This window comes from Camelus bactrianus, chromosome 33 (assembly GCF_048773025.1).
Source record: "Camelus bactrianus isolate YW-2024 breed Bactrian camel chromosome 33, ASM4877302v1, whole genome shotgun sequence".
Classification (NCBI taxonomy): Eukaryota; Metazoa; Chordata; class Mammalia; order Artiodactyla; family Camelidae; genus Camelus; species Camelus bactrianus.
In genome coordinates, this window is record NC_133571.1 from 17927564 (window position 1) to 18181473 (window position 253910).

At 43.1% G+C, this 253910-nt stretch overlaps 12 protein-coding genes, 1 long non-coding RNA gene, 1 other non-coding gene and 1 pseudogene across 27 annotated transcripts; 8 read left to right on the forward strand and 7 right to left on the reverse strand.

Annotated features, from left to right (window-relative positions):
* The first annotated feature begins 14332 nt into the window (after window positions 1-14332).
* On the forward strand, window positions 14333-14935 carry LOC105074202 (large ribosomal subunit protein uL11-like; annotated as a pseudogene).
* Window positions 14936-18064: 3129 nt separating this feature from the next.
* Window positions 18065-20083, reverse strand: LOC105074152 (olfactory receptor 8B12-like). Its single transcript, XM_010961625.3, has one exon. It carries the CDS (start codon window positions 20072-20074, stop codon window positions 19139-19141), a length of 936 nt encoding a protein of 311 aa, XP_010959927.1. The 5' UTR covers window positions 20075-20083; the 3' UTR covers window positions 18065-19138.
* Window positions 20084-35495: 15412 nt separating this feature from the next.
* On the forward strand, window positions 35496-37236 carry LOC105074203 (olfactory receptor 8A1-like). Its single transcript, XM_010961701.3, has one exon. The coding sequence runs from the start codon at window positions 35594-35596 to the stop codon at window positions 36551-36553; it is 960 nt and encodes a 319-aa protein (XP_010960003.2). The 5' UTR covers window positions 35496-35593; the 3' UTR covers window positions 36554-37236.
* Window positions 37237-45621: 8385 nt separating this feature from the next.
* On the reverse strand, window positions 45622-46942 carry LOC105074153 (olfactory receptor 8B12). The gene has a single exon (XM_010961626.2). The coding sequence runs from the start codon at window positions 46803-46805 to the stop codon at window positions 45786-45788; it is 1020 nt and encodes a 339-aa protein (XP_010959928.2). The 5' UTR covers window positions 46806-46942; the 3' UTR covers window positions 45622-45785.
* A 1816-nt stretch (window positions 46943-48758) lies between these two features.
* LOC105074204 (olfactory receptor 8A1) lies at window positions 48759-56234 on the forward strand. 2 transcript variants are annotated; one of them, XM_074356870.1, is made up of 2 exons: window positions 48759-48770; window positions 55047-56234. In XM_074356870.1, the coding sequence occupies exons 1-2, from the start codon at window positions 48759-48761 to the stop codon at window positions 55980-55982; spliced, it is 948 nt and encodes a 315-aa protein (XP_074212971.1). In that variant the 3' UTR covers window positions 55983-56234. The 2 variants fall into 2 exon arrangements, with proteins under 2 accessions (XP_074212971.1, XP_010960004.2); XM_010961702.3 differs by lacking the exon at window positions 48759-48770 and having other exon boundaries at window positions 55029-56234.
* Window positions 56235-67922: 11688 nt separating this feature from the next.
* On the forward strand, window positions 67923-68029 carry LOC123618726 (U6 spliceosomal RNA). Its single transcript, XR_006727192.2, has one exon. It is a non-coding gene; the product is annotated as a U6 spliceosomal RNA (small nuclear RNA).
* Window positions 68030-74593: 6564 nt separating this feature from the next.
* PANX3 (pannexin 3) lies at window positions 74594-83550 on the forward strand. The gene is made up of 4 exons (XM_010961627.3): window positions 74594-74882; window positions 76141-76283; window positions 79260-79474; window positions 81138-83550. Exons 1-4 carry the CDS (start codon window positions 74702-74704, stop codon window positions 81775-81777), a joined length of 1179 nt encoding a protein of 392 aa, XP_010959929.1. The 5' UTR covers window positions 74594-74701; the 3' UTR covers window positions 81778-83550.
* Window positions 83551-85788: 2238 nt separating this feature from the next.
* Window positions 85789-97010, forward strand: TBRG1 (transforming growth factor beta regulator 1). 2 transcript variants are annotated; one of them, XM_010961630.3, is made up of 9 exons: window positions 85789-86184; window positions 87864-87934; window positions 88575-88807; window positions 89385-89521; window positions 89812-89958; window positions 92839-92936; window positions 93217-93327; window positions 93740-93882; window positions 94361-94553. In XM_010961630.3, the coding sequence occupies exons 1-9, from the start codon at window positions 86035-86037 to the stop codon at window positions 94402-94404; spliced, it is 1134 nt and encodes a 377-aa protein (XP_010959932.1). In that variant the 5' UTR covers window positions 85789-86034; the 3' UTR covers window positions 94405-94553. The 2 variants fall into 2 exon arrangements, with proteins under 2 accessions (XP_010959932.1, XP_010959931.1); XM_010961629.3 differs by lacking the exon at window positions 94361-94553 and adding an exon at window positions 94560-97010 and having other exon boundaries at window positions 85791-86184.
* A 509-nt stretch (window positions 97011-97519) lies between these two features.
* SIAE (sialic acid acetylesterase) lies at window positions 97520-147650 on the reverse strand. 2 transcript variants are annotated; one of them, XM_074357027.1, is made up of 10 exons: window positions 147629-147650; window positions 125426-125584; window positions 117888-118063; window positions 109550-109688; window positions 107223-107400; window positions 105706-105815; window positions 104998-105131; window positions 101186-101343; window positions 99980-100172; window positions 97520-98721 (listed from the first exon to the last, which is right to left on the reverse strand). In XM_074357027.1, exons 2-10 carry the CDS (start codon window positions 125547-125549, stop codon window positions 98470-98472), a joined length of 1464 nt encoding a protein of 487 aa, XP_074213128.1. In that variant the 5' UTR covers window positions 125550-125584; window positions 147629-147650; the 3' UTR covers window positions 97520-98469. The 2 variants fall into 2 exon arrangements, with proteins under 2 accessions (XP_074213128.1, XP_010959930.1); XM_010961628.3 differs by lacking the exon at window positions 147629-147650 and adding an exon at window positions 129292-129448.
* Window positions 129563-140440, forward strand: SPA17 (sperm autoantigenic protein 17). Of its 2 annotated transcripts, none has more exons than XM_045521656.2 (5): window positions 129563-129630; window positions 130681-130861; window positions 135965-136035; window positions 137814-137888; window positions 140120-140440. In XM_045521656.2, exons 2-5 carry the CDS (start codon window positions 130708-130710, stop codon window positions 140258-140260), a joined length of 441 nt encoding a protein of 146 aa, XP_045377612.1. In that variant the 5' UTR covers window positions 129563-129630; window positions 130681-130707; the 3' UTR covers window positions 140261-140440. The 2 variants fall into 2 exon arrangements, with proteins under 2 accessions (XP_045377612.1, XP_010959933.1); XM_010961631.3 differs by having other exon boundaries at window positions 129630-129765.
* A 7438-nt stretch (window positions 147651-155088) lies between the features above and the next one.
* On the reverse strand, window positions 155089-159589 carry LOC123618716 (uncharacterized). The gene is made up of 3 exons (XR_012503783.1): window positions 157696-159589; window positions 156451-156474; window positions 155089-155864 (listed from the first exon to the last, which is right to left on the reverse strand). It is a non-coding gene; the product is annotated as an uncharacterized LOC123618716 (long non-coding RNA).
* An 11349-nt stretch (window positions 159590-170938) lies between these two features.
* Window positions 170939-178108, forward strand: NRGN (neurogranin). Its single transcript, XM_010961703.3, has 4 exons — window positions 170939-171120; window positions 176393-176619; window positions 176871-176888; window positions 177292-178108. Exons 1-2 carry the CDS (start codon window positions 171106-171108, stop codon window positions 176612-176614), a joined length of 237 nt encoding a protein of 78 aa, XP_010960005.3. The 5' UTR covers window positions 170939-171105; the 3' UTR covers window positions 176615-176619; window positions 176871-176888; window positions 177292-178108.
* Window positions 178109-178369: 261 nt separating this feature from the next.
* Window positions 178370-184096, reverse strand: VSIG2 (V-set and immunoglobulin domain containing 2). Of its 3 annotated transcripts, none has more exons than XM_010961633.3 (7): window positions 183071-184096; window positions 182475-182638; window positions 181708-181915; window positions 180765-180923; window positions 179551-179646; window positions 179280-179424; window positions 178370-179016 (listed from the first exon to the last, which is right to left on the reverse strand). In XM_010961633.3, the coding sequence occupies exons 1-7, from the start codon at window positions 183129-183131 to the stop codon at window positions 178656-178658; spliced, it is 1194 nt and encodes a 397-aa protein (XP_010959935.1). In that variant the 5' UTR covers window positions 183132-184096; the 3' UTR covers window positions 178370-178655. The 3 variants fall into 3 exon arrangements, with proteins under 3 accessions (XP_010959935.1, XP_010959936.1, XP_010959934.1); XM_010961634.3 differs by having other exon boundaries at window positions 178370-178556; window positions 179527-179646; XM_010961632.3 differs by having other exon boundaries at window positions 179527-179646.
* A 146-nt stretch (window positions 184097-184242) lies between these two features.
* On the reverse strand, window positions 184243-192523 carry ESAM (endothelial cell adhesion molecule). Of its 3 annotated transcripts, none has more exons than XM_010961636.3 (7): window positions 192295-192522; window positions 188650-188840; window positions 187447-187651; window positions 187121-187276; window positions 185744-185866; window positions 185326-185452; window positions 184243-185084 (listed from the first exon to the last, which is right to left on the reverse strand). In XM_010961636.3, exons 1-7 carry the CDS (start codon window positions 192362-192364, stop codon window positions 184769-184771), a joined length of 1188 nt encoding a protein of 395 aa, XP_010959938.2. In that variant the 5' UTR covers window positions 192365-192522; the 3' UTR covers window positions 184243-184768. The 3 variants fall into 3 exon arrangements, with proteins under 3 accessions (XP_010959938.2, XP_010959937.2, XP_045377614.2); XM_010961635.3 differs by having other exon boundaries at window positions 187447-187654; window positions 192295-192521; XM_045521658.2 differs by lacking the exon at window positions 185744-185866 and having other exon boundaries at window positions 187447-187654; window positions 192295-192523.
* A 4025-nt stretch (window positions 192524-196548) lies between these two features.
* MSANTD2 (Myb/SANT DNA binding domain containing 2) lies at window positions 196549-226747 on the reverse strand. Of its 6 annotated transcripts, none has more exons than XM_010961638.3 (4): window positions 224165-226040; window positions 202338-202437; window positions 200598-200658; window positions 196549-198085 (listed from the first exon to the last, which is right to left on the reverse strand). In XM_010961638.3, the coding sequence occupies exons 1-4, from the start codon at window positions 224924-224926 to the stop codon at window positions 197233-197235; spliced, it is 1776 nt and encodes a 591-aa protein (XP_010959940.2). In that variant the 5' UTR covers window positions 224927-226040; the 3' UTR covers window positions 196549-197232. The 6 variants fall into 6 exon arrangements, 5 of the variants coding, with proteins under 5 accessions (XP_010959940.2, XP_010959939.2, XP_074213130.1 ...); XM_010961637.3 differs by having other exon boundaries at window positions 202338-202593; window positions 224165-226038; XM_074357029.1 differs by lacking the exon at window positions 224165-226040 and adding an exon at window positions 206352-206384.
* Window positions 226748-253910: the final 27163 nt, after the last annotated feature.

Here is a 253910-nt window from a genome sequence, read left to right on the forward strand (position 1 = left end):
CTAAAGATACTATGATCTTATTTCTTGATACTGTTTTTGCAGTGATCTGTTCTTAGTTTCTAAAATATACTTCTGCAGTAGTCAGAGAATAGACTCTGCATGTTTTAGGGTCTTCTAAATTTACTGAAAGTTGTTTAATGTCCCAGCATATGGTCTATCTTAGTGAGTTGTCCATGTGCACTTGCAAAAAATCTGTATTCTATTGTTGGGTGAGATGTTGCATAAATGTCACTTTATTCATGTCAGTTGATAGCGTTATTCAAGTCTTCCATGTCTATAATGATTTTTTGTCTACTTGTTTTATCAGTTATTGAAAGAGGAGTGTTGAATTCCAACTTTAATTGTGAATTTTTCATTATCTCTTTTCAGTTCTGTCAGTACCTGCTTTATGTATTTGAAGGTCTGTTATTAGGTGGTGTTAAATATGTTCTGTATAATACATCTAAAATTGTTATGTGTTTTTTATTGCTTTATACATGAATTATTATGAAGTATGCCTCATGATCTCTGTTAATATTTCAAGTCCTGAAGTTTTCTGTGTCAGAAATGTACACTTATTTCAGATTTCTTATGATTATGTTCTTGCACAGCATATTCTTCTCCATCCTCTTTTTAAAGAAGATATCCATTTTTGCATTTTAAGTGTGATTTATATAAACTGCATATAATTGCATTTTTATTTTTTCTTTATCCAGTGTAACTTTTTCTGTATTTTAATTGGCATGTTTAGACTGTTTATATTCAATGTAATTATTGAATTAAGCCTACAGTCTTGCTATTTGTTTTCTACTCAGCCCTTCTGGTCTTTGTTCTTTCCCCCCATCTTTTCCTGCTTCTTTTAGAGTGGTTGAGTACTTTCTGGTATTCTTTTTTATTTCCTCTGTTGGCTTATTAACTGTATTTCATTTTATTAGTGGTTTCTAATAGTGATGACAATATGTAACTTTATCTTATCAATATCTATCTTGAAATAATAGTTTAGTACTCTGTAAATATTAAAAACCTTTAAAAAGTATACTTTCACTTCTCTTTCTGTCCTTTGTGATTATTGTCATATATTTTATTTCATCACATCTTATAAACACCATAACATTGTTCTCATTTTTGCTTTAAACAGTGAATTATCTTTTTAAATACATTTATTGAAATAAACATTGTATTTTATATTTAAATTCCTTGTGGTGATATGAACATGCACTTCTCAAATCTACCACTTCAGGAAGTGTGAACTACTGATCATCCTTGTTGCTACACTCTGAAATCAATCATCACCACATTAGCATGAGTCCGTGCTTCCCACAGGCTACCCCCAGCTAAAATGACTAAAATGACTAAAAAGAATAGGTGTATTCTTGTCAGATGTAGGACTCCTCTGATGGAATTTGGCTCGAGTATTCTCCATCAGCCTTACTTACCATCAGCCTCACCAGTCTGATGAGGCTCTCCCATTTTCCTCTAGCTCCTGCCTCATTTTCCCTGATAGGTGTTACACATATAATCTTGTCTTGGAATCTATTTCTCAGAGATAGGTAAATACAGTGAGATACTGGGTTGTATAGTAAATGTAATTTTTGTTTTATAAGAAACTGAAAATTTGTTTTCAGAACATTCCTATTATCATGGGAGTTCTACCTCAATCAAATTTTTGCTAACACTTATTACTTTCAATTTTTGTAATTGTAAACCTTCTAATGGTTGTGTAGTTATGGCTCATTTGATTTTTTAGGTAATTATACTTTATTATCAATTCATTTTGAAAATATGCTTTTATAAAATCACTGCTTACTTTTTTATGAGAACTCAGGATTTACGCCCTTAACTTTCGTATATAGTATATAGCAGTGTTAATTAAATTTGTCATGTTATACATGACAGTTTTCCTTCTTCCTTTTAATTTGGATTACTTTTATTCCTTTTTCTTGTCTGATTGCTGTGGCTAGCACTTCCAATATTATGTTGAATAAGAGTGGTGAGAGTGGGCATCCTCGTCTTGTTCCTGATCTTAGAGGAAATGCTTTCAGCTTTTCACTGTTGAGTATGATGTATATCTGGCTTTTATTATGTTGATAGGTGTTCTCTCTATATGTACCTTGTTGAGAGTCTTTTTTTTTATCATAAATTTATGTTTAATTTTGTCAAAAGCTTTTTCTGCATCTATTAAAATGACTGTATGATTTTAATTCTTCATTTTTAATGTGGTGTATCACATTGATTGATTCGCAAACATTGATCCATCCCTGAGATAAATCCCACTTGATCATGGTGTATGACCCTTTCAGTGTATTGTTGAATTCAACTTGCTAATATCTTGTTGAGAGTTTTTGCATTTATATTTAGCAGGAATATTGATATCTCATTTGATTTTAATTTGCATTTCCCTAATGAAGAGTTTGTTCAAATCTTTTCCCATTTTATATGAGGTTGGTTGTCTTATTATTGAGTTGTAAGCAAAATATATTAATTTATTTTAGTATTATTATATTATGTATTCTAGATATGAATCTTTTATCAGATATATAATTTATTAACATTTTCTTCTAGCTTGCATTTTTCTTTTTAACACTTTTGAAGAGCAAAACATTTTAATTATTGATGAAATCCAGTTTATGAACATTTTTTCTTTTATGGTTCATGTTTTATTTGTCTTAAGAAAATCTTTCCCTAATGCAAAGTGAGAAGTCTTCTTTCCTGTATTTCCTTTTCAAAGTTTTATAGTTTTAAATCTTATATTTAGATGTATAATCATTTTTAGTTCACTTGTTATTATATAGATTTCCAATTGTTCAGCATCATTTACTGAATAGACTTTCTTTTCTTTATTGAATTGCTTTGGTAACTTCATTGAAAATAAGTTAACCATATGTATGTATATCTATTTGTAGAGCAGCTGTCTATTCCATCAATCTATACTCTATCCTTATGCCAATGTGGATTGTTTTATTTCAGAATCTTTAGAGTAAATCTTGAAATAAGATGGTATAAATCCTCCAACTTTGTTCTTACCTTATCCAGGTCATCTGTTTGGTCTAGGTCTTTCTCATTTCTGTATAATTATAGAATCAACCCATCAATTTCTGCAAAATCATGGTAGGATCTTGATTGCAGTTGCATTGAATCAATAGATCACTTTAGGGAGAATTGATATCTTACTACTTTTGATTCCTCTTTCTATGATTATGGAATGTCTCTTCAATAATTTAGGACTATTTTCATTTCTCTCATTTTTTTTTAGCCTTCATTGTACCAACTTGCCACTTTTTGTTGGATTTTCAGCCAAGTATTTCATGTTTTGACATTATTGTACACAGCACTGTTTTTTAATTTCAATTTCTAATTGTTTATTACTCGTATATAGAGATATAAATAATTATTTTGACCTGAGTTTGTATCCTCTGCCCTTACTAAACTCTCCTTTTAGTTCTAATAGCTTCTTTGTAGCTTAGTGAGGATTTTCTGTATAGACCCATTGTGTTTTCTGTCTACTTTCCTTTCCAATCAATATGACATTTTAAATTGTTCTTGCTTTATAGCACTTGCTAGGCTCTACACTACAATGTTGTATAGGAATGGCTGGAGATGTCAGCCTTGTTGCATTTCTGGCCTTAGAGGAAAGCATTACATCTTTTACCAATAAATATGTGAGTTAGAAGGACCCACAACAACAAAAACAGACCCATATGATACAGCAACTGCCTATTAACATTCTTTGTTTTATCTAAATCTTTTTTCATGTTGCACTTGTTTTTTACTGCCTAGTGATCCTTGGCTCTTTGCTTTGGCCAGATTGGTAAACAAGAGGACTTCACTCTTCAGTAGTTTGTATGGGCTGTGTTTTTAGGCAATTCCTATCCTTTAGATCTAGTTCTTTCCTCTTGGGCTGATCAGTTTCCACCAGAAAGGAATCCTCCAATCTCTTAATCTAAGAAGTAAGGTAAGGGTAGCCACAATAATCTTAATGAAGTCCATTGTGTCATCTTTTTCCTTTTCTTCATGTTTAGGAAATCTTCACTCAACCCACTATGAGAAAGAATTTCTCCTGTGTTTCCTTTTAGAAATTAAGAGCTCTAGCTCTTACATTTAAGAGAATGCTCCATTTTAAGTTCATTTGTACAAATGGGGAGATAATGGCTGAGGTTCATTTTTTTTCCATATAGATGTTGTTATTCCAGCACCATTTGTTGAAATCATTATCTTTTCCTCCATTAAATTACCTTTGCACCATTGTCAAAATCAACTGACTATGTAAATATTGATATATTTTTGGACTCTGTCTTTTTCCATTGATCTGTATGTCTATAATGTGATTATTGTAACTGTATTAAGTCTTAAAATTAACTAATAGAAATCCAACTTTGTTCTTCCTCTTCAAAATTATTTTTGCTAAACTAGGCCTTTTGAAATAAAATTTAAGATAAACTTGTCAGTTTCTTTTTAAAAACAAATCCTGTTAGGATTTTTAATTGAGATTGCATTGAATCTATAGGTTAATTTGGAAGATTGCTGTCATAATGATAACTGAGATTTTTGGTTCATGAACATGGTATACAACTCTCCATTCTTCTGTAATTTCCTTTTGCAATGTTTTGTTTGTAGAGGTTTTGAACATCTTTTCTTAGATTTACTCCTTAGTATTTTTTATTCTATGGGAATTAAAGTTTTTATAATTTCATTTTCTAATTATTCATTGCTAATATATAGAAATACAGTTGATTTTTGTGTAAGTGCTGAAACTCTGTGAAACTCACTTATTAGTTCAATTACTTTTTTATAGATTCTTTAATGTATATACATTATTCATCCATGAATAAGAACAGCTTTACATCTTTCTTTCTGATATGGTTTTTAATTATTTCCACTTCTTGCCTTACTGTACAAGCTAGAGCTTTAGCACAATGTTCAATAGAAATGAGGAGTATAGATAATCTTGCCTTATTCCTGCTCTTAGTTAGAAGATATTATCTTTAAATACTGAATGTGATGTCAGCTGTAAATTTTTCATAGGTGCCCTGAATCTAATGAGGACGTTTCCTTCCTGAAAATTAGTGTCATAAAAGGGTATTGAAATGTTTTCAGTGCTTTTTCTTTGTCCCTGAAGATGTTATATGGTTTTCGTCCTTTTTTCTATTAATATATAAATTGCACTTTTGCTGTTCAGATGTTAAATGAAGTACGCATTCCCAGGAGAAACCAATTTGTCATGATGTATTATGCTTTTACGTACTGTTGGACTCAAATTGCAGATGATTTGTTTTATTAAAGGTTTTAAGTCTTTGTTTACAAGAAATATTGATCTATATTTTCTTGTGATTTCTCTGTCAGGTTTGGAACTCAAAGTAATACAGGCCTCCTGGGAAAGTTGGGAAGTAACTCCTCTTTCTCTATTTTCTGAAAAAAAATTTGTAGAGTTGAGATTATTTCTACTTTAAGTGTTTGATACAATTCGCTTATGAACCAGGTTGGCCTCTAGTTTCTTTGTGGGATATCTTTCTGTGAAAATCAATTTCTTTACTAGTTACTGAGCTATTCATATTTTCTATTTATTTGTGGGACCAATCTTGGTAATTTGTCTTTAAAGAAATTTTTCCCTTCCCTCTTTGTTGTCTAATTTAATGGCACAATGTTATAATTCTTTAGTGATTATTTAACATTTATAAGATCTTCGTTGATGTCTCCTCTTTCATTCCTTATATTGGTAATTTGTATCTTCTCTATTATTTTTCTTGATTAGTCTAGCTTGGTGTTTATTAATTTTATTTATCTCTTCAAAAATAGCTTTTGGTTATATTTATTTTTCTCTACTTGCTTTCTGGTTTGTGTTTCCTTCTTTCTGCTTACTTTGGGTTTAATTTGTACTCCTTTTTAAAAATTTTTCATGGTAGAAACTTAGATCATTTATTTAATATCTTCTTTTCTAATATCGGCATTTAAGCTATAAATTTTCCTCTGTGCACTACTTAACTACTCCCAATCTTGACATGAATGTTTTCATGCTCATTCAATTCTAAAAATTCTCCAATTTTATGGTGATATATCCTTTTTTATCCAATTATTGCTAAAAAATATGTTGTTTACTTTCCAAAATTTGAGGGGTTTTCTTATTATCTTATTACATAAAGTGCAGAAATCTTCAGTTCAAATGGTGATCCTTAATCACCAGACAAAGATACAGAACATTTACAGCATCCCAGAAAGTTCCCTCATGCCCTCCTCCAGTCAACAGCACTACCCACCTCCACCAAAAAGTTACCATATTCTGGCTTCTATCTTTATAGGTTGCTTTTGCCTGTCCTTATTAAGAATGATAATCACTTATCCCACTCTCTGCATTTTCAATAGAGAACTAACTGAGATTTGAGACATGGGAGCCTCACAAAAGGAGATCAAAAGATTAATCTTAATACTAATAAAGTTAATTGGAGGATACAGCTTAGCTCTACATCCACAGTGTGTTTCTTTCATTCCCTCACTGCTTTCCCCAGATAAGTCTGATGAACCCAGGCATAGGAAAGTGGACAGCATCAGACCTTCCCTACCAAGGGGATGGGACACATGAAACAAGAGGCAAATGTTAGTCCAGAAGACAGGCTGGTCCTAAAAAGAGCCAAAAGGGGACTGGACCATTAGTTCCCAGTTCAGTCTCCCAGCTTCAGCAGTAATGAGTCACTCCTCTCCCTTAAGAAGGAGAACAGGGATATGGATAAAGAAAAGTTTCTTCTCATTGTTTACTCTCCTAAGGTATGGAAGGACAAGTACCCATTTTAGAGGAATTACCCACTTTTGGACAGAGAGAATTGGCCCCTTTACAGAGAGGAGGAATAATTGCTCAAACCAGGTTGCTTCTTGTGAATAAACATTTTATTACATATCTCACATATGCGCATAGTTGTATGTTAAATTCTTGCTTCCAGTGTTCCACAAATATAACTCAGAACTGTTTCACTGTTGAAACATTTATTTTTCAAATGATCTTGGAAAAGTAACTAGAAAATGTGAAGACTCCAATTTCTCAAAGCCTGTTTCCTCTTCAGCCCAGCTGTTTCCCTGTATTGGTCCATTATCAGCCCTGTTTCTGGGAACCCATTCTATGCAAAATTTAGGTAAATAAAATAAACCAGAGCTATTTGAGGAGACAGCTTTCCCAAACCATATGTCACTTCAAGAAGAGAAAAGGTAGACACTGCTCTGGAACCATTCACCAGCACTTCCTACTTGCAATAACGTTCTTCAATTCAGAGAAGGGACAGGGCAGTCAACTCTGCCATTATTTGTGTGAGGTAGGAGGAGCAGAGAGATGGGCAACTGTTGATCTTAGTCTTTGACTTACATATGTGACTGTGTCCTGTTGATGGTGTAAGAAAGAACACGAGAGATGTCCAGATCATGTTTTAGAAAACTGACCCTGTAGCCCACCAGCTAGGCCATCTGGGTGCACAAGACATCCGGGGAAGAAAAACTTTGGTTAGGCAGAGACAACAGGACCTATTTCCAAGAATCGGTAAGATACAGGAAGCTTATAAGAGACTGTACAATATCCCAGGGCTAGTAAAAGAGGCACCATTACCACTTCTAGGCCTGAATTAGTAGCAAGAGGAATGATCTATATGGGGAGGGCCACTTGACCTGAACATGACTCTTGATGGATGGATGCATCCCATGGCTCTACCACAGAGAGGAGGGCAGAAGAATAAATGCCCTGTCCTTACTCTCTTCTTTTCCCACATTGCTTGCTGACAAGAAAGGAAGAGATTCTACTAATGTAATCCATATCAGTCAGGCTCTTGGGGAGAGAGCAAGATGGATGAGCATAGAGAATGGACTTGCAGGGGCAAATGAAAATATCCAGCAAATAGAAAAGCCATACAAATGAAACCTAAATGGTCAAGAAGTAGGTGGAACATCTACTTCCAAAGCATCTTGGGGGACACCAGACAGGAGAGTTAGGGACGGCAAGAAACTGCCAATATCCTCCAGGAGTTTTAAAGAACCACGACTTGAGAACTGTTGAAGAACTGCTCGTTTTTGTCAGAATTGGAGTAATATCAAATTAAGTGAGAAGGAATCAGTGGTTGCATCTCTAAATATCTGAAAAGAAAACAGGCAGAAGAATCCAGGATACCATCAACAGAAAAACAGATCTCTTCCCCTTCATTATAAGAGGGAATAATTTATTTACAATGAGAAAAACCAAAATTTTACTCGACACAGAGCATAAGAAGAAAGATAGAGAAACTGTGATGAATTTTGTTCATGACCATGTATGAAGAGTAGCAGATATGTCCAGAAGGAAGCAAGCTCAGGAGACAAATGACAAATGACCAGTTCAGATGCAACTTTTCTCTCCTTAATGTCACATCAATAAACATAGAAACGCCTCTGCCAGTTGGGTAGTGTACCAAATACCTATTAGTGCTGCACCCACATCCCCTCAATCCTGTTCTCTGTTTGATGCACACCAGCTTCGAGTGTGCTTTCACAAACTCCCAGCAGCAAGCATCTACTTTTATTTGCCAGAAAGCTCCACTCAGGACACCAAAGCCTGCTTTCCCTGCACAGGAGAGCCCAGGTGCCAGGAGAGCTACATCCCTGGAGTACGCCTGAACCCCATGATTGACATGTGCCAGAAGGTAATACTCCAGACGCTTGGCCCTGCTCATGGCAGTCCTGAGGTATGTCACACAACGTCTTCAAAGACTCCTTGCAGGCTTTGAGCCAAAGTTGCCCTTCATCAGACTTTGCCTGATATTACACATTTTGTCAATCTTCTTCAGTCTCCCTTCTTCAATCTGTACTGAATTTACCTGGGAATACTTCTCAACATATCACTTTCACATGAATCTTTATCTCAGGGTCTTCTGGGGAACACAATCTAAGACTGAGGGGAAGGAAACCATATAAAGAGTACGGGAGAAGATTGCACACAAAGGCAGGGGCGGGGAGAAGAAAAATGTGAGGAAAAATTAAATAACATCACTTTTTGGAAGGAAAATGCTTAGAATTCAAAATGTACCATGAAAAAATTAAAAAATAAAACACACTTGATATGCCAGTATTTCTCCAACTCAAAGGGAAAATCTTAGCGTTTTCACCTCAGGAAGCTAGTTGAGTAGATACTTCAGCCTGGCTGCTACTTTGCTGTAGAAGATGATGGCATAGCCTCGTGGTTCTCAGTGTTTGGTTCTCACTGAGTGGCAGCAGAAGCATCCCCTGGGAACTTCTCAGGAATGAAAATTCTTGAGTCTACCCCAGACCTACTGAGTCAGAAACCCTGGGGATGGTACCTGGAATCTGTGTTTTATCAACCTTCCAAGTGATTCAGATGCATGCTTAAAAGTTTGAGAACCACCATTGTAGCTCCCAGTCCCAGGAGGTGAACTGAGGTACGAGCATTTCCCTGACCCGAAGAAAAAGAAACAGCTTTTGGCTCTGCCTCAGGAGAGAGGAAATGGAGGCTGGTGGAAAGCATGAATATGTAAGAAATGATGATCAGTCATCATGCTGATGACTATAAAATCCACCAGCTTGTGAAACAAGTGCTGATAAAAAAAAAGAGTTTGGTGAGAAGAGGTTTACCCCATGTGCAGTGGTTGACAGTGTCGTGGTCCCAGAAAGACAGGCTTACCATTGCCACTGAGTGAAGCATGACACCACCAGTATCTATCCCAATACAAACCAAGCATCAGCAGAGAATAGGCCTGAGGGACACAGATCCCATGCTGACCCCAGACCCTAAGTATTAAGACAGTGATCACTAATGGCAAAGAAGCAGAAGAAAAGAGCAGAATCTTGCACTTCAAATCAGTGGTTATGTTCCTTCCTAGTGCAGGATTCATTATCATTTTAAGTGAAATGACAAAAGAGTAGGAGAGATCTAAGAAGACAAGCTCTTGAGGATGTTGTGAGAATTCAGCCCAGTTAAAATGACTGATATCTAAAAATAAGGAGAAGAGTGTGGGATGGAGTTCTTGTCCATTTGTGAAACAAATAAAGTAGTCGCTGTTGAGACATTTCCCACAGCCACTGTTTTCAAGGAAGTCATCTTAGCAGGTAGAAGAGAAGAACCTCTTTATGGGCCAAAATTCCATGACTCAGAAACCAGAATTTCTATTACTGTAACAGGAGAATGACTAGTCTTAACACTGGACGATGTCTTCCTGTCTCTTTCTGTACTTATGAATACACCCCCTGTTTGCAAAATGCCCTAACACTGTCAGCAGCTCAGGGAGGCCAGTGATGCAGGGTGGGCTAAACTAGAGTGTGCACTGGAAACCCATTTTTCACAGCAAAGACAGAGATGCAGCATCTCAGGGAGGTTCAGCACTTTCCCAAGTTGCTTTGGAGCCACATCTTGAGGAAGGAGTGAGAACCAAGAAGAACCCTAGAGACATCGTGATCCGTGCCTCCACTGCTTCAGTCACCCCAGCCCAGAACCAAATGAGGGAAGAGTAGTTCCAAAACACTCAATTTTGAGGCTTTCATGTTAGGAAGAATGACAAACAGAGACATGGGTGCTGCCCTGTTCAGTTTAGTGTCAGCAGTGCAGTCTTATGGTCTCTGCTCTCCCACTTCCTAAAAGGAAAAATGGCTTGGACAGTGTAGGAAGAGGGGTGCCCTCAGCATGTATACTTCCCTTTCCTGTGATGGCAGGAAATTAAAGCCTGCACTATCCTGGAATAAATTCTGAGCCAAAGACTGTGATTTCAAATCAAGACCATGCCGGGATACTCCTCTCCAGTTCAAAAGAGGACACATCATCTGTCCATGGCACTAATGATACTTAAAAGGGGGTTTCTTATACGTGTGTACATATCAAGATCTGACTGGAACCCAAAGAAGCTTCCCTCAAGTGCTCTCCTAGGAGGAATGTCTGTAAAACAAACAAGAATATGTAGTTTTCACAGATAGAGCTCATTTTGACTTCTGCACAGAATTTCAGTTCCCCAAGGATAGCTTATCCAAGGAGTAGAAAGAAGCAGGAGCCTCTCTTTCCAGAGCCACGGATAGGATGCAGGGTTGACTCTAGGTGGGAATCCCTGTGCTGGCTCTCTGCAGCGATGACACATTTCAGTAACACAGTCTCTGGACCTGGCAACTGGCTAGGGTCTTAACACACTCAACATGGCAAAGCCCCTCATCATATCACCTTTTGCAGTAAAGTTACCTAGAAACCTTTAAAGCTACCAAAGATTCTGTTATCAAATAACAAAGAAAGCTGCCTCTAGAGGGCTTAAAATCTGTGCAAGGAGAGAGAGAAGCAAATACTATGTTACCATTGACTCTATGGAAGTAGTAATGTGCCATGGAGAGACAGCAGGGAAGAATCGCACATAACCATGGTGACATTTCTCTAAAGATACTTCACTTTGGAGGCCAAGAATCTGAGTACATATTCTGTATTATTTTGGCTAAGGTAGAAGTTCACTATATGAATGATTCATACTTTTATTCAATAATTATTCCATAATTCCATCATTTCTGCTTTTGAAAAAGAATTGAAAAAATTATCCCTAGTGACTACAAAAAATTTCCTCTAAAACATGGTATTAATTAAATGATGCATTTTTCTTAGAATTTACTTTCTTAAATAATTTCTGATAAAAATGACATGAAATATAGTGGGGGAGGTTATGCTTCTTGTGTCTTAGTTGTTTTGCTTTGTTTTTTGTTTTTATCTTGGTAAGATCACGTAACATGGGATCTAGCCTCTTAAATTCTTAAGTGTACGATACAATTTTTAAGTGTTAACTGTAGGTACAATGCTGTACAGCAGATCTCTGGAACTTATTCATCTTGCATAACTGAAACTTCATATCCATGGAAAAATCGGAGTAGGCATAACACCTTCAAATTCAGGTCAGACAGGGCGACTCCTTCCACCTGATGGCCTCATGCTGAAATTTCAGAGCAGTAATCAAGCAGAAGCTGAACCTAGGGCTTACGAGTGCCCTGAAAATCAGACATGAATGCCTTCCTCACTGGCATGGGAAAATCAGATTTTGAAATACAAGTGCATCTGAACAGAAGTGTTACATTCCGACACTAGGGTACAAAGGGAGACATGGGCAAGACATGGCATATATAATACTTCTTTAAAAATATCAATAAGACTGTGAATGTGGACAGAAAAGGGAGAAGAAAGAAGGAATTATCAAAAGGAATTTTTAAGGGTAAAGCAGGCTTGCATATGTCTAGCGTTAGAAGAATCTGTAGAGGTGGAGAGATTAAAATCTTAGAAAGATAAGGAAATTTGAGGGTATAAAATCCCAAAGAAGATAAAAAGCAGTTGACAAAATTCAACATTCACTCATGTTTTTAAAATATTTTAAATTAGGGAATGATAGATATTAATTTAAGATGATAAAATATGTAAAACTCACACCAAAAGCCAGCAACTTAATGTGAAAACCCTAGAGGCATTTCTAATTAGAACTAGGAGTAAAACCAAGACGTCTACAGTCTCCATTACTTAACATTGTAGTAAGTGTATTAGAAAATTAGATTATAAATGGGAAAGGAATAAGAGGCTAAGAATAAGAAAGAAATAGGCAAAATTCTCTCTATTTATAGAAGATTTTATTAACATAATGGGAAAATCCAAAAGAATCCAAGGAAAAACTTCTACAAAAAGGTATATTACAAATTATAAAATTAACATTATAATTCAATAGAATTCACATATACAAATAATAATCAGAATATAAAATAAAAGATAGAACCCTTGTTATAGTAACAAAAATAAAGTTTAAAAAATTCCCAAACATAAATCTAATAAGAAATGTGCAAAACATAAATGAGGAAAATTATGAAACTCTCTTTAAAGTTACTGAAGTAGACCTGAAAAAAATGAGAAGACGTACTTCATGATTGGAGTACTCAAGATCCCAAAATGTTAATTCCCCCTAAGTTTACTTATAAATTTAAGATGCAATAAATAAATATGCCATCAGGGCTTTTTCTGAAACTAGACAGATTAATTATAAAGGTTATGGTTAAAAATGAATAGCTAGGAAAACCCTAAAAAAAGAAGAACAATATGTGGGAAGTTGCCTTCAAGATATGAAAACATTATGAAGCTTCTATAATTAAAGCAGTGTGGTATTGGCTTATGAGTAGACTTACAGACCAATAGAACAGAATGGAAAACACAGAAATAGCTCAAGTGCCTATGAAACTTAGTATGTATTAAAGGCAACAGCTCAACTCAGCAGGGAAAAGATGGACTTTTTTTATAAGTGGTGATAGAACAACTGGATAGCCATATGGAAAAAGATAAAGTTGGATCTGTTCCTCACACCATACACTGGTACAATTTCTAAAAAGATCAGACATTCAAATGGAGAAAGGATGAAACCACACAAACATTATGAAAAAAAAAATGAGTGAATTTGTGTATAACCTAAGAGGAAAGAAAGCATTTCTAACTATGATTAAAATATCAGAAACAATAAAAGATTAAAACCTTTAATATAAAAATTTTATGTCATAAGGAAAGTCAAAAGCCAAATCACAAATGGGGGGGAATATATGCAATTTTTACCTCCAATAAAAAGCTAATATACTTAATATACAGTTCTCCTAAAAATTGAGAAAAACAAAATCCAACAGAAAAGAGGCAAGAAGGTGCGAAAAGATACAAGAAGTAATACCAAGAGCCATGAAATACCTGAAAACATCCCCAATGTTTCTATTAGAGAAATGCAAATTATAACAATACTTAATAAATGTTTCTTACCAATCAGGTTGGAAAATTTGACATTTTTGATAATACTATGTTGGAGGGACTGTAGGAAAGTAGGCATTCCCATTTACTGTGGAGGTGAGTATAAATGTCAGTTCTCCCCAGAAAGATTCCCTAATTTAATCTCAATCAAAATCTCAGCAGGTTCTTTTGTAGGAATTTACGAGCCAATTCTAAAATTCATATGTAAATTCAAAGAACCTAAAATAGCAAAAACGAATTTGAAAAAGATGAATGAAGGTAGAGGGCTTACACTTCCTGATTTCAGGAATTATTTTAAAGCTACAGTAATCAAAACTGTATGATATTGGCAGCAAGATAAACAAGTAGATGAAAGGAACAGAAACAAACACGCAGAAATAAAATCAATTGATTTTTAACATAAGTAAAAGAACAATCACTGGACATCTTTGTGCAAAAACACACATACCAAAAACAAAACAAATTAAAACACTTTGATTCATACCTCACACTATATACAAAAATTGACTCAAAATTAATTACAGACTCAAATGTAAAAATCTATAAAACCTCCAGAATAGAATATATAGGAGAAACTTTTTCTGATATTTTCTCAAGTAAAACATTTTTGGATACATGAACAAAGCTACAATTCACAAAAGAAAAAAGTGCTTTCGGCTTTTGGCTCAAAGGAAGCCGAGGTGCAACTATCTTCAGTCGTCCTGAATCTGGGTTCATCTGCCACTCACCACCTCCACCATACCACCTAAGTTCAACCCCAATAAGATCAAAATCTTATACCTGAGGTGCACCAGTGGGGAAGTGGGTGACACATCTGCCCTGGCCCCTAAGATTGGTCCCCTGGGTCTGTCTCCAAAAAAAAGTTGATGACAGCATCACCATGGCAACTGGTGATTGGAAGGGTCTGAGGATTACGGTGAAACTTTAGAACACACAAGCCCAGATTGAGGTGGTACCTTCTGCCTCTGTCCTGATCATCAAAGCCCTCCAGGAACCACCAAGAAAGAGAAAGAAGCAGAAAAACATTAAACACAGTGGAAATACCACTTTTGGTGAGATGGTAAACATTGCCTGACAGATGTGGCACCGATCTTTAGTCAGAGAACTCTCTGGAACCATTAAAGAGATCCTGGGGACTGCCCAGTCTTGGGCTGCAGTGTTGATGGCTGCCACTCTCACGACATCACAGATGACATCAACAGTGGTGCAGTGAAATGACAAGCTAGTTAACTACAAAGAAAGATGATTTAATAAAGGCTTATTTGACAACCCCCAAAAAAGTGATAAATTGGACTTCATTAAAATTACGATCTTCTGTTAATAGAATGAAAAGACAGACCATGGACTATTTGAAAGTCTCATTTGTTGAAGGACTTGATGCAAAATATATTTTAAAAACTGAAATCTCAATGATAAAGAATAAACAGGCTGCTTTTTTTTTTAAAAAAAGGGGGCAAATAAGTTGGATAGACATTTTCTCAGAGAAGATATATGGATGACAAGTGACCATATGAATAGATGCTCATCATCATTGGTCATTAGGGAAACACAAACTAAAACCACATTGAGATACTATTAGACACCAATTAAAATGTCTTCTGTTAAAAAGTGGACCGTACTGAGTATTGATGAGGATGTGGAGGAGTTGAAAATCTCACTGGTGGCAGTATAAAATGGCAAAACCACATTGGAAAACAATTTGGCAGTTTCTTAAAAAGTTAAACATAAATCTATCATGTGACTTCACCATTCCACTCCTATATGTCACTAAAGAGAAATGAAAGGATATGTTCATACAAAGACTTGCACATCAATGTTCAGAATAGTTTTGTTTGTAATAGCAAAAAACTAGAAACAACCCAAAAGGACCATCAACAAGTAGTAGAATATTCATTATACTAGTAGTAGTAGTAGTAGTTGTAGGGCATCCATTCAATGGATTCACTACTTAATAACAAAAAAAAATTGTTCCACAACATCGAAGAATCTCAAAATAATGAAACCAAGTGACAAAAATTTATGCATGCTGTACAATTTCATTTATATAAAAACCTTGAGAATGAAAACAAAGGACTGACAGAAAGCAGATCAGTGGTTGCCTAGAAAGGGTGGGCAGGGAGAATGGAAGAGTTCTCAAAGGGACAGGATTGTGGTGATGGTTTCATGAGTGTATATACATATGTCAAACTATATCAAAATTAATAGTTTAACGATTTGGAGTTAATTATATGTTAATTATATTTTCTTAAAACCCCTTTAAACATAAAAATAGATACACAAATACATGTTTATTAAATTAAAAATACTTGCAATACTGGCACCTTCGTGCCTCAAGTGCCCTGCCCCTGCAAAGCATCAACCAAAATAGAAGTAGAGGTAATATAAGCAGAGGGTGGAGCCAGAAGATCAGGAGACCCAAAATATTGAAGAGCCAAAGCCACCGTGGGTTTGCTGTGTCTTCTTTCTCACTCACATCCCTTCACATTTCTCTTCTGCTGGCATCAGGAAGAATAGCTAAAGATCTCCTAAACAAGACACTGCACTAACCATAAAAGGCAAAGTTGACAAATTAAACTTCATGAAAACTAAGAACATCTGCTATCAAAAGATAACATTAAGAAGAAGTGAGACACAATCTGGGAGAAAAATAGATATATAGAGAGATAGAGATAGAGGTAGAGATAAAGATATGTGTGTATGTATGTATACATGGATATACAACCCATGTATACCTATATTATACATCCATGTATATATACAGACACTTGTGCACATATATGGACTTCTATGTAGAATTTTTTAATTTCTTCAAAGCAATAAGAAAACAACTAACAGCCATGTTTTTCAAATGGGAAAAAGACTTACACAATTAGTTTGCGGAAGAAGATATTCAAATAGCCAGTAAATATATTAAAATGCTCAACATCAGTAACCATTAGGAAAATGAAAATTAAAACAAGAAAGCATTCTGCCACAACACCAGAATGGATAAAATTAAAATAGTGAGTGTTAATAAGTATGTAGAGAAACTGGAACTCTTGGACGTTGTTGATAGCAGTATAAATTGACTTAAATATTTTTGAAAACAGTTTGGCAGCATTTATAAAATCTAAACATATGCCTACTCTGTTATCCAGTAAATTCACATCTAAGTATACATCCAAAAGAAATGTTTGCCTACTTTAATCAAAATGCATGTTCAAAAATGTTTCTAGAAGCTGTATTAATAACAGGCAAAAGCTTGGATCTGTTAGCATTAACAGGCTAAATAATTATACAGTCACATAATGGAATAGTAAGCAGCCTTAAAAATAATAATTATCCATATATGCAACAATATAGATGAATATCACAGGCTTTATACTGAGGAAAAGAAGCCAGAAACAACAGAGTACATTTTAATTAAACTTCAAATACAGGCAAAACTAATCTATGATAATAAAGGAATAGTGGCTAGCTCTTGGGGTAGGGAGTGTTGAGGGCAGGTAGTATTCACTGGGAAAGAAAAAGGAAAGAGGGAACCTTCTAACGTGGATGGAAATACTTTACATCTTAATCTAAGTTGTGGTTACATATACACAAGCAAAAGTTCAATGAACTATACACTCAAGATTTGTGCAATTTACCGTATGAAAGTTAGATTACAAAATTTTTTAAGGTTTCTGTTTTCTTTCATTATGCACATGGCACTGCATACCTCGTATACCAAACCCATTGCTAAATTCTAGATCCCCTGAATTCAGGGAACTATTCAATCTCATCTAAAGTATAATCCTTCTCTGTATGCTTATTCTTTTTGTTGCAGCAACATCAAACAGAATCAAAGAGCAAAACTAAACATTTATCCAAACTTCCCTTATTTCCTAAAAAAAGGACTTTTCTAAGGAAAAATTCATAAGTAAAAATATTTCCCCAGCACTTCACTTGTCATTGCTGCTCAAAGCAATTTTGTCACTAATGGTGAGTTTAGACCAAAAAATTATTCCTTTTGTTTTTTTATATAAAGCTATATTTCCCATTACATAGTACTGTGCATTTATCAACTTATCCTGAATTCATCATTCCTTCCCTGTGTGCCCCATTATTAGAATATGGTGGCTATTGCAATGCCTGAAAATTCAATAGCTGTTTCCTCTCCTAATAAGCAACAGCTTGGTGCTGCCCTGATAACTGTATGTGTCCCATCTAGTGCTCTGTTACATCCTCCAGACTGGTGTGTTCCAGTAGAAATAAAATGCAAGCCACATATGTAATTCTAAACTTCCTAGGAGATACATTAAAACACTAAACAGATAAGTTTGCTTTAATGATATATTTTATTTAGCATAATAGATCCAAAATGTGATTTCATAATGTAATCAATATAAAAAGTTATCAGTGAGATACTTTACATTAGGTTTCAAACTGATTCTTCAAAGATCCAATGTGTATTTTGCGCTTACATTGCACACTTGCAGTATGCTTACAACGTGCCTCAATTTGGATGATCACGATTCAAGTGCTAAGTACCATATGTGGCTAGTGACTACTGTATTGAACAGCACAGCTCCCAGCTACCTCACACCACAACCAAGGTAACCCTTGAAATGAAATTCCAAAATCTGTCTTTATTAGTCTTGGAATAATATATACTACCTCCGCCCCACATCTTTACACCTCATAAAATTAAATTTCTCTTGCCCGGAAGTTTTATTTCACTAAACTATGTCTCTAGGGCTCCCCTCACCAAGTCAGAGGTCACCATACTTGATTCCATCTGAAACTGAACACACTTCCCACTTACACACTACAAAATTCATCAGAACTGGTCTTGTTGTTTTGCCAGGACCAACTCAACAAAATTTTTCACCTCCTACTCTTACAAAATGTGATGTATTAAAATTATCCTGTGAAAAGTAGCATGAAATTACTGTGAATATATTCATAACTTAAATGTGCTAGGTCAACAAACATGTGAAATAAAATCATCCAAGAAAGACATGAGGCAAGAAAACATGGCATAAAGGAAAACAAACTGGACTAGGATTCAAGCTGTGATTCCAGCCCCGGCTCTGACACCAGGTAGTTTGTATGTTCTTGGGCAACTTACAAATATTTCTGAGCCTCCTAAACGTGATGTATTATATAAAGGCACTGGATTCAATGATTCCTAAGTCTCGTTCAGTATTGAATACTCTATAATTATAGCAACTATTTTCGTAAAATAAATAAGGATGAGTTGGGGAATGAGGGTGAAGGAGACTAAGTCCATCTGGAAAAGAGAGTTCAAATCTCCTGTACATACAGGATAGAAAGGAAGCACTGGAGCTTGGAGTCCACACTGAATAATTAATAATAATAATAATAATAATAATAATAATAATAATAATAATACCCCAGTAAACATTTCTTGGATCTTATTTCTCAATTTCTAGTATTTCTTCAAGAAAAGGTTATTCTGCCCAAGGTTTTCTTCAGGGCAAATTTGACATCCTTATTCCTCAGGCTGTAGATTAACGGGCTGAACATAGGGACAACAATGGTATAGAACAGGGAGGATACTTTCCCCTGGTCAAGGGGTAAAATGGAAGGTGGTTTGAGGTACATGAACGCCCCCGACCCAAAGAAAAGAGAAACTGCAATGATGTGGGAACCGCACGTACTAAAGGCTTTGGACCTGCCTTCCATGGAGCTAATGTGTAAAATGCTGGAAAGAATGAAACCATAAGAGATAAAAATGGCAACAATAGGCACCCCAATGCCAATGGTCACAACGATAAAGACAACTAGTACATTTATGTACGAGCTGTTGCAGGAGAGCTCAAGGAGGGGAAGGATGTCACACATGTAGTGATTGACAAGGCTGTCAGCACAAAAGGTCAGAAACACTATATTTCCTGTATGGGCCACAGCCCCCAAAACCCCCATCCCATAGACACCCAACAAAAAGAGTAAACACACCTGAGGAGACATGGTGACTGTGTATACCAGTGGTCTACAGATGGCGACATACAGGTCATACGCCATCCCGGACAGGATGAAGGATTCAGAAAAGACAAAGAAACAGAAGAAAAAGAGCTGAGTCATACACCCTGCGTATGAAATGATGTTTTTCTTTGAGACAAAACTTGTCAGCATTTTGGGGATGATGGCAGTAGAGAAACTAAAATCTATGAAGGACAAGTTGAAGAGGAAAAAGTACATGGGAATATGAAGGTGAGAATTCAGTCCAATCAGCGTTATCAAGCCCAGGTTCCCCACCATGGTGACCACGTAGAAATCTAGAAACAGGAAGAAGAGGGGGATCTGGAGTTCTGGCTGGTTCGTTAAGCCTGCGAGGATGAACTCTGTCACAGAGGAGGTGTTATCTGCAGCCATTCTCCTCTAGGAGGGTCTCTGAGGGAAAAAAGGAGAGTTGTTCAGAAAAGGAGAGGGAAAAAAAAAAAGAAACCCTTCTTGAGAATGGAATTTGAACAGAGAGATTTTTGAACTTCAGGAAAATGACATTTCTTCATACCTGTATCTCTCTTTTCACGGTCCCCAGGTATCTTGAACCGTCCTAGCAACTGTCTGTGAGTGAAACTTCTCTCTAGAATAAAGGCCAGTACAACCGGGGAGGGGGCCCACAAGCTCAGCTGGGATGACCCTCCGGTCTTCCCTGTGGCCCCTTCTGTGCACGTCCTCCTTCTACAGCCCTGGGGTCCTTTTCTGGGTCATTCTTGAGAAGTGGAAGTCATTTGACCCTGCCTCATCCTTCCACACTGGGGCTAGTGCTAGACAGAGCAGGAAGAGGAGGTCGTGTGCTCAGGGTCTTTAGCTGGAATGGCTGTGACATTATTACATGAAAATAATAACAGTCATCATGTAAAGTTATTAATTAATTTTAAGAAAAAGAAAAGACGTGTTTACTGAGCACTAGCTGTGGGGTAGGCACTGTTCTAGATGCTGTGTGGCATTATGATTATCCCCATATGATAGATGCGGACACTGGGCCTAAGTGACTTGCTCAAGTCCCAGTGCTCCTAAGTTGCAGCAGAACATGAGCTCAAGTGGTCTGGCTTAACAAGGTTTGAGCTTTTAACCACTCTGCCTCAGGACAGACAGGTCGGGCAGGCACTCACCCTCCTTCTGCTTGGCATCACAGTTCTGTGCTCTGCTGGCTCTCATCCATCTCTTTCATGGACACTCAAATGGCCCTGGTGAAAAGAGGGTGACAGCTCAGTGCTCAGAGGCTGCTGCTTCTGTTTCTCTAGGTTAAGGATCAAGACCTCTAGTTTATCTTGGTCCTCTTGATGAGCAGAAGAACATGATCTTTGATTGTGGCTTTGTCCTGAGCATCTTGTCCAGCTTCCAGGGGTGAAACAGTATCCTTTCCTAATGCCCATGGGTAACAGGAGACTAAAGAGTTTTATTCTGGATTTGAGATCTCAGGGATCTAGCTAGAGACTCCCTCAAGATCACTCCTCCAGAGACCACCTTCCCCAAGGAAGAAGAAATGTTTGTTTACATCTTTGATAATGTTTAACATGTATTTTAATGACCTATTCTTTTATTCAGGTTACATCTTTTTAAGCACATTTAAGAGCAAAGCAATGTGAAAAAAAGCAATGCTTGCTACCTTGTATTGAACACTTACTGTGTACTGAACACCATATCTGACCCAGGACCCTCGTACAAAGGATCCAAAGCCATACACAAATAATTTTATCTGATTAATTCCTCACAACAACCTATTGATATGTTAGACCTATTAATCTTCACTTTAAAAGTGAGACACACACAGAGTTTGTGTTTCCGTAGTCAAACTCTGGTCTGTCCAACTCCAAACCTCATAAGGGCCAGGGACATCGCTGGGCTTCTTGAAAGGACTTAATTTGTCTCTAGATATCAGTCCTGGCTACTGTAAATTGCACACATTGTGAAAACAGTTCTCAGGGAGGGATTTCATTCAAATACAGACTAAAAAGTTTTGTGTGGCAACTTGAATTTTAAACCCCTTACCAGGGGCTTTTATATATTAAGGCTAACAGATTTCATACCCAAGAAATAAATCTTCATGTGGGGAGGTTTGAGCTTCAGTGCACCAGTGGATTAGAGAGGTTTTTTGGTCCTGAGTTACTGGCAGAAGTCCTCTTAGAGAAGTTATGAAATCCAAACACAAAGGCAGAAGTCTGTCTTCCTTCAAGCAAGTCTAACTGAAAGCACTGCACCTGGGCCTGTGTACCTTTGTGAGTTTGTGCACATACACCAGTGAGGACTTGCTCACCTTCCGCTAAGACTCGGCAACGATGGTGATTTACCTTTCAATTTAAAAATGACCCGCTTCTCAGAGTAATCCTAATGAGCCTCTATCCTTGTTCTCAATATCACTGCACAGAAGTTACAAATTTAGAAAAATAATTCATTAAAATGAAATTAAAATAGGTTCTCCTTGAGATCCAAGTGCGAAGAAGACACTAGGGGATTCTCAAAAGCTCCAAGGGGATTTTGTTACTTTAGAGACAGTTGCCATGGCAACTTCATTTCCAAATGCGTCTTTAAACAGGGCTTCTCTAAAGCCATGTTACCTAATGACTTGCTCCAGTACAAATAGAAAGAAAAAAAATTCTATTTTGTTTTTCTATTTGTGTAGTACTGTCACCTTCCCAAAACTTGAATTTCTGAAAAATGGCTTCCTTCTTCTATTTATTTCTAACTTAAATTATATATTGTACATGAAACATTATGGGGCATGTGAAGATTTACATACAATAAAATATCTTTGCAAATATGTCTCATGCATGTGCGTTAACTCTCAGACTTCTGGTAGTTCATCAAAGTGGTACAAGTATGGTCCCAAACCAATTCCTCCCTATCATAGGATTCCCAGCTTCCATAGGAAGAAGGACAAACCTGGCCAGAGGGAAAAGATGGACTCTGAGAGGACTTCATGTGAAACAGCTTCGATTAGCTCCTGAGAAAGTAGATAGAATTAAATTCATCTTTCAGTAGTCCTGTGGGTCTGTATAATAGTTGATGAGGTTCAGGGATACAAGCACACACGCACATACACACGGCGTGCATGCGCGCGCGCGCACACACACACACACGATTCAGACCAGAAAGAAGCTTACAGTCTAGTAGATGCATTGCCCTTAAAGGCTCATCTTCCTAGTTCTCTCCCTTCCTAGGCCACATTTTCCAGGGTTCAGTTCTTAACCTTCCACACGCTTTCTATTTTCTTAAATTCTTGATGAGCTAATTTGTTTCATGGCTTCAATGGTCCCTCCATAAATGGCTCTGGATTTTGTGTCTTTAGTGTTCAGTTCTCTATTAAGCTCCTTTCTGGTGTAGCCAGCCTTTTCCTGGATATTTCCAAGAAGCCATCCTGCGGTCATCCCTGAACTCACTGAGTACAAGGATGAGTATTTGTCTTTCTTCAAAAGTAGATGTCCTTTTGACCTCTCCATTATTTATCTGAGTGTCACCAATGGTTAGGGAGTAGAAAGCAGAATTTATAAAGTTAGAGTCTTAAGTCCCAGTTTTCTAGGACAATCCCAGTTTGTGTCTATTATCCCAGTAAAATTAGTAGTTCCCTCTCATTCTGAAATTTATCCTCATTGAATGAGAACTATTCAGAGCATGAACTTTGGAATCTGGACCTCAGCACAAATCCTGGTTCTGCTACTTAATAGTTATGTCATCTTGAGAAATTTGTTGAACCTTTCGATGAGTTTCCAAATTTTTGTCTTAAAATGAGTAAAATAACCACAACTCAAAGGGTTGTTTTAATGAGTAAGTGATGCACCTTCTGGCACAAAGAAGAGACAAAAAGAGGGTTTTTTTTTATTATTGAAATAACTATTTATATATTATTTTATTAGATAGATAAAATGTATTATTTATTATAGTAATAGCAATAACTATATCCTCAGGTGAAAGTAGTTTCAGAATGGGCTAAAACAGAGGGCAGGGGAATTAATTTTAAAACTTTACGCCAGCAGTAGAAACAGAGAAAGATGAACAGGACCACATATTATGATATTATGATGAAATTCCAAACAGGATTTCGTACCTCTATGGCTTGAGGGAGAACAACAGAGAGAAAGAGGCACAAATCATATTTGATTAAGTTTTCAAGCTCAGGGAAACAGGAGCAGGATAATGGAAATGAAAAAAATTAGGAGGGGGAAGGGTAGAAAGCTGGACTTTAAACAAGATCGTCGAATGCTGGCAGGACTTCCAAGCGACAAAACAGAGCAGAAACAGAAAGTAGGAAATTGAATATCAGACAGTGAATGAAAGGGATTCAGATACAAACTGGGGAATCATCTAAATAGATGTGATTACAGAAAAATGGGGAAACTTGCTTTGAGGAAGAGAGTTTAAAGACAAGGGCAAAGTTAGAACCTTTCAAAAATGCCAACATGGTGGAAATATAAATTGGGGCAGCCACTATGGAGGACAGTATGGAGGTTCCTTAAAAAACGGAAAATAAACTTACTGTATGATCCAGCAATCCCACTCATGGGCATATAGTTCTAAAAGACACTTGCACCCCAATGTTCACAGCAGCACTATTTACGATAGCCAAGAGATGGAAAGAACATAAATGTTCATTGACAGATGACTGGATAAAGTTGTGGTGTATACACACACACACACACAAACACACACACACACACACACACACAAAATGGAATGCTACTCAGCCATAAAAAAGAATAAAATGCCATTTGCAGCAACATCGATGTACCTGGAGATCTTCGTACCAAGTGAAGTAAGCCAGAAAAAGAAAGAAAAATACCATATGATACCACTTATATGTAGAATCTAAAAAAAGACACAAATGAACTTATTTACAAAACAGAAACAGACTCATAGACATAGAAAACAGACTTATGGTTAACAGAGGGTAAAAGAGGTGGGAAGGGATAAGTTGGTAGTTTGAAATACCGTACAGAAATTACACCACAATAAAGTTGTTTTTTTAAAAAAAAAATAAGTGAAATAAAACCAGTTTTTAAAAATGCCAACAAACAGATAATGGGAGAAGGATGTTGACCAAAGGAAATGTCAAAATAAGGCAAGTGTAGCAATTGAGAAAACAAACCTAGAACCAAACCCCACCTGCATTCCTTCTGTCCTGGAGAACCTGAGTAAGTTATTTAACCTAATTAAGATTCAACAAATAATAATACCAAACTTACAGATATTTGTGAGGATTAAATTATAGCCCAGTGAATATTCCCTTAATAAATAGTAGTTGAGTCTGTAAAATGTCACAGAGGCTGAAAGCAGAGAAAATTTCAAGAGTGATGGATAAATAACATTACCAAAAATCCAAGGGGAAAAAGAACTGAAAAATAACCTTGAACCAAGTCACTCTTCTGCAAGGTTATTCACTTATTTTTTCCATATTACTCTTACTGTGCTTAGTCTGATTTAGCCTTATACTATTTATTTGTTATTTCAAGACTATATTCCACAAACCCCAATTAGATTAAAAGCTTCTGTAAGGAGAATTCTTAGTCCTGCAGCTTTGGGGTACGCTAACACACTCACTACCTACCAGAGTGATGAATGCATTAGAGATGCTTCTTAAGAACATGCTGAATGGAATGATGTGCAATAATAATCCATGTGGCAAACCCATAATTCCAGGGCTAGTTGTTCAGGGAATAATTCATCAAAGGTTCTGATAAGCAGACATTTTATTCCCACAAAAAAGTAATATAAACTATACATAATTAGGTTTACAGAAACTAAATTTGAAGCTTTTAATTTGTCAATATTGTGCCAGAAAATTTCTGCTTGTCAAGGTCCAGGTATTTGTAGAAGAAACCTTCTTTCTTAGAGGTGCTGGCAAGGAAAGTTATTAAATGGCAGAAATTGCTGCAAAGACTGGTTAGCTGCCAAGCAACTTAAAACTCTCCAAAACTGGATTCTTTTCCTTAAGGGACTTAAATTCAGGAAATGTGCTAATTAATTAAAACAAAGTTGTGTTAATTAATACAGTTGTTTTTAATACACAAATACTGTAAAATCTACTATTTTCAAAAAGTACAAAGGGTACAAAAGAAATCAAGATTGTGCTAAAAAGCACAATGTAGGCAGAATTGATCAGGACAAACCTAAAATAACCTTCAAGTGTAACTTAATGGAAGGGAGAAATTTAATTGATGGGTAGAAGCAGAGAGATTATTCAAAGCATAACAGAGACATCTTATTTAACTAATAATTAAATTAAATTAAATGTCTTATATGTGCAAAGAAATCAAGCAATGTAAAGAAAATATAACAAATTCTCTTGTTGGATAGAGACTCCTCTATAATCTTAATTGCAGCATTAGAGAGACTGTCTACACTTTCTAAAGGTCTCTCTGGGAAGGAAAGCCATGCACTCAGTGATGTGTTCCAATATTTAACAAAGCTATCTCTTAGGAACTTTATTCTGGTGACTAGCTTAAATCAAAAGGCAGTGTTGGGGAGGGTGGGTATAGTTCAACGAAAGAGCCCATGCCCAGCATGCATGAGGTCCCAGGTTCAACCCCTAGTACCTCTCATCTAAAAAAAAGAAAGAGGAGTCCTTTGCTGTGCAGAAGCTTCTAAGTTTAATTAGGCTTCATTTGTTTACTTTTGCTTTTATTTCTATTGCTTGGGTAGACTGTCCTAGGAGAACATTTTTGAGATGTATGTCAGATAATGTTTTGCCAATGTTTTCTTCTAGGAGATTTGTTGTATCTTGTCTTATGTTTAAGTCTTTGATCCGTTTTGAGTTTATTTTTGTGTATGGTGTAAGGAATAGATGAAACCAGATGCTGTTAAGTTCAGGAAATACTTTTCGGTCCTATCTTACTTAACACAATGACAGCTAACTTCTTCTTGAAATACTCATTTTTCCTTCAAAACGTATTTCTAATTTTCCTCCAACTTCTGGCCACTTCTCAATCTCCTTCAAGAGATAAATACTGATATTCCACAGGGTTCGATCCTCAGCCTTCTCTTGACATCCTATTTATGCTCTCCAAAAGATCTTGTCCACTCCCATGCCTTGAATTACCCTCTGCTGGTGACTTCCAAATCTTTATTTCTATCGGTATCTATTTCATCTGAATACCCAAGGGACACCTAAAATTTGACACATTAAAAATTATATCCACTACTTTTCCTCAAAAAAGTTCTCTTCCTATATTCCCTGTCTTAATAAATGACACCATTTTCCTGCTGCTCAATCACCTTCATCAATAATAGAGTCAAACTTATTCTAGCTTTTAAAGAAGTCAGGTCACTTCCCTGAAAATCAGCTCATGAAAGCGAATTTACCAACAGGTCAGTTTACCAAAAAACAGTTCATTGAATGGCCAGTTTGCAAAATTTAATTGCTTCTTTGAACAATTTATTTCTTACAAGTATTGCATTTATATTTTAGAAAAATTCTAGAGTACATATTAACATAAAGTAGAAAATAAAAGCTATTCATTCATACTACTATTACTGTTAGTAGTTACTACATACTGTTACTATTTGGATGCATAATGTTTGATGCTAGATCATATTGTATATACTACCTTGAAACATTTTCATTAAAACAGTATATTATTGGCATCTTTTCATGTCAATAAGTAAACTTCAACAGCATTATCCTTAATGGTTTCATAATATGCTTCAGTGGATGGACTATCATTTAGTACGTCAGTTCTTTGTTTGACATTTATTATGTCCAATTTCGACTAAACACTGCCGAGTTGAATGTGCATTTTTGTAAACCTAACTGTTTATTTTCTGAGGATAAATTCCTAGAAGTTAAATTGCTAAGTCTAAAGATACACTCTCTATTAATACTGCTGAAATGTTCTCATGAAAGGTTTAATTACACTCCTACGAGCAACGTATAAGCATTGCTCTTCTCTCATGTCTTTCCTAACAAATTCCTAACAAATTGTGCCAATTTGATGCTAAAAATGCCATCACATTACTTTATTTCATAATGAAAATAAAATAAAAAATAGTAAAACTAAGCAAGAGTAATTATAAAAAATAAAATAAGGTTTGTACTATTTCAATGGGGGAAAAGCCAGCTAACTAAAATTAAACAAGCTTTTTTTTTCTACTAAATCAGTGAATTTGTTTTTGAAGAAATGTCCAATACAAAAAGATATAAAATAAAACCTTTTATAATAAAGATTATAAATATAGCTGATAGTACATAAAGATGAAACACTAATGATGAACGCTGAGCAGGACAGTACTGACTGAGGGCAAAGGTGATGATGTTGATGAAGGTGATGATGATACTCATGGGAATGACTGTGGTGGTCATGGTAACAATGAGGATAATGATGATGAAACTGAAAACGCCCTAGTGCTGGCATTAGGCACCAAACTGCCCAGGCTGCAGGGTAACTCTCCCAATAGAAGAAAAATTAACACACCTTGGAGGTAAAACATCTTTCATAGTGCATGTGTAAATCCAGACTAATTGCTCCTTTAATGAGGACCCAGTCTCTGGAGTGGCTATATTCCAGGAGAGATTCTGCCTGTACATAAACGTACCCAGCACTCCCAATCTCAGAGACCCATTTTTCTGTATTGGCCACTTTGACTGGAGATAAATGTAAATCTAGTAGCTTTCTATTTTCTGATACTCATTTCTTGATCGCTGAAAGCAAAGTATCTCCTAAGATTTCCAGATAACTGTGTTCCAGTTTTCCTCAGTACAGGTATTCAATTATAGTTTGAAAGCAATTGTGTGAGATAGGAACAAAATATCTTCCATGAATTCCCATTTCTATGGCAGGCCTTTTATGTACTAAATTATATATTCCCCTTCTCACACTGCTTTTTCCCCACTTAAAAAGGAAATATAGTTGTCTATGTAATTCTGAATGTTGTCATTAGCAGCAATTCTGAGCTCCTGGTGAGCTGATGAAACTAGTGGTAAGATTTTTAGCAACTAACAAGAAATTTTTGGATTATTTATAAATTAGCTAGAAGATTACAAGAATAAAACTTACATTTCTGTTGCCCACAATTTTCTATTCAATAGGAAAGATCTATTCACATCAAGAGACAGGAATAAAAATTTGTGCTTACGAACAATATTCTGTTTTATTAGGAACTTTGATTCGGAGTAGTGATACATTTTTGTGGATTTTCTGTTCCTTATCATATTAGGAGACTCAGATTTGATGGAAGGGGGATGTGTAAGATATCTTTTAAATCCATTATCACTATCCAGACGAAATTTGCTTAGCTCTTTTTAAAAAATTGAGATAACAATTCAAAATTCTGTTACTACGTTACTAAGAAGTTAAATATTTCACTGCCAATAATTTAAGGTATAAAGTTTATAATGATGCAGATTTCCTTGTCTTCAATACCAGAATGAACGCAAGTAATATTATTGTTGCTGAGCAAGTAAGTCAGTGTCTTCTAATGCTACACAAGAAAGCAGGTTACAACCAACATGTAGAGTATGCTCACTTTGAGTAAATAAAATGTATATTCATACACATATATGTAAATGCATATATGCATAGAAAAAAACCTGGTAGAACGCACATAGCAGTTTTAAATTCTTGGTCATTAGAATACAATGATTTGATTCTTGCCTGTCTGTCTGTTTGCTTCTCTACAATGCAGACATATTGCTTTTGTAATTAGAAAAAAAAAGTTGCTGGAAATACAGCAATAAGATTCCTCCCTGGCCTTAATTGTATTAAATTAAGTTTACTTAAAGTATAAAGATAAAATGCCACAAAAAAATAAGTTACAGCAAGACAGCACAGTATGGTGGAGGACAAAACAGACTGAGGGTCACAAATCCTGGGTTCTGCGCCCAATTCTGCTTTTCACTAGCCATGTGACCTTGGGTGAATTATGCAGCTTGAGTAGTATCAGTTTCCTAGAGCAGAGGTTTGCCAATGTTTCCAGAATGGACCAAGTAGTAAATATTTTAGACTCTGCAGTCCGTAGGATCTCTCTTGCGACTATTCAGCTCTGCCATCCTAGCAGGAGAGCAGCATCAACAGTGCAGAAAGGAATGGATTTTATATATAGTATCATGTCATCGGCATATAGTGACACTTTTACCTCTTCTTTTCCAACCTGGATCCCTTTTATTTCTCTCTCTTGCCTGATTGCTGTGGCTAGGACTTCCCAGACTATGTTGAATAGGAGTGGTGATAGTGGGCAGCCTTGTCTTGTCCCAGATTTTAGTGGGAAGCTTTTGAGTTTTTTTACCATTGAGTACTATGCTGGCTGTAGGTTTGTCATATATAGCTTTTATTATGTTGAGATATGGTCCCTGTCTGCCCACTTTGGTGAGAGTTTTTATCATAAATGGGTGTTGAATTTTGTCAAATGCTTTTTCTGCATCTGTTGAGATGATCATGTGGTTTTTGTCCTTTCTCTTGTTGATGTGATGTATTACATTGATTGATTTGTGTATGTTGAACCACCCTTATGTCCCTGGGATGAACCCCACTTGATCACGATGTGTAATCTTTTTTATATGCTGTTGGGTTCTGGCTTTGCTTCAGTGAAACCTTATCACAAAAGCAGGGAGTGGGCTGGATTTGACTGAGTTTGCCAAACCCCGTCCTAGAGAGTGAATAATCCCCTTTTTTCTACTCTCCTCATACTAAGAAATGAAGAGTAAACCTCAATATTGTGCAGCCACAATACTGCTGTAGAGCCGTAGTTGTGTGTACTTATTAGCCTACAAATCAGGGGAAAGAGTAAATATTGAGAGACAGCAGAATTAGGTTCAAGTTTCAAGTCACCACAAGTAAGCTTTGAAGTCTTAAAATCTGAGCACTTCAGCCTGGAGCTAACACAGTGTTGCAGGTCAATTAAATTTCTTTAAAATTTAATTCTTCAATTTCTTTTAAAAAAAAGGTAAGAAAAAGGCAATTTGATCCTAACTTTATCTCTTTGTTTTCTAATACCTCAAGTCTTAAGATTATACAGATTCTAATAAAACTGTATCAAATGAGTAAAAAAAAAAAAAAATCTCAGCACTTCAGTTTCTCATTACTAAAAAGGGAGTCATAATTCCTGCTATAAATACATTCCCTCCCTCAACCAAGGATTTCAAGAGTAGTACTTGACACAATCTCTGAAAGAAATGTGTATACAATAAAGGATTACAAAAATTTTAGTAATTATTTGAGGAGGGAATTAAAATAGCAAGACTATAAATTTTTTTCAGGTTAGAAATACATCTCAGAGATAGGATGTGTCTCAGTATCATCTCCATATGTACTGGTGCCCGCCTCCTGGACAGCATGTCTGTGTTTCATCTCTATGAAGTCAGCAGGGTCATAGCTTGATAGTATGATCTGATGCTACGGATAGATGTTGACCACTTATGTGCTAGAGACTCTTCATGGTGAGGTAGATGTTGTTGTTGTTGTTATTATTATTTCCAATTTACAGACAAGAATGCTTAGAAGTAAAAAACTTACATAACTTGATTAAGCTCACATAGTAAAAGCCAGAGTTGGAAATTTGAACCCAACTCTGTCTGACTTTGGAGTCTGCACCTTTAACTGCCACACTAAATGTCAAATATTTTAACATAGTTGTACTTTTTATATAAAAAATATGATCTACATTAATGCCACCAGTAAAAAAATATAAGGGAAGGTAAGCATTTTAATCAATTTTTATTTTAAAAAAAATCATACACATAGTTTAAATTCCAAATGCTACTAAAGGGGTGATAATGAAAAGTAACGATTACCTTCCCTAAGCATCCCCAGGCCCCCTCTGTTAGCCAGAGGAAACCACTTTCTTTCTTTCTTTCTTTTTTTTTTTTTTTTAACATTTTTTATTGATTTATAATCATTTTACAATGTTGTGTCAAATTCCAGTGTTCAGCACAATTTTTCAGTCATTCATGGACATATACACACTCATTGTCACATTTTTGTCTCTCTGAGTTATCATAACATTTTGTGTATATTTCCCTGTGCTATACAGTGTAATCTTGTTTATCTATTCTACAATTTTGAAATCCCAGTCTATCCCTTCCCACCCTCCACTCGAAACCACTTTTAAATATCTGTTTCCTCTGGTATTTACCTCTATGTTTCTTCATTGTATGCTTATCACGCTCTTAAAGGACTTTACTATTTTGGAAATTATTTATGGCCTGTAATAGGACCTAAGTCATAATAATTATTAATATATATGTGTTGAGTGCTTTGCTTCCACTTAACATAGATGCAGATTTATCTAACACTCCCCCCATTCCAATTCCTCTCCCTATTCTCCCCAGTCGTAATTTTTGATTCTCGGTAATTAATGTCTGCAGGACTAGAACTATGGTAACGCAGCCTGCATTGTCATACTTAATTCTGCAGTAAGTCCTCACTGCAGAGCTGAATGTTGTACTTTAGATTATGTTTCCTTATTTCTACTACTTGTAATTTTCCTGGAATTGTAATAATTACCCACTGCTAAGTATCTCTCCTTTATATTTTCATGTGCTCCATAGTACCCATTAATATTATTTTCCAAATGTCCAAACATTTGAGACAATCAACCAATTTCATTTGTCTCCTGGAGGCCTCCATGCTCTGTCCTTTCTGGACTCATTTAGCCTGGAGCTGCCTTTGCTGCTCTCCTATGTTGGCTCCCCTCCATCCTAGGTCCCAGTATTGACACTGAGATGTGCAAGGCACCCTCATTTCTGCTGCTTTATATGTTATGTGATGCACTCTCTATCCCTATCGATCTATTTTTCTGTCTATATTTCACATTATTGATATTTTCAAACACTAGTTTTCATTTCATTGATTTCTTTTTACTGTTTATCTGTTTCCTATTTTATTGATTTCCATGATTATTTATATTATTTCCTTCGTTCTCATTCTTTTTTTGTAGCTGATTAAGGTGGAAACCTAGATTAATAGTTTTAGAATTTCCTTCTGTTCTAAAATAATGACATTTCCCTATTAGCATTGTTCCAGCAGCATTCCAAAAATTTTGATTGATGTATCTTCATGTTCATTCAGCTCAAAATGTTATTTTCTAACTTAATTTCTGACTTCTTCTTTGGTCCATGTGTTACGTTAAACTATGCTGCTTAATTTTCCAATATTTGATGATTTTCCGGGTATCTCTCCATAAATTACTTTTAGTCTGTATCTCTTCTGGTAAGGGTGTATACTGTGTATGGTTTCAACTTTTTAAACATATGGTGGTTTGTTTCATTGCCCAGAATGGATTTCATCTTGAAAACTGATCCATGTGGGAAAGACCTGAAAGATTGTGTATTCTGCTGCTTCTGGGTGGGATGTTCCAAAAAAGCCAAGCAGTGGGTATTTTCTATGTTGTTATTAATTTTCCCACTAGTTCTATCAATTAATTTAAAAAAAGAGTATTGCAACCTCCAGCTAGCGGTGGGCTTGTATATTCTCCTTTCAGTTCTGTCAGTTTGGGCTCGTGTATTTAGAAACACTGTTATAGGTGAGCTCATTTACGAGTCTTAAGTCACCTTGATGAACTGGTTTCTTCATCATCATGGAACGTCCCTCCTTATTTCTAGGAATATTTCTTGCTTTGGAGTCTACTTTGCTTAACGCTAATACAGTCACTCCAGCTTTCTTTTGATTGATGTTTACATAGTATATTTTTTCCATACTTACAGCTTTCGCTACTGGTGTCTTTAAAGTGAATTTCTTGGAAAAGCATAATGTTGGGTAATACCTTTTTTCCAATTTGACCATCTCTGCATTTTATTTAGAATATTTAAGCTACTTGCATTTAATTCTACTGTCAGTTTGGGTGTTAAGTCTACCTCTTTGCTGTTGGTTTTCTGCTTCTACCAACTGTCCTTTATTCTATTTTTTCTTTTCCCTTGACTTCTTCTGACCTAATTGAGTGTTTTGCTGATTATATATAAATTATATAAATTATTATGTATTTATGTCCACTATTAGCTTATTACCTATAGCTTTTTTTTTTACTATTACTTAATTATTGTTCTAGGTTTTACTATATTTTTTATCCTTTCTGGATTTGTCCACTTAGTGTAACATGGAAAATTCCTATAGGCAGGTAAACTGGTGCAGTCATTTGGCTTATGGTATGTTCTTCCTTCCTTTCAGGAATCTCAGCAATCATTTGGTGCTGCCTGTTGTCAAATGTCTGGAAAAAGTTATTTCATATACCTTGTCGGGTTTTCTAGTTGTTTATGGTGTAAATACAATTCCAGTATGAGTTCACCCTTCATGAGTGGAATTAGAAATCCACTCAATAACTTTTAAATAAATATGTTGTGAAATACTTCAGATTTTTAAAAAAGGCTTTTTCACTCATATGGAACTTTTCTTTGCTCATCTATAAGTTGGAATAATAAAAAAACTAAGTATTAGAGTGGTTTCAAGGTTATTTCATCTAATGACCAATCTTGTTTAGAACTTAGAAAACTTTAGTCAGGGTCAGACAAGTGATTGTCCAGGGGCTTACGTTTACCACTTGACAATTACTCAACAGAATCTACCAAATTAATTCTAGAAGGTAACTTACCAGAAAAAAAAGAAAACGATCTGCTCTTATAAATGATGTTTTCTTCAGTTTTTTCTCATTGGATAGAAAAGAGAAATAAAGAAAAATCATCACAAGAAGATGTGACTCCCAGTGACAGGAGTTGCTTCTCAAGACCCATTTAAACTGCTGTTTTGAATTAGATAAACCAAGATTCCTTCCAGGGACTCTCCTGGGCATCTACATGTAATTACCATCAGCTAAAAATCTTCTCTTCATTGATCATAGGTTGACTCTAAAACTAGACAAACAGTAGGTAGTAATTTGGAAATCAACAGCATAGAAATAGCAAAATGGTGAAACAATAAGAGAGATGTGATTATTATAGAGGATACACTGGGTATGAGGAGAGTAAGTGGCCAAGGATCAACTGACAGCTAAGGACACCAAGATTTAAGGACATGCAAAGAAAGGGATAAGGGAAAATGCCCATTTCTTACTCAAATCATTTTGCTCTTGATCTGTAGGTTGCATTGTACTTTGTTTCTGCTTCTACCTACTCCTAATCTTGATCCAACCTGAACTTTCCCCAAGTCCTTTCAACACAGTGAAGAGAAATAAATCTCAAATTGTTTCTCAGGAGCTGTATTTCACTCAGCATAAACTGCACTCCATGCTAGTGTTTCAAGCTACAAAATTATTCTGGTTCCAATAAACACAAAACTTAAAAAATAAAATCTTAACTACCTTTAGCTGAACTTTGCCACCTGCCTGGAAACAGAGCTCAGTGCCCCCAAAATGCCAGTAAATCAGAAGTACCATACGTACAAACCTGACATCATTATTTTTTAAATGTCACCAGGTAGTTATTGTGTGTAATCAGAACTAAGAATAGCTATCCTAGGACCTCAGGTTCAGTGAAAAAAAAATTTACTAATGAAAATTTACATTTGTAGAGCAGCTGAATATTTGGAAAGTATTTCCATGTATATTATTCCATTTTTTTTTAACTTTGGAAAATGATATTATAACTCCATGTAATTCTCAAATGTGAATATTGATATGTCACTCAGTCACTGGCAGAGCTCACAATTGTCTGAATCCTAGAAAACATTAGAAGGAGTGAAGAGATAAACAATCAGGAAAATGTGAGTTCAAGATCACTCACTCAGGAACAGAGGCTGATACCCAGCCTTACCAGAAAAGCTCACGCATTCATTCCTTGATGTCTGCTCTGCCAGTGCTCAAGTCTCTCATTTGAAATGACATAGTACAGTGAATATAGTCAGCCCTCTGTGTCCTCAATCTGCCGTTGGTTAAATTCCGGGGTGGAAAAGCTGCTGATACCCAGGGCTGACTGTATATAACCTTTCATAGGCTCTTCTGTCTTATCTCCACAGGGCTCCCAAACAGAGGAGAATGGCTGCAGAAAATCACTCTGCAGTGACAGAGTTCATTCTTGGAGGTTTAACAAATCGGCCAGAGCTCCAGCTCCCCCTCTTCCTCCTCTTCCTTGGGATCTACTTGGTCACCGTGATAGGGAATCTGGGTGTGATAACGCTGATTTGTCTGAATGCTCAGCTTCACACCCCCATGTACTTCTTCCTCAGCAATCTGTCGTTCGTGGATCTCTGCTACTCCTCTGTCATTACCCCAAAAATGCTGGTGAACTTTGTGTCAGAGAAGAACACCATCTCCTATGCAGGGTGCATGTCCCAGCTCTACTTCTTCCTTGTGTTTGTCATTGCTGAGTGTTACATGCTGACAGTGATGGCTTATGATCGCTATGTCGCCATCTGCAGACCTTTGCTTTACAACATTATCATGACTCATGGAGTCTGCTCCCCGCTGGTGGCTGTGGTCTACGCAATGGGGCTCATTGGCTCAACCACAGAGACAGTCCTCATGTTGAAACTGCCCTATTGTGAGCACTTCATCAGTTATTACTTCTGTGACGTCGTCTCACTCCTGAAGCTCTCCTGCTCCAGCACCTATGACATTGAGGTGACAACTTTCTTTTTGGCTGGATTCAACATTGTGGTCACCAGCTTAACAATCTTTGTTTCCTATGCCTTCATCCTGTCCAGCATCCTCGGCATCCACTCCACAAAGGGAAGGTCCAAAGCCTTCAGCACCTGCAGCTCCCATCTTGCAGCTGTGGGATTGTTTTATGGATCTACCATGTTCCTGTACTTAAAACCCTCTGCAGACAATTCCCTGGCCCAGGAGACTGTGGTCTCTCTGTTCTACACCACAGTGATCCCCATGCTGAACCCTCTAATCTACAGTTTGAGGAATAAGGAGGTAAAGGCTGCCATGCAGAAAACCCTAAGGAGAAGATTCTTTGGTTGCAAATGTCATTATTCTTTCTCAGGTTGAAAATTGGGATAGAAATATAGGGGAGAAGCCCTTTACAAGCTTACACGCACATGAATAGAAAACAGCCCCTTCTCAGCATGACCTGTTGAATGCATTTACTCATTTTTCCCTCTTCCCTTTCTCCCTTTCACATCTTTCATGTCTTAGAGCTTGAATCTTGCTGGTTTCAAGTTCATGGTTTTTTTTTTTTTCCCTTTTGTGATCAATTGTTTGTTTGGATATCCTTTGCTCTCTGGTAAACATGTATCTATCTTGATTGCAACATAAATTTAGAACTTTCAGCAATGAATTTAAGACAGCTGTCCATTGATTTACCATCTTCTATAGAGAAATATTACCCAAACTAATAGTTAAGTTGCACTTGAGAGAACACAGACAAATGGAGATGAGTTCAAAAGTCACAGGAAGTCACAAAGTCTTTCTCACCCAGATGTATGCCTTTATTCTCTCTCTTATTATACTGTTACTATCTCATTTGTGCTAAGATTATTTAAATGGCCCCTTCACCAATTATTGCCATCATCATCATTAGGTTTTTGTGCGGCCATAGGTTTCAACTCCTCTGGGTAGATACCAAGGACCACAATTACTGGATTATATTGTAAGAGTATGTTTAGTTTTGTCAGAAACTGCCAAACTGTCTTCCAAAGTGGCTGTGCTATTTTCCATTCTCATCAGCAATGAATAAGATTGCTATTGCTCTGAATCCTCACCAGCACATAGTGTTATCAATGTTCTTGATTTGGTCATTCTAATACATGTGTACTAGTATCTCATTGTTGTTTTAATATGCATTTCCCTAATGCCACATGATATGGGGCATCTTTTCATATGCTCATTTGCCATCTGTCTATCTTCTTTGGTGATGTGTCTGTTAACATTGTTCCTTTCCTCTTTTTCCCATTTTTTAATTGAAATATATTTGACATATAACATTTTGTAAACTGAAAATCTACACATGTTAATTTAATTTATTTATATATCTTTAATATGATTGCCACTGTAGCAATAATTAGTACTTCTATCAGGTCGTATAGTTGTCCAGTCTTTTCAGTGATTGAAATAATTGAGTTGTAATCTCTTAGCAAGTTTGAAGACTATAATATAGTATTGTTGTTAATATTCAACATACTGTGCATCAGACTTATAGGAATTATTTACTACTCATTGCAAAATTGTACCTTTAATAACATCTGTCCTATATCCTCACACCCATCCTCCAGTAACCACCATTTTATTCTGTTTTTAGAGTTTGGCTTTTTTAGATTCTACCTGTAAGAGAGATCATGCTGTTTTTGTCTTTCTCTGGCGACTTATCCTCAAGATCCATCCAGAGTGTATCTACTTTGCGTGACAGTTCTTCATCAGATATGTCTTTTGCAAATGTTTTCTAGTAGACTGTGGCCTGTCCTTTCATTCTCTTGACAGTGTCCTTCTACAGAGTAGAAATTTTTAACTTTATTGAAGTCCAGCTTATCAATTCTTTCTTTCATAAACTGTGCTTTTGTTCTACCTAAAAAGTCATTTCCACACCCAAGGTCATCTAGATTTTTTCATTATCTTCTAGGAGTTTTATCATTTTTCATTTTACATTTAAGTCACTGATACATTTTAAGTTCATTTTTGTAAGCCGTGTAAGCTCTAGTCTAATTTATTTGTTTGTATGCTGATGTCCAGCACTGTTTTTTGATAGCACTATCTTTGCTTAATTTTTTTTTTTTTTTGGCCACTTTGTCAAAGACCAGTTGGCTATATTTATGTGGGTCTATTTCTGGGAACTCTGTTCTGTTCCATTGATCTACTTGCCTGTCCTTTCACCAATACTATACTGTCTTGATTACTGTGGCTTTGTAGTAAGTCTTGATGTCAAGTAGTGTCAATTCTCCAACTTTCAATTTAGTTCTACTTCTTCAATATATGTTGGATATTCTGAGTCTTTTACCTCTGCATATAAATTTTAGGTCAGTTTGTCTATATCCACAAAATAACCTGGTTGAACTTTGGTTGGAATTGTATTGAGTCCATAGATTAAGTTCAAAAGAACCAAAGAAATCTTGACAATATTGAATCTTCCAGTCCACAAACATGGAATAGCTCCATTTATTTAGTTCTTCCTTAACTTATTTCATGAATTTTGTAGTTTTCCTCATGCAGATCTTCTACATATTTTTTTTTCAATTTATACTTAACTATTTCATTTGGGGGGAATGCTGATGTAAATGGGATTGTGTTTGTAATTTCAAATTCTACTTCATCTTTGCTGATATAGGAAAGTGCTTGACTTTTGTATGTTTACCTTAGATCCTTCAACCTTGCTGTAGTCACTTATGAGTTCCAGCAGTTTTCTTGTTGATTCTTTCAGATTTTCTGCATACACTGTTATGCTATCTGTGAACAAAGACAGTTTTATTTCTTCCTCCCCCATCTGTATACCTTTTATTTCCTTTTCTTGTCTTACTGCATTACTAGGACCAGTACTATATTGAAAAGCACTCATGAGATGGAATCCTTGCCTTGTTTCTGATCTTAGTGTGACAGCTTCAAGTTTCTTACTGTTAAGTATGATGTTAGCCTTAGGTTATATGTAGATGTTCCTTTTCAAACAGAGGAAGTTCCTCCCTAGTCTTAGTTTATTGAGAGTTTTTATCCTGAATGGGTTTTGGACTTTGTCAGATGCTTTTTCTGCGTCCATTGATATGATTATATGATTTTTCTTCTTTAGTCTGTTTATGTGGTTATTATATTAATTAATTTTTGAATATTGAACCAGCCTTGCATAACTGGAAAAATCCCACTTAGTAATGGTGTATAATTTTTCTATATGTTGTTGGATTCTATTTGCTAATACTTTGTTGAGAATTTTTGCATCTATGTTCATGAGAGATATTAGTCTCTGTACTATAGTTTTTGTTTGTTTTTCTTGTACTGTCTTTGTCTACTTTTAGTATTAGGGTAATGCTGGCCTCATAGAATGTGCTAAGAAGTAATCACTCTTCCTCTGTCTTCTTAGAGAAATTACAGAGAATTGGTATAATTTTTTTAAATATTTGGTAGAATTCACCATTGAACCCATGTAAGCCTGGACAGGATGGCCAGAGTGGGCTGGAGTTGGGCATTTCCTTTTCTCCACATTGGAGGGCTACACCCAGCTGGCGCTTTCCCCTATGATGCCTGCCAGGAAGCCTTCATAATTGCCTATGGTCGGGCCTGAAACATCATGCATAGGTTTTGGCCTGGAGCAAGACTCCTCAGCTTCCAGGGCCCATGCAAGCCTCTTCTCTGGCTCCATCCTTCCGACAGCAGGCTACACTGTTGGTGCATTTACTCCAAGGGGTGGTCAGGAAGAAGCTGTATGCAAAGGATGTGGATGGCAACTGGGTATATGGACTGGAGGTATTTATACTTTGCAAATGTGTCGGCCCCTCACACTGTAAGGGGGGTAGGAGTGACAGGCAGAAGGAGTAGGCTGTGGCCCACGGGCAGGCACCTGGGAACCAGGGTGGCTCTCCCTGTGCTACCACCTTTTTGTCACAGAACTTTAAACATCTTAGGACCCTCTGTTTTAATCAGGCCTTCCAGAGTTGTGAAAGTAGTTTGTCAAGGTAAGAGGTAGGAACATATTTTATTTAACACTATATTAGGTTTATTTTTTATTTACTTTTTATTGTGGTAAAAAAGCACATAACATAAAATTTCCCATCTTAACTATTTCAAATACATAGTTCAGGGATGTTAACTATGTGCACATTGTTGTGAAACAGAGCGACTGTATTCATAATTGCGCAAAACAATTTGGAAGCAACCAAAATGTCCTTCAAGTGGTGAATGGATACACAAACTGATCTATCCATATAATAGACTATTATGCAGTGCTAAAAAGAAATAAGCTATCAAGCCATGAATAGACATGGAGGAAACTTAAATGCATATTACTATGTGAAGGAAGCCAGCTCTGTGACAATGTGGAAAAGGCAAAACTATGGATCATTAGAGAGATCAGTGGTTGCCATGGGTTCTAGGGAAGAGAGGAATCAACAGGTGGAGCACGGAGGATTTTTAGGACAGTGAAACTACTCTGCATGACATTGTAAGGGTGTATAGATGTCATTATACATTTGTCCAAACCCACAGAATGCACCACACCAAGAGTGAACTCTAATACAATCAATGGACTTTGGGTGAAAATGATGTATCAATGTAGGCTCATTAGTTATAACAAATGTACAATGGGGGATGTTGATAATGGGGGAGGCGATGCCTGTGAGGGGGCTAGAGATATGTGGGAAATCTCTGTACCTTCATCTCAGTTTTACTATGAGCCTAAAACTGCTCCAAAGAAAAAGAATGTCTTTTTTAAAAAATAGTTTTTTATATTCACAGTTCCCAGGAGAAGGGAGCACGCCACACTATGAAGGCCACATAGGGAAGCACCAGGATTGGTCATGAGGCAGAAAGAGGGGGAAACTGGACATGAGATTCTACTGTGTTTTCTGCAAGAAAGAATGGGCAGGAAGCATAAGCAGGTTTAGGGTTTGGATAATTTGAATAATTTCAGCTGGTTCTGGGACACAGGGGTTTTCCCCCAGTTGCCTGGATTTGGGATAATTTGGACAAGTGGATAGTGGCCCAGAGTTGGATGAATAGGGTTGTTAAGGGTATGGACCCTGGAGTGGTTGGTTTGCATTTGCAGCTACACTTATAGGCTGAGGGAGTCCATCACTGCTAAACCTGCTTTATAAGAAATGCTAAAGGGAGTTCTTCAAGCTGACAAGAAGTCACTAATTAGTAACATGAGAACATGAAAATCTACAAGGTAAGTATATAGTCGAATTCAGAATACTCTTATACTGTAATATGGTGATGTCTTAACCACTTTAATATAAAGGTTAAAGAACAAGATTATTAAAATAGCTATAGCTGCGATAACTGTTAATGGATACACAGATGAAATGAAGTAAATTATGACATCAAAAAGTTATAGAGGGGAGAGTAAAAGGGTAGAGTTTTTGTATGCAATTGAACTTTAGTTGCTGTCAGTGTGAAATAGACTGTTGTAGCTGTAAAATATTTTATGTAGGCCTTGTGGTAGCCTCACAAAGCAAAAAACAGAAAAGATACACAAAAGATAAGTAGAAGGGAATCAAAGCAATACCACGGAGGAAAATTATCCAAAAAGGAAGGTAACAAGGGAGGAGGAAAGGTACAAAAGAACTACCAAACAGCCAGAGAACAATAAGCTAGCATCAATAAGCCCTTACCTGTCAGTAATTACTCTTAATGTAAATGAATTAAATTCCCCAATCAAAAGGCAGAGTGGCTGGATGGATACAAAAACAAAACCCAACTATATGCCACCTACAAGAGACTCACTTCAGTTTTAAGGACATACATGGGCTCAAAGTGAAAGAATGGAAAAGGATATTTCATGCAAGAGGAAGTCAAAAGAGAGCAAGAGTATCTATACTTATATCTAATAAAATAGACTTTAAGTTAAAAATGGTCACAGGGGACCAAAAAAGGGTCATTATGTGATGGTAAAGGGCCAATTCATCAAGAAGGCGTGATAATCACGTAGGCACTAAACATTGGAGCATCTGAATATGTTAATGAAATACTAACAGATCTGAAGGAAATCGTTGACAACAACCCAGAAAGAATACAGGGTTATGATACCCCGCTTCCAACAAGGGGTAGATCCCCCCCAGAAAGAAAATCAATAAGGAAATGTTGAACTTGAACTATGCTTTAGACCAAATCAACCTAACAGATGGAATATACCGTCGCACAATACACATTCTTCTCAAGTGCACACAGAACATTTTCCACGATACATCATATGACAGGTCATACACGAGTATTAGGAAATTTAAAAAGACTGAAATCATACCAAGCATCTTTTCCATCTACATTGGTGTGAGACTAGAAATCAAATAACAAGAGGGAAGCTGGGAAACTCGCAAATAAGTGGAAATTAGACACACTCCTGAAAAATTGATGGGTCAAGGAAGAAAATTTTTTAAAAATCTGGAGACAAACAAAATAGAAGCACAAAATACCAAAACTTACGGGCTACAGCAAAAGCAGTTCTATGAGGGAAAAGTTCTATGAGGGAAATTTATAGTGATAAATACCTACATTAAGAAAAAAAGATAATGAAAAAGAATATGAAAAGAATATACGTATGTATATGTATGACTGAAACATTATGCTGTATACCACAAATTGACACAACATTGTAAACTGACTATACTCCAATTTAAAAAAAAAAAAGTGACAGGGGGAGGGTATAGCTCAGTGTGTGCTTAGCATGTATGAAGTCCTGGGTTCAATCCCCAGTACCTCCATTAATAAATTAATAAATAAATAAACCTCCCACCAAATAAAAGCTTAAAAAGTTAAAAATAAATAAATAAGAAAAAAGTTGTAAAATAAACAAGGTAACTTTACACCGAACTAGAAAAAGAACAATCAAGTACAGAGTTAGCAAAAGGAAAGAAATAATGAAGATCAGAGCAGAAATAAATGAAGTGGAAACCAGAAAAGTCAATAGTAAAGATCAATAAAACCAGGATATGGTTTTTGAAAAGATAAATAAAATGAAAAATGAGACATTACAGCTGATACCACTTTAGAAATACAAAAGATTATATTCCATGAACAATTATATACCAACAAATTAGATAACCTAGAAGGAATGGATAAATTCATAGAAATATACGACTTACCAAGAGTAAATCATGAATAAACAGAAAATCTGAATAGATCAATAGCAAGTACAGAGGATCTATCAGGAACCAAGTCTGCCAGCAAAGAAAGGCCCAGGACCAGATGGCTTCCCTGGTGCGTTCTACCAGACATTTAAAAAAGAATTAGCTGACTCTTTGATGTCACATAGGTGATAAGTTTTTTTTGTCAAGAGGTCATGATTTTGGGGGAAATGATAGAATTAAAGAAACTTATGAAGGAAAAGCTAAAGAGTAAAAAGTGCTTTGAGGTATCGACATTAGGATTATCCAAGTTAGGATGATCGAAGAACAAAGAGAAGAGAGAGGGCTGGAGCTCTCAACTACCTGTCAACTTAGCAAAAATATATCTGAGACAAGAATGATTGAAAAACATATTTCTAAAACACGTGGGTCAAAGAAGAAGAAATTATAGGGAAATTTGGAAACACTTTGAAATGAGAAAAATGATGAAAATAAAATAAGAATCTCTCCGATTGCAGCAACACGGATGCTCCTGGGGAAGGTCGTTCTAAGTGAAGTCAGCCAGAAAGAGAAGGAAAAATACCACATGAGATCGCTCATATGTGGAATCTAAAAAAAACTTAAAAATGAATGTAAATACCAAACAGAAACAGACTCAGAGACATAGAATACAAACTTGTGGTTGCCAAGGGGGCGGGAGGTGGGAAGGGACAGACTGGGATTTCAAAATTTGAGGATACTGACAGGCATATGCAGAATAGAGAAACAAGATTATACTGTACAGCACAGGGAAATATATACAAGATCTTGTGGTAGCTCACAGTGAAAAAAAAATGTGACAATGAATATATGTATGTTCATGTATAATTGAAAAATTGTGCTCTATACTGGAATTTGACACAACATTGTAAGATGACTATCACTCAATAAAAATGTTTAAAAAAAAAAGAATCTCTCCTAAACAAAAATTTTAACACAAAGTGATAATTATAGCATTACTTACAGTAATAAAACATTGGAGATCTTGACACAATTTTAATTTTCAGCAATAGGAAAAACTTAACTAAAATGACTTACCTACAAGATGAAATCAATGAAAAAGTATAATTCAAAAAATATTTATTGATAAGTAAGTGCTCACATCCCACATGTCCCACAGGTCTCCTGAATTCAGTTCTTTTTCCTTATTCCATACTGACTTAAAGCAAAATTTTCCCCCCAATATTTTCAGTTTTGTAACTTCACCCGCTTTGATCTGTGTCACACTAAGTGGCAAAACTAGATACTGATCCAAAGTTTTCTTTTTCCCGGAAGAAGAGAACTTTCCCAAAGAAAAGCTCATATGACAAAGCGGCTCCCCAGCACTTAACATGTTAGTGCGTTTCCAAAGAACCTCCATTTATTACTAACAAGTCATTGAGATCGAAGCACTCTGATGTATCCTACACCTTTTTACCCAACGTGGTGGATGTATAAACCAGTCAAGGTGAATTTTCTCTTTCCCACAAATGCTTGTATCTTCTCATGAAGATCAGTGCAATCTGCAATGCCTTAAAATTCTGTGGAAATGGCCTCTTCTGTGTGGCTTGGTACTACCTTTATAACTAATTAGATCCCCCAAATTATTTACTCTTCCTTAAGAACTTACAGACCATTAGTTGATTATCCTGAACCACAGATTTCTCCATCATAGCTAAAACACCCAAACTAACCCTTTGGAAAAAAATTCTAAATTCTGACTCCCTTAGTCTTGAAATAATGTATAAAACTTTCCACTCAGCATCTTTATAACCCTTAACCCTACAGAAATTCTAATTCACTAGACTGGGTCCCTTGGCTTCCACCCATAACTTCAGGAATTACCACGCTTTATCTGCTATCTGGGACCTACATTCTTGCCACCCATACACCACAATCTTAACACAACTGTCTTTCATTTGGCCAAGATCAAGTTCAGTAAATTTTTTGTCCCCTACTCTCTTAGAAAAAAAAGATGTTATATTCAAGAATCATTTATTATAAAGTTACATTAAATTACTATAAATAGAATCAGACTTTAATATGCAAATGTAGCATATTTTCAAATTGAAATCTGCAAGGGCAGTAACAAAATGAAACAAGAAAACATGGCATAAAGCAAAATCAAGTAGATTGGAATTCAAGGGCCTGGATTCCGACCCTAGTTGTGGCACCAGTTAGTTGTGTGGCCCTGGAAAACATACATAATATTTCTAAGTCTATGGTATTTATTAAATCAGATTTGATTAAATGATTGATAAAGCTCATTCAAGATTGACTGATCTATGATTGTAGAAAAACTTGCATAAAATAATCTTGGAATGTTAAGTCAAGGAGGGTCAAGGGACAGGGAAAATAGATCTTCACTAAAGACTCATCCAAACATAAAGGCTTATAATTCTCTTTCTGTACAAGAGACAGAAAAACTGGAACTTGCATCCTTTATTAAAAACACACACACTAGCAAACAACACATTGCATCTCCTTCTTCAAATAGTACTCTTTTCTCAAGAAAATATTTTCCTTCCCAAGGTTTTCCTCAGGGCAACTTTGACATCCTTGTTCCTCAAACTGTAGATCAATGGGTTTAACATGGGCACCACAATGGTATAGAACAGGGAGGACACTTTCCCTTGGTCAAGGGGCAAAAGAGAAGGTGGCTTGAGATACATGAAAGCCCCAGAACCAAAGAAAAGAGAAACCACAATTATGTGGGAGCTGCACGTACTGAAAGCTTTGGACCTGCCCTCAGTGGAGGGAATGTGGAGAATGCTGCAGAGGATGAGAGCATAAGAGATGAAGATGGTGCCAATGGGCATTCCAATGTCAATGGCCACAACTATGAAGACCACCAGCTCGTGCACATAAGTGCTGTTGCAGGAGAGCTCAAGGAGGGGAAGGATATCACACATGAAATGATTGACAAGGTTGTTGGCACAGAAGGTCAGACTTGCTAGGCTTCCCGTGTGGGCCATGGCCCCTGAAAACCCCATCACATAAACACCCAACAAAAGGAGTAAACAGACCTTAGGAGACATGGTGACCGTGTACACCAGTGGGTTACAGATGGCAACATAGCGATCATATGCCATCGCGGACAGGACGAAGGACTCAGAGATAACAAAGAAGCAGAAGAAAAAGAGCTGAGTCATACACCCTGAGTGCAAGATGATGTTCTTCTCTGAGACAAAACTCATCAGCATTTTGGGGGTGATGGTAGTGGAGTAACAGAAATCTATTAGGGAGAGGTTGAAGAGGAAAAAGTACATGGGGGTGTGCAGGCGAGAGTTCAACCCAATCAGCGTTATCAAGCCCAGGTTCCCCACCACGGTGACCACATAGAAACCTAGAAACAGGAAGAAGAGGGGCGTCTGGAGTTGTGGCTGGTCTGTTAAGCCTGCGAGGATGAACTCTGTCACAGAGGAGTTCTTGGCTGCCATTGTCCTCTGGGGACGGTTCGGGGAAGGGCAGAAAAGAGAAGAGAATGACTTAGAGAGATGGAAACACCACCAGCAGCCTCCCAGCATCCTCCCCCACTCTTGAGAATGGACTCCATCTCCACAGAGAGATTTTAACTTTAATATGGAGGGAAGGTTTTCACTCTTTAATGTGTGTCTATCTTCCTAGCCCAAGTGACTTTAACTTCCAGAGAACAGTAAGAGGCTAAACTTTTTGCCTCCAGTGTGAGAACTCTGCTTCTAGAGAAAGCAGTAATTTATTCATATTCCAATTCATTCAAAAATAAGACAGCTGTCTTTTAAATATTTGTCTGTTCATTTTCTGTGTCCTTCTCTCTCCTGCCCCTGCCTCAGTTGCTGAAACCTGGGCCTCTTCCCTGGAGAGAGTCCTGACTGGAGAAGACACTGTGACTTCTCAGAGCTCCTACCTCTAGGTCACTGCTATCAAATCAAGAAGGTTAGATCACACTTTTCCAAGATCTTCCAGCTCTAGTGGCTTTAGTGTTAATGATAAATGTTTTTAAGCAAGCACTTGTTTAAGTGGTTATTATATGAGACTGTGTACTAAGAGCTATGTGACAATATTATTATCCCCATTTTTGCAGATGAGACAACTGAGTTGAGTAACTAGCAGAGATCCCCAAACTACCAAGTTGCAGCCAGAAGATGAAGTCGGGCAGTCTGACTCTCACAGTTTGCACTTGTAACCAACATGTTACATGACTGACTGGTCAGGCAGGCACTTACCTTCCTTTAGTTAAGAGCTGTAATGCTGTGTTCTACTGTCTCTTGTCCACAGTTGTCCTGGGAAGGAAAATGACCATAGTGAATAGAAGATGACAGCTTTGAGCTCAGAACTCTCTTTTCCCAGTCTGGTTCAAAGAATCAGAACTTCTAATTTATCTTGCATCTCTTTCTGCATTGAAGAGCGTGATTTCCAGTTGTTGATTTGCCCAAAAGCCCTTCTAGCTACACAGAAGGAGACAGTGTCTTTTCCTGACCAGTGGATAACAGGAGAATAGAGTTTTATTAGGGTTACAGATCTCAGTGACTTGTTTATTAAGACAGAAACTCCCTCAAGACCATTTCCTCAGGAAATGTTTGTTTATACCGTGGTATTTCCCAAAGGACACTCAATAATGTATTCATATTTCAATTCATTCCAGGAATAATTGCACTGTGACAAAAATATGACAAAAGAGGCAAGATATACAAGGGAGAAAAGACAGTCTCTTCAAAAAGTGGTTTTGGTGAAACTGGGCAACTACATGTAAAAGAATGAAATTAGAACATTTTCTAACACTATAAACAAAAATAAACTCACAGTGGACTGAAGACCTAAATGTAAGACTGGAAAACATAAAATTCCTAGAGGAAAACATAGACAAAACACTCTTTGATATAAATTGTAGCAATATTCTTTTGGATCTGTCTCCTAAAGCAAATAAAAGCAAAGATAAACAAATGGGACCTAATTAAACTTAAAAGCTTTTGTACTGCAAAGGAAACCATCAACAAAAGAAAAAGACAACCTGCTCAATGGGAAAAAAATATTTGCAAATGATATGACTGATAAGAGTTTATATCCAAAATATATAAACAGCTTATACAACTCAATATCAAGAAAACAAATAAACCCAATTTAAAAATGGGCAGAACTGAATATACATTGTTCCAAAGAGGACATGGAGATGGACAACAGGCACATGAAAAGATGCTCAACATTGCTAATCATCAAGGAAATTCAAGTCAAAACCACAATGAAATATTACCTGACACCTGTCAGAATGGCTGTCATCAAAAAGAACACAAATAAATACGTTGGTGAGGATGTGGAGAAAAGGGAACTCTCCTACACTGTTGATGGGAATGTAAATTGGTGCAGCCACTGTGAAGAACAGTATGAAGATTTTTCATAAAACTAAAAATAAAACTACCACATGACCCAGCAATTCTACTCCTGGGTGTAGATCCAAAAAAAAAAAAAAAAAAACCCTCAAAAATGCTTATTTGAAAAGATACATGCACTCCAATGTTCAGAGCAGCATTATTTACAATTGCTGTCATTGTAAATACAGCAGTTGTAAATAATGATATGTAAATCATTTTGCATATCTGTAAATAAATATGGAAGCACCTAAGTGTCCATCAACAGGTAAATGGATAAAGATGTAGTATATATATATATATATATATATATATATATATATACAATGGAATACCACTCAGCCATAAAAAATGAAATTTTGCCATTTGCAGCAACATGGATGAACTTGGAGGGTACTTTGCTAAGTGAAATATATCAGAAAGATAAAGACAAATACTGTATGATATCACTGATATGTGGAATCTAAAAGATACAACCAACTAGTGAGTATAACAAAATAGAAGCAGATACACACGTATTGAGCCCAAACTAGTAGTTACCAGTGAGGAGAGGGGAAGGTGAAGGGCAATATAGAAGCAAGGAATTAAGAGATATGGACCAGTATGTATAAAATAAACAAACAACAGGATATATTGCACAGAGACTATAACCAATATTTTATAATAACTATAAATGGAGTATAACGTTTAAAAATTGTGAATCACTATTGTACACCTGTAACATCTAATGTTGTACATCAACCATATCTCAATTAGAAAAGGAAAAAAATAAAAAATATTTTTTTAAAAAAATAAAAAAGAAACAGATTTAAAAAAAAGAAATACAATTGCAGGTGGCTTTGTCAACCTTGACAGAAATAAAATATAAAACCTTCAAAAAAGATAATTATGCTGTTTACCTTAAACTTATACAGTGCTTTATGTCAATTACAGCTCAATGAAACTAGAAGGAAAAAAAAAAGACTCCAAGAATTACATAAAGTTACAGTAATCAAAACAGTGTAACAGTGAAATAAGGGCCAGTAAATAATGAGGCAGCACATCTAGAAGTAGACCCATATGAATAAGGTCGGTTGATTTTATACTGTTGACACATGTAATACCAAGGTTAATCTTGAAAAGAAACAAGAAATTAGTCTGGAAAATTGCACCAGGAATACACAAAGTAGAGTTTAGAATCCTAAGCCTAACGGCAATTATTAGCCAGTGAGTAACCTCTAATAGTCTTTGAATAAGAGAGAACATTCATTGATCCATTCAACAAACATTAATTGAGAAACTATACGTCTGGCACTGTTCTAGGAACTGCAGATAAAGCACAAGACAGAGCTCATGGAGCTTTTACTCTAGTAGGGAAAAGACACACAATAAATAATTAACTTATGTAATATTTAAGAAGATAATAAGAGCTATAAAAAAACACAGCAAGGGATGTGGGTTGTATGTTTAAATAGGACGGTAGATTGGGTGAAGGTGACATTTGAGCAAAGACTTAAAAGACTGTGGTGTGCTGTTAATATATCAGCTACTCTTAATGGACCAGTGAATTATTGTCCTCTGCTTCAGGCAAACAGCTTCACCATAATCTCTGGCTCTAACATAGGATGTTTTGTACCTAGTGACAGGTTAAAGAGACGGAAAGACCTTTCTGATCTTTTTATAATATCACAGGTCACACAGTGAAGGTCACTGTCCACACACATTTCTGGTCTTTAAATAGCTTGCACCAGCTGCTTCAAATTCCCTTTTCAAATCAGTTCTCAGAAAGGGATCTGAAAATATCCTTTGTACATAGACTAATTGAGCCGGTATGTGGTTACCTACATGCAAAATTCTTCCTTAAGTCATTTATGGTATTTTTACCAAAGACGGAAAACCTCTAGTTGGAGAAACTCAGGCCTCAGTGAACAGGTGGGTAAGCTATGTTTTTTATCAGGGCTTCTCATGAGAAGTTTATGCAATCACCACAAAGGCAGAACCCTTATCAAGTCCAGCTGTAATCACTGCACCAGTCACTATGTTTATGTGTGTGCACTTATCAGTGTCTGCTTGCTTAGCTACCTCTGTGAGACATTTTCGGTCAATGCTCCACAATCATGGTGTTTTATTTGTGGATTTACCCTTAGAATCTTGCTGTGTCCTGCAGTGACTCTAATGAATCCCAAAACCTAATCTTAATCCCACTACAAATAAGTTATAGATGGGGGAAAATAATTAACTGTCGTAAACTCTCCTACGGACCTGCAGGCAAACAAGACCTCAGGGACTCATTAAAACTTGAGTTTTCTCTAGGAGCCTTACAGCTCTCTCATCTGTATGACGCAGGACCAGGAAAACTTCCTCTGAGTTGATGTCACTTCAGAGACAATTGCTGTGAAAATTTTATTGTAAATGCATTTCACCCATGGCTTCTCCAAAGTCAGGTTTACAGATGTCTTGCTCCAGCACAAACAGAAAAGAGTACAAAAAAAGAAATATTTTGACTATATATTTTGGTACAGAACCTTCCCCTTTCCAAAATCTGAATCTCTTATTTTTGGTTTCTTTGCTTTAGTTACTTCTAGCACATGTCTAATATATGTACATTGATACATTATATACATATATGTGTGTGTGTGTGTGTATATATATATATATATATATATATATATATATATATATATATATAAATATGTAATGTAAATGGATGTCTGATACATAAGCATGTATACAATGTCTTTACATCCATGTTTTAGGGTTGTGGTAGATCATCAGATAGCACTAGTATGAGACTGGGTGAATTGTTTATCACTACACCTGAGAGAAACACAAGAACAGGCATAAATTCCAACAAGAAGAGGCATAGATCCTGGCTGGAGAGAAAAGAAGGTGGCTGATAGGTCTTCATTTGAAATGGTCTCAAATCCTAAGAAAGTGAATAAAATTAAGGTCACTAAACAGAATTCAGATGGGACAGCATTCCATTTAATGTTCAATTTGCCTTTAATTTGTACATTTTTTAGTATTTAAAACTCTAAATTTAGGGCCAAAAACATCTGGTTCATGCCTTAGAGGAGCTTACTGTCTAACAGAGGCAGCTCTCATTTGCCTCTTGTTCCTTTTCCTCTCTCCCCATATTTCACCTTTCCCAACATCCTATGTCCTGCTTTTTTTTCTTTAAGTGCTTAGTGAAGTCATCTGTTCAGCAACCTCCTCCGTAAGGGTGGCTCTCAAGCTTGTGATGTTAGTTCTCATCTTTCCATTAATTCTCGTCTCTCCAGGTGATTATGCCTAGTGGGGAATAACTGATGATGAGTAACAACCATAAAGGTAGTGACTGATGATGATGGTCGTGGTAATGATGGAGGTGGTTGTGGTGGTGATGGTCATGGTGGTGGTCCTGGTGATGATGATGGTGATGATGATGGAGGCATTAGACTCTATGTGTCCCAAGCTGCAAACTGACTCTGGATAGTAAAGGAAAATTAACACACCTGGGAGACAAAATGTGATTCACAGCACAGATGTAAACCAAGACTAATTGCTCCTTACTAAGAACTCCAGTCTCTGAAGTGCCGCGTCCCGGGAGAAGTTCTGCTCACATACATAAGTACATAAACAGACCCCCAAGTCTCCCAATCTCAGTGACACATTTTTTATGAAGGTGCCGGCTCCTTTGAGTAAATTTAGGACTAGATATAAATCTACGGTCCTCTCACTTCCTGATATTTATTTCCTGACTGTTGAAACCAAGACAACCCTAAAATTTCCAGAAGGCCGTGTTCCATTTTTTCTCAGCACAGGTACTTAATTACAATTTAAAGCAATTGTATGACAAAAATATTTCCTCTATGAATTCCTATTTCTAATGCAGGCTGTTTTCAACCATATGCTTACTTCATCTCTGAGTGGTTTTGTGTGTGTGTGTGTGTGTGTGTGTGCTGTGTTCTTATCCACAGCAAGCCTAGCCTCTGAGGGACTGGTAGAACTAGAGATAATAATTGTAGTAACTGATATCAGATACGTCTGTCATGTTTCCCTATTTTATACAATTAGATAATTATGGGAGTAAATATTTCAATCAGTGCTGTCTAGGATTTTCCCATCTGCACTGTACAAAGGGAATGGTGTTCACTCTGTACTGCTCTGCAAAGCACTTTTATGTCTGCTAATGGTATATTCAAGGTGGATTTTCTATGTTTCTTATTATTTTGAGAGGTGGAAATTGAGTAGAAGGGCATATATAAGGTATTTCTAACCTACTGTTGTTACCTAGAAGAAATTTTTCTCCTTTGTAATAAGAGAAAATAATATTCAAAAAAATCTTAGCTACTTGTGATAGCAGTTATTATGAGGTCAACAATTAACCACCAATAATTTAACATGTAAAGTTTACAATGCAATGCGTATTTTCTTGTCTTCAAACCACATCCTAAGGATTTAAAGACTCTTACCCCTAGAAAAAGAAATATAATTAGTACTAGAGTTATAATTATAGGAATAAAATGTAAAATGCTACATTAAAAAATTTTTTTAACTACATAAATTCGTATACACATGTAAATATAAAGATGCATTGAAAAATCTAAATGGATAATCATGACCATTGTTAGTCTCCAAGGAGCAGAAAAATGGTATTTTATTTGGAATTGTTTGTATTCCTGATTTTCAATAATGTACATATACTACCATGGTAATTTTTTAAATGCATCTGAAATTAGCAATAAAATCTACTCTTCTATGTCCAAAAATTCAATAAATTAAGTTTACTGAATAATAATAAAGTGCTACACACAAGATAACCTACAGTAAAACAGCATAGCTTAGTGGAAACAAAGCAGACTGCTGGTCAGAAAGTCCTGGGTTTTAGACCCAGTTCTGTGTCTTGCTAGTTTTATGACTTTGGGTAACTTATTTAACTTTTAGAACTTCAATTTCCTAGAGAATAGGAAAATAATAAGCATTTCTCTTTCTTTACATGCTATGCACAAACTGAGACACTAAAGCACATTCAATCTCAACATTGCTTAGACCTGTAGGTGTGCAGATGTCCAAGGCTACACACCTGGGGCCAAGGGAAGCAGCTCATGATCAGAAGAAAGCAGTTGATAGTTAGGAGGCCTTGGGCAAGTCACTTAGCATCTGGCACTTCAGTTTTCTCGGTATGAAAATGGAAATAAAAATTCTACTCTAGATGCATTTCTCCTCACACCAGATTCTTCTAGGGGTTGTTAATGAGCTTGACCTGTGAAGAGCATGATACCAAAGTTAGTATCTGTATATGAAAGCAAATAAAATAGTGCAAATTTAAAGTTTTTAGCTTAAGAAATACATGTCAAGAAGGGATATCTATAAGTGTCATATCCAGCAATGACTCTCCACACTTCTTAGGTACAAGTCTACGATTTGAGTACTTTATCATTAAGGAGATAATGGAGCCATGGTTTGATATTATGATCTGAAAAGAAAAACAATAGTAACAATAAAAGTAGCTATTGAGTACTTACTCTGGACTTAGTATGTGCCGGGGCCCAGGCTTCACGACAGACAGATTAAATCAAAGACCCTGTGGAAACTTGATAAATGATCCAGGTGATTATAGTAGGCAGCCAATGTTGAGAGCCACTGCCTTAGGGCCTAAGTCCAGTACAAAACTAAGAACAAATTCCGGACACCTCATGACAACTCACATGTTTATAGGAATTGAGTTCTTGAAAAAGTTTTTGTAAATATGCAGTATCTCCTATTATTTTTACAACCACCTTTGGAATTGATATTACTAATTGCTTCATCGTTCAGATACAGAAGTTGACCTGTAACTCAATGATACTGTTAATAACTACCTTATCGCCCTGGCACAGCATCAATCTGAGATAAATACTCGTATGTTCACATTTAGTGAATAATTAGAACTTGAATAGACCACAGGGAAATTTCATTTCTGATGCAAAATACATCTCCAACTACAAAATGTGAATTATCCTGCTTATTACCTATAGGATTGAGGTTCTCAAACTTGAGCATGCATTAGCATCACCTGGAGACAGCATTAAACACAGATTGCTGGGCCCTGTCCCCAGAACTTCTGAATTGGTAGGTCTGGGGTGAGTCCTGAGAATTTGAATCCCTAATGTCTTCAAGTGATGCCCATGATGCTGGTCCAGGGACTTCACGTTAAGGACCACTGCTCTAGGATATTTGAGAAACATGAAAATGATAAAAGTTCCAGATCATTCCTCTTTTTCTTCTCATCTCCGGATCTTTGAAATGCCCAGGGTGTGGTCTCTTCCCAAAACAAACAGCAGGAAGTGGAGAGCATCCATCAGGAAGGATCCCAGGACCACTCAGCTGGCCTCAGATGCTGAAAACTAGCTTCACCAAGCAGTACAAGATGCAGCCTTTCACGGAGTTCTTCTCTACCCTCTTCACAGGGCTCCCCACCAGAGGAGAATGGCTGCAGAAAATCACTCTGCAGTGACAGAGTTCATTCTTGGAGGTTTAACAAATCGGCCAGAGCTCCAGCTCCCCCTCTTCCTCCTCTTCCTTGGGATCTACTTGGTCACCGTGATAGGGAACATGGGCATGATAACACTGATTTGTCTGAATGCTCAGCTTCACACCCCCATGTACTTCTTCCTCAGCAGTCTGTCGCTCGTGGATCTCTGCTACTCCTCTGTCATTACTCCGAAAATGCTGGTGAACTTTGTGTCAGAGAAGAACACCATCTCCTATGCAGGGTGCATGTCCCAGCTCTACTTCTTCATTGTGTTTGTCATTGCTGAGTGTTACATGCTGACAGCGATGGCTTATGATCGCTATGTCGCCATCTGCAGACCTTTGCTTTACAACAACATCATGTCTCATCGAGTCTGCTCCCTGCTGGTGGCTGTGGTCTACGCAATGGGGCTCATTGGCTCAACCACAGAGACTGTCCTCATGTTGAAACTGCCCTATTGTGAGCTCCTAATCAGTCATTACTTCTGTGACATCCTTCCCCTCATGAAGCTCTCCTGCTCCAGCACCTATGACATTGAGATGACAGTCTTCTTATTGGCTGGATTCAACATTGTGGTCACCAGCTTAACAGTCCTTATTTCCTATGCCTTCATCCTGTCCAGCATCCTCCGCATCAGCACCACACAGGGAAAGTCCAAAGCCTTCAACACCTGCAGCTCCCACCTTGCAGCAGTGGGGATGTTCTATGGAACTACCGCCTTCATGTACTTGAAACCCTCCACGGCCAGTTCCCTGGCCCAGGAGAACGTGGCCTCCGTGTTCTACACCACAGTGATCCCCATGCTCAACCCCCTGATCTACAGCTTGAGGAACAAGGAGGTCAAGGCTGCCATGCAGAAGACTCTGAGGGGAAAAATGTTGTGATGCAAACGTTATTATCCTTTCTCAATTTTAAAAATAAGTTGTCATAAATACCAGAGGGAAACTCTCTGAATGCTTGCCCTTCGGAGATGGGAAACAATCCCCTCTCTACCTGGCTGGGTGACTGCCTCCTTCCTCCTTCCTTCTCCTTCCCTCCTACTCTCTACTCCCATTTCTGTCTGAAACCCGCTGATTTTGAGTTCATGTGTTTTCTCATTTGGGATCCATTCTCTATCCTGAGCCCTTTGGTGACTGTACTACCTTATTTGTAATTTAACATAAATTTAAACTTTCACGGACTCACTATGGAGAACAAAGTAATGGTTACCAGTAGGCAGAGGGAAGTAGGGAGGGACAAGATAGGGGTAGGGAATTAAGAGGTACAAATTCCTATGTATAAAATAAATAAAAATGAGATATAGTGTACAGCACAAGGAAATATGACTTACTTTACAACAACTTTAAATGGAGTAAATTGTAAAAATATTGCATCACTGTTGTACACTTAAAACTAATATAATATTATAAGTTAACTATAATTCAATTAAGAAAAATTTAAACTTTCAGCATTGAGTTTGAAAGTTATTCATTGTTTTACTACTCTCTATAGAGAACGCGTTACTCAACCCAGTTCCTACTTCTTTGCACTCGGGGGTACACAGGGCAGAGAGGGTCACGTCACCCAGAGGTGACACCAAGGGCCTTTCTCATCTAGACCTTTTCCTCTCCTCTCTTTCAGTCCTCTCTTCTTATTCCTGCCCAAGAACAGCTACCTGATCCCTTGATGTGATTTCCTTAGTAACAGTGATAATAACACCAGCCACTAACATGGTTTTGGATTCTTGCTCTGAGCCAGGCCGCTCTTCTAACTGCTTTTTGTGCATTATTTCAGTTACACCTCACAACAGAGCGGTACTGTGGAAACTCGGTTTAGTAAACAAACAACTGGACCCTGGGATTGAGCATCACCTGGAAAGTTGATAGAAATGCAAATTTGAGGTTCCTGCTCCACGTCTACGGAGTTACCGGGTGGGGCCCAGCAATCTGTGTTTTAATGGGTCCCCTGGCGATTCTGATGTTTACTGAAGCCTGAGACCCACCTCACTTCCACCTTTCAAATCTCACACAAAAGCATTTCATTAGTGGAAACATTCACATCCATGGCTCCAGCTGCAAGGGAACCTGGGTTATGTCATTTGTAGCTTTTTAACCTGAGTGAAAGGAGACTGGAATGGGCGCTGAGACAGCCACTCCCAAGTGTCTCCTCTACCTATTTTTTCCTGAGCCCTTTCCAGCAAGAGATAAGGTCTACCACCACGGGTCCCCTCTACTTAGAAGAAAAGGCAGGGAAATCTCTTTCTTATCTAAAGGTGAGGAAACCATAAAGCCAAATAAACTGGTGTATTTATTCTGTCAAAAACTAGGGCTCTTATTCAGCAAAGGACACCAGGGATAGAGTTAATAGAAACAACACAGGTTGGAAGAAGATTTCTAACTAGCATATTTTAGAAACTTCAGCAGCAACAGAGAAAATGGGCTTGGTATACGGAACAGTTGACAGAAGAGAAAACCTGAAGTGCCACTGAGCACAGGAAGAGATGCTCAAACCAATGACTACTCAGAGAAGTGCAAGATAAAGAAAGGTGTTTCTGTACACCCACCACCAGGTAACTAAATAGGTAAATTGAAGTGGAGACGTGGCCTCAGTTAGAAGCAAAGGATTAGCTATAGGAAATCTAGCTAAGAGCTGCAGTGCTGTGTGAGAAAAGAAAGATCATGAGACATAAAACTCAATATTACTTATGTATATTTGACTTACATGGACACAAACCGAAAAGAAAGCACATTTAGAGAGGAAAAAAAACCATTATTAATAAAACACATATTGAACAGGTTAGAACGGTTACCCAGAGAGATAAAATGCATGGAAGGAGGGAGTGTGAAGAAGGGAAACAAATAAAAATTCCTTTTCCTGTTCCACTCCCAGTTGCATGCCATCAACTCACTCAAGGCCCTGGATCAGAGCTCCCATTGAACCGCTGGGTAGGGAGACAGGCCAGCTTACTTTTAATATTGCAGGGCCGGGAGATTCTCTAAATATTTAGAAGTTAAAAATTATGCTTACAAAACATTAAATATTTTCTTCTTCTTACCCTGATGAGTGTATCTTTACAACTAGCTGCAAGGCCACGTTCAAATTTAGAAATCTCAAAATTCTAAGAGTCTTATGCCAGAACATATAACAAACTGGCGGTTACCAGTGGAGAGAGGGAAGAGGGGAGGAGGATAGAGGCATAGGGGATTAAGAGGTACAAACTATTATGTTTAAAATAGGCTAAAAGGATATATTGAATGACACAGGGAATATGGCCAATATTTTGTAATAACTGTGAATGGAGTATAACCTTTAAAAATTATGATCACTGTTTTGTACACCCCTAACATATAATGTTATACATCAACTATACTTCAATAAAAATATAAAATAAAATAAAATAAAATAAAATAAAATAAAATAAAATAAAATAAATACAATACAGGAAGGCTCTCTCTGGTCCCCAGCCCCCTGCCCACAGCCACAGCCTGGCCTGTCCACTTCCCACTCTGCCATCTGTCCCAGTCCATCCATACCCCTGAACACAACCACTCCCTGGCCATCCTTTGGTCTGGGAACAAACAGCCAGCTGTGTGGTCTCACTCTGGGGTGTTGGACTTTGGGAAGAGCCTTAGAAGCAGGTGCAGTGTATCTGGGCATGGAATTCTGTATCCCAACACTGAAGTCAAGTCCAGAAGGAGGTGTAAAGCCCTTGCCTGTGCACATCCCCTTGGATCCATTCACCCCCTGGGGAGGGATACAGCCAGAGAAGGGCCAAGGACAAGTACCTGTCACCAAGTCAGAGAAGGTTACTATGACTACTGTGCAGAGAGGTGACCTTGCCTGTGTGTTGGCCCATAGCGGCTGCTTCTCCCCACCGCTGGCCAGTCCCGCAGTTGAGGTGAGATGTGTGTATCCCTCATATTACAGTTTACAAAGCATCTTTTTTATAGTGAATTCTGATTTATATGCAGAAGACCATTCTTTGAGGGAAAGTCACATTAAAGTTGAGACAAATTTTATTTCAGCTTTGTCAGGATATTTTTTCCCTTTTTATCAGTGTTTTTCATAAAAAAGGAAATCTATGTGAGTGCGTATTTCATGCTTCTCATTCATTTTTTTGCATTTGTTGTTCCTGAAACACTCCTTATTACAAATAGAAGAAATGGAGCTAAGTGACCTGTCCAAAGTGTGGAATAAATGAAGGCCACCAAGTGAGGACAAGCAACGTCTATTTATCCAGAGCTTGCTTGATCCAGCCACCATCACTCACCTTTGGCAGAGACTCGCAAGCAGGCAGGGAATGGGAAAGCTTTGTAGTGAAGAAAGGGGAAGGCGTCATGTGTGCTCTGATTGGAGGTTATTGGCACGGGGAAGCTGGAGGGGGGCTAACGACAAGCAGGGCATCCTTTGTGATAGGTTTGGTTTGGGAGCATATTTAGCTTTTCCTGATTGGACCCAAGTTGGAAGCAGAGGTTTAAAAAAAAAAAAATTGGGAAGCTGGCAGGCAGTGACCAAGTCCTGCCCATTCTGGGCTGATTCTTGCAGAGACTGTAGTTTGGCTTCCCAAGCTGGTTGCTACAGGTTGTGGGTAAAAATTCTATTTTTACACATCGTCTGGCCATTACGTGTTTGTATATGCAGTTTCTCAAAAGTCACACAGTGAGAAGCTGGTACTATCATCCTTGATCTTTTGATTGCAGGTTTCAAAATTCATGCCTTTTCCACTTCTGTACCCCTCCACGCATTCCAGAGTTTTCAGAGGAGTTCATGTAGTTTAAACCACTTGGAAAAAGTCCAGGGTGGGGTGCGGGAAGGGTAGCCTTGAGCATCGTTAAACACCACAGCAGTTTTGGAATAGGAACCACAGTCCTTCATCAGGAAGAGGAATAAAATGCAGGTGTAACAACCCCAGGCAGAGTCTCGGGGCTCCATTCTCATTCCAAACCACAAAATGAGGGACTTCCACACAGTTAAACAATTTTCATACCAATTGCATAGGGTCTCTAGCCCTATAGGCTGGCTTTCCCCATCACTATACTAAAAATTTCTCATTTGGGAGTGTTTTGCACAAAAGAATGGTGCTCAGTTGGCCCAGGGACGGCTCAGGGTAAGCAGCCTGGCACCAGTCCCAGCTGAAGTTCTATTCTCCTCCAGCAAAGACCAGCTCAAAGCCAACCAGGCCAAGCCTCCCTCTAATTAGGAGGGGCCTGGCCAGTTATTTAGAGAAGCATCTCCTGCCCCTAGCGTAGATGACTGCTCAGAGCCAGCTGCCCAAAGCCTTTGTGTCCTCAAGGGATCCTGGAACCCCTTCTGCTGCCTGCCACCCCACCCCCATGCTCAGCAGATCCTGTTGAACATGCAGCTGCAGAGCACATGCCCTTGGAAGCCCTGGTGCCTGACAGAGGCTCACGTTCACAGCTGGGAGCTTCCCCCTGCCGCAGGAGCTCCTGGCCAGGAGTCCCCTCCAGTGTGGCTGCACTATGTGGTCCCCACCACCCTACTCCTCTCCCTGCATGGGATTTGGAGTAAGGCAACTCCAAATGTGAATCATATGCTGACCAGCTTTCATTTGGGACAGGCCTGGAAGTCATGAAACAAGCTGATGAAGGATGTGCTTTCTCGGTCTGGACTTTGAGAAGTAGACAAGTGCAAGTATGACAAGGATAATGAGGGTGAAGGATGAAACCATCCCTGGTTATAACAGAAGCTAGCCAGATGGAGCACCCGAGGGACAGGAGGGGAGGAGGGCACCCAGGCTGGGGAGCTCGCGTTCATATCCCGAGATGGGTCTAAGGCTCCTGGGCTGTCTTCCTGGTAAAGTGGAAACGGCCCTTCCCTCTCCCTTCCACATAATACTCATGTATTTATACTTGTTTTTCCCTTCCAGGCTCTTTTATTTGGTGTATTAAAGGGAAAAAATGTACACACGGTTCAGATTCCAGAGATTATTATTCTTCCAGGGAGTGACATCCTTGGGGAAAGGGGAGGGGAAGTCTGTAGGCCATTTACCTCGCAAGAGCCCCATTTTAAAGACGATAAACCAAACATTAATGCTCTAATGTCAGCAAAGCAACTATAAACATGTTTGCAACATAGATATCTAGTATCTATATAGCAGCTCAAATTTTACCGGTAAGGGAAGGGTGTAGCTCAGTGGTAAAGCGCATAACTAGCATGCATGAGGTTCTGAGTTCAAGCCCCAGTACCTCCATTAAATAAATAGATGAATAAACCAAATTACCTCCCCCCCAAAAAAATTTTTTACTGGGAAGTGTTTTAAAATAATTTAATACATCCCCAAAATTATTTCCAAAACCACTAAAGCTAATGACTTCATTGTTGTTTAAATGTTTAACATGTGGCATAGTTAGCATGTATATTTTAAATACTCACTGTTATAGTGGAGGCCTATGTTTCACGTGCACGCACAGACACACACACATACACACACACACACACACCCCTTTGGTTGTCTGTTGAGGTGCTTTATGTAATCAGTACAAGGAGTAGCCCCTTTTATAAAACTTATTTTATGTTTTTATGTTTTTAAATGAGCATAGTTTATAATATGTGGTGTGTCTTTACTTTCATGACAGATAATTAGCCATGCCTTTATCTTATATTCAGTCTTCACTCAGAAACCATGTCCTATTTTTTGACATCGTTGCTATGGAAACACACAATCAGGTTTATGATGTGCTAAGACTCATTGCCCTGAGTCCTGAGTGATAAGCAGGTGACCGGCAGAGGGATTTCCAGGCAGAGAAAACAACATTAAAAAAAAAACATGGAAATACAGAAAAACCCAACTATGTTTAGGGAAAGGTTGGCAATATTAAGGCTAAATCACTGAGACTAAGTCATCTGAAGAGTGAAATAGGAGAGCTTCAGGGAAGAGTGGTGTGACTGGTAATTTTATGTGTTGGTTGGCTGAGTCATGTTAGGTGGAAGTATGGATTTGTTATTGTGTTTATATGAAGACTAAGTATGGTTTAAGGAGATATATACGGAGGCCTAGCTGACAAAGGGTAGACCATGACAGTTAATTTTATGTGTCAGCTTGGCTAGGCTGTGGTGTCCAGTTGTTTGTTCAAACACTAATTCCAGTTCTGTGAAAAATGTCTTTGGTAACTTGATAGGGATTGCATTGAATCTGTATATTGCCTTGGGTAGTATAGCCATTTTAACAATATTGATTCTTCTCATCCAAAAACATAGTATATCTGTCCATCTGTGTCATCTTCAATTTCTATCAGCAGCATCTCAGTTCTCAGAGTACAGGTTCTTTGCCCCCTTAGGTAGGTTTGCTCCTAGGTATTTTATTCTTTTTTTAAATTATTCTTTACTTTTTCATTTTTGGGGGGTGGGGAGGGGATTAAGTTTTTTTTTTTAAGGGAGGTACTGGGGAATGAACCTAGGACCTCATGCACGTGCTCCACCGCTGAACTATATACACTCCCCCCCCGGCATTTTATTCTTTTGATGTTATGGTAAATGGGATTGTTTCTTTAACTTCTTTTTCTGGTATTTCATTGTGAGTGCATAGAAATGCAACTGATCCCTGCATATTACTTTTATATCCTGCAACTTTACCAGATTCACTGATGAGCTCTAAGGAAAGACAGTCTCTTCAGTAAGTGGTGCTGGGAAAACTGAGCGGCTACACATAAAAGAATGAAACTAGAACATTTTCTAACACAATGTACAAAAATAAACTCAAGATGGATTAAAGACCTAAATGTAGGACCAGGTACTATAAAACTCCTAGAGGAAAACATAGGCAAAACACTCTTTGACATAAATCGCAGCAATATTTTTTTGAACCAACTCCTAGAGTAATGGAAATAAAAGCAAAAAGAAACAAATGGGACCTAGTACGACAATAAAGTGATTTTTTTCCTCTACAGATATTATATATATTTTAAGTATCTAGATGTTCCATTTAAACAATATCTTCTATTTCTTTTGGCATGTTTATTTTTTCTTTAAATTATTGAGCATATTGAGTGTATTTATAATAACTAATTGTAAAGCTCTTACCTGCCAATTCCACCATCGCTGTCATTTCCTGAATGTTTCTGTTTACTTATATTCCTGCTGGTTACAGGCTACATTTTTCTGCTTCTTCCATACCTAGTAATTTTTGATTGGATGTGGACATTATTTTAAAATTTTTAAAAATGTTGAATGCTGGATTTTATTGTATTCCTTTAAAGTGTGCTGCACAAAGCTATATCATAATTAAATTGCTGAATACCAGTCATAAAGAGAACGTTTTAAAAACAACCAAAGGGGGAAAAGCACATTACATAGAGAGGAACAAAATAAGAATGACTATAGACTTCTCATCAGAAATGATGCAAGCAAAAGATAATGGAACAGCATCTTTTAAGGGAAGAAAAATATTGTCAGCCTAGAATTCTGTCTTCAATGGAAATATCTTTCAAAATTGAAGATGAAATAAAGGCTTCTACATACAAACAAAAGCTTGGAAAATCTGCTGCCAGATGACTGTACTACAGGAAATGTTAAGGGAAGCTCTCCAGGCAGAAGGAAAAAAGATACCAGATGGAAAATTAAGGAGCCCCTAAAATTGTAAAAAGTAAACTTAAAGATACCATGTAAGTGTAAACTTACATGGGAGCACCTAAAATAGTAAAATGTGTGGGTAAATATAAAAGATGTTTTTCTCAACTTTTAAGGAAAGATGGTAGAAAAAAAGTATGGGCTATAATTTTAAGTAGAGTGGTGAGAAAAAGCTTCATTCTGAAGGTAATTTTTGTACCACGGCCAGAGTTATGCTCAGCAATGTCAGCTATTCTAATGTGCGCTTGGGTAAACACAGCCCAGTGAAACATCCCTCAAAGGCAATGCATTTTTATCATGTGCTTCAGCAACCCTTCCTTAACCCAAAGCGCTGGCTCTAAGGGAGAAAATGTTAGGTATGGTGAGAGGTTAGAGGCGCTAAAGACCTTTCTGAGCATTTTAAGAAATCATAAATCATATAATGAAGGTACCTATGCACACCTGATTCTGTTCTCCAAACACCCAGCCCTGGCTCCTTTAAATTCCATGCATTGTATAACTGACTTCAGGAAGGGTTTCTGATGGAGTGATTCCTTCCAGGACTAATAAAGCTGGTATGTGATCACTTGTACTCCACATTCCTTATTAAGGACACTTTTATTTTAATGAGGATAGACTTTTTAGCCAAAGCAATAAATCTCACTTTGGGGAAATTCAAGCCTCAGCGACTGGGTGGGTTAGACATATTTTTAGTCAGAGTTAAGTGCAGGCGTCCCCTTGGAGAAATTATGAAATCATAACACAAAAGCCAAAACCCATCTTATTCAAGACCTGTTTATGTTTATATGTACACACTTGTCAACGATTGCTTATCTTTCTTTGTAGCCAGTATTCAATGAAGACTCAGAAGTAATAGAGCTTCATTTATAGATTTTTCCACTTAGAATTTTGCTGCATCCTTCAATATCGTTAATAAATCCCATTCCTTGTCCTCAATCCCACTGCACAAAATTTACATTAGAGAAAAATAGTGCTTGCTTCAGCAGCCCATATACTACAAATAGAGAAAAGCAATTCATTATCACAAACTTCAAATAAGCCCCAGAAGGCAGTCTCCTTGGGACTCAAGAGCAAATAAGACCTCGGGGATTCATTAAAAGTTGACTTTTCTCTAAGAACCTTTGAGGTTTCTTGTCTGGATGATGCAACTTCAGGGAAAGTTCCTCTAAGTTGATGTCACTTCGGAGACGGTTGCCATGGAAGCATCATTTCCAATGCATTTCAAAGCTGTTAGAGCAACCCCCTTTTTTGTGTTTTTCCAAATTTTATTTTTACTTTTTATTGAGGTAAAATTCACATATCATGAAATTTGAGGTAAAATTCACGTATCATAAAATTATCACCATGTTAAGGTGTACATCCTGTGGGTTTTACTACATTCACAATGCTATGCAACCATCAGCACTAAATCCAGAACATTACATTGTCTCAAAAACAAACCGCATATCCATAAGCAGTCACTCCCTGTTTTTCTCTTACCCTCAGCCCCTGGCAACTGCTAATGGGCTTTCTGTCTCTACTGATTTGCCACTTCTGGTCATTTCATATAAATGGAATCATACAACATGCAGCCTTTTGCGTCTGGGTTCTTTCACTCAACATAAAGTTTTCAAGGTTTGTTCATGTTATAGTATGTATCAGTACATCTTTTCTAAGAGATGAGTAATATTCCATTGTATGGATGTGCTATACATTTTATTTATCCATACATCAGTTGATGGCCATTTAGGTTGTTTCCACGTGGGGGCTATTATAAATAACGCTGCCTGCAGGTCGGCCAGAGGTGAGAGCTTAGGGTCTTCTCAGGTCTTTTCTGAGCGTGTGCCCAGCCCTAGCCATGTGTGTGGTCTTCTAGGGTCTCAGGAATCTGCGGGATCTTTTCAAAGTTATTTCCAAAAACATCACATTCCCTAGCCTTTCCTCCCAAGATTTTTGGTTAACCTATTGTTTTCGCTAACTGCCCCAGGTGGTAGTGACTAAATACATTTGCGTTGAAACATTTTCCACAAATGGCCTCCTCCCTCCGTGGCCCCATCAGCCCTGGGAGAGGCCCAGGTTAGGGGAAATAGAGGGAAGCCCTTTGATGGTCTTTCAGAGAGCCGTAGACGGGTCAAAACAAACCACCACAATTTTTGAAAAATAAAGTCTGTCATGCTCCCTCCGGAACTGGTACTTATACCAAGGGTACAGGCTGTTGTCTTCAAGGCCAGCACTGAGCTGGGAGCAGAAGATGTATCCAGGATAAGTTAAAATGCCACAAAACTCTCTTACCAAGACTTAGGGGTTTTTTCTTGATTATGTTCCCCTGGTTGCTACAAGTATTCGGTTAATATCCAGAGTTCCAAGAAAGTTGATTTTGAAAGTTTTTGCCAGTTTACTCCTTGCATTTGTGGATGAAAGGCCTTTGGAAGTTCCCTACTCTACCATTTTTCCCGACATCACTCTAGACTCACCCCCTTTAATATCTCATATGTCCCAGTGGAGTGACAAATTATATGGCCCTGCCCAGCACTGGGAAAATAAACCTTGGAATCAGTCTGATCTCAGTGCCAATCCTGGCTTTGCCACTTCCTAGGTGGATGACAGTGGGTAAATCTGTTTAACCTCTTTCTGAACTTCAAATCTCTTATATTAAAGTGGGAATAATAAACACAACTCAAGAGTTGTAGTTACGACTGAAGGGTACCATTTCTGGCACCATAATTTAAGGTATCAAGCTTATAATGCAATGTGGATTTCCCTGTCTTAACCACTGCAATCTGAAGCCTAAAGAAGCATGGTTGGGCAGGTATTGTTAGAAAGTATGTGTGCAGTGGGAGGGGAATTATATGGAACTGTGTGTTTTAAAAAGCAACCCAGCAAAGCAAGTTGTAAACAGTATGTATAGTATGATCCCGTTTCAGAAAGAAAAAGGCATATGTATCCAGACAAAATATCTGGAAGGAGAGACATTAAGTAGTTAAAAACATAGAGGAGATATGGTGTTTTTAATTTCTCATTTTTCCTTACCTACTTATATTTTCTCATTTGCTTCATACACATACATTGCTTTTGAAATCTTAAAAAAAATGCTTATGAAATACAGTGATAAGATCTCGTTTATCCCCCAGAAATTCAGTAAACCTATTTTACTTCAAAAAAAATAATAAAGTCCTATACAAAAGTAAGTTATAGCAAAACAGCATGTTATAGAAAGGACAGGATGGGCTGGCATTAGAAGTCCTGGGTTCTAGGTCATGCCCAGGTCTGCCCCTTGCTAGCTCTGTGACCTTAGGAAACCTGAGTGACTTCTTGAGCTTCAGTTTCCTAGAAGATGAAAACAATAATGCAGCATTCCTCTTTTCCCCTGTGCTGTGCTGATGGTAAGCCATCGCTAGTAAAGCATATGCCTGAGAGACACAGGCTACAGATGTAAAGGGCTACAAACTAGAGCAGTGATTCTCAAATGTTAATGTACGTTGGAATCACCCAGAAAAGCTGTTAAGACTCAGAGTGCTTGGCCGTCTCTCCCGAGTTCTCAGGAGGTCTGGGGTGGGGCTCAAAGATTTATATTGTAAGTTCCCAGGCAGTGCTTCTGATGCTGACCTGGGGACCACATGTTGGGAACCTCTGAACAAGAGGCAAGGATGCAAACACATTCTTCAGGTTCAAGTTCCAAGTCACCTCTCCCAGTTCCTGTGACTTTCAACAAATCTCTTCATCTGTCTGCACATGAGTTCCTTCACCAAAAGAAAAAACGTATTACAATTCCTGCTAATAAATACCATCTGCCCCTAAGATTTTTATGAGGATTAAAAGATTTAAACTTGTGAAAAGAATGCATAAACTCTACTGAATTATGCAAATAGCATTAATTATATAAGTTAGGCAACTAACGTAGCTAGAATTTAAATTATCTTTATTTTAAGAAATACATCTCAGACACAGAGATGTCTGTCAGTTTAGATTCCCAACAGTAGAGAGCCACACTTCTGGAAAGCATGTTTGAAACTTGAATCCTTTGCCACTGTGGATGGAAATAATGGTTCCTTGGTTAAGTACCGTGACGTGAACATGTAAATAATAAGAATAATAAATACAAGAGTTACAATTTGTTGAATACTTACTATTTACCAGGTACTGTAGTAATTTAAACCTCACAATCCTATGAAGTAACTGCTGTAATAATTCCCAATTTGTAGCTGAAAAAAGCTTAGGCTTCAAATGGCCAAATCATTTGCTCCAGGGTCACACAGCAAAGATCAGAAGCAGGGTTTCTAGCACTCACTTCGGCAGCACACGTACTGAAACTGGAAGGACACAGGGAAGATTAGCGTGGCCCCCGTGCAAGGATGACTTGCATGTTCGTGAAGTGTTCCATATTTTTGGGGAGTTCGAGATTTGCAGATACTAACTAATATATATAGAATAGATAAACAGTAAGTTCCTGCTGTGTGGCACAGGGAATTATATTCAGTATCTTGTGGTAGCTTGTGGTGAAGAAGAATATTAAAGTGAATATGTGTGTGTTCATGTATGGCTGGAGCTTTCTGCTGTGCACCAGACATTGACACAACACCGCAAACTGACTATACTTCAATAAAATGTATATACAAAAAAAAAAAAAAAAAAAGAAGTAGGGTTTCTAAATAATGTGCTTACACTGCTATTTGTTGATTTGTCTAATTTAGACATTATTCATTGATTCAGGGCCTGGAATAGTAGCTAACTCATAATAGCTGTTCCATCACTGTTTGCTCGGGGAATTACTGGCAATTCGATCTGATTGGGATTGAGTTCTCTTACATTCCCCCCACGCCGAGGTCTCCTCTCCTACACTCCCAGTACGAGTACATCACAGTTTTCATTTCTCCACACTTAGTGTTTACTGTACTAAGATGACATTTCCTGACTTGCTCCATTTTATTCTTCCCCAGAGTAAATATTGTCCCCGTAGTTTTCTATGTGCCTCTTCTTAATATTTCCACACCCTCCCATGTCAGGGGTAGAATGTGAGATGAGAAGAGGAAGTCAAGGACAGGCAGACTTCTTGGGATCCCAACCCAAAGGGCACAGAGCATCTGGCTCCCCCACTTACATCATTCTCTTTTGATCTGTGTGTGTCGTAGTCTATTTCTAGTTCCACCTACTTCTGACCTGACCTAACCTGAATTTTCTTGAGCTCCTCTGAGCACAAGAGGAGCAACAGAGCTCATCTTTTTTTCTTAGTTCCCTCATTTTACTCAAAATAAACTACATTCCAAGCCTAATTTGACCAACTTTTTAAGCTACAAAATTATTCTGATTCCCCAACTTTTCAAGCTACAAAACTCTCAGCTGCTATAATCTGATCTTTCTTTAGTAGAATAATGCCTTCAGTGTAGAGTCAGAGATGCTGGCTTTTCAGCAACCACAGGACTTAAGCCCAATTACCAATTTGTTGGATTCAATTTTATATGCAAAGCAAACCTAGTTATTGGCATAAATAACACAAAGTGCTATTCCTATTTCTTTTCATCTTTTATTTTCAACACGTACGCCCACAAGAAAACTGTATACAGTTCTTCACAAATACATAACTGTGATGGCATGCGTGTTTTTGTCCGTGTGTATAATTCCTTGTTCTTTATTCTTTTCCTCCTTTTTGGCTACCTCAGGCCCATGCTACAGACGGGCCACATGCAGGCACCTAAAACACAGTTTCTTCATGGTCTTCTTTTACATCTGTGTGCGTCAAAATTCAGTTAGTCCATTAGTCCATTCATACTGATACGCGTGGCCTGTCAGGGTGCAGACTGCATTCCCGTTTGGGATGGTTTCTCAGCCAGCGCCCCGTGGTGCTCTCGCCCCAACCACTGCCCTCTGATTTAGCTGGTAACTAACCTCCCCAAAGCAGGAAGATACCTGCTGAGTTACATCACAGAGCTTCAAGTCCAGGGAGAAACTAAGGTCAGTTTCCAGATGCCTAGTGACAATTCACATTTCTATAGCGACTGAGCATTTGGAAAAATATTTCCATGTGCATTATCCCGTTTTGTGCTTACAAGACAACTTAGGAGTTGATATTTTTGCTTCTCATTCCGTAGATAAGGACATGACTTGTCTTTCAGTAAATGGTGTAACCACACCATGCTGGACTGCCCGGATCTGGGATAATGTCAGCTTCACATGATAGTGTGCTGGTGGATATTTTGGAATTGGCTATAGGATACGGGAGATTAAATTTCTGAAGCAAAATTCATGTCCACAGCCAAGAAATAAAACAGAGATTTTTATCTCTAAATATATGAAGAAGTTGTAGGCAGTAAAAACTCCAGAGTTTGCCTGTTTCCTCTAACCATGGTGGTCTCTGAAACAGCGCCCACCTGGTCTGACTTCTAACAAACAAGCAGTGGTGAGATGAGCAGAACACAGGAAGCAGTTCAGTGTGGGGTGATGTCGTACCGGCCTTATCACAGGCCTCCCACCTGGAAGAGAATGGCTGCAGGAAGTCACCCTGCAGCGACAGATTTCATTCCCAGGGAGTCAAGCAGGCAGCCAGGGCTCCAGCTCCCCGTCTTCCAGGGACCAGGGAAGTCAGTCTTGAGATTGCTCTAACGTTTCTCAATTCTCAGCTTCACACTCCACTGTACTACTTTCATCAGAAAGTCATCATTTGTAAATCTCTGCTCTATCATTACCCCTAAAATGCTGATGAACTTCATATCAGAGAAGATGATCATCTCTGAGGACGGCTTGTCCCAGCTGTACTTCTTGCTTGCATTTGTCATTGCTGAGGGTTGCATGCGGACCCATGAAATACTAAACATCATGCAGCCTCCAGGAAAGTTTACATTCGTGCAAGAATGAGAGTTAAAGACCAAACAGTGCTCAATATTAGTGTGAAAAGAGTTTTGACCTTGCAGACCCACTAAAAGGGCTTCAGGGACTCTCAGGGATTCCTGGACCACATTTTGAGAACCCCCGCTTAACGTCCGACAGACTAAGAAAAAGTTTTAAGTTGGATGGTGCTAACTGTTGGTGAAGATGTGGGAGTATGGGAACCTTTGTGCATCACAGCCATTCTGGAAGCAACACGATACCACGTAAGACAAGTTAAATATATGCTGCCCTGTGATCCAGAAATTCTAGTCCTTGATTTACACCCCAATCGGATTCTTTTGTAGGGCCCTAAGGGGAAATGTGCATTCTTTGTGGTCAAGGACTACAGGCAAAATGAATGCTTATCAACAGGCAAGCAAGTAGATAAAATGAAATATTTTGCAGCAATAGAAACGTGATCTGTGTACAGGGCAACATGGATGAACTTTCGAAGCACAATGCTAAGTTAAAAAAAAAAGGTAAAAAGCAATAAGACATAAGACATACTTAGGTATATTAAAATTATAATGCACAGACTTACGGGCAAAGTGCAGCATGTCATAGCAGGCAAATTCTCCTGCAACAGCAAATAGAAACGGCTGTATTTGTTACAAAAACGATGTTCTGTAGCTGTCAGGAATTTGTGGAAGAAATGGAGACAAAATGAATTAAAATTCCACAGAAGAGAGAACCATTTGAGGGGTAAGAAGACAATCTCCAGGAATTTTTCCCCTGGAGGAATTTTTTGCTTCTGGTCGCCAACTCACTGTTGGTCTCGGTCCAGGTGGAGGGCCTCTGTTAGGGAAAAATAAACCATCGAAGCTCTCAGTGGTTGTTACAAGGGTGGAGTGACAACTGGAAATTTGACAGACTTCAAATGCATGCCCAGTCTTCCCTACAGGACAGTTACTGAGTGCTGGGGCTGTGTGGACTAGACTAAAACTTCCAAAATGTAAAGTGAAATCTCCTACACTGTGTGGTAATTAGGAAATGAATACACTACAAAGGGAGGGGTCCTGCATTAAAGTCACTGACAGACTCAATGAACCAGTCTCCCCTTCAAAGCGTTTGCCAGATTGAGAAGCTAAATGCAGCGAAAGGCTAATGTGCTAAACTGAAATCCTCTGAAGAGGATAATAGAACCTCTCACAGGCTTTCAGAGCTTAAGAGGCAAAGACCCAACAGACTCAGTCAAAATCCTGGCAGGATCAGGCTCTAGGAATAGGAAAAACTAAATGTAGATTGACTCTTACTAAAACTCCAGCGCAGACCTAACTCAGCTCAGACCCTGACTGCATTCAGTGGTCACTCCTCATCCTATGCACCTAAGAAAAGAAAGAAAAACCATCTTTGCTGAAAGACAGCATTCTCTAGAGCATCTCTGGTTCTTATGGTCCTTTATCTACAGTGTTCAGCAATGCAAAATTACAAACAGTGATTTTTGCAAAAAGTAAACCGGAGAAGCAGATATCTACAGATCACCCCAGCTCTGGAGTTAGCAGGAAGGATTTTAAAATAACTGATTAATATGCTCAAGAAAATAGAAGATGGATGAGTTAGATGAAAGTATGTAGATTTCTCACCAGAAAACGAGGATCTCTAAAAAAGAATAAAGTGGAATTTTCTGGAGTGATGACAACGTCCTAACCTTGATGAGGTGTGGATTACGCAGGTGTGTGCATTTGTCAAAATCTGTGTATGCACACTTAAGCTCCGTGCATTTCACTGTACATAAATTTTGCCTGAAAAGAAACAAACTTTTAAGCAGATATTGAAGTATAGTTAGTGATCTGCATCTTGAAGTATTTAGGGAGAAATACATCGATATTTACAACCGACTTTGAAGTGTATCCAGGAAAAAGTTTAATGGTTTATGGGTGGATAGATAAATAGATATGTAACAAAGCAAACCAAGTAGAATGCTAGTGACGGAATTAACTGTCATAGATATTCAATGGAAAAGTCTTTCAACTTTACTGTATTTTTAAGTTTTTTCATATTACAGTAATATAACATAATGAGAGAATATTATGAATAATGGTATGCAAATAAATTTGACAGTTTGGGTGGAAAATGGACAATTTCCTCAAAAATTTAACTTATCTGATGTAGTAGTTTAAAATATTACACAAATTCTTTGGCACTTCCTTCAAAATGTGGAGCCCAATTCCTCTCTTTGAATATAGGCTGGATTTTGTGACTTAGTTCTATTTTTTTTTTAATTGAAGTATAGTCGATTTACAATGTTGCCTTAATTTCTGGTGTACAGCATGGTGATTCAGTTATACATACACATACATTCTTTTTCATTATAGACCATTACAAGGTATTGAATATAGTCCTCTGTGCTGTACAATATGACATTGTTGTTTATTTATTTTATGCATATTGGTTAGTATCTACAAATCCAAACCCCCGGTTTATCCCTCATCACCCTCTTCCCCCTGGTAACCATAAGTTTGTTTTCTATGTCTGTGACTCTGTCTCTGTTTTGTAGTTAAGTTCCTTTGTGTCCTTTTTTTTTTTTTTTAAGATTCCACATATAAGTAACATCATATGATATTATTCTTTCTCTTTCTGGCTTACTTCACTTAAAATGACAATCTCCAGGTCCATCCGTGTTGCTGCAAATTTCATTCTTTTTATGGCTAAGTAGTATTCCACTGTATATCTAAAAAATTAGAAGTTATAAAAATCAAGCTAGCAAACTGTTAAATAAAATACGTCCTATCTGCCTACCTTCAAACACACACACACACACACACACACACACACACACACACACACCATCATAATAATCAGGAATGCTAAGTTAAATTTAGAATCCTTAGACTGTCCAGGTCCCTTCTTGCCAACCCAGCTAAGTCCCACAGTGCAAGAAGACTCACAATTGCATGTGTGAACACCCAGGACGTCTTAATTCTATCCAGACCCCCTACTAAGAGCCATTCATTAGGCCAAAGGGTGCACACCAGCAGCATGCTCTGCCTGCTGATGGGAGGATGCACCTGGACAACGGCCTGCACAAGCCCTAGAAGCAGGCTGAGGCCATCTAGGCATCCCAGGTGCTAGAGGAGGGCTGACACAGGTGCATGAGCCCCAAATGCACACATCCCTTTGGCCCCATGGACTCCTTGCCTTGCGGAAAGGCCGCAGCCGAAGGGGACCAGCGTGAAAGACAAGGTCAGGGCCTCTCTTCCAAATCTAAGGGCAGAACTAGGGACAAGAGTGCCCTACGTCCCAGTGTTCACTTTTCCATCCACTCAACCCTACCAAATTAAAGTAAGCGGTGACATTTATCCTACACTTTACAAGCATCTTCCCACAGGGTGCTTTTCAATCCTCACAATTTTATACGATCACTATCATACCATTTGATAGATGAGAATACTGAGCCAAAAGTGACTCCCTGCCATCACACAGTGAAAAAAACGAGTAATGTTAGGTCTCCAGTGGAAGACTTGCCTCCAAATTTCAAAAGTCATGTTCTTTCCACTACTCAACACTGCCACACATCCCGCAGCTTTCTAGAGAACTAATGGGGGCTAAAAAAGAAAAGTGTAAACACACAGAGATTGTAAATACGTGGCTGAAACACTTTAGGAAAAGACCAGAAGCGGGGAAGGGAAATAACACCAAATACAGATCAGTTTCTGGGAAAAAAGCTGGACCCAAGGCAAAAATCATCACTGGGACAAAGAACGCTATGTAGGAGCAGCAGCTCTAGCTGAGCTTTGGGGGCTCCATTCCCACTCCAAACCACAAAATGAGGGCCTTCAACACATTGAAGCAATCTCCACCCCAATTCCACACCAATTACACGGGGGGCCTGCTCCACAGCCCTCCCCCTCTCCAACACCCCACCAAAAATACTTTATTAATGAGAGGGCAGCATAAAGCCACGGGACTGTATCTGCTCAGGGGCAATCCAGACAGCAGCCTGGCACCAGCCCCAGCTGACACCTGACCCTCCTCCAGCGAGGACCCACTAGGCTATGCCACCCTCTAATTACCAAGTGCCTGGCTCAGGGCCTGGCCAGTTATTTAAAGAACTAGCGCCCGCCCCTTGCACAGATATCTGTGAGGCCGGGGCTGCAGGCACTGTCTGCTGAGAGCCAGCTGCCTGAAGCGGCTGTCTCCTCACTCCTCTATCCCAGGACCCCTCCCACCGCCTCTGTGCCCCAGGCTCCCGGGCATCATGTCTCTCGCACACACAGCTGCAGAGTACATGCTCTCGGATGCCCTGCTGCCCGACCGCAGGGGCCCGCGTCTCAAAGGACTGCGCCTGGAACTTCCCCTGGACCGCATGGTCAAGTTCGTAGCCGTGGGCTTCCCCTTGTTACTGATGTCGCTGGCATTTGCCCAGGAGTTCTCCTCCGGTAAGTGGCTTCTAGACCCAGTGTGCAAGAGAGACTCTGCTTGGTTTCGTTGTTTGTGTGAGCTCTGAAGTGGGACAGCTCCCTCCCTGTCTAGATTGCATAGCTTGGGCCAGGCATCACCCAAAAGGCAGACCAGGCATGAGTTTGGGGCACCAGGAAAGCAGAGGTGCCAAAAAACTTTGAAAGTCATTTCCAAAATTTTGCCATTAAAAATATTTAGTTTAACTTGAGGATTCACATATTTTATGTCACTGCAATCATTAAACTTTTATTTTGAATTTCATGTGGAGGAAAGAGATTGGGATCCTGTAATCTTCTCAGGACCTGGGACCTCTAAAGGTCTTACTTAGCCATGCGTTAGACAAGTCTCATCTTCCCAGAACCTTCTTCCCACTCCCCAACTTCAGGATTACCCACTTAAGAACATATGTTAAGTGTCTGATAGAACCTGGCACATCATAGGTGCTGAATAAATCTACTCCTTCCTCTCCATGAACCCCAGCCACATACACAAACATTAACAAACACATACGTATCGTGCTCTGGGTGCTAGATTAACTCAGCAAATCTGCCGTCTCTATTAAAAAGAATTTGGACCCCCCGAGAATTGGAATTTCTGGCTTTCTGTTCTGGCTGTGTGATGAGCTTACTACCTAGCCCAAGGAGGTGTGTCAGCCTCCCACTGCCTCTTCCTTCACCCACAGGTGGGGAGAAGTCTTGGTTCCTGCTTCTGCCTCTTTCTAGAGAGCGATGGGAAAATCAAAAGCAGAGACCCTTCCTCCAAACCCACTCTCCTTCCAGCCCCACTTGCCCCGCCACCTTTCTTGTTCTTGATTTGGGCTCAGAAGTCCAGGAAATTTATCCTCTAAATGTTAGAACCTTAAAGAGGTCAGCTTTCTCAGGAAGGAGACATCACCACCAAACTGCAAGCCCTCTGGTGCCAAACTGCAGGAAGGCGAGGAGCCCCTGCTGCCTGCAGGTCTGGGAGTCCAGGGGGAGCTCGGAGACAAAAGACCTGCCCCCAGACATCGAAGGCGAGTCAGTGCGCTGGCAGGCCTGGGCCAGCAGGCCTACGGTGATGGTGAAATGGCAGTGCCAAACCCAGAAAGCTGGGATCCGGGAAGAAGAAAGCACCCGCCAGATACAGAAAGTGGCCGAGTGGCGGAGGTGACCCCGGAAAGCTCTTAGCTGACTGTCCCCTGGATTCCCACTCCCCAACCCCAACTCAGGGCTGCCTCAATGCTCGTTCCTGTTCCAGGGTCTCCCATCAGCTGCTTCTGTCCCAGCAACTTCAGCATCCGGCAGGCTGCCTACGTGGACAGTTCCTGCTGGGACTCGCTGGTTCACCATGAGCAGGAGGAGTCTGGCCAGTACAAGACCAAATCCCTCTGGCCTCACAAGGTAAAGTGAGCTGCGCTCCATCAGGCTGGCTTCACGGCTGAGTGGAGGGGACGGAACTGCACCGCTAGGCTCTCTCCTGCCTCTCCACCACCTGCCCCTGCCCTTTCATGTTGGCCATGGACTTTCACGTTTCAGACATTCTTCAAATATCTGGTGATATTCAATGGCCCACTTTTGTCTGATTGGAAGTTTTGTGCCTGGGGTGAGGCTGTCCATTTAAGGTGATCCCTTTGGGCCATTTCACTGTGGAAACCTCAGGTATCAGTATCTGAAATCCTTTCTCTGAAGCTGGTCAGTTTTCCCAAGAAGAATCATTCAATCTCTAATTTGTGCAGAGAGGGCAGGGGACAGCTGGTATCCAGTTCAGCTGCCAACCCTCTGGGAACTCAGCTGCAGGTCTCAGCAGTCAATATTCATACAACTCATCCCCATTCTCAGTATGGTCCCCCTGCTCTCAATGGATCTCTCTGGTTGGATATTTCCAAAGAATAAACCACGAGCCTTCTGCTAGGGGAGGAAGACGGTGGTTGACTTCTTGTAGAAAAACGTGTTACAGCTCAGTGTTATAGTTTAGTGTTACAGTTCAGTGTTACAGCTCAGTTGTGACAGCAACTTGGATCTGGGCGAGAGACCAAGCAGCACTCTGAGAGTTGGAGAACTCAGGTTTATTACGCCAGTGAGCCCAGAGGAGTTAACATTTTAAGCTCTGGATTCCGTCTGTAGGCTTACATAGGCTTTTATAGGCTGCCAGTTTACACTTTGTAACATCATATGCAAATAAGGTATAACAAAAGTTGACTAATTAGGAACAAGTTTTGTAGAAATGGACCAATGAGGAGGGAGAGAAATGACCAATCAGGATTGAGCCCCATGCAAATGAAGTACTACAAAGGGACCAATCAGGAGTGAGGGAAATGGACCAATCAGGAATGAAAGAAAGAACCAATCAGGAGTGAAGGAAATGACCAATCAGGAGTTAGCTCAGGGAACCAATAGAATTTTAGGGGTAAGTTCCACTTTCCTAGAATTAAGCCATTTCAGAGGCAAAAAGTGAGAGAGAGCCCCTGGGCCAGGGAACCGGATGGTGCTGTTAGAAGAGTAATGGCCCTGCCCGGGTGTCCTGCCGGTCTTTTTTATGGGACTTCCCACCTCAGACTGAGTGTATTATCCTTCAGAAAGGATCTGTGGGTTTGTTTTGTCAAGATTCCTGTTTCCATCCCCATCTGCACCCCTACTTTCAGACACACCTGGTATCTCCAGTTCCTGAGTCTTTCTGATTCCATGGTGAAAAGCAGCTTGGCTGCACCCACATCAACTCCCCATCCTCTCCACAGCCTGGTATCTTCTATCACGCAACTGCTTCCCAGTTTTCAACACTCTGTTGCTCTTGTCTCCTCTCCCATTTTCTTTGTCCCTGTAGGATTATGTCTTTTTTGTCCCTGAATCGTCATTCTAGAGGGGTTTCATGAGGGAGCAGAAGTAACATGTATGCGCAATTCACAATCTTAATCAGAAGTCACTCATACTATTTTCTAGTTACGACAATTGACAGGGCCTCAACGTGCCACAGTTCTAGGACCCAGACAACACCAGAGACTTAATGGAAAGAGGTGTCTGTCCGTGGAAGTGTTCAAGAAGGATCTAGATGGCAGCAAGTTCAAGGCACTGCAGAGGGGATTCCTGTGTCAGAAAAGAGTCAAATTGTCTGATCATCAGGGTCACCTGTGAGCTCTTTAAGCCCAGCTCTGGCTCCACTCCAAACCTACTGAAACAGAAGGTCTAGGGTGAAGAGTTCATTTTCAAGAAATGTCATTTCTTAGACAGGAGTGGAAGGGTTCTGATTTTCTCTCATGGCCTAGAATACCTTCCCTAACCTGTCACTCTTGTTTGGTTCAGATATGCGCGCGCACACACACACACACACACACACACAGACAACCTTTCTCTGCCTAGATGCACCAAATATCCACCCTCCCTCTGTTTCTTCAAACTCCCCTCTAAAATAAAAGGCATCTCTGGTTCAGGAGAAGCTATAGTCGAGTATTTGTTAAGGGAATAAGACCTCAAGTCAGACTGCCTGGTTCCAGCCCTGTCCCCTCGCCTCCTAGCTGTGTAACCCTGCACAGGTTACTTCACATTTTCATGCTTCAGTTTCTTTGTCTGTAAAATAGAGATACCAAAAGTACCCACCTGATGGCCCCCTTGTGAAGACGGAATAAATGCACGTTGAGCGCCCAGCACAAATGTAGCTTAAATAAGCCTCTATAAGTAGAGTTTTTACTGTGAGCAAAATAGTGGGCCCACCCTGTTAGGTGTGCTCAGTGTGACAAGGAAAAGTCCCTTATCTCAGGTAGCAAATTATATAGTTGAGGATCCTAGACTTCTGCTTACCTCGGTGTCAGGTTATACACGTACAGATCAGCAACAGCCCCAAAGGAGTCCAAGACAGTGCCTGGTGATGTAGTTTGGCCTTACCAAGAATCCAGAGATGAGAAAAGACCACTGCACACGGGAGGAGGCACGGAAGGCCACGTGGAGGAAATGGGACCAGACTCCTCTCAGCAGTGTGGGGGCTCCTGGCAGGACTTTGAATGCTAATGGGTTCTGGAGCAGTCCCGGAAAGAAAAGTGGAAGGTTGAGAATGAAGATGCTCCCCACGAAGATGCCATGACTACTGTTGGCCATGATTTCCAGTTAGCTCCCCAGCCTAACCTGCATGGGGAAGGGGAAGCTAGCGCCCTCTCTCTCTCTCTCCCTCTCCCCCTCCCTCCCTCCCTCTCTCTATCTCTCTCTCCCTCTCTGTCTCTTTCTCTCTCCCCCACCCCCACTCTCTCTCTCTCTCCTTGCCACCTCTGTCTCTCCACCTCTGCCTCCCCCTTCAAGGCAGAAACCCGGGAACAAGAGCCCCTTACTCAGCACTCTCTCCACAAGGTGTCAGCCCCCTGGCCCCGTCCTCAGCTCGCTCTCGCCCTGCAGGCCCTCCCCTACTCCCTGCTGGCCCTGGCCGTGGCCATGTACCTGCCGGTCCTGCTGTGGCAGTATGCGGCTGTGCCTGCCCTCAGCTCGGACCTGCTGGTCATCATCAGCGAACTGGACAAGTCCTACAATCGCTCCATCCGCCTGGTGCAGCACATGCTGAAGATCCAGCAGAAGAGCTCGGACCCCCACGTGCTCTGGGATGAGCTGGAGAAGTGAGTTGTCTCTTGCACTCCTTTCTGAAAGACTCAGTCGGACATCAAAGTGATATCTCTGCAGAGTAATCTTTAAACTCTCCTCTGTACCACCCGTCTCAAGAATTCAAAGTGCTTAACACCTCATCTCATTAACCTTCCATCATTTCTGTACAGGGAGAGGATAAGGACTCTGCCTCCAGTTGACAGGGAACCCACTCCGTCAGACAGGGGTTAATCTCTGAACGGCCACTTTTTCAGACCCTCATCTAGCTCTCCCCAAGCCTACAGAAAACATTTCCAAAGTCTCCCAAATATGTTTCCCAGGCCTTCCATACACTGTCATCAACTACTTGTTCAAACTTCTCTCTAACTAGCAAGGGACGGACACCTTCCCCTCCACCTCGGCAGCCGCCTTCTTTCCTCCTGAGCAAGTGGTTCATTCATTTAAGGATTGAGCTGTCATTTCCCAGCACCCGGCACTGCTCTGGGTGCTTCGGATATGTGTCTGTGTCTGTGTGTCTTTGTGTGTCTGTGTGTGTCTGTGTGTGTCTGTGTGTCTGTGTCTGTGTGTCTGTGTGTGTGTGTGTGTGTGTGTGTGTCTGTGTCTGTGTGTGTCTGTGACTGTGTGTCTGTGACTGTGTGTGTCTATGTGTGTGTGTGTGTATGTCTGTGTCTGTGTGTCTGTGTGTGTGTGTCTGTCTGTATGTCTGTTGGGGGTGGGGGCACTTATATTCCATTGAGGGAATACAGACAATGAATAAGCAGGACACATCAGTGAATTACACGGTAGAAGGAAAGCGGCAGGAAGAAAAGAAAGGCAGGAAGGGGCTCGGGGGAGCTGGGAGGTGGCGGTGGGGTGCAGTTCTAAATAGGGGGGCCAGGCCAGGCCCCTCAGAGCACAGCTGAGCTAAGATGTGAATCCATATTCTGCCGCAAGTTTGTGCACATCTCTGTCCTCTGGAAACAGCTCTCTTCTTTCTGTCCTTCTGAAGCCTGCCTACATTTTGAAGGCCAACCGGAGACAACACTCCGCAGAGGTTTCTGAGCACCCCGGCCCACACTGTCACGTGTCTCTCCTAACCTTCACAACTACCATGGTTTGTAGCCATCATTTTAGCAACAAATCAAGCACTGCTTTTACTTGACATCTGCATGTCTCATCTGCCCCTTCCCCACAAGCCAGGCTGTAAGCTTCTCCAGAGCAGAGACTGGCTTCCGTGCACCTGAACACCACGGCTCTCAACAAATACCTGTTAGCACCATTTGGTTTCATAAAATGAATGAACTGGCCGAAAAATCATACACAAAGTAAACAGACCGAGAACCAGAATGTGGTTACTTACACTCCCAGTCCAGCGCTAATTTTAAAAGCCTCAACGCTTCCTAAGTATCCTGCTTCAGCCTGGAGATTCAGTCTGCCCTGCTGGGCAGACCTCCAGTGTGACCACTCATTGATCATTCACTGGGTTTACTGCACTGCACTCGTTTCTTGGAGAATGAAGGTGCACGCGCACACCTCTTTTGGGGGAGAGGCGTGGTTATGCGCAAAGAAGGCAGACAGTCATGTGAGCCAAGGGTGCCGTGTTGGATGCACAGACTCTGCTACCTCCTCACATGGCTCTCTCAGGATGTGGTTCTAAATGGTCCCTCCTAATCTTGCCTCCTTTCTTCCTCTGCCCAGGGCTCGGAAAGAACGATACTTTGAATTCCCCTTGCTAGAGCGGTACCTGGCCTGTAAGCAGCGCTCACATTCACTAGTGGCTACCTACCTCCTGAGGAACTCTCTCTTGCTCCTCTTCACCTCAGCCACCTACCTGTACCTTGGCCACTTCCACCTGGATGTCTTCTTCCAAGAGGAATTCAGCTGTTCCATCAAGACAGGGCTGCTAAGCGATGAGACCCACATCCCCGACCTGATCACATGCAGGCTGACCTCCTTGTCTGTCTTCCAGATTGTGAGTCTCTCCAGCGTAGCAGTGTACACCCTGTTGGTTCCAGTGATAATATACAACCTCACACGGCTCTGTCGCTGGGACAAGCGGCTCCTGTCCATCTATGAGATGCTCCCCGCTTTTGATCTCCTCAGCAGAAAGATGCTAGGATGTCCCATCAATGACCTCAATGTGATCCTTCTTTTCCTCCGAGCCAACATCTCTGAGCTCATCTCTTTTAGCTGGTTGAGTGTCTTAAGTGCACTGAAGGACACAGACACCCAGAAGCACAACATTGACACAGTGGTTGATTTCATGACTTTATTGGCTGGCTTAGAACCCTCCAGACCTAAACAGCTCACCCACGAGATGTGTGATGAAAACCCATAGTTAAGAAACCATGAAGCAAAAAATTTTATGGAAAGTAAAAATCTCTCCCCTTTTCCACAAGCCTCACACACTAATATACAGAAACACCCACTGTAGGATTGCTAAGCTTGGATTTAGCTGAATCATACATCCTGTATTATGTTATCCCAAAGGTGAGAAGACATAATCGACATATGGAAACAAACCTGAAAGTTGGGGCTGATGCGTCAAAAAACTAAAATCTAGGTCTAGAGCATAATATGAAGACAAGGGAAAAAAACTAAAACTAAAGTTAAAGCCTAGACATTGCACAGAGGAGGAAGTTTCTACAGGCTCTTTACAGAGGCAGGGTCTTCTCACTGTATTTACTCTGTGGCCTTCCTAGGATACACAGGTTACCCCAGAGAGCAAGCTGGGTAACGTGGTAAGAGAATAAAGGTATAAAATCCCTGATAACCCTTTGGTGTGGCCTCAAATCCTAGGAATTTGCCCAGCTTGTTTTGTGGAAGTCACCAACCTTGCGCAGGGACTCTGTGGCCTGCCAAGTGGGCCAGGAGCTACTGATGGCAAGAGCTTGTAATCTGCTCTTGGGGCCTAAGGACAGCATAGAACAAGGCCAGGGCCGTTCGTCAGCTGTGAGTGGAGCCTTGAGGTGTTCGGATATGCTTTTTCATCATCTAAACTAGGGACTCACTTCCCCAAGGGCTGGGATTATGGGCTGCAGACTCCTTCACAATTCTTAATGGGTCCAGAGGTGCTTTTTTTGAAAAAATACATTGAGGGAGGGGGGTTGGGGGAAGGTAGGTAATTTTATTTATTTATTTTTTAAATGGCGGTACTAGGGATTGAACCCAGGACCACATGCACACTAAGCATGTGCTCTACCACTGAGCTGTACCCTCCCCACCCCCCATGCCTATAACAGCCCAGGGGATGCTCTACCTCCACTTACAGCCAATCAGCAGTAGTGACTACTCAGACCTAAACAGGAGTCAGGAAATGCTGCTGTCTCCAGCTCTCCCTTCTCTGATTCGTTGCCCCATCTTAGCTCCTAACTCCCATTCCTATGCCCTGATTTAATGGAACCCTGATCTGACTGCAGAGGCCACGCTTAGCCCCCAGTGCTGTGCTGTCTCTTGTTTGCTATTTCTTTCTGGGGCTGCACGTTACGTATTTCTTCAGGGAATTTCTGCCTAGGTCATTTAGACCCTTCTTCATATAGGTGAGTAGAAAAGTTACGTTGCCTCTAACAAATTCAGATAAGTTTACCTAAAACAAGCAAAGGGGGTGATATACGGACATTCATCAATGCTTACTGTTGTCACTGGGTTAAAGCCTAACTTCAGTTGGCACACAAGACCCTTCACAATCCAAATCCTGCCTGCTCCTTCGGCCTCTCCTCTCACCTCCCTCCATAGTCACCTTTCACTCTAATCCACAACTCACAGTTCTTGTGTTTCTCATGATGCTGGGCCTGTGACGATGCTGTCCCCACTGCCCACGGTGCCCTCCTCTGTTCTTCGCTGGGCCGCTCAGCCCCTCTCCGCCTCGAGATTCTGCTAACTCTCGAAATCTTTCCCCACTAGCTCTCCTCCAAAGTCTGCTTCAAGAAGCTTTCCGAATCTCCCTCCTTTCCTAACTGGGTGTTTTCATATCATCCAATACCTACCTCTGAGATAAAACTTATTACACTGTAGTAATATAGCTTTATAGTATTTGTCTTTCCCTCTTAAATAAGTTTCCTAAAGGTTGTGTCATCATTCTTACCAAATAAATATTCTTCTGAATACATAATTGACGGAATGAATTGCTGGAGAACATTACAATATCTGGAGCACACAGACCCAACTACTACATAATCCTGTACTGAAAAGGCTTTGTGCACAAAAATGTACTTCACAGCAATGGATGACCAGAAAATCAAACATGTAAATAATTATGTAAAATTATTCTGTCATAACTGGAATATTAAGCAGCCATCTAAAATTGCATTTATAAAGAAATCACAGTAACTTTACAAAATGGCTATAATAAAGTGAACAAAAAAACAAAAGATTATATTCGGTATGATCTAACCTATATAAAAATGCATTAAAATATTAAACATACAAACTACTATATATGAAATAGATAAGCAACAAGAATATATTGTATAGCACAGTGAATTACGGCCATTATCTTGTAATAAATTTAATGGAGAATAATCTGGAAAAATACTGAATCACCATGCTGTACACCTGATACTAATATAATATTCTAAATCAACTATACTTCAATAAAAAACATACATGTTAAAAGTGATTCACTTCATGTGGCAGCGCTATATAGATTTTTAAAAATCTTTTTTGTACTGTATTTTCTAAATTTTGCATGAAATGTTTTATAAATTATAAGAAAATGTTTCTAATGAAGAAGAAACAATAAACATGTTAATGCAAATTCCACTGAAATCCATTGGCCAGAGCAGTTTGCGAACAAAGGCAAATGATAGTACTTCCCTCCCACTAGGTATGATACATGTGTGTGAAGAGGAATACTGAAAATAAAGATCACAAAGCCTGCATGGACAAAATATAGCTGAACAGCAAATAAATCAGGCAGTTGGCAAATAGAGTGTTAAAAAAAAAAAAAAAGAAGAAGAAGAAGAAAAGAAAGAAAATCTGTTCCTGTCAGTCAGAATTACCTGTTTTCATGTTCGAAGGTTAAGTGCCAAGCTACAGCATAAAAGCCTTGAGTATGGGTATTTTGTAGGCTGAAAGTGTTCCTGGCAATTGCCAAAAATGAATCTTGAGTATGTTTGTAAAAGCACACTGGAACCATGAGGAACTGCTCTTTTAAAACCTAGCCATGTCTAACAAGGCAGTTTACAAAACGGATGGACATAAAAGGACTTTCATAAGCCTTCTCTCTGTGTTTAAACCATTTTGTCAAGATTCTTGTCACTATTCTTAAAATTTTCAGAAATTCAGTACCTGATCTACCAATTCTAAACCTCTTTTTTTAAACTCTGATAGTTTCTTATTTTAGCTTAGCTTTAAGATTTTTCTCCAGTAATTTAATGAACTAACTTAAACTCTGGACATATTTTCCTTAACTTCCATATACAATTCTAGAAGTCTAAATTTTGAATCTATGTAACAGGAATTATGTATCAGTGGAGTACCTTTCAAACTCTTACTCACCTCCATTACTCTAAAGAGTATGTTCAGTTTTGAGAGGAAAAACCTTTGACCCAGCGGCTCACTCAGCTAGCTAGTGGCATTGCTGGAAGAGGAATGAGAACCTCAAGGCTTCTGCCTTCCAGCGCGGCGCAGTTACCAATACCACTTTCTAAAGAATTGTCTTTCCTACTTATTTGATTTTTTAGACAGAACTTGTTTACAAAATTACAGCTATCTAAAAATAAGTGCAGTCACATAAACATACTTTCGGTTTCATTAGGCAAATTATTTACTGAGTACCTACTTAAATGCAAGCATGTTATTAAAACTTCTGGTTAAATCTTATCTTCCCTACTAGACTCTCTTCTGAGAGCAGAGGTCTTTTTTCTAATCACCACTGTAATGCCAGCTCCCAGTAGAACCCAGGGTAACAGGCCCTCGAGTTCTATAAAGGAGGGGAGCAAGGAAAACCGCAGTCCCAGCCGTTGAACACCGTTGTTCAAGTGCGTCGCACAATCGGGGACGGCCAGTCTGTAGCAAGTGTGAAAAGGTGGCGCAGAAACGAAGTGGGCTTGGGGAGCGTATACGAGATTGGCGTTCGGAAGACTTCTGTACGTTTGTCCTCAGCTCAACGATAACGCGCACGCACACGCGAGTCACAGTGGGTCGTTTCCGGCGGCCGGCCCTCCTCTCCGGGACCGGCACTCGCCTCCCGCCCCGCGAGCCGAGGACCCGCCCCGCGAGCCGAGGACCCGCCCCGCGAGCCGAGGACCCGCCCCGCGAGCCGAGGACCCGCCCCGCGAGCCGAGGACCCGCCCCGCGGGGAAGACTCCCAACCGCTCCCAGCCCCGGAAGTTACACGTGGCCCGCGCCGTTACGTAACTTCCGGAAAGGGCTGACTTCCGAGGCAGACGCGGAAGTGCAGGGAGGCCCCGGGAGCCGGGTCCGCTTGCCAGACTTCGGGCCCTGCTGTGCGCCTCGGGAACGTTCTGGAGAGGTTGATTCCTAGAGGCCGCTGCCGTCAGCACAAACCAGACGAAGCCAGCGCGGGGGGCCTCTCCCCGTCCTAGGAGCCGATGCCGGCCGCGCCCTGGAGCCCCCGTAGCGGGGCCGGACCATGAGCCTGCTGGGCGGCCTGGCCTCCTCGCCGCGGACCCCGCTGCAGTCCAGCAAGGCCAGGATGAAAAAGCTCCCGAAGAAGAGCCAGAACGAGAAGTACCGGCTCAAATACCTGCGGCTGCGCAAAGCGGCCAAAGCCACGGTGTTTGTGAGTGTGACCGTCGCTCAGCCCCTCTCCGCCTCGAGATTCCCCTAACTCTCGAAATCTTTCCCCAAACTGCTCCCCTTCCTAGAGTGGTAGTGTTCATACAGTGTTAGCTTTTGCAGTATAGATTACTTCTTGTTTGCCTTTTCCTTGGACGGTTCACGTAATTTCTTTATCTGCAGCTAAGAGCTAATAGCTAACCTTGTAGAGTTAATGAAGATTGAATGAGGAAAGTAAAGTGCTCGGTACCTAGGAGATGTGCCAATAAGTTTTAGTCATTATCGTTATTACCTCAAAATTCTTGGAAATAGGATTCTCTAGAGATCCCTGAGAATGAGGCACTGTTTTTTAAAGTGGCAACACTGAAGCCCAGGGAGATGATTTGCTCAAGGAGATAACTTGACTGACTCCAACTCAAACACCTTGATTCTAGTTTATTACTTCCGCTACACAGCTGTTTCCCAAGCAGCCCACGTCCCCATAACTGACCCCTTCCCTGAACAAGGCACATGAAGCTTTCAGTAATCTCCCCGCTCCCCTCACCGCTTCTGACCTCTTTTGAGTCTTGCGAATGTTTCTGCCCATCTTTTATTGTAGGGGCACTGGGTTTATCGAATAATGAAATGGTTTGCCAGCCCAACTAAGTATTAAAATACTCAGTCTTGCACAAGCTCACCTCACGGCACGGAAGTAGCAAGTGAAGTCCTCAAACATTTTCCCGCATCTGAATCACCACCTTACCTCTTCTTTCTACCAAAAACTTGAACAACCCTTAGCATTTTTGGAAGCATAAGGAAAGGCTTGGAAATTAGATCATTCCAAAAATATTCACTTAGCACTTGCCATGTGCACTGGAGACAAATAAGAAAAGTAGAACTAAGAGGATTTGGTATCTAACTGATGTTACCTTTCTTTTATCCCCTAAATGTCAAAGGTACCTAGAGCTTGGCAGCTATGTTACTAGATGGATGTTGGTTCTGTTGTTACATTAAGTGCATGAAGAAGGTTTTGTGAAGAAAAGGGATATTGTTTTGAACATTCAGAGTCTGAGGTCCCAACTATGGAACATCAAGATGGAGCATTCCCCTGAGGACTGATGCTTGGGAAATAGATTGAGTCATCAGTATTAGAAAGGTGATACTCAAATACACTTAAGTAGATTATGAAATTAAAGAATTTTATAGAGTAGACTTGATTTTTTCCATCTGGTTCTTCTCTTTAACGTTTATACTGCATGAGATGCTTTGGGTTAGGTTGGTTTTGTAAGCTCCGTAAGACACTTGGGAATGGACATTCCCCATACTTATAAGGATTGAGTTTAAGCATCTATGGATTTGAGCAGTATACCCTTTTCTCTGCCAAAGGCGACCCAAATTAAGATGGCGTACGTCTTGGTTTGCCTAGGACAGCCCTAGTTTGCCATATTGTTCTGACATAATCATTAACAGCCCCCTCTTTTCAGTCAAAGCTGCCCCATTTTCCATAGATTAACTGCTCAGCCTCTGGTAGAACTTGGCCCTATCTTTACCTGTAGGTTAGTTTACAGTTTGCCGGGGAGACTGGCTCTTCCTTCTCACCCAGCAACACAGATTACTCTGGTTTGTAATGTATCTCCTCTTCCAGGTGTAATACTTTGATCTTTTATTCATTTTATGTGATTATATTCAAAATTTTTCTTAAAGGAAAATGCTGCTATTTGTGATGAAATTGCTCGTCTTGAGGAAAAATTTCTTAAAGCAAAAGAAGAAAGACGGTGAGCTGGGTTCATTTTGTGTTCAGAATCACGTTTTTGGCGATTGATGTGGTGTTACTGCTCTGGGGACTTTTCCTCCAGTGGGCTTTTTGTGCTTTGCACAGCCCACTGGCTGCTGATCTAGTACAGAGAAACTTTCAACTGTGGTCCTGGTTCCCATTTCCCTAAGTCGTGTTAGACCGTGGTGATGCACAGCTCCATTCATCTTTCTGACAAAACCCTCTTGCCACATCTAGTAAGTAATCTTGTTATAACTCTGCAGTCAGAAACACCAAGGGATAAAAGAAACTGCATTTCTTTTTTTTTTTTTTTTTGAAACTGCATTGTATTCTACAAATAATTTATTCAGTACGCACTGCTCTGTGAGTGTGTCTCCGTGTGCAGTCGTGGTAGGTGCCCTTCAGAAGCCTAACACCTTCCGACATCCAGGTGGAAGGGCCCTCCAGATGCAGCAGAGATACGTTACAGTCCTTTATCCTTGGCTTCTTGCGATATTACCCTCTGGAGCTTCATTTTTCCCAGGGTCCAGTAAGAACCTTATTTTTGTATATAGTTCTGGCTTTTCCCAGGACTGGACTAAAATGTGGAATTGAGAGAAAGCGGAAGCTCATACCTCTGCTCCCTCTCCTTCCCGGCTCAGGTACTTGCTGAAGAAGCTCCTGCAGCTCCAGGCTCTCACGGAAGGGGAGCTACCAGCTGCTGCGCCTCCCCACAGCTCCAGTTTGCCCCTGCCTTACGGTGTGGCCAGCTCTGTGGGAACTATACAGGGAGCTGGGCCCGTTTCTGGGCCTAGCACTGGGGCTGAGGAATCATTTGGGAAGAAATCCAAGAAGGAGAAAAAAGAAAAAGGCAAAGAGAACAACAAACTGGAAGGTACCTTGGGGAGAGGATATCAGATGCCCCAGCAGCTCAATGACTGATGGCAGAGACCTGGTACTAACCGGTAGATACTCGGCCTGGCAATGACTTACACTCTCACCTGGTCCTGAAGCAGCCCTGGCAGCCCCTGGAAACCAAGTGTGTTAAAGCCCCTCTGGGTGGAGGAATTCCATTTAGACCTGGTCAGATGTGATGGGAGCAGGCTGAGGCCTCCCCCTTCTCCCACACCCCAGTTCTCTGGGTGCCTTCTGTGGAGTCTTTCCTAGAGGCAGGGGAATGGGCGAGGTGGTCTTTTGAGCACACAGATGGCTTGGGAAATTTTTGATCTTATAAATGAAGAGGCCTTAAAAAGAATAAGGCTTTCAGGTTCTAAGCACCAGTATTAAAATTGATTACTGCCAGGTGGGCGGTTTAGAAAGCTGATGCAGGGCTTTGGGGAAAGTCCCATGTGCCCATTCAGTGAGTATACAGAACCGGGATTGGCTCACTGCTTTTAGCATCATGTAAACTTTTCCCTTCCCCTCAGCATTGGGAGGGGCCTAAAGTGGGTGACCGCAGATTTGCGTTTCAGTTGTGAAGAAAACATGCAAGAAAAAGAAAATGGAGGGAGGTGCTCGCAAGCTGGTTCAGCCCATTGCCCTGGATCCCTCAGGACGGCCTGTGTTCCCCATCGGACTGGGGGGTCTAACAGTATATAGCCTGGGGGAGGTGAGTGAGACCAGCGAAAAAGAGAGAGGAGAATGAGAGAGAGGGGAAGAGGGTTGAGCCTCCCCTCCCTGGTCCCATCAGCAGCAGCCCCTTGCTGATCCAGACCAACCCCAGAAATCTCCAGTCCCTGGGAAACCAGGTCAGTCTTGTCTGCGGTACCGCCTGCACTCTTTCTCTGATTTGAGTCACTCTTTGCAGCCCCACGGTGGTTCTAAAGGCTGCCACAGCACCCTGGACTTCTAACCTCTCCAGCGGCCTCAGTGGCAGGTTGGGGGAATCTTTTTTTATAGATCATCACCGACCGACCTGGCTTCCATGACGAGAGTGCCATCTACCCTGTGGGCTACTGCAGTACTCGGACCTACGCCAGCATGAAGTGGCCAGACCAGGAGTGTCTGTACACCTGTCAGATCAAGGACGGTGGCTCGCAGCCTCAGGTGCCCGCACTAGGAACACTGCTGGTTTCTTTCTTTTTTTTTTTTTTTTTTTTTTTTTGCCAGCCTTCTCTGTGACAGGCACTTAATATTTCTCATCTATTCAGACACTTTACAGGGTAGAGACTATAATCACCATGTGGGTAACCCCAGGGTGCAGCAAGGGATTGGCCCCGAGTCACCCCTCTGCTAGCAAGGGATGTGACTTGAGCTGGGATGTGACTCTGCACTTCTGTGATTCTCCTCCTGACACCCTTTCCTGCCTCTACTGTGACCATATGGTGACCACGTGAGGCTTGATCAAGCTGCTTGTTCCTAAAGTGCAGGCCCACGTGCAGGGGAGATTAGTGCGACACTCGGTGGTTCAGGTAGGTCCAGAACAGAGGTAGCAAAGGAACTGCATGGTTGTTCCTGACTGCACGCCCTCTCAAGGACCCGGGAGACCTGAATCTAGTCTCTAAATACACTTGTTCGTCCTTCTCAGTGCTAGATTCAAGGCAATTCCTTTTCTCAAGCCATCACCTCTGATCATTGGGGAAAAATAGACCATTTCCACTTTCTGATGATGTTACAGATCACTCAAAAATTGGGTGGAAAGAGAGAGAAGCAAGGGAAAGACCCTCTGAACAGAAGCTGAGAGCCTGCCCGACACACGTGGATAATGTCGCATGGCTCCCATCTTGGTTAGAACGCTGTGGGACGCACCTGAGTGTTTGGATGTTGTTGGCCAGACAGCGTTCCTCTTTAGAAAGTGCTCTAACACAGAGACTCCATATTGTAGCAGTACACCCGACCTATAACAAATCTATCAACTCAAGGCAAATGTAATCAAAATCCTAATAGAGTGTAAATGCAAATTGACAAGCTGATCCTTAATTTCCTCTGAAAGACAAACTGCCAAAATATTTTTGAAAAAGAAGAGCCTGTAGGGTTTTCGGTTTCCTTTTTTTTTTTTAGCTGTTAACCCTCTGGACATTATTTTCAGGTACTTTGTAAGCTTTAATTATTTTCCCCCAACTAACACCAAGTGACATCTTTAGTTATGTACATATAATACTTGAGCGTGTTTCCAGATGATTCTGTTTCATCTATAAATGCCAATATGGCTTTTAATTACTTTAGTTGTATAGAATGTTTTATACTATAAATATGTTAAAAGAAAATGTAGAAGAATATTTTTATAATCCTAGGATAAGGTGAAAAGGTTTTCTTTAGCAAAGACATGAAAAGAAGAAACCACAAAGGAAAACAGTAAGAGATTTGACTATTAAAAATTTAAACACTTCTGAATGACCAAAAACACCATAATCAAAGTTAAAACTCAAGCAACAAACAAGAAAATATATACAGTGGATTAATAGCCAGATAAAGTGCCCTTATGATCTAAGATAGAAAGCAGTCAGATGAAACAGGCATTTCACAGAGACAGTGCAGGTGGCCAGTAAGAGCAGACCTCACTAGTAGTTAGGGAAATGCAAATAAAACAAAAAGATCTTAAATTTTTCATGGGCAAATATCAGAGAGATTGGTAATATCAGGTGTTGGCCAGAGTGTAGGGGAACAAGTAAATACGTATTAGTAAGCTTGAGAATCTATAGTCTTTCTGGAAGGCAGCTGGGCAGTATCAGCAATTTTAACATGTATGTCCTCTGATCCAGGATACTTTGAGGTATTCTAGTATTTCTTAAGGAAATGTGGAAATGTGAACAAAGGAGTTACATATGACAATGTGATTGTGGCATTGTTGGCAGTTGCAGGAAATTAGAAGTAGCCTAAATACCCATCAATAGGAGAATAGTTAAAAATTAAAATATATCCTCCTAGGGTAGTAGTATACGGCAGTTAAAAGAACGACGTAGATTTACACATACTGACGGAAGGATCCCAAGACCAAAATAAGACATTTTGGCCTTTTAGTTGCTCTTTGCTCACATAGGATATATAGTGTGCACACAGCATGACCAATACCAAGTAGAAGAGGAATCCTGAAATATTTGAAGGTAATTGTTCACAGTTTTTTCGTGAATTAGTTGAGAAATAAATATAATCATCAGAATCTTAAACTTGCAACATCATCAAAGTAGCAAAGCCATTGACTAAAAAGGTACTCACAAAATAATTTATTATTGACAAAATTGAGAGATCTCTAAAATTTGACACAGGAAAATTGAATCACATGAAATAACAAGAAAACTAACAGTAGAATCTTAATAAAGTTTGTTTTGGATTCTAAAAAAATGATCAGTAATATATATTATTGTAAATATATATATGTATACAGAAAATAAATTAATCCTGTGTGGACTGATTTGATTGACATAAACATTGAAAAGCTGAAAACTGCGTAACTGAACTTTGTAGAAAACTGGTCAAGGAATTGCGTTGGCATTTGTTACAAAAGTACATTCTTGGCAAAAATTCCCTAGTATTAGTATACTTTTGATTTAACAGTTTCTTTTTATAAATAGTGAAGGTATTTTACTACTCAAAAAATAAAGTGAAATGGGGGTTTGCAGTCAAAGTGGCCTATACTCTTCCTCAGTATTATAAACCTAAGATTATGTGGAGAATGATCTCATTTGTTTTTAAAATCCCATTTGTATCTGTTCTTTAAGATGTAATTAAGTGGATGGGAAAGTGTCTGGAAAGGTATGTAACAAATTGTTGACATCTGGAGAGCAAAGAGTGTAGAACTGAAACTGTCAAAGGACTTCTCTCTGTTTCCTTGGCTTTGAGTTTTTAACAGCCCCCTAGTAAATTGTACCTGCCTCCTCGCTGGTATACTCAGCTCCAAGTTGCAGAGGGAGGAAATAGTTACGGCACCGGTATGACTCTCTACAACTTTCCCCTTGACTGATCTCATCGCTCCTTTATCTTTCTCAGTTTGAAATTGTTCCTGAAGACGACCCCCAGAACGCCATTGTCAGCTCTTCTGCAGACGCCTGCCATGCAGACCTGCTCAGGACCATAAGTGCTGCTCTGTAAGTTGACCCACGGCTTGGAGACAGGCTGAACCTTCCCTCTTGGTTTTCATGAGCCCTTCTCTTGTTCTTGGTACAGTGAGACCTTCTCTCTTAATGAGGGGAGAATCCTTGTTTTATAGAAAGCTCTCCTGTGTCCTTCGAAAGTCTTAACAGCTGCAGTCTCGGGAGGGTCCATGTCAGGAAAGCTTATTCTGTGTGTTCACACCGACCTCCACTCCCAAACCTGTTCTCATGTCCCTCTCAGGTCTCAAACCCATATTCTCCCTCTCCTATTCAGGGGGAGGCCAGTGCCCAACCTGCTTCCATCTGGAGCTGACTTTTTTGGGTTTTCTCATCCAACCATCCACAACCTGATCCAGAGTTGTCCGGGAGCTCGAAAATGCGTCAAGTAAGTGAGGTCAAACCCATTCCCTTGAAAGAAGCTCCCTGATCAGTCGGCAGGGACCTAAACTGGCAGCTGCTGCTCTGCACATTTGTGTGTTTGTTGAGCTGCTTCAGTGCACAGGGCACAGTTATCGGTCATCTTAGCCCTCTGGACGGAGAGGGAGCCGGTACCCCACTGTACGAAAGTTGTTAGCCCTTTCTGTGTGCACCATGACAGCAAACAGGTTGGGAAGTCCTGCAAATAGAGTATGTCACTGAAGAAGCCTGTCTGTCTTCCGTGTTTTGGTTAATATGTAAATACGTGTTGTAGATACATGTGGGAGAGACCGAAAGAAAAAATACCTGATCCCTTTGGAGGGAAGAAGTGGGTGTTATGGCCAGCAGGTAACTCAATAGTGATCCCTTTGGTCCTGCAGTTACCAGTGGGTGAAGTTTGATGTGTGCAAACCTGGGGACGGGCCACCGCCCGAAGGACAGCTGGAGAACGACGCAGCTACGAGCTTTGAAGCCTTTCAGAGACACACCTTCGATGAAGATCACAGTGATCCCATTCTGCAAGGTATCTTCTATTTTTCTTTCCTGATTTGAAAACTGGTCATTTTTAGGCAACTTCCCTCTTCATTCATCACTGAGTACCCCGCACATCTGGGCCCTAAGTGACTCTTTCCCTGCTCCCGCCACGCAGAGCCCGGGGCCCGGAGGGTCTGCTGCCTGTGTGGCCCTCCCGTGGCCCTCGCAGAAGTCAGGGGCGTGGCTGTGGTCACAGCGAGGCAGGGCCCACGGAGGAACCAGGAGGTCTCATTTTCTAACCTAAGCAAGACCCAAGCAGAACTAGCAGGGAGGGTTTACTGTGGGACTGAAATTTCAGATGATGTAAAGGGGATCCGGTCATGGCCTTGGTCCTGCCTGTGTTCTGTGGACTCCCTCCCACAAGTGAGTGGTCGGGGGACCCGGCATTGGAGTCACATAGGGAGAGCTCTGGATGGAAATAAGAAGACAATTCAATTCTCTTTGCCTAATATGCTCTATAACCCTAGGCAAGTCGCTGCATCGACTTCAGCCACAGTTTTCTTCATCATAGAAGTAAATCTCTGTCCTGCCTCACCTAACATGGGCAAAACTGGGCTGAAAGATGCAAAGGAGGTAAAAGAATTGAAAGAACATATATGTGTCTGATCAAGCCTGTCGCCCAAGATGTCTAGGCAACAGTGGAACTCAAGGAATTTTTTTCTCCAGGATCTTTGGACCTCCCGGAGCTTCAGCCTGCAGCCTTTGTGTCTTCTTACCAACCCATGTTCTTGACACACGAACCCTTGGTAGATGCTCAGCTGCAGCACTTGAAGTCTCCTTCGCAGCGTAGCCCAACTCAGTCTTCAGACTGAACAAGAAGGGATCAGATACCACCTCATTTTCACCATGATGAATGGATTAGCTTAGACTAAAGTTTAAGACCATATAGAAGAAGGCAGCAACTCGGGAGTGAAGAAGATAGTAAATTAACGCATTTTGTCATGGAAGTTCCCATGGTGACAGCTTTCCTGGGAAAAACTTCAGCTGCTTTATTTTTAGTAATAAATTTCTGTTGACAGTTCTGCTTATTTTCATCGTGTTGTAATCAGGATATAACCTTTCTGCTTAGCTCTGTCTGCGGTAAAGTCCTTTATAAACCAGAGCGAGAGACGGCTGCTGACGCATGAGGAAGGTAGTTAAGATTCTGACAGCCTTCTACCCTTGGTTCTCATCCTCGTTCAAGGAGTGTTAAGTCCCCACCCCTGCAACCAGCTGCTGCTTTATGTTCTTGTCAGTATCATCAAAATCAAGTCCTGCTTATCCTGAAGCTGGAAGGTCCAGTCCAAGGCCCACTGTTCATCTTTTTCACATTTGCAGATTCTTCAAGGGGATCAGAAAATCCTCTGTAACCCTTTCTACCTCCCTTTTGTGGTTTCTTATTGGAGAATGTGCTTTTAGCTAAATATGTTGAAACCACATAGTAACAGCTTTAGATAGAACATGACTGGGGATTGGTTCCCACCCTCCATAACAGACCCCATCAGCTCATTAATCGTGTAGTAACGTGACTGCATTCTGGCTAACTGGATGTTTTGGACCCTACTTACGGCATAAAGGTAGACACTTACCACATCCCTAACCCCAACCCACAGCTCCACGTACCTCGTGGGATGCCTTTGCTGCCCATCCCACCAGGTAGCAGGGCTGGTATAACGGGAAGGAACCAAAGGGCCCCAGAAGCAGAAGGATGGGGAGGGAGTGGTGAGAACTGGGCTGTCACTGCTGCGACTGCATGACTGCTAACTGGGGAGAAAACAAGTGGGACTAGCAGCCCATAGGAACAGACTTGGACAGCAGAGGGAGGGAACCAGACAGCAGCATTTAGAGGACATCACACTGGCCATGGTGAGGGATCAGAAACTGAAGTGACTGATGTTTGTTAGTTTTATGACTCTTAATATAGTCTTAAAAGTACATAGCCTTTATAGTGCAAAAGAATAAAATGTGGAAAACAGCAGATGAGGGATGGAAAGGGGATTACTGAAAGCTGCTGCTGTTTCCCTTTTGTCTTTTCTCGTCAGATGCCTGAACCTATTTACACTTACACAGAAATGGTACCTGCGACATTTAACATAAAACAGCTTTCCATTCCAGCCTAAGTAAATGACAGGTTCACAGGTAAATTCATTTTCTGAATGACATTTTGAAAAAATGTTTAAATAAGTTAGTAGTGCGCTGTTTACTAAGAGTTTACTTTGTGGCTTTCCTAGAACGGTGTTTTTCAAACTACAGATCTCAACCCATTTGTTGTTAAACTTTGGTAGTCAAGACCCACATCTTTTAGAATTAAATTAGAAGACGGAACATACTGGAATGCATTGCATGACAAAAGGTTGAAAGTCTGGTTTCAACTATAGTATGTATGTAAGTATTTGTGTATCAGTCACACAGTACATACAGGGATACATGGAATGATGTAAAATGTTTTTATTGTGGATTACCGTGTTAAAAGACTTGCAAAACACTGCCCTAGTATACTTAATTTTATTTTCATCTATTGGTTTGTTAAAGATCTGTTACGTTTGACAGCATCCGGTGTCAGTGAGAATGAGGGGAAAAAATGGAACTGTGCCTTGGTGGGAATGTAAACTGTTGAAACTTGTGGGAGGAGTAAGTTGTAGGTATTAAAATGTGAACCATATTGACCCTTAAACCTGTCATTCCACATGAAGGACCCTAGCAAATTAAGTGCGGTACGGTGTTTGCATGTAACAGCTTCACAGTATTGATTTTATAAGAAAAAACTGGAAAGACCCTGTATGTCCACTAATGAGAAACTGGTTAAAGAACCGTGCTCCCACAAACTGAAACACTGAATCTCTATTCAATTTACATAGGAAAATTATTTTGCTAGAATAAGTTAAAAACAGATTATAAACTAATGTGCCATGTAGTAGGTAAAATGTGACTCAAATCAAGTGACTGCTCAACAAAATGTTAAATGTTTCCAAATGATGAACTTTGGGCTAATTTTTTACTTGCTTATACCTTTCTTTAGCATGCTCTACAGTGATTATAAATTTTATTTTTCAAACTGTTATTTTCATCTGGGAAATAAGCTGAATTCCTATAGAATGTTTTAAATTAGTCAGCCATTAAAAACTAACTTTCACACGACTTTTCATTAAGATACCCACTACCTAAACCTAACATTTCACACCGTGTGCCCTGAGGTGCGGGGTGAGCAGCCCCTGGCCTGGCGCTCCTGACTGTGTCGCCGCCTCCAGGTTGGATCAGCCCCCGAGCATGTGCGGGGAGGGGTGGGCAGGCAAGGTCGCCTTTTCTCAGGAGCTGTTACTGGGTTTGTGGTTCCCATTAAGCCAGGTGAGTACGCGGTCAAGGCTCAACAGTTAGGTGTTAACTGTGTTCTAGGAAGTCCTCAGAGGAGCCACAGTTCCTTGTAAACTGCATAGTTGTTTTGGTTTTTTACTAAATAAAATCCTGGCACCAACTTCCTGTTGTTCAGAGGGACCCCGGGACCCCGGGGGGCGGGGTGGGGACAGTGGCGCTCACTGCTTTCTCATTTTTCACATGAAGGGGATGGAAACTACCCACAGGTGAGTCTCCTTTCTCAGCTTCACAGGACAGTTTGCAAGCCCATCTTTAACCCAGTTCTGACCAGAGAGAAAAATTGCACTTTTATTTCCAGATTCTTACACAGACAGTTAGCAAGCGCCGTTAACTGTTTTTAATCAACCTATAAACAGCATTACTAGGGGGAGGCACAAAAGCCCTCTTTCACATCTGTCCCTCTGGGTGGTTTTCTAAGTACCATCGTGTAGCTTTACTTTCAGCCTCACTTTGTTCCTCCATCTGGATTATCCTGTTCATAGTTAAACCTCTTACCTTTAAAGAGTCTGGTATCTGTATTTGCTTCTCAGTGACCGCTTTGGTCACACAGCTCTCACCCCCAGGCTGCCACCAACTCGCCCTTTTCCCTCCTCGAGTCGGTCCCTTAGCACCTCCCCAAATGCCTGTGTGTGGTTCTGGTTTCTTTGTTTTAAACATTCACATGATCGTTATTTAGACTGAAGGAATAGAATGATTTCTGGCTCAGAACAAAATAGGACTTAGTTCTCTGAAAGACTTGCCCAGTGGAAGAACGACTTCAGTTCCACATAAAGAAAAACTGTTGGGAAGTTTAGAACGGAAACTTTATACAGAGATTTGATAACCACGTGTCAGAGTTTGTAAAAAACACATGGATGCTAGCTGGCCTTGAAATCTCTTCCAGCCCTGAGTTCCCACGGTCTGGACGTAAGGGGATAGACGTGTTCAGATCGTTCACTCCCGGTAAGGAGGGAAGTGACTGACACTGAGGTTCAAGCTGTGTGTGGTTGGGAATTACTCTAATTCAGATACCTGGCCTAACCAGGGGACAAAAGGCAAGGATCTCATTTGCCTACCGGCCCTGGCATCTCAGAATATGGAAACGGCCACGTGCTAGCCGGGCGCTCCCAGTGAGGCAATTCATTAGCCTCCTTTAAAAGCAACAGTTGTCATTTAAACTCCTAAGTCCCAAATCTAAAGGGGCCACACTTACATCTAAGATGTCATCATGTTACAGCTAAGTCACTTAGCAGCCTTGCTTGCTGTTAGATCCAGAAGCCCGGTCTGTGATGACAGCAGTGAAGGGAGGGGCCGGCAGGGCACTGGTGGGGTGGTACAGGGCACACTGTTTATATTCACAAGGCCACGTGGTCCAGGCATAGCGAACAGCAGCCACGGTGCCAGGACAAGACTTGATGTTCAGGGCCAGGGTCCAGGTGGAGAAAGTGTCCACGGGAGCCGGAAGCCACTTGCACCAATGGTCACTGCAGCATGAGATCTAAACAGGAGAGCCACACGCAAGTGAGGACAGTTACAAGGCCATTCCAGGACAGAACTGCTGTATCAGACAGACGGAAAGGAGAGAAGGGGCCACTCTTAGCTGAGGACACGTTTCCTACAATAACCAGAACCAACCTGAGTCCAGGTTGGATCTGATCAACACAGCCACGGATCGATAATAAAAATTCACATGAAGAATTAAGTCAACAAATAAAACATTAAATGACTGAAGGAGACCAGCATAATCCCACGAAGCAAGTAGGGAAGGTGCCCTGAACGCTGATCCTCCCTCCTGATGGCAAAGCAGGCAGGATGGAGGGAGAGAAGCCCACCAGCCCCTGGGCTGCTCCTTGGCTCGCAGAGGAGCTGGGGAATGAAGGAAGCTGGGATGATGAGCTGTTCCCAAGTCTGAAAGCAGTGAGTCCAGGTCAGATGGTGGGCACGGCCAGCAGCTGACCGAAGAGGAGAACTCAGTGTGCGGGGCCTCCCCAGGAGCTAGGATGCCCCTGAAACCCCGCATCCAGAGAAGCTAAGTGGAGTTCGTGTGACCAAGCACCCGTAGTTAGGATTCCAGAGGGGGGGGGGCAGCCCTGGATGAGCTCCTGTGTAACTCACCGTGGTCTTTCACGTTCTCTCATCCCCTCCGGTACCCTGTTCACACTCCGCCCCCTACAGCCTAATGGCCCCAGGATTCCCAAAGACACACTTCAGTGCCCCATCTCAGAATGCCTCCACCCCCACCCCAACTACAGAAGACTCCTGAATAGCCTCTTGAATCAACAGCCCCAGTTCCACAGTGAAATGATCCTCGCCAGGTATTGGAAGAAAGTCTAGCATTTCATTACAGTAACACACTAAGTGACCAGTCACCAAGCTTAAACCGCTTAAAGGAGATGCTAAACTCAAAATCAGAATTTACGATAGTGTGACAAAAGAAAAGACATCCGAAGATGAGGGAAATACTCTGGAGCAAGCATCCTTTCAATAGGTAACGTACAGATAAAGCTGCAGGCCCTGAGCTGGGACAGTTGCTCTGGGAGGGAAAAGACAAGGAACATCAGTCTAACGTGGACTCACTTTCCCTTCCTTGATTGTTCTGTCTGTCAAAATTGCCTCCAAGCGAATGAATTAATAGCTGTTTATTTGTCGCTTGGAGGTAAACTCAGCGCCGCACGAACCAAGACCTGCCTCATAGGAATGTTGCAGTTAGAGACGGGCCTCAGTGCGGAGGAAACCCTGACCCCAAATACACTTACCTCAAATGTCTCGTTGTCCTGCCTCTGCACCTGGATCTCCTGGGAATACGTGAGGTTGAGCAGCCCCTGGCTGGCCAAGAGTTCGATCTTCTGAGGCACCGGTCCCTGAAAGGTCAACTTCTCACCGTAAGCCACGGCTCGCGCCCCCAGGTGCAGCCGGTAGGCCACCGTCTGCTTATCCCGAGGGTGGATGCTGCAAGATGAAGAACGGTGGAGAATTTGGGTTTCGGCTCAACAACAGTGACTTAAGAAACAAAAACAACCATTACACAAAGCACCCTTTAAGAATTTAAGAATAAAGCTGACTGAATCTAAACAGCCCGTGATCAGTGACTAGTCAACTTACGAGAAATGGTGGAAGGAAACCATGATGGGAGTCTGGGCCTTCTATGAGTCAGAAACCTGGAAATAACTGAGGACTTGGAAGGAAGGAATAAAGGGGGTGGGGGGAGGGCGGGCCCTGCAACTAACCTGGGAGAGCTCACAGAAGACTGTTCCAACCACTAAAAGTCCTGTGTTTCATCTGAATCAACTGTTCATTACTTGGTCCCCTCCAGGTTTTATTCGTTCATTCAATAAACATTCACTCACTCAGAAATAAACAAATATTCATACAAGCTCCAACTGTAATCCAGACACTGTGCTGGGCTCCACCGCACACTGAAATCCCCTTGTACCCGCAGCGAGCGTGCGGTAGTCATTGGGGCGATTCACAAAGAGGCCAGTCCTCCCGCTCCGGGCCCACGACAGAATTCCGTCTCTGCTCTCCCCGAGGACAGGCTTTGGCTTTGGCCTGTCCTCGGGGAGAGCAGGAGCAGGACTTGCTTTGACCAATGTGGTGGGCGCAGAAGCCACTTGTGTTGCTTTAGGCAGAAGCACCTGATTGCCAATATGAGACCTAAGTTTGACTGTGGAAGCACAGATGGCCCTGGGCCTCTGTCGCCCCGGATCTGTGAAGGGCTATGACAGCAGAGCCTCTCTGTTGACCATCTTCAGACAGAGAGTGAGCAAGAAATAAGGTTCTGTTACATCAAGGCACTGAGATGCTGGGGGCTCCTAAACACGCAGCATCAATGATGGATAGATCATGCTTCTAAGGTCCGATCCTTAGGACACTTACTCTGCCCCCGACAAGTGGACAGCAGAGCGAAGGCCACAGACAAAGAACATATATTATTGTTCAGGCAAAGCCCAGGAAGCACCCACCTGCCAAAAGGCGAATCCCTGTCACAGAGATCCATAGCTACAGCCATGAAAGTTCTGGGCATCATTACGTTGGGGACAGAGCCAAAGTCTGCTGTTTGATGCCAACGGATCTCGGGAAATCCGTCATCGGAGGTTGCACCAGACAAATAGGAAGATAACTAGAAAGCAGAGATTGTTGCATCAGAATTTTATTGTGTCAGAAGAAAGTCTTTGTCACAATTAGACCCTGCTTCTGCTTCATTCATTCGTTCATATCCTCATTCTACAAGCACTTCCTGAGCCTCTCACCCTTGTGGCCGAGCCTCTCATCCCACACGCCGCAATGCACCCCCGCCACCCCTCTCAGCAGGAGGCAGCCTGCTTGTCCTCCCACAGGCCCTGCGCTCGGCCTGTTGATTTTCTCTGACGAACAGAAGGCAGCAGAAGTGATGTTGTGCTGCTTCTGAGTCTTGGCGTCCAGAGCCCTGCCTTCTGATTTCATTTTCTTGGGACTGTGAGATGGCCGTGAAACAAAAGTCCAGCTACCCTGCTGGAGAAATTATGCAGAGAAAGCAGCCTTAGAAATTGGAAGGTCATGAGGAGAGAGAGGAGTCAATATCCCAGGCATCCCAGCTGAGGGGCCAGTCATGTGAATTCTAGATCCTTCAGCTCCAACTGCAGGCCCGCCTGATGTCACAGAGCAGAGATGAGCCAGCCCAGCCAGGCCCTGCCTGGCCAACCCAGGGAATCCTGAGTAAACACAATGGTTGATGTTGTAAGCCCCCAGGTTTGGGGGAATCTGTTACAGAGCAACAAGGAGCTGGTACCTCTGTGTGTGACACAGCGCAAAGCACTGCAGGGAAGCAGAGAGGACTCTGCCCGACCGTGTGGCCAACTGCATCAAAGGCCCCAGTTCTCCATACCTTCCGACAGCTGCACCCTCTTCCACATGGCTTTGTGGTTTTTCCCACTGAGAGTACATCTCTCTACCACTTGATTCTTATTAGAATCTCCTATTCAAATTGGCTTTAACATATGAAATGATAAGAAGCGCTGAAGCTTCACAATGAAATTTCATGCAAACGGGAATAAAAAGATCCAGTGAGTAACCCCACTTCTTTCCCACACAACAAAGACTGAAAGTGGAACCAGCGCCATGTTGAGCATCACTGCAACAAAGCCACCAGAAAGGGGCTGCGGTGAGGACCAGCCTGAAGCGCTTAGGGAGAAATGCTAGTAACAGCCACTCAAGCCAAGGAAGCTGTCTTAAAATGGCAGCTGGCTCAGAATTCCTGCGGCCGGTCTCCACTCTCACCGACTGCACTACTGCCTCCTGGCCACGTGGGGGCGCCAGCATACTCCATACCCAAAAGAAATTCCTGTGTTTTTCCTAATCCGAGATAAAGCAGGGCACTTGTTCAGTTCCCTGCAGTGATTAGTAGAAACACTGCTGCTGCTGAAGGCATATAACAGCCAAAGAATATAAAAGTGGCCACTTTAGAGGACTTTACGATAGCGTCTGTAGTCCGCTGTGTGTTCCACTGTTCCTCCAAACTCCTTTAAAAAGCCTACTCCTGGGACTCCAGTCCCTGGCCTCCCGCTCTTCTCTCTCCCCCATGCTTCGGGTCCCCTCTCTGCTAAGGACTCACAGCTACACGTGCCTTGCCCTGCTCTCCCCACAGAGCCTGAGTCCCACCTCTAACTGTGCTCCAGTCACTGCAAGCATCATTTCCCACCCAGCACTGGCACCAAGCCAGTTCATCTTTCCTTACAGACCAACGGTCCCTGCAGATTTTCTGACTTCTCTCGTTAATAAACACTGACATTATCTAACATAGGCCAGGCCTTCCATGGGTTAACTCATGTAAAAATTAAAATAACAAAGCAGTTCAATATCTTGTTCAAAACCACACAGCTAAAGAAGAGTCAGAGCTGGGATTCGAATCCAGGCTAGACAAGCCCCAGACCGTGCTCTGAACCATTATGTTACCTACCTGACTATTTCCCTCTGAAGTCACACATTTATATTCCCAGTTTTCCACAATCAGCCTACTGTAGATGATGATGAGGTCAATGCCCAAGGCTAAGGTCCTTCTACTGAACCACAAGGCAGAAGTGCAGGAACCCGGTCTCTTGGATTCAGGTCGTTTTTCTAGCACCTCACACAGTTTGCGGTATATGTTAAGCATTCAACATATTCTTGGTTTGAACTGACTGAAGTCACATTCAAATGACCACATACATAGGCTGAGAGGCAAAAAAAAAAACTCTCAAAAGACAAAATGTAGTTTCCACCACAGTAATACAGGACTGGGGACAGGGTTGCTATTTTGAAAATAATGAGCAGAATAATCTCGTTCAAAATCAAAACAAATGTAAGAAAGAAAGAAAATGACTGTAAAGTAATTGTAAGTGGAAAGAAGGTCTATCAAAATCTTTATCCAAAAAAAGGTACATGAAATAGGACAAGGCCGAGGAGACAGGAAGATGGGGAGAGGGAGTGTGAGACAGGCAGAGGCAGATGCCTGGAAGTAGGTACATCCAATTCAAATATGAAAGCCTACTGTGTTTTTGTGTTGTAAGTTGGGCCTTGTTTTTATAACATCTGACTTGCTTAATGTCCTATGTTCCAGAAAAGTCAGGGCTACCACCCTGCTAGAGAGCCTAGGCCTTGGAGGGCTCACATGAACAGGTGAGGCAAGGCAGTTATGAACTTGGTTAAATATGTTTATTCCCTTTAGGCAAGGCTAAGAGCTGAGTCCTGACTAGGTACCACTAATTAAAAGTATGGCTTCTCTTGCTATATTTTTTCATTTGTGTGTTAAGCCATATCCAGTAACTGCTGATCAGTTAGGTCATCGGAATATAAATGTGATCCAGGAAAAGACGGTTATTTGCACAACCTACATGCAAGCAAAAAGGAAAAGCAGAAGGTGCTAAGAAATCACCCACATGGGGTCAGGGGTACCAAATCCAGACTCTGGATAGTCACAAAAGGCTTCCCAACTGACACCCAGGCCGAGGCCCAGAGGATTAAAACTTAGCTAGGAGAGTATGGAAGAGAAAGATTGGTCCAGTCAAAAAGCATGCGCAGTGAGCTGGGCATGAGTGAGAGCTAGGTTCATGCTAAGGGCCGGGAGAGGTAACACGAAGTGCTGGGAAGTGGTCATTCTCACACATGGTGCTAAGAGTATAAAAGTATACAAATTAGTAGGTTTCCACAAAGAAATCTGGGGATGTGTTCAAAGCCTTAAAAAGTGTGCAATTTAACTTGGTAGTTTCATTTCTAGGAATTTATCTGATGGAAAGAATTAAGCATGTGTGTAATGATTTAGCTACAAAGAAAATAAACATGACTGCTTATAAAAGCTAAATGTTTAAAGCAACCTAAGTGCCCATCTATGGAGGACTAGTTAAATAAATTACAATACTACCATGTTTCAGAATACTCTCCAATCATAAATTGTGCAGAAAACGAACATCTACCAGCATGAAAAAATGTTCACAATACGACACATGCTCACAGTAAGAGAAAAGGCGAGCCACAGCACGGGCTTAGGACGTGCATCCTATTTCAAAACCACCTAAGCAGAAGAGGTCTGCTTATTTCTGGATGGTGGAATTATAAATAGCTTTTTTTTTTTTCCTTTTTTAAAATACTTCTTTAATGAACATGTAATTCTTTTTAATAAGAATAAATATTAGTTACTTATTAACTTTTTAAAGATTCCACTGTCCCATTGGTGAACTGAGACGGAACGGGGACTCCCGGGAAGAGACCCCAACAGGGCCTCGGCACACCGCTGCCCGCGCGTCCTCCTCTCAGCACGTACCTGGACAAATCCAAACGGGAAGAAGCGCTCTGTCTGCCCCTGGGAGCCACGGTGGAAGGTTTGGCGCCAGTCTTCAATGAGTGCAGGGAACGTACAATTGTACAAGTCCCTGTTAAGATTGACATTGGACTCCCCTAAAAACAGTCCAAACTGTGAGAGAAGATTGGAGAAGACGCGGAAATGGCCCCACGTGACTCCCCCGTCTCCATCCACGCCCTCAGGTGGTGGGCCTTCCCGTGGGCTCTCTAGACTGGCCTTGTCCTTGCTCAGACTGATGGGGCCCAGCAAATGCAACACAAGCAGAGGTTCAAAAAGCAATTTAGCTTTGGAGTTTGTCCCCTTGTGACACACCTGGGACCCTGAAGCTGCTGTGTAATTGACAAGCAAGTCTGAGCAGCCTGCTGAGGGACGCGAGGCCATGTGAGGACTGTGAGGCCCCAGCAGACAGACAGCCCCAGGCAGCAGAGGTGAGTGAGAGGCCATCCGAGGTCATCCAGCCTCCAGATGACCCACCAGGTGGCCAAAGACACATAAATGATCCCAGCAGAAATTAGCCAAAGCAGCCCAGAAAGAAAAATTACCCTGCTAAGCCAGAGAACAGGGAGCTAAATAAAACTATTATTGTTTTAAATCACTGAGTTCTGGGCTGGCTTGTTACACAGCAAAAGTTAACTGATCCAATGAAAAAAGAGCAAATTGAACACTCACCCTGGTACCATATCACCCCTTTCAGAGTCATGTTATGGAGTGGATGGATCATGGCGTTCCAGAGAACAGAATGTTTACTGGGACCAGTGACAAAATCAGACGGAAGGAACCTGAAATCAGTAAGATGCACAAGGTCAGGAGAGAGCTAGGGACTGATCACACGAGGGTCCCTAAGCTGGGCGTCTGTCCAGCTTTCACGTGGGGAGAAGTCTTGACGACAGCAACACAGAGTTAAACTGAACCCCTCTGTTTCACATGAAAACATGGGAACGGCCTTTGAATTTTGCTGCAGGTTCTTCTCAGGGTAAGTGTATCAATCAGCATGGGCCATCCCTATTTCCAGATAAGGTGATGAAAACCAGAGAGGGGGAGAGTTGTGCAAAGAGTCTATCACACTGGCAATACATTCATTTAACTAGTACTCAAAGGATGGACGCTTGGATTGTTTTAAGCTCTTGGCTTTTATAAGCAATGCCATGATTATCTTCCTTGGAGCTAAATCATTACACACAAGCCTAATTATTTCCTTAAGATAAATGCCCAGAAATAAAATTGCCAAGTCAAAGGTACATTTCTGAAAGACTCTGAACGTATCCCTAAATTGCCTCTATGGGATACTTGCATGAATTTACACTTGTAGCAGCTGTGTGTGAGAATGCCCACTTCCCCACAGCCTTGGAATTGTCCCTTCCATGTCCCCAGAGACCTGGGAAGCCTGGCTTTAGATTCCGCCAACTCTATCGATGGCAAGTATTTCTGTTCAAAGTTGGACGTCCTCACTTCCCGACAGGCGGGCCTTTGCCCAAGATATACCAAGAGCTCAAGTCCACGCTCTTCCCAGGGGCCCCCCGGAACCGACACGGTCTGTGAAAGCAGTTCACAGATCGTCAACCTCTGTGTTAACGCCAGTGTCAGGATTTTATTAACTAGCCTTTTCTCCACCTCCACCTCCACAGTATTCTTCCTGACCCAGCTTCTCCTGAGCGCGGCTTCACCATCAGTCTTCTCTGTTTCTCTGATTACATGTGACTTGTTCTTCCTGTGACCATCCATTCTTACAGGCCACACAGCACAGTGGTTGGGAGCACAGAACTGACACCAGACGTTATCACTGACGAGTCGTGTCCAGGAGCAAGTTACTAAGCCTCTCTCAGACTTTGTACCTTGACCCCATCATATGTTAATAGTACCCACACCTCAAGGAGGCATTGTATTAAGTGAGCTAATACATAAGAAGTGCTTATCACAGCGCCTGGCATACAGAAAGCCTCTAGTACGGATCAGCGATGACTATTTCTAAGGAAAAGGGCTATAACCACTTCTTGACATATTCTCAGATGATCCTGGTGGTGATAACAGAGAAAATAATACCTGACGTGTTTGTGGAATAAGTTGCACGCACTGAGTACAAGTCTGGACATTCAACGCGTACTTCACTCCCCAGCAGAGGCAGTGACCCTTCCCTCTCACACGATTTCCTGGCAGGCTTTCTCCCAGGCTGGAGGATGCTTTCTTACCCTTGCCTGCTGACCCCGCAGGCTTTCAGTGACCTTCCAGATGACCAGGCTTCAATGGGTGTCCCACCCCACGAGGAGGAGATCAGCCCGATGGGATACTGCAGAGTGTCGTACAGGTGACGCCCGAAGAGCCAGCACACGGCTGACATGTACTCGAAATCTCCATGGCCTAAGTTTTCTGTTCAGAGAAACAGTTACAGAAAAACAGTCAGGGAAAAAGTAGATGGATACAGACTACAGCTCCTAGCTGGGTTCAGGTGAGAAAAATGGGTGTGAGTCCACCCTTGCACTCCCTTCTAAGACTTTCCAAGTGTACGATAAGACTAAGAGGCAACTGTCTCGCTGGCAGAAAGCCAGAGCTCTCTGGCGGGGCAAGCAGGGCCTCCCCGCTGCTCCCCGCCACATGCAGGTTCCTGCGACTCTAGGAATATTAACACTCCTCTTCGACAGCTGAGGGGCAGAAAGGGCCCTGGCCCCTAACCACCCTCATCTCCACCCTCCTCTTGCCCAGCATCCAACCCCACTTAACTCTGCAGGAGGGAACAAACAGTGCGGAGCATGTCAAGAAGAAAGGTATATTTTTTTCTGTGTAGCTTTATATCCAGTTTTATAGTGACGGTAATGAAAACATGGACAAACATGTGATGAGGAGTTTGGCCAAAATGGGAAACAGCAGAAGCCAAAACCAGTGTTTAAGTGTTAGCATCACCCAGCTCACTTGTCCATGCAGCTCAGGAACCAGCACAGACCAGAAGGGGCGACGTCCTTGTTAGAAGAAAGCAGATGTGGAGAGGGCTGTGCACACACACAGCTGACAGGGTTAATCCAACCCAACAGCTATTAAAGAGCCACCATGTAGACGTCCCTGGTTTGGCTCATGAAGGAGCCAAGCTCACTATGGTCCTGGCACTCAAAGTGCTGACAGTGTGATAGTGGGAACTGAAATCAACTTCAAATCAATAGTATCGACTGAGCACCTGCCAGGTGCCAGGCACTTGCAGGTGACGGGGGCACAGTAATTACAGAGACACGGAGAGACACGGAACCTCTCCTCAGAGGTCTTATGTTCTACAGAACGAAACAGATGTTCAGCTGAGTAAAATATATGGCAAAATGCGGCTTAGTGCTTTAAGAGTTACATACAAGTGTTAAGGTGTTTTAACAGCAAAAGAAAGCACCTTAAATGAAAGGCAGATCATAAAAAGCCTAGCAAACTGGCCTTCCCTGTGCTCCCAGAACGCTCTGTGCCTCGTGTGTCCCTCACGCCACTAAACCATTAGGGCTCCATCCCACTCACGTCCCTCTTCCCAATGTCTGGTGCTAACAGAGAGGCAGTGAATGTCTGTCGGCTGCATCCCCAGCACGTAGAACAGCACCCAGCACAGGGCAGGACTCAAATATGTGTTGAATGAATTAATACTTGAAAACGTAGGAGCAACTGAGGTTACCAGGGTAAAGCATGTACAGGCGAAAGAGAAAAGGGACTAGAAAGAGCACAAGGGACCACGTCTGGAGGAAGGGACGGAAGAAAGCAAAGGAACGGGCAGGGAGAAGACGGGAGAGAAGGAAGGAAAGGAGGGGCCCCGCAGCGCAGAGGGAAGAGCAGGTCCTAGAAGCGGTGGTCGCGCTCAGGGAACAAGCTGTTGGGGGGACGCAGAAGGCAGATTATAAAGGATTAGAGAGTGAACACGGGGGAAGGCAGTGAAAGAATGAAAAGATGATCTAAAAGGTTTAATGAAGCAAAGGAGACAGGTGAGGTACCAGGAGTGGGCATTTGTTTGTTCCACTGGGTTTGTCCCAATACAAAGCTAAGTAAGCCCTGAGAGCAGGGGCCGCGTCTGTCTTGCTCCCTGCTGCATCCTCGCGGCCCAGGACACAGCCTGCCGCAGAGTCGGCCTGAAATATAGACTTGGTGCAAAACAGCAGTGGGGTGAAAGCACAGAGCCTGGGGGAGAAGAAAAGGCCCTGGAGGAGGGAGGAGCCCGCATCAGAGGCAGCCCTGAAAGGCAACAGTCGGCTGTGCTCAGACATGGAAACAAAGAAAGAAAGACCAGAGGAGAAGAGAGCGTCAGGGCTGAAGAGATGCTGGCTGAGCGGCCAGGACGTGGCCAGTGAAGTTGGAGGAAGAGTCCTCTGCCCAGAACGAGGGGCAAGGTTCACTGTGGGGTCTCGGGAAGAAACGCACAACAGGTGCCACGAGGAATGGGGGGACGTCAATAAGAAACGAATGAAAGGATGGGTAATCATGATAAACAGGTCAGAACCAAATGTGGGGTCTCAGATTCCACGCAGGGCCCCGGCTGGCCCACGTTCCGGTGACCACTTACCCGAGGTGGGCTTAGACCACGGCAGGTCAACCTTACGAAGGTCCTCCAGCTCCTCCTCAGCCTGGCTGAGAGACACAGAGAGGATGCGCACCGACTGATAGGCTGCAGTGTTCAGCAGCTCACTTGTGGCATTAACTATCTAGAAAAGAAATGGGAATGTCATTTCTTACACCAGCCTAGTGGGTGGCTGGCGATCCCACTGCCTCCTAGAAAACAATACCAGCACCTGAGCTCCTTCGGAGTCCCGAGTATACCAAAACCAGCGATGGGCTGCTCTGGGCCGCCTGGATCCACCTTGTCCTACAGAGGCCACGGGAAATCACGTCCCCAAGGGTGGGGATACACCGAAATCTGAGATCTCAAAGAGTGGGTCTGTATTAGGTGAGAGGAGCTGTGGGCTGGGTTTAGGCTGAAGAAGGCCGATACCTTCCAACAGAAATACTTCCATTCAGAAAAAGTATCTGACAACAGAAAGCCACGGCATTAACTTTTTTTTTTTTAAGGGAGCCAAAAAGGGCCTGGGGAGGTAGGTTTGTGTAATCCACACCCCGTAAGAGAAGTTTATTCAAAAGAAATGCCTCTGAGAAATGACTGCTGAGCTCCTGAAACACACTGAAATCAGTCGGCAAATGCTGACCTTCTCATCTCGGTCCCGGCAAAGCACCAAGGAAAAGCAAGGAGCATGGCACTTTGGAAGGTGGTGTTCAGGCTAAGAATAATCCCAAGAAACTAGACAAAGGAAAGGGTCCATCCAAAGACACATCACTTTTGCCCAAACCACTTTATGAAACCTCATCAGTTGCCAAGAGCGTGACAGGAGTGGCCTCAGGCCGGACGCGGATGTGTGTCTTCTCCGTCCGTCCGATAAAGCCTCACTCTGCTGTGCTCTTACACAGAAGTGCTGCTTCCTTCAATCCTAATGTTTCAGCGGTTATGTTTCTCTTTATTTTAAAAACAAGGTTATCATAAATATATAGTTTTCCCTTTTTATTAGTGTTTGTCTTCTCTGGTCTTCTCTCGATCCCCCTGGACAGTCTGGTCTTCCCCAAACAAAGGGCTAACAGGAGCCTGGAGCAGCCCAGTTACCCTTGGCCTCAGGGAACGAGAGCTCCAGCTGAGCCAGGACTGCCACAGCGAGAGGAGGGACACTGGGACGCTTTCCATTGGCCGCTGGCCACAGAGTGTGCAGCTGGCTGGCGTCCCCCCCCCCCCCCCGCACCCGCCACAGAGAATGCAGCTGGCCCTCCGGCCCACAGTGTAAGGGAAACGTTGAGCAGCCAGGGTGCCCCTACGGAGCCTTTCATTGAAACGCGCTGCCCCTGGAATTGTCTTTTGACTGGCCACTGAGCCTGCTGCGGCCAACAGGCTGGCCAGATGCAAATGAAACAGCTCTTTTGGTCACAGTGGGGGCCGCAGCCTGAAATGCTCCCCGGGTAACCGCAGCACCAGCCTGGTAGGGTGACTGGTCTTCCACACACGGTCTCGGAAAATTCCATGGAAGTCCAGCGCTGCTCATCCAGGCTCTTGCCTGGCACATTTCATGTAAAATAAACATCAAAGAGTAAGAACAGGCTAATGCACTCAGTATATTTTGGCAGGGAAATTATTTTTCAGCAGCAGGTACCTGTAAAAAGTCGCCTCCCTTGAAATTCAGTTCTGCACCAAGCGCTAAGGATCGTATGTTGCTTCCATGGAAACAGTGGATGAAACTGCTTTCCCTCTCTCCACCCACACTAGCTTCTGCACCGACGGGGAGCTCCAGTGCCTCCTGGCAGCGTGGTGAACATGCCTCTTGTCTTTTAGACCCGCTGCTAACACTGCAAACTATCGCAAGGCCAACAGGATGGGAGGGAGGGGTGAGGGGACTTGGCGTCCTCCTCTGTTGTTACCAGCACACAGAACTGGATCCAAAGCATTGGCTGGAAAATTTCCATTTTCAAACTCACATTTGTGTCTTATTTCAAGCCAAAACTTGAAAGCCACAGAAAGTGTTAGCAAAAATGGGGTTGGGGGTGGGGTTGGGGGGGAAATACTTGCTGTACATGATGGCAATTACTTCTGAAGCTGGTGCCCTTTCCCACTATCACCAGGCCTTTTTGATGGAAGCCGTTCCCCAGGGATATTGGCAGCAAACTTAGGAATAAAGAGATTTCAGGAAGATTTTCATTTAAATGACACTTGGTTTCCCTGCTGATGAAAGGGGAAGCCTTACTCCATCTGCTGAGATCAAATTTCATCTCATCAAACACCTCAGTGTAATTATTTTTCTACCAAGTATTGAAATGAGGATGTAAATGAATACCAAGGTATTTGAAGTCATTAAGGCTGCCGGGACGGGAGCGGCCCAGCGCCTCTCTGGGGACCCCGCGGTTCACCATCAAAGCAGCTGCTCACTGGTGTTCATTTTGTAACCTTTATGCCACATTCTTGAATTAATGAAGAAACGTCAAGAATCTATTTCCTCAGAGAATCTTGGCACGAGGTCAGCATGGGGGGGCAAGGCGTGGGTGAGAGGGGGGTGTGTGCGTGTGCGTGTGCGTGTGTGTGTGAGACGTGCATGCACTGAAGGACACACGGAAAGTCTCCTTAGAAGAATTTGGATCCTTTACATTACTTTACCTTCTACTACAGAACAACATCACAGTTTTAAAGTTGAGAGAATAACTATAAATAAGCCAGTCATCATAACTCCTGTGGATCTTTTCTTGTGATGTGGTGCCAGCCTTTCTCTTCTGGATTTCAATTTCCCTATTTGTAAAGTAGGAACGTGGGGATTGCTGAGATGTCAGAAAATGGGTTTCCTGTTTAACATTGGACATCTTCTTCTGAGCCTAACTAGAAATATCCAAGTCTTAAGACATACCCTGACTTGGGAGGCGACAGATGAACATTTAGACTTTCCTCCTTTTATAAACATCTCACTCAGTGTTATAAATAACACTCGATTTTAAAATTCCACTTTACCCTAACAGCAAGATGGGCACACAATCTGCCATTTTCTTCATGTGACTGAAGAGTGGTTGGTTATAGTGAAAATCTTCTCTCTTCAGAAAAGTCACATGGAAGGAGGGAAGGAGAAAGAGAGAGACACTCTGTGTGTGTGTGTGTGTGTGTGTGTGTGGGTCTGTGCGTGCGCGCGCGTGCACACGCGCTGGGGGTCTTCAGGGGAAAAGGAGCAAAGGAATGAAGGAGGAGTCGTGTGAAGTATCCTTTTGATCAAAATATAAAGTTCTACAGGGGGTTAAGAGACTAGAAAATTGGCTTTTGGTACTGTCAGCCGCTAAAATGCTGTCTTGCAGACCAAGTGCATGACTTAAAACAAAAAAATAAAAAATTAACACTTGGCCACTTCAGATGGAGCCTTTTTTTCCATTTCCCTGTATCTCAGAGCTTGTAGCCTTAGTTTAATATAGAAGATGCTTAAGAGTAAATTCTAGGCAGAAAGAATGTGTTCAGTCTTAATAATCAAAATCTGATTTAGCTTGACAGAAAGTGGGATGAGATCCCCTGGCACAGACTGCTACTGAGAACCTGACTGTATAGAGACAAACAGATCTGGTCCATGCCTTCCTGTGCAAACAGGGAGCTGCAATTAAAGCATTAAGGAAAATACTGTTTTCCTTAATGAGTTAACAGCAATCCCACTTCTATATAAAACCATGCTTTCTATCATGAGATAAAATTGCAATTTTGCTTCTATTCACTTATGTTAAAAGGGAGCCCAGTTAAAGTCCAGTTTAATAAACATTTAAATTAAAGAGGTTTCCATATATTTGTAGGGCAGGGAGCAAGACTAACATTTTGGTTAGGAAGACATAAATGCAAGAATTTAGATTTTAAATTCAAAAACTAATAATGAAATGAAGCAGGTATGTCCAGAACAGAATCTTTTTACTAGTACTATTTAGTAATTGGTTAAACAAAGAAAAAGAAAAAAAGAAGAAACTATAAGGCATAGAAACCCATTAAAGGGAACAAATGAAAGTGCGCATTAAAGTATACAGAACATGTTAGTTCTGATCAATAGTGCAAATTAAATAATTTATTCCTAAGATTCTTATTTACATAATGCACCTCTCTATTGTAAACTGACCTTTGATATTTAAGATATCAGTTAAGTGAATATCAATTTCTTGTTTTTTATAAATTTCTCTTAAAAATTAATTATTTCATGCTTATTATAGAAAAATCAGAAAATACAGACAAGCAAAAATAATGCCCATTTCAAATGTGCCAAGAACTTAACTCATACTAACTCCTCAGGAGCTCTGATATGGAGTAAAAAATATTTACTAATCTTTCAGCATTATTTTTCAAGCTGCCATTCTTTACATATGTCTATGAACTTGCTACTGTTCAACCATGATCCTAATACAAATGAAACAGCAATGGTCTCCCTTATTTTATTTTTAAATCAGATAGCTTCCACAAAACAAAGCAATGGCAATTCTGAGGCCCAAAGCAATAACCCCATCAAACCCTCTCCAGAAATCCACTCTCTTTATTCTAGACCGTTTTTGTGTTCAATTAGAAAGTAGACTTGATCCCCATGCAGCACCAAGCCTTTTATTCTACCACTGCTGTCTTGCTAGGATAGCAGTAAACAAGCAAGAAGCTTGTTCCCTTGGTAACTTTTTCAGTGTCCTTTTTATCCAGCTTTACTTAAGAGACCTCACTTGTAGTCTGTCAGAGGGGCCCTATCCTCTAACAGCAATGGAGACAGGAACATCTCCAGATGAGTTTCCTCACTGACCAACATATGACATATTGGCAGGGCAGCATTCCCCTGTTCTGTCTCTCTTGATTCTCCATGTACTGCATATGCCCCAACCCCACCTAGGAGCCTATACAGTGCTCTTCCTCCTGACATTCTATCGGGATAAAAGAGCCCAGTGAAGCCTCTCTATAGTTATAACAAAGGAGAAAAAAAATGCTAGTCTCAAAATTTAAGAAAAGTTAATCTTCAAAGGTCATGACTAAAACAGAAAAAAACTGACACTAACAGAAGAAATCCTAGACTATGAAAAAGTAGAGCAAAAAGAGTCATCACTGGCCTATTACCCTTCTTTCTGTGTAAAGAAAATTTGATAGATAGATAGATTTCATATATGAATATATCTGTATCAAGTTGACATATGACACCCAGTTGAAGTATCAAGATGTCTGCAGCTTACCCTGAGGTAGTTCAACAACAAAAACAACAACAAAATAGGTAAACCAAATATGGCAAAATACTAACAACTGTCAATCTAGGTGATGGGTATATAGGTATTTATAAGTCTCTTAACTTTTGTGTGTTTGATTTTTTTACAATAAAAAGTTTAAGAGAATAATGACATCTTATATTCAGACACCACTTTTCAATTTATAAGGGCCTTTTAGAGATAAACAAAATAATTTAACCTTTGTAATAGTCCTGTAAATTAAGTCAGATATCATCACTGTTGTAGTATAGTTATTAAAACTAAGCCTCAGACATTTGACAAAATTCAACAAACTTTCATGATAAAAACTCTAAGACAACTAGGAATAGAAGGAAAATTCCTCAATGCGATAAAAAGTATTTATGAAAAGCCTGCAGATAACATCATAGAAAGACTGAAAGCTTTCTCCCTAAGACCAGGAACAAGACAAGGATGTCCACTTTCAGCACTGCTATTCAACATTGTACTGGAAGTTCCAGCCAGAGCTGCTAGACAAGAAAAAAGAAATAAAAGGCATCCAAATGGCAAAGAAAGAGGTAAAACTATCTCCAACTGCAGATGATATGCTCCTATACATAGAAAATCCCGAAGAATCTACAAGAAAGCTACTAGAGCTAATAAACAAATTCAGCAAAGTTTCAGGATACAAGGTCAACATGCAAAAATCATTTGTTTCTATACATCAGCAGTGAACAATCCTCAAAGGAAATTAAGAAAGAAATACTATTTATAACAGCACCTAAAAGAATTAAATACTTAGGAATAAATCTAGCCAAGTAGGTAAAAGACTTGTACACTGAAAACTATAAAACTTTACTAAAAACAATTAAAGATCTAAAGTAATGGAAAGACATCCCATGTTCATTGATAGGAAGGCTTAACATTGTTAAAATGTCAATACTAGCCAAAGCAATCTACAAATTCAATACAATGTCTATCAAAAATTCCAACAACTTTTTTCGCAGAAAGGGAAAATCATATCCTCACATTCATACAGAATTACAAGGGATCTTTAATAGCCAAAACAATATTGAAAAAGAGGAATAAAGTTGAAGGACTCACACTTCCCAACTTTGAAACTGACTACAAAGCTACAGTAATTAAAACAGTATAGTACTGCCATAAGGAGAGATATATAGACCAAAGGAATAGAATAGAAAGCCCAGAAATAAACCCTCATATATATGAGCAACAGATTTTTGAAAAAAGTACAAAGATCATTCAGTAGGGGAAGGACAGTCTTTTCAACAAATGGTGCTGGGAGAACTGGATATCCACTTGCAACAGGATGAAATTAGACTCTCACCTTACATACACTACACACAAAAATTGATCAAAAAGGATCAAAGACCTTAACTTAAGAGCTAAAACTATAAATCTCTTAAAAGAAACATTGGGGAAAATCTTCACATCATTGGATTTGGTAAAAATTTCAAGATGACACTAAAAGCCTAGACAACAAAAGAAAAAATAGATAAACAGAACTTCATAAAAATTAAGAACTTTTATGTATCAAAGGACACTCTTTAAAAACTGAAATGACAAACTACAGAGTGAGAGAAAATATTTACAAATCATGTATCTAGCAAGCAATTAATACCTAGAAGATAAAAATAATTTATACAATTTAACAATAAACAACTCAATTCAAAAATAAGCAAAGGGCTTGAACAAACATTCTTCCAAAGAAGATACACAAATGGCCAACAAGTACACAAAATAATACTCAGCATCACTAGTCATTAGAGAAATGCAAATCAAAACCACATTCAGATACTACTTTGCACCTACTAGTATGGCTACAATCAAGAAAACAGCAAGTAACACATTAGTGAGGATCCAGTGAAATTGGAAGCTTTGCCTATTGCTGGTAGGAATGTAACTTGGTGCAGCCTCTGGAAAATGGTCTGGTGGTTCCTCAAAAGTTAAATATAGAATTAACAGATGACCCAGCAATTCCACTTACAGCCATATATCCACAAGAATTGAAAGCAGGAACTGGAACAGACATCTATACATCAGTGTTCACAGCAGCATTACTCACAATAGCCAAAAGGTGGAAACAACCGAGATTTTCATCAACAAATGAATGGATGAACAAAATGTGACATATACAATGGAATACAATCCAAACATAAAAGCATAAAATTTTGACATGCTGCATGGATAGACCTTGAAAGCATATGCTCTGTAAGATAAGTCAGACACGGAAAAACAAATATTGTCTGATTCCATTTATATGAGGTACCTAGAAAAGGCAGATTCACAGAAAAAGCAGAATAGAGACTACCAGTGGTTGGAGGAAAGGCAATAATGGATTTATGGTTTAGTGGGTACAGAGAAAATGTTAGGGATGATGAAAAAGTTTTGAGTATAGCCAGTGGTGATGGGTACACACAGCATTGTGAATTTATTTCATGCCACCAAATTGTATGCTTACCAGTGGTTGAAATGATAAATACTATGTTACATCCATTTTAACCACAATTTTTAAAAATCATGTTTTAAAAACAGTCTCATAAACACCAAGTGATTTACTCCAAGCCATATAACTAGTAAGAGGCAAAGCCAACATTCAGTCTCAATTTTTTAATCTCCATGACAACAAAAGACAGGGTATGTTAGCTGCTCAGCATTAAAACAAAATCTAATTGTTTGCATTCCCTAGGCTCTCTCCAGAAGCTCATCTTCTAAGACCAACCAAGAGGAAGAGTAATCTACTTTGCCTTCAATTTGATACGAAGTCTCCATCACCATCAGATGTTCTCTAGCCTCTGCCTTTAGCCCAGGAAGGTGAGAAAACAGTGCCCTGCACACTGACAGCACACTAGCCGTGACTAAGAAAGCAGGCTCTGGGCTCGCATTCATGTCCGGGGTCCACTATTAACGCTGTGACCTTAGGCAGGGAACTTAACCTCAGCTGGGGCAGTTTCCTCATCTGTGATATGAATAACACTGCCGACCCCATAAAGTTGTTACATCTAATTAATTAATGCGTGCAAAGAAAGCCCTTGGAACAGATCTTGGCACATGGCAGAAAAAGGAGGTTTCTATCTCCTCCTCCTTGTCCCCTTCCTCCTCCTCCTCCTCCTTTTTCTTTTTATCAGCATTATCACTGAGACTCAGCAAATTACCTGTGAAACTGTCATCTGCATGTTACTCTGTCCACTGCAAAGCCAGACATCTCCAAATAAGACATTTTGAACTCTCAGGGTGAAGTTCATTCTCTCAAAAGTCTGTTGTGCCGTCAGTTCATAAGGTCCACCAGGCCTCATAGGATCCAGTACCACCGTCCAACTATTAGAGTGCGCTGAAACAATAACAAGGCACTAAGGAATTAGTCAATCAATTAACCAAAATGAAATTAAAGCCCAGTCCTGCTGTGCATCAGACTCATTTGTGGCTACTCCTAGTTTCTGTGATGAATTGAATTCAAAACTATGAAGATTGGCCAAATTTCGGACAAATGTATAAAAATAACAAAAGCAGCTATCTTTAATCCATACCAATCCCTCATTTAAAAAAAAAACACTTTTTTTTAATTTGCGGGGGTTATTAAGTTTATCTATTTATTTTTTTAATGGAGGTACTGGTGATTGAACCCAGGACCTCGCACACGCTAAGCACATGTTCTACCACTGAGCTATACCCTCCCCTTCATCCCTCCTTACTTTTAACTGAACCATTTGCAAGAAAAAGAAGTCACCCAATTATAGTTTTAAATGAGGATAAACAAACATATACAGAGATTAGAATTCAAGGAAGTTTAATAAAAAAAAATACATAAAAGAGAAATTTTACTATACTATCCAACTGTCAATATTAACATAATCATAATCTAATAGATTTACACAGCGCTCCCCAAACTAACTTGTAATTATCCAATCAAATGTGAACACAGGTTAGAGAAAATCATTTATAATCTCAAACTTCCGCTTACTTGATGTATCATCCTTGTCATCCATCCCCCCAACTCTTCCCCACGTCGCTTTCAAAGCTTAATGCTACCATGACTCTGGGTTCTCCTATCAACAGTTAAACACGTGAGTGGAGAAACTGACCCATAAAGAACTGTGGGAGGCGTATAAATTAATCTCTCTTTGAAGAAGATATTTAGGTTCGCCCAATTAATTACTTTCACAGAGTTATTTACCAGACCTAAGGTTTTCGAACTCAATTAGGGAGATGAAAAGCTATCCAAGACCTTATTTCAGACATTCACAGCATATTCCTTAGGAACCACCCCCCTGCCACCTTCCTACCTCTCACCCACTCACACCACCACCACTGCCAACAGCATATTCAGAAACTTAAGAGTCTTCAAAGTGGCAAAATTATGCCTAGGAGAACCAAACAACAGAAACAAAGTTGAAGAAATGAGAGTGAGAAAATAGATAAGAGAGACGATCATTTTTAAAATAAATATTCTTGGCATAATGCCGAAGAATATGAACTGATTCACAGTTTGTGCCCCTCAGATCAACGTAAATTCAAAGGGAAGAATGGCAAGAACTGGAAGTGGCCATCCTGAAGTTACTGTACCAGCCAGGAAAAATAGTAATTATAAAAATACTCGCCAAGTGCCTACTCTGGCCAGACACTGTGCTAAGTTCTTCCCAATCAGCAAGAGCTGAGTACAGAAGTCCAGACGCACAGCAGGAGACTGGGAAAGGCCCCGACCAGGAAGGGTTGCTCAGAGCCCAGCGGAACCGTCCAAACCCTCAGGCGTCAGTGAAAGGGGGCATGTTCACTCATCTCAAAAGCACAACCAATGGAGTCTGCTACTCCCACTCCTGAGAGGTCAATTAAGCCCAGAACCAAATGTTCTCTATTTTATTTTTATACCAGCAATAGTCAGACATCAATATACTAAACTATAATTCACCTAGAGCAGAAAAACCACTGTTTTGGAAACAGTGGGCAGCTAGTACAGATTGTGTCGCACAGGTGTGATGTGCTCCGTATGGCTCTCTCTTCTGAGCAGGCAGACGCCCCAATCTGTCCCAACTACAGCCTTGCCAAGGTCTTTCCAGGCTTCTTGCACCGATATGTCTTACTGGAGCTCTGTCCTGCTGCCACCAACATGACTCGTTTGTGATGAAGAGGTCAATCCCTAGCAAACCTAGGACAGGACTGGTTTTCAGCCTTCTACTACCACACAAGCTTCCCGGTCACTGTTGTTAAGTAGGGATTTACATTTCGCTTCAGTCCAGGCAAAATGGCTGGTGGGGAAAACCACCTCCACCAGAGCTTCTGAAAGCTTGGCTGCCCAGCAGTAAAAACAACAAAGAAGGAAAGGGGGAGATGCTGGGGCAGAACATGGCACCACCACCACACTACAGCCAGAGGAAGAGCCCCCTCGAGTCAAAAGCATCTGGAGGGAACTAGGCATCGAGATCTGAACCTTGTTCCAAGAGCTGCTCCCCTGCAGGAACCTCTGCCTTTCCTCAGAGACCTTGGAGAACTTCCTTCTGTTCTAGTCCTCAAGTTCTAGCTTTTTTTCCCTCTCACTTCGTAGAAGAAAAATAAACTCTGACACAATATTGAGCATTAAGTAAAGTTAACTGCCATGCAAGGCCAGGGAAACCAGATCCACTACAGAGAGGTTACTAACGGTCAAACTAACGCAGAAACTACTGGTTTAAAACAATGCAGATTTACTCCCATGTTAGAATACACCAAGGAGAGCAGCCTTGTGAAGACTGTTCCTCAGGCTGAAGGCAAGGGGGGGACACTAAAAGCAAAGGCGACCCACGCTTCACAAGGACCGACTGGGCCGCAGCCTGTCCGTTCAGGACCGGATGATTAAAGTGGAGCGGACTGCAGGCCAATGGAGTCTGGCCAGAGATTTCACAAACTCTGTTGACCCACCGAGTCCAGTGGGTAATGAAACTGAGTGACCGACCACGAAGAGTTGAAGCTCACCGTCCAGCCAGCTTTCCGCTGCTCCTGAGGGCCTTTCTCAGCAACAGATGCCCTGGTCCTGTCCTCTGGGCCCCAGTCACTTGCTGCCTTGTAACCTGACTTACCAATCAGGGCCCAGGTTTCTGTAAATTCTCATTTTTGTCACATTCGAAGCTCTGCCTCCTCGCACTCTTTCTTCTCCCATCTAGGGAGATGCATGTCCTTCCTTCACTGGATAGACACTGAGGATGCTCACCGGGTGCCAGCCACTCCATCAAGTAAACAGCAGAGAGCAAACCTCAGCTGTAGGTTACACTGATGAGAAAGCCGTGTAAACTGACTGGTGCTCTGTGGTTTCACACCCAGTAGTTGGCATATCTCGCTGGTCTATTTCTCACTGTCCCTTTCTCTTCAAGATCCAGCCATGGGCATAAGCAAAGAACTCTCTCCATTTTTCTCCAACTCCCTGACCAACCCCCACCTCAAAATGGGGAGAATAAACAATCAAAGGCAAAAAATGAAAAGAATTTGTCTAAAGACACGATTAGTCATAAAGCACATCATGCTTTTTTCTCCTCGCTGTTCACATCAGATGTTAATTATTTTTCAGGTTATTGTGCCAAATCTCAGAAGCCAACAAGAGGAAAAGGAAAATTATCCTCAACCTTTCTCTTCCCAAGAGGAAGCACCTAGTCCTGGAAGCAGCCCTAATCGCTTTTCCCCCCACAGAACCCTGGCACTTCAGCAGCTACAAACTGGCTCAGTGATTTCCGGAAGTGACCTGGAGGTAAGGAAGCCCTCACTGCCCAAACCGCCCCTTCCTGAGCTGCATTTATTCTGTATAAAGTTCATCTCCACCGTCACCAAATATAAATGTGGGGGGAAAAGGCTTAAATATTTTTCTGTCAATAAAGCTGTTTATGCAAGTTACTTAAACTATAGTATGCTATGGCAGACGTACCCTAAAATGACCCCCCGTAGTCACACCCCTGTACAACCCCTCCCCTTGAGTGCAGGCAGAATATACGACTTGCTTCAATCAGCAGAAAATGGCAAAGGGGACGGGGTGCCATTCTCATGATTAGGTTATGTTGCTCGGAAAAAATGAAGTTCTGCAGATGTAATTAAAATCTCTAACCAGCTGATTTTAAGTTAATAAAAAGGGATATTATCCTGGGTGGGCTGGACCTAAATAAGGTGAGCCCTTTAGGAAGGTCGAGAGGTCAGAGATTGGCAGCAGCAGAGATGCTGTCACGGATTCCACAGGCACAAGGAAATGAATCTGCCAGCAGCCTAAGGGAGCTTGGAAGCAAATCATTCCCTAGTCGAGCCTCCGGATGAGAGCGGAGCCCAGCCAGCACCTTGATGCCAGCCTTCTGAAACTCTGAGTAGAGGACCCAGGTAAGTGAAGGCCAGGCTTCAGAGCTACAGAAACCGTGACTCAGTAAAAGCGTGCTGCTTTCAGCACCCGGGTCTGTGGTAACTTATTATGTGGCGCAGAAACAAGCACGCATGCAAACACTGCAACCAGGGGCTTTTTATTGTTTTAAGAGGTTTGGGCTTTTTGTATTTGTCTCCTTAACCTCAGTCGTGACGACAAATTCAGGCAGATACACCTTCATTTCATCATCTACATAAGCATCCCCCGCGTGTGTCAAAGTGAGAGGATACAGCCTATTTGCCCCAGTTTCGCTCCTTGTGTCTGAAAGATTCCTCATGCTTCATTTGACAGCACGGTTTGAACAGGCCCAGAACCTGACCATATTCCCAGTCATCCCTCAGCTTTTAATTTTCCCAGTGCTTCAAAGTGTCAGTCTGCAGGACAAAAGCCTTTCTGCCATTAAATTCCACTTTGCTGTGGGCACCTAGGGGATAATAGGTAATAAGTTAAATATTAACAGAGATAGACAGGGTGGCAGATTGAGGTAGGCTGGCTGAAAATCCCAGAGTCGTCATCAAAATTTAAGTAGAAACTAACCCTTCAATATACCTCGTAGCATCTCCTTTGAGAAACATTTTCCTCTCTGCCCTGTGAAATTTCCTACATGTCTATCTCCTTTATTCCAAATAACACTTTATCCATTTTGCTTCATGGGCGAGACAGAGAAAGAAGTCCACTGAAGTAGGTCTGTGGATCTGTAGAAACTAAAAAACTTTCCTTCTCTACCAAGCCAATGTAGAGACCTCTCTCCCACTCCTCCAATAGCAACAATCTCCGTTCCTGCAAAATTACCATCAACCGTCCATGGATCACTTGGTTCCCTTCGGTTGCTGCTGGAAATTTTAACTCCAAATGACCCGTCACTTTGCAGTGAAGCAACTGAGGCATCATCTGAACCTTAATTGTTAAATGTTGAAAGGACAGCCCGAGAGGGTGAGTTCCTGGCGGATGGGCGCCATTGGCATTCTTCTGTGTATTTCCTGAGGTTTCTAGCTCACGGTTCTACACATAGTAAGCCTTCAAGCGATGTTTACAGAACTGAACTCAAGATAAGTGAGCAAGTTCACTATCACCGTAACGGAAAAGAGCGGCTCATCCGCCTAATTATTATCTTATTCCTTCTCGTCACCACCTGCCCTCCTGCCTCGTCTCTGGCCACTCCAAATATTGGTCCTGCAACAGCCATGAAGGGGAAGAAACTAAAAATGATGCATAAGAATACCTTTAAAAACTGACATGCTATATGTTATGTGCTTTCTCTATCTCTACAGTACTGTGCAGTCTGTCTGCTGAATATTTATGGGTAATGTTAATTATCAGCACCAAGGAAACCCTATTTCTTATTTTTAAACTACATCAATTCTTTAGATTTCTAAATCAATGTCAATTTACTGAGAATACCACCCTCTGCACTCCGTACTGCTCATCTGGACACGACACAAAAAGAAAGCGCTGTCAGTCCCCTGAATTCTTCACTTTCAATATATCCTACAAGTCACCAACAGCATTTAAATCTAACAGAGAACAACTTCTCAATCAGCTTAAGCTTTGCTTCCAGGTCTCTGAGTTTCACCCAATAACAGTCTTACCTTAACAAGTCTTAAAACCCCCAAACTAGAAGCACTTACCTTGCATCTATGCCTGGTATTTAGTATTTTCAATGTTTGTTGAATGGACATGAATTATTAAGAGTCTGTACCAGGGTCTGGGTCACTCTGGACTGGATATCAGTCCTGTATATTGACAAAAACTAATCAGGAAATCCTTGTTTTCAGGGGCCAGTAAAATATCCACAAGCTTCATTGTCACATGTATTCAAGTCCCTTCTTAAACCATCAACCGCCACTTTAACTCCACCCTCCTACCTGTCTGTCACCTCCACACCCCACAGCTATATAATTACCTCTAACTAAGATGTAATCAGTTCTCCACCTGACCCAGCCCTGAGCATGCTCTCCTGCACCCAGTAACTCCTAGCTCCCCCACATACTGTCTTGTGTGTCTTCATCTGTTCTAGACGGAGACTCCTCTGCAGGACCTCTCTGCTTCTGCATCCTCACAGTCACTGTCCGAGGTCAAGCCTTCACTGTCTACTGCCTGAACATCATGACAGCCTCCTAATAGGTCCCCACCACCTCCAGTCTCATCCATCTCCAATCCAACTTCTGCAGTGCTGCCAGAGTAATCTTTCCAACATACAAATCTCATTGTGCTATTTTGCAGCTTAAAATCCATCGATCCAAAAGAGAGTATACAGTCCTTAGCAACGACAGGCAAGCCTCCCTACATCTCCATCAGTGTCTCCTGTCATCCACCTGCAGCCATGTACCTCAGTGGTCCAGACACACGAACCTGACCCAAGCTCACTCCTGCCTCCATGCCGACCCTCTACCTGGTCAGCTCTGCTCATCTTTCAAGATAAGCCTTAGACAAAGTTAATTATCCCTCCTACACACGCCCATTGCACTCTGTACTGCCCCACTGTGGCACTTGCGTATTTAACTGTCATTACTGATTATTTCTCTGTCTCCTCCCGTCACCTATAAGCTTCATGAGGGGAGAGATCACATCTGCTTTGTTCATCACTGTATAACCATACACAGCACGGGCTCTGGCACACAGTATGCACTCAATAAATATCTGAGTGAATGACTAAATGCTATAACAGTAATAATAACCATAACGACAGCTAACACTTACTCAGTACTTTCTGTGTGCCAGGCACTGTTCTAAGTATTTCACATGTGTTAATTCATTTAATTCTCACAATTCTACATATCATGATTATTATTATCATCACCATTACATAAATAAAGAAATTGGGAAACAGAGATGTTAAATAACATGCATATTTATTAACAAGAGTATATGGCCATTAAGTGACAGAATCAGGATCAGAATGGGGACAGTGAATTCCAGAGTGTAGGTTCTTAACGCCTCCTCCATACTACCTCTCCCTATATATGATTCAATTCTAATGTCACCTTCACTGGAAACCTTCCCTTGACATCCAATATGAGTCAGATGTTTCTTTTCTGTATCCCATGACACCCCGTATCTGCCTTCATCACAGCACTTATTACACTGCACTATACGACTTGGTGTCTGTTCTCATTATTCCACGAGCTCCTTGAGGAAAGGGACTTTGACTTTGTCTTATTTTTCTTTGTACCCTCAGTGTACATGGTAAATACCCAAATAACTTTTATGGATGGATGGATGGATGGATGGATGGATAACCTGAGCTGTAGCATAAGCCTTCATTTTCAGATAAGCCAGCAGGTGGCAGAAGAAGACAAAAGCTGAACAGAGGATGGCCTGCCTTACCTTGCACACTGGTCACTTTCTTCATGATGGCTGTCTGACCTTGGCACAGAGTCACTGTCACTGTTGCTCCGGATACTCCATAGCCCCAGATCACTGCTCCTGAAGGCTCCTTCTGCAGCACCATGTAATCATTGATGTAGGAAGCAAAGCGAAAACTACCTAAAAAATTTGGCAAACATTTAGAAGAGCATGACTGGGGAGATTCATCACTGACTGAATCTGGTTAAACAGCAAGGAACACACAGTCTTTATACAAGAGAATTTGAACATAACCAGTCCTTGTAATTTTCTAAAACTATGCTTTATTCCTCCGAATCAGGGGAGCAACACAACAGGAACAGTTCCCAGCAACATGCATCATAGTACACGACCAACAGGGAAAACTCAGATAGCTGAGGGCAACCCGCGTCCACAAGCCTCCCCCTTTCTGAGCTCTTCTCCTTCCTTTGCTCTCAGGCTTGGCCCTAACGCTCGACTTTCTGCCCCCAGATCACCAAAATGCTCTTTTTATGCACCCCACGGATGGTACGTATGAGGAAAATGAGCCACTTCCTTCCCTGGCTTTCCACGACCACTCCCACTCCTTGCAGCTGGGAGTAAAGCAGCCTGCCTCTCTCCAACACAGCCTTCTCTGATCTCCTTTCCATCCTCCCAGTGTCAGTTTCCCTCAAATAATTCTCCTTATTGTGGTTCTTTGACAACCCACTGAAAATTCTAAATAAGCATTTATGAGTATCTGCAACAAGTCCGCTTCCTTCTAAGGTAAATTCAGATAAATTAGGATGCAAAAAATAAGGTCAGTGAGAGAGAGAAGGTCAAAATGTTTGAACAAAAGGTCTTTTGTTGCAATTTACCCATTTCACGAGCTAAATTATAAAAAAAGAGCAAGAGAAAGAGCACTTGAAACCATGGATTCTAGACAGTTACTAACAAGACTGAATAAGAATCCACTTTAACGAGATCATTCCTATTTTTAACATCCAGCCTATATCGAAGTATTTTATTAATATCAAGCATCTATCCAAATTATCTCAGTGAGTTCCTCATCAAAACTTAACAAGGGGAAAAAAAACTTACTAAGTTATATCCCAATTTGTCTGAATATAACAGACAGAACTCCCTAGAAGAAAATAATTAACAAAATTAAGATTTTTTTTAAAAGAGTTTTAAACAAAAATGATCGGCAGGAAAGAGAATCAGAACTAACAAGGCTGACACTTTCCTCCCTGGAAGCTACAAACGATGACAGCCCCTTAAGCTACACACCCAACAGGGCAGCACAGCTAATGGGGTCTCCTACACAGACCTGGTGGCCTTGTCCTGAGCTTCGAATACAGCCTTGTCCCTAGACATCCTCAGCTCTCTCTTCTGAGTTTGTTCCATCCTAAAACCTACATGACAATCAAAGATCATCCAGAAGACCCACCGGGCTGGAGATGCACAGCTACCAGGAGCAAAGTGCTCTGAGGAGAGACTAGGACACCCCAGAATTGCATAAGCACCTCGTTGGCAGCCTGCTGGAGGGAAGGGGAGAGGCATGTGTGTGGGAGGGCCTAGTCTCCGATAAGGGCTTCAAATGGAACAGAACCTGAAAATCAGAGGCCTCAGGGCTAAGCAGAGAGAGGACTGGAGTGAAGAAAACTGGCTGCCGCAAGCTCATGAGCGGATGCAAACGAGGGGCCCTGGATGTGCGTGGCCACTGGCTCACATGCTGGGGAACTCACTTCCCGAGTCAGTTTCCGCCAACACACAGTCACTGAACCTCTCTGTGCCTGGCTCTATTCTGAGTTAAAGAATTCAGAGGTGGAAAGGATCTTTCACACCCTGGAGTATAATCATGTTATTTACTGATCAACAGGCTGAGATCCAAGTAGATTAGGTTATTTTTTAAAATAGCCTGCAGATAAATAATTGATTCAGTAAATATTTATTGATGCCTATTATATGCCCGGCACTATTTTAAGCATTGAGGATATAATGGTGAAAGAAAGAGAAAAAAAAAGCAGACAAAAATCCTTGCCAGCAGGGAGCTTACATTCTACTGGGGAGCTTACCTGTGGCAGGCACAGAGCCAAACACACCACAGATGTTAAACTTCTTTGGCCTCAAATCACACAGGTACTTTAGGACAGGACAAGAAACCGAACCACCTGATTCCAAAGTTACTGCAGTTTCCACTCTGCCACAGTTAGATACTGGTGGTAAGTCAAAGAAAAGCCATACTCCCTGTCTTTTATATAAAACTCACATTCCAAGCTGATAAGAGTAGACAGTGGAACATTACCAAGGAATTAAGCAATGGACAAAATAGAACAAGAAAGGAGGTGGGGCTGGTAACTGCCTTTGTCAAATACTAGACACAACATTTGGGAATTTTTTTAAGGTCTTTAATTTTTTCTTAATTTGGGTGTTGGAGTAGAAAAACAGGAATTAGTGTTCTGTTAAAAGTAGTCATTAAAAGTAGACTGATAAAATTAGGACAGTGGTTCCCTCTGTGAGGAACTGGCAGAGGCACTAGGGAGGAATGACCGGAGTCTCAATAAAACTGGCAACGTTCTAGTTTTTAAGTTGGGTGGAGCGCCCATGGGTGTTCATTTTGTTTCACTGGTACATATATTTCTGTATATTTCAAATATTACATGATAAACACAGGCACAGGGGAATGACTTGAAGGAAAGAAGTCGGATATGCAACTAAATAATAAGGAAAGAAACTTCAGAGCATTAATGAATAAAAAATAAAGCCACTGTTAACGAAGGTGATGTAACAATATGACCCAAAAGCAGAGATAAAATAATGTTATTAAGGTTAACAGCCTTTAACAGAAAAACAAATATAATAATGGCCCTACTCTCCGCTTTACCTTCTCCCCACCTATATACTGGACTCAAGGGTCACTGAGTGGGGATGAGAGTCAGTAAATGATATGTAGAGTGCTGCTGGTTTACACTTTTCGTTAAACCTTGAAAAACCACTTATGGGCTGCAGTTTGTCTGCACCTGGGTACTTGGTGGGTTCTTAGGTAGAGCAGCAGTCATTTTCTGCATTCTGTTCTCCCACATCGATTTTTATTTCTTAACAAGGGTCTTTGGGGTCCACTATTTGAGTTGTCTGAAGGGTTAAAAAAAAAAAAAAAAAAGGTCCTGCCTTATCCCTTTACTTTACATTAGTAGACAGTTTCCCTCTTTTGGTTCCTCTCTGATCGTGACCCAATGTCCAGCCTGGGGTATCCAAATGACACGATATGACCTGGACAATAGTCAAAGTGAGTCATCCTCCTCCCCAAGGCCACGCATATTATCCCACCACCGATATCTGCAAGCCGCGCCAGGAATTAAAGCTGAGTCTTAATTAAATATTCTGAACTGGTGAGGGGGCTGTATTTCTTACCCCTAATCACCACTTAACTTAAACTAGTAAAATGTAATTCCCCCAAGGAACCCAGCCTGAAGCAAACCCTCCCCAAGGGTACCACTGAGGGGGCAGCACTGAAATGTTTTCGATGACTCAGTCACCTGTTTCCAAATACTACCTAATTAGCTTCGCCCCCTCCCCTTCGAGTCCCCTGCAGTTATTCCAAGACACTGAGGGCCCCGGTCTGGGCACACTTGGCCCTCCGCGTCCCAGACAAACCCACTCTCCCGCTGCCCCCAACGCTACATCATAACGGCGGTGGAAGGGAGTGGAGGAAGCGGAGGGGCCGGGGCAGCCTGGGTCCGGGGGGTACAACGCGGCTCCTGCCCCGGATTCTTTCCCGGACCTTGGGAGGGGGCGGGGTGGGGGGGCAGTCCTGCGTTGGACGCGGGATCTCAGAGCCTGCGCAGCTGACGGGCGGGCAGGGGTCGGTCCAAGCTCAGCCGCCTCACCTGCACTGGTGTTGGCCAGCAGGAGCAACTGCAGCACCAGCCCAAACACAAATCCGGGGACGACCATGTTTGCGAGGCACCTTGGCCCCTGCGCAGGCCTCGGGGCGTTGACGCGAAGCGGGGACGGGGCCTGGGGCGGGGCCTGAGCGGAGCGGAAAAGGCCTGACCCCGCCCTTCCCAGGCCATTCAGTCCGCGAAGCTGTCCGCGGCCGCCGGGAGGGCCCATGCCTCTCCGCGGCCGCCGTAGTCGAATAGGGGTGGGGGTGGGGGGGAAAAGGTTGCCCGGCAACGAGAAAAAACAACCGGAACCATCGGCTCCAGCTCTGAAAGAACGAAGAGGTGAGGCCGTTCACCCCATTTCCGCTCAGAAAGCGAGACCTCGCCTTTTCCCTTCGCCTGTCGCATCCTCTCAGGATCCCCGCCGCATTCCGGGAAGCCTAGCACAGACTGGGAGCCAAGCAACCCATTCTGCGAGTATGAAATCCCAGACCCTCGACGTCGCGCCCCGACCAGACCTGTGCCCTCCCCCCCGCCCCCACTCCACTCCCCAGATTGGTTCGGGGTCTCCTCCTTATCACAACCCTAGAATGATTCAATACTTAATCTCCTTTTCCCTCAAAAAGAGAAAAAGAACCTCCCAAGACTAGGCCTCATTAAACTGTCTAGACCCCCAGCACGGCCTCCATCCTTACTAGGTATAGACACGCTCACAACAGGCCAGATCCCCAGCCCCCTGCTCAGCAGCTATCCTTATGTAGCCCCTGTATTACACAACAGGAAGAGAAGGCCTGGTCAAAACAAAACCAGAAAATATAAGAATACCAGAACTCCGAAGGCTGGCATTGCAAAATGATGATCTTGCCCCCAGCTTCTCCGCCCCCGTTGCCCTTTCCAGAGTCTATAGATGCTTCGACGAGGCACTGGAGATCCTGCTTCAGAAGTAGAAGCTAAGGGAACGAATAAGTGTGAAACTTACTCATTCAACAAATTAGTTATTTCTATAGCAAGGACTAGTTCTTAATTTTTTTTTAAATTCCAGACGCTAAACAGGGTCTTTTAGGCAATTTAAGGTGGATTTTTAAAATTTACTATAAATTCATCTGGGATAGCAAAAATTACCGTTTGAAAGAAAGATGGTGGGACAGAGAGGAAAAAGTATTTGGTATTATAGTGAAAAATCTGTGATTCACGTATTAAATGGTTTTAATATTCTAATTAATGGAAAATTTCAAAACTTTCTGGAAGAGATGGATGGACTTGGGTTGTGTTGTGGGGGAAAGGATTGAACTCCAGAAGTTTGGGGTCTCAGAAATTATTTGTTGTCTTAGTTCTGATTATATAAGTAAAATCATACTAATTTAAAGACAATACTCTCTAACAAATCTCTAGGTACAATAGGCAGTTCCTTCCAAGGAGATGTCGATTCCATTCTCCAACACCCACTACCGAATTCCACAAGGATTTGGGAATCTTCTTGAAGGGCTGACACGCGAGATTCTGAGGGAGCAACCGGACAATATACCGGCTTTTGCAGCAGCATATTTTGAGAATCTTCTAGAGAAAAGAGAGAGTAAGCTTTTTTAAAACAGGCATTTAAAAAAAAATAAGAGATGGAGCATTTGATTATGTTGAAACTTGCTTAAGATCATCCCTATTCCAGAGAAAGCCTTTATGAGGCAGGTAGCTTCAATTAGCAGTTCCTGCTATTTGAAACAGCATGTGCCTTTTTGACAGGCTCTCTTAAATAACCGCATTATTTCACATTACTGAAGATTACCAGTTTATCACCCAGACCCTCTTCACTGTTTTTCTCACAGACCCATGGGGTGGAAGGGGAGCTCAGGAGAGCATCCAGTCTAGCTCTCCATTTTCCAGCATGCTGCCCTGTGCATCCCAGGCAGTTGACTGTCTGTTCTTCCTGGGAGTGGAGTTTGTGGTTTTCTGTACATTTTGACTCTTCTTATTGGAAAGTACAAGTGTTGTGAAAATACAGTTCTATACTCCTTAGATTAAATAAGTTGGTATTCGTTGGGGTGTATGAAACTGTTCGTTGATAAAGGCACAGAGAAAAACTGCTTTGAAAAGTGAACTTCCAGCTTGGAAGGTAATTTATATTCTTTTTCTGTATTTCCATGGTCCCAAACTGTCCAGAGAATGAGATTCATGCTATCAGTGACTCTTTGGTTGACTAACAAAGCAGTTTCTTCACTTCCATAAATAAAATTTCAAAATTCCCAGCCTTGAAAGTGCACGACTATTAAGACATGGCCCATTGGTCAAAATGGGAATTATTACAACTATAAGTTTCTATTAAAAACCTTGACTAGAACAACCATTTTAGTTTTGGGGGTTTTTTTAGATTTTTTTTTTTAGAGGAGGTCCTGGGGATTGAACCTAGCACCTTGTGCATGCTAAGCCTGTGCTCTACCACTGAGCTATACTCATCCTCCAAGAACCACCATTTTGTATAAGCTGTTATCATCACTACTTTTGATTACAGTATTCCAACAGAGTACTAAAGGTGACCAGAAATAGTCAGCAGCAAATAAACATTCCATTTTAAATCATTTTACAGAAGGAGGAAACCTATCACACGGCTTGAACTGAAACAACTCCCAAACACATGCACAACTCCACCCCCTTGTCTTCTTTACTCTACCTTCACAGAGCTCAAAATCTCTGCCGATTTCCTGAATGTTGCTGGTCTTTTCCATTTCCAGTCAGTGTGAATACTTATTGCACAATTTGAACCTTAAATGCCACTAAAAAGCTATTAAGAGAAATCCTTTAGGGTAAGAGGTGACTTGTAATGAACATTCATTTAATTTTGTTATTATAACATTAATTTTACAAATTCATGAGTAAAAAGTCTTCAGTTGTTTATTTAATTTTAGACCTCAGAAACATCCCATTACAAAAACATTTGAGTCATTTGTTGCCAGATCGTGATAAAGCAATTGGTGATTCAGACTAATGGTCTCAGAATACAAGCTCTCTAACTAATAAAAAATGGGTAGAATTATTTGAAAAAATTTAAGCACCACACCAATTTCCCTTCACATAAACCAAGGTGAATTGTCCAACTGATACAAGGATCAGAATTTAGTCTCTCTAAAAAGAAAGAAAAAAGTCCTCTGGACCAAGTCTCTCACACAATGCAAGAATTCCCTTGCCAGTGTTCCTCATAGGTAATTGCTAATCTTAACTTCTGATGTTTGTGACAGGAAAGGGTTTAGTATGTAAGTGGTATCTCAAATCACTAGGGAAAAGGTAGGCTTTTTATTAAATGAACTTGAGATAAAATGTAAAAAGATTAAATTGGATCTATTTCTTACATCATATACTAGGATAAAGTTCCAAATTGATTGGAGATTTAAATATTTTAAAAAATGAAACCATACAAATACTAGAAGAAAACATAGATGAATTCCTCTATAATGAAGAAGAGAAAAAAATTTTGCTAGCTAAGGTGCTGTAATTACTTTAAAAATCCAAAAGCAATTAGGGAAGAAAATTGATAAAATTAAAACATAAAAGTAAACTTCTACATGGCAAAAATCACCATAAGGAATATAAAACTACCAATGACAAACAAAAAAAAATGCATTTTATATCACAATGGGTAAATAAACCTAATAAATAAAAAGCTTTTGTAGAAATGGTGAAGAAAAAAAAACCCTATATAAAAAATGGACAAGTGGTATGAGCAAACAATTTGCACGAAAACAAATGCAAATGGACCTTAACATATGAAAACATACTGAAACTAACCCATGATAACAGAATAGCAGAAGCCCATATCAAAACTACACTGAAGTACTACCACCAACCACTACAACTCCCCCCATCAATTCACAAAATGCCAAAAGTTTGCCAGCTTATTCTAGGCAAGGCTAGAGGGGAAATAAACAAACACTGCTGGAGGAGATACAAAATGATACATAACCCGAAGGAGGGGACCCTGGCAATATCTGCCAAAATTATACACATAAACCACCTTTGACACTGAAATCCCATTTCTTCACTTTTCATTGTATTATTACTTGAAGAAGCACCCCGAATATTCATCATAGAGGATTTCTTGAATAAACTTGAGTACATCCACACTACTGAATAATGTACGGCTATAAAAAACAAACAAAAATGGAAGGAGGAAGATTTTTATATGATGCTATGGAGTGATCTTTAGGATATATTAAGTGAAAAAGTAAGGTGGAAAAAAAGTGAATATGCTACTAATTATCTAATAAAGGGGTGTTGATGGGAATGTATAACTGTTCATTTATATTTTTTAAAAGAAAGAATAAAGCTTTTAAAAATTAACATTTACCTCTAAGGGAAGAAGGAACAGAATGGAGGGAATAGAATAAAAGCTAGACTTCTCTGAATACATCTCAAATCAAAATCATATATTTAACATAGTTTATAAAATAGAATTAAAAATTTTACTTGTTAGACAATTTCTAAGATTTAGAAGCAAAAAGAATCAAATAAGCCTAACTAGTATTGAACAGGTAACATAACCACACAAAAAAATTATTTCAGGTGACTATATAACAGTAATTTGTGCATTCCTGGTGGATATAGCCTAAAAACAAAATGAAGTTTTAAGAAAATCTTAAATTGTTTTCAATTATCATTGTTGATAATACTGTAGTTCTGTTATTCTGAAATTATATTTTTATATACTGTAGGACATAACAAGTAAGTAACTATCCTACCATCATTGGGAATAGGATCTTCAGTGTAAGAAAAATGACACACAAATATAAAAATGAAAGAAGTTAAATTCTGTAGTCCTGAATTTGAGTTGAAAAATATCAGGGTGACTTTACAATATATTTTCTCTTTAAAAAATGAAAGTATTATTTTCTAGCTCTACATTTTTAAAAATCAAACAATGACCAACCCAGTACCAATGAGCACCTAGTCCCTAGACTGTGGCTTCTAACTACCATTTCCCAAGAACCAGGACTTCTTGGAGAACTAACCAATCCCATGAACTGGGTAGGAGATATGCAAGATGAGCCTGAACATCTTGCCATGCCAGTAAACAAGAAAGTTATCAAAGATTATTAGAGTTGTTTCCAAAGTTATTCCAAACTCAGGAATATCTCAGCACCTGAGTAAGCTCCTACTGGTCAATTTTGGACAATGAGAGCATCAATAGGAATAATAAATGCAATGGATTGAAATTCATCCTATTTGTTAAATATTCACTAGTTCATAATGACTTAATTAAAAAAAAACTTGAGAGGATGCTAAGGAACCAACTGATTATTCTGAAAACTGGTAAATAAAGGGTTATCAATCAAACCTTTAACCTGCCTCTTCTATAAGACCTATATTTCAGAGTAACTAAATAGGGAAAGGTTTTTTGTTGTTGTTGAGTACTCCAGAAATAAAGAAGTAACGATCAAACTAGGACATTGCCATTTTAGAACCCCTAAAGAAATTATCAAAGCAGACATAGTGGGCCCACAAAAACTGTAAAAAGAGGAACAACCAGACATATATTTCCTGACAGAATTATACTGCACTGTCTATAAAGTATTCTTGAAAAAAATCCAGCCTGAATTAGATTGAACCTATAGATCTAACTAGCATACAGGAAATTCAAAGGCAGAGGAACTTGTTAAAAAAAAAATCACCAGGGGAATGGAATCAGAGATATCTAAACTGTGGAAAACTCCAAAGGAAAAATGACTTAATTTCCTCAACAAATAAATTGCAAGGAAAAAATGTGGGGTGGAAACAGGGAAGTTTCAATTAAAAGAGATTTAAAAGACATAACAAAAGGCTGTGTGTGCCCATTGTTTGGGTCCTGATTTGAACAAACTAATAGTAAAACTAAATAAATAAAAATCTATTAGACAGTAGGGGAAACTTGGATAGTTGATGACATTAAGGAATTATTGCTAGTATTTTTAGGTGTGATAATGGTATTGTGAATTTATATCTTAGGATATTTAGCAAGTATTTGTAAATGAAATAGTAAGATGCCTGAGATTGGCTTGAAAATAATAAGAAGAAAGGGCAGGAAAGTGAGGAAAGTTACAAATAAAGTAAAATCAATCATGAGTTTATAATCATTGAATCTGAGTAATGTGCACATGGGAATTTGTTATATTCCCTCTACTTTCTAAGCTTGAAATTCTTCATAATGAAAAGCTAAAGAAAATTTTGTTTAAATATAAAGAAAAATTCTGCTTAAATATAAATACTTCTATGTCAACTGACTACTTAATATGCCTAATTAAAAAAACTCTCTTCCATCCTTCGCTTTTCCAAACTTCCTTACTATTTAGCATTTATTTTTACACATTTTCCTATGTTTACTAATACATGTTTATAATTTTCTATATTTATATTTAGGTATTGACATTTATTCTCTCTCCCATTTTACTATAAATTCTATGAAGGCAGCCATTATGGTTCTTAACGGCCTTTCTAAATATCTTCAAGGGTTCATCTAATGTTTAATTCATCATCAAACATTTAGTAATCACTGGTTTTATCTATAGTACTAGGCTATGTACAACATCAGTAAAATTTTTGCCAGGCAGCAAAGAACCTATGCTTTGAAAAAAGAAAACTTGTTTTATGTTAACAGTCTACATTTACTTTAATGAACTCAAAATAAATCTGAAATTATTATATTTTTGTTATTTAGAAACCAACTTTGATCCAGCAGAGTGGGGGACTAAGGTAGACGACCGCTTCTATAACAATCATGCATTCAAGGTATGGTCCCGAGAAGCTATGGGCTTTGGTTAACTCTTCTCCCTGTCTCCAATACAGAGATTACTGGGATCTCCCCAAAATCATGAATATTGTGAGAGGCATCACAAATATCTTGTTACATATATTTCAATTGAGCAGTTCTTTCCAGCAAGAAATTCATTTCTAAAGTATCTATACTTAAATTTAAATCCTGTACAGTACTTAAAGATGATCTGTACATGAAAGTAATAGAATAATTACTTTCATTTGTTCAAATTTTGTTGAGTATCACAGTGCTTATCCATAGCAGATACACAGTGAATATTTATTGAATTAATAAATATTTCATGAAATAAAATGCTGTTCTTCCAGTTATTTTATTATCATTGAGCGCTTACAAAAGATTAATTAGGATTGAAGATAGTAATGGTATAGAGTTTTCTCTATAAAGCCTGTCTGTTCAGAGACTGAGCCCATCTTCCCATTAGCCTTCTCAGAACCAGCCTTTCTCAATCAAAGCTCCTCAAAACAGTTAAGTGCTACGCCAAAGGCATCCATTGCATGTAAGGCATCAATGCCTCTCCTTTGTATCTAGAGTGATTCTGTTTATGTACCATCCCTGGGAAAATTGAGAAAATAGTCACTCAAAATATTCTGTACCAATGAGGAAAGCTGGTTGAGGAAGTCCATGTGTGATCCAGCATCATTGGCACCAACTGGGAAGTTGGTAGAAATTCAGTCTCAAGCTCTACCCCAGGTCTACAAATTAGACATTAAATTTAACAAGGTCCACAAAGTAATTTGTAGGTACATTAAAACCTGAGAAGCACTACTCTAGACAACTGTAATACATGGGCCACATATACCAGCAGATATTAGAATCAACAGGAATTAACAAAGGTCAAATTGTGATAATGTTCCACAATAGATTTGGAGGGATTTCCTGGGAAAATATCTGGCCCTTATTCCATGAGTTCAAAAGTGAAGTCCCATCCATTTATGCCTGCCAGATACGGGAATGTATGGGAGTGTTCTGTTTATTTCAATTTAACTAGATTCTCTGTGTTCACATTTTATTGAAATCAAAAGAATAATGTTGAAATTTTTAAAATCTTGTGTGACATAGCAATTTTACAGTGTTCTTCCTTCTCTTTCGAATTCTAAAGACTTTATTTGATTAGCTTGTATGTCCTTAAATTTCTGTTTTATGGATTAAAGAAGCTTTCTGCGCAGGTTGTGAATTAGCAATGCCTCTCTCTGGAGGAAGATTTCAGTAACCATGTCAAAACAGACAGAGCTGGTTTCCCATTTTTGTAGTTAAATCCTTCCTCACAGCAAAACTCACTTCTTTGACTTCATTAAAAAGTCACCTTGACCTCACACTCTGGAACACAGTAGTATTTACTTCATTCCTATTTAGGAAACTATTGGGCACCTCTTTTTTATTCTTTATTACAGCATCAAATCAACTTTTAGTATAAGACAATGGTTTGTTTATAATACAAAATAATATTACACACATTCCAAAAGCAAAAGATCAAACTTTGTTTTTTTGAAGACCAATGAATTGTTTTTTTTTTTTAACCAATTCATTGGTCTTCAATATTTGTTCATGCATATTCTCTTGAGAGTTTTCTCTTATATCTTTTCCAATCTACCTTCCTTGGTAAAAAAAAAATATGTATTTAATTCCCACTAATCAATAACTTAAAGTAATATTTAATTACCTCTAAGCAGTTTGACCCAAGACTTCACTATTTTGGAAACATTGCCTATTTGGCCCTCTCCCTTCTTTCCAGGAGCAAGAACCACCTGAGAAGTGTCCGCCTGGAAAAGAAAAGTCTCAGACATCTATGAAAGAGGAGACATCCTTAGTAAGTTATATTTTCCATGTACTATTGGATTCCTACAAAGAGTGATGCCACTCAATTTAAAATTGTACTCCAGTTATCAATCTAGTCTATTATCCATATTGCTATAATTATGATTTTGCTTTCTAGATAACTAATATCAGTGATACACTCTCGGGTGGGTTGTATTTAGCCATGCCTCTTATAAAGAAAAACTCATTCTTCCCCTTAAAAGTAAAATCTTATTTTCCTTAAATATGAAATTCATTTCCTTAAAAATGAAATCTAGATTGTCATTGGATGGGAAAATCTCCCCAAGACGAAGAACAGACAGAATTCACAGCCTCAGTCTTGATCCTTTAGATTCACCTTCAACTTGGGGAATTTTTCACTAATTGATGCTGTCAACACCACACAGTGGCAAAGGTTCAGAGAGAGCAAAGGGAAACTCATGGGGAATTACACACAACCAAATAAAATGGCTTTACACAATGAGTCCTACTCACCTTCCATACATTTCGCTCTACAAAAATGACTTTCTGCCTGACAGCCTACATCTGAGCAATGATGAGCTGGGTTCAGTCCACTCTCAAAGATGCCTGCATTCAGTGGTGTGCTAGAGCCAGCTCTTAAGAGACAGTTGTGCACGTATCTACACAACCCCAGGTTCAGTAACACAACTTTGATAGCCTGAAATGAGCCACAGTAGTATCAAGACCACAGTAAATACTACACCTCAGGACTTGTTTTTCTGGAGAGACAGTTGTTCAACATTTACCACGGTATCGCTGTTCTGTGTGCTTCCTAGTCTAGACTCAAGAGAACCAGGCCTAGTGAGAAAGAAGCGCTCGCTGTCTACAGTGCTGAAGCCCAACTTCTGAGTTTCTTTTCATGTATTAATGTCCCAATTAGTTGCCCAATAATTGACACCCAAACTGGACATCCCCCTCAAGGAATACCTTACTTCCTACCCAATGGGGCATAACTTTTGCCCTATATCCTTTATAAGTCACTTCAGAATTATATCAGTACAACTCAATCAGTCAAACAGTAGCATAAGATGCGATGGGAGGTCAGGAAGAAGGGAGTGTCATTTCCTTACATCTTTAGTAGGTGCCCTTACACAGGCTTTATGACTTTGAACTGAGATCCTGTTGATTTCCAGCTTCAGCAGGATCCACCTGCCCACAGAAGGTTATCATCTCAGATGAGGTTATACCAAACCGTGTGGATTTTACAGTTTAAGAGCTAGATTTGTCTCACTGTTTGTAATGGGAGAGGGGGGATTTTAACAACCCAAAGGTCCATTAGTGGGATAATTAATTAAAAAATCAAGGTACATCAGTACAATGGAATACAGAACTGTCATTAAAAAAAAAAAGAATGGGCAGAATTACATACTGAATAACACAGAAAAAGACAATCAAAATATACTGTTACTTAGAAAAAGTAGCTGCAGAACATTGTGATTAGCATGACCTCATTTTTTAATAAAAAGGCAAATATATACCCATGTGAATACATTTGCATATAGAGAAATTTTAGAAGGATATATATATATATACTCAGCCTGTAATAATGGTTAACTCTCAGGTGCAGGAGTTGGGAAGAGGGAGAAAAATTTCACTACCAGAGACATTTTAGTTTTTAAAAAAATATTAAAGCTATATATCTATTGAATTATACACTTAAGATCTATGTGTTTCACTATCTGTAAATTATACTAAAATTTTTTTAAAAAGAAACTATATACAAAATTTCTGCCAGCCATGAAAACTGACATTGGACTAAATGGATTTCTTTTGGGCACTTTACTTTAAATGTATGATTTTGATTAGCTAATCATTGAGAAATTAAGGACACTTTAATCCATTTTATGTAATCATGATTCTTTTGAAACAGCACATTTACTATTCTTCTTGGCATTTTTACCATGCTTCAAGGATTCTTACTTTCTTCCCCCCAAAAAATGTTAAATAGGAAACTGTCAAATAGGAGCTATTTTGGGGGGAAGAATTTGGCAATGATCTTTTATTGCAGAGACATATCAAAGAGTGACAAAACAAAATGCCTACTATTTTGGCATTCACCATTTGGTTCATGTACTATAACATGACAATATATAAAATTCCCTCAGGAAGCAATGCATTTCAGTTGTTGCATTCCTAAAATGGTTAAATGTATGCACTTATTTTAATGGCATCAAAATATGGGATGTTTAAGAAGTCTTCTACTTTTTTTTCCTTTCCACAAAGAAATCTTCTGAAGAAGACAAGGACAAACAGAAGGCTGCTGTCAAAATCCAAGCAGCCTTCCGGGGACACTTAGCCAGACAGGAGGTAAAGAAAATGAAATTGGGTGATGGTCAAGAAAACAAAAGACAGGAAAGCAAGTGAGGAGACTGGCTTTACCCCCCACCTCTGCCAGAAAACACGAAAAAATAATCCAAATCCGTCAACCTTGCTGTCATTGTCTTTTTTTCTTAGTAAGTGAGACTTGATGTAGTGAAGTAACATTTGTTGCTGTTGTGAAAATCTGTCGTGAGCATTTGTTTAATAAACATGCCATTGAACACATGCCTCTTGAAGATCTTCTCTCAGATCATGAGTCTTATTTATATTTCTCCCAAGGCTGTGTATAGAGATCCTTGGATTTAGGGTTATAGAGCAGGAGTATCTTGAGTTTTCAGAGATTTCAGAGGCTGTCTGATCTAACCATTATCTAATGAATAAATTCTCTCTCACACATCCCTGAAAAATAGTCCTTTGGCTCCTGTTTCACTCCTAGTAGTAGAGAATCTCACTGCCTTTCAAGGATAGTCCATTTAATTTTGAATAACTCAAATTATTAGAAAGATAAGCTGAGTCAAAAATCTGTCTCCCTGAAGGTTTCACCCATTGGTTTTCATTCGTCATGCATGCATTCAACCTTTTATGGAAGGAATGTATCGCGCACAGTTCACGTTCTGGGATTTAGTAGTAAATATCTGTTCTTACACTCATGCAGCCGACAGTGTTTTTATTGTCTTGCTCTCCAGAACCAACTCTCCAGACAAGACTAATACATCATGTTTGAAAAAAACAAAAGCTCTCATAACATCATAAATACTCTCTTCTTCAGCTAAAACTTCCCAAGTTTCTTTAATGTGTAAATAATACCCATTTCACAAACTCAGAGGCCTATGTCTTTTATTTTTACGGTGAACCATTCAAGCTCCCAGAGCCTTATTTTTAGTAAGTTCAGTCTTTCCTTTTTGAGGCCTCCCCGCCCTTGAATATTCAAGAAACCGCTGGGTTCATGTCTTAGACCAAAAGATGCAGTTCCCTTTCAGAAACAAAATGGAGAGAAAGTAGAGTTTGATCATTTAATTAATGTTGTTGCCTTCTACCAGCAGACTGAGGTCATGTCCTGGCTGATATAAATTCCTGTCTGCACCACTGTGAATGTCCCAGACTTTGGTTCTATGATTCCACCTCTCTTAGTCCAAAGTCACACATCCATTGTTCCCCAAAGCTCAATGACATGCCTGGGTGTCTCCGACTTGAGGAACTTCTAACCAGCAATATGTGATTCACATCCAGTACACACACTTAGATCCTTGTCATAAGCCCAGACATTCTCTTTCTGCAAAGCAATTTTATTTCAGGTGCCTCATTGCCTACCCCCCATCACTGAGCCTTTGTCAGGCTCTACAACAGAAGTTCACCCAACTGATCTCCACCCAAATACAGGTGACTTATGTCAATGAGTTCAAGGTTGTGGCATTCATTCTCTAATCTCCACTCACCTCTGGGCAGCCATCCCCCTTCCAAGGTCTTACTGCCAATAGAGAGCTGCATGCTAGCTAAACACAGGTCTCTAATATCCAATCCATTATCTTCCATGCATCTTTCCTCGGAAATGGCATTGGAAAAAATTCCCTTTTTGGTGGATAAGTGAGTTTCTCAACCTGATTCCTGCCTGCAGAAAGTTGAGAGCACAAAGATGTTTACATCTCGGACATCCTCTGTCTCTTTTAGTTGCTGGTAGTGCTTCTGCCAATAAGCTTTTCTTAAAAACTTTGTGAGTTTTCTACGCATTTGAGTCCAGTCAGCTCCATGTGTCAAAAGCTGCACTCACAATTTCTTTAAAGAAATGTCACCCTCTTTATCTCTAGATTTAATCCTACTAAGAGGAATGAAGAATTGGAACCAATATTTCAAGGTACTGAAGCCTAACAGCTGTTGTAACTGATCTCCCTGTTTTACTCTTTTCCCCTTTCAACACAAAAGCCAGAGTATCCTATTAGAGTTTGTCATATCATGTCACTGCTGTGCCTAAAACCCCCAATGGTTTCTCATCTCACTCAGAGTAAAAGCTAAAGTCTTCGTAACAGTCTACAAAGTTCTATGCAGATCTTGCCTCCTATAACCTCTCTAACCATTTTCCCTTTTCTGTTTTTCTCCTTGTTTACTGCTTGCTTCCTCCTCCAAGAATGTATGCTCTGTGAGGATAGAGATTTGGTTTTTTGTCCACAATCTAGTTCCTTTTTTATATGCAGCAGGAAAGAGTGAAGTATTTCTAGTGGCTTATACAGAAGATGGAGAGGCCCGAACAAATATCTCTTCCATCAAATTAACTTTGATTGGGTTGTACCTCCATCCCTGAATGAATCATTGCGATTTGGGGTGGGGGAATATGCTAATCAGATTATACCTATCACTGTCAGAACCCACCCTTGGAATAGGGGGTCACTTCTGCTCAAAAAGCCAAGCTGAAAGTCAAGGAAGTTTGAAGTCCCTTATAGGAAACAGAGTAATGTTGTCAGGAAGAAGAAATAGTGGATGCTGGGCAGTCAACCAACAAACACCCACCACAATAATTTACTCCGCGTGGCTTCTCACTACCCTGCACCATTTGTTAAATTATTGGCAAAACCAAAGCCTAGGGGAGTATCAAGAATGAAAGGAAATTGTTAAAACAGTGAATGAGGGGTTAACAAACACAGGCAGGCAGAGATTTGAGTAGCCTGCCCCATAAATTGCCATGTTCATGGTGTTCCTTGGAGTCATACAAAGAAAATGAGAATCTCCCAAAAGAAAGATCTTTGGCATCTAGGAGCATATGAAAACTCATGTGAGAGCAAAAGAACTTAAACTGCTTTTAAAATACATGCAAAATGTTGCTCTGTGGGAGGTTAGGCGTGAGAGTTTGTGAACATGAATTTTTCATAAAACGTTCATGTGAACAGTGTACCTAGAGATAAAGGGTCTTCTATCAAGAGCAGCAATCGGTCCTTTGTAATAAACATAAGTCCCACATAATCTGGAGGTCGTGCTCTCTGTTGCACTGTGGACGAAGCTCATTCAGGGCTCCTGTGAGTGAGGGAGGAGGCCAAGTCAAGAATCTGATGGTTGCTGTCATTCTGCCTCTAAACATACTCACTTTTGTAACAGCTGTTGTCCTAAGCAAACTAAATAGCGACTTCCTTAATTTCTCAATAAAATTAACCCAACAGTTCCTCTCTACACCTCAAAACAACTTGAGTTTTCCAACATTTGAAAACAGTTCATCAGGTACCATATTTTCTTCAAACTGTAGGTTTTCTCCTATGAAATTATTCCCACGTTCTTATTTTATGGGAAGGAGGGAAGGTTATACAGGAGCCAGGTACTAATGTCCTACATGCAACTCACTTGGCCTGAGGATTTTTCTAAAAGGCAGGTTACAAACATAAGACTAGGACTTTGGCTCTTCATTTTCAGTCCTATTTTCCCTCCCCCATATATTTGTTTTCTGAAGGGGAGGAAATTAGTTTTCTTGATTTCCGCTTAGAGGAGGTATGGGGGATTGAACCCGGGACCTCTTGGGTGCTGAGCATGCGCTCTATCACTTGAGCTATCCCTTCCCCCCACTCTCCCGTGTATTTGTTATGTGCATATAATGATGGCCCATTTTGTATCAATTTACAATGCTGACAAACTCATTTCCAATCTGAAGTGCTTTTGACAAATGTAGCTACTGGGCTTGACAATTATTTATGCCTGTAAGGCTCTCAGAAGAGACTGAACATGCAAAATGCACTACTTTACAAGGGGAAATTATTTTTCGTGAATGAAATATGCTTGGGAGTAAGCAGCCTCTGCTGTGTAGAGCAAAAATGCAAACGCTGGCTGGGTAGTGAAGTCACTGCTAACTAAAGCCTCAAGAACCACATTTGGAACCAAATCCGTTAGCAAAGGACTGCCAACACTTCAATACCGAGAGGTCACCACCGGAAGTGCTGAAACACACCATCCCAGGGGTCGGATATAACGGAGAAGGTGTGAAAGCCGGCCACCACTCTGTCCCTGAAAACATCTGTCTCAGAGGCTTCTGACCAAGAAATAAACAAGAAAAAAAGAGGCTTTTGACCAAGAACTAAGGAACTTTATTCCATTGAAATCATATTACTAAGAAGTAGGGCTCAGTCTGATAAATCAGTCATTAAACCGATTTTGGAGACCATCAGGAAAACTTGTTCTGGAAATCCTTGCAACAATAGGAAGCATGATTGCCTGGAGACCTAACAAGCAATTGGTAGGAAAACAGGGTGCTTGCGGTGTTATGTTGACAATCCTGAGTTTAGAGTCACTTGCTTTTAGATTGCTTGGATGACGTAAGACTAAGAGTGTGCTGCCCAGACCTGGCCCCATCCCACCCCATCCCACCTTCCCAGGACTGAAGGCTACTTCCTTTCTAGGAATTACCTTCAGCATTAGGGAGCTGCTTCAGCTTAAACTGCACTCTCCCTGGACGTGGCTTGCATCTAACAACTAGTCACTTCAGTAATACAACAGGTTGGCCCTTTGCCTCAAATTGAGACCACCCTGCAGGGCCATTCCATCCCCCAGCCGTAGGATTGGCTGAGCCTGTGCTGCAACTTGGTCCTCTATCCACTCCTGCTTCCCTACCATCCTTACAAGTGTTGTTTCTGAATGCACTCACCGGGAAATCACCTTCACCTTTACTCAAACTCTCTAAACCACTGGTCTCAAAACACCATCCCCAGAGAACCTGACCTATGATAGGTAATCTGAAAATCTCTGACATATTTATGCACATTTAGAAACTCTTTTCTTCCTCTAATGTCATCTGTATGAAAACCCAATGATGGGCATACCTGCTGATGAGGGAGAGCTAATCTATAACAGATACATATGCATTTCTATTTCTTCTCTAAATAAATTATAATTACCAAAACTTCAAATAGTAATATCATGTACTGAACTGTGTCCCCTCCAAAATTCATATGTTGAGGCCTTCATCTCCAATGTGACTGTATCTGTGGACTTTGGGAGATAATTATGTTTAGATGAGGTAATGAGGCAGGGCCCTCATGATGGAATTAGTGTCCTTTTGGAAACAGACAGTAGATCTCTCTCTCCCTGTCCTTCCCTCCCTTCCTCCCTCCCCACTTCTCTTTACAGTACAATGGCAGCCCTAATGACGAGGGCTTTGCATCTATGGACTATTAAATAATGAAATGGAAGTCAGTCACTTAGCTGCCACTTTGGGCCTCATATCAGATTTTTCTAGGGTTGACCATTTCTTGACTCTCCAGTATCACTTCCACCACCCCCTTTCTACTAATACCTAGCTTTTCTTTTTGGTTTCTACTCTTCGCTAACCTGGATCAAAAGTTCAGCCAGCTCAAGAAATAAATCCAGATTGGCTTAAGTCAATTAGCCCCTCTTACCCCTCAGCAGGCTCTCATTATTTCAAGACTTGACATGTGACTTAGGCCTACCTAATTAGGACAGAAGCTCTCACCCAGGAGTGATTTCACCCCCCAGGAGACATCTGGTTGTCACAGCTCAGGGTGGGGAGGAAGGATGCTACTGGTACCTACTGGGTAGTTTTGCTGCGTATGCTTCTTACCCTCCTACAACGCTCAGGACAGACCCCCATCCCAAAGAATGACCCAGCCCAAATGTCACTAGTGTTAAGGTTGAAAAATCCTGAAATTAGGCATAAAAATGTCATGTGGCTGTGAGGGAGAGCAAGCTTTAGAATAAAGCTGACCTAGTAGGAAGCAGGGCAAAAAGACAGAAAGACATCATGTGTGTTCTTGAGTGATCCTATCAATGACCTGGGGACTCAAAGCTGAAGCCCGCGGACTTTCCACTTGTACGAGCCAGTTAAACCCCTTTATTTTTAACGGTTTTCAGATGCAACTGATAGTAAAAGAATGGAAAGGAAAAATGTAGACATAAAAAGTAAAAACCAAAGGAAAAGAGAGGAAAGGACATGAGGTAGTGACTAAACAGAGTAGCAGCAACAGCCAGATGTGTGGAGAAAGACGAGCTGGTGTTTGCCCATCGGGTCTTTCTGACCTAACAGTTGGGAGTTACTGGAATTAACATTGTAGAGGATAAAAGAAGTACCTAAATCATGATCCTTTTCTCAAGGACCATAAGACATTCATCAGGGAGATAAAACATAATCCGCAAAAAGAGTACAGAAATACAGAGGAAGGATTTTAAAAATACAACACAAAAAGCACAAACCATAAGAAAAACATCTGATAAATACAATCACATTAAAATTTAAAACTTTCAAATATCAAAAAACACCATAGGCAAAGTGAAAAACACAGCACAGAATGAGAGGGAGAGATTTGCAATTCAAAATGCATAAAATTAACAAAAGATTAGTTAACCAGAATATAACTCCTACTCAGTATAAAAACCGTGCATGAGAATGGTAAACACTAAATTCATGATAGTGATTACTGTGGGAGGAAAGCAGGAAGATAGGACTGGAGAGGGAACCAAAAGGATCTCAGATGTATACAGTCGTCCCCCAGGATCCGTGAGGGATCAGTTGCAGGACCCCCGTCCGGATAACAATATCCGCAGATACTCAAGACCCTTAGTGGCTCTCTCAATCCACGGATGCAAAACCCATGGACACAGAACCCACAGATAAGGGGTGCCCACTGTGTATGTTTTTTTGCTTTCATTTTTTAATCTGAAGCAAGTAAGACAATGAATAAAAACAAATAAGACAATTTAATGATGCTGAGGGATAGAAACATGAATATTTTTATATTATCCTCTATTCTTATCTGTATGTTTCAAATACGTTTCATCAAAAAAAATATTTATGAATTCCTGCAAACCATTAAGAAGAAAAAATTAGACCAATGGGCAGGAAGAAAATACAAGAAGAGGAAACCCAAATCCAATAAGCAAATGGCAAAAAGATGTTCAGCCTCCCCAGTAAGGAAAATGTCCATTAAACAATAGTGATGTATAATTTCTTATTTGTAAATAGGCAACATCGAAGTCAGGCAATACTAAGTGGGTGATGTGGAACAACTGGAACTCACGCTGCTTTCGGGGTGAATGCAAAGCGTCAGGGTAGCTGCTAAATTTGCTGAGGACATGCACACCTGTTAGTGTTTAAAGTCAATATATGGTATCCCTCTCGTCCTACCCCCAATTCTGAACCAGTTGAAGGAAAATTAGAATCAAAAGATAGTGTTTAGAAACAGAATGTTCAGATGGGACTATGAATTTGATCAGTAACTCATACATCTCAGACATAGTGAGACCACCCCCGACGTTTGGACTTTTCACGTGGGGAGACAGTGACAATGGTTTTGTGAGAAGGTAGAAACACAAAGTGGATACTGTTGTCTGCAGGTTCACATATGCTTAGCAGGACGCATGTGAACCCAAGTGCCCCAAAGAATAGACAATACTCATCATTAAGTTATCACCCCTCAGCCTCCAGCTTACCTCCTAGTTGGCTTTGTGATGCTGGCATTGGGCTCTGCGCTCCATGCTTCTCCTTTGCGAGCTGGACCTCATTTACACTCTGACAATAAGGCCGTTAGGGAGAGGGTGACATGCTCCTTTCTGTCAACCTCCTGCCAGCTTCCTCCGCCTGTCGGTGTCACCCCGCTTCCTCCCCACCCCAGAGCAGCCGGTCGGGCCAGAAGCAGCAGAATCCAGCTTTCCCACAGCCACGCCAGCCTCATCCCAGCCCCTCGGAGACACCGGCCCTGGCCAAGCGGTGTTCCTCCTCAGAGGTCTGGGTTTCAGCTCTGTGAGGCCCTTTCACGGAGTTTCTAACAATCCAAACTTCCTTTCTTTCTGCCTCCAGGCCTAGCAGTGGTAGCTGCTTCCTGCGATTTCTATCTCCTCAACAGCTGAGTTTTCTCTGTTCGCTTTTTCCGTCACTGCCAACATGCTGACAGCTCTTTATGCCTGATTAGCAGCTCTTTATGCTAAATCCTTGCCTATTAGGATAAGTACAGTGGGTTTTGCTCCCTGATTAGATGGTGGCTAATTCAGATGAGGATCAAAATATCAGAGTTTTTTTCACCTAGAAGGGTGGATTGCAGACTTCTAGATTAAGATGGAAGACTGAACACATGCATCTAATTCTGTATCCTCCAGAAGCCCCTTTAAAACAACAGCAGGTGAATTTTTCTTTTACATTAAACATGGTTAGTGCAACAGGAAAAGAGGCAAAATCAACAACTTTTGGAAGCTGGAAGCTAGATTCAGCTGAACCGAGAGAGCCAAATCCCAAACCCAAAGTGAGGATAAGAATCAACACAATTTGCACCGCAAAGTTCCCTGGAATAGGCGGTAGCAGCTAGCACTGGAACTGGAGGTGTCAGGAGGAAGGCCAAATAAAAGAAGATGGGTTAAGAGCTACTTGCGCAACGGTTAGATTTTAGATTCCTTTTCCCACTCCACGCCACTGGGAACCTACCCCTCACGCCATCCTAGCAGAAATCTGGAGGTTTACAGTCCAGAGAGAATAGAACGGCCCCCAGATTGGGACACAGAGGGCCCCTTGAGGACAGAAGCACCACACCCAAAAAAGAGTGTGGAGTGACCACGTGCACACAGAATCATGAGTCCAGGGACGTCCAGGCCTCTTTACCATTCATCCGTCAGAGCATTCTACCTTTCAGATGAGCAATTAGAAGGTCCTTCTCTGAAGAATCTGACCTAATATAACTGACATGAGAGTTTCTCAACAAACAGCCCATCAAATCACTTTGAAACTCAAAGTCAACAAGACCACCCACACAATGGTGAGAATGATCCAGTCAGTCTTCTGGTTCTTCATTCCTGAATAAAATCACTCTTGATCAGCCAAGGATTATGAGACATAGACATTTGGGCAAAGCCTCTAATAGAAAACAGAGATTTTTTAAAATTAAGTTAAATTAACTTTGAGAGACAGACTATGCAGGGAGAAGAAATCCTTTTCAAAAATTTCACTGATACCCTCAGAGAGGGACGACATTACATTCAATTTTTTTTCAAAGGGTAAACATTCAGGAAATGAAAAGCTCTTAAAAATGTCAAACTTGGGAGTAGAATTCTAAAACTCAATGGAGTCTGGCAGTTCCTCAAAAAGTTAAGCATAGAATTGCCATATGACCCAGGATTCCATTTCTCAGTGTATACCCAAGAGAATGGAAAACATATGTTTATACAAAAACTTGTACATGAAGGTTTATAGCAGCATCATTCATAATAGCCAAAAAGTGGAAACAACCCAAATGTTCATCAACTGATTAACAGGCAAACAAGATGTGGTATATCTATACAGTTGACCCTTTAAACAGGGGTTTAAATTACAGGAGTGCATTCACACCCAGATTTATTTCCAATAAATACACAGTCAGCCCTTCATACTGGTGGGATTTGCATCTGCAGATATGGAGTGTTGACTGTATTCCTTGTACTCCCAACATTTTATATAAGGGACTTGAGCATCCACAGATTTTGGTGTACATGGGGCTTCTGGAACCAATCGCCCTTGGATATCAAGGGACAACCTGTATAATAGAATAGTATTTTACCATAAAAAGGAATGAAATACTGTTACATGCTAGAACACGGATGAATCTTTAAAAAGCTATGCTAGGTGAACGAAGCCAGACACAGAAGTCCACATACTGTATGATTCCAGCTATAGGAAATGTCCAGAATAGGTTATTCCATAGAGACACAAAATAGATTAGTGATTTCCAAGGGATGAGAGTAGCAGGAATTGGGATTAACTGCCAATAGGAACAGGGCTTCTTTCAGGGATATTGGAAATGTTCTGGAATTTAATAGTGGTGATGGAGGAGACAGACTATCTGCCAAAAGAATTGCAGGATGTCACTAACTAGTATCAACAGGAGTCGGGGAACATCTATTTAACTTGATTCTAAGGTTGTCAGGCCAAGAACATAATTTAAGGCTTGATTAGCTAAAATCTTTCAAAATGGATGCATAACTGGGAATTAGGATTTAATGTCATGGTTTGAGCACTTAGGAAGAAGCTTTGATAGATTGGCCAATCTCAACAGTAAGCTATCACCAGCAAGACTGAAATGTCAGAACTTCCCTGGCATTCTACAGACAGAGGAAGAGGTCTAAATGCTAAAGAACATGAGAAATGGATCTATTATATGCAACCCGCTCAACCACGCACAAGTCATATTTCCTCAGGAGTTCCCAGAGGATACTCCATTCCTCACAGGACTGAGAAATGAAATGAACTGACCCTCATCCTAAAACCTGAAATGCCACCTTGGTTCACTAGCCAGACTGTGCTTATGAAAGTCAAGTAAGAGAAGAAGTTTCCATCCACACTCAGTGGTCCATGGATCTATCTCATGGTTCCCAGTCTCAGAAGGTGTATTTGGAACAGATACACTTAGTAACTGGGAAAATCTCCCTGTTGGTTCTCTGACCCACAGGGTGAGGTCTAATATGGCCAGAAAGCAGGGCTAAGTAGAAGGCCCTAGAACTGTGCTACCCCCAACCCACTCCCCTGTGCTAAGCTAGTAGCCCAAAAGAAAGCTAGAAACCATCCCAGAGGAATTACAGAGTTAGTGCCACCATTACAGACTTGAAAGAGGAAAAGGTGTGATTCCAACCACATCCCCATTTAACTTACTTCCTGGCTCTTTCAGAAAACAGATGGTCTTGGAGAACGGCTCTAGATTATCACACACTTAATCAGTGATGCCATTTGCAGCTGATTCTGGATGTGGTAACTTTGCTGGAGCAAGACAACACAGCCCTTGGAAGCTGGTATGCAGATATTAGCCTAATAAATTCTTCCCCACTCCTCAGTCCTGTCACCAAAGATAGTAGGAAGCAAACTGACTTCAAGTGGCAGGGACAACAGCATCCTCCACTGTTAATGCCCCTGCGCTTTGTCAGAACGTAGTCTGGATAGACCTTGATTGTCACAACATCCTGTAGAACACCACACTAGTCCATTACATCGGTATCATGATAGAAAGCTCAAGGACTTGCCACGTCAGTGAAATTCCTAAGGATCCAGTGGTCTAGTTCACATCAGGATGTACTCTCTAAAGTAAAAGACAATTGGTTGCACCTACCAACAAAAAAGAGGCACGATGTTTGGTAGGACTCTTTGGGTTTTAGAGGCAACATATACCACATACGAGTGTGTTGCTCCTTCCTATGTATCAGGAAACTCATAATAAGGCTGTCAGATCAATAGTTGGGTGGGACAGGTAGGCCCTCTCCACGAGGATTACTTTGCACAGGAAAAGAACAGGTCAAGGAGAGCTGCCTGACGGAAGAAGTATGGAGTCATATGCTGGAAAGAAAGGATGTGTCCATTCCAATCAGGGAAAAATCGTTAAAAGGCTCACCTATTTCCACTTAGCTCTGTTTCAAAAACCACAGTCTCAGGAAGAAGTATCTGTCTTAAATTAGAGAGGTCACATGAAGCTCAGAGCTCCTGGTCCTCTGGTGACACAACCAGGATTAGGCACCTGGGGTTTGCTTCTACCCAAGAGCATACAAACCCAAATGTAACAGTCTGAGTGTTTTAAAGAAAGTCTTGAGGGGAGGGTATAGCTCAGTGGTAGAAGTCCTAGGTTCAATCTCCAGTACTTCCACTAAAAAAATAAGTAAATCAATAAATAAACCTAATTACCTTCCCCTTCAAAAATAAATAAGAATAAAATGAATCTATTTTTAAACTGTTTCTTTGTAAGTAAGCATGCAAACTAACAAAAAAAAAGTTGAAAACAGAAAAAAAATTTAAATAAATAAACCTTTGCTACCAACACCATATCTGGCTAAAATGATATTGGAACATGACCCAAAGTAGAGGGGAAGAATGTGAAATCCCCGGGCAAATGTGCACAGTGTAGTACTATGGCCACTCTTACCTGCCATATCCAAGGATGATTTTTTAAAATTGTCCCTATTTTGTAACAACCACAGTGTCTTGCAGGACAGACTCCTTCTCAGGAGCAGACTACGGCGAGTCCTCGAGGTGGTTTTTCTCTGGGACCCTTCCCTAACGGACCTCAAACCTACACTCAGAGGCCAGAGGAAGGGGAGGAGTGGGAAGGGGTACCCTGTCTGGTTTTGCCTTCCCTCCGGCTTTGGAGAGGTTGGAAATAAGTGGCACCACGCACCCATTTCCCTGACAGCTGGGAAGAGGCAGGAGCTAGGGGAGTCCAGCGAACAGTCAGCATGGTCTCCTCTGTGAGACCAGCAGAGAGGAATCCTGAGACACAGGCGGGAGTCCATCCCTCACACCGCGTCTGCGCTCGCCCCCATCCCTCCGGGAGAGAAGTTGCAGCAGAAACCAGCGTCTTTGCCAGTCGGGGTCCCGCAACGGCTGAGAAGGCGGGGCCAAGAGGGAGCGAGGATTCGGCGAAGCTGGCAGCTTTCGGAAGGGGGATGGAGAAGGGATGGATTCCTAGAGCGACATGGAGGCCCGGGCAGGCTTAGCACGATGCTTGCTCCTCCTCCCGAGGAAGAGGAACAGGCTTTCAAACACCTGCCTGCTGAGAGCCAGCTCTCCCCTTTCCCTGACGGGGCTCCCAGCCTCCCGCAGCGGGGCCGCCGCGCTGGAGGGGCAGAGAGCCGGGCGTGGGGACAGCCGGGGGCGGGGGTGGCTGCAGCGCATCAGCAGCCGGGCTGCGGGAAGGCGGGCGGCGGGCGGCGCCCTTTGTGCCGGGAGCTGTTCTAGGGCTCAGATGATGCAGGGGGAGTTTTAGGCAGCATAATGACTCGTTTCTCCTCCACCACACTGCACTTAGCGGCGGTGTTTTCGTTGCGGTGGTTTAGCCCGCCGGCCCCGCCCACAGCCCGGGCCCCGGGCCCTCCAGGCAGGCCTCCTGCTGGGTACCGCCCCCCCTCCCCCTCCCCAGCCCCGGGAGTGTGCGGCTAGGGAGGGGGCGGGTGCGATGCTGAGGTACTAATTGTATTAATGAGAATGGCAAACACACATCCTTTCGAAAGGAGAGGCTGTTGGGAATGCAATTAACCACTACAGGAGAGCGTAAAATATGTCAGGTTTAGCAAATGAAATTAGTATCTCCGATTACTAGAACTTCACTAATGAGATGAATACAAACTGCCTTTCCTGGTTGCAAGAGGAAGAACCTGTCACATAAAACCCAAAAGGCCATTTCCTGATAGGAATCTCTGCCACTGAGACAGGCATTTTCCGTGTTGAGGATTCAGGTTGTGGAGCCCAGAACGATGTTCCGGTGGTTGGTGACGCACACCCTGACATTACAAACCGAGGTTGGGGGGTTGGGAGGGGGGAATGTCCTTCTGGAACTGTGCTCCCGGGACTCCAGAGGGTTCTGGACAATCCCCAACCTGCATGGCAAGATGGCCAAGGATCCCACGAACCCCTGGCACCACACCCCAGTCACTTTTGCCACATTATCCACGCAGCCTTCCAGACCTGGAAGCAAGTGGTTGTGGCCCTCTTTTGGCCAGGTATTTCCGCAATGTCTGACATTTATTTCCTTCATGAAATTTGTATATAGCAAAAGCTGGCTTTGCTTTAGGCAGAGCATATGCTTCATATTTATTGGAATCAGTTTTCTAGTTCCTTAGCATTCTGTTCACTGATATTCCGTATGTTAAAAATATCTCAGCTTTTCCCCCTGATACTCAGTAGTAGGCAGCCACAGTTTTCCTCTATAGTTTTTCTGGGTAGAAACCAGAAGCTGCTCTCCACGGCCCCAGGGGAGTATTCTACACCTTTGGAGAGGATGACCTGATTTCCTACCCAGGAAGAGAAAGACGATTTTCTTACTCTCCACCAGTTTCCCAGCTAATGATACCAGGCAGCCTCATTCCAGGGAGTGAAGATCCTTCTTTTAGAAAGAAAAAAGCTAAGGCCAAAGACTTTGCCTCTCCCGTAATATTCTGGAATTCTGATTCTTCTTGCAAGCCTATAAGGTATTTGGTGGAGGAAGCAAAAAGAAGATCTGAACTCTTCAGTAAGTCTGGGACTCAAGGAGATTGCAAATAAGCTCAGCAGGTCCACACTTCCTGGGAGGACTGGGCTATAATCTCCCTGGGACCTCACATGCTGAGCCCACAGCTACAGTAGCCTCTGTGATTTCCCAGAGATCCAGTGGGAAGGACTTTGTCTCTGCTGATCCCCTAAGAGACACAGGGAGCCACTATCTCAGCAATGGGAAACTGCTTTTTGTGACAACTCCAGCAACAAGAGAATAATGAACAAGCCAGAACTGTCCACATTTGAAAAACAGAATTTGGGGTTAAAATGATAGAATCAATATCAAAGCTCATACATACACACACACACACACACACACGTCTGTGTGTGTGTATACGAATGCACATGAAAGAGAGAAAAGGAGAGAGAGAGGAAAAAAAGAGAGATAAGGTTTCCACTGCTATTGCCAAGGCAGAAAATACTAGTTTTCAGATAGCCCAAGATGGAGCTCAGAATGGCCTTCTCCCCATTCCAAGTAGGGTGGGGTCGGGTTGGGGGAGATATTTATCACAAAGAGGGAAAAACAAACCACTCCTTGGAGGAGACCTCAGTTGAATGTGCCCCTCATCTGCTGGAAGGGTGAGGTGCAGGATTTCCTGCCAAGGCCAAGCCTAACTATCTACTTTACTAACCCTAACAGCCCACCAGCGATCTCCTGGGAAGAACTGCCCCCTCATAATTCATTTATATGAAACACTGCAGTTTATTGTCTCATCTGAGGCCAGAAACTGTCCAGAGCTGGGCTACAGGTCATAGCTTGGTAAACCCACTAGCAGATCAGGTACCCACCCTGGACCCCTACCTGTCTTCTCTGAGCCTGGCCTCAAAGAGATTCTGTAAGCAAACCAGACTTATGACCTCCTTATGCTTCAAATATTCTTTTTTGTAAGTTGGTTATCTTGAATTTAAAATGTCTCTTTTCATGTAAACAACACATTGGTTCATTCATTCAACAGCTGTTTATTGAGTACCTCCTATACCAGGTGCTGGGGGCACAATGATGAAGAACAGGCATAAGACGTATATTTTCAGATCAATCCATAAAAATCCATTTAATCAATAAGAGAGACAAGCTAATGTTTGTGTGGGAGAATCCCACTCTGAGCTCCATCTTGGGCTACCTGGAAAATAGCATTCTCTGCTTGGCAGTAGCAGTGGAAACTGCCACCTGGTCCCTGAGCAACAGCAGACACAGGTAAGAAAGTGCAGAAGCCAATAATTGTTGAGCGCCTACTGTATGTCTGGCTGTGCAGGCAGTTTACATACGTCTATGAGATATGCCTCTGTGACACAGACACAACTGCTCTCTGGTTTTATGGATAAAGAATCCCTAGTCAGTTGCTTAAGGTCATAGAGTTCGTGACTAAGCTAGAATTTGAGCCAAGGCTGCAGACACCCAAGCCCATGTTCTTCCTTCTATTCACCAGTTGACTGTCTCAGTTTGGGTTCCAGGGCTTTGGCCCCGGTGTCACGGGAAGTGAAGCTTGCTGATGTGGAGGTCATTCCTAGGTCGATGGTTCTGCATTCAAGCTCCGAGGACACCAGCCATTTCCCCCACGTGGCTTGCTGCTGTTGTCCAGCTTGCTGCCTTCCCTGGAACCCTCATGACTCTGGCCATGTACTCAAGTGGCCAAGACTCGGCTAGAACTGAGAAGCCTTTTCTTCCTCTCTGTTTTCTCGGGGGGAGGCTGTAGGAGGCTTGCAGGAGGAAGCCAGAGTGTGAGTAATGAACGAGCTGTTATGTAAGAGGGAACCACACTGTCTAGGACACACGGGCTTCTCCAGGAGTCTAGGAGCCAGGATGCCGGGGTTCTGTTTCAAGTTCTGCTACACTCAGATCTGTCCCCTTGAGCAAGTCTCTCCCACCTTCTCCAGTTTCCTCCACTGTCACCTTGACAAGATGGTGCTCTTCCTCCCCTTTCCCACCAAGAGACTCCCACAGAATGGGGCATGGCGGCCACCAAGCACTGGGTGGCACTCTGAGGGACAACCCCCAGGCAATGGCGCCCTCATCTTCAGGGGCTCACCCTCCTGTGGCACCCCACAGAGGTTGTGGTCCCACATTTGTCTCTCAAATGTCTTTAGACTTATTTGATGTGCCTAAGAGGCCTGGGCTTCTTCCCTAGGGGCCCAGTAAGGTTATTATGCTTCTGATTGTCTAGCTGTGTGCAGAGGAAGCCAGCAGCAGCTTCGACTTAAAATAAAATTAGTCTCAGCCTGGACACGTGTTTTCTAATTCCACCTCTGCCACTAATTAGATCTGCATCCTGGGAAAGTCACTTACCTCTCTGGACCTCAGTTTCCGCATCTGTAACAGAAAGGGATTAAACCAGGTGTTTCTAAGAGTCTTGGCAGTTTCCTAACCAACCCTTACCTAGGCGTCTGGGCCATCTTCTACGTCCTTTTATTTCATAACCTTAGGAATGGTACAGCTCCATGGGCTGATTCAAAATGACACGTGGAAACCAGCCCACACCCAGGCCGTTCCCAATCAGGCACCTAATTAGACCCCTAGTGTCAGGTTCTGAGAGGCCACTCCAGCCACTGTCATCAGGAAGTGTCTTAAATAAAGCACGGCTGCTGCTGTACCCCCTCCCCTCCCCCGTCCCCAGCACAGGCTCCTTTGCCTCAGTCCAGTTGAGGGAGGGTTCCTTTGCACAGCAGGCCGCTGCCCGCTGCCAGTCCCTCTCTGAAGTAAGAGGGGTGAGGCTGGAAGAGGAGACTTGTTCCTCGCCCCAGCCGCCCGCATCTCAGCCTCAGGACAGTTTTGCTTTGCTCCACACGCCCTGCGTGGGTCGGCTCCTGTTGCTAGGAGAACCTGACCATTTGCATTTCCTGCTGTTTTTATTTTAGATTAGCAGCCGCACTGCTGCAGAAACACAGGGTATTTTAAGAAAGACAGAAAAAGGAAAAGTGAGGGAAGGACCTAGCATGAGACCTCCTTCCCAAAGGCCTCCCAGACACTCAGACCGAGGGGGCGCCCATCCCAGCCCCCAGCCCCACCCTGACCTCTTGCCTCCTGTTCCCTGAACAGCACCATCTCCCCACCCGGACACCTTCACAGGCACTTTCAAGCTATACAAGAACAAAACAACACAGTCTTCTTCCAGAAAAAAGTCAGGCCTTGGACTCAACCTAACACACAGCATAGTTTATTCATATTAAAACAAACAAACCGATAGAAATACTTCTAGATTCTCCAACCCTGCCAAACCACCTGCTCTCCAATTATGGAGTTTAAGGATTATGTTTTCTCCTTTTCCTTGCCCCTTTTCTGCCCTAAACATGGGGGCATGACTTTTCCTTAAGGCCGCACACAGATCAGTATTGCCTTCTCAGATCCCCCTCCCTTCTAGTCATCCCTCCCTCCCTGTTCTAAAAATACCCGCGTCTTATCACTACTACCGCTCCCTTAGATCGGCAATCTATTCTTCTGTCTTCCCCGTAGACTACGAACTCCTCGAAGCCAGCGTCTATGCAATTTTTATTTTTTTAAATCCCCTTATTACCTCGAGAATATTTTGCTCACCATGGATACTCATCCACACCTTTTAAAATTGGTTCATCCCCATCAAGCATGCGTGGAACCGGCCAAGAATTATATGCCACAGGTGACCGTGAAACATTCTCGATCATTAAGGAGCTCTTCACCTGGCAGAAGAAGACAAGTAAACGTTTTTAAACAATGTGATGAATGTTGTAATAAAGATATGTTCAAAACTGCAGAAAGCTTCTGGAAGCAGGGGTGGGGGTGGGGTGGAGTATGAACCAGAGAAATCAGGACCTGCTTCACGGAGCTGAGAGGGACAGCAAGCCCACCGTGGGATGACCACTCTCTCATCAGATGCAACAGCTTGTGTAAAGGCACAAAGACTTGAGAGAAATGGAGTGAACTGAACATGCCACCCAGGTCCTTAACAAGTGGAATCTCCCTCTGGCCCAGTTCACCTCTCTGACACCCACGACCTGCCCTATTTGCATCTTTCTTAGAAACTGAAAATGTCTTCCCTCTCCTCAGTCACCTGTTCCAGGCTGCGGGGAGCCAAGTGCTGCCAGTGAGAGGAGAATTATGATAGACCAAGGAGCCGTTCCTCGACACACACCGCAAAGCCCCTTCATTCCTCAGTGGAACAAGCACCTGTTTACTTAGCATCCTTTCAGATAACCGCCCTTGCCAGAGGTTAGACCTGCACACCTCCCGGGTGGGGCCCAGCCTCTGCAGACCTAGTGAGAACCCAGGCATGGCTGACGGGTCTCCAGAACAAAGTGGCATTTGGATGCCTGGCCTTTATCCTCAGTCAGCTTTGTCTGGGCAGCAGGCATGGAAACCCTGGAGAGATGTAATATCTCCTCCCCCAAATCCAACATTCTTGACCTTTAGCAGCAGAAATTCTTACTTATCTATCACTCTCTCCTTTTTTCTTATTAACGGAAACGCAGATTTTATCCAGAGCTGCAACATGGTCAGCTGAGAGACTGTATTTCACAGCCTGTCTGCAGGTGGGTGTGGACAGTACGATGGAAGTGGATTTCTGGGACAGCTCATTAACAGGGGAACAGAAAACTGGAATGGAGCCTTTTGGCCCCCTCCTCCCCACCCCACCTTTCTCCTGCTTCCTGCCCAGAAGACAGATGTTCGGCCAAGGCTCTAGCAGCCATCTTGAACCATGAGGTGACCTCAAAGACGGGCACCTCATGCTGAGGACGTCCCTGTGGGACATCATATGGGTTCTGATGGAAACTCACGATTCTCCCCCAAAAAGCTATCTCTAGGCACACGCACAATTTTGCAAACAACTCCCAGAGTTTCAGGAGCCCTGCCACCAAGTCCTGGACCCCAGGTTAAGAATCCTGCCTTAGCGGTGTGGGGAGGGCCAGCACGCACCTGGCTTCTTTGATCACCATGTTAGAGCAGGGAGAGCCTGGGATTGTGCGGTGACCACGTCCTCTGTAACCTGACAGGCCTCGTCTTCCCCCTCCCCAGCCATTCTCCTGGGCTGCCAATCCCACTCCAGAGTCACTTCATACCAGGAAAGAAATTAGCATTTGTGTTGGGACAGAAAGTGACACTGCTCAGCTCTCACTGTCATTCTGCTCTTAATTAATATTTAACCTCAGAGAGACTGTGTAGCAGACGGAAGTGGCTGATGGGAGAACAAAGCCCGAGATGGCTCTCCTTTTCAACACAGCCTCCCTCACTTCCAGCTCCTCTCTCTGTACCTTGGGGCCCTGAAGGACCCAGAGGGCCAAGGGGAAGTGAGGAGGGGAGGCAGGCGGTGCCCCTGAGGACCCTCACCTGTACTTTTTGGATTTGCTCCCTCAGATCTCTTATCTGGAGAACCCTTCTGCAACAAAATGAGAGCAGCGGGAGCCCAGAGCCTGATTCTCAGGGCCCAGAGCTAGACCCAGGCCTGGCCTGCCCAGAAGGGTGATGAGACAGGCAGGAGGGGGATTGGGGGAAGCAATGCAAATGTGCCCCTCAACAGATTATATTTAATGCACTATTTTTAGTTGCCTTCAATCCCTCGGGGCTGTCAGGGCGGTTGCAGCCCCACTCCCCCGGGAGAGGAAATGACAGGCATTATTACCCAGCCCAGAACACTGGTGCAGTGCGTGGTGGGGGGGTGGGGGGGGAGGGTGCCTTGCCAGCTCCAAAATTCCCCAACTTAACTTCCAACGGGAAATTGAGGACACCAAGAAAGATCAGGCCACGTACAGAAGGCCCACAAGACCCCCTCCTCTGTTCCCAGCCAGCCCTGCCAGACCATCCTGAGATACAGTCCACTGGGCCCAGACCAGGAGTGTGGGAGTCTCCTCAGTCCCCAAGTGTCTTAAAAAGTAGGTTATACAACATCCCTCACTGCCAAGATCTTCCTTCTCTCTAATCTTAGCCCTGCCTTCGGTCTAAGCCCATCTCCCCTTGCTCTGCAAGCAGAGGCAGAGAGGACAGCTGGTCACCACCCCCACCCCCAGCAGGAGAGCCCTTCTTTGTCTCGATGAAAATGATTCAGTTTCCTCTTGGCCTTCTCTTCTCCAACCTGAGTCATTCCGTCTCCTTTAACCTTTCCACACATGTCATGTTTTTTAGCTCAGCGCCTTGTCACTCTTCTAACCCCGCTCTGAATATATCCTTGGATATATTCCTCCTCGGAACCTGAAAGATTCCAGGCCTTCGCCAGGGAGCACCTGCGCGGCAATTTGAATAGAAGAACTTACCCAGTGTTTTCTCATTGTCATAGTTATCCTGCCTCCACAGGACCAAACTGCTGCCTCCCAGCCATGTGATGTCGTTCAAGCTACTTGACCTCTCTTTCCCCACACTCTTCTTGCCAGTAAAACATGGATATTAGTGTTTGCTTCATTGTGAGCATTAGATGATGTAACGTATTGAGATGGATGTACATTACTCAGTCAGCCTGGTCTGGAACAACCTCCTTTCTTCTGTGGAACTGCTCTTGCCGACTCTAACCAAGTGGTTCTGCAGGGCACTGCCAATCGTATAATCCAGCTGGTCACATGGTTGTGCCATGGGCCAGGTCAGTTACAATACTTCATCCTTCAAGCCACAAGGATTGGGGCAGGGATGAGCATGCAACCTAACTCAGGTTTGTTGAGACCACTCCTGGAATTTAAAAATTATTATTAAAGAAGTTGGGATTGAAGAACAAATTTCCCCTCTGTTCCCAAGGCTATAATGGTTTAAGTTCAATGGTGCCTGCAGACAGAGTTCCAGTATCGTGAGGATGGCAGCATTATGGAGAAAGAAGCAGACATAGGAGACAAAAGAGGAAGAAGAGAGTCTTGATAAGATTCTGTATTCCTGGATCTGGTCGTTTCTGAAGCTCCTTCTCCGCCCTTGCTGTAAGTCAGGTTTCTACCCCTTACAACCAAGAGTCTTGATCTATACAACATATGATGCCCCCAGTATAAGGCAGATGGCTCGTAACAAATATTTGGCACAGAAAGTGCTCTCAGGAAAATGGTTTGAGACCTTTCAGACTTAACAAAATTTTTACTTTAGTTTAAGGTAAATTCAGAAGTCCTTGTATATATATGTGTATATATATACTGGTTTACAACAATAATAATGTCCAATAACAAGTGTCCTCCCAGAGTCCCAGAGATTTCTGCTTGCAGGTACAAGCCATTCCCATGTAGGGCTTAAAAGTAATGGCCATTTTAAAGGAGACAAGCATACTTGACCCAAAGAACTGGTGGAGACTCTTCGTCCTAAGGATATCTGATTAACCCTTCAGATTACCAACACGACTGGACTGGCAACTGCGTGTGGACCACAGTACTGTCCAGAGGAGTGGTGGGGAGAGGAGCCACATCCTGAAGGAGCTGTAAATGCTGTACAAACGAGGGATTCTGGATGAGTATCCGCTCTGCCTGCTCTGTCTCCTTCCAGTGCTAACCTTGGAGGGTTTTATTTTTAGTAAAAGAAGTGGGAAGTTTCTTCATGGGATGGTCTGATATGGTTGATCCCAAACTGAATAAGTTTATATGTTAATGACTTCCCCCAACCAACCAAGCCTGTAGGATGGATAAAGATGGATAAAGACCAGCCTGTCACTGCCACCAATAAGGAATTAAAGGGCTACCACCTGCCACTTTTTAAAAACCAATATAGATCAGCCATCCGACTAGAGACAAAATGCCCCAAACCATTCAGTCCTCATCAGTCTCTGGGTTTTCTTCTCTGTCTTAAAGGAATTTTCCTTACTCATCAGTAATTCTAAGTATAGCAAGCCCACACACCAGACATGGGACAACCAGGAGAGGCTGATGTGATAGAAATGCTGAAAGAGACCAGGGGACAAAGGCTTTGAGCGTGACTACAGGAACTATAAATGGTCACCCAGAATCCTACAATGGTTCCTTCAACTGTGCAGAGCCAATGTAGGGCAACTAATCAGGAAGCCAAGCTGCATGCAATCACGCAATCACATAAACTCATGTCTGAAACAGTAGCTGTTCCAACTTAGACCTTTCAGGGTCTGTAATCAAAGAATCGCTGGAAACAGCTGGCACTGGCTGTCCCCGTCCTGTCAGGATGCTCGGTACACTGATCTGATGCCCTCGGACATCCCTTGGATTATTACAGCATGTTAAGGATTAGTTTGTGTAAATCTTATGGAAAGCCCGAATGATAATGGCTTAAATATATAGGAGGTTATTTCCTCATGGTTTTAGCATTTGACTTGATGCTTCAAGGTCAAAAGGGAGCTGATGCAGCTCTAGACTTCAGCTCTGAATTCAAGGAGGAAAGAAGAGGGGTTGGTGGTGCCAGCTGCCTTTGCCTCCTCCTGGCTGGAGAGTAAGAGCTTTCCTAGCAGATTTCTCTACAGAAATCTGCTTATATCTCACTGGCCATAGCTGGGCTCTGTGAGCAGCCCTAGCTGCCATAAAAGCTGAGAAAGTAAAATCAGGCTTAGATTGATTTTGACATGTTGTCAGGTCAGGATCCATGACGATCCCAGCAAAATTGCAGTTCCGTTAGGAAGTAAGTAGGGGGAACTGAATGGACATTGGCCAGGTAACCAGTAGTGTCTGCCATGATGGTTTCATTAAGATTCACACCTCATCACATAGTATCCCAAATGTGGAACTTTCCTGTTGCTACGATCTGACATACATTAAGCAAATCATAACATAGCTTAGCTCTGCCATCGTGTTCCCAGTAGAACAGAAAGTGCTCTCTCTTCTTTAAGAACCAAGCTTTATACTCTTTCACTGCCGAGGAACACCTGCTACATAAGATTGTGAACACTATACAGATCTTTGACTCTGTCTCCCAGGTTTATGTGAACCCTGAACATCTGTAGAAAGACCGTTTAAATATCTTAAAGCTTCAGGGCCCAAGGGACAAAGTGGTTTTACCTAACATGCCTTCTCTCTAAGCAGCAGGAACATTTCCACTAACAACCCAATCCAAAACCAGCTCATGTTCCAGCACTCCCCACGCTCACCCCACTCCGACACACGATCCCACGGCAGGCAAAGCGAAAATAACCAAAGTGTATCGACCCAAATGACTATCAGTTCTTACCTCATTGAACGCAAACACTCCACCCAAACGCCTGGATAACAAAAGCTTGTAGTTAATAATCCTGTACTTTTTAGTGCTTCAATTTGACCCAAAAGGAAAAAAAAAAAAAAAGTCAAACTAAAACAATATCCCTTCCCAAGGTTAGAGCCAGGGTTAATCTGCGTAGAACTACTCTCGTTTTTTTCACAGGGAAAGACATTTGACCCAATGACCAAATTCCTGTGTCATGATCCATTCTGAGGGGTATGTGACATGTCTTTCATGCTGGGTGACGCCCCTGAGAAAACTTTCTCTTCCAGGTGGCCTGCCACCTAGGCCCTGCAGTGGCTGAATTCTAATAGCTGCTCACCTGTATCTTGGCTCTATTGGATGACAGTCTGCTTGGACAATTCTGTCAATGTCTCCTTCCTTTTGAAGCCTGGGGGAGAGACCTTTCCATACCAACACTAACTGTCACCCCAGAAGCTCATATGAAAGTTCGGTGGAAGGTGATATTTGTAACACCATCTCCAGCCCGATGGCTGATCTGTTTTGGTTTAACGGAAGTGGTAGGTGATAGGCCCTTAATTCCTTGTAAATGACAGTGGCAGGCTGGTCTTCATTCACCCAAAGGGCCATTGGTTTGGCCTGGTAGGCAGAAGTCATTGACATATAAACTTATACTAGGCTTATCCAAGGGGATTGGGATCAACCACATCAGAACACCCAGTGAAAGAAACTGCCCATTTTTTTTTAAATGAAAATAAAACCCTCCAAGGTTATCAATGGAAAGAGAATTCCTCCAAATAAAACAGGGCAGCAAGACCACAAAGTCCGACTCTGATCCCCTGAGAGCCCCTTCTTCCTGAAGTCCCTCATTAATGGAAGCTGCCACCCAGTTGGCCTTTTGACCTTGGTCTCTTGGGTCTAACACTGAGTATATAATTCTTCCTTCGCAGTTCTTTGGCATAACTGAGACAAAGTTGAAATCCTTGATCAAACTAAAGGGAGGAAGCCATAAAACAGAAATAGAAACATTGAACTAGAGAAACTGGTTGTAGGCAAGTTCCCTTCCCAGGCTCACAGGCCCTGTCATGTTCTGTCTCCCATGCCCCTCTCATGAAGGGGGGGTAGGGGGCACCTCAGCAAAGTCTTCCATGGAGCACGGGGCCCTGTGTCTCAGCTCTCCAGAATGGACACCCTGGTACTGAATCTCAGAGACATGAGGAGCTGCCTCCCTGCTTAAGGCCCACCTACTAAGTCCTCACTGAGGACACACCTGGGCCTCTAACAGAATCAGGGCCCCTGAAGATTAGCTCATGCTCGACCACTGAAATGTGCACTTTTCTTTACTCCTTGCTTCCTCAGGACAGTGTTATTCATTTGTTCCCTCATTTATTCAATCATTCAAAACGTATTTATTGAGTGTCCACTATGTCCCAGACATTGTGACAGAACTAGAGTAGCCAAGAAAACAGCAGGAACCATAGACAGAGAATACAGACTTGTGGTTGCCAGGGGGGCGGAGGGTGGGAAGGGATAGACTGGGATTTCAAAATTGTAGAATAGATAAACAAGATTATTCTGTATAGCACAGGGAAATATACACAAAACGTTATGGTAGCCCACAGAGAAAAAAATGTGACAATGAGTGTGTATATGTCCATGAATGACTGAAAAATTGTGCTGAACACTGGAATTTGACACAACATTGTAAAATGAATATAAATCAATAAAAAATGTTAAAAAAGAAAAAAAGAAAACAGCAGGAACCTCTTTCTTTATGGAGCGTCCAGTCTAATGAACATACTCTTTAAAAATAAGTATTTAAGGGTCCCTATACGTCTTGAATAAAATGACAAAGGGGGAATCATAAAGCGTATAGATAAGTTTGGGGATGAGCTGAGAATTACTGAATGTGGGTGATGGGTGGAGTCGAATTCGTTATATACTGTTCTATTTGCTTTTGCATGTCTTTAAATTTTTCTGAAGAAAAACACAAAAGGCTGAAAAAAGTATTAACACAAGGCAATAGTCGTTAGATGTCAAATGAGTGACAGCCATGGCTAGTGCATTCAGATCAAAATTGCTGCTCAGAGGTCTCAGATCAGAGGGAGTCTGCATGGAGAAGCACGAGGCTAGAATACCAGACACACACACACACACACACACACACACACACACACACACACACACACACTCCAAGACATGCTCATTCTGGATGATTTCAAGAGAGTCTCCATCTCATGGATAAGAGTTTCCCCCTTCTTCCCCAAGGAAGACGCGCAGGGAGAATGACCTGAACATCACTTGACACACATCACTAGTAGAGCCAGGAATTTCTTTTATCTGACTGTCCTACTGAACCACAAAAGGAGAAAGCGTCTTTCAACAGACTAAGGAATAAAATAAAAATCATACCTCAGGTCAATCTTTCTATAAAAACCAGTTAAAACAGGCATTTGTCTGGACCAAAATCAAGGTGATTTATTAGGTTTGTGTCAGAGTTTAAAATATTATCAGAATGGTTATATAATAAGATGATTGCATTGGTCCAGGGTTTACAGGTGGGCTGCGAGGCCATCACTAGCTTTTACTCATCAGGAAAGGTGGGGAAGCAAACTGAGGAAAGGGAAGTGGACATACAGAACCAGTAAACGTTCTGGGCAACGTAGGAACAGGAGCAAACCACATCCAGGACTGAGCCACACTGAGACCCAGAGTGAAAGGGTGTGGAGGTGGAGGAAGCAGACACCTGGCCCATCAGCAGGTGCACGGGGCAGGTGTGTGTCAGAGCTCCTAGGAACAGCAGGGCCCCTGAGCAGGCACGAATACACATCTGGTGTGACCTGGAGGTCCGGGAGTGCTCCAGTGTGTCACATCAGGGCACTGAGCCTTAGACACAAAGACCCGTGTGAGAGGAAGGAGATGGGGACTGTTGTCCTCAGGGTGGTTCTGGACTGGGATAGCGTAAGCCAGCAGGGATACTAAATGCAGGGCCTGGCTCACAACATGCGCCACTGGCTGCAATGTCCTTCTGCCCATTCCCAGCCCCCTCCACACCGTCCTCATCCAGGAAGCCTTCCTGGATCATCCAAATTCTCAATTATTTCTCCCACATCTCAATTCTTATTACACTTAGCCGTCTGCATCATTCATTTGGCATCTATCACTTACTGCTTTGGGAGATATAAATGTATCTAGTATATGTATAGGTAGATATATACATACATCTAAGTCCATATATACATAAGACATGTGTGCACATAGATACATATATACACACATACATATACACTTTTCTGGTGTTTTTAATTTTTTTAATTTTTAAAATTTTCTATTGCAGTATAGTTGATTTACAGTGTTGTGTTAGTTTCTGGTGTTCAGCATAGTGATTCAGTTATATATGTATATTCTTTTTCATATTCTTTTTCATGACAGGCCATTACAAGGTATTGAATACAGTTCCTCGTGCTCTACGGTAGAACCTTGTTGTTTATCTATTCTGTATGTAGTAGTTTGTATCTGCAAGTTCCAAATTCCCAAATTACACCTCTCGCCCCCCTTTCAACCCTGGTAACTGTAAGTTTGTTTCCTGCGCCTGTGTGTCTCTTTGTTTTGATGCACATATACTTTTATTTGCAAGATACTAAGATCCAAGGGAGAAGAGACTGATTTGCTAACCACTGTACCCCGCTCCTTCCAGCCCAGTGCGAGTGCTAGGAGTGGTAGAGGTGAAAACACACAGAATTCAAAGCTACATCTCCTGTGTTTTGGTCCTAGTTTCGCAGTTCACTACGGGTCTGATACCGAACAAGTCACAAGTCACAAGTCACAAGTCACTTAACCTCTCTAGGCCTCGTTTTCTCCTCAGAGAAAAAAGGGATGAAAAATACTCACACCTCCTCACACAGTTCTCAGGAGCTCCAAATTCCATCAGAGACTTGGAAGCACTTTGTAGAACCACTATTCAGATTCAGGATAATGATATTATTCTGTTCTGAGTTTGAATCAGAGTTCCTCCATTTCATAACAGTGTAACCTTGGGTGACTTCTTCAGCCCCTAAAAGCCTTTGCTTCCTCATCTTTTAAACAGGAAACATAATGTCCAACTCACAGGGTTTTTTAAGAATTAAATGAAATCACATGTACAACGTGGCTAACACGACACACAGCCCCTAGAACTCACTCGGAAGTCTTGGTCCCACCCCCCGGCTCACCAAGCGCGTCCTATTAAACCTTCTGGATCGTGTCCGAGCAGCGCCCTGCACACGGCGGAAGTTCAAGAAATAGTTACTCTTTCTGATCAAGCTGCTAATGACAGTGATGTGATGATAATGAGTAACAACTATCGGTGAAGATGACTTACTGGCCGCCTAACACCCAGCAAAACTGACTTTAAATTCAGTTGCTCCGTGCTTTCCCCCTCTCTCCTTTATGACGTGTGGGGTGAGGGTGGGAGGAGGCCTCCAGTCTGGCAGAGGCCCCTTTAAAAATGTACCCGGGCTCCTCCTCTGCCAACCAAGTTGCTAAAAATACTACCAACAGCAAAAGCTGAAATATTTGCAGAGAAAACTGAATTTGCTGCCCCCCACCCCCTCCACTCAAATGGGTAAAATCCTGACCTAAGAAGTCCCCAGATCAGCTCCACCAAAGGCACAGTCTCCTGCTTCCCACCTCCGACTCATCACGGAGTCCCTCTGTGGGCTCGAGCTGGGATGTTATGTTCGGAAAGTGCCCACTCCAAGGGAAGCCACAAGTATTGGCAAATAGCTCGCCATGTGCCTTGGCTTTTCTCTCTGCTTACGAGGACAAGCTCTCTCTAAATCCCCCTCCATCTGTCTCAAGAAGGATCTGTATTGGACCCCAGAAGCTTCCCACTCATCCATCTTTATCCTCTCTTCTGCCGAACCATCTCCTCCCCTGCCGGCCTTGCCATCCTCTCTGTGCCCTGCACCTCCCTCCACGGGCCCATCCCGCCGCAGCGCCCTCTCTAACCTGGCCCTTCTGGAGTCCCCCTCCTTTCCAGGCCTGCAGTCCTCCTCGTTCAATAGCTGCGGGGGCTGGGAGCTGGCGAAGACAGAGGAGAGCTTTTGAAATGTGAAGAGTCACAGAGGATAACTGCGGGGCCCAAGCCCAGCGGGGTCACAGGTAATACCCCAAAGGCTGACCTTGGCACCAGGCCTAGGCCGGGCAGCTTCTGTGGGGAGTGTCATCTGGTCTCACAGAGTGGGGCAGCCTGCTCCTCAGACCCGGAATTCCACACGACTACCATCCCATCCCCTTTCCTCGCTCCTCTGTTGGGGAATCAGAGGCTCAGAGTTGCACCCAGCAGGTCCTGCTGACAGACTCTGGCCTCCTAGTCCAGAAGAGGAACCCTTACCAGGGGGCGTGCTTGCCCTCGCTGTGTGGTGGCAAAGGGGGTCCACTTCTGTGCACGGCTTCAGATGCCAGTGGGTGGCAATGTGCCCATGTATGTGTCTCTCTGGATGTGCGGGCAGTGTGTGTGTCTGGGTGGGTGTCATTTAAATGGGGCCATCCATGTTGCTGCTCCTGCCTCTGGATATGTGAGTCTGTGGGTGGCTGTCTTCCTGTCTGTCTACCTTTTCCTCACCTCCGTCTGCCCATCCCCCAGGACAAGCTCTGCGGCCAGTTCTGCGTGGGCGCCTCAAGTGGGCTGTTGCTGAAATGCTTGTTTTGCGGATGGAAGCGACAGTTGAGTACCTGTTCTCCCTTGGGCCCACTGGTGTTCAGAGACACCCTCATCCCACACAAAGGTGTCTTTTAGGAAGAGAAAAGGGCTGTGCTGCTGGTATGAGGGTTTGGAGGGGGGCGCATTATAAAGATACCCCGTGTTCAGCTCTGACCAGCAGGAGGAAGGGCCCAGAGGCAGTGCAGCCTGCAGAGGGATGTTGCCTAGCAACTTGGGAGACTTTACTGCAAACTCACTAAATCCCGAATTCCTCAGCTCTAATTTGGGAAGAGACAAGCAGAGAGTCCAGGCCTGATATCCAGTCTGCCCCCAGTGTCCTCCTTCCCTATCTCCTTTGGATTCTGGAGTTGAAATCCAACGGGAAGCAGCACAAACCAAGGCCCTAGATGTGCCCATCATTTAGGCAAGGGCCTGAGTTCCCAGGACATTCTGCCATTTGGTGGAGGTGGGGGGATGGAGGATGTGCCAGAGACAGATTGGGGAACAGATTTTCAGTTACAAGGGTGGGTGGGTCCCAAACATGCTGGGAGAGACACCCCTGCACCCCAAGCCCTGGAATCCCAGCCAGCATCCAGCTTAGCTTGGGGGCTCCAGCTGGCTAACCGTGTCCCCAGCCTAAGTGACCACCGGAATTTCCCTCCCACTCATTTTCCTTTTGGCAAGCAAAGCCCATGGCCTAAATGTTCAGGTAGGAAGGAAGTGTGTGACAGCCGTGGGGACTGGCCAGTGGCTGCGGGCTCACAGCAGTGCTGTTTCAGGATCTCCCATCCCAACCAGAGCCATGGGGCATTTTCCCCCTCCTCCCTCTTCTGCAGTCAGCAGACCTGAGCAGCAACCATCTTTTCTTCTTTCCCTCCTCTGGGACCTCAGCTGAGAAAGACTTTCTAGTTTTCTCAGAGATGGCTCACCCTATTCACACAGCACGCCGCACCGCCAACTCTAGTACCCTGACAGGTTGCGGGACATTGGAGACCACAAAAGTGGCAGGCTGCTCCTCCACGATGCTCCTCCCTTATCTCCCCTTTCCAAACCTCTCACAAAGCCCGCATCCTTCCTCCATCATGCACCCAAAGAACTGATGATGACTTCTAGTATTTCCCTACACTGGAGTTTAGGTTTTTTCTTTTTCCCAGGGGCAAGGGTGAGAGTGGCCAGTTCTTGTCTTATTCAGAAGCGGTGGATCAAGAGGTTAGGGAGAATTTGGTACGGGGAATGGTAGGGAAGGGCGCTTTTCCCGTCAGTATCTCTATATAAATACATACAAAATGGGTGTTGTGCATGTATGATTTTGCCTCTTTAGTGCAGAGCATATAGATAGATGGATAGGTAGATAAACTGGTATGTCTATGCAGACATCTTGGGTAGAGTGTTTGCATGTGTGTCCACAAAACAGGGAGTCTGCATATATCTGCACGGTGTGTGTACGAGGTCTGTGTAGTTATTTTTGCAGGCTGTGTCTGTAGTGTCTGCATGTGGAAGAAGCGCACGTTTTAGTGAGTCTGGGGAGTATCGTATATGGGCATGTGGGGCCTTGCATGAGCTTCTGTGCCCCCACCGGGTTGTGCATTCCATAGCAGAGTGGTGGCGGGCCTTTTTACCCGCACATTTTAGGGGGCATTTCTTCGAGGACTGAGTGGGAGGGAAGGTAGAGGAAGCCATCTTTGGGACTCTAGCTGGGCTGCGGAAGTATGGGGAGGTGGGTGAAGTGCGCGTGGTTTTCTGTGTAGGTGGGAGGAATGTTGTGCCCAGATGGGAGTGTGTTTGTGCCCGGGATGTCGGGGTCCTCCTTCTGCCTGAGCCGGCATACATCTGCCTGGCAGTCTGCCGCCTCAGCAAGCAAGAGGGGTGAGTTTGGGAGGATGGGGTGTGTAGGAGGAAAGGATGGAAGTGTGTAGGCGGAGGGGTTGGGGCAAGAGGGGGAGCGAGGCGGAGGGAGCCTAGGGGGGGCGTGGTCCTCCCTCCATTTCCCCCGCCCATCTTGCCGAAGGCTTCTCCTGATTGGCTTGTCGACCGCAGGGCTCAGGTTACTTTCGCGAGCAGAGCGGAGCGCGGGAGAGAGGACCCGAGAGCAGAGCGGCTGGTTCAGCGCGGGTCCGCGGGCTCCCCACCGCCCCAGAGTCCCCACCTGGCACCACACAGACCCCACTCCCGCCCTGCGCCAGCCCCTGCCCCAGCCAAGGACCTTCAACACCAGCATGGACTGCTGCACCGTAAGTTAGAAGGCCTGGGGGACGGACACTTAGCTTGATCTGGGGGAAGGGGCTCCTGAGAACCCTCTGGAGGGAGATTGAGGGCTGGAAGTGGGTGCAGAAGACCTCGGAGCAAGAAGAGTGCCTGCTGAGACGTGGGTGGTGGGTGGTGGGTGGTGGAAGGCACCCGCCTGACTTGGAAGCCCTAGGGAAAATGCTCCCCAACTCGCGGGGGCGTCTTGGCGCCCATCAGCCAGGCAGTCTGTGTTGGACTAGGAGCGCCGCAGGGCTTTGCAACCGGGAAGCTGCAGGTTAGACAAGAAGAGGAACTTCCCCCAGAGAGACGCTGGAAACCGTCTTGCGAAGCTATCCCGACTCCTTTCTCCTGGCTTTCGGCCCCCACCCCATTCCCCATCCCACTGCTGCCGCCGGCGGTGGGCGGACGGGATGACCCTCGTGACCCTCGCGCCCTGTACAGCGCAGGATGGGATAGTCAGTTCATACTGGTTAGCTAGTCGTGCTAATGGGCAGCAAAGAGCCTAGTCCGTTTGGTTCTGGGGGGAGATTGGTCCGACCTCCAACGCCTTCTATCCTTGGAGGAGGCTGAGTGAATTGACCGCGAGAGAGCCCTGCTGGCGAGGGAAGTAAGTGTCTGCAGTGTGCCAGCGCCCACACGACCTAACGCCAAAGCAGGTTGCTCGCTGTTAAGGTACTCGGGTATGAAAGCCCCTGGCACAGGACCAGGCTCCTGGCGCACTAGAGGAGTGCAGTCATCATACATATATGAAATATATTTGTTATTTTTATTTGTTTATTTTTAGACCCTACATATGGAGAAAGTCCTACTCCAAAGTCCTTGTTTTCTCAGACGTTGGGTCAACCCAGCTAATGACACAACAGGTTATGATTTGCCTGCTCCCCACCCCCCACCCTGTGGCTTACAAAAGGAAAACAAAGTGAGGTTTGGAAGGAAAGCATAGGCCACTTTAGAAGAAATGAGACTTCCCTATATCTGGGTACCGAGGACTTAGGGACAAGTCCTTGTGGTCGTTATTATGTTAACTCTTATTAATACAAATTATAGTTGTCAATTTGTGAATGCTTACTGTGTACCTAACACCTTATATTTAGTCATCACAACAACCCTGCAAGGTAGATATTTTCCCCATTTTACAGATGTGCAAACTGAGGTTTAGAAAGATTAAATGTTTTGCCCAAAGAGGCACAGCTTCTAAATGTGGAGATGGGATATTAGCCTTGTCTGATTCCAATAGTTGTACTTTAACCTCTCCTATATTTACCATATTTCCTCATTATAAAGGTAATATGCTCATAACAGAAAAATTTTAAAACTAAAGAAAACTATAAAAAAGAAACATGTCAGTCATCTACAATCCCACCCCCAGGAAAAAGCCCTGATAATTAATTTTCTTCCAATTTTTTCCTTCCATTTGTTATTCTCCAGGAAGCAGTTTTTGGTTATGAAAGGAGGAATGGGCTCTTGATGGAGGTTCTGGGGCTCCTCCCCGTCCAGCAGTGTTTTATAAAGTGGAGAAAATAAATAGATGGCGGGTTCTGGATATGAGTGTAGGGAGAGGCAATATTGCTAATGGTAAGAATGATGGGGAAGGGAAGGCAGGAAGCATGATCAGTGGGAAGACAAGAGAGAGAAAAGAATCTGAGAAGCCAGGGAATGAATATAACTTGTCTCCGCTGGTACCTGCAGTACTAACTAAGGTAGGATGTCCGGTCCCCGCCCGTAGGCTCTGGTCTGCCCTGGACCATGCTCTTGAGTGCCCAGGAGACCATACTGAGGGACTGGGAGGCATGGTTAGAATCAGGGGCCCCTAAAAAAGGGAGAAGCTACCCACCCAAACAGTACAAAAGAGGCAAATACACAATTATCCCTGTGGCCCAGGGCCCTGGGTGACCTCCTCCAGCGCGTTCTGTACACAGGAGCCTTCCCTTTTCAGGTCCTGTCCTAGGTCTGCAGGACTCAAGGGCTGAGCGAGAAACAGCATCATTGTCAGCCTGTGCGGGTGGAGCAAGAAGAAGTAACAGGGGCAGAGGGTTGGGCAGGGCTGGGACTGAACATTTTCCTATCTATCCCCATTCTGCGGAGGGCTGGGGTCAGTGCTGGGAGCAAGCTGGGATGTGCACAGAGAACAGAGTGCATCTGCAGGGCTGGGGACAGGTCCCTCCTCACCTTCCATTCTGGGGCTCTCCTTGCTGACCGTCTGACTTGGTGTTTGGGCAGCATCTAGTCCTGCCTTATTTCCTTCTTTCTCCTTGGTAAGGAGGCTCAAACAGAAATAAGAAGAAGAAAACAGATCTGTTGTTTTTTTTTTAAGAGCAAGAGCTGTTGATTCAGATGCACCAGTTGCCAATTGACATAGTCACATATATCTGACTTTCCTGAATTCACTTAATACAAAAAGGCAAAGAAATATTTTTTTGGATCCTACTCCTTTCTTTTGCTTAGTCTCATTGACTTGGTCCAGCTGAACTCAGAACTAATTACCTGCCCCGAGGCAGTGGTTAATAGCACAGGCTTCTGAATCCCACCACTATTTGTCAGCTCTGTGACCTTGGGTAAGTTACAAAATGTCTCTGAGGATGTTTCTCAAACGCTAAAATGGGGATTAAATGAAGCAATGTGTGCAAAGCGCTTAGCACAGGGCCCAGCATTTAACAAGCAGTAGGCAGGGATCATTCTTAAAGCTTTTAGGATTTGGAAGCTAAAGGAGACTTCATTCACTGAGGCTAAGTTCTAGCTGTGGCTGAAGATATTGAGACCTGCAGGGGTGGAGTGATGTGCCCATTTGGGACCAGAAGGCATGGCTGGTGTTTTGCCCACTGCTCTGTCCACCCCACCCCCAGGCACCCACCATCAGATCTTGGCTTTGGAAGGCACCAGTCTGGGCACTATGACCCTTCCTGGATTCCTTTTACTGTCTCTCCATTTCTGCCTGTGGACAGGCCACCTAGCAGCTCTGCCCTGAGAATTCAGCTGGAGGAAGAGGGAGCTGGTTCAGGGAGGAGCAGGGTGTCGGGGGTGGCTCTGCCTGTCGTTCCAGTCTGGAGGCAGCTGGGGTGTGTTGGTGACAGCAGGTGGGTCTTAGCATGGTTGGAGGAAGATACCCCTTCCTCCGCTCAACCTCCACAGCTGCAGGCCTAGGAGACAGGGTCAGGAATTTTTTTTTTTTTTTGATCATTGTCCTCTTTTGAGGAGATGCTTCACTGTTTCCTGAGAATATCCCAAGAAAGGCTTGAGCTCTGAGAATCAAGAATCCCAAAAGAGTTGTCTCCATTTATAGGTGGGGAATAAGACATCAGGAAGAGAGCGCCAGACCCTGGAAAGACAAAAAGAGTATATCGGGCCCCTCCGCAACCACATTGGCCCTTGATAACTGCTTCTAACTGGATTTAGATCCTCTGTGGACATCTTGAGCACAAACTGAAGAACTTTGAAGCCCAAGAAATGAAGACAGCTTTGGGAAGCATGATGAGAGGAAACCAGGGCTCAGGCTATCTGAGACATAACCTGTGCCTCCTAGAGCAGGACCCGGCTGGGGCAGTGATCACTGAACCTCCACTCACACCCATCCCACTTCTGTGAACTGGACGAGTGATGGAGGGAGGGGAAAGGAATAGAATAGAATTACTATTACTACATAAGACCTTGGTCATTTCATGCCCATGCTGGAGAAAGCCTCAGGCAAAAAAAAAAAAAAAAAAAAAAAAAAAAAAAAAGGCAGTTTCCTAGGAGCTAGAGGTCAGTTCAAAGGAGAAATACCCGCGTAATTCTACAGTAACCATCCACTCCCCACCGCACATCATCGCTGTGAGTGATATTAAGCAGCAAAGGGGCTGGGGGCTGAGGCCCTTTCCTTTCCACAATCTTGTCTCTGAAATCAGTAGCGTCAGTTTCCCTCACTCCTTTTGTTCTCAGCTAGGGCAGGCTGCCAGAGAAACAGAAACCTGGGGCATGGGGCTGGGTCTCATTATTATTAGGTTGATCTCTGTGAAATTGTTTTATATGACCTCTTTAGCCAACAAAAACCACTGTTCCGCATCAACTTACTATTACTGAAAGGAAGCATAATAGCTACCATTAATTGAGCAACTAGATTATGCCAGAACCTTTCTGTGTATCACTGTGCTTCCCCATAACCCAGAGGTAGAAATTATTATCCAATTTCAGATGAAGGAACTGAGATAAGAAAAGATTAGAAAACTTGCCCAAGTCCACTCAGTTACCAAGTGGTAGAGATTGGTTCACTTTTGTGACTGCCTTTGCTTATTCTGCAGAGTAAGAGTTAAAAATATACTCTGGACTCTGACATACAAGAGTTTGAATCTTTGGTCCACTGATAACTATCTGTGTGACCTCGGGTAGGTTTTTAACACTCTAATCATCAGTTTTATTAGTAAACTGGGACAACAATAAAAGGTACGTCATAGCTTTGTTGCCAGGACTAAATAAAATAACATCTGTAAAAAAAAACACTGTGTTGCTGCGCCCAGAACAAGGGCAGTGCTTGAATGGCAGCTATTGTCACAATTCTCTTCTCCCTCATGAGGACATCGCTGCCAGGGCTTCTTGCTCCTGCTTATCTTTCTTCTGTCCTTTTTTGGAATGAAGCCTTTTCTCTGTAGCTTCTTCCAGGCCATCTCCTCGCATTTGAGTACCTCTTGAGGAGTGGTACGGAATGGAGAGACAATGGGAAAACAGCCTCCCGCCTCTAGCCCTGGGTGGAGGGAGGCCGCCTCACTGAGCGGTAGCCCCATCTTCACCCTAACTCCAGCTTGGAGCTCTGGTGGGATTTTACTCAGCAAAGGGACTGTCCTGCTCATTCTTCTAAACCTTCTCCCAGGGAATCCTGGACACAGAAGGGACCCTTCTGAGCTGGAGGCACCCTCTGAGGACAGGGGGAAAGGCAGCCACCTCAAGGGGTCCCTGCTGTGGTTTACTTTGCTCCTCCAAACCCACCCTCCAGTCAGCTGGGCCACTCTCCTAACTGGGGGGAGGCTGCAGGTGATGGGCCTTGGCTCACGGAGGGCCACCTGGCTGTCCTGAATTCCACCTACCGCGCCCTTCTCTTTCCTGAGTTGGGAACACAACTGTGTCCATCTGACCCTGAACTTTCCTTTTTGCCTGCCGCTGCCCAGGAGGGACACGCACACCGGTGGGCGGCTCCCTCGTCTCAGTACCCCCACGCTCTCCTCCCACCCCACCCTTGCGGGGTCTCGGCCCACTCACCCTACAAGTTCCCCCCTGCCCCGCCTCCAGGAGAGCGCCTGCTCCAAGCCTGACGACGACATTCTAGACATCCCGCTGGACGATCCCGGTGCCAACGCGGCCGCTGCCAAAATCCAGGCGAGTTTCCGGGGCCACATGGCGCGGAAGAAGATAAAGAGCGGAGAGCGCGGCCGGAAGGGTCCGGGCCCCGGGGGACCGGGCGGAGCTGGGGGCGCCCGGGGAGGCGCGGGCGGCGGCCCCAGCGGAGACTAGGCCAGGTGAGGCGGGCCGCAGGCTCCCGACCCCGGACCCCTGAGAGCGGCCCCCCTCCGCCTCCGAAGGAGCAAAGAAGACTAAAGGCGGCTGGGGTGGAGAGGGTGTGGAGTGGGGTGTGGAGGGAGCCAAGGATGGGGGCCTCGAAATCTGAGACGCGCGGTGGGTGGGTGGGAGGAGGCAAAGGGGTGCATCGGGTTCCAGAGCTCACCTGTTTCTTTCTCCACCCTCCCTTCTGCCTCGCCCTGGACCGAAGAACTGAGCATTTTCGAAGGTAATGACTACGACTCCGAAGCAGCGGGGTGGGACCCCTGAGTGGGAGGAAAGGACCAAATCCCCAACTCTTACCTCCGCCCGCCCTCAGCCCCTCCCAGCCAGGGAAAGTGCACCTGCGCCTGCGGGTCTTTTAACACTTAGAGACACCTGAGGCTGTGACGGGGACACACCTGGACCAACACAGACTCTCAGTCACCCCCACTTGGCGGCACAAGCCCAGCCGGGGCCATAAGCACCCTGCGGCTCACACGTGTACTGGCCATGGGCTCATGTCAGCTCAGTGACTCCGGGTGGGCGGTTCCGGGTGACCGGGGCTCTGCTGTTCCCCGCCCTGGTGTCCTGGTTCAGGAAGGATGGGGGAGAGAAAGTACGAGGGGAGAGCAGATCTTCTCTCTCCTCAGTTCCCGAAGAGAGATGGATGCCGCGTCCCCTTCGCAGTGACGAGACTTCCCTGCCGTGTTTGTGACCCTCTCCTTCACACCAACCTGCCAGCTTCAGGAGCCTTCTCTGCGTCCCCAGAGACCCCCTCTCCCAAGCAGGCTCCGTGGAGGAGTCGCTAAGTCTGTCCTCTTTTTAGTTAGTTCTCCAGTCTAGTGTGGTCCCCATTCGCCCTTCCTCCCCACCATAACCCCAACCCCGCGCTCCCGAATCTTCCTTCTTTAGCTTCTCGCCCACCTCTCCCCGCACCCAGCATGCAGCTCTGCCTCCGCAGCCTCGGTGCGCTTCCCTTCGCGCACTGCGGAGGGCGCCCTAAGCATTGCCCAAGGACACACTTAAAAAAAAAGTCTCCATTCTGTGCGCAGCTAAAGGGGGCGTCCTGCGTCTCTGTGCTGTTCTCTCCCCACTCTAGCCCCAGAATTTCGGATCTGGGGCGAGGAGGGAGGGGGAGGAGGGGTTTTATGGTGTCCGATACCCCTTGCTGTGATCGGAAGGGAAGTCCCTATTTCACACCCCAACCCCATGCCTGCCTGTAATCTGCCCTCCTCTGTCCCCAGCGCACCCGGAGAGCCGCCTCTCCAGCTCTCTGCTTGTTTAAGCAAACGCCGAGCGCCGGGGAGGCTCGGTAGGAGGAGTCTTCCGCGGTCCCGCCCCTGCTCCTGCTGGCCCCGCCCCCACCGGGCTCCTGGGGCTGTGGCCGGGAGGTTTTTTATCTCCGTGTGTGCATGTGACCGTGCTGGGTTGGAATGTGAACAATAAAGAGGAATGTCCAAGTGTTCAGAGGGTGCCAGAGGGGAGGGAGTTTGGATGCACAAGGCCACCACTCGAAATGTGAACAAGTCTCCTTGGAACAAACCAAAAAGTGGAGAGGGGGAAGGGAGAAGAGGGACCTAGGCTAGAACTACCCCCTTGGAACCAATCAAACTTCCTTCCTGCAGCATCATCTCTGGGACTTCAAGCCCGCTCCTTCCTTTACCGGTAATACTCCTTGGGCCGCCTAGAGGAATTTGCTATACCCGCAGAAAGAAGAGGGAGACAATATGGCACCCAAAGGCTTTAATTCTTTGTATTCCCCCTCAAGAATCCAGAGAGAAATCAGACAATTGTAGGGAGCTTGGACTTGGTGGTTGTCACAGTGCTGGCAGAAGGGGCGCTGTCCAGGAGCCCCTTGCTAGAATCAGCCCTCACAGAAGTTTGCTCTGAAACCCCAGGTGCAACGGCATCCTCCCTGATGGATGTAGGCAATTGTTAGTGAACGCTGGAAGCATCCCTCAGAGCACGCCTTTCCTCTGACCCAGGGACTTTTCATTTTTACTGTGCATGGGAATCATCGTGGAACTTTGGTTGAAATGAAGCTTCCAGGCCCCATCACCCTCCGGCGCGCGCGCACACACACACAGACACACAGACACACACACACACAGATTCTGCTTCTGGAGGGATAGGAAGTGGCCTGAATCTGAATGTTTAACACACTCTGGTGATTTCTGTCCAGGTAATCTGAGGACCACATTTGGAGAAACATTGCTCTGGTCCCTATTCTGACTCCACAGCTGACCCCTAAAGTTGATGACAGGTTGCTTTTGCCTCCTTTCCTTGCTGCCCCACACAGATGAGCCAAACTCAGCTGAGGGTTCAGGACAGACTCAACACCTGGCCTCCGCCTCCTGCCCATGTGTACAAAAGGCCTTGAAAAGTGAAAAGTAAAAATTCTCCTAAGTATGAGGAAAATGAGGGCAGTTCGTGAACCAAACCCTCCACCGTGTACACTTGACTCACATGCTCTAATACCTGGGCTGTCCTGCCACCCCCACCACCAAAACCCAGGGCTGAACGGAGCCCCTCACTCTGACCCACCCCAAAGGTGTCAGAGTTGGAGGGCTGAAGTAACCAGCTCTTAACTCAAGCCCTTTCCTCCCACTCTGCCCCAGCCCCCAGCCCTCCTGCTCACCGTAGGTCACTACCCCCATATATCTCCTTGCGCTTCTTCCGCCTCTCTTTCTGGAACCTTCTCAGGCAGAACACAGCAACTGACAGGAACAGCACACCCAGGAGCACCCCAATCAAAGCCCCGGCCACTCGGCCTTTAGAAGGGTCTAAGGAGACACAGGATCCTCAGAGCTGCAGGCCTTCCTTGGTGCCTCAGATAGCCCCCCCACCCAGGCCTGCCAGCCCAGCCTTTGCCCAGCACCCCCTACCAGTCACAGAGAGGGTCAGCTCACAGGATGCACTGCCCATCTGGTTGGTGGCCAAACAGCGGTAGGTGCCCGCAGATGCCAGGGAGAGATTCGTGAGAATGAGCTGGCCAGTCACCTCGTCTAGAGGGTAAAGAGAAAGCATTCATCACTCATTCAGCTCCCAGGGAGCTATACCATGACAAAACCGTGTTTCATTTCATCCTTATGACAGTCCTGTCAGGAAGGGACTAGGCGGCTCATTCTAGTAGTGGGGAGACGGGCTCAGAGGGGGAAAGTAATTGTCCAAGGTGACCTAGAGAGGAAGCGCTGAAGCCACTGCAACTTCCATGCCTGTCCCACCCTACACAACTGCCTTTTTGGGGCAGGGGGACACTGCACACACTTGAGGGGTTCAGAAACCACAATGGAACTGGGGTGATGTGCCTACTGGCTGATGTCAGATTTTTGGTTTCAGGGAAAAAGTTTGATTGCTAGAAACTGTAACCTCTGGGGTGGCTCTAAGCTGACACAAATGATTTTCTAAGTTGCTTACCTTCTCGTTAGAAGGAAGACCATACATCAGGAGGTGATCTGGGGGCTCTCTGGATGGCTAAAGGGGCTTGCTGGGGCTGGGGCTGGGACGAGAGCCAGGGCACTGGAGCCAAGGTGGAGAGGTTGAGAAGCCAAGGCTCTTAGCCAGTTATGTGGTTCCTCCGAAACTACTGGCTAAATGATTCAAGCCAGTCCCTGCTACTCTGCTTCAGTCTCCTCTCTAGGAAGTCTGGAAATGATTTGTGACCCTTAAGAAATCTTTAGATTTCTTAGCAGGGGGAAGGTAGAGCTCAGTGGTAGAGTGCCTGCTTAGCATACACAAAGTCCTGGGTTCAATCCCCAGTACCTCCACTAAAATAATAAATAAATAAATATATAAATACGTAAATAAACCTAATTACCCCCCCAAAAAAAGAAATCTCAAAGAAATCCCCCAAAATAGACAAGTGGGAATCATAGAATGCCCCTTGCCTTCCACTCTCTTCCAAGATATCAGGAGTACGTTTAGCTGAGAAATGCCCCCAGGACCACGCAGCCACAGACTGTACAGAAAGACAAAGGGAGCGATAAAGGAAGCCAAGGAAGAAGCAGGGAAAAGTGTAGCAGCTTGTCTCCTGCCGCAGACTTGGAACTTGTACTGTGGGTGTGTGGAGTTTCGAGCTTTGCCCAGGTCCTGAGTCCCTTCTTCCTTGGTGGCTGGGTCTTACCTTGCACCATGCTGCCGGGAGAAGGTGGAGAAGACGACCCAAGGCGGACCCAGTTGTACACGGGCCTGGGGGCTCCCTTGGAAGAGCTGCATCTCAGTGCAGCGGAGCCCCCCACGGAGGTTTGACCACTGTGACTGCACCAGGGGCGACTGGGGGGCACTGCAAAAATCACAGGAAGTACCTTAGCCATTTCCGACCCCCACGCCCACGAAGTGCTAGATTTCCTGCTTCCATGCTCCTGCCGCATAGTGGTCCACCTCTGTCCACATGCCACTGCGTTTCCAGGAAATGATTTCCACTATTGGAAATACTGATAGAAAATTCTTCCTCACTTTGAGCCCAAATCCAAGTAACATCCACCCATTGGTCCCAATTCCTGCCCTCTGGGCCCTTAAAGAGAAATGAAAAATCTCTCCTCCCCAGGACAACCCTTCAGATATTCGAATGCAGCTGTCATCCCACCTCCTAAGCCTTCTCTTTTCCATCTAAACATCACCAGCCTCTTTAATAGTTTCTTCAGTTTGCTCAGCTCCAAGCAGGCTCTAGTTTGGGGTAAGATGGACTCTCTGAACACAAATTTAGTGCTTAGAGATACGGGCCCTTTTTCCTTTAACGGCCACGCCCCCTCCCTGCTGCTGACCTAGAGAGGGACAGAATCTGAGCTACAAATAGGAGGTTCCCCCAAGACAGAGCTGTTGGGGGCATGACTCAGATCCCTATCTGTGGGAAGGTTCTGTCTTGAACATTTGCTAGAGACTGAGGGAGGGGACACTTTTGGTGGAGGGTGGAGCAGGGGAATGACTGCAAGACTTTGGAAAGGGGGTATTTTCCCTCGAGGTCCCCAGTGCAGTTGTGCGCTTGGGCTGGAAATCAGGACAGGGGAGGATTTAGCAGGGCCAGTGCAGTCTCTCAGGATACATGGTCCCCAGTTGCCCTGCCTTACCCAGCACAGTAAGGTTGATTAGCCCCAATCCATTGGTGTAGAAATCTGGTGGGTTGTTAACATGGCAGAGGTAGGTTCCAGTGTCTGAGGGGCGGACATCAGTCAGCTTCAGGCTGGCCACCCCTCCTGTGGGGGGATTGTGAAGCAGGCTGGCCCTCTCTGCCTTAGAACCAGTTGGATACAGTTGACCATTGGTGAAGTACAGGATCTGGGGAGAAGCAGAAGACACACATACATGCCTTTTGCCACCTGGCACCAACTCTACAGTCTTTCTCAAAAGTGGGTGTAAGAGGGCCCCTCCCTTATAGCAGCCGGGAAGCTGATACTCTGAGCCAGAACCATGAAGGTCTACCTGTCCCCAGATATCATCCTTCCCCAGATACTAAACGAACTAGATTCATTGCTTTCAGCTAATTGTGGCTCTCAATAATAATAACGCAAGTATTCCTGGAAGGAACAGCATTTTATCCCGGCTTAGCCTCAGTGGGTTCATTAACTGAATCTAGAGCCGCACTAATGCACTTAGGGGCTCTGGGGGAGGAAGCTGGGTATTCAGCGCTGTATATGTGATACAGACTCACCAGGCTGCAGTCCTAAGAAAATCTAGAAAAAGGCCACTGATTTTTTCACCCAAGCATACTAATCCACAAACACACCCTCTCCGACCCGCGCCCTCATCCTAGGTGGGCCCTCTGTTCCTGCCTCTCCCGGCCTGAGCTGCCAAGAGGCAGGAGGGTCCCCACTCTGCGCAGGTGCCCTCAGCTTACAGGTTGGGAAGCGGAGATGGGCCTCCCAGGCTGTACGAAGCTCCACTCCAGGGCGAAGTTTTCTCCCACCGACGTGCTGTAGCTGCAGGTCAGCTCTGCAGTCTTGCCCAGCGGCACGCTCAGGGGCTCTGCGGGCACCTCCACCTCCACAGCCAGCCCGGGAGCTGGGGGCGTGGCAGGCACAGGCAGGAGAAGTGCTCAGATGACCCGGCCAGGCCTGGGGTGATCAGAGGCCGGGACGGGGTGCGGGGAGTGGGGGTGGGGGCCTCCCTCCTGGGGTCCAACTCCCTCTGCTCCATCCCTCCCTTCCGGAAACCTGAGGTTTCCGGGAGGGAGGAGCCGACATCCTGGCCGGGTTTGTGGGTAAAAGGACCGAGAATGGGCCAAGTCTCAGGGTGTGTTTGTCGGGAAAGGAAAACAATAGTCAGGTGATGGTTAAATTCTCCTGAGGCCCAACTCTTCTGCGAGCCTCCCTGCCTCCCTTCTCCGCCCTCCTAAGCTTCAATGCCTCCTCCCCAACCTCGCCCCAACCTCGGCCCCTGTATTCCAGTCTCTGCCCCCCAGCTCTCACCACAGTCCGCTGGCCCCCTCCTCACCACTCAAGCAGACCCAACCCAACAGGGCCCCACAGAGGAAAGGCCCTGGCAGCTGGGTCATGGCCGTGTCCTGCCCTCTGTTGGTCCGTCTGGGTGTCTGGGTCTGGCAGAAGGAAGGGAGCACCCACAGGGCAGCCTCCTGGTGCCAGGCTCTAGAGAGACTGGCTATCTCAGAGCAAACAAGGGGAGAGGCTGGGCCCTCAGGTAAGGAAGTGCTCCTCCCTTCTCCAGACCCAGTGCAGGAATCATTCTAGCCCTACTCCCTTCTTTTGTCCCCTTGCCCCCAATTTCTGAAGCTGTCAGGCCCTGGGGAAAGCGTTGTGCTTGGGGTGGGCACCCCTGGGCGGGGAGGGATCAAAACGGGAGCTCTGCAGGAAAAAAAGAGTGACCCTGGAGGCAGAGGGACTTGTTCTGAGGACCTGAGCGCTGGCAAATGACGTCACACTTTGGGGCCTCACGTGGAGGTTAAGCTGCAGGCCAAGACCCCACCTGACCCCTTTGGAGGGTCTTGTTCCTTCCGAGGCCCTTCTTTTCTCCTCTGACATCTCTTCTTTGGCACTTTTAACACCGCTTGCTGAGACAGGCATCTCCATGGAAACTACAACCCCTGACCTGTCCCAGAACCACCCCATTTCATGGGCAGAAAAACAGGGATCTGGAGGAGACCGCACTCTTGGTAGGAAAGCACGTGGCAGGATTGTGGCAGACACCGGCACCACATCCTGTGTCCCGCTCTCCCTCGGTCCAGGGGGCATCACTGCTGGATGGGCAGGAAGATGGGTAAAGATTCAGAAGTCTGGGGCAGGGAGCACAAGTCAGGCTCCTCTCCCCAGCCCTTGAGGAGGAAGCAGGAGATGAAGTGCACGCACACCCAAGCTCTGAGCACTCAAGCTCCAGCAGAAAGTCACCAACTTCATCCCCTTGCTGCTCAGAGTGGGTAAGCATGTCCCCAGCCTCAGGCTCTTTGTGTCTCTCCACCATTGCCTGACAGCAAATGACCCTTTTAAAGACTCTAGAAGAGCCATCCCGAGCCAGTAAGCTGAGCCAGAGGCCACGTACAGAAGCCCTTTGCGGTCCCCCGCCTGGGTAGTGTCCTCTTTGCATCATCCTGAGACTCAGCCTCTCCTGGGAATTCCAGGTTTGAAAAGGCAATTTGACGCTCTCACTTCCCATACAAACACAATGTATCTTTATTGAAGTTTGCTAAATAAAAGCAAAATCATGCATTTCAAGTTAGTTTAAAAAATACCGTACTTATCCCTCGCCCCCAAACCCAACCAGGCCAGCAGGACAGGTTATATTAACGCAGGGAGCTGGAGTAGGAGTGAAGAATGGTGTTAGATGGGGTGGGGTCCAGGCCAGGGGGGCCTGGAGGGCTTGGCTGGCAGGCCCTTCCTGGCCCCGGGGGGCTAGGGGGGTGGTAGCATTCTCAGCAGCATTCCACTCCAGTCTCAGAGAGAGAAGGCCCAGGAAGGGGGTGGAGGCTTTTCCGAATCCCAGGCCCACTTCCTGTTCTCCTATGTCCTGGAAATTTGGGTCTTAACTGAGATTCAGTTTCCCCATAGTAAAGAAAGGTGTGGGCAGAGGACTGGAGGTGTGGAATGTGGCCACCCTGCCAAGACTCAGGCCTCTGTGCTGGGGATGTCCCCTACAGGAAGGAGAGAAACCAGATGGCTTAGCCAGCGAGGGGCCAAGCCATCACACCAGAGACCCAGCCTGACTCTGGGCGGGCACCATCACGGGGACAGCACCCATGCGGCTCAGAGCAGAGGAAGAGACCCCAGCAGGGTTATGGGATATTGGTTGAGGGTGGGCCCCATCTGTCCTGGGCAGCCCTGGGGAGGGCGGGACCTGACTGGAGAGGCTGGGTGTGGGGGTCAATGCACCAGGCCTGGGGGTGCCTCGAGGCAGCCGGAGGGCTCGCGCTGAGGTGACAGAGGAAAGGGTCCCATTCTTGGAGATTGTGTCTGATCCCTTGGGCCAGGGCAGGGTCCGGGGAGCGATGGCGTCCTCCCTAGTCATCAAAGAAGTAATACAAGGTCAGAAGCTGGAAGAGGGGGAGGGAAGAGTTTCCACAAGCGTTGTCTTACTCTCACCACCACCCCCCCTTCAACACTCCTCGTTCCCTTAAACTGCGCATAGGAATGATGTTTCAGCCACTGTCCTTCTTTCATGAGATGACAGCTACCTGAATTCCCAGCCCCTGCAAGGGGAGCTAGGAGAGCCCCATCCTGGCAGGGACTGGGGACACTTACTTGATATCGTTGGCCGGCTCCTCTAGGGCCTTGGCCCGGCGATGGTACAGGATGACCAGCACTGCCAGCAGCCCCAGTCCAACCAGGGTGCCCACCACAGCTCCAGCAACCACCGTAGCCCCATGGCCTGGAAAAACCTTGCTGTCAGAGGGGGACTCCCAGCTGCTCAGCCGCCTTTTCCAACCCCAGTGCTGCACTGTCCCATGGCCACCACATGCATTTTCTCCCTTTGTTAGAGAAGGTGACTGTCAAGCAGAAAGTGGTCACTGACCCAATGCTTGTATGCACATTTGATCAAGACAAGCTCCTTGTCCTGTTATAATGAGAGGCCTCAGCAGACAGGCCTCCACTCTTCTCTTGCACACCCACCCGTACCATTGACCAATCGTCTCCTTAACCACACTTACCCCTCACTGACCTGTGCTCACTTCCAGGGTCACATTGCACTGGGCACTGCCCACCTCATTGTGGGCCTTGCAAATATACACTCCGGACATGGAAATGGAAAGGTTTTTGAGGCTTAAAGACCCACGGATGGCATCTGTGAACACAATTTAGCCATCAGTCCAGGGATCCTCTTTCCCATAAAAAAAAATCCCACCCCGCCTCTGAATGTCCTCTTTGACAGGCTGGGAGACTTGCTGTCTGTTCCCTGATGGAGGGACAGGCGTGACAGCTGGTATTCTGGTTCTGCTCCTGGCTGCCGAACTTCTAGCTCAATACCTGTCCCCATTTCCACTGCTCAGTGTCCCCGAGTGATATCTGAGAGGAGGCTAAAGAGGAAATGATGCCCAGAAAAACCCAAACACAATTTTTACTTTTATTTCTGAATGGCAGAGCAGTGAGAGAGAAAGAACATTGGGAGAGAATTAGAAAACCTGGGTTTTAGGCATGTGACTTTAAAGAAATTACTTGCTATCCCTGGGTCCCAATTTCTTCATCTGTAAAATGGGGTAATATGACCTACCTGACAGTGTTGAAAGGATTATATGAAATGATCTAATGATTTTAACAATTAAAGTGTACTGGCTGCTCACCACACCAAAGACTGAGTGAGCTCTTTCTGTGTGCTAAATTACAAAAGTTTCACAACAAATCTTTGCTTTAAGCACTAGGTAAAAAAGTTAAAACCTTTTATTATAAAAATGGTCAAATGAAAAGTAGAAAGAGGGACAAAATGAAAATCCATATACCCACCAACTTAAATTCAATAATTACTAACATTTTGCTTTACTTATTTTCTTTCTTTCTCTTTTTTTCTGAGACGTATTAAAATAAACATTTCAGCATGAAACAAAAAGTAAGGATATTGTCCCACATAACCACAAACCATTACCACACCTGATAAATTAATAATAATTCTGTGAAAGCATCAAATACTCCATATTAAAAAGGTTTCATCAATTATATCTCAGTAAAATTGAAAAAAAAAGTTCCAATTGCCCCCAAATGTCTTTTACAGCTGGTAGGTTCAACTCAGGGCTATTGATAATCCCATTTTACAGATGAAGAAATAGAGGCACAAAGTCACACACCTAGTGAGTGGCTTAGCTGGAATCTGCACGCAGGTCTTCTGGCCCCCCAGCCTCTGGAGTAAGTACCATCAGTGCACAGCGCGGGAAAGCCCCAGTACAGCGCCTGCACCTGCCAGGCCCTCTTTCTCCAGCCCCCTCCCCACATCCTCCTCCTCTACCCAGTGTTCTTTAGCTTGGCCTCCCCCTGCACCCCAGCCCCTCTGGTACCTCATTTCCCCCACCCCAGCCACACTCTCAGTTGTCTCCAGAAGTCCCCTCACCTAAAGCTGGTGCAAAGAAAACCTGGGAGGATGGGGGCGACCGCACCCACTGATATTGGGCAGCAGGCTTGCTCCTTGGGGACTGGCAGCCCAGGGTCACGTTGGTCCCCACGCGGGGCACGCCCCGGAGGTGGCAGGATGGAGGAGCTGGAGGAACTGGCAGAGGGGAGACAGGTTAAAAACTCACAGCCAGGGCACCAACAGCTCCCCTCCCCCACTCCCACACACTGACCCTTCTGTCACTCCCTCTGCCCCTCCCCCGACCTTCACACTCAGTCCTTTGGGAGAGGGACCTCCCTGACCTCCCCGGGGTGCTCCCCACTTACCCAGCACATTGAGTTCTAACGTTCTGCTGCTGTGAACTCTGCTCTCTTTGCCTTGACTGGCTTGCACATTCACAGAACAGAGGTAGGGCCCAGAGTCTTTCTCCTGCAGGCCCTGGAGCCGCAGGGACACATTCCGGGAGGGCATGGAGTAGACCAGGGAGGCTCCAGTTTTGCTAGAGGTGACCCCACTGATGTGCGACAACACCTGCTGTGGGGCATGACACCTCCCCGTTATTACATGCGTGCTTTGTGTCCGTGGGCAGCTCCTCCCCTGCCCTCCCCCAAACTGGGGGTCTTCAAATGCCCCTCACCTGCACCCAGCCCAGCTCTCCATTCACCCCCTGTGCCCCTAGCCACTCTCTCACTGCCCCAGGTCCTCTTCACCAGAGCAGTTCCTGTTCCCCTGTACACTGTGTCTTCATCTCCCACTTGGGAGTTTAGAAAGTGGTATGATGGACAAGAGATGGTGCAAACAGGGGAATGTATGAAAGAAACTTAGACTGCTGGGTAGCTCCAAGAGAAAAAATACACTTTTAAATTTATTTTGAAGATTCCCTCAATGTTTAAGGCCCTATGGAACCTGGATCCACCCCTGTAGTCTGAGTTTCTTTCATACTTACCCCCTACTTATCAAATGACCTTCCAAACATGCTTTCTAGGGCCCTGCAACGAGCCATGCAAGTAAGGGGCTGAAAATGATGGTTTTGTTGGTTTCTGGATAAACTTGCCTCTGAGTCTGATGTCAGGAAGGAGGGTAATGGGAGATTGTAGGAGGAGACTGCTCCTTGCCTCTCCAGGGGGTTATAAAGGGGCAGCAGGACAGATAATCATTTGGGAAGAGAAATGGCCTGTGATAATGTCCCCAGTACAGATAATGTGAAAATGAGAAGATGCTCACCTTTTAAAAGTTATGTGATACTTGCCCTAACTCTCCTATACCCTCAATCCTCACGTTCCCCCTCACCTAGCAAAGCGCCTGTCCACTTGTCAGTGTGCACTGGACTTCCAGGGGAACCTGGGGGAAAGAGAATTCTTTGGGGAAGACTCCAAGATCAAAACAAAAATTGAACTGGTGAGGAGGACCTTGCTTTTCCCTGAAATTCCTTTGCAACTTCCATTCCCTGGCCACCCTCCCACGGTTGCCAGGTCCCCTCTATGGCTCCCAATGGATGTAGCTAGCCTCTGCCGAGAGGATTTCCTCACCTCCATCAGACCCTTCTCTTCCTCTAAGAACCACATCAGGGTGAGCACCTCCCAAGGCTTGGGCTTGGTCGAAGACACCTCCCCTTGCAGTGTGTACCACATGGGGAGCACCACTTCTGCTCCCTCTATCGCCTGCAGCTTGGTCAGTCCAGGGGGCACGTGCAGCTCCAGCTGGGCCCGCGATGGGGGTGCTGGGGACGAGAGCGAGGAAGGTGAGTGCAGACTCTGTCCAACGTGCAGCTGGAGGGGAGGACGAGCCTCGCGGGGTCCCGGCACTGCAGGTCTCCGGGACAGCCCAAGGATGGCTGACGTGGGACCCCACTGTCAGTTTCACCAGGGCTTATCCTCCCCAACCTCAGCCTTGTAGCAGGGATGGGAACACGTGTTTCTGCATTTATTTGTATCCAGAAGCGGAGATTTCCGAGCCCCAAGGGGAGGGGGAAGATTTTCAGCGAGAAGGGGAAGACAACAAAGAGGAAGGGGCAGATTAGAAGTTTTGATCTATGCTCCACATAAGCTACTTGCTCCCGCAATTTCTTGGGGGCAAAAGCCAACAGGGAGAGACCCAGGCCAGGATCAACAGCGTTCCCATCTCCCGAGGTCTCAGCCAGATGGGCGTAGGGGGTTGGGATGGTTAATCAGTTACCGGTCAGCCCTGCGGCTCCTGAACTACTCTGAACCAGGGAGACTGGAGCGGCCCAGCGCCCAGCCCGGCCCAGCGACTGGGTGCTCCCCACCCTCCCACTCAGTCTCCACACATGCATTTCCCCAGGGAAGCTTCTAAGGGCCCTTTTGGGGTCCAGGGGATCTGGGCCAGGACCTCTGAGGTCACAGGGAATCAGGGCCAAGCTGGGAGAACGAAGGTCTCCCGGCAATCAAGTACAAAACAACCAAGTTCGCAGCTGTCTGCCTGCATATGGCCTTCGGAAGGTGGCCGAGGGTTGGTTTCAAGGAGGTGACTGTTGAATCATGGCATCCAGGAACACTCACTACCCTTTGGAGAGACAATGGAGCAGCCGAGACAAAAGCCCTTTGGGGGAATAACCTTGGGCTTGTACCTCGCCAGGCCTGGGGATGCTGGCGGCCCTAGTCCTTGGCCCTGCTCTTTCTCGGCCTCAACACTCCGCACTAGTGTCACCAGTGCCACCTCTGCGTGGTGGTCAGGGACAGAGGCCGCACACAGGCTGGGCGTTCCACCCTCCTAGAGAGGGGCTGAAGGCTTCTAAGGGCCCCAGAGCGGATCCGGCCAGGATGCATGCCACCCCCACCGCTTCCTGGCTGCTCCTCTTTACAGAACCCCTACCCTTATTCCTTGGCCTTCTTAGCAGCCCCTTTTCCATTTCCTGGCGGGTCCCTGCAGGCTGAGCAGGAAACTTGTGCCTGTTGATAAGCCTGAAGACAATGAGGAGGCCGCCGCCGGACCGGAGGCTCTGTAGGCGAAAACAGCCTCGCCTCAAGGAGCCGGATGGCCCCTCGGGACCTGTTCACCAGCGGGGACCCTGCGAGGCCTGCGGGTGGTGTCCCTCTGGCCCAGTCCTTCTGCAGCTCACTCAGAGCGGCCAGACACGGTTCCAGCCCAGAAACCTGCCTGGGTCCCCCGAGAGGGGCCAGCTGCCTCCGTCTTGGGACCCCCAGGAACCTCCCCCAGGTCCTGCATTTATAATTTCACTTTGCAAAAGGTAGAGGGGGAATAAAAATCACTAGTACGGTCCACAGCGCACTCTGGGCAAAGGCTCCGTGCTGCGCCGCCAGCCAGAGACTAGGAGCTGGAGAGGGCCCGGCTTCCTGCCCTGGGTCCTGGGTGTCCGCTGGAGCAGAAGCCCCTCAACCCTTGTCCCCTTTCGCTTCCAGGTACCACAGGGAGAGGGAAAGGGGGGGCGGGGTCTGAGTGAAGGAGACAGAGGAGCCCAGGAGAGGGACCCACTTCAGACCAGAGTGAAGGAGCAGGCCAGAGCGAAGGAGGACAAAAATGGGCCCGCTCCCCAGGGCTACTATTTTTAGTCTCCCTCTTTCTCTGAGAAACTCCCCCCGCGGGCTTCTCACGCCCCAGGGGCAGCAGCACTGAGCCACCAAGGAGGAGCCCTGCTCGGAGCAGAAGGGCCTCTCCGGAGCCCCATAGGTTAGAGCTAATGCCTGCCTGCCCACCCCAAAGCACCGCCATCCTGTGGACCATTTAACCCTCAAGTGGGCGGCTGGAGCCAGGCAGTCCCCAGGGCAGCCCTGAAGTGATGTTGAGGTCGAGGCCCTGAGTATGAAAACTGAGGCTCAGAATTAGGATGGAAAGAGAACAGGGTGTAGGAGAGCTGCAGATGACGCCCTGTACGCAAACTTGAATTTTTCTCCCTTACTTCTGAGATCCTCAGCAGGAAGGGAGCTGGGGAAGTTGGGGGAAAATGCAAAAAAGGAAAGGGGTGTTGAGGCTGAAGTTGGGAGGTGGGGCTGAGACATTAAGGGACCCTGGAGCAGGCCCACCAAGCCTAGAGGGGGAGGAAGCTGTCCAGGCTTTGTTGTGGCTGGCAGTCTGGTCTTGAGTCCCGCTTTGTCTGGGGACCCTAATACTTCATGCTCCAACACCCTTGCAGCACAGACTGGGCTAAAGGGTGAAATTTAGGTGGTTCCCATCTCAGTCCCCATCACTGTGGTTCAGTTGCTCTCTACATCTTTCCAAGCCTCACTTTCCCTGGTGACCTCCAACCTGAGAGAAATGAGTTAAAGCTGATCCCGACAAACCTACCCTTCACCCCCATTCGGGATCCTTGAAGAAGGATGGCAGGAAAGCCTGTTTCCTTATAAGTAAAACAGCTTATAATGGGTTCCTGAGGGTCCTTTTTTCCCCCAGATGTTGCCCTGGGCCACCCCCAGCTCCTGGAAGCCTCCAACACTCCTCAAGCACTTGCTCTATGGAGGTGCCCTAATTCTCTGGCTCTTTGAGGCCCTCCTCTCTATTTCCTTTGTCCTTTTGGCTCTGGGAACCAATGGGGGTAGTGGACCTCTTGGGGGGGGTTCATAATTCTGCTCAGCTCGGCATTCGAACCCCTCCTCCATTTCCTGTGTCCCAAATGACCTCACGGTCGTGCTTTTGGGGCACCTCCCTGGTTTCCCAGGGCAGGAAGCAGGAGGGGGCAAGAGGGAGGTTCTGGGCTGGGGAATTGATGTGAGGAGCGTGAAGTGCGTTTGTCAAGCCTAGGGACCAGGGAATTCCCCAGGGGCTCTTGTACATCAGCTTGTGTGTGGGGTTGGGGTGTGGGTAGGGGGCGGGAGGGGGGCTGCAGTTAAGTCCTTAAGCTCTTTAGCCAGCGTCTTATCGAGCAGCTCAGCTCATCCGGCTCTGCTGGGTGGAGGTGGGGAGTGGGGGTGAGGAATGGTTCCAGTCACTCACCCCAAGCGATGCCCTAACCCTCTCCCCTATCGCACACACAAACACGGCGCCCAAAGTGGTAGCTGTTCCCTGGCACAGGGGGACAGAAGTCAGCACCAGACAGTGATACCCTGCATGAGGGAAAGTAGAAGTAGAGGAAGGGAGAGAGTCAGAGGCGGGAGTCCCGTCCCTCCCAGTTCCTCATCAGTGCCCAAACCGCCTTCCTCAGGGTCAGGTTCACCCATTCTCCCGTCTCATGTCTCCTCCAGGTCCAGGGTTTCACTCACCGAGGGTGGTCAGCCCCAGGAACAAAAACCGAAGCAAGCTGGTCGCCGGGGACCCGGGCAGGGAAACCATGGCCTTCCCTGGCCCTGACGGAGTCAGGGGCACCGGCTCCGGGACACACCGACCGACAGGTGCTGAGGCTGCACGACAGCCGGAGTGGACGCGGGAGCCGGGCTACTGACACCAAGGGCGCTCTGGCCAGAGTCTGTGCGTTCGTGTGCCGGTGGTGGGGTGGGGACCGACAGGGACTCGGGGGCGGGGCATTAGAGGGGGCGGAGAGGTCGCGGTCCTCCCGGGCGGGGCGCGCGGGTGACCCGCCGCGGGGGGAGGGGGGCGCTCCTAGCGCTCCGACGGCCGGATGCCAGGCCTCCGCCGGCTCAGGGCGCAGGGTGGGGTCGGGTGAGCTGTGGCATCCTCACAGCCCGCGGGGGGCAAGGGCAGAAGAGAAGGGTCCTGAACTATCACACTGCGCCATACTCTTCCTCCTTCGCCGGCGTGGGGTAGGCAGGAGGGCCAGGAAGGGCCGGAGGTTTGGGGATTATCCGACGTCCAGGGGCCACACGCGCCCGACACCCTCAACAGCCCAGGCTCCAGACCGACTAACCGGCTCCGAGCTTAGGTGTGCCGCATCCTCAGCCTAAAGGAAGAGGAGGGGAGCCGCATTTTTCCAGGGGCCACTGGGGCTCCGCGGCGTGGGAATCGAAGCAGCAGGAAGGGGCCAGAGCGCCGGCCGCGCGGACCCGGTTCTGCGGGCCGAAACTACCGATTTCCCAGCGCCAGGGGCGGTCTGGGCCGCGGGAGCCGGCCCAGGGAGCGGCCCTGGAAGGGAGGCGGCCACGCCCGCCTCCGCCCAGTCCCGCACGTGCCGCGTGAGCCCGAGGCGGCGGTAGAGGATGCCCGGGGCCGCGCCGGCGGTGGACGCGGGGACTGTGTTCACCTGTGGGAAGAGAAGGGGGGGGGGGTCTCTCATTAGGTTCTCGGAGACTCCCTAAACCCAGGCTTAAGGGTCAGCCGGGGCTTGTGCAGCAAACCAGGGGCAGGGAAATGATTGGCGCAAGAAAACCCCAGGAGCTGAGCAGGAAACTGAGTAAACAAGAGCCTGGTTTCCCGCTCAACTCGGAAAAGCCTTTTGCTGACCGAGGAGGAGGAGACGGCAGCTGCAGGAAGGTAGACAGCACAAAGTCCCTCCACTTATTTATCCCCATGTCTTTGCTGCCTCCCATCCCTCCTCAGGCCGGCTCTGATCCTTTAATTCCCGGGACTACATCTTGTTCGCTGTGAAATTTAATTTAACCGTCCCTTCCCCCTCCACCCCCTCGAATCCCCCGCCAGTCGGTCCAAGGCGCCTCTGCGCCCTCTGGCGGCTGCAACTCCCTTACAGAAGGGCACGCACCTGTTCTGGCTTCTCTGTCCGGCAGCCAAAATAAAGATGCTTCAAACGTCCGGGCACAGCTCAACAACCGGGCAAAGGTCACCGAGGACAGAAAACATAACAATGAATCCCTGGCGCTGCCTTCTCTGAGTGGCAGTTGTCTGGGAAGAAAAGCAGCCAGGCTTCCTGGATTCCATTTACTTTACAAGGTTCTGCTCTAACACTGAGTGTGATCCTTGAGCCCGGGCTGCCCAAGATCTGTTTCTACGCAGCGCCCCACAGACCCTCTCAGCTGCTTCTTCCTAGTGTGACCCCTCTGGCTACTCTTTAAATACTTGCCATGCCGTGGCTTTGAGAAATGCTTATGCAAACACTAGACTGCTCATGCAACCCCTGGAATCTAACACTTGGCAGCTCAGTGACAGCAAAGGCAACAGTTTTAGGTAACTGCCAGTCTCATACCCTTATAGAGGGACCTATAAACTTGGAATTGTCAAGTAAATTGTGTGTGTATGGGGAGAAGGTGCTGTTGGTTTGGTTTTTCTATTCCATCAGTCAACTTTTTTAAAAATATGCTTTAGTTTTCATTGCAAACCACCTCTTTAAATATCCCTCCTTTGTTTCCAGATCAGGGCTAGATTATCTCAAATACAACTCCTTCCAAGAAAGGCAATGCAGAGCTCTTGGTTGCATCCCAGTTAAACCAAAGCATCTGATTACAGAGGCTGTGCTCATCCCTGTCAAGTACTACACACGGCAGAGCCTCAACATTCACTCTCAGGAGCTAACTTTTCAGAATTTGCCTCCCAAGTAATCTACATCAGAAGTGAAGCTACAACCAAAGACTTGTAAGCAGTGACCCTCTCCATGTGACACAAGAGCAATCCCTTCAGGACACTTTCACTGCTCTTACCCAGTCAGAGAACTTTCTACACTATCACCTATTCCAACCACTTTTTTTCTGCTTACCCTGAAGCGGTCAAGTGGTAGGAGTTAGCAGAGCAGCTCCATTACTTTCTGAAAGTTTTTGCCGAGATGCATTTTAGGGTGAACATTGCTCTCTGCCTTCGTGTGAAGCGGGAATATTAGCACAGATAATCTGTGAGCGGCCTGGGAATGGCTTTCACAAACATGCTGCGTGCAAAAGCCAAGTTCATAGTTTCATATATTAAGAGAGACTTGCAGGTTACGAGCGTTTCTCCCAATCATACTTCTTTTATCTGTACAGTATTTTCTAATGCTGATTCTTACATTTGAATATAGTGTCTCCATCCCCCTTGAATCAGTTATAAGGCTTCATTAAGGTCTAAATAGTCCACTTTTTGTTTTTAGGAATGCCCCTATCGTTACTGGACACCCTGCTGTCCTCTTTTCTAGATTGTTCTGGCCAAAGAGAGTGGATATTCCGCACCCGCAAGGTACTTTCTTTCCAAGTCTCCATTTCCCAGTGCTCAGCTTTGTCCTCTTGCCCCTACCCTCACCATCCCAAGCCACGTCATGAAAACACACACTGGTGTCATGAAAACACACACTGGTCAGTCTTTGCCATATTCCCCATGCTGCCTGCTCGGAGTGGTCTAACGATGCCCATCCTCGGTAATGTTAGGTAGGTCTCAAACATGCTCACTGAACACTCCCAAAATGTGCTGCCCCTGCTAAGTAACTCACAGCAGTGAGAAGTGGGACAGAGGGAAAAATGAATGAAGCACAACGTGAGTTTTAGGGCTGGTCAGAGGCAAAGTTTGGAGGATGTCATGTACTACTCCTGGTGATAATGCTTTTTTCCTGCAGCACTTAGCACTAATACTATGAGATTATTGCCACAAAATGGTCAATGGGGCCTCAGCTTTTAGGACTTCAATTCCAAGTTCCAAAGAAGAGCAAACTCACAAGAATCTCCTAAGGCCCATACTTACTGTGCCCAGGAAGAGGAGGTGCTACCCTCACACATTCCAGAATATTTATACTCTCCTAGCAGCTCACATCAGGAAACAGCCAACTCCATAAACCCAGACTCAAAGGACATTATTAAAAGTCATCCCATTGACTGTAAGCTCTCTAGCCATTAGAAAAATAAATAAGCATTGAACAACCAAGGGGTATCAGAATGAGAAAAAAAAATCATTGATTTAAGACCATTTGGTAGTGGGAAAGAAAGTAACATTTTTTTAATCAATATGTTTTACTTTTACTTTCAACAGTATAGAAAAATAGGGAGAATTATAGCTCTTACCTGGATTTGCAGTCTATTTAAAGTAGCGCACCTGAGAGATGTTGGGGGAATCATTAAAGATAAATAAATAACCAGTCTAACAAGTCCCTGCCATGAGACCAAAGTGACCCTTGACTACCCTACTAGTAAGCTAGTTCTCAGCCAAGAGTACTAACCTCTCAGTGGAGTAGTGCTCGTTGACCCACAGAAATCTCTGAACGATCTAAATGTGATAGTTACCTTCCCAATGGACTGATACCTTAAAATTCCCTGTCCTCTGGATCACTGACAAATTCTGTTCGGATGTTTCTATTAGATCTCCTCTCCTTTTGTGTAGGCAGTATGATGGCATCAATTCCCCCCTTGTACCCCTGGGAGAGCTGCCCCTGATTACTGAGTGTCAAGATGAGGGATGAAAGTCTCTCACAAATGTATGTACTTAGAGCCAAAAGGAATATCATTTTGTAGCTTTTGAAAAAGTAATACCAAATGAAATGTCCAATGGCCCTTGGTACTCGGGCAAGAAATAATGACACTGGTCAGTGGGGACTGTGTAGAGGGTGAGAGGAAGTGGAGCTGTCCTGCTCTGTTTGTTCTGTTCATTCCTAGCAGGGAAGTCGGAGCACAGCCCCACTGCCAGTGTGCCCACACTGCTACAGAAAGCCCAACTAGTACGCCACGAGGCCAGGAATTACTTTAATATTTTTTTTCTTAAAAAAGTTTAAATGGCAACACAATCATAAAGTTGGTACATCACAGAAACAGAGGTCTTTGCAGGCAACACTGATTGGGAATAGCAAAACACTTGGTTGGTGAAAAAAATGAAACTCTAAATTATATACAATAGTAGCTAAGGGTAATATTGAAAAACAGTCTATTTACTGTGACTCAGGATTTAACTTGCCATTATCTATTGCTTATTTATTCAAGATTGTAAATAATACTTATATAGAGACATAGAGATGTGTAAAAATGAAACATTGTGAAAAAAATACAATTTTTCAATTTCATATGAAACTCAAAGTATAAGTTTTGTCCAATATGGAATGTACCTAACATTTGTTTACATTAGGGCTCTAAAATCCATTTAAAAATTGCTTTTTTTGTTTGTTTTTTAAAAAAGAAACAACTGCCCACCATGCAAGTCCGCTGTGTAGCTTGCTTGCTCAAAATGAGCATTTTCAGGTGAGGTCTGTTTCTTCTGCCCAAAGTCTGCTATGATTCCTTAGTTGTACTGGCCTGATCGTGGAAACAGTTTCCATGAAGAGTCTGATGGCAGCATCTGGATGAGGGACGGTCTGGGTAATGGGAAGTGAGAAGAGAGGTAAGAGCCCAAATCCTTACGAAGGATGACATTCAGTTGTTAAATTTTAAGGGGTATCCAATGGCTTTTTCCAGGCACTCAACCAAAGAGCCGGCGGAAAGAAAATCCCTCTCTACTTCTACAAATTTGATATAGATGGATTTGGGGGAAACTCCAGGATCCACAATACAGTTCTGAGACAAAAACCCATTAATACCAACCCAATCTTTGCTGAAGGTTTTGGTATTTGCTTGGAAATGTAAAAATAAGCATTGCTGCAGAGTCCGGACCTCAGCAATCCCGAGGTAGCAATAGATAATTCGGGTGGGCTCTATTTCCACCTGTAGTGAGGCTTGTGCTGAAAGGGTTTCCATGTCAACCCGGCCCTCCTTTCCTGGGTCCAGGGGACGTCGCTCCATGTGGGGTGAGGGGGGCCTCTCAATACACTCTTCGTAGCCAATGGCATAGAGGCCTGGGCTTTTGGGAATGCCTCCTGGCAATAAATACTGAACAACGTTCCCACCAGTTGGTTTGGAGTGGGCAATGGGTATCCAGTCAATTTCCATGTGCAGCTCCAGGCACCTTGCTTCACTAATAGTGATCTCTAAAAATTTGTAGTAAACATTTTTCCAGTTCATTTTCTGCACTCGGGTCATGATGATCCGTCCCTCGGGCTTCTCAGAATTGAAGTACTCCCGGAGGCGCTTGCCAAGGGGCACCTGGGAGCTGATCTCAGCATAATGGTAACGGATATCCTCTTTCCAACGAGTGTTATAACCAATTCCAAAAATGGCCAGTTTATTAGAAAGATGAAGTCTTGAAAAGTCTGTCCAGCTCTGAAACAGTTCCCATTTCAACTGTACTGATTCCAGAATCTGTACAATATTCTGCATGATGTCTCTTTTCCTAGAAAGAGAAATAAAAGATACCTCAGGTGTCTAGATGAGCACTGTCCAACAGAACTTCCTGCAGTGGTGGAAATGTTCTATATCTGTGCTGTCCAATACGTTAGCCATTGGCACTTAAAATGTGGCTAGTGTGAGTGAGGTATTAAAATTTTAATTTATTTAAAATTACATTTAAATAGCCGCAGGTGACTAGTGGCTACCATATCAGACAGTGCAAGTCTAGATAATCACAGTATTAAAATCTGAGAAATGCTCACCCCAGGAAGCTTCTAGGAACTAATGATAAATTGCTTTCCATTATTTCTAAAGTCTGGCCGTATTACACTTAGTAACTATTGATATATAAGATCCTAAAATTTCAGAAACACAAGGGTCATGAATTTTTTTAAGTGGCTATTATAATGCATATGATGGCCTTCAGATCTAACTATCAGAAGCAGGTGAAGGATGCTGTATTCAGAAAGGTAACCAGTATTAGTTAAAAAAATGAACAGATTAATTTCTAATCTGGAAATTCTGAAAGTTCAATAATTTTGGCCTATACATGCTTGCCATAGGGAAATATACAACCAGTTAAGACTCATGATCTGATACAAAATTATGAAAAAAAATGACATTTTCTTCTATTTGTCTGAAATACAGTACTACTCCCCCTCCCCACAAAAAAACTGTCAGTTTAGCACAGAATTAAGATCTGAGACTTCAGCTGGAAAGTCCATATTGACCTTTGGTTTTAAGAGAGAAAAATTCCAAGTAATGAATTGAGATTGTTCTAAAAAATATTTTATAAAGGGAAGCAAAAGTATAGAAATTATTTCAGTTTTGACAATTTTGTTTCTCAGGTAGGGCAAAACTTTGGTATTGGAAGATTGGAGTTTGTTCAATATTAACTTAGTAACAAACAATTACACTCTACATCAATCACAGATTCATGCTACGAAAAAACTACCACACATACAATCAAACACAGGCAAGAAAAGAGGGTGTAATGGTTGTATGCTAACAGCTTCTTGGAAGGAGTCAGATCCTTGAAGCTTTCCTCTTAAATTCTCATACCTTCTAGGAGGAGAGCTTTCGGAACAAACTGGGGAATCTTTCATTCAAACTGGGGAAACAGTCATTCTCAGTCTGTCCTCTTACTCTCCTTGACTTTCTTTTTGAGATGACAAAGAGCTACTCTTTTGTTATCAGCTGCTTCTTGAGCCAAAGACTGCCCTGGACTTATCCTCCACACTTCAGTTTGCCTTGAAAGATACTCAAGGATCTGCGTGGCCATCTAGATGAAATCACTGCATTTCTGGCGAACTGTTTCTCTTCTCAGAGTACACAAAGGCACTCAACCACCTCTCTAATATTGAGGTTGTGGTGCTTATGGGGCTAAGACATAGGACTGTGTTTCTGCACCAGTCAATGCTTTAAAGAAAAATTATGTTTCACAGCCACCATCCTTCCTTGTCCTCTTTTAAAATATTTTACTGATCTCAAGGAGGACTAAGCTAAGGAGTTGGGATGGAGGGCAGACATTTGTATCTGCTTTGCTCACTGCTGTATCCCAATGCCTGACATACAGCAGATATTTGATAAATCAGTGGTGACCCTTCTTCACGGGTGAAGGACAGGGCATTTTACTACGGGACATATATGCTAGTTCAGGCTAATCCCACCTACACCTAGAATAAAAAAAATCCAATGCCCACATGAAGTGTTTATTCAGCATTGTCATTGCCCTAAATCATCCGTAAGGAGCAGGTATGAGGAATCTGTTACACTGGAAAATAAATCACCTATTAGGAACCTCTCTGCCTGTGAGCTGAAACCTGGAGCAGAGGCAGCCAGGCTAGACATTTCTGCAGAGCCTGTCAGCTTTCTGCCCCACTGATCTGATCTCAGCCTGACGCTCTGTGGGCTCAAGTCTCAGACTGGCTTTTCGAAGCTCTGGAGCACAGTGAGAACCGGCCCCGTTATTCAAACAGTTCCTGTTGCAGTTCCTGATTTCTGAAGTTCCAACCATGGGAAACGTTCAGGGGGTCTGAAACTGGGGACGCCAGTTCTGTGAGGTCTGAGTTCATCCCCAGTTACATCAGTTGAGCCTCCCCTGTAGTTCTTAAGAGCTTGCTTTTTGATTCCCAAAATGGAATATTCTAAGGGATTTAAGTGTCCCTCTGCCCCTCCTATCATTTCACCTAACCCCAGACAAACACAGGGCCTTGCGAGTCATCTTTGTATTGTATTTACACGTCCAAACATCCACACCCACACACAGGCAAATACCATAAACAAGCTTATTTTCATGTAATACATTTACTTCTTCTTCTTGTATACAAAATCCTCAGCATTTTAGGTTAACCACTGGAACACTCAGGCTAAGAAGATGAGAAAGATCAACTAGACCTGCCTCCTCAGTGGTGGCCGTGACTTTCACAGCACATCTAACTGCAGCAGTCACTCTCTGCGTCTCCCCATTAGACTCAGGTAAGTGCACTCTGTAGAAAGATGGAACATCTACTTACTGCGCTTCTTCAGAAGACTCCTGTTTTATTTTTAATGTTCTCTTTGTGACAGGTATTTCATCTGAAAAACAGAGTTTTGGGAACACATTATATTTTCCTCAGTGGTGGCATATATTTACGTAGTTAAGATGTATTAGGTAGATATGCTTACTTTTTGTTCCATACTTTGCAATATGAGAACTTAATTCGAGTGTCAAACACTATCCAATGCAAGATTTATAAATATAACTCTTATTTAATGAGATGCGTACATTTATATGCAAGATCAGAAACCAGCTCTACAAGTATAAAAATCTTCAAGGTCACCAGTGGATTTCCAGCTAGGAGCTTAAAGCTTAATTTCACTGCAAACATGATTTTTAAAGGAACAAGAATGAAAATAACTCTGTTCTACTTAGATTTTCTAGGTGGGTTTTGCAGAGCAGTTATTCCCCCAGTATCAGGATCAATATACTCTGTATGTTATTTTTTTCCAACGGTTTGGGTGACTTAACTCTCTCCAGTAAAACTGGAGTTATAGGTTGCCACAGTAATTTAGACCTCATTCCACGTTGAAATTAAGAGGGAGTGATCACTTAGCATCTGCTCTTTTTATTCTTCCAATCACTAAGTCTCTTTCTTACATTGTGTTAGTCTTACAGTTCTATAGCTTCTTTCTTTTCTCCCTCTCTTCCAATATTTGAGATTTTTTTTAAATTTAGAAATAGCATTCATAAGAAATATTAGCATTCAACCCTTTTTCTTTTGAATTAGCATTTCTCTGTCATCAGAACGTCTGTAAAATAGTGCCTGTGGACTTTTACCTTCAGCTAGGGAGGCACATTTACAGTGCCGATCCCGGTTCCGCTTCCTCAGGGGCTGCCCAAGCACCTCGCTGGCGAGGAAGGGCGTTTGCTCGTGAGCCCTCGCTGCACCACTTGCCGCTAATGCGCAGTGGCCGCGGCAAAACCCTGCTTAGTACTTTCAAACTATGAAACCGAAAATTGGAGCATTTACTGCAAAAAGAAACAAAAAACAACTACATATACCTTCTTAATTAGGCCACGTAAGTTTAGACTTGATGGCCAGGAGTGTTATTTTCCATTTTTAATGTGAAGACTGTGAATAAATCATTCCAGCTACTGTTGGGATGGGATCCTAATTTATGAAGTTTGAAGGAGTAGGATCCCTGGTAAAGTTCAAATATCAGCGCCTTTCAAACACAGGCTTCCCTCCATTTACTCCTCAGACTGGAGCCTGGGAAGGGACCTTTTCCAGATCACAAATAGAAAAAAACAAAACAAAACAAAACAAAAAAACAACAAAAAAAAAAAACTGGGGATAAAGGAAAGGGAAGACAGTTTTATCCATTGCGGTTGAGCCAAGAGCCAATATTCTCGGCAGTCGTTTTAGAACTAGGAGGTGCAGGATATTTTAAATTGCATAGGATTCTATCTGTCACTGAGCTTTGCTGTGTAGCTCAGAATTACGTATTTAGGAATTTTGTGTTCAGGAACTTTGTGGGGCCCAAATTACCAAGCACTAGCTGGCACTTTAAGATTAAACCAAGGATGCCCAAATTGCCCCACATAGACTGGCTATATGCATTGTGCTGTCAGTGGGAATGGTACCAGAAGGTATTACGGACATTAAGAACCATATAAAGATATGTACACACACACACACACACACACACACACACACACACACACACACACACACACACACACACACACACATCATTGATGCTGGCTTTCTTACCCAATTCCTGATCTGTTGGATAGCCATGGAGATCCTGACTGTGGTTTCCCCAGTCCTCCTGTGAATACTCCTCCATAGTGCTGCCATCTGACTCCAGCTCCTGGTACAAGCCACTACTGTTAATAAGTACAGGCTGGCAGGGCTGAGCATCCCATCCTCCCTGACCAAACACCTGTTCCAACTGTTCAAATGTGTAACTGCTCTTTCTTTTCCCAACACCATGTTCTTTCACCCGACTGTAACACCTGCGAAGGGTCTAAGACACAAAGTCTTTTGTTATTCCTTTAAAGCTGTACTTCCTCTTCCAGGTACGGACCACAGATATTAATTACTATTAGACAGACACAGACAGACAAACACAGACACATTGTTACAGGAATGCTAGATTTCAAATTCATTATTATATTAGAAAAAAATACTGATTTAGCATTTAATCAAACATGTTATAATTCAAACAATTATTTTGCAATTAATTATCCATTAAACAAGAAACATTACAACATTATTGCATGTATCCCATACACATATTTTTATACCCCCACCCCCATTTTAAAAGAAAAAGAAAAAAAAAAAAAAAAAACAAAAAAAAACCAAGAAATACCAGCCAGCCAATAGGATGCACACCTGCCACAGAAAAGAAAGAGCTGCTATTGTGCCCAGAATTTGGAAAAAGTGAGGGGAGGGAGGACAGAAAGAAGAATTTCCCAAAGCAAAGAATAACCTTCCTTACTCTTGATTAAGAAAGAATACAGGGTGAAAACAATTGCCTAAATGAATGAGCTAGTAAAACGTATTATTAACATAGTCCGTATTCCTTACTAACTCACTTTGTCTTTGGGGAAGTTGCTAAAATTTAAAAGAGATTTCAAATCAATCATGCCACAGATTCCCAGTCTCCAACATCAATTATCCAGAAACAGCACCTATGCCTAGAAATTAGCCAGTAATAATACTAGTCTGTTCTACCAACTCAGACTGCCAGCCAAACAAATCAAGAAGCCAATGATTTCTTTTTTGGGGGAGGGGGGGAAGTGAGGTGGAAGGGTGTTATTTCACTTCTTTTTCTGCCATATGGCACACAGCAAATAAATATTATTATGCATGTCCACAAATAGAACCTGGATAATGTTATTATTTTGCACAAGCCTTCAATTTGCTTCATGGTGTTCCAATTAATGCATATTTCCGATTATTAGTCCAGTTTCCTTAGTTTAATGGTACATCTCATGCTATCTGACATGATCGTTCAAGAGATAAATCAAGGACTTGGTCCCAGTCCTTGCACCTTAGTTCCAAATTTAGCTTAGTTACATTCAGTCTCTAACCCACCTCTGCCTCCTTCTGTTCCTTCGAATCTCCTTTCTACTTTACTGGGTTTGACTCTGAGAATTTTCATGACAGACAAGACCCTTTTTCTCTGGTGGATCCCAAATACTTTCTAACTCAACTGTGCCAAAGCACTTCACCTCAGACTTCATTTATACACATTAGCCAGACTATAAATTTCTCCTGAAATTGAGATTACTTTCCATAAGCCAATATATCATCTACTCTCACCAAATGAACACAACTCTGAATAATCTTTACAGAGCCTCTGCAAAAGCTCAGTATCACAGCTGCAAACTACTGGAAGACACTCTGTCAAATACTTTGCAGATCTGTCCCTTGAGGCCAGAAATCCCGACGGGCAAAAGGAATAATAAAAGCATGACACATACGACGATCTTCCTCAGACACAAGCAGAGCAGCGATTAGAGTCACTCCATCCTAAAACCAGCCAGCCTGTGCCCTGCATAAGCACCTGCCTCATTCTCCCTTTCTGGAGACCTCTTCTGGTGCCTCAAATGATGCCTTAAAAAAAGTTGAGGTTTCTGATAATATACTCTTTAAGAGTTCCTTCTTTCTCTTGGTAAAGGATAGTCACAAGTATGTAACACACAACTTTCTAGAAATGAACTTGGGAAACGTGTCCTGAGCAACTCTTTCAATGGAAGGAGACAAATGCCTGCAGCAGATCTAATTGGACTTTCTACACACTCCCCTTTCCTGGTGCCCTCTGCCCTCCTTGCAGGGATTGGAATTTGAATTGCAAACATCTCCTGCCAATTTATTTTTATCTCACAATGTCTAGTTTCTGCCTCCAAGAACACCCCAACCACTCTTTTCAACTCCTCCAAGGACCGTAAATGGAGAGTCCCAGCCATGTGCCTTTCACCCTTCCAAGGCCATAAATGGAGATGGAAACCATGCCGCTGCTCACTACTTACTGCCTAGAGAAAGGCATTCAGGACACAAAAGAGCCCAACTGGAGCTGTCACTGAGGGTTATTTCAGAAGTCAAGGAATAAAACTAGCATTCCTTTGAAGGAATTATCAGGATTGTGACATGGGCATAAGCAAAGCCACCAACCTTTGACCATGTACGTGGTGGAAAACCACAGAAAAGATTTACTTTCTTTGAAACTACCAAATTGAGCTTAAAATGTCACTTAGCGGATGTAATTATGACTACGGAAACTACCAATATCTAAGGGTTTCAGAAATGGAAGAACAGTCAGATGAGATATTTTATATTTCATCAAAAAAGCCTAACAGACCTTGCCACCTCTTATTTTAGTGTACTTTTGAACTACACGTTAATAGTGTAATAGGCTGATATGTAAAATATCTATTAGGGGGTCTGAATGAGAAATGTTCTGGTAACTCCTAAATCCATGTGATAGGAATCTGAAGTATTAAAATAATGTTTAAAAAGATTTCCAAATTGATTTTAACTCTCTCAAGGCATAAATATACAAAAGAGGTACTTTCTGGGTTCACTGAAGACCACACAGATCCAAGGAGAGGCTGTTTAAATAGCACAAGTCAACTACGATGGAAAAAAGAGTAAGAACTTACACACCAGCTTGACTGCTACTGTAAGAAAGACTAGGATTTAGTTAAACTAGAGGGACTTGGACATATGGAGACTTTTCAATTCTTATTATCCGTAATAAAGCAGAAGAGGTTACACTTCCCACACACTAAATGATTAACCAAAGCATACCGTTAAGTGATTGTTGTATCTACGTCAACAGTCCTAAATAAGCCGACTACATACCTACTGTAAATCTGAGATTCACATAATGATCTGGAATCTAGGAAAAATGGAGTCTCGCCTCCCATATTAGACGCTATACCAAACCCAACAAGAACCTCAGTGCAGCTTACTTAGAGAACCATCTCCTGTTCAACACAAAAACTTTGTTTTCCTTCCTCCTTCATTCACCTCACTCATCTTAGAAATGTACAGGCACTTAGCTCTAGCAGTTTTTTAAAAATTAAGATCTCAGTGGGGAAAGAATCTGCTAAAAATTATGAGACTACACTATTGACAATTAAGAAGAGTAACGCTTCCCTTGCTGTTGGAAATGTCCGAGGTAAATCGGGATCCCTGTCTCCGCCCTGGGGTGAGAGCTGTGAGATAACACGACCTCCTAAGTGAAGCCACAGCCACAGAGGCCAGGGGGAGTCAAGAAAAGCCAGACAGAAGAACTAAAGCACAGGAAACAACCTGATGAGGTGGTCAAATCAGAGGAGGTCAAAGGTATTTGATTTGGAAGAAATGCCAAGTGAACTTCTGGTAGACCCACTGTGCCAAGTGTTCAATGGCTACAAAAGGAAAAGACGTGGAAGATGTCCCATCACCAAAGCAGGGAGAAAAATAAGATGGCTGACAACTGACAATTTATAGACAGAGGGAGAGTTCTGCCGAAGTTTAAGATTATAGTGAAAGGAAATGAGAGAATAAAGATGACATTAATTGTGGATGGATGTAAGGGGAGTCTGGGGGTGGGGTGGGGGGGCAGGTAAACAAAGGCAGGAGTTTTAGATTGGCAGGATTGGGGGTTTAACGGCAGCAATGCAGAGAGAGACCCAGGGTTACAGGACACGTAACATTAAATACAGTGCACAATGCAGCTATCTTGCCAAAGTAAGTAAATCCAGTATTGGGTTGTATAAGCAGAGGAATCACATGTAAGCTATGAAGGTGGCTCTTCCTCTCTATTCAGCACCGGTGAGGCCACAGCTGGAGCACAGCATTCAGTTCTGGGCATCGAACCAGCTACAAGAGAGGGAAATTGTAGAGTTCAGAAAAGGGCAAATAAAATAATGAAAGGCTTGGAAAATAAGATCTATAAGTAGGGCCAGTGGTTTCATCAAAGCCCTTCCTGACATCATATCAGCTACTTTGGGGGTAAAAATAAGGTTTCTTTTGTTTCCGTGTCCTCCAGTCCCTCCTTTGACTTTCAGGAAGTGGGAAGAACAGAATTCTTCCCTGGTATGGCCAAGTAGGAAGCAAGCTAAATAAATCTTATGGGCATACGACACCCAATTCAGCTACTGGCTCAATCATTTTCTCAAAATTTGCCCCGTTTCATACAATCATAAAATCATCACCATGACAAACCACTGTTCTAACAGAACTGACCGTGCGTGGAACAGGATATATAACAAGGAGGGATAGAAATAAGGCGTAACTGCCATATAAATGTTTAGAAAACACTGGCCTGATCAGTGTAAGATGTCAGATGAAAAACAGTCAAACTGCAGGGAGGACAGCTTAGTTATAATAGCAGGAAACAATGTTATAAGAAAACACAAGCAGTGAAACAGATTTTCAAATATAGCTGCTAAACTGGCCACACTCAAAATGGATTACATAGTTTATCTTAACCCACTGCTAACTAAATGTGATCAATTTAAGATTATTTAACCCAAAAGATTAAATAAAGAGTACACTTACTTGCAAACAAAGGCTTTAAAAAATCATGTTATATTCCACAAGAGGCAGTGGAAATTACACTGGGAGCAAACCTCCAGTAGAACCTTTACTATCTGCTTTCTTAGGTTTTCTGTACATTAAAATCTGGCAAAGTGACTTGCCAATCACCTAATCCTTCAAAACCACCAACCAAAAACCCCAACAAAACAAAACCAAAACTAAAAGCACAGCACTGCTCTCACACTCCCCGGTTCTTAGTGCTACAGAGGTTTTGGCAAATGAGAAATCTTTTTATTCTTACGAGTCCCTTTTCCTTTTCCTCCCCCTCTCCAGAGCAGAGGTTCTTAACTTTTCGGGGTCCTGGATCCCCTCCCTGGAAGCACACACATACAAAACTGTTCTGTACAGTGTTGGGGGAACATGGACTATCTGAAGAGCTCATACAAGAACCTCGGGTTAAGAAACTCTGCTCTCTGCCATGGGGTTATTTCTTCTACTAAAGAATATAGTAAGTATTAGTAAGAAACCCTAAAATAAGGTAGACTTAGCCTGTGTCTTAGGTTTTACAAGAGAGTCTGAAGACTGGGACCAGTTCAAATACAATTTCCCCAGTTTCTTCAATATGCTGCTCATTTAGATAAAGCAGCATTAATATTTCCTTTAAGAGGTAAATTAGTGAAATTCCTCTGCTTCTTGAAAGCAGCAATTCCTATCAGTAAAAGCTTACAAGGATATCAATTTACTCTTCACAAAAATATAGCACTTTTTTTCTACCTGGAGGGGAAGAAATCTTTTCCTGAAGTAGCAATTAAGCAGCAACAAATGATTCATGACTTACGCTGATGATCTGTTCCAATTGCATCACATAGTACTTGGTCATTCACTATCTGATTAACTTATTAATATAGATGCTAGATAAATTACCTAGGATAACAACTTAGAACAGGGAAATTCACACACCTAGAAACAAGTATAGTGAAGTCAGTCTTGACTACCTTCCTTGGTAGACAATGGCTAAGCTTTAACATCTCCCCATTTTAACACAGCCTGAAGACTAAAGGGACTCAAAGCAATAGGCAATGTCTATACTAACTCAGTCGTTAACCCAATGGGATCAAAGTCTGGTCTATTATTCCACTGAAACTGTTCGTATAATAGTCAGCAATGCCTTAATTACTACGAACAATGGTCCTCAAACTCTCTCCTTAACTCATCGGACCTTCCTGCAGCCCTGGATGCTGGTCATTACCTATCCGCATCACTATCCTTGCCAAACACCTCCTTTGTAAAACTTTCTGTGATATACTGATTGCCAGGGGGTGGGTGGAGCTGACCAAGGCTCTGATGACATACCAGGTTCTAACTTCCAAAACACTATGGAAGTTTTAAATGGGAAAAAAAACTTCAGAGATCATCTAGCCCAACTTCCTCATTTAACAAAATGAGAAGCCAAGGCTCCAAGTCAAATATAAGTATTCCTCCAAAAGGGACTTGGCATATAGAATTAGCAAATGCCACTCACAAAACGCTAACTTATCCTAAGAGAGCTGTTCCACTAGATTACAAACTCCATGAGGTCGGGAGTATGTCTGCCTTGTTTGCTGTTTCTTGGAGTCCAGAATAGTGCCTATCACATAAGGATTGTTCAGTATATATTTATTAAGTAAATGAATTGAGGTAATTTTGTAGTAAATCACTAGCAAGAAGATCAAAATTTTCTTAGGAAAGAAAATCAGGAAACTCACTGTTTAACCACAATGGTGGGTTATATTTACAAAAATCAATAAACCTAAGGCTCCTAAAACCTGAAAAAAGCAGAGGCAGCGAAGGGTATAAAACATAGACACAGTTATAATTAAAAAAGCAAAGTAATTTCTTCGTAGCAAAGGAGGACTAACAGCGGAGGGCAAGGCTATTTTTAAATATCTACCACTCTTGTTACACTCTCCTTTGGGGGGCAGGGTTGGGGAGAGGGATCGCCTGCCAAAAGGAGCTCTGTAACCCTGTCCACATTTTATTATTTCTTATGCCTTACCCGTTAAATAAGTAAAATATTCAAGAATATAAAGTAGCTCTGTCAGAGATAGAAAAGGAAAAAAGACTCAATTGTTTCCTGGATTTTAACAGGGCCAAACAGAAGAATGACTACCAGAAACCAAGAGCTCTTACCTCTCTGCAGTCTTTGTGGGGAACTGTCCAGGACTGAACTCTACCGGCTGTACCATCCCGAATCTGGCTATCAACGATTCACTTTTGTGTCTATAACTGGTCAGTATGTCTTCACGAGGGAGAAATTCTTGCACAGAACAAATTATTCAGGAAATTCTTACTCTCAGTGAATTATCAACCCCTGATTTTCTGGCTTCCTCCATGCTAGCAGATGCGGGTCTTACCCAGGCAGATTATGAAGAAAAAGAAGCCCTCAGGGAAGACAATCCTAACTGTCAAAACCAAACAGCCTTCATTGCTCAAGGAACCATGCCCATGACCATAAAGCTTTTAACTCTATACTGTACGTAAATCATACAGACACTCATACAAAATCCCCCATGGGCAGCGATACTAGATAAGCCACACTTAGCATGCATGGTCATGTTTAATGGCTTCTTTGGGATACAAGAATCCTTCTAAACATGGAATCCTCAAGTGCTTCTCTAATAAAACAAGACAGTTCAAAAAATTAGATTATACTGAACTACTTAACTATTCAGACATAAGCATCAGACATAACACTGTCTTTCTAGAACCTTCTCCCCACCTAAAAGAGAAAAAAAAATCAGTTTGGTGAAATACTGACTCTGATTAGAGGTTATTTTCCTCCGATCTCCTATAACACCTCTGATGCTGCTACATTAGCATCTCTGTTGAATCTTTTTCTCAGTACTTCACACCCTAGGGCACCAACAAAAAGAAGTATTTGGATGCTATTAAAGAGCTTAAATTTTATTAGCATGTGATAAAATTGAAAAAAGACATTCAAGAGAAATATCTGTACTATACCTAGGATAGCAGGATCATTCATCTTTAAAAGCCTCCTGTGCAGACACCCTGCATTATGCAATTTCATAATCAACAGTGTTTAAAAATTAAGCATGACACATGAACATGTGCACCCAGACCCCCAAAATCCTCACACGGCTTTATTGTTACATGAGACTGCTTCCCAAACACAAAGACACTTTCTTCCACTCTTGCGACCGATGTTTATGCAGAGCGGGCTTCCCTCTGAAATAGGCCGCTTGATTGACCCCTCTCATATAGTGACCACTAATTCTCAGTTTTGCAGTCATTTTCCTACTAAAAACTACCATCTATGATGCAGAGATAACCTACAATACAGATTTTTTTTTCCGTTAGTAAATTTTGCTTATTTGGTTGTGAAAGAATTTGGACATCTAGATAAAGTCATCTAAAAAATAAGCTTATTAGAAATCCTCCATTAAGATATTGGGGTACAAGCATTAAGTGAAGTTTCAGTCAATTGTTAAAACCAGGTAAATATTAAATTACTTCACAAGATTGGGTTTTTTTTCTTGCATTTGCCTAGTACAAACTACAGGTCATATATGCATGAGAAGGATACATCTTCATATCCTGACACATACCCTATGAAAAACTTGAAAATAAGCATGTTTTAAGTTTATGTACCTGTCCTTGGGCAACCTGAACTTACTGAGGAAGTTGTTAGAAACTCAGGTAATCATTAACACTTCTAATAGCTCATTTGGTAGCATTTTTTTATTTTTACAAGGATTGCTAAAAGCAATCACCATATGAAAAAATGTCAATTATCTTCTACAAAAATCAAACAGTTTTCATATGTGGCTCAATGTCTCATGTAATGGAAGTAAACCATTACTCTCATTTTCTCAGTGCCTATCATGTGCTGAGATTTGGGGTAAGCAGTTCACATTTATTATTCCTAATTTTTACAATAATGCTAAAAGAGAGGGTCCCGGGAAATAAACCCTGGGGAGGCTGTGTGCAGGCGGTTTACAGGAGAGGGCGCTTTAGAACAGCACTTGCGAGAGAATGAGGAGCAGGACTGGGCAGAGAAAGAAGTGGAAGTGATTCCCAGCTGCAGCAGAGGCCTTGGCTAACCCTCACGTGAAGTAGAGAACCTGGATGACCCTTCAGAGTCGCCCTGAATTGAGGCAAGGAGGCTGTACCTCTGTATTTCAGCACTGACCAAACACTGGGTTCAGGCGGCCACTGGAGAGAGAGCCTGACCTTGGGCAACAGGAAATTCCTGGGAGGAATCCAACCAGAAGTCATCATCAGTCAGCACTGCAAGGCAGCTGGTGGGGTGGACTAGTGCCTCCCTCCTGCAGGAGGGGTCTGGGCCACGTGTATTACATCTCTCTGGAAGATAGGTGAGGCACCCCTGTTTAACATAGACGAGAACTTCGAGAAACCCAAGAGCTTATCCAAGGTCACTGTCAGACTGTCCTTAATGTCATCTTAGGTTTCAAAACTGGGACCTGGTATGCTTCTCTTCTGCAGATATTGAAAACTACACAAAGTCACTGTATTTACCTTTTTGCCATGGTCGCCAGGAGGCTCATAGGTCATTTCAGTATTTAGCTGAAGTAAACATATTTACCTGGGTTACTGCTATACACCCTGCACTCTCTCATTTCTCATTTTCTGATTCTATGTTTAGCTTTCTTCATATGCGTATCTCCTTTTTATATATTCATCTTATATATTACAAAACAGTCCATTTCATCCTCACCATCTCTAAGGAGAAGAGTACCCAAGTCATTTACACATGAGGTGAACAATGGCAGGCATAAAGCAATGGACAGTACATGGCTCCCTTCAGTAAGCCACACCCTTCCTGCTTTTACTCTTAAAAAGTCATTCTACTTTGTAAATGTTTCTCCTTCTATAATGTCAAACTTACTTCAAGAGGAGCTGGCAGTCCAATACATACCATCACTTATATAAAGGTCTGAATGACTGAATGAGTCTTCTGCCAAAGAGTCCTATTTATGGTTCAACACCTGTTTTAAATTTTTCCTTGGGACTTCCAAATCAATGTCTCTCATTGTGTTTATAATCTTAGGACACTATGAATTTTAAGAATTCTTTAAATTTGTGTTTTCATTTCTATGACAAGAAACATGTATGGGCATAATGAGGCTCATCTGGGTGTTGCTATGTGATTCTGGTTTTGTATTTACGACTGTTTATGATCCCATTGTTGCCAAAATATTTCAACTGTCAAAATTTAATAAAAAGTGGGCTGATAACTTATAAGGGGGTACTGTAACCAACTGGTTAAGAGCATGGAGTCAGACTGCTTAGTCCAGCTTTGTGACCTTAGATAAATTAATCTCTCTGTGCCTCAGTTTCTCCATCTGTAAGGTGAGGCTAATAATATATCTCCATTTTAGATTTGTTGTGTTAAATGAAAAATACAAGTAGAGCATTTAAAACAGTGTCTGCTCAATAGTTTACGTTAAGTAAATGTCAGCTATTTGTTATTATTACAAAAATGATAGTCATACTATTTAAGACCAAGGGGCCTTGTCAGTAAAGGTTCGTTCAAACAGAGAAAAAACAACAGCAAAGTTGTATCACTAAGCACATGGTAGGAATAACAAACTCAAAAGAACCTCACTGTAGCAGTCAATATCAGAATCTTGTTTGGAAAAGCAAGTAAGTTTCAGCTAAACTATATCATCCAATATTAAAGGAATGTTCACTTGATTTTTCTTTATTTTTAGTTTTATTAGTACTTTAAGTGTTTTCTAAAGCTGTTTTTGTTTGATAACATGTTAAAACTCTTAAGAAAAAGAAATTTGTATCTAGATTTAGGTTTGTTACATATTAAGTAACATTGTTATATAAAACATTTTTGCCCATACATTATTCAAGTTTCAGAAACACCTGGCTATATCTTCATAGATTCTTCAACTTTTCACTCAGATTTATTCTTTTATAAATAACGGCCAATCATGTAACCATTTTCAAAGGTCTATAGTCTTGGCAAGAATACGATGACTAACACTCTGACATACAAGCCAAGGGATTAAAAAGGGAATCCTACCTACCTATCCTGAGTGAGGATTTGGCATCACTCACTGGGCAACCTGTTTGCAAGAAGCAGGAGGCAGGCATGAATCAAGTAATAAGATATATGAATGACCTATATATGTTCTTGGAATTTGATAAAACAAAAAGCATGTAGACCTCACATTTATTTGGTGCATGAAAATTTATTGGAATTAAAGTAAGATTCACCATCACTTCTTGAAAAATAACATTTCAAGGATACATAGTTACGCTATAGTGAAGTTAAAATTTTTCCATTGATTTTTCCTCTTTATTTTGTAATGCAGTTTATATAATTTATATAAAGAAAAAATATTTTATACTGTTCTAAAATTGGCACAACTCTGATCTCTCAAGTCCAACTATTAACCATGTTTCCTAATTTGCACAAGAGAGAAGAATCTGCTCAATCTGCTGAAGACGGCACCTCTGGGGCCCAGCAAAGGGATGCTCATTATCTAATGACTGCGTGAATTCCAACAGCGTGGCACTCTGCTGCTTCCAGGGCTAAACCTTAGTGACAACTGGAAATACTGCAACAAAGAGGCCTAATATAAAATCATGTAAGTCATTCTTAACAAAGCCAAATGAATTTCTATTTCTTATGCATCATGAAAGGCAGCGAGCTCAAACTTTCTGAGATCAAGAAGGCTGGTATCCAGGAACATCACATTTGAGAGGTTTTCTTTCTAATCGTGTTAATTGTTTTGAATGAACACGTTTTAAATATTATATTGTTTTCTACCAGAATATAAGCTCTTTGAAGGCAGGGTTTTGTTTTTTTTGTTTTGTTTTTTTTTTCAGTTTTATTCACTGATGTATTCCCAGCGCCTAAATCAATGTCTGGCATGCAGAAGCAGCTCAATAGATTTTTGCTAAATGAATGAATCAATGAATCAATGAATGAAAGAAAGTCCCTCACGATTGTAAATAGCATCTGAGAGATCAAATACAAGGTCAAGGTACTTTCTGACTTATCATACTCTTCTTTCTAAATCATAAACCAGCTCTATCCATTTAGAGAAAAGTATCTGTAAATTTTAATCAATAATGATAAAAGCAGGTTTTGGTAGGTATGAACTTTATTCTGGTTTTATTAATATCAAGTACAAACATAATTGACTTATTCAGATAAATGAAATAATCTGAAGGTAGTAGAGAAACAACATTGTGAGTTTCAAAAATTCAAGCTATTACAACAGAATCATCTTACACAGGCTGAGAAAATGCAACTATAAAACAGATCTAGGTAAATAACTTCCATTCTACTGTATCACTTTATATTGAATGAAGTATTATTTGGTAGCTTAAAAAATGTAATTTATGAATACAGCCAAGAACACATATATAAAAATAAAATGATGGCTGTTATTCCTAAAATGCCTGAGAATAAATCAGTTTTTATTCTTACTAAGGAATAATACCACATCCCACCCACTAAGTGACAAGATAACGCTCACTTGATTAGTGCCAAGAATAAAAGTATTCCCACCGGCTCTCAAGGACTCAACTACAAATAGGTAAGAATTATACAGATTTAAATACATGTCTTATTCCAATATGCAGACATTACTCAATTATTCAAAACAATAAGGGGGAAGACTTTGCATAGATTACAAACTCCACATAATTTGTAACATATGCAGCACAAGAGGCCCAGACTCACCGAGCACCCCTTCTGAACACTGGATGAAGTTTCTGCAATGGTAAATAGCAGGCAGAAGAACACACTGCACAAACCCCACAAAAGGAACAAAATTAAAGAGTATCTAATAATCAGTGGGCAATCCTAGCAATCAGTAGTTTAAAATCTAAAGTTCTTTATGGTACTGGTCTTTGCTTTTGAAATTTAAGAAGTTTTTTCTCCCTTTTTCTTTTCTTTTTTAAACATTTTTAAAACATTACACAGTTACAACCTTCCAAAGCGGGGAGGGTGGGGGGACACAGCTATTCTACCTCATCCTAGTGACGTGAGCCTGCTTTAGAGCGCAGGCACGACAATTAACATTCAAAATTTTAGATCTGAATTTTAGTTCCTGCCCGCCAGTAATGTCAGAGAAAAAGAAGGCAGGATCACTTCTGAAACCTGGGGAGCAGATCAGAATCCAAGAGAGTCTGTACAGAGTACACCCTGAATGTAACACAGACGGGACTGTCCTAAAATGGTGTTTCAGTTGGACCTCAGTGGTGTCTAGAACCAACTCTAAAAACTTAAGCTGTAAGTACCATAATGATCTTTAAGGACAACTAAGAATCCTCTGTGTAAGTTGGTAGAGAAAGTACATAGCGAGCTGTGTGCCGAGACCGAATAAATCTTATAAATTAGAATTTTCAGATTCTCTGTAACAGCCCGACTAATTTTGATATATCTGAAGTCTGTTCCCCGCCTCTTCATTTTCCCTGGCACTGTTTTATTTCACCTCTTGTCTAGCTCACAGCAAGGAGCCTCTAAAAGATCTCTGTGTTTCCAGTCTCACCCTTTCCAATTCATTTTCCATCTTATAGCCAGTTCCAGAACCTCAGACTAACCATGTCACTCCCCAGTTGAAAATTCTTTGATAATTTAGGATGAAGTCCAAACTCCTTAGCACACCATCAGACCTCTTGTTTATGTCTTCAGTCTCATTTCTTACCACTTCCTACCTCCTTTCACCCTCTCCCCTCAAACTCTAGGCTCCAGCTATCTAGAACTACATAAAAAACACCCCACCGGAATTATCTGGGACACAGCCTGTTCCAAATTAATGACATTTCTTGAGTTTTGATACCTTAAGTCTAAAGTAGCACAATGACTGAAATAAACCTGATCTCACCTCATTATCTTCCATTCCTCTTTTATCTAACTGCAGGTTATAGCCCATTAGTATGCTGGATAATCAATTTTAATGGGTTGTGATCACCTTTCTAAACACCCCAAGTAGGAAATGAAGACACAGTGTACACAGGAACTGCTCTGGTGAAGAGGACCTGAGGCAATGAGAGAGTGGCTAGGGGGACAGGGAGTGAATGGAGAGCTGGGTGGGGTGCAGGTGAGGGGCATTTGAAGACCCCCAGTTTGGGGGAGGGCAGGGGAGGAGCTGCCCATGGACACAAAGCACTCATGTAATAACGGGGAGGTGTCATGCCCCACAGCAGGTGTTGTCGCACATCAGTGGGGTCACCTCTAGCAAAACTGGAGCCTCCCTGGTCTACTCCATGCCCTCCCGGAATGTGTCCCTGCGGCTCCAGGGCCTGCAGGAGAAAGACTCTGGGCCCTACCTCTGTTCTGTGAATGTGCAAGCCAGTCAAGGCAAAGAGAGCAGAGTTCACAGCAGCAGAACGTTAGAACTCAATGTGCTGGGTAAGTGGGGAGCACCCCGGGGAGGTCAGGGAGGTCCCTCTCCCAAACGACTGAGTGTGAAGGTCGGGGGAGGGGCAGAGGGAGTGACAGAAGGGTCAGTGTGTGGGAGTGGGGGAGGGGAGCTGTTGGTGCCCTGGCTGTGAGTTTTTAACCTGTCTCCCCTCTGCCAGTTCCTCCAGCTCCTCCATCCTGCCACCTCCGGGGCGTGCCCCGCGTGGGGACCAACGTGACCCTGGGCTGCCAGTCCCCAAGGAGCAAGCCTGCTGCCCAATACCAGTGGGTGCGGTCGCCCCCACCCTCCCAGGTTTTCTTTGCACCAGCTTTAGGTGAGGGGACTTCTGGAGACAACTGAGAGTTGGGGGTAAGATAAGGTACCAGAGGGGCTGGGGTGCAGGGGGAGGCCAAGCTAAAGAACACTGGGTGGAGGAAGAGGATGTGGGGAGGGGGCTGGAGAAAGAGGGCCTGGCAGGTGCAGGCGCTGTAGTGGGTGCTTTCCCGAGCTGTGCACTGATGGTACTTACTCCAGAGGCTCGGGGGCCAGAACACCTGCATTCAGATAGAATAGAATACACCAGAGTGTACTGCACAGAGTGTACTGCACGTAGTTAAGTATGGTGTCATTACGTGCATTGAATAAGTTAATATTTGTAAAGCACTTAGAACAGTAAAGCACTTAGACACACAGTAAATGGCACATAAGTATCATTATTTTGTGAAATTTGTTTCAGTCATACACATACATATATATGCATGTGTGTGTGTCTACATATGTATGTATGCATGTTATGTGAGTACTGGGCCACAGGGTAAAATATATTTCTCCTTGCTGAATGTTCACAAAGATGCATTGCTCTGGTTTTTCTTCCCAGTATATACTTTAAGGAACGAGATATATAATGGATATTTGCATAACTGCAATTCAAACTATAAAAAAGTTATTTATCGAAACATGCACGTGATCTGGAATTGGCATGTCCACCACACTGTTATCCCAGAACTGTCTGCTCCACCCTTTTACACAGTCCTTGACAACACCACCAGCCAGTCATCCGCAGTGTCTAAGGCACACCTTCATGCACTATGGCAAATGTTCTTCAACCGAAAGACATGACTTTTTAAACAGATGATCACTTAAGGTTTTTGGAACAACTACACTATTTGGACGCTTCCAGCTTTGGATTCTTGGATGGAATATATTTTACTGCACTTGAAGTCTGCACCACTCTAGGTTATGCTGCCTCTGGGCTTTCGCCCTCACTGCTCATCTCTCTCTACTTACTCCCTTCCCCCCAGTTCAGTCCCACCTCACCTTCAGGATCCACCCCCTGAAAGCCTAAGCTGGCGTGCCCTCCCTGAGCGCACCTGCAGTACCGTGAGCTCACCGTCCACACGAAGCACAGCCTCGCTCACAGACTGCAACTGCTGCTTTTGCAGCCTGACGCCTTCACTGGAAGGCAGACACCTTGAGGTAAACGGCACCCACTGTATTTCTAGGGCCACCACAGGAGGCACTCAAACATTTGTTGATGAATAATAAAAAAAAATTAAGTCCTTATTTCAGACCTTAGTATTTAAAGAAACCTGGGATGAACTGTCAGATGAGTCTGATGAAAGGGAATGGGCCATGTTCCAAATCCTCCCCCAGATGCTTGGGCTTTAGCCAGGAGTTAAGCTCCATACCTCCTTCCTGTTTCCTCCTAGCTGTGGAATTCAAGGGCCCAGTCCCACTGCATCAGCCAAGATAGATATTGAAAAGATGCTTAAAATTCAGACTACCAAAGCAGTGGTCTTTAATTGTATTGCCATTATACCGTCTTTAATGATTGATCCAGACACCTTAAAATCTGAGGGATTCCTGTTACTCCCAGTCTTATGTGTATTTTTAGGCATGGAGCTTGGCTGCTGAATTTAGAATAGCCAAAGCAATATAGGTTAGTGATACTGTTTCTTTTAAATGTAGGCAGAATATTGTCTGCTTTTTGGGGGTGGGGCAGGGGGAGGTAATTAGGTTTGTTTGTTTGTTTATTTTAATGGAGGTACTGGGGATTGAACCCAGGACCAGTCTACCACTGAGCCTTACCCCACCCCCACCACCTGTGCAGAATATTGTCTGATCATCAACATTTTTAAGGTACATTTGATAAAGCCTATAGATAAAAATTTGGGATGAATTTTTCAGATTCAGAGTCCATTATTCAATAAATTTTACAGCCAATCCTCATGTTAATTCATCTTAGATTTAATATGTCCTATATCCTATTAACTTCCTGTACACTTTCAAGCATATGATGAAAAAATTTTAATGTCAGCTTAAAAATGTTCAGGAGAGTGCATGGATTTCAAAACTCTTTTGGGAGTACCTAAGCAAAAAAGTTTGAACACCATTATTCCAAAGCTGTTCTGGCCAAACAGAACTGCCAGAACTGTTCTGGCAGTTCTAGCCACTGCCTAGCAACATACGGTTATTCAAATTTAAATTAATTAAAATTAAGTAAGGTTAAAAATTCAGTTTCACAGTCACACTAGCCACATAATCAAGTGTTCAACTGCCACCTGTGGCCAGTGGCTGCTGCACCATGTGGATACAGAACACTTGTATCACCACAGAAAGTTCTACTGGACAGCACTGTCCTAGAGAACCAAGAATATGACATGGCTTGCCCCAGCCAACTGAGGTTATAACAGTTTATTCCTTACACAAAAAGTGCCTCCTCCTAGAATGACGGACCATATCTCTTGATTTCTGTCAAGGTTCCTCCTGCTTGGGGGTAAAGTGACAGGGAGGGCAAGAAGGACCTCTGAGCTCCCCTTGGAGGTTAAGTGTGCAGCCAAGAGACTCCTTTCATGAAACAGACTTTAATATTCTGAGCAACAACTTTTTACCAACATTGGTCAATATGGTAGCCACTAACTACATGTAGCTATTTATAATTTAAAATTTAATTAATTAGAATGAAATATAATTAAAAACCTAGCTCTTCAAGCACACTAGCCACATTCTCAGGGCTCAACAGCCTCATGTGGCTGGCGGCTACCACACTGAACTGCAGTAGACACAGAACATTTCCATCATCCCTGAAAGTCTTATTGAACAGCACTGTCTTGTACTATGGGTTTTCTATTTTTTTTCCTTTTACATATTCTCTTAATGAAGAATCCAGAATTATTCCATCCCACTCTTCAGTAGTTTTCCCAAAATGCCAGGAAATACACTCAGAAGCCTATTCATGCACAGTATTAACACGTGCTTATTAGATCCCTCCAAAACTGAAAGCCTAAATAAACATGTACAGCTGGTCGTCCAGGATGCTCTATTCATTTAGGATACACATCAAGCCTCTGTCAGTCACAAGACAAACAAACTGAAACACACAAGCTTTTGGGTGGCAATGGCTTGGGAACAACAGAAACTGGATATGCAAAAAAATGGAAGGAAACAAATATGACTAAATCTTTCTTATGAACTCTGAGTAGCATACTGTATTTCTTGAAAATCTTTCAATGATAATGCATAAAGTCTTGTCTACTAACACCAAAGTCCTCAGAGATAGGTAGATTCTTACAATGCTCATACAGGAACAAAGGTATCTTCTGACTCCAAGTAATCTTTGCCCTATTGGTTCTCACAAACAATGACAAGTCTTGATAGCGAAAATGAAAGACCAAATATACTATACTGTGATTTGTCTGCTAACATATGATATTTGTTCCAAAGATTGTGGTGAATTGCTGATGAGTGGATCTAAGCAATGTCCGTAAAAAATCAATCATCTTGTTTGTTGGCAGAAGACTCCCTACCACTTTAAATTTATCTGATGAGCAACCAGCGCAGATCCAGCAAAGACAAGATTTTCAGGTCATACCATTGTCACCCTGCATTTCATCTTGAGGCAGAGCTAGAAGTACGTACACAACTGTTTCAAAGACATAAAGCCAACTCTCAAGAGGCAAATTTTTGGAGAACACCCAAAAATATGGGACTTGAGAATGAGTTTTGCAGCGCATCAGATTAACTGAGTGAAGTGTGAATACAGCATCTGGCTTAGAAGTGAATGCTTTCATGAATTCCAAGTCTAGATAGACCTTTCAGCTACTGCAGTATTGACTGTGATGAGATCGCTCCCTCCTTTGAAGTCACCACACTTATTGTCTGCTTTTGACATCTGACACTTACTCACGTACCGCACCGCATACCACCCCCGTGTTGTCTTATACAGCTTTTTAACTCCTGGATGTGTGTACACAGACTTCACCTGCACTGTAAGCTCTCAGTCTGTGTATTACAGTTCTTTTATTCATCCTAACACCAGGCAGACAGTAAACACTCAAGTATTTGGTGAATGGAGACATGAAGACAAGGCCTACAGAAAAGGAGAAAAATCATGCAGCGACTGGACAGAAAACTATCTACTGGTTTATCAACTCCCAAATTGGGATGGAATCGTTACCAGACTAATTTTCTTCTGGCAAACAAACAAAAAGTAACAAAACTTCACAACCAAATAATAATGTATGTAGCTAGGCAGTCTCAAACACATCCAATTTATCCAAATAATTAAACAAATACCAACAACAGGACATTTCAGACTTCAAAATGAAACTTTGTAGCAAAAAAAAAAGTTTATATCTGACTTTTAGTTAAAATCCTGTGTGCTAGAAATATACACATTCACTTGAATAGTACTGAAAAATAGTGCTTTGGTAGCAAAATCCAAGAGTTATTAATTCAATTTCAATACTTCCAATTTTAATACTTCCATTGTATAGATAAGAGAACTGAGGCACAATCCAGAGAGGGGAAGTGCTGTGCTTTAAGGTTACTCAGGAGGGTGGTCAGGAAGAGCTGGGACAGGACTCAGCTTTCTGTTGCCCTTATCTGATGAAGTGAAGGCGGCTCTATCAATATGTTGAAACTATGACTAAGCAGAAGTTTCAGGGAAAAACTGAAGTTACTATATATCTTCCTTCCTTTCAAACTTAGCAGAAATTATTTGCTGATTCTTCATAATTGAATTTTGATAGCTATTTCAAATACATCAGACCAGAAATGTAACTGACCCACACAGCGCTCCTCCCCTGAGCCTCAGACATGCGATCACACTTAACTGAGCTGTATCAGTCTGTACAAGATGTTCCTCCAGATCCATAGCTCACTGTACTACTTTGTTTCTACTCTACAAATTCTAAAGCGAAAAGGATTGCTGATTTTCTTTTGACAGTTCTCATTAACACAATAAAGTGAAAGAAACGCCTGAATTACTTGTTCTAAATTGCCTTTCTGAAACTGAAATCTAAAGATTGATTTGTTCTCAAGGGTTTGGGATTCTCTGAGAATTTTCTAAGGTTGTGCTTTTATTTTCATAAACATAGTTTGGACATCCACTTTATAATTGGGTAAGGCTATGATATCAGTGACCACATATGTTTTCTACGCTTAAGATTACATTCTTACTGTCTCCTAGAGGGACAAAGCTTAGGTTTTTAATGCAGTTTTTTCAAACTGGATTTCAAAGTCTATGCCTTTGGGTTAAAGTTTGAGTAACACTGCTCTAGATTTTTATATTTTCCAAAATTCTCCTCCTAGATTTTATTTGGTGAATTAATAAAAAGGTACCCACTGCCTACTATGTGCTAGGCACTGGAGATACGGTTGTTAGTAAGAGAGACCAGACCAGCTTGTCCTTATGAAGCCTATAATTCTGGCAGGAAAGACCAACATTGTTAATAAAGAAGTCTGGTTCCTTGGTTGAACTCACTTAAGGAGTACTTAAAAAAAAACAGCAACCACAACAAGTCCTCTGCCCTCCTTGTCAACTGCTTCTGTGGATCAGAGAGCCCATCACCATCATCTGCATATTCTCAGAATATTCTAAGAGCTTGAGGTCAGTTTGGTCTTATCTGTTTGGAGACAGGTAAAATGACCCTCTTTTTAAAATTCTTCAGAGAAGCTCAATTTCCTTTCCTTGCTCTAGGTTATGCTTCTCATAACTGGACAAAGATGCAACTCAACTAGAGATTTCCTGGTTATTTGAGAAAACAATTTTATAATCAGTGAGGTTTTGGTAACACACTTTTTCCTTTTGTTTGGGAAATTTCTATGGACAAAAATCAGTCAAGCTAAAACTGTGACAAATGCCTAAAGTGCACTTCTAAACTCAAGAAAACTTCATGGACAGATGCTAAACAGGGCAATACAAAAACTCTCCCCCAGAATTAACCTTAACAACCTTGACTACAACAACGAATGAGATTCAGAGAACAGTAGCTACTATTAGTTACTACTTTAATCGTACGAACCACTATTTAAATAACATCCTTGTTATTTAAGGATGAGGGGTGGGAGAAGACCCAAAGGCACATGTTATCAAGTAAACCAATTCAATTTTGTAATTGAGAAATGGGTGCCAGATTCCCTCAGCAGCAGTTAATAGGTTTGAAATCCCTTAGTTTCTGGACCAAATTTTCTAAGCAACGATGTCCTCAGATGAGCACTACTTGAGGCAAGATCTCCCGAATTTTGGAGCAATCTCTTTCTCTAGTGTGATTATGATAGTTCTTACTGGGTTTTCACCCACCAAAGAGTTCCCCCCAAAATGTCAGCCCTGTCAGAAAGGAAGTATAGATACTGTAACTCTGAACAAGTAGTTCCGTGACAACTGGGAGAAAGAATCCTACCAGAATCCTTTAGCAGACACTGAAGAGGGAACCAGCTTACCTAAAAAAACAACTCCGTATCTTCCAATAATACAAATCTGAACTCCTAGATCAAGAGTCAGTATGAAGAGCATGGTGGTACAATTTCTAGCCCAAATTAAGCCTCTGTATTTAGACATTCAGATACACAATTTAGGCCAGATGTACAGTGAGAGCTTTACCTGTCACCACATTAGGCACAATAACTAAAGGGGAAAACTGGCTTTCCTGAAGGAGCTTGGTCAGAAATGCAGCAGGGCTTCAAGCCACCCTAACTCTCGAGGCATCGACACTCCAAATTCCAGACCAACTATCAGTCAGGCTAACTTTAATTGTGCCGCTAACTCCACGAAAGCAACACACCATCCGGCTACAATCAAGCCTTTCCAATTCTCCAAAGCATCTCAAGACTTACTCGTCCTTCAAGTTGGAAGCAAGCTCAAGTCGGAAGCAAGACGACTGACACAAAGGCCAGTCATCCGAAGGCGCTTTTTGTATGGCTCTGCCACTGCCACTCACTTGAAAATTCCTAAATTGGGGGCTCAGCAGCCCCCGCATTCTCCCCTCGCTCCATCCCGCCCCGGCCGGTAAGCCTCTGCCTGGAAGCCCCTGGCCTGGAACAAAGCGAAGGGCCCCGGCGGTGGGGGCGAGAGGCGCCGGCGGCACGGGGACTGCCGCCCGGCGCACAATGAGAAACTACCAACTTCAGAGCGCAGGAACATCCTCAATTGGCAAGAAAGAGGGGCGGCGGCAGGCACGCCCAACTTCAAACTCAGGAAACCTACGGGCTGGCGGCCATCTGGAAAAAAGCCCCCTTCCCAGGGAGAGAAGAAAAAGGCGGAGGAGATGCGAGTCGCCCACCGGGCCCCGGAGGGGAGCCCTGCGCTCAGACCGGCCCCCGCCCCCGAGGCCCGCTTCCCCGCCTTCTCTCTGCCTCTGGTTCGCTGCCCCAGGCCGGGCGGCCGGTTACCTTGATGCGCTCCCGGCACTGGGACGGGGTCCGCTCGTAGCCCAGCTCGGCCAGGGCCCGGGACACGCGCTCGTACATGGCTGGCCCGGGGGCCTTGCTGCCGAACACCGTGCCGGCTCCCTCCAGCTGCTGGTACCGCGCCTCCACCAGCCGCTCGTTGCCCCACACTGCGATGAGCGCGTTCGTCTCGGCCGGCGTCCACGACATGCCCCGGCAGGCGGCGGCGGCGGCTGCCGCAGCCCCGCCACCGCCGCCACCAGGGGAGAAGGAGACCGAGGACGAGGCGGCGCTGCGGCCCCCCAGCCCCAGCCCGAGACCCCCGGACGCCGCTGCCCCCGAGCCCGTCGCACTGCCCGGCCCGAGCGGGGAGGCACCCCGAGGCGTGGAAGGGTCGGACAGCGATGGATTTCCGTCGCTCAGGCCACCAGGAGAAGCCGGGGAGAGCACCTCCATCTTCGGGATTTTTAGCGGCGAGTTGGCGGGCAGCTCCGAGCCACAGGGCGCAGCCATCTTCCAAGCGGCCGCCGCTGCACCGCCCGGAAGTGACGCGCCCGCACATCCGGCCGCCGCGGACTCCGGGGCTGCCCTCGGGCCTGGCTCGCCCGCGGGCGGGCGGTTGCGGGCCCCGGCGGCCGCGCGGAGGCCGTCGGGCGCCCCCGGCCTTCCTCCGCGAGCCCTGCCGCGCCGGCCGCTCCTCTCCCGGGGCGAGGGGCGGGGATGAGGCGCGCTGAAGCCCCGAGCGGAGGAGAAGGGTGGGGGCATGAGGGCGCTGGTGTGAGGAACAGATTGGAGCCTTCCCACTTCCTCTCCAATCTCAGCCCCCGGGAGGAGGGGTGAGGCCCGCGAGGGGGCCCCGAGTTAAGGAGGACTTGACCGTTTCGCTCGCTCGCCCTCCTCTCTCCCTCCGCTCTGCCTCCCCACTCGGAACTGGCCTCGGGGTGCAGAGGCAGACGTCCAGGGCGGAGGCTGGGCAGCCCTGCGCGGGGTACGGCCGGGAAGGCGCCGCGGCTTCAGGGAGAGCATTTCTGGGGAAGACTTTAAAAAGCAGTTGGGGACCAGGGTTAGAGTCTACGCCGTAGCTTTTCAAGAAACCCAAGCGCATTATTTGAGGAGCAACTCTGATTCTAGTTCTTGTCTATTTTCCCGCTAGTCTGGGTGGGTGTGACGGTCTGTAGAAGTTAGACGCCTTTATTGCACTCGCACATTTTGTCTGTGACTTGAATGTGTATAAACTCCGGAGCTCAGCAGAAAAGTTACTTTCCAGTACCATTCTCCCTCCTCCCTAATTTGGAAGTTGCATCGTTTTCTCTACAGGTTTTCATACTCTCGAGTGTAAAAAGACTAAAAAAAGACTGTCAGTTATGACAGCTCTTGTGACCTCTGGTAATTAGCGAATTAATCGCTCCTGAGTGCTCCGTAAAGTGCTGCAATTTAATGAACATTAGCACACTAAAGCCAATACATAGCTGTAAGGTATTTCAATATTCTTCCAAGCCAAAAATCTAATTGTTTATCTTGGATCTTTAACTTGCAAGCCTCAGTGGATTTTTTTTTCAATAAAATAAGCTGTGCAACTCTTTTTTTTTCCCCATAGCAAATATGTTAGGCTTTTTAAAAAGTAGAGCTGAGGTCAGTTACATTTGAAACTCAGAATCACCCCAAAGAATGACATGGCTGTCCTGGGAAAGCCACAGGAATAAGCAACAGGGATGAAGTAAAGGTAACTGTCTTCGTGTGTGGTGGTAAAGTGCCACGACAGTTTGTAAGTTAGCAGTATGAAGAAACGTAAAGTTCCAACATTTATGCTATTTCTTTCTCTCTTTCTAAGAAGATGTAGTCTGGCACCTCCCTTAAGAGTATGAGTTCTATGACACAACATTGTAAAATGATTATAAATCAATAAAAAATGTTATAAAAAAAAAGAAGAAAAAAAGAATATGAGTTCTAGAGTCAGAATGCCGGGCTTCAAATTCCAGTTCTGCCACTTTTTTAGCCAACTTACCCAATCTCTCAGTGCTTGAGTGTCTTTATCTATGAAATGAGGATGGCCGCACAGCATTATTGTGAGAAGAAATGAGTTAATACAAGTAAAGCCCTTAGAGTGGTGCCTGGGTCACATAATGCACATGTGTGAGCATTAGCTGCTACTCACTTTGCTGTACTCTTGTTAATACAATCTACCCTTTGCCGCTTTCTCTCCACCTCTGGTTTTCAGTGTTCTCATTTTCAGTTCTCTTAAGGGCTCTAGCGGAATCTCAAACACCTATCAAAATAAAGTTCACTCTCATTCAGCCCAAAAGTAGGTTTTTTTTTTTTAATGTCATAATGTTTAGTGTGTGTTTAGTGTGTATTTAGTGGAGAGACATGCCTAAATCATACACAAAATCAGAAACTCCAAAGAATTTTAAAATCATTGCCTTCCCACTCTCATTTTCCCACAAGCCTGAAAAAAAAAATCACCCCTCCTATTGTTAATTTTGGATGATTCTCAAATCAACTCTGACTCACGCAGGAAGCCTTCCTAGATAAAGTGGGTTGATTGAGAAGTCTGCCTTCCCACAAACGTCTGTTTCTAGACATTATTTCTATACCCCTCCCTTAATCCCATACCCATCAGTCTACCCAATGAGAAAAGACTATCAAAAATAAAATTTCCAGTAACATCCTGACCTTAAGACAAAGCCAGTAATGTAAAAGCTGTTAATAAGTATTACACAGTATCAAGGCACTGTCAGGATCATGTGATTGTTGTGTTGGCTTACATGGCTGATCCTGGATTCCGGGTGTTGTGTGATGTGCTTGTTCAAGACTTCATGGTTTAATCTACTTATGGAATGGCTACTGTGTCAGAAGTAATGTGCTACACTTTTTATTGTGGATCCAAATGGTAGTCATAAGTAGATAAAAACTTATTTGAAAGATAATGTATGAAATGTCTCAAAAATAAAATAACGTGCAGAACAGGTATGGAATAATACAGATCTTCCACCTGTAAACTGTCAACTACTCCCTTTGATTGTATCATTCCCTCATCCATTTCCTACACAATCTGTGTCAAGTGTTTGTTTTTCCAGCTTTCCTATGAAGCCTCCCCTAATCAGTTGGACAGAAGTCCTCCCTCTAATGCCCATTCACACAACTTAGCACTTCACCTTAATGTTTTGTTTCAAAAGCTTATTAGTTCTGTTGCGCACTGTCTCACTGTGTTTTATGACTGTCAGTGTGTTTGTTGATTTATCTTCCCCCCACCCTTCACATTCCACACCAAGTTCTGTCACTGCTACCTCCAAACTGTTTCCTAGGTCTGACTACTTCTCAACCCTGGTCCAAGCCTCCATCATGTCTTATACTGGACAGCTGAACTTCCTGCTTGCATACCTGGCTGCTTACACAGTAGCCAAAGTGAACTTGGTATTTTAAAATGTTTTTCCTGTGAAATATAACTTACATATAGAGGACTACACCAAACATACAGGTACAACTCCTGTATGAATTATTATAAAGCAAATACTATGTAACCACCACCCAAGTCAGAAAACAGAATATAGCCAGCACTCCAGGAACCCCTCCCTAAAACCCCTTCCCAGTATTAACCCCTCTCTCCCTTGAATAAAGATAGCCGCTATCCTGACTTGCCTTTCTTAATAGTTTTACCACTTTATTATTCATCGCTAGAAGTTTTCCCTGGTTTGGAAAATTTTAGAATTGAAATCACATGTATTCTGTGTCTGATTTCCTTCACTCAATATTATGTTTTTAATTAAGATTCATCTATTCTGTATGTGGCTGCAGTTTATTCATTTTTGTTGCTGTAAAACACTCTGTTTTATGAATATATCTCATTTTATTTATCCATCCTACTGTTGAATCTTTGTGTTGTCTCTAAATTAGGAGATTATGAATAATGCTGCCACAAACATTCTTGTACATGTCTCCCAGTGCATATGTGCAAGAGTTTCTGCAGAATATATACCTCCCCCTCCCTTCTTTTCTTCCTTCTTCCCGTGTGGATACACAATTACTCCAACTCCATTTACTGAGAAGACTATCCTTTCCTTCCCTCTTTTGCAATGCCGTCTTTGACATAAATCAAGCCGTCCATATGTGCGTGGGTCTATTTTGGGCTCTGCGGTTACACTGGTCTATCTATCTGTTTTTCTGTTTGTGTTTCTTGTGGGAATATCACACTGCCTTACCAGTGGGTCACACTGGCTTTATGATACGTCTTCTGTCAAATATAGAACGTCCCTCCTCCTCTTCCTCTTCTTTCTCCTCCTTCTTCAAGTGTGGCTTGCTATTCTTGATACTTCATATTTCCATAGACACTTTAGAATGAGTTTGTCAAATTCTACAGAAAAAGCTGTGGGTGTTTTGACTGGTATTACATTGAAACTATGGACCAACTTGAGAAAAACTGACATCTTTATAATTGGTCTTCCAATCCGTGAAAGTGGTCTATCCCTTCATTTATTTAGTTTTTAGTTTCTCTCAGTAAAGGTTTGTAGTTTTGTGCATACAGGCGTTATACATATTTGTTCGGTTTATTCCTAGGTAGCAGGTATTTTTAACACTCTTGTAAATGATATCATTTTAAAAAAATTTTATTTTCTAGTTGTTTTTGCTGGTATATAAAAATGTGATTGATGCTTTTATGTTGATTTTGCATCTAATAATCCTGACAGAGTCGCCCTTTAAAACTGTAAATCATTGTACGTCATTTCCTTGTTAAAAACCCACTAATGGCTTCCTATTGTAAAAATAGAATCCAGACTCTTTGCTATGAGTGTAGTGATTTTGAAACATATCCACACATTATTTGATATACTCCTCTGAGAAGAAGTCAAATTTATGTTCCCTCCCCCTTGTACCTGGGTGAATCTTTGTGACTGCTTCGATGAAGCAGACGTGATGGGAGTGACACTGTGTGACTTCAAGGCTAGATGGGGATACCCTGAAGCTTCTGCCAGTTTCTCTTGATATACTTGCTCTGAAAACCTTTAGGCACCATGTAAGAAATGGGCTACCCTAAGTCCACATGGGGAGACCACAGAGAGAGAGAGAGAGCCAAGGAGCCAGAGATATTCCATCCTCCAGTTATTTGTCTAAACAGTTTGTCTAAACAGCCCAGACTCTAGAGATGGGAATGAAGGAGCTCTGAGATGACCCCAGCCCCAGCCACCACCTGACTGAAACCACACGAGACCCTTAGCAAGGGCTGCCTAGCTGACTCCAGGTACCCCATTCCCTGCCCCAAACCATGAGCAAAGTTCATGATTGCTGTTGTTCTATGCCATTAACTTTTAGGGTGTTTTGTTTACCTCCCCAGAGAAGCCTTTACTGCATCTCTATCATGTTACCATCTTATTTTATCAACACACATTTTCTGAAGTCATTCATTTATGCATATTTGTTTTTCTTTCATGTGTTTATTGTCTGCCACCCCCCTCTAGAACATAGGTTGTTTGAAGTCAAGGATTTTGTCTCTTTTGCTCCCTCCTAATAGATCCAGAACTTAGCACAGGGCTGGGCAGCCTTTCGTCATCAGCTGAGACACAGGTGCAAGTGACTGGTCACACCTCCTGTCTGAAATAACTAGAACACCAGACAAAATATGTGAGACAATGGTTTTCAAAACAAGGAACGTCAGAAAACAAAGGACAGTGAACCCGAGAGATGGAGAACAAACAAAGTGACTGTGCTGATGGTTTCCAGGTGCATGTGTGTGTTAGAGATGATCAAACTACGCACTTAAATATGTACAGTTCATCGTATGTTAATTAAACCTCAATAAAGTTGTTATAAAAACGTAGTCCCAGGCAAATAGTAGGCACTCAATAAACATTTGTTGACTGGCTGTTGACTTTCTTGGACTGTTACTTCTTAGTGGTTAGGGGTTGATTCTTCTGTATGTGTTTATATAATACTCAGCAAAATACCATGTTGAATACCAAACATTCAAGTGCTGTTGTGTGATTCGTATCATGAAACATTTACGACATGTCCATTGTATTAATGTCATTTAAGTGGGACCAAAGTTAATATATTTTTCCTGACAAAATATTTAACTTCATTAGCAATCAAAGAAATACAAATTACAAGAACAAAATACTATTATAACCTTCAATTTGTAAAAAATTTTAAATGATAACATAAGCATGAGTTTTTCCTGTATTCAGAAGAAGAAAGCTATTTCCATTTCTAAAGCATTTTATAATACCCACTTAAGAGACTGGGAAACAGGTGCCCTCTCTACACTGCTAATAAGAATGTAAACTGGAATAAATTTTCTGTAGAAATATTTTAATGACAAAAGCTTCAAAAAACTAAGAACTCCTTGATCCAGCTATTCCACTTCTAGAAATGCATGCTGAGAAAATAAGATTGCACACAAAGATTTAGTTACAAGACGGTTCACCTCTACATTGTGTACAATACCAATAATTAGAATGGATCTATAAACCCAACAGTGAGATACTGGTTAAATGCACACCACTATATTCAGTCCATGAAATATTGTTCTGAAAGACACATGATGTAGTAAATGAATTGACTTAGAGAGATGTTCACAAATTTTTGTGTTAATCAAGAATAATAGGCTTGTTTAAAAATAATAGGCTTGTTAAGAGAATGACAAGCCACAGATTGGGAGAAAACATCTGCAAAACTAAATAGCTGATACAGGACTTATATCTAAAATATACAATGAATACTTAAAACTCAACAATAAGAAACAAACAACCAAATTTTAAAATAGGCAAAGGGTCTGAATGGACACCTCACTACAGAAGATATATGGATGAAAAATATGCATATAAAAAGACGACTAATGTCCTATGTTATTGGAGAAATGCAAATTGAAACAACAATGACATACCACTACACACCTAATAGAATGGCTAAAATCTAAAGCACTGACAACACCAAATGCTGACAAGGTTGTGGAGCAACAGCAATGCTGATTCATTGCTGGTGGTGATCCAAAATGGTTCAATCACTTACAAAGCTAAATAAACATCGTCTTACCATAAGCCCTAGCAATGGTGCTTACCACAAAAACCTGCATATGAATGTTTATAACAGCTTTATTCATAACTGCCAAAAAAACAGGAAGCAAACAGAAAGTTCTTCAATAGGTTAATGGAAAAACAAACTGGTACATCCACACAATGGAATGTTATTCAACAAAGGAAATGAATTATCAAGCTGTAGAAAGGCACAGAGGAACGCATGCTTCTAAGTGAGAGAAGCCAGTCTGAAAGGCTACACACTGTGTGATTCTAACTATATAATGTTTTGTGAAAGGCAAAACTAGAAAGACAGTAAAAAGATCAGTGGTAGCCAGAGGTTGGGCTGAAAGGAAAGGAGGGATGGACTGGTGGAGCACAGGGGAATGTCAGGGCAGTGGAATTATTCTGTATGATCCTGACAAGCATGCATGGATACATGACATTATACATCTGTCAAAACCCATACAACTCTATGACACGAAGAGCCAATGCTAATGTAAACTATGGACTTCGGTTAATAATAATACATCAATAGTATTGTTTCCAAGTCATCATTATCTCTTGCCTAGATCATTTAGAGAACTGCTTAAGTGGTCTTCCTGCTTCCATCCAGTAACCTCTCTGACCTCATCTCCTGTTGCTGCCCCCTACCTCCAGTCACACTGGCCTTCCTGCTGTTTCTTGAATACACAAAGCATGTGGATGAGCTTCTCAGATTGGCAATACTTTATATATCACCACATGTCGATGCCAGGAGGGAAACGCATTCTTGAGGACACGAAAGCTTGCATTTGGAACCCTCTCAGTTGTAGATAACACCATGGGTATCTCTTCCTTTGGCTGGTTCTAATTTGTATCCTTTCATTATAATGAAACTATAGTCATAAGACCTGAGTTCTGTGAGTCATTCTAGCAAAGTATTGAACCTGAAGGTGGTTATGGGAGCTTCCTAATTTGTAGCCAGCTGGTCTGAGGTCAGGGTGGCCCTAGGGATCCCTGAATTTGCAGTTGGTGCCTGAAGTCTTGAGCACACTTGGCAGTCTGAAGGTCTATACCCTTAACCTCATTTGGCTACTAATGGTAGCATTAGAAGAGGTTAGGCAAGGATATCCAATGTCTCAGCTTGAGAGAAATAGTGGTGTCCTGCAGGCAACAATGGTTTAGAACCACTTGAGTTTCCACAGCCTGCATTGGATCCCGGATGGTACCTAGTACCTCTACGTGAACATCATAACACCATATATTTGCGCAACCTACCCTCACAAATTGCTTTCACACTTGAGTTTCAAAATAGGTAATATCAGCCTCCTTTTATAGGGAAAGAAACTGAAGTAAAAGGGAAGATTCTTGTCCAAGGTCACTAGACTCAAACACAGGTGTTCTACGTCAGTGCAGAACCCTTTATAGCGGGGCCCACAGACTACAGAAGTCAATTACAACACCAAAGCAGGGGTAACTTCATGATCGGTTCTCTTTAAACCCCTTTTAAGAAACTGAAGGCAAATGGGTTCCCTCCAGATTTAAGGCTCAGGGTTCTCTCCCCTCTCTGTGATTTTCTCCTTTGGTGGCAGTGAAATTTGGGGTAAAATATCTAGAAACCCAGGTCCTCTCCAGTTGAAGAACCACATACTCCCTTAGGGCCCATCGTGGTCCCATACTAATGCCCTTCCCAGGGGAGGAGAGAATGTGTCACCCTCAGCAAGACCGAAATTGGGTATGTGAGGAAACTTTTCGTTCACAGACTCAAGAGAACCTGTCCCAGAATTGTGTCCCACTACTAACACGTGCAAGTTCTCAAGTGCCCTGGAAGGGGACAGACCAAGCCTGCAAACCAAGTGGAAAATGGCAAACGTGAATAGCCAGTTTCAAGAAAAAAATCTACAGTTGGCTCTTAAGGAAATAAAATATTCCAAGTCTCACTCATAGTATGCAAAACACCAAGTAAAACTACAAGAAGATGTCATTTTTACCTGTCAGATTGACAGAAAAAAATTTTGGATAACACACTGTGTTGTGAGGTCTGGGGACACCTCACCTGGCACCTTCATGTGTTGCTGGTGAGATTCAAGATTGGAATGACCTCTGTGAAGGGTGGCTTGGCACTGTTGCACAAATGCATATTTGCATTTGGCTCAGCAAGTTCACTTTTAGGAATTCATTCTAAAGATGTATCCACATGTTAGTGTAAAGACGTCTGCTGTATATTGAAAAACATTGTCACAATATTTTATAACTCTTTTCATCAAGAGATGAGTCGGCTTCCCCCACTCTCTGCATTCTGGAATGGCCTTGTGGCTTGCTTTGACCAATAAAATGTAGCAGAAATGTTCCAGAGCTGAACCTCAAGAGGCTTGTATCTTCCACTCTCATGCTCTTGGAATTCTGCCCTTGGACCAGTTGGTGGTTAGAAACTGGAAAAACACCAAAGAGGCTGTTAGCAAAGCCTGGAGGAATAGTGAACAAACAGTTGCTGGAGGCTGAGAAAGCAGTGAGAAAATAGTTATTAGAGGCTGGAGAAAGGACAACTTGTGTGATGTGTGTGATGGAATAATTGGGAAAACGGTGCCCGCGGAAACTTGAAAGATAGAAAATGTACCTAATAAACTTTAAAATATATGATAAGGAGATCTCCAGACAGAATGCTGAAAGTGCCATTTGACTGCTTCTAACAGAGTATATGCTGCCACACGGGAAGAGAGGGATGAGCAAACGAAGGCACCGTTCAACTCACAAACAGAATCTGGAGGAGATACAGAAGCCCAAGGATGTGCTGGTTTGGCTGATAATAACTCTTCTCCTCAGCTTTCCCAGCTGGTAAATATTTCTCAGCATTAAAGGAGTCCAAGGCCAAAAATCAAACCAAGGGTATGGCTGTAAGAACCTTTGTTAAGACCACTGAATGATTTAAGGGAATGCCTAAAGGACTCTCTCAACTGGGGCTCCTGAGAATCTAAGAATGTTTTCCCACCACCTCAAATTATTGCCCCAAAGGCCTTGATTGTCTTGATATATATGACACAAAACACTACAAAGTTCCCCTCTTTGGATAGCATTATGTTAACTGAGTCACTTGACTACCAGAGAAGAGGCAATAAACACACTCTAAAGTGATGCGGGGGCCTGCCACATGTGTCAGGATTTTAGGGGCTGGTGGTCGGGGACGCCCATGACATCCACTGCAATCTGGGGGACAACTTACTGCGCCTCATCCTTCTGCTTCAGATTTTGAATGCAGCATGTGCCTCATTTGGGAATACTGTCCCAATCCATGTATCGGGTGACTTTGAAGGCCACACATTTTGAGGGGGGCCCAGAGCAAGAACAGACTGTGCAGCAGGTTCTGGGTGTGGCCTGCATGGCCTTGCTGCCTGGCCCTGCGACCAGCAGGCTCCTCGGTGCCAGGGGTGTCTGTCCGTCATAGCTGTGTTAGCCAGCAGAGTCTTTTGCAAGCTCAGCTGGGAACACTGTAGTGTCGGTCTCCGGGGTTCTGCGGCACAGTCAGGCCCACAACAGTTAATATTCTCAGTAGCAGATCTTGACCGATGATGGACGGAGAGTTGGTAAATAAACGTCCCAACTTCCTTGCTCCTCACGTGGGGCAGTTCTGAGGTGCTTCCTACACTATCTCCCAGGGTTTCCTGGTGGGATTAAACCCCAGCTGCCCACAACTCGCCCTTTATTGTCTTCCTTTCTCTCAAACACCTCTATTTCCCTGCTGGTGAACCTCTTCCCCAGATAAACTCCTTGCACTCTGATCCTTGTCTCAGCGTCTTTCTTTGAAAGAACCCAACCTAACCCACCAATAATCGGGAAAAAGGGCAAGGGTGTCGTTCACCTAGTCTCCCACCCAAAATGGAGCTTTTTCCCTAAATAGAAAGTTCCTGTGATGCAGTGCTCCAGCTTACTGAAAGTTCAACAAGCTTTCTGCTTTATTGCAAGTGCAGAAATACTCCCTTGACCACAGGTGAAGGTCTGCCAGAAGCCACCTGGAGCATCAGAGGTGAAGCAGGCTTCGATTCTCACAGAGCTTTAGTGGACAGCAAGCACGTCTGCTCACTGGCGCATTCTGGTAGACACTATACTAAGCATTTTACATGCATTATCTTATTTAAGCCTCATTTTTCAAGTGAGAAGTTTAGCCTTAGCTTAGAGAAGTTACTTTCCCGAAACTGTATCACTGGTAAATGGTGAATATAATTTGGATGCTGGCACTGTCTGACCTCAGCTCATGCACCACTTTCCTTGTGTCAGTCATCGCAGTTCTACCAGTTGGTAGAAAGTGTATTCCTCTTTTAAGATTAAGGCCCTCTGCCCAACTCTACTCTTTCCCTCTCCTTCTGCCCTAAGAAGGTGCGGGATACAGTAGAGAATTTCGTGTTGGACATTGGTTGCAGAGAAGATTTGAGACTAGAAACATAGGAAAAGAATAGCAATGGTGAGGATCCTACTAACACTGGGAACCATTAACAGGACCCCACAACTCCCTTGAACTATGTCTCTCTACTAGATAACTTGGGTTTTGCAAAACATGAGGGAAAGTTCTGTTTCAGTGCCTTACGCAGGTTATGAAAATTCCTTGTTGAACAAATAATTGAAAGAAGACAGAACCAACTGTGCGGATATACATATGTTAAAAAGGTTGTTAAAGTTAGCACTGGGAAAAAGCAATAAACAAACTTATGACATCTCCTTATGTTTGTAAGTTAATTTCAAAGACCAAATGTTGGTTTGAATGAGTTGAGCTATTTGCACTGATCAACAGTATCTCAATGAAAGTGGGGTTTTCTGAGCCTAGTTTCTTGGTATGAGAGTCAAGACAATATGACATTCCATAAGTGGTATTGATGTGAACACAATTTTATTTCTGATGGTCATTAGTGGCCTATAACCAGGGCACAACCTTCCAGGTAAACACTAAACTTTGGAGCATTAGTAGAAGACTATTCATTAACTTTAAGAATTACTTTTCCCTTATCTCACCATCCCATTATGTTTGTAGCTTGTAATTCCCTATACTCAGACACAAGAAGGAATAAATTCACATATATTATTTGAAGTGTGTGATAGTTTACACAGGGCTTCCTAGTACAAAGCGGTTTGTCAGTTTTGCATCTCAGATTAGTTCCTGCTAACCCAGTGACTAAAGCAAATCCCTTCATGAAAAAGGTTTCCAAGCACGACCTGGTAATTGTTTTAATGGATTTTCAACGAAGGGTGAAGTACCCTGCTATGTGCCCTGCAGGCATTCCATAAATACGTTTTGACTGACTCTGTTAACAGTCCACATTAAAAAAAAAAAAAAGAACCAAATATGTACTATTTCAACTATCTTATTTTTTTTTTTCTCCTAGTCTTTGTCTTTAGCGCAGATACCTGTAAACATTTAAGGCGATCAAGTGAGCTGCAGCAGTGGCAGGGAATTGCCCAATGAAACGCTCTGGGTTGGTGAGTTTTACTTAGTCTAAGATGCTCAGTATTTCCTAGGATCTGCTGAGCTCCAAATGAGGGAGAACTCAAGCTGCTCAGCTGATGGGAACATCCCACATACGTTAGGGAACGTGACAATGGCACAACTTCCTGTTTTCTCAGTGAGGCACAGATCTGCTCTGACTCTGGCACTGCGGTGGGTACTTCTCCATTCTCGGTATTTGCTGTATGTACAACTGAGATAAGAAAGGTGCATAATACGAAAAAATGCTCAATATCACTAATTATCAAAGAAATGCAAGTAAAAGCTACAATGAGGTATCACCTCACACCAGTCAGAATGGCCATCACTAAAAGTCCACAAACAATAAAGCTGGATAGGGTGTAGAGAAAAGGGAGCCCTCCCACACTGTTGGTGGGAATGTAGTTTGGTGCAGCCACTATGGAGAACAGTAGGGAGATTCCATAAATAACTGAAAACAGACTTACCCTGTGATCCAGCAACCCAACTCCTGGGCACATATGCAGAGGGAACTCTAATTCAAAAAGATACATGCACTCCAGTGTTACAATAGCCAAGACATGGAAACAACCTAAATGTCCATCGACAGATGACTGAATAAAGAAGTTGTGGTATATTTATACAATGGAATACTACTCAGCCATAAAAAGCATAAAATAATGCCATTTGCAGCAACGTGGGTGGATCTGGAGAATGTCATTCTAAGTGAAATAAGCCAGAAGGGGAAAGAAAAATACCATATGGTATCACTTATATGTGGAATCTAAAAAAATGACACAAATGAACTTATTTACAAAAGGGAAACAGACACACAGATGTAGCAAACAAACTTATGGTTACTGGGGGGAAGAGGGGAGAAGGGATAAATTGGGAGTTTGAGATGTGTAGATACTATTAATAAAAAACAGATAAACAACAAGTTTATACTGTATAGCACAGGGAACTATAGTCAATATCTTGTAATAACCTATATGGAAAGGAATATATGCATCTATATGTAAGACAAACATTATGTGGTACACCAGAAACTGACACAACATTGACTATATCCTTAATAAAAAAAGAAAAAAGAGAAGACAATATAAAGAAGGGGGAAAAAAAGTGCATAAAACAGAACCTTGACCTGCTCTCCTCCCAAAACGTTCATCGAGACCTCCTGTAAGACATCATATATATATATTATTTTCTCACACACAAATGTATATCTGTGCTTTGAGTCTGTAACTCTTGCTAAAGTTATTGTATGATTTAGCCTTTGTGACATGCTGGGTATCACCTGAGGGAGGGTCATGATCACTTGGGGTGTATTAGAGACCATCCACGTGTCCATTAGATTGCAAACTGGAATTTAGTCAGAAGGCCCCAGAGTGGACTCTGGAGTTAAAATGAAGCTTCCATTTTTCAGTTTGAGGAAAATTCAGTACAAAATTCAGCAACAGAACAAAGAACTCTTGGGTGACCACCAGGGTGAAACAGGGTGACTGCCAGATGGGGGCTGGGAGAAAGATGAAAAGCACTGTGCCTGAGGGTGGGTTGCGGCTGTCACGTGTGTATGTGGCGCCAGAAACTTTGGGTTTGAAGTTACATTCTTTGCATTTTTCTTAGTTAATAACACAGTTTCTTATATTTATGAGAGAGTGAACCTCTTTTCCAGGAGGAAAACCCAGAATGTCTCAGCAAGCCCTTGAGGAAACTCAGGGGATCACTCAGGTACCTCCGCAGCAGTCACAAAGGTATTTTCCAGCAGCTGCTCTCCCTGCCTCAACTCCCAAGTCATCTTAGGAGAGAAACAGCTTTTTGTCCTGGCTCTGATTCGAAAAAAGAAAGAGTTTAAGTCAGGCTTCAAGTCCAGGGTCAATTTTCATTAAAGGGGCAAGTTCTGCCACCTGGTGGTGAGAAATAAAATGCCACCTGCTTTTCTCATCTAATCTCTTGCTAGTCCCCCTCCCCTCCCCACTTTTTTTGTATTGAGTACCCAAACCTATGCTAATCAATTTGCAAACTGAAACGTGTAAGACAACCTCCCTGCACCTTTAGTGACAAAAAGATGAATGGGTGATCAAGTTAGGTTGGGAAAATAAATTAGGGTAATTCTTGTTTCCCTTAGAAAGCTGAGGAGAGCGCAGAATCCTTTGAGTCCGTTAGGGGGAGTGCTAGGTCTCCAGAAAAGAAACACACACACTAGGCTAATTCTGGAATATGCCCACAATTCCTTGGGGGTTTAGCCTATCTCTTCACTCACCTCAGTACCCTGGGGAGCTTGAACTTCCAATAACCTTTTCCAGCACTGCACATAGTTCAGTTCTTTCCTCTTTCACCAGCCCTCACTTTTCCTTCCATCCAGGCCAGTGCTCTCAAATTGTGGTGCCAGGAATCAGCACCGCCATCACCTGGGAAACTTTCACAAATGCAAATTCTCAGGCCCTATGACTTCCCAGACTAAGTGAATCAGAAACTTTGGGAGTGTTTTTAATAAGACCTCCAGGCTTGCCAAATTTGAGGACCTCTAGTCTAGAAAATCACACGGGTATGAACTAGGGAGACTGGTGGGAACGGAAGGGGAGGAGCAATTAATTCTACTGGTCAATCTGGTGAGCCCTGCAGAGTGTTAGAGGAAGCAGAGGAGCAGCTATAAAGGGAGATGACCCTGCACTGCAGAGACTTTTGCCAACTGAGCTTGGTGCCCGTGCTGGGGACACTAACCCTCAAATTCACCCTAGGTCAGATTGGTGACAGTACCATGTGGACATGGACTCAGCCTTCAATTCATGCTACTCTAGAGAAGTGGCTGCACAGTGTCCAGTGCAGGTAAAATAAACCAGAGCTGTGCCAACTGCTACCGACACTCGGTACCACCTCTCTCTCCACTCCCTTCCAAACCCACGACAGGTCCGCCTCACCTCTCCGGCAGGGTGGGCGCTGCTGGAAAGCCCCCTCCAGGCCCCCCCACCCCAACACACACACCTTGTCCCCACTTGTGATTGGGATACCTGTACTGAAAACTATCTCCATCAAACCCTTGGAGGCACTCAGCACCTTGCTCCCTCCTCTGCTGGGTGGAGAGAACACTACAGGGGCCGTGGGTTCTCCCATGGCAGATTCCACCAGCCACGGATGAAAAATATCCAGAAGAAGATTCCAAAGAGCAAAACTTGAATTTGCTGCCAGAAGGCAACCGTGTACTTACATAGTATTTACACTGTGTTAGGTGTTATAAGTAATCTAAAGATGACTTAAAGTATACGAGAGGATGTGCATGAGTTACACACAACACTTTATATAAGGAACTTGAGTATTGGATTTTTGGTATAGGGGTCCTGGAACCAATCCCCAGAGGATACCCAAGGAGGACAGTACTTACTAAAGGGAAATGCTATTTAAATGTGCATTATGGCAGTATCTAGAATACAGCAAAGCAGGCATTATTTTTTAGTATTTTTCTGCCACGGTTCCCACTATCTCCCCACCATTCCACTAAAACTCTGCATTTTTTAGCACAAACTGGGCACTTAAACGGTATGGAATGAAGAACCAAAGCACACTTCTGCTCTCTCCCATATTTTTCTCTAGCTGCTGCCAAAAAGTGTCAGGCCAGAGCCAGGGGCTCGGACTTTGTCAGTCTCTTCTGAAAAAATCTCTTTTTAAGGGGAAGGCAATACGCTTACTCAGGCACCTCCTTGCTTTCCATCCCCCCTCCCCACACGTGGGCACACAAAGAGCGGAAGCGGGGGTGGCAGTTGCGGGGACAGGATCCGTATGTCCAAAGTCCCGGGTCACCTCGGCCTGGAGTCCGTCTAACTCAGCTGCAGACGAGAAGATGGGACCTGGGCGGGGAACAGAGCCCTCCCCCCGCCTCCCCGGGCTGGGTGCCTGTCAGGCCGCATCTGCTCCAAATTTATAGCCCCTCCTCGGGCCGCCGCCGGCCTCTCCACGGCCTCTTTACCAAGTGCAGCCCCAGCTGAGACCCCTCCCGCGGGGAGGGAGAGGACACACCCGCGCTGGCCCCGGGCTGGGGGCGGGGAGCAGGTGTGAAGCGGGGGTCGCAGCCGCGCGGGCGCGTGGTCACCCTCCATCGCACCGCGGAGACTCGGCTTCACCCCAGTGTGCACACAATGGCGCGGGGGCCAGGCCGAGGGCGGCTCATTACCCTGGATCGGCCGGGGAGCGGATGATGAAAGAGGAGGGAGCAGGGGAGGGCTGGCCGCCAGCCCTCTTCGAGCGCGCGAGGATGAAGGGGCGAGGCCTGCATCGGGGACACTGGTCCAGTTACGGCCAAGATCCGAGCTTCGCCAAATCCCCAATGTCGGCGCCAATCTGAGCCCCCCAGGCCGGGCGGGAGGAGGAGCCAGGGAACAACGAGAGGCCCGCGGGGGCTGTGGAGGGTCGGGCCGCGCCTGGGGAGCGCGCGCCCCGCGGGGCCCTGATTGCCTATTGTCCAAGTCCCCTCCGCGCCCGCCCCGCGCCGGGCCACCGCCCCTCGCGCTCGGCTGGCGTAATGTATTCTCCCTGCCCGCCTCGCGGCTTCCAAATGAGCAGCCAGCACTGCCGACGCGGGCCGGGGGAAGGGGCTTTCACTGGAAGAGGGGCTGGGGTGGGGGAGGGGATGCGGGAAGAAGAGGCTGCACAGGAAGGCACTAGCCTGTCTCCAACGCTGTCCCTGACTCGTGCCTGTGGATCAGGGGACTTTCAGTCATTCCCCCAGAGCCCCAAATTCTGTCTCGCCAGATTGACGACTCTCTTCTCTAACTGAAACTGTTCTGGGAGAGATGCCCTCCCTTTATTTGATTTTATTTTTTTCTGGGCAGTGAATGCCTTTGTCTGGGCTCTGGAATGCTGGGGTAAAAGGTGGGAGGTCTGGACTGATGTGTGTACCTTTGACATTGAGATAAAAGAAACGGAAAGGGTAGGGGCGCAGGCAGGGGACTTCAGGAAGGGCGCTAGGCTGACCGCCACTAACCCGTCTCCCTGCTCCCTAATCCCGGGGGGTCTTCTAGCCCAGGGAACTTGCTCTGGGCTTCATGGCTTTGTTTCGAGCTCCTCTTTGCCACAGTCACGTTCCCTGAAAGATGGGCAACTCCGGGAAAGGACCTGAAAAGGGACCAGACAAAGGTTAGGGCAGTGAGGTCTAGTGATAAAGGACCCCAGCACGGAGGATTTGGACTCACACGGGGTTTAAAGGTAAGTAGTAGTTGTAGTGTCATCAGATTCAGAGGCCACAATCTGGCAGCTCATGGACCAAATCGAGGCGAGAGACACATTTTGACCCACCAAGTAATTTTAAAGCATTCTATTGTGAACAATAGCGTACTTTGGATAATAAGCACACACAAAATTAGAGGGAGTAATAGAATGAGCCCCCACGTACCCATCACCCAGCTTCAGCTCTTGTCCATTCAAAGGCAAGCTTCCTTTATCTATCCCTCTCTCCCCTCATAATTTTGAAGTAAATATCAGAAATCATATTTCTTCTGTAAGTATTTCAATGTAGTCCTAAAAGGTAAGGTCTCATTAAATAACATTATAACAATAATAACATTGTCACACCTAAAATATGTCATTAACTATATAATCAATATTCTAACTTCCTCAATTATTTTAATTGTTTCTTCATTGTTGTCGTTCAAATTAAGATCCAAATGAATCTATACAGCACAATTTCTCTTTTAACTGGATGTCCTCTCTTAATCTCTTTTTTTCTTTGCAATTTACTTGTTGAAAAAAACTGGGTCATTTATTCTGTAGAACTTCCCACAGTCTGGATTGTGTTGAATGTATCCCCATGGTGTCATTTAACATGTTCTTCTGCCCCTATATTTCCTCTAAATTGGTTGTTACAGATAGGGGCTTGATCAATTAATGCTTGATATTGTTTGTGTGAGAATACTTCATAGGTAGTATTGTGTAATTGTACCAGGAGTAATGTCTGGTTGTCTGTTTCATTGTTGTTATATTAGCATCCAATAAAGATCATCGCCTGGATCCATTATTTCATTAGGGATTGCCAAATTGTGGTATTCTGATTCTGTGATTCCATCTTCATTTACCAGCTGGAATACTTCTCTAAAGAGAATCTGTCATCAACTATTTGTTTATGCTGAGATACATTCCAAATAAGAAAGGCAAGATAAATGCGTGATTATTTTCCTTTACCTGTTATTTCTCAAAATAATGAGCTAATTCCTTAGCATCGTCTAAAGGTAAGCAATGATTTTTTAAAAATCATCATGAACTCATGGATTTAAATATATTTGATTGTTTCACACCAAGTATGTTTTGATTACATGGGTATTTTAAAATTAGGAGATACCATATTAAAAATACTGAGCTCTGGCTTCTCCTGTAGATGATCTGGCAATCCTGAGCTCTTTTCCAACCTGGCTAGAGCAGTCTGTGGTTGAAGAGCACTGCCCTCTTTGGTAGGCATTTATTCTTGCTCTGGTCTCCTCAGATCTTTTCTGCAATCTTCCTGGACACTGCAGGTGTGAGTTTGTAAACCAGATTCAATTTGTGTTTTATTTTACAGATGAGAGAACTGGTGAAGCACCTTACCTACCAGGGACTAGAAAAGTCTTCTGGTTGCCTCCCCAGAGGAGAGAACCAGCTGGACCTTGCCTTACCTTTAATTTGATCTGAGTCAGCACCTTGAAATATCTTAAGATAACCTTTCTCCCAATTTCCAAAACACGCTTTGTGGAGGAAATTTGGGACTATTCCAGACTCTCCCCTCCTTGCCTCCCACACCCAGTCAGTCAACTAGCCAGCTAATGAGCCTCCCTGCCTCCATTCCTGTCCTCCTCCAATTCATCCTCCTTATCAAAAAGAGGTGTTCCAGAACATAAGTCTGATCGTGTCACTCTCTGGCTTTACAATCTCTCAGTAAGTCCTCACTGCCTTTAAGTTGAGCTAAGTCAATCTTCTCTGTGCGTCATACAAGGCTCCCCATGACCTGCATCTTACCACATGCTGTCCCCTTGTCATGACCCAGTCCCTGTCCTCTAGCCAGACTGAACTATCCACAGGACTCTGCACACACAGTGCTGTCCCTATTTTGTCCTCGGTATTTTCTACTTGCTTCTCTAAGTGCCCACGCCTTCACCAGCTAACTCTCACTTACAGTTTAAGTCCCACTTTAAGCTTTGATCTTAGGAAACCTGAAATTGGTAGGCCCTGCATGTCCTGCTCTGCACTTCTATGGCCTCCTGTATGGGTTTTTGTATTTGGTATTTTTCAGGTTAGATTTGTTGTTTTGTTTTTGTTTTTGTTTTTGACTTGCCTCCCACCTAGCTGATGTGGGAGTTTCCTGAGGCCTGACAGGTGCTCTCTCTGTATCTCCAGTAGCTGGTGCAACAGCACACAGTAGCCGGGTCAGCGAGGATTTGGTTAGTAAATGAAATTAGATCAGAGAAACGAAGGTTTGTGGACTTTTTTGGATAGAAGGAAGTTCCCTCTTCCCTTGTAGGGAGGAGACTGGATGCAAATGACATCACCACAGTAAACTCACTGGACAGATGCCAAGTAGACGGCAAGGTTGCCTGGAGCTGATGCAGCATCCCGGGGGCCAAGCCTGGTGTGTGCTGCGTGGCTGGGCCACGACGGACCAGGACTAGCCGGCTTGTCCATCCGCGGACCTGGGTGTGTGTGTGTGTGTGTGTGAGTGTGTGTGTGTGTACGTGTGTGTGTGTGTGTGTGTGTGTGTGTGTGTGTGTGTGTGTACGCGCACACGTTGCCCACCCGGCCTCCTCCCGCTGGGAGGATAATTAAAGCGCCAAACGGCGGAGCTGGCGGGCAGTGTTCCCGGGGGCGCATTTCATCGGGGCTGATTAATGAGGCCGGGGAATTAATGAGGAGAAAGCTAAACGGAGGGAACCGAGCAGCGGAAGCCGGCTCAGGCCCTGGGGGGGAGGGTGGGGGGCCTCCGAAGGCATCTCCCGCCCCTCTATTCGGGAGCGGGTTAGCCTGAGCCACGCGTTGCGCCGGCTCCACTCGCCGCCTCCGGCCGCGGGAGAGGACCGGTGGCCGTGGGCAGAGGACCGGTGGCCGTGGGCAGAGGACCAGTGGCCGCCGCCTCACACTCGCCGCAGTGGAGAGCTCGCTGCTCCTTCCTCCGCGCCCCCTAAGCTCGCTCAACAGAAACAGAACATGCCCTTTCCACCTAAAACCCAACAAAGGACCTCAGGGACCACCCGCTTCATTCCGTAAGGAACGCTGGGCAGGAGTCCCAGAACACCTGCAGATTTCATTCCGACCCGAATGAAGAACCAGCCCTGTCCTTACCGACAACCGAGTAACCTTAGACAAGTCACTCAGTCCTTTGAGCCTGTTTCTGGATCTGTAAAATGGGATCATACTCCTTACCACCCTCCCCCCCACCTCAAAATGACTCAGATTGATTGAGAGTTAGTATGTACCGGGCACTCCTGTAAGCACTTGATGTGTATAATCTCCTTTATTGTTCCCACAACTCTAGGAGGCAGGCTCTATTATCACCTTTATTCCATAGAGAGGGACATTGAGTCAGGAAACGGGACATAACTTGCCCAAGGCCACCCAGCTACTAAATGGGGCTGGGAGGTGAACCTACAGTGTGGCTCCTGAGACTGTGTCCTTAGCATCAAACAACAGTGCAGTGTGCAAGGTGGTTGTGAGGATCTAATCATATGACACACAAAAAGGACTTTGTAAACAGCAAAATGCTGCAAATGTGAGAAGAAGCCACTGTTGTTATTTTCATTCTGAGTTTTGAACCCAGGGTAGAGACAAGGAGTGAGAGATGGGTCCCCTGAACAGAGACAGAGAACAGGCAGTGTGATGGCCTCTCCAACAGCCTGTAGCTTCGTGTCCTGGCCACACTGTAGAGCAGATCAAAAAACGACCTGAGCCCCCAGACTCACCCCTCAATGCACACACCTCAAGGGCCAGACTACAGACACACCAAATGGTCTGCATGTCCCTCAAGTGGCACAGGAGTAGTAGCCTTGATTTTTAAAGGGTGGAGCACGACACAGAGGGATGGGGCTGAGTTTGGACTCCGACGAATCGTATTCCAATATGAGTCTGCTACTGACCAGCTATGTGGACCTGGGTGAGTCATCTGACGACTCAGCTGTTGGTTGGGAATGATCAGTACGGTACCCATTTCCCAGGACTGCTGTCAAGGGACAAGCATGAAGCTTTGCATGTGAAAGGTCATTGTAAGTTTATGTTGTGCTTTGTATCTAGAAATGGCTGGAAGGAGAGTCCAGGTCATTGCCCTGGGATGTGCCAGCAGTTTCCAGCAATGGGCAACAGGGCAAGGTGCCCGAGCTTCCCAATGAATACACCTCCCTTCCCCCAGTAACCTTATTTTGGGATCCAAACTGATCTCCAGTCTAGAGTGATTTGAGCCCAGAAGACCATCAGTTCCAACAATGTCTTGATGAGTTTGCACCAACCCAATTTCCTCTGAATGAATTTCTTTTGCTAACCAGGGAAACTGAGGCTGCCCAGGCCAACTAAAAGCACGTCCATCTGCCCCTCCTTGTCAGACACAGTCACCTTCCCCACCAACGGGACTCTCAAGCCCCCAGCCCTCACCAACGCTCCACACCAAACCCCTCACCGTGGGAGCCGGCCAGCACTGGCAAAAGAGGGAGCATCAATAATTTTCTCCAAAGGAGCTTGTGTCTAGAGAAACCAATATTTAACATCCCCATTTACATTGAAAGCGTGATTCTGATTATGAGATGGTAATGAGGGGATTAGCCAGAGGAGAGAACCCCCTGCCTGCTGCCCCTCCCATTCTTTCTTCCATCACCCTGCACAGTGGGCTAATTCCTAGAAGAGGAGGTGTGGGGGAGGGTGCAGGGCACTCCCACTGGGAAACCATCAGAGATGCCAGAGCAGGGCAGGGGTCCTCAAGACCCCATCTGAGAGCCCCTATTCATGTCTGGAATCAATTAGCCTCAGAAGGGGTGATGGGTGATATGCGAAAGCCTGACTCTGAGGGTCCTTCCATCCTTCCCCCTAGACTGGGCTGTGGCCCTCTGTTCTCTGATTCCATCCAGTATTTCAGACGAGCACATTTCTTACATCATGTTTTGCCTCCGAAGTACAGGACTGAAGTAAAAAAAAGTCTGTTGGGAGGACTTTTGCTTGGCTCCTGATTTCTCCTACTTAACCACAAACCCAGCCTCCCTTCCCTAAATTCCCTGCCTCTCTGGAATGGCATCCTTGTTCTCCGGACCCTGCCTTTTAACCAGGCGGCAGTTTATCTCTAGCTCCTCCTTTGGGGCAAGGGGTGGGGGATGGAGAGAACCCAAGGGGGTCACCCATCCTGAGGCCCTGTTTGTTGGTGGACAATTGCGCTCAGACTGGATAATTCAGTGTGTGATTGTGGTCACGCCCCCCCTTTTGTGCCCCTTTCAGAGCCAATCTCCCAGGCCCAGATGGGTTAATCCATAATGCAGACGAGCAAGTAATTGGCTGTCAGCCCGGCCCTCTGCACCCCCTCCCTTATTAGTGCCACTGCCCTAATGAAGCCCAGCTTGGAGAGCCCCCTTCTCAATGAGGCGCCGGCCTCAACCCAGCCAGGCACACATGTGTCTCTGCTGCTCTGCCTGAAGCTGGGCTCCCTTTAGGGACCCTCAGCCCTGCCTCCCCGGGGTGACCCAGCTGCCAGGGCTGCTGCGGCCTCGGGGGGAGGCTGTGATGGATGGGAGGGAGTTAGTTAATAGAGCCCAAAACACATGGGCCCTGTCCCCACATCGACCCTCCCCCTCTCACACACACACACACACACACACACATTTTACAGCTTCCCCTGACAGCAGCCCTGGCCTTTTGAAGTAACCCCATGGAATATTCCCTTCTTCCATCTCCCACCTAAGCTGTGCCAAAATGGGGGCTAAGGAACTGCTTCTTTGGACACCAGCATAAGTCATTGCTGCCCACCCCATCCCCAACCTGTGCCAACCTAAGGGGTTGCAGGCAGAGGTGGCTCAAGGCAGTGGTAAAAGATGAGCTTGGCCCTCAGTCTCCAATGACTACTAACCAACACTGGAATCTTTCCAGGAGATTTTCTTTCCCTTAATTCTTGGACTCCATCTCTGTCTTTTGATCCTGCTTCTCTTCCTCCCCACTTCCCAGCCAGTTCTTCGGTCAGAGGTGGAACTAGAACCAAGCCCCAAAGATGAAGCAGGGATCTGCAGACCAGAACCGATCTCTCTGTTTTTGTAGCCTGTCTTGTCCTAGGCTCCCCATTACATTATGAGCTCCCTGCCTCTGAAAGGAGTCAAGCCAAGCCTGGATGAGAAGAAATATTTCGGGAGGATATTTGCAAGCCGTTCTCTGATTCTTTGCACTTGCTTCCTATTCCCACATCTCTCTTCCCTCCTTCTCTCCAATATAAAGAGCTGTGGCCTCGTTGACCTTGTTTCCAGATCAATGGATGAAAGGAGAGATTGGCTGCTGCCTGGGCTTGGGTGCCCATCCGGGCAGGAACTCCGTGTCCTGAGGTTTATCCTAGACCCATAAGCTACCTGCCCTCCTTCCTCTGCTTAACCCTTTAAAATGGTAATTTTATATTTTCCATTATTAACAAAATATTTTTAAATGGAAGAAAGATGAAAAAATTGCATATATTCCCTCAAACCTAACCAACCATGGCTTCTATGTTGGTTTATTTTTCTTTCCATTTTTTCCATGTGCATGTAAGCAATCATTCAACACAACTAAAATGTTTACTGAATGTCTTCTACATGCCAGGCTCAGTGCTTATAGTTTTTCTACTTGGATTAAAAATCTAGTCTGTTTCTATCTTTCCTTCTCCCTTTTAATACCAGGGTTATTGCTCTGGAATATCTGGAAATTCTCACATTTAGAGACAGGGGTCTCAGGGCCTGTCAAGAATGGAATCCATAAGGGGCCCCAAAGTCCCAGCAGTCCGTCCCTTGGCGGTTAAGACCTGGGAGAGGAAAATAAGGCCCCTGTGCTGATCGTGCAGGGCTCAGGGGGTGGAGGCAAGTGACCCTGAGAAATGTCTAGCCCCCTTTCTGATTAGATGGGGTAACAACACTGAGAGATGAAATATCATTCAGGGGTTGCTTTTGGAAAATGTTGAGTATTTATGAGCTGTGCAATCAGGATCTAGGAGGTAAGGCTTTAAAAATAAACAGGTGGCAGGATGGGGGCAGGGAAGATGGAAGGAGAGAGAGACACATGGAAGAAAAGCTATGGGAAAGGAGAGGGACCAGTGAAAAGAAGGAAGGAAAGGAAGAATCAGTTCCCATGACGTGTCTGAACAGTGAATTCTCTGCATGTGTAGATAGTGAATGAAGTGACAATGATGCTGGCTTTTCCAGGTCAGACCATGGAAGCCCAGAGAGATCCCGGAGTCATATTCACTCCAAGGAATTGAGCTCCTGGGTATGTCAGTGAAATGGAGGCGATCTTTGTAGAAAACCAAAGATCAATGTAGAGCAGTGGAAGGAAGGACTCCTGGGCAGAGGGATCCCTGAAGACATTGGAGATAGGTCCAGTATTCAAGATGAATACAAGTAAATCTATGGACACACACAGCAACCCAACAAACACAGAGAATAAAGACTCAGTGATGTAAGGTGGGAAACCTTTCACACAGGTATTTAACACAAAGACATTTCCCTCTGAATGAAAATCATTACAGGCAAGGGAATATTCCTCCTTAATTAAAAAATGGAAAATTCTCCTTTGGATGCAGGGGATTTGGAGATCTTAATTGGTCTCTTCCTTTGTGAATTGTATGCTAACATAGAAAGAGAGAAAGAGGTGGTGGGAAGAGAGGAGGGAAGAGAGGAAGAGAAGTTGAGATTGGAAAATTGAGATAGACAGCAATAAAGAACATAGTCCATTTCTGACTTCCCTGAAACTGCAAAAGTTCCAGGAATTATAGAAATGAGGAAATATAAAGAGCGGCAGATTTAATACTGACAGGTATCAGGGACTGAGGGATTTTGGAACTAAAAAACAGAATGGCAGAAAAAGATCTTGAGGTCTTAGTGGATTACACTCAGCAATGTGATTGTAGAAGTCATTCTGTTACTAGAATTATACATGAGTAGAATGGGTGGGGAGCAGGGGACTCTTCCTTCTGCTCTCAGATGCAGATCTTTCACAGAGAAGTGGTATACCAAGAACACAAGTGTAGAATCAGCCTGAGTTTAAATCCTGACTTCTCCATTTGGTAGCCAAGTAACTTTAGGCAAGTTACTTAACCACTCTTTGCCTATGTCTCCCCATCTGTAGAATGAGGGTAATAACAACAGTGCCAACTAATTGAGCTATTAGGAGAATTAAATGTGTGAAGCACCTAGAACAGCCCTGGCAAGAGTAAGTTCACAATAAATGGTATCTGTTATAATTCATGTCTTCCTGAACATTGATTATATACTACACATTATATTAGTCACCCAGGGTGCAAAGATGAGTAAGATTTAGTTCCAACTGTCTAAGGGGAACTTGGCACTCATGGGGAAGATAGTCATGGAAGCAAATAATTAAAACATCACACATTAAGTTATACAGTAGGGGAATAAACCAAGTGATCTGGGAGAATCAAAGAAGGCTTCACTAATCAGGTGACTAAAGCTGGATTGCCCAGATAAGAGGAATCCAGCAGGTGGAAAATGGAGAGGAGAGGGCATTTCAGGAAAAGGAAATGGAGAATGGCAAGAGCAAAGGCATTGAAGTGGAGAGAGCACCACATAGGAAAGAACAAACATAGCTCGCTAGTGCGTTGTAGATGGCCAGAGGGATGGTGGAGGGTGGAGGTAACGGGGAAGATCTTGGAAAGGCAGACGTTATCTGGACTATGGTGATACTTATGTGGGGCTCTATTGCTTGAGAATTGAGGAGTCATTCTAATTTTTAATAATTTTTAAGTAGGAGAATGACATGTTCAGATTAGATAGAACATCAGAGACAAGCATGTAGCTCACTGTCTGGCTCTTGGCAGCTGCTTACTAAATGGGGGTTGAACAAATATGACAACTCCCCGAAGCAGCAGTGTAGAGGATTGGTCCTCAGTGGGAGACTGAATGCAGGGAATTAGTTTGCAATAGTCATAGTGAAAGATGAAGGCAGTGGCAGTGGAGGTGGGCAGGAGGTACAGAGCTCATGAAATACCTCTCAGGGACTCACTGGACTGGCATGCTCAGGTTCAGGGTTAAGGGGGATATAAAGAAGTTAGAAAGAGTCCAAAAGAAAGATCCTAACATAGCAATAATAAACATAGAGATAAACAAATGAGAAGTGTTCAAGATCTACATCATGAAAACCGTGACATTGTTAAAGGACATAAAAACTAGGCGGCTGTTTTCCTCCACAAACAAGTATCACTGGCCTTAAGGGGTGACAAGCATACTCCTTGCTCCTCATTGTTGAAAATGCCCCATCTTTGAGATTAATGTCATAAGACTCTATTACTCACCACCTTAGTACCACCCACTACCGACTTCTGGGTCATTCCACCTCATTCCTTGACTTTAGCTCTCAGCTCAGGGTCTCTCACCAACTACCTGCCACCACTCTAATTCTTGATGGTTCTAGTAACCACTCAGATGATCCATTCAATATCCTTGCTGCTCAGTTTCTTGACCTCGCCTCCCACAATCTTGTTGTCTATGCTACCTTGGCCATTAATTCTTGTGGTCATTCCCTGGCCGACCTTGTCATAACCAATCACTGAACTACTCCATGATCTTAATTTCAAACATTCTCATTTCCAATTACCATTCTGTACTTTTCCCCATTCACTTGCTCTGATGTTAAAATTCCAACAAACCTTAGACCCCACCAGGATAAGCAATGGATCTTATTTTTTTCCCCATTGATCTCAATTCCTTTTCACTCTCATTCCTTCAGTTTATCAACTCATGGCCCCACTTCCTCCTTACTCAGATTAAATTCCGGTGGTCAATCAGCAGAATCAGTATCTCTTTCTTCACTCTCAACTCCCCTATCTGGCTCTCACTTCTCTGAGCACGTTTGACTAACCCACAAAGTTGGGCAAGTCCAACTCTCCACGTCTTCTGCACCTGCACCCAGGCCTCTGAAGGTACCTGGGGAATCACACAAAACCATGCACCATGGCCTCACTTTGAATTCATGATCACTAACCCCAAGCGGCCCTCTAACACCGCCTGCATATTATACTGCATTTCCATAGTTCGTTCTCCTGCTCTCCTATGAGACTGTCATACATGCTCCTCTTTCCTCAGATCGCCACCACCTCATCCCTTGTCCTCACTCTTAGTTGATAATTCTGCTTCCTATTTCATGTGGAATAGAAAAGCAATCAGAAGATAACTCCCACTGGCTCTCACCACCGTATCTTACTACCTCCTTGTATCTGTGTCCAGACACCTTACCCCTTGTCCTGTTACTGTGGATGAACGATCTGTGTCCTGACCAAGTGCACCTGTTCACTTATGCCCTAAACCCCATCGCCTCTCTGACTCAAGGACATTGCTCCAGTCACCCTCCCCTCTCTTCTCTGTATCGTGGATGTCCCTTTTCTGCTAGATAATTCCAGTCAGCACAAAAGTACGCAGCTGTTCCTCCCATTTTATTAAAAACGATTTCTGATCCCACTTCTTTTTCAACTGTCTCCCTACAAATCTTCTCATTTCAGCAAAACTAATTCCTTTCCTTCTATTTTCTCATGAATTCATCGCAGTCAGAATTTGCCTCCGCCAGACCACTAAAACTGCCTTTATCGAAGCCACTGTGGCACCCGCATTACTAAACTCAATGCTTAATCTCAGCCTTCATCCTAGTTGATCTTATTCCATTTACCATTGATCCCTCCCTCCTCCCTCACTTGGTTTCCAGGATGCCACACTCTCCCGGACTTCCTTTTATCTCTCTGGCCCTTTCTTAATTTTCTTTTTGCTTCCTCTTCAACTCTCTAAATTCTAAATATTAAAGCAACCAAAGGTCCAGTCTTTGGGCCTGTTTATTTTTTTGTACATCTCTCTTGATGATCTCATCTAGTTTTGTGGCTTTTTATAGCATTTTATATGGTGAAGACTCTCAAATTTAGATCTCTAGCCTAGACTGCTCCTCTGAACTTCCAGACCAGTTCCTCCAACTACTCACGTGATGACACCACTGAGATTTCTAACAGGCATCTCAAATTTAACATGCCCCAAACTAATTTCTTAGTATTATCCATAAAATCTACAATATGTTTAGAGTTCCCCGTCTCAGTAAAATCTTGTCTGCTCCATTTTCAGAATATATCCAGAATCTGGCTTTTTCTCATCATTACTGATACAACCCTGGTTCTAATCACCACCATCATTTGCCTGTGTTATTGCAAAAGCTTTCTAACTGCTTTCCCGGGTCTCCCTTTGCCCCGTGTTCAGTTTATTCTCAGCATAGTAGCCAGAGAAATCCTATTAAAAAGTAAGTCAGATTATGTCACTCCTCTGCTCAGAACTCTCCAATGAGTCCCATATCACACACACAAGATTGAAACTCCTTATTATGTCTTACAAGGTCCTACGTAATCTCTCCATTCATGGTGTCTCCCTCATTCACTCTACCCACACAGGTCCCCTTGTTTTCCCTTTAACTCACTAGTCATGCTACTGTCTCAGGGCCTTTGCATCAGCTTCTCCCTCTACCTGGAATACCTCTTCCTTAAGAGAGCCCCATGGCTCATTTCCTCACTTAGGATTGTTACTTAACTGTTGTCTTCTAAATGAAGCCTCTTCTGGCTACACCATCTAAAATGTTTGCTTTCCCACCACTACCAAATAATTCTTATCACTTTTTCATCTACTACATATTTGACTTATTTATTGTCTGTCACCCCCATTAAACTGTAGGCTCCGTGAGGGCAAGAGTTCTTGTTTTTTTTTGATAACTGATATAAGCCCAACTCCTAAAAGAGTGCCTTGTACAGAGCAAATAGTCAATAAGTACTTACTTGAATAAATACCCTGTTTTTGAAAAGAAAGAATAAACATTGTAAAGATGTCAGTTCCCTTCGATTAACCTATAAATTCAATGTAACTCAATAAAAATATCATAAAAGATTTTACCTAAAACATAATAGAATGATAATTAAGGTCATTAAAAAAATTCAAGAATAGTCAGAGAAACTCTAAACATTCAGAGTAAGGAAGGGAAACTATCAGAAAGTAAAATATATTACAGAGCTATAATAATTGGATAATTAAGTACTGTCTTAGGAGTTAACATACAGATCAACAAACAGAGCAAGGATTCCATAAGAAATTCACAGAAGAATTTAGCCTATGAGAAAAAT

Coding starts and splice junctions, on each gene's coding strand:
- LOC105074152 (XM_010961625.3), bottom strand. CDS start 20,074: ATGGCTGCAGATAACACCTCCTCTGTGACAGAGTTCATCCTCGCAGGC.
- LOC105074203 (XM_010961701.3), top strand. CDS start 35,594: ATGGCTGCAGAAAATCACTCTGCAGTGACAGAGTTCATTCTTGGAGGT.
- LOC105074153 (XM_010961626.2), bottom strand. CDS start 46,805: ATGCTGGGAGGCTGCTGGTGGTGTTTCCATCTCTCTAAGTCATTCTCT.
- PANX3 (XM_010961627.3), top strand. CDS start 74,702: ATGTCTCTCGCACACACAGCTGCAGAGTACATGCTCTCGGATGCCCTG. Junction 74,883..76,140: donor TGCCCAGGAGTTCTCCTCCG/GTAAGTGGCTTC, acceptor TTCCTGTTCCAG/GGTCTCCCATCAGCTGCTTC. Junction 76,284..79,259: donor AATCCCTCTGGCCTCACAAG/GTAAAGTGAGCT, acceptor CTCGCCCTGCAG/GCCCTCCCCTACTCCCTGCT.
- TBRG1 (XM_010961629.3), top strand. CDS start 86,035: ATGAGCCTGCTGGGCGGCCTGGCCTCCTCGCCGCGGACCCCGCTGCAG. Junction 87,935..88,574: donor AAAGCAAAAGAAGAAAGACG/GTGAGCTGGGTT, acceptor TTCCCGGCTCAG/GTACTTGCTGAAGAAGCTCC. Junction 88,808..89,384: donor AGAGAACAACAAACTGGAAG/GTACCTTGGGGA, acceptor TTTGCGTTTCAG/TTGTGAAGAAAACATGCAAG.
- SIAE (XM_010961628.3), bottom strand. CDS start 129,358: ATGGTCGTCCCCGGATTTGTGTTTGGGCTGGTGCTGCAGTTGCTCCTG. Junction 101,344..104,997: donor TCCCGTTTGGATTTGTCCAG/GTACGTGCTGAG, acceptor TCTGCTTTCTAG/TTATCTTCCTATTTGTCTGG. Junction 98,722..99,979: donor AGGACAACGAGACATTTGAG/GTAAGTGTATTT, acceptor TCTCCTGTTTAG/ATCTCATGCTGCAGTGACCA.
- SPA17 (XM_045521656.2), top strand. CDS start 130,708: ATGTCGATTCCATTCTCCAACACCCACTACCGAATTCCACAAGGATTT. Junction 130,862..135,964: donor TCTTCTAGAGAAAAGAGAGA/GTAAGCTTTTTT, acceptor TTTGTTATTTAG/AAACCAACTTTGATCCAGCA. Junction 136,036..137,813: donor ATAACAATCATGCATTCAAG/GTATGGTCCCGA, acceptor CCTTCTTTCCAG/GAGCAAGAACCACCTGAGAA.
- VSIG2 (XM_010961632.3), bottom strand. CDS start 183,131: ATGACCCAGCTGCCAGGGCCTTTCCTCTGTGGGGCCCTGTTGGGTTGG. Junction 181,916..182,474: donor CCATCTCCGCTTCCCAACCT/GTAAGCTGAGGG, acceptor GCTTCTCCCCAG/ATCCTGTACTTCACCAATGG. Junction 180,924..181,707: donor AATCAACCTTACTGTGCTGG/GTAAGGCAGGGC, acceptor TGATTTTTGCAG/TGCCCCCCAGTCGCCCCTGG.
- ESAM (XM_010961635.3), bottom strand. CDS start 192,364: ATGGTTTCCCTGCCCGGGTCCCCGGCGACCAGCTTGCTTCGGTTTTTG. Junction 187,655..188,649: donor AAGAGAAGGGTCTGATGGAG/GTGAGGAAATCC, acceptor CATGCCCCACAG/CAGGTGTTGTCGCACATCAG. Junction 185,085..185,325: donor GAGCCGGCCAACGATATCAA/GTAAGTGTCCCC, acceptor TTTGATGACTAG/GGAGGACGCCATCGCTCCCC.
- MSANTD2 (XM_010961637.3), bottom strand. CDS start 224,926: ATGCCCCCACCCTTCTCCTCCGCTCGGGGCTTCAGCGCGCCTCATCCC. Junction 202,594..224,164: donor AGTGCCGGGAGCGCATCAAG/GTAACCGGCCGC, acceptor TTTGTGTCTTAG/ACCCTTCGCAGGTGTTACAG. Junction 200,659..202,337: donor TCCAACAGATCAGGAATTGG/GTAAGAAAGCCA, acceptor TCTGTTTTTCAG/ATGAAATACCTGTCACAAAG.